Here is a 234,923-nt window from a genome sequence, read left to right as displayed (position 1 = left end):
AGGCAGATAGTGCAAAAACAGTATGCAAACGGTGGCGAGGAACCCAAAACTCTAATCGAGAAAAAAAACCTCAGGAGAACCCAGGCCCAACCAGGGGATTCCAGTTCCCCTCTGGCAAAAGCTGCTGCCTCTGCACAAGCTCCAGAGAACTTGCACAACAAGGCTAAATAAAATAAATAAACTTAATAATAAAATAAATTTAGTTTAAGATTATCATTAATAATCTAATAGCATTTGAAGTTTTGTGGTGAAGACATGTCAAGAGACCGCGTCCTTCTTTATCCAGCTCTATCATCTCAGCTCTTGTCAGGTCCCCACTTCCCATTCTCCCTCTACCATCAGGTCAGGCCATGAACTGCATCCTGCTCGCTGTGGTAACCTTGGAACAATGAGACAAGACTGGCTGAGAGTAGAGTACTGTTCTGTACTCTTTGATGCAACAAGTACATCAGTTGTGTTTTTGGTTCCGGTTGATCTAACTAATGCAGCCTAAACCCTCGAAGATTTATATTATGGAAGAGTAGTGTATGCAAGATTAAAAAGATGCGTCTTTAGTCTAGATTTAAACTGACAGAGTGTGTCTGCCTCCCGGACAGTGCAGGGAAGACTATTCCAAAGTTTAGGCGCTAGATAGGAAAAGGATCTACCACCTGCACTTGATTTTGAAATTCTAGGTATTACCAACTGACAGGACGCCTGAGAGCGTAATGCACGTGAAGGACTGTAATACAAAAGGAGTTCATTCAAGTACTGAGGAGCTAAACCATGTAAGGCTTTATAGGTAATAAGCAAGATTTTAAAGTTAACGCGATGCTTTATAGGTAACCAGTGCAAGGTTGACAGAACCGGGCTAATATGTTCATACTTTTTTGTACGTGTAAGAACTCGAGCTGCCGCGTTTTGGACCAATTGGAGTTTTTGTAATAAGCCTGCAGGGCAACCACCTAACAGTGCATTACAGTAATCTAGTCTTGATGTCATGAATGCATGAATTAACTTCTCTGCATCTGGATTGACAGCATATGACGTAGTTTAGATATATTCTTAAGATGGAAAAACGCAATTTTACAGGTGTTGGCGACGTGGCTCTCAAATGACAGATTACTATCGAATAGAACGCCAAGATTCTTTGCTGACGACGAGGGTTTTATGAACATCCGTCAATAGTTAAACAGTATTCTTGGTTGTTACTTATAGCAGTTTTCGGTCCAATAAGTAACACTTCCGTTTTGTCCGAGTTCAGTAATAAAAAGTTGTTACTCATCCAGTTTTTTATATCGACTATGCATTCCATTATTCATGGAACTGCTGTGTTTCATGAGGCTTTGAGGAAATTAAAGTTGAGTATCATCAGCATAACAGTGAAAGCTAACTCCGTGTCGCTTTATTATATCTCCTAGAGGTAGCATGTATAATGCGAAGAGCAGAGGCCCTAAGACTGAGCCCTGTGGTACACCGTACTGGACTTGCGATTTGCGTGACACCTCATTGTTTATTGCTACAAATTGAAAACGGTCGGATAAATAAGATTTAAACCATTTCAAAGCTATTCCCTTAATGCCGACATAATTTTCGAGTCTATGTAGGAGTGTGCTGTGGTCAATGGTATCGAATGCAGCACTAAGGTCTAGCAGCACCAATAACGAGATACAACCTCGGTCAGACGCCAATAGCAGATCATTTGTAACTCTGATCAAAGCAGTCTCTGTACTGTGACATGCTCTAAATCCAGACTGGAATTCTTCATTGATGTCATTCCTTTGGAGGAAGGAGCATAATTGAGTTGAAACTACTTTTTCCAGAACTTTAGATATGAAAGGTAGATTCGATATAGGCCTGTAGTTCCTTAGTTCTCTAGGGTCGAGTTGGGGTTTTTTGACAAGGGGCCTTATAACAGCCACCTTATATGCTTTAGGCACATGTCCTAATGTCAGAGATGAGTTAATAATACCAAGAAGAGGATCTATAATTTTTTGGGAGCATCTCTTTCAGTAGATTTGTAGGTATAGGGTCTAGTATGCATGTTGTTGATTTAGATGATCTAATAATTTTAGACAGCTCATCTTGATCTACGGTATAAAATAATTGCATTTTCTCCTTAAGGGCGCTGTAGTTAGTTTGTTCAGCGGGTTTCACTTCTGATTGCATTGTTATAATTTTTTCTCTAATATCTTGGATTTTATATGTGAAGTAGTTCATAAATTCATCACTGCTATGCTGATATACAGGATCAGAAGTCACTGACGATTTATTTTTTGTTAATTTAGCCACCGTGTTAAATAAAAACCTTGGGTTGTGCTGGTTTTCTTCTATTAGTGATGAAAAGTAGGCGGATCTAGAAGTTTTTAGGGCTTTCCTGTATTTTCGAATACTATCCTTCCATGCTGTACGAAATACCTCTAATTTAGTTTTCTTAAAGTTGCGCTCCATTTTTCGGGCCGCTTTCTTTAGAGCCTGAGTGTGTTCATTATACCACGGTGTGGGGCTGCCATTTTTAATCTTCTTTAAACGTAGTGGAGCAACTTTGTCTAGCGTTACCGAGAAGGTGGAATTAAAATTTTCAGTGGTAATGTCAAGATCTTCAACGTTATTTCTCATGATTTGAGACAATTCGGGCAGATTATCGAGAAACGCATCTTTGGTAGTTGAAGTTATTGTTCTACCATATTTGTAACAATGAGTTTTATTTGCAGCCGTAGGCCAGTGAAGCAAACATAATACCAGATAATGATCCGAAATGTCTTCACTCTGCTGAAGGATTTTAACGTCGTCCACATTTATACCGTAAGACAGTATTAAATCTAAAGTATGATTACGAAGGTGAGTGGGTCCTGACACATGTTGACTAATGCCCATGGAGTTAAGAGTGTCTTTGAAAGCCATTCCTAAGGCATCTGTAACGTTATCTACGTGGATGTTAAAGTCACCAACGACAAGGAGTCTATCTGCGGCCAGTACTAGTTCTGATAAGAACCCACCAAATTCTTTAATAAAATCTGTGTGGTGCCCTGGAGGCCTATATACAATAGCTAGAATCAATTTAAAAAGTGTTTTATCTTTAGTATTAGGTGTTGAAACATGAAGAACCATGACTTCAAAAGAATTATATTTAGAGTTCGACTTCTGGGAAATGCTAAGAGAGTTATTGTAAAGTGCTGCGACACCTCCCCCTCTGCCTTTTAGACGAGGCTCGTGTTTATAATAATAATCTTGGGGGACAGATTCATTTAAAGCAATATAATCATCTGGTTTTAGCCATGTTTCTGTCAAACAGAGCATGTCTATTTTATGATCTGTTATCATATCGTTAACAAAAAGTGCTTTATTAGAGAGAGATCTAATATTTAGCAATCCGAGTCGTAACAGTTGATTATCTGTATTTTGTTCATGTTTAGTTTGTTTAACGTTTATTAAATTACTTTCAAGAGGTTTACGCATTATTTTATGTTTGCTAATCCGGGGGACAGACACAGTCTCTATTTTGTGATGTTTGGGAGAACGGATTACTACAGTGTACATTTTGTGTATTTGCGACTAGAGATAGACATGTACAGTTGTTAGCCATACGACTCTAAAACTGCATAGTTAGCGTTCTTACTCGGGTATAAATGAAACGGCACAAGATGATTTTCCAATATGCATCGAACAATCTCTCCAACATCTGCTATTACCATTATAATTTAGCCTCCAACTATCTGAGTCTGAACACAAACAGTACTTTTCAATATAACTCCATTACCATTTGGGAAGACACAGAGCAAGATCATTGCTTAGAATGGACAAATCTACCACTTCACTTGATGTGATATATTACATGCGCATAAAAATTAGCATATTTGTACCTCCTGCTGCGACCAACTTTATGGAGATGCAGATTTCATTTTCCAACAGGACTTGGCACCTGCACACAGTGCCAAAGCTACCAGTACCTGGTTTAAGGACCATGGTATCCCTGTTCTTAATTGGCCAGCAAACTCGCCTGACCTTAACCCCATAGAAAATCTATGGGGTATTGTGAAGAGGAAGATGCGAATGCCAGACCCAACAATGCAGAAGAGCTGAAGGCCACTATCAGAGCAACCTGGCCTCTCATAACACCTGAGCAGTGCCACAGACTGATCGACTCCATGCCACGCCGCATTGCTGCAGTAATTCAGGCAAAAGGAGCCCCAACTAAGTATTGAGTGCTGTACATGCTCATACTTTTCATGTTCATACTTTTCAGTTGGCCAAGATTTCTAAAAATCCTTTCTTTGTATTGGTCTTAAGTAATATTCTAATTTTCTGAGATACTGAATTTGGGATTTTCATTAGTTGTCAGTTATAATCATCAAATTAAAAGAAATAAACATTTGTTTATATACAAATATATCAGTCTGTGTGTAATGAATGAATATAATATACAAATTTCACTTTTTGAATGGAATTAGTGAAATAAATCAACTTTTTGATGATATTCTAATTATATGACCAGCACCTGTATATGGTACAACAGAGGTAATTAATAAACAGATGTTTAGTAGGTACTGTGGTGTTTAATTACTGTCAAATAAAAAAAATGTTTCCATAGTCAAATCATGGTTATTGTAGTTTCCGCCAAATTGCCGTAGTTAATAATAAATAATTAAAATAGCTAAATAAATGTTTAAATAAATGTTTTGAGGAGGCTCTGAATATCATACAATTTCATCAGAAACTGTAGTTAGGAAGGTGAACCTTTAATCTTTGACATTTTTTTACACAACATTGGAGAAAAATGTGTGATATAACAGTATGCTCATGCAGAGTTCTATGATATAGTACATGTGCATTTAAATATGGAGACAGTACCAAAGCAAGGTGACCATATAAGCAGCAGGAATTCCTTGTCTTACTATGAGATAAGTAGACATTTAAAATGGTAAACATTTAAAATTATAAATGCACACACACACGGTTTCCATGTTTTATGTGGGCTATAGACATTATGACTCTTATACTGTACAAACTGTATATTCTTGCCTCTAAGTCTCACCCTACCCCTAAACCCAACACTTACCTAAATCTTCCTGCATTTTATACATTTACAAATAAACATCACTTAGTTTGATTTATAACCACCTTTGGAGGTTTTGAGATCACTTTAGTAAATGTCCTCCTAAGACATCAAACAAAATTAGTTTACCATCATTATTATTTTCATTAAGTCCAAATTGCTTTGTATTTTTTGTACACTACACTGACAGGTGAACTCGTGAATGTTCTATTCAACAGGCAATCGATTTTATTCATTTTAGCAGAAAAACAGTAAAGAAATGACACTGAAAAATGATGAAGAAATATCTGTTTTTATTTTCTATATTAAAAAATACACAAGTTATAGTACATGTAGTGATCAGTGCAGAATCCTGTTACCTTTTGCTTGACACGGGCATCTGAGAATCTGGGATGAGCATCCAGTCAAACTAGAGTTGGGTCTGTCATACTCAGGTGTCCAAGGATGAGAGATGAAAACAAGACAAGCTTATTAGTGTACAGAGCATATTTACACATATGTAAAAATGACACAATATGGCAAATGTTTGTGTTTGATTCCTGACCAACTAAAATGACACAAACATGTCCAACACTGTCAAAAAAAAAGTACAATAATTTTCTGTACATAATCAAATGTACTTTTTGGGGTACACTATTGCACCATAAGGACCTATTGTGTACCTTTGAATGTACTGTTAAATGTTTAGTACCACTAGAATTTAACTGGTACACAATAGATCCTTAAGGCACACAAATAGGTCCACAGGGTGCAATAATATACTAACATTTTATGGGCTGCATACCCATAGAGGAACAAAAAGGAAACCCAACGACAGAAAAGGTACAGCTTTGTACTTTGTTTTTTTTGACAGTGTACTTAGGTACCACCTAAATCATTCCCTGTCCCCTATCTAGTGCACTATATGTCATTCAAAAAAGTAAATATGTGAACAAGAGGCTGATTTCAGACTCTTCAGCGTTTTTTTATAATGTAGGAGGTAGGACGCTTCAGATTCTAGTGAGCTTTTGAGGGCAGAAATAGTTTTATTGATGTTTTTTTGCTGCTCATTTATTTGATGGACATCAATGGACTCTGTGCACAAGCGTAGTGACGAACGTCCGATGTTGTCAAAAGTTGGGATATCAGTTTCCGGTTTACCTTCGCACCGCTATTTCTTAACATAGCTTAACAATGACTGGGGAAAACCACATTTCTGTCAAATTTTACTTTTAATAAGCAATAAGTGCTGTCAAAAGAGCCCTTATTCCACTGATTAGATACACGCTTTCTCCTCCATAGAGGTCCATTATAAGGAAACAGCTCAGCTTAAGGTGGCGACAAACTGAGAACTCAAAACGTTTCTGATATCATGCTGATGTAAAGAAAAGAAAACATTTAATTTTTGTTTTCCCTAGTCACATTTTTGGGAGAACTATCCCTTTTTTAGAAATACCCACATGGGAGATGCGAAAGTAAACCGGAAACTGATATCCTGACAACATGGGAAGTTCGGCACCACCCTTGTGCACAGAATTCATGGGCACATGCACACACACAGACACGCACACACGCACAATGAAAGCACACATTTAAGATAAAGGAGAGAGAAACACAGGTCAAGTATTAAACAGATTATAAATACCTATATGCAATATTAATTAAGTAAAACTTTAAAATTCTAAAGCAGCCCCCCCCGGCCAGGCAAATAGTGCAAAACAGTATGCAAACGGTGGCTAGGAACCCAAAACTCCAATCGAGAAAAAAAAACTCAGGAGAACCCAGGCCCAACCAGGGGATTCCATTTCCCCTCTGGCAAAAGCTGCTACCTCTGCACAAGCTCAACAGTGCTTGCACAACAAGGCTAAATAAAAATAAATTATAAGGTAAATTATAGATTTAAGATTATCTTTAATAATCTAATAGCATTTGAAATTTTGTAGTGAAGACGTGTCAAGTCGCTGCGTCCTTTATCCAGCTCTATCATCTCAGCTCTTGTCGGGTCGCCGATTCCCATTCTCTGCTCTACCATCAGGTCTGGCCATGAACTGCATCCTGCTCGCTGTGGTAACCTTGGAACAATGAGACAAGACTGGCTGAGAGTAGAGTACTGTTCTGTACTCTTTGATGCAACAAGTACATCAGTTGTGTTTTTGGTTCCGGTTGATCTAACTAATGCAGCCTAAACCCTCAGAAGATTTATATTATGGAAGAGTAGTGTATGCAAGATTAAAAAGATGCGTCTTTAGTCTAGATTTAAACTGACAGAGTGTGTCTGCCTCCCGGACAGTGCAGGGAAGACTATTCCAAAGTTTAGGCGCTAGATAGGAAAAGGATCTACCACCTGCACTTGATTTTGAAATTCTAGGTATTACCAACTGACAGGACGCCTGAGAGCGTAATGTGTTAGGAACGACTCGAGAGTCAAGTGCAGAGTAGTTCGAGATTTTATTAGATCCCCTACGGAAGACACACACCGCTACAAGGAGGAACAAAACAGGCAATTAGAGTCCAGGGGTGTCACCAGAAATGTCAAAAAGGCTCGAGCGCTCGGCCGTAGGAACCAGGGATTAACACGGAAAAGGTGCATGATCCAACAAGGGAAGCGGGGGACCATGTCCGGGCAAAAACTGCCAAAAAGTCAAACGTAAATCCACCCAACGAGGGACACAAAAAACCACTTGTTGCAGAAAGGACGAAATGATAATAATAAATCCGCCCAGCGAGGGAGAGCAGAGAATCCGCCTGGAGAAACAATAGTAATCCGCCCAGCGAGGGAGAGCAGAGAATTCGTCCGGAGTAAACAATAGCGGGAGTCAGTGGTAACGACCCCGGCGATCCTACTGGACCAACAGGAGAAGTCCGCAGCTTAAGCTCTCGACCCACAACCGGAAGAGAACCGCGGAGTAGAACAGCTGAGCTGCGGGAACTTGCGCAGATAGCCGGAGGAATCCACGGGAAGGGAGCGATCCGCCGTAATCCTCGGCAGAAGCGTCTCTTGAGTGTAGGAGCTGGCAGTCGATGATGCTGGGGTAAAAGAGAGAGCAAGGCAGAGGCAGACACCAGGTGCAGTCAAAAAGCTCTGAAGCCTAGACAAGACAAGGAAGTTTAAATACAGTGCATTCTCACGACAAGACTAGACAAGGCTTGAATATGGACAACCTTCCGGTAATACACCAAAACGGACTGACACAGGGAAAAATGGGGTATATAAAGAAATTCTAACCGAGAGATAACGAGGAACAGCCGGAGAAGGAGCGGGAAAATCAGAAACCCCAGGTGAGATGCGGAACACACAACAGAGGACAGAGAGGAAAACCCACAGGTGCTTGACTCGAGACCTGACAGTAATGCACGTGAAGGACTTTAATACAAGAGGAGTTCACTCAAGTACTGAGGAGCTAAACCATGTAGGGCTTTATAGGTAATAAGCAAGATTTTAAAGTTAATGCGATGCTTTATAGGTAACCAGTGCAAGGTTGACAGAACCGGGCTAATATGTTCATACTTTTTGTATGTGTAAGAACTTGAGCTGCCGCGTTTTGGACCAGTTGGAGTTTTTGTAATAAGCCTGCAGGGCAACCACCTAACAGTGCATTACAGTAATCTAGTCTTGATGTCTGGTTTACGCATTATTTTATGTTTGCTAATCCGGGGGACAGACACAGTTTCTATTTTATGATGTTTGGGAGAAGGGATTATTACATGTTGTACATTTTGTGTATTCTGCGACGTGAGACGGCAAGCAGACAGTTGGTTAAGCCATTCTGTCTGCTTCCTGACCTGGGCCCCAGTGAGTCAAGCTTTAGCATTATTAAGATTTTTTGCCATATTTCTAGACAGGAGGGAAGCCCCAGCCCAGGTGGGATGGAGACCATCTCGTTTCAACAGGTCAGGTCTGCCCTCAAAACTCTTCCAGTTATTTATAAAAACTATATTATTCTGCAGGCACCACTCAGACAACCAGCCACTTAGTGATGATAATCTGCTATAAATATTATCACCACGATAAGCAGTGAGGGGGCCAGAGAATATTACAGTGTCTGACATCGTGCTTGCAAGCTCACACACCTCTTTAATATTATCTTTTGTGATCTCCGATTGACTGAGTCGAACATCATTTGTGCCGACGTGAATAACAATCTAAGTGAATTTGCGATTAGCCCTAGCCAGCACATTTAAATTTGACTTTATGTCAGGCACTCTGGCTCCCGGTAAACATTTGACTATGGTGGCTGGTGCCTCTATGTTAACGTTCCGAACAATAGAATCACCGATAACTAGGGCACTTTCAGCAGGTTTCTCAGTCCGTAAGTCACTGAGCTGGGCAAACCTGTTCGAGACTGTAATCGAAACGGTTGAGTGATGTTTTGTCCTGCGACTACGCCGTCTCACAGTCACAAAGTTTCCCAGCTGCGGGGATTTTCAACCGGAACCGAGCTGTGTGCGCTAACGTTGCTCACATCCAAAGTGTTTTCTATGGTCCTTACACTCTTACTATCCTCAGATAAAGATTGGATGCGAGACTCTAATTCTAAGATCTTCTCTGTCAGCCTAACTTTCCCTTTCTGTCAGTCTCTCGATGTTGTGTCGAGCCGACAGATGGGGTTCGCTCTTGAGAACCTATCAACTTCTGACTAGTTTAGAAAAGGCCAATGAAATTGCCGAATAAAATTTGCACGCCAGACTCCGCCCCCGGATATGCTGCATTCATTCACCTTTTGTTCTTCGGAGCCTTCACACTGATCGATTTCGAGACTTCAAACTCTACACCGAATTACTGCTGGAATCTTACGACATGGTGCAGCGGACGGTCCCTTCCTGCAACGACTTCCCCTGGGCGTCTCGGCAGTGCCAGAAGTGTTTGAGTGTTTTTCTCTAAAAGAGAAAATGTCCCGCTGTTCTCATAGGTGCAACACACTCATCGAGGAGGGGGACGGACACGATGTCTGCTTCCAGTACGCTGGGGCAGACGTTGTGGATACGTCCTTGCCCGCACTGCGGGTGGTTGACGATTCAGACGTTGTGTCACGGGTGGCTGTGTTCCCACGGGACTCAGCCACCACCTCGTCTACTCCCCGTTCCGTGACGGCAGGACTACGGCCCTGCCATCCCCTACGGCAAGCAGCGAGGGTGATATGAGGGTTACTGTGAGCGTTAATCCGCCAGCCACTGGCTCATGGACCGTTCGCACCTCGTCTCGCTCGTCTGACCGTTCCCCAGGAGACGGTCCCATCATCTTGTTCCTCAACCACGTATTCGTACACAATGCGTGATGATGAGATGTCTCGGGGGTGACGTACTGACATCCGACTCCAACGATTCCTCGGGCTCCCTCCCTCGGGGGGTTGAGCCCAAGAAGAAGCAGACGTCGAAATGTCAGCCATGCTTTCCCGGGCCGCCGTGAGCGTTGGGTTGCAGTGCCCGCACTGCCTCTCCCAGCGCTCGCGGCTGGCTACATGGTGTCTCGGGCGGCTCCTAACCCAGTGCCGTGTTTTCCGGAAGTGCATGAGGAACTTAGTAAGACCTGGAACGCCCCCTTTCCGGCACGTTTCACGTCAAACAAAGTTCTGTCACCCTCTCTTCCCTCGAGGGTGAGACAGCTAGAGGATACGTCGATGTCCCCCAGGTGGAGTATGCCGCCGCGATACCAAGCATATCCTCCCCTGCCGCTACTCGGCCGCCTCACGGCCGTCGAATCCTGTACACCGTCTGCTTCCCAGCAGCCCTGGTCCTCTTCGACGCCCTCCGGTTCTGGCACCCCCGGAAGAGACATCGAAGAGGAGACCATCGCCCCGTCAGCAGCCACGGCGAAAGCAGAAGCGGCCCTCATGGGAAGACCCCAGGGAGATCGAGGCTGCCATCGGGCCCGACCCCAGCCACGTCTTCACGAAGATCGTGGAAGCCGCCCTCCTTCCCCTCAGGGAAAGAGGTGTGCGGGTACTGAACTATCTCGACGACTGGCTAATCTTGGCACACTCGCAAGATCTGTTTTGTACACACAGGGACCTGGTGCTCCGGCACCTAGATCGGTTGGGGCTACAGGTCAACTGGGAAAAGAGCAAGCTCTCTCCTGTGCAGAGCATCCTCTTTTTCGGTATGGAACTCGACTCTGTCTCCATGACAGCGCGACTGACTACAGAGCGCGCCCAGTCAGTGTTGAACTGCCTGAAGCTTTTCAGGCAGTCAGCGGTCCCCCTGAAACAATTTCAGAGGCTTCTGGGCACCCTAACCCCCTGGTCTCCCATGACCTTCTTGCGGACAGGGGTCCCCCTAGGGCAGGGGTCAAGGCACATCGTGGTGACGGCGGATGCCTCCCTGCAGGGTTGGGGTGCAGTGTGCAACGGGCACGCAGTGTCGGGCGGTGGATGGGCCCCCGCCTGCGTTGGCATATCAACTGCCTAGAGTTGTTGGCTGTGCTACTTGCACTGAGGAGGCTACAACCTCTCGTGCAGGACAAGCACGTGCTGGTCCGGTCGGACAGCACAGCTGCCGTGGCGTATATCAATCGTCAGGGTGGCATTCGCTCACGGCAGCTAACACGACTCGCCCGGCGCATCCTCCTCTGGAGTCAGCAGGTGATCAGCTCCCTGCGAGCCACAGACATCCCAGGCCTCCTGAACCAGACAGCCGATGCGCTCTCTCGTCAGTCGACACCTCATGGAGAGTAGCGACTCCATCCCCGCGCAGTCCGGCTCATTTGGGAGCAGTTCGGCCAGGCACAGGTGGACCTGTTTGCCTCCCCGGACTCCACCCATTGTCCGCTTTGGTACTCCCTGACTGAGGCACCCCTCGGCACGGATGCCCTTGCGCACAGCTGGCCGCGGGACAAGCGGAAGTACGCCTTCCCCCCAGTGAGCTTCATTGCACAGACCCTGTGCAAGGTCAGGGAAGAGGAGCATCAAGTGGTACTAGTTGAGCCTTACTGGCCCAACCGGACTTGGTTCTCAGAGCTGGTGCTTCTGACAACAACTCCCCCTTGGCCGATCCCCCTGGTGAAGGACCTGCTTTCCCAGGAGAAGGGGCACGTTACGGCATCCCAGGCAGACCCCTGGAACTTCCATGTCTGGACGGGACGAGGAGATCCTGAGTGGCCCACCCCCAGTGGTTGGCACATCACTCAGGCTAGGGTGGCCACTAGGTGGCTATACGCCCATAAGTGGTGCCTCTTCTCGTCCTGGTGATCTTCTTGAAGAGAAGACCCGCGGAGTTGCTCGATCAGGAACGTGCTGTCCCTTCCTCAAGAGAGACTGGAGAGTAACCTCTCCCCCCTCCACACTGGGAGTGTATGTCCACAGATTGCCTAGAACTCGGGCCCGGTGATTCTCATGAGACCCCGGCCCGGCTACAAGCCCAAAGTTCCCACCACTCCTCCTAGAGACTAGGTGGTGAACCTGCAGGCGCTCCCCCACCGGGGAGGAAGACCCAACCCCATCCATGTTGTGTCCAGTACGCGCACTGCGCTTCTACTTGGACCGCACGCAAAGCTTCAGAAGCTCTGAGCAGCTCTTTGTCTGTTTTGGAGGTCAGCAGAAGGGGAGGGCTGTCTCCAAACAGAGGCTGGCGCACTGGATCGTGGATGCCGTCGCTACAGCATACCGATCTCAAGATCGCCCCTGCCCGTTAGGAGGGAGGGCACTGGCTCAGGGTGCCTCTCTGGCAGACATCTGCAGAGCTGCAGGTTGGGCTACGCCCATCACCTTCGCGTCCTGCAGGGCAACATGTAGGACCGGCAGCTGGTAGGGCATACACCTACGAAAGCCCTTCCCCCTTCCTCTAGGGGGATCAGCGGCTATTTATGCTTTATCCCACATCCTGGGGGCAGGCTGGGCAGAGCAGCCCTGCCCCCTTAGGCCGGATAACAGTTGAGTTATCTACCACATAGCTCTAACCGGACCTAGTGCTCCAGACGTGGTAGCCCCCCACCCACCCCCCCACCCCCCGTGGGCGGTTCCGTCTGATGTATCCTCATGAATGGTTCCCACCTCGGCAACCCATGACCTCCCTAGGTGGACCTCCACCTTGCGGTTAACTGCTTCAGTCCGCACATTTTCCCATGAGTTCTCCCCTGATGGTGAGACCATGTGGTGTCTCCACTAATTCCTCCCTATGGTAGGTAGTGGTCTCTGTAGCGTTTTTCCCCCAGGGGGGAATAATGCTACCCAGTGGCCCTTACGGTGCCGGACGGCTTCTCGCTGTTAGAGAATCAAGGCCTCCGCCCGTGACGGCCGGTGGCAGGGGCTTCCCACCTTTTCTTCAAAAGCTCTGGGACCCCCTACTTCTCCACAGGAAGGTTACAATTTCGCGCTAGCACTCACGTCTGACTCGCCCAGGCCAGTCAGCATCGCTCCGCTAGAGATTGTGACGTGGCACAGCACTGTGGTGTTTTCCATAGGAACCCCATCTGTCGGCTCGACACAACGTCGAGACCGACAGAAAGGGAACGTCTTGGTTACGGATGTAACCTCAGTTCCCTGATGTAGGGAACGAGACGTGTCCTTCTTGCCACAACGCTGGCCGCCCGCCGCAGCGGTCGAGGGATGCTCAGGCTCCTCAGACCAAAAAGGTGAATGAATGCAGCACGCCGTCTCCCTTTTATACCCGGATATCCGGGGGCGGAGTCCGGCATGCAAATTTCATTCGGCAATTTCATTGGCCTTTTCTAAACTAGTCAGAAGTTGATAGGTTCTCAAGAGCGAACCCCATCTGTCGGCTCGACACAACGTCTCGTTCCCTCCATCAGGGAACTGAGGTTACATCCGTAACCAAGACGATTTCCCTGCAGTTATCGCATATAAAGCCCTCGCAGCTGACAGAGAAGGCTAAGCTAAACATATGACATGAGGTGCAAGTAACAATAATAGGAATAGAAGCCATAACTCACCGGGTTTGAAGAGAAATTCCGACTTACCAAGGTTACTCGATGAATCATAGTATATACGCTTAAAAAGAGAAACAGTTAGCACACAAGACAAGCTAGAGGCAAGATGATATTCCACAGTGTAAACAGAAAGCAAGCTAACACACTAATGCTATGTTAACGGCGTTAAGTTAACTATCACATTTGGTTTAGACTCTTCCAAGTAAATAACAGGAACAGGGTTATTGAGATATCAGGATAAGTTAGCAACTACAGTGATAAGTAACAATAATAAAATACACTAATATTAAAACGAAGTGCAAGTGCAGGGATACAAACAAACCGCCAATCACTGTACTAGTGAGCTGAAGATGTCAGATGTAGTCTTGTTGTCTTTACAGCAGAGTGCATAAATTGTAAAATCTCAGTCTGCCGCCTGTCTTCTGACTCTGCTGAAATGCTGCTAGAAATAAACCAAGAGTAAATAAATGACAAACCTGAATAGCAAAAACAACTTTTTTCATAAATTTATTCTAAATTTGACTAACAAGGTGGTGTTGCTCTGGGGTCTGCTGCCACAGGAGGCTCCTCTGACTTTTCTTGCCCACTCTTCTGCTTTTGTCCAAAACCTGTTGAGAACAAATCAGAGTAGATAAATGACACACCCGTTCATCCAATGATTGATATAAAAAAATAGGATTTTAAAACAGGTTCCCAAACAATAAAAGAGCACTGATATTTTCGTCAGACAGAACAAAATATAACAACTTACCAAATGTGGGTGATAATTCAAAGATAAATGTCGCTGGATGAAGAGGCTTCAAGCTGTTAAATAGGCCAGAGGAGTTCGCCACTACATGATGAAGCCTAAAAAATATGAGGATGAGTTCTGCAAGTATAATTTCTGCATACATTCAATCACTTATAAATTGAGAAATGTTTTGTTCAACTCACTCAGGAACAGAAGATAGTGTAGCTGGGGCAGGATGCTTGGGAGACAGATGCAAGTCATCCAAACGCTGACAAAGATGTTCCATTTCTGCTTGAAACAAATCAGAAATTAAAACAAGTAAAAGTAAGATTCTCAAAACAGTTTTAAACAATAAAAGATAGGGATGTAACGGTATTATAAATATCGTAGTATCAAGATAGCATTTTTTTCCGATATCATCGTGGTCGCATGACGATAGATCTTCCAGGCAAAGTGTATTTTTTTCAGTCGAATGGAGTGAGTTTAGGGAAGCGGGAACTACAATTCCCATCAACCCATGCGTGCCCATCATCCTCTGCGCTTTGCTGCCGCTACAGATCAAGTTGAGCGAAAATGGCAGATGTCGCTAGTGGCAAAGAAAAAGAAACGGATTTACAAATTGTGGAACCTAAAGCGAATTTTAAATCAGATGTGTGGAAGCATTTCGGTTTCCCCGTGACAAGAAAAGAGAAAAGGTGACAGACAGACAAAAAGCGATATGCAGACACTGCCAGACTGCGGTGAAGTACAATTCGGGGAATACGACTAATATGAAGAGCCATTTGTAATAATAAATGTGATCTTTGTCAAGGTCCAGCTGGTGCAATTGTTTTATAAAAGGGAGTTTTACCCGTCTTACACCTCTACAGTTATGATTAGAGGATAAATAAATCATTGTAATGTTCAGTCATTGTTTAATAAACACTTATGACACATTTTTCCAAGTCTTCATTTGTTTTGTTTTTTCCTGCAGAAAAATTCAATAAATATCGTATCATGGGCTTCATACCGAGATATTATTGTACCGTGAAATGTTGATACCGTTACATCCCTAATAAAAGAGCGTTGATACTGTTGGTCAGAAATAATACAAAATATAACAACTTACCAGATATGGGTGACTCATAAAAAAGTGGCTGGTTGTAGAGGCCTTTGTCTGTCAAATGGTCCAGAGGATTTCGCCACCAAATGATGAGGCCTAAAAAATATGAGGATGAGTTCTGTAAGTACCATTTCTGCATATATTCAAGCATTTATAAATTGAGAAATGTTTTGTTCAACTCACTCTGGAACCGAAGATGGTGTGGCCCGGGCAGGGGGCTTTGGGAAACAGATGCAAGTCACCCAAACGCTGACAAAGATGTTCCATTTCTCCTTAAAACAAATCAGAAATTAAGACAAGTAAAAGTAAGATTCTCAAAACCATTTTAAACAATAAAAGAGCATTGATACTGTTGGTCAGAAATAATACAAAATATAACAACTTACCAGATATGGATGACTCATAAATAAATGTGGCTGGTTGTAGAGGACTTTGTCTGTTAAATGGGCCAGAGGATTTTGCCACCAAATGATGAAGCCTAAAAAATGCAAGGATGAGTCCTTTAAGTACCATTTCTGCATATATTCAAGCATTTATAAATTGATAAAAGTTTTGTTCAACTCACTCAGGAACAGAAGATGGTGTGGCCTGGGCAGGGGGCTTGGGAGACAGATGCAAGTCATCCAGACACTGACATAGATTTTCCATTTCTGTTAAAAATAAATCAGAAATCAAAACCTGTTCATCCAATGAATGATATCTTTAAATACAAAACCATAAAACAAGTAAATGTAAGAGTCTCAAAACAGTTTAAACAATAAAAGAGCATTGATACTGTTGGTCAGATAGAACAAAATAAAACAACTTACCAGATGAGGATAATGATTTAAAAATAAATGTTGCTGGCTGTAGAGGCCTCATGCTGTTAAATGGGGTCACTCTATGAAGCCTAAAAAATATGAGGATGAGCACTGTAAGGTTCATTTCTGCATAAATTCAAGCACTTATAAATTGAGGATTCTTTTGTTCAACTCACTCAGGAACGGGAGATGGTGTGGCTGTGGCAAAGGGCTTTGAAGGAAGATGTAACCGTCCAGCAGCTCACATAAGTGTTCAACATTGTCTGTCTCCCGTGGGTCAGTCACTTCTTGCCTCTGTTGTAAATCTGCTAAAAACAAATTACAATTCAAAACCTGTTCATCCAGTGACTGATGTAAAATATTTGACCAAAAATTGGGATTTTTCAAATTAAAGAGCATTGATTAGAGTGTTGAACAGATTAGAAAAGAATATAATAACTTACTTTTTTTAGTTTTTGTCATCCTCCTTTTTGTTTTCTTAACCGCCTTAGAAGCTCTAGGAGATGCACTGGACACATCTCCGACATGATCCACTGGCTCTAAGGCAGCACCCTGACCCCTAAAAATATCAGTACTTTAAGTTATTTTAAGGTTCAAGCACTTGGGTTTTGTTTAACTCACTCAGATGGAGAAGGTGTTTCTCTGGGCTCTTCTGTCTCAGGGGTCTCCGTGGACACTTCTTGCCCACTCATCTGGGAGTCAGTCTCCTGTGTTGGTCCAAAATCTGTTGAGAACAAATCAGAGAAGATAAATGACACACCTGTTCATCCAATGATTGATATCAAAACTGTTTTAAACAATAAAAGAGCATTGATACTGTTGGTCAGATAGAACAAAATAAAACAACTCACCAAATGTGGGTGAGAATTTGAAGATAAATGTCGCTGGACAAAGAGGCTTCAATCTGTTAAATGTGCCAGAGGAGTTTGCCCCTATATGATGAAGCCTAAAAAAAACGAGGATGAGTAATGTAAGTATCATTTCTGCATACAATCAATAACTTATAAATTGAGAAAAAAATGTTCAACTCACTCAAGAACAGGAGATTGTGTGGCTGGGGCAGAAGGCTCAGAGGACAGATGCAGTCCATCCAGGAGCTCACACAGGTGTTCAATAGATGTGTCCGTCTCCAGCGTTTCACTCACTTCCTGCATCTGTGTCTCTTGTTCAGCAGTCTCCTGCCTTTTTAAAACTGTTGAGAATAAATCAGAGCAGATAAATGACACACCTGTTCATCCAATGATTGATATCTTTAAATACAGATCCATAAAAACAAGTTGTTCTAAATTTCACAAAAACACTAAGAAACATGCTACTAAAACAGTTTTAAAAATGAAAGAGCATTGATAGTGTTGAGCTGATTAAATAAGAAATATATTAACTTACTATTTCTCATTTTCCTCATCCTCCTTTTGGCCTTATTCGAAATCTTGGATGTGTCCACTACATCTCCTGGAGCTAAAAACAAGTGGCTCTAAGATTCAGTAACACACTTAGAAACATGCTACCAAAAGTAAGATTCTTAAAACAGTTTCAAAAATAAAATAGCATTGATATGTTTGGTCCGATGTCATTGCATACAAATTAATTTTTCCTTTACCTGTTTCTGGAACAGCAGCAGCTGCTGGAGGTTCCTGGGACTCAGATTTTGTCTGAACTTTCATATCCAGTGTCTCTGTAGAACTCTCCAGCCTAAAAATACAAGCACTGTAAGTTTTGTTTCTGCAAACATTCAAGCACTTGGATTGTATAAATCAAGAGAATTTGTTCAACTCACTGAGGCGGAGAAGCTGCCGTGACAGGAGCTTCTGTGGACGCTCTGGTTGTGGGGAAGCTGTTGAGAATAAATCAGAGTAGATAAACACTTGACACACCTGTTCATCCAATGATTGATATCTTTAAATACAGATCCATAAAAACTAAATTTTACTCACACACTAAGAAACATGCTACCAAAAGATTCTCAAATCAGTTTTAAAAATACAAGAGCATTGATGGTTTTGGTCCGATGTCATGATGACATACAAATGATTTTTCCCTTTACCTGTTTACCTTGGAGCAGCAGCAACTGCTGGAGGTGCCTGGGACTCAGATTCGTCCCTCTGTCTCTGCGTAGAGCTCTCCTGCCTAAAAATAGCATTGTAAGTATTGTTTCTGCAAAGTTTTGAGCACTTAGATTGATGTGTTTAAATCAAGAGAATTTATTTAACTCACTGAGGTGGAGCAGCTGGTGCGACTGCAGGTTTTGTGGCCGTCTCTTGTCCAACACTCTCCTGCCTTTCTGGTGAAGCTGTTGACAATAAATCAGAGTAGATAAACACCTGATACACCTGTTCATCCAACGATTGATATCTTTAAATATAGATCTATAAAAACAAGTTGCTCTAAATTTCACTCACACACTAAGAAACATGCTACCGACATCAGTTTAAAAATAAAAGAGCATTGATGGTTTTGGTCAGATGTCATGACATACAAATGATTTTTTCCCTTTACATGGTTTTGTAACAGCAGCCGTTGCTGGTGGTGCCCGGGACTCCATTTTGGCTGGATCTGGTTTATCCTGTTTTTTTGTAGAGCTCTCCTGCCTAAAAATACAAGCACTGTAAGTATTGTTTCTGCAAACATTCAAGCACTTAGATTGGTGTGTGTAAATCAAGAGAATTTGTTCAATTTACTGAGGTGGAGAAGCTTTTGTGGACTTCTCTTGTCCAACACTCTCCTGACTTTGTGGTGAAGCTGTTGAGAACAAATCAAAGTAGAACACCTGATACACCTTTTCATCCAATGATTGATATATTTAAATACAGATAAATAATAACAGGTTTACCATCTGTTCTAATTTCACTAACCTACTAAGAAACATGCTAGCAAAAGTAAGATCAAAACAGTTTTAAAAATAAAAGAGCATTGATGGTTTTGGTCAGATGTAATAACACACAAATGATTTTTTATTTTACCTGCTCTTGGAACAGCAGCAGCTGCTGGAGGTGCCTGGGACTCAGATTTGTCCCTTTGTCCCTGCAAACAACTCTTCTGCCTAAAAATACAAATATTGTAAGTATTGTGTAAACATTTGTGCACTTACATTGATGCGTATAAAACAAGAGAATATTTAACTCACTGAGGAGGAAAAGTTTCCCAGAAAGAGCATTGACCCCTACAAACACAAGTATTCATGTATTCATGTACATGTATTCAAGCATTATTTAAAGTTTCAAGCATATAGATCGATGTGTATAAATCAAGAGAATGTGTTCAACTCACGGAGGCAGAGAAACTCCCCAGGCAGGACGTTGAACCCTAGAAATACAAGAACTTGAACTTATTTTAAGTTTCAAGCATATAGATTGATGTGTATAAATAAATTTGTTTAACTTACTGAGGTGGAGAATCTGGTGCAATGGAGGGCTTTGTTGCCATCTGTTGTCCTCCAACCTCTTTTCCTTGTGAGGGAGCTGTTGAGAACAAATCAGACTAGATAAACACCTGACACACCGGTTCATCTAATGATTGATCTCTTTAAATACAGATCTAAAAACAAGTTCTTCTAAATTTGACTCACACACTAAGAAACATGCTACCAAAAACAGTTATAAAAATAAAAGAGATATGATATTTTTGGTCCAAGGTCATTTCGTGATATTTTCCATTACCTGTGATTGGAGCTGCAGCAGCTGCTGGAGGTGCCCGGGACTCAGATTTGTCCATCTGTCTCTGCGTAGAACTCTCCTGCCTAAAAATACAAGCACTGTAAGTATTGTTTCTGCAAACATTCGTGCACCACGAGTTTCCAATCCGTGCTCTCGGTTTTTAAAACCGTCCCCTCAGTTTTTTAAATCTGTACCCACAAATTCATAATCTGTGCCCACGCTTTCGCAATCCATTCGCACAGTTTTGCAAACTGTAGCCTACTCGCAGAATTGAAGCCTCTGTCTGTCAACAGAACAAGCTCCTACAGGAACATTAACAAATATTGTATACTGTTTTATTTTAGATTATATTATAAATTGTCTTAATGTGTTTATACCGAGCGCGTGGCGCATACAAAGCATGCGTTCATTGCCGCGTTTCACTGGCATAAAGTAAACTTTCGATATTCGTGAATTTAGGGACCATTTCAAAGTTACATACACATTAAAATACCTTTTTTCAACTTCAAAAGCATTTAAAGGGAATGATTTATAGCCACAAGACTAACTGTACAGTGTTCATGTGTGTGTGAGATATAATGCACACCTTTATTACTGATTGTAATAAACTGTTAAATCAAATGCAAATATTCCTGTGTTTCACTGCTGTATGGGCTCATACATAAATATACAAATTATAAAGCTCAATAGCATTTAAAGGGAATGACTTCCCTGACTAACTGTAAAGTGTTCATGTGTGTGTCAGACATTCCTATGTGTATAATGGTCTCATACACAAATATACCATTATTTAAAGCTCAATAGCAATATGTATAGGAATATGTGCATATGATTTGATGGTTTATTTTATATTATTTTTAATGGGAATCCTCTGGAAAGAGTTAGAGTTAACTAGTACTATAGGTCACCAACAACATTAGCGCAATTAACTTGTGTAACATGACGGTAACAGCGTCATTGTGTTTACGTAACTTGCAATAAAGCAAAAACAACAAGCCTAGCATATGATCATCGTTACATAGACAAACTAATATGCGTGCACTTGTTTTAGCGAAACACATAACGTTAGTATGATGTAATCATAGCAGTACAACACGGTTTGTTACGAGCTGAACCGTTTTGACTACGTGACTGTTGAAAACAGTTTTGAAGATTTAAGTTTGTAAAAAAACTTACCATGTAGACACATCTTGTCCAATCCGAACTTGTACAGCTTGTTCGGATGCCTCTTCTTCTGTGTCCGACTTTGGCTCAAACATATAAGGTTGAACCGCTTCGTCTCCGCCAGCAGCCATCTCTTGCTTAGGATTTACGCTTACGGTTTCTATGGTATGGTAGAATGTACGGACGTGGACACACCTCTGTGAAGTTGGGGGTGTGGTTATCAAGTGCCCATCATCATCATACGGAAGAAGCGCTCAGAAGCGGCCATTCTTGAGAATGCGGTTTTTGCAAGGTAAAAATAGTGGCGTTGTGCTTCATCCTTGAAGTATTTTGACCGAAAAATGTCACATCTCTTTTATAAAGACCTCAGAGAACTGTATCAACTATCAAACAACCTCCCCTTTAAAAACCGAGAGCACGGATTGGAAACTCGTTGGTACAGTTTATTAATCCGAGAGCACGGTTTTGTAAACTGTGGGAACAGTTTTAGAATCTGTGAGTACGGATTTTTAAACTGAGGGAACGAATTACAAAACTGTGGCCACGGATTTGCGGGTCTTGTTTTTTTTTCTCCGAGGGGTGATTAGAGGGGCTCCGTAGATTTCAAAAACTGAGGGGACGGTTATAAAAACCGAGAGCACGGATTGGAAACTCGTGGGTACAGTTTATTAATCCGAGAGCACGGTTTTGTAAACTGTGGGAACAGTTTTAGAAACTGTGAGTACGGATTTTTAAACTGAGGGAACGAATTACAAAAGTGTGGCCACCGATTTGAGGGTCTTGTTTTTTTTTCTCCGAGGGGTGATCAGACGGGCTCCGTAGTATTGCCTACGTCGTAGCTTCGAAGAGTATTCATCGTTTTTGTCTTTTGCAAACATTGCTGTGTGATAGTGAGATCTGCAAACGTAAGAGCCCAGCATAGTCACCGAACAAATATACACGTGTCTGTAATAATTGATACATCAAGCACCTAGCTAAACAGCCTATTCACAAACTTGGGTCATGTCTGATGGCCCACGTCTTCAGATATCTTAAATAAAACAGTGCGCGTGATGAGTCACACGGCATCAAGGACGTGCCTGGCCCACACCCAGTGTGCTGCAGTGATGGCGATTCCGCAATGGTCGGTCTTTATGTAAAGAACTGACGCACAAGAAGCCATATGTGCCCGTAAATTTCACCTTGATGTTGATTTCCCATATGAATGCGCTACTTTTTTTGTTCACAAGCACATAGTCAACCCACTATTGTAGACATTATAGAATACATTTAATTAAAAAATAGATTATTGTAATTGATTTGAAAAAAAAAAATTGCTGTGTCCATACTCTATTAATAGTATGGGTAGAGCATATATTAAACGTTGCATCCTTGACTGTCAGACTTTTTTATGCAATATTGCCTCCTAGTGGGAGATTAGCAACAACACAACAATATGGTATTATTATGGTACAGGATTATACAAGTACATTTGACATGAAATCCCTTCCCTGACAAAATGGGTCTATGAGAAAATAACTGAAATGATTAAGAATCTTAAAAAGCTAAGGAAGAATTAAGATTTGTGTTTAAGTTCCTGTTTCTTGATTTTCTTTAGCAATGTCACCAAACTCTCTCTTGCATTTAGGCCCACATATATGGACAGGAATGCTAATTGCATCTCACTCTCATCGATTTTAATGTACAAAATCCATTTTTAAAGTGCAACTTTTTGGTAGACAGTCCATGCAATTTCAACAATTTTACATTACTTTACTGCACGCGTATTTCTGTAGGTGGCGCAGTTTACTCAGTCACTAGTGCATTATGTGCGAAAACGCATGCGCAATGCAGACATGCACTAACAATCAACAGCTGGGTTGTTAAATCCTTTTTGCTACTGGACACACACTCGCACTTTCCAGGCTAACGCTTTTCATGCAAAACATGATTATATAATAAGTTATTATTTAATTATAGTTTAAAGTTATTATAAGTGTGACCTATGGGATACAGTGAAAAATATATGTCATTTTAAGTTTAAAGAGATAAATAAATATTAAAAAGACAAGATAATTTCTTACCTCTCGCGCAATAACGGTAATTCAATCATTCAGTATCGTCCACTTTGGGGATGTTTATATCAATCTCCAGAAAATGTATAAACGTATAATGCCGCAAGAATGCAATCGTAAAAGTATAGATATAAGTTGTATGTATTTTAAATCTATATGGGTCAATACTTCTGCCGTTTGGAACGTGAAGGGCTGTCACAACAAATCGTGCTATTAAGCTAACGTTAGCTGGGTCACTGTAGCAAGGGAAGCAATATTTGTTTGGGTTAACACAATATCCTATGACATAAATCCAATAAACACATTTTTTAAATATCAGAGAAACCATTACTGTGATTTAAATTATTCAAAATTAAGCATCCGATTGAACAACATCTAACGTTATACAGCAGTTTGGCTAGACAAACCTGTTAAAACACTGGCCGGCCAGGTGAGTGTTCCTATGAGAATGTGACACTCGAAAACTATGAAATAAATAACAACAGAGATAAGTATGTCTACAGTATTACATATAAGCCATGTGAAGACGTAATTGACTGTAATAAAACGTAATGTTGTATTTGCATTGTTTGCGTCAGCAGAGGGCAGCATATTTCAAACAAAACAGTCACCACATCATTCGGCTACTGTTGCGGTGCAGTCATCCATCAAACTTGAGCTGGACTGTTTTGTAAGTGCATAATCAGCTACTAAATGTATCATATATAATATATTGTTTAATAATGATGACTCGGGTTTCCTTTTGCTTGTTGCTTTTTCTTAATACTTCCCATATGATCTGAAGAAATGAAACAATTGATTTATGATGCCAGCTCTAACAATTGCCAAGGAGCCTGTGAAAAGAATGTGTCTTTTGCCTCATTTGACCCTTTGTGAGCAGGATATACAGGTCGAGGGATGTTCTGTGCGCACTGAGAAACACAGTCCCCTGGTGCTGTTAAGAATGAGTATTCCAGGAATACTTTACAAATCAGGCACGGTCTGTCCCATCGTGTCACTTTTGTTTATGGCAAATTTTCTGTGACATCCAGCCACTGCTTCTGAGTCATCTGTGTCCCCTCATGACTAGCATACCGTCAGTAATGTCCAGGCTATTTTCACGTATGAGCATAATGACTGCATGGCAGGAAAACTTGTAAGCCCTTTCCTTGGTGCATTCAAATTTATTTATAATAAATTGTATAATAATTAAGCTGATATTTAAGGCACTGTCCTTGGTTCTTTCCACTCCAAGCGTGGGAAAAGGCTCACTGCTGGTCCCCTGTGAAAAAGAAACACTGTTCTGTCCAGTGACCTTGTTCCACTGGGCTTAGGAGCTTCCATCTCCTGTGAATTAGAGCTTTCACAGTCAGCCCTGCACATCAGCTTCCATTTCTCATTCCTAATATGTCATCATTGGCAGTGTTCACTGTTTCCTTGGCAATTTTGGATATTTTCAAATAATATAAAAACAGATGTGAAATCTTTTATGTACCATATTATATATATTACAGATTGAAAGCACCAAAGCCAGACCGACCCAGCATGGATATTCATGCTGGCGCAAGATGAGTCTTTTCGCCAGGGTAGTGAGTTTCGTAGTCACAGCAGGGAGCAGTAAATTGATAAATAGTTATTTTCCCATCCACAACTCTATGTAAAGATTGATATCATACTGCCTTTGAAAATTGTGCCCAAAAGCAGTAAAAAAAAACTTGTGGAACACAATACAGATGCATTCAAGATGTTGGTAGCAGACTCTGTTGCAATTAAACTTGCAAGCAAACTAGTCTGTTACATTTAATGTGCATATAATATGTTCTGTGCCGCTTTTTGCCACTTTGGCACTGTATTTGTATAGCCTTAAAGGGATAGTTCACCCACAAATGTCAAATTTGTCATCATATAGTCATCCTTAAGACATTCAAAACCTGTGTGACTTTTTCTTCTGTGCAACACAAAAGAGGATATTTTGAGAAATGTCTTACTGGTTTTGTGTCCATACTGTACAGTTGAAGTCAACGGTGGCCAGTGTTGTTTGGTTACCATCATTCTTCAGAATATCTTCTTTTGTGTTTTTCAGAAGAAAGAAAGTCATACAGGTTTGAAATGACATGAGGGTGAGTAAATGATGCAAGAATTTTCATTTTAGGACGAACTGTGTTTTTAGCCCCAAAATGCCCACTTGGTCACACAGCCTTGATCAAACCATATTTGTGCTAAAAGAGCTTGCTGATGTGCTCATCACAACTTTTTGACGATGCGGAATGCTCAACACATTCCGTTTGAACAACAACAGCTTTAAAGACACGCTTCATCATTATAATAGTAGCATGAAGAGCTTGAGTGTTTTTAAGTCGAGCTGTACAAGCTCAGGGTGAAAACTCACGTAGGCAATTTCTGTTGTGCTCCAGGCATCGATGTGCATGATTATAATTGAAGACGCAAAGCAACAAAAAAGCAATTAAGAATTATGTGTTTTTTTGTATTTTAAAGGTACAGTTTGTAATTTTTGCTGTACCAGTGGAACCAGACAACATTGTTGAATCGAGTATCTAGGTTTCCTAAACACCCTTAACCCCCTGTTCATTCTGTTCAATGTCCTCCATTGTTTGGAGAAACAGGTAATGGCGCCCTAAAGTTACGCCCTTGTTTGAGTAAAAAATGAATACGTCAGACGGCTTAAACAAACACAGCAATGGTATGAAAACAACAGAGCCAGTGTTTACATTCTTCAGGAAGGAAAGATACTAATGGCTTTACTAATGCTAATGGCTTTCCCCTTATGCAAAGAAAATATATTTTCTATATATTAAAGGGATACTCCACCAAAAATGAAAATTCTCTCATGAATTACTCAACCTCAAGTTGTTCCAAACCTGTATAAATTTCTATGTTCTGTTAAACACAAAGTAAGATATTTTTAAAAAGAACTGTTTTCCCCCTAAATTCTTCTAAATATCAAATTTTGTGTTCAACAGAACAAAAAAAAGTATACAGTAATTTTACCTACTGTGGTACTCAATGATGCCCCAGAAATCTAAGTTGCTAACATTCTTCCAAATATCTTTCTTTATGTTCAACCAAACAAAACTAAATATGGTTTGGAACAACTTGAGGGTGAGTAATTCATAACAGAATTATCATTTTTGGGTGAACTATCCCTTTAACTGCCAAAATAGTGTGGTTCTCAAACTTTTCAGATCAAGTACCACCTTTAATAAAATTAGTTGTTCCAAGAAGAGAAGGATACAGAAAGTAGATGATAGGTCGGCCTGTAAAATTGGGGCCGGAATAATTCGCATCACCCTTTCAACTGGCGTAATTTTTAAGAAAAATTGATGTACCGTGTTCTGTCCCATTGTAGTGTCAAATGCAATTCATTAAATGTTGGTATGGCAAGTTCAATTGATGTTATTCAATTTAACAATACGTGATTCTAGTATGTATAGAACGACAAATAAGAATAAGACAAAAGTGTACCCACCAACCCATTTAAAAATCTAAATAAAGATGATCACATGGATTGAAAATAAGTACACTCGTACGCAGCTACAATAATGAATTTAAAATAATAAAAAAGGGGTTAAAGCTACAAAATAAAAAAAAGGAATTACTCATAAATCCCATACATGAGTAAAGTATAGTAATAGTTTTTTTTTTTACTTACACAAGGCCTACTGTGTAATTAAACCTCAAAGCGTAATTTCAATAATACACCCAAGTGAATGTAATGTATTTTTCTTTTCTTTTTGTATTTAAAAATATTTAATTTACTACAAATGTAAGAGCTAATTTAGATCTTGATGCATTTAATTTATATAGAATTTTTAACACTTTTAGGCCCGGTTTCACAGACAAGGCTTAGCTTAAACCAGGACTAGACCTTAGTTAAATTAGGATATTTAAGGCACTTTTATAAAAATGCTGCAGAAAAAAACATTACTGGTTTGCATCTTGAGACAAAACAATGTCACTGACATATTTTCAGGTATGTCAGGGCAGTTTTTTTCAGTTTAGACAGGTCAAACATTAATTTTAGTCTGGGACTAGTCTTAAGCCTTGTCTGTGAAACCGGCCATGCAGAGTCAGAGGTCAAACAGGTGGGAAATCACCGGACGAACGAAACCTGGGGACAGTTCAGGACTGAGGTCAAGGCCAGGCAAGAGTCATGCAAGGGGAAATCCGTAACGGTTACTTAACCTTAACCTAAAGCCAAAACAAAGAGAGCGAATAAATAGACTGAAATCTGGTGACAAGCGCAAGCGGAGTGCGATCAGCTATGTGACAGGTCTAGAGGTGGACGATATCGATTTACCAATTCGGAAGCCAGTGGAGTGAGAATATCAGTGGAGGCCGAAGCACGCAAGCACTCAACTCATTGGATGTTGCTGTGTATTTCACCTTCATTTCCAGGTGCCCCAGTGTGTGTTTCTTCAGCGTCATTGTCGCATGGATAGCCATGTTTAAATAATCATAGAAAGAGAATCAACAGACAGCGATATTAGCGCACAGCATATAGGGCCGTAACGTAACTGACATCATGTGAGCGCATTCTTAATAAAATGTGGATATTATTATTAATATTATTAATAAACAAACAATTCAAATGTATTTATTTGATTTATGCAAAATTTTGAATTAAGGGTAAAATATAATATTGAATAATATTAAAAATAATTTTCTTGGCTCTGACTGGGTACCTGACCCGTAGCTCCGCCCCTGGTTCCAAGTACCACCTAATGACCGCCATAGAAAATCACTTCAATTAATAGTAAAGCTGTGATCTTTATCTTTACACCTGGTCCTCCAATTCTAATGTATTATTATTAATAATAATAATAAAAACACTCTTTTATTTACCAGCTGTTTTCAAACTAAAGAATATGTTTTTCAAGTTAGTCAGCAGTAATAGTGGACACAAAACACCTTTCTGTAGTGTAGTGCACTGTAAACGGGGCTCTGTAAATGACTTTTATGGGGAATTTATTAACTTTGTGGGGACTTAGAGAAGATTACAAACTTATATTAAAGACAAACAATGTGGAAAGAAAATTTAACACAGAAGATAAATAAATATACGTAAACTTAAACATCAAGAGAACAGCTGCACATAACAAACAGAGACTTACATTTTACTGCAGCAGCTTTTGTCAAAGCAGCACGTCAAAACTAAATCGTAACGTGTGCTTCAGTGATTTAACCTAGAGTAGATGCAGACGCGTGTTGAATTAGCACTTACAGCAACAGCTTTAAAAGCAGTTCAAGTGCAGAAATACATAAGAAACTTCATTTGCATGCAGCTCGTCGGAAGAGAGAGAGTGAGGGATTCACAAGCACCTACAGCGGCTTGCAAAAGTATTCATCCCCCTTCATTTTATTCACATTTTGTTATGCTGCTGCCTTATCTTAAACTACTTTAAATGATTATTTTTTTACATTAATCTACACTCCATGCACAATAATGACAAAACAAAAAACGGATTTTTGACAGCTTTTGCAAATTTATTAAAAATAAAAAACAAAAATAAGTGCATTGCATAAGTATTCATACCCTTTTCTGGGACACTTGAAATTTAGCTCAGAATAATTAGTTTTGCTTGTTGATGTTTATACACTTCGAGTGGAGTTAACCTGTGGCAAATTCAATTGAATAAGTATGATTTGGAGCGGCACATACCTCTCTATAAAGGGTGCAACAGCTGAAAATGCATATCAAAGTAAAAACCAAGACATGAGGTCAAAAGAACTGCCAGTAGAGCTATGAGACAGGATTATATCAAGGCACAGATCTGGGGAAGACTTCTGAAAAAAATCTGCTGTATTGAAGGTTCACAAAAGCATGTAGCCTCCATTAATCCTCAATGAAAGAGGTTTGGAACCACCAGATCTCTTACTTGAGCTGACCTCCTGTCCAAACTGAGCCATCGATGAGGAAGGGTCTTGGTTAGATCGGTGACCAAGAAGCTGATGATTACTCTGGTTGAGCTCCATGATCATATATGGAGATGGGAGAAACTTACAGAAGGACAAATATCACTGCAACACTCCACCAATCTGGGCTTTATGGCTTAGTGGCCAGACTCAAGCCTTTGCTCAGTGAAGACACATGGAAACTTGAAATATGCAAAAACGTACTTCAACGAATCTTTCAAACTGTCAGAAACAAGATATTCTGGTCTGATGAATCTCAGATTCATGCATCATGTCTGGAGAAAAACAAGCACTGCTCAACACCTGTACAATACCGTCTTAACAGTAAAGTGTAGTGGAAACAGCATCATGATGTGGGTGTTTTTCAGCTTCAGGGACTGTACACAAAATACGGAGATAATGATCATGAAAACCTAGCCCAGAACATTCAGAACCTCGGACAGGGCAGAAGGTTCATTCTCCAACATGACAATGATCCTAAGCACACAACTTAAACAATGCAAGAGTGGCTTATGGACAACTCTGTCTATGTCCTTGAGTGGCCCAGCTAGTCCTTGAACCCAACTGAACATCTCTGTAGAAACCTGAAAATGTCTGTCTACTGATGATCTCCATCCAACCTGACAGAGTTTGAGAGGATCTGAGGAGAAGAATGACAGAAAATTGCCAAATGCAGATGTGTAAAGCTTTTCACATCATACCCAAAAAGATTTGAGTCTGTAAAGGCGCTATAATATGGGATGAATTTAATATCAAAATGAAATCATTTTGAGATCAAATTCATCCCATACTATAACCATTTTCTGAGTTGAGGGTATGAATACTTGCAATGTACTTATTTTTGTTTTTTATTTTTAATAAATTTGCAAAGCTGTCAAAAATCAGTTTTTTGTTTTGTCATTATTGTGCATGGAGTGTAGATTAATGTAAAAAAAATAATCATTTAAAGTAGTTTAAGATAAGGCAGCAGCATAACAAAATGTCAATAAAATGAAGGGGGATGAATACTTTTGCAAGCCACTGTACCTGTCTGCTCCCGCTCTGTATTTGAGCTGCCTGTCACGCACCTGAGTTACATCGACCAATGATAAATAAACAATAATTAATACAACTATTTTAAAATTTCACATAGGCTGAGATGTATTCCATATTTATCAATCATGTATTAAACATTTGAAATAGTATTTAAAACACGAAATGTAAATTGATGTAGAATCTTTAATTTTCCGTCATGTCACGTACAACCGGGGTCTCTTCAAGTACCACTAGTGGTACGCGTACCACAGTTTGAGAACCACTGTATTAAATCATTTAATGTATAATGGAAAGTACATAAAATAATATACATCGTTGCTATATAACATTATATTTAATAATATGTAAAGAATTTATGCTTTCCGTATATTGCCAAACAGTTGATTTCAATTGTAGTAGAATTATTTTACATATTGCTTAATATTTTCCATTATATTCCTATATAATTAATTTGTAAGGTATAGACGTCATATTGAACACATTTTAAAATTGGCATATTCATTAAATAAAGACAGATTTGCCATTAAAGGGATATTTCAGAGGCAAAACAAAATTTGTGAACCTGAGGCTTGTTTTTTCCAGCAAATGACGCAGGCGTGTCGCAATTTCCGATGACGAACGCGACATTTTTCGTTTTGATCCAATAGGATACCATCTCCTCTGTGCGGGAGCTTTCGTCACCGTCATTTGCTTGTAAAACAAGCCTCAGGTTCACACGCAGCCGAGGGATAACGGAAGCTAGACATTAACGTTAATAGCGCTCTCAATATGGGTATTTCTCTTAAACAAACGCATGGATTCGCTTCAGAAGACCTTTGTTAAGACCACGGAGCCGTGTCGAGCCGCTCTTTGATCAATGGATGCACTTTTTGGAGCTTCAAAAATTGCCCCCCATTCACTCCCATTCTACCGCTTGGAAGAAAAATGATACGTGGTATTATAACTCCGACTGCATTATTCATCAAGAAAAAAGTCATATTCAGTCAGGATGCCTTGAGGGTGAGTAATACATGGGGAATTTTTTTTGCCTCTGAAATATCCCTGTAATGTAAAGTTCCTGAATGTATTTACAGTACATATTTTTCTCTTAACAATAATCACATTAATAACATTAAAGGGGTCGTATGACACGGCTAAAATGAACATTATCATTTGTTTTAGATGTAATACAAAGTGTATACACGATTTAAGGTTCAAAAACGCTGTATTTTCCACTTACCGTGCATGTTTGTATCTCCTCTTTGCCCCGCCTCTCTGAAACGCACAGATTTTTAACAAAGCTCAACGCTCTGAAAAGCGAGGTGTGCTATGATTGGCCAGTCAACCAGTGCATAGTGATTGGTCGAATACTGCAAGCATGTGACGGAAATGTAACACCTCTTACCATATTTGGAGAATCAGGTTCCAAAGCAATTGTACTGACAGGTACGCCCACCTTACTTGCGTATACATTGGGTTGACATCTTAGTCAACTCACCACGAACTGACGTGGATTTGTGGGGGTGTGGTTACACGAGGCGTTTCAGGCAGGTCTGGGTGAGCATTTGCTTTTAGATAGAATGCATCTTTTGTTCCGACACTTTCATTTTTGCAATTGTACGTGTCTAATACATGCATGGGCAACTTATAACATTCCAAAGACACAGAAAAACATGTATTCACGCCATATGACCCCTTTAATTGTATTGTACATAATTACCAATTACCATGAATGCTGTTATACAAAGAGAAAGTTGTAGTGCCCAGTCTATTCCCCATTTCCTTCCAATTTCAGCCAAAGATTAGAGATTAAGAAGGTTTGTAGAGTGGGAGATATTTATGGTTCCCACAGTGAGGTTGTTGTACAAACAGAAGCCTTCCGTTTTGCTAGCTATCACTTGATGATCTAAGGATTGTTAAACCAGACAGCACAGATTTTCCATGATGGATTAACTTCAACGTCAAGTTTAGTTTGGCATTTCTTTATCCTGCGAATTTAAGGCTTTTGTATGCACATTTGTTATTTGTCCCCATGTTATCAGATGGCATGATTTACATTATGTCAAAAGTGCTGAAGAAGTGTTAGGTTTATTAAAATGCATATCAGCTATGATAGGAAAGCATAAAGTTAAATTACATTGTTTTCTCTTCTCCAATAAATTGCACGTTAGACTCAGATAAATAACTTCTTTTTAGTGAGTGGTATCATGGCAACCAGGAATCAAAATAAAATGGCTGTGTGCGGCACTTTGCCTCCATGAATTATCTTACGTTGACTTCTCTACACTAGTGCTTTTCACATACTAGTTTTGTTTTCTAAGGAGGAGGATGGAGTCGAGGGCCTTTGTCCTTTTTCCACTCAATCTGCAGTTATGTAATGGCCCGTGTTCATTCAAAGCAAATAACTGATGCACAGAATTCTTCTTTTATTAAGATAGGGTCCTCCAGAAAAGCCTTAGCAAATAAACGATTTCATATCATCAATTTACGGTGCTGTGAGAACATTGCTTAATTTCCTCTCCAGGGAATCGTGCTTGTGCGCTCACGCTGTGTGGAGAAAAACTCCCAGACGCGACCAGTGGCAGCCTGTGCCCCGCACCCTGTCAAATTTATGAAGATAAAACCTGTCATAAAGATCATAGCAAACTCTAAACATGTTCCGTTTTCCGTCCAGAATACGCCACTGTATAAACCAGTGATGTTTGGCAATGCCACCTATTCTGTAAACGATACCAGTTTCTATCACATTTTATTCGATTAAATGGAAATTAGATTTTTCATTAGCGTCTTTTATTGTTTATTAACCAGTACAGGACGGATTAATTTAATATATAACATTTAAACTTATAACAAACATCACAAAAATCCAGTGTAATAGTTGAGCATTTTCAGCGTTACAGACGTGACATTTCCAGTCAACACTTGAAATATAAATTCTCAAAGACTGTATCTATTACCAGTATACTGAATTATCTGTTTATATTTTACAAAACCCCTGATGATAGAGTCCAGACCTCAGAAAAATATCAGTCTAAGCACGAGTTTTCTATTAATAGAGAAAAATGAATGCATTATTTATGTGACAAAGAAGGACGCACGTTTTTCAGAGACTTTTGAAGGAAACTTTTGAAGGATTTCTGTAAATTCTAAAATTTACAAACCACAAGCAGTAATACCCAACAAATGGGGATTGCTCTTCAAAGACCACAAAATATTTTTTTTATTTTAATTTTCATGTGCCTTTATTTATAATATGAAAATGGATTATTATAGACGTGACTGTTCTGTTATGGATGTGACTGACAATTCACTTATCTGACTATGGAAAACTATGCTTTAGAATCAAAAAGTGTTTCTGTCATGGCTCTGCTTCATTTAGTCATGTTTTTCTTGGTCCTGTAGCAGAGTCATGACAAAGCCTTTGGTTATGTGTGGAGAGAAACATATTATTGTCATTTTGACAATGATATACGTTCTCTCCAGTGTCTCGTCTCTGTTCCCGCCATCTCGTTTCCTCGTTATCTTTCCCTGAGTGTTTAATTACCCACACCTGCCCCGTGTCGTTATCCTTTGTCTGTCTTCACTATATAATACCCTCATGTTTCATTGTCCTGTGTCGGTCATTGCGTGTGTATGTGCGTGTGTATGTGCTGCGTCTAGTGTCCTGATGGTCCCTGTGTTGCCAGAGTCTATTGTCCCTGTTTCCCCTGTTTTATTAAATAAAGTCTTGTCTGTTAACCCCTTACTGCCTGCCTGCATTTGGGTTCTTCACCACGTGTATTTCGTGACAGTTTCAAAAACCTTGAGACTTGGTGTAAACCACCAAATATTGATTTTATAAATTTAAATTTAATTTAATTCCCCATTTTTCAAATATGGCTTATACTGATATGCTGGCAAAGTTAAGGGTTTAATTCCCTTCATTCCCTAATTCATTCCCATTGAACCGTTCATCATATTTCTTCAATATATACCTTATTTGGATAAACGTGTATCACTGTGATGTGGCTTACCCAACATCTTTCTAGTACATAATAACCATTCATGTAACCTATTCAAATGTGACACCTGCCTCTGTATTGTTTTCAGCACTATAAAGCTTTCAAGGTACACTCAACACCTATGATCTTAGCTAGCAGCCAAGTGCACTCACAGCGTGACAAATGTGGCTTCATTACATGGCCTTGTTTCACAGCATCCTGTTCATTTGTAATAGCATCACAAAGCATGAGCTGACATCTACTAAACTAGTTTAGGCACTGTTTATTTAACATTGTCATAGTAATGCTGCCTTAGAGAATTCAGGGCTGTAGTTAGGGATAGAATGCAACAATTTTAATATCATGCATTTACTGTAAATGTAGTTTCCCTGGAGCTCACTTATATTGATGTGAAAAGTAATGTGAAATGTGTAGTAATGTGAAAAGGGATAGTTCACCCAAAATGATTTAATCATTTACTCAACCACATGTCATTTCAAACCTGTATGACTTTCTTCTGCAGAACACAAAGGAAGATGCTTTTAAAAAGTTGGTAACTAAACAACATTGGACGCAGAGCGTCTGCCGTTGCTAAGCAACCATGGGCCACGGTAGCCGTTGAGACGAGGAGGTATAAACAAAGGATATATGGATTATATGCACTGAAAATACCTTGCAATAACTCTACTACTAGATTTAGTTATGCTGTGATCATCTGTGTCTCCATTTTCATTGAGCTTGTCTATATTGGCTGGTTGGTTGTTGTCACATGACTTGCGGTGCGCTTGCGCCTTTCTGAAAAGTTGAGATTTTTTCATCTCGATGCGGCGCTGACGCGCCTGAAAAAAAAGAGCACGTCGCACCGCATGCGCGTCGCACCGCATGCACGTCGCACCGCATGCGCGTCTACATTTAAAATAACGAATATGCGCGCGGAAAAGACGTGAAATGTGAATCTGGCCTAAAGAAGTAGTTCACTTCAAAACTGGCCCCCATTGGCTTTCCATAGTAGGAATAAAAATTACTATGAAAAGTCAATGGGGGAAATTTTTGAAGTGAACTTCTCCTTTAATTTAGATTTTTGCTTAATGTTTCTTTTCTCTCTCTTACACTTACATGCAAGTAAATAGCCCGTTTTCTGTGCCTTTTATTTTAAAATCCTTTTTTGGTGTTTGGTGTGCTCACACCGTGACATCCAAATTGCTGTTGAGTTTAATTACATTTTTAACTGCCCAAACAATTATAGTCTGAATAATATTGTGACAGGTTTACAGCCCACATTGAAATTGTTAAAGCTGTTCACCCAAAAATGAATTTTCTCATTGTTTCCTCATGCCTTACAGATGTGTATATGAACACAAACAAAATCAAATATGGCATGTCAGTCACATCACATTTCATTGGTTCTTTATCATGTGTCATGTGACTTAACGTGATGATTCCATGAAGCGACACTTGATTTGATTTACCTTGTGTATACATTTAAAATGCTTGTATTTTTTTTACAGCTGTCATTCAGCTTCCGAGTAGTTTGTCCTCAGCTGTGGATATCTGGTGGCATAAAGATGAGTGAATGATGAGAGACTTTTGATTTCAAAGAAACTATTCCTTTAAATCTGAAATGATCAGAGACGTCTTTAAAAAAAACTTAATCTGTTACTTCCTAACACTGAGATTCTTTGGAAGGATATGCAGAGCGGTAGATATGACACAGCCAGAAACAGCACAAAGTCTGGCAAACTTTCCCACACTTAGCTCTTATCATTAGTTATCTGGTGTTTACAGCAATATATATATATCATACTCTCATACTCTTATACTGTCATTTTTGTATCCTTATTACCTCAGCACTGGACAGGCCCAGTTTCTGAACACAGAATAAGTAATTGATGTGTAAACATGGTCATTTATTGAAGTCCGTTGGGTCATCAGGAAGTTTTATAAGTACAAAATGTTTCTGAGGTTAATTTAAATAATTTCTTCTTTTTTCACTGGGGAGACATTTCTCAAAGTTGCAATGAGCTGTTTATCTCCAAAGATGAGGGAAGATGTGATTTATCCTGATATAAGTCATTCAGTCATATTTAGAGTATGAAGGTCTACATTTCTTTGTAGGTGCTTAGAGGTACTCCCTGAGCCATTGTATGGTGATTGTGTAACAGAAATGGATGTTGGGGCTTTAGTATCAACTCTATTCCTCACAAAACCATTAAACACTAGTTCCTAAAACAATGAGGTGAATTAATCAAATGTCCCTTCCGCTGATTGATTTTGGAAATAGCTTGTCAAAGCATTAGCTGTAAGTCTAAACAAAATAGCTACACTTGGCCAAAAACCTGTGATTGGGTAATATAGGGTTTGCATAAATTCAGGCTGGGTCAACAGACAAACTTTGCTTGCCTTCCTGTTTGGCAAGCATTTATTAGATTAAAACTGTTGTATTCTGCTGAAGGCAAAAGTAATTGCCCAATTTATGTATATAAACGGTATATGAACGTGATACACGGCACGATAAGGTTTTGATTTGGGCTTTGGACAGCCCGTATATGGCGATTTGATCAGTTAAATGATTACCCAAAAAGAGCCATTTTTTCAAAAACCCCAGATGTTTCAGCTTGGAACAGCAAAATAACAGTATCAATGGGTTTTTAATCACACTGTACTCAATGAACTTTACGTTGTACATATACTATACTGGAAGATACAGTATGCTGCTCACTTTTCTGAAATTTAAGATCTTCAAGCATTAGGTTGTAATTGAACAATGTTCAACATCTGTTTAGATGAATTTTCCTTCTGATGTTCTTCCGTCCTGAAAGTCACATTGCCCAACATGTTTATCACTACAAAGCTGAAGTTTGGTTTACCTTTCCTCTGTATCCGGCTTCAGTGCCTGACAAAATAGAGAATAGTGTATAGAGTCCAATGCAGTCAGCCAGTGGAAAATGTTGTCAACACCTGTAATGGTATAATAAGACCATGTTCTTTCCTTAACATGTGTGCCTTAAGCACACAGACCCTTTCTCTACTGTAGTTGCTTAATGTCACAGATCAGTGTTACCAGCTGTTACCATCTCATTACCAACACATTTGTGAAGTGAATTGCCTGTGCTTAATTTTGCATCAATTAGAGCACATCTGAACTAAATATATTTGTATATACATTACTAAGATATATATTTATATAGCCGCAGAAAAAATTAAGAGACCGTTCAAAATTTCCATTCTATTGAATTTCAACAAAATCAAACCTCAGCAGTGACATAAAGTCATCCAACAGCAATGTGAAAGACTGACAGCATGACAAGACACATAAAAATTGAGATAAAAATCGAGGTTATTACATAAAAAACAACTTTTGAACCTTGTTCTAAATAAATGAGCAAAATTGTATTGCTTAAAAGTGAATATGAACTTGTTTTTTTTGTTTGCTGTATTTGAGGTCTGGAAAATACAGAGCATGTTTTCTATTATTTTTATCTGTTTCTCTAGTTTTCATTTTCTGCAAATAAATGCCAATAGAAAGTAATATTTTTATTTGAAATTTTGGTGAAATATTGTTAATAGTTTACAGAAGGAAACCTTAATGATCATTTTAAAGATTAAAAAAACTGAAAGTAATTTTGAAATGGTCTTCTGGAATTTTTTCCGCGCCTGTATATACAGTATAAATGAACAGAATTGTGTTCAGGGCCATCTTTGATTGGAATTGATTTTTACACATTCTTTTCGCTGTATCTTGTATTTATTATTACACGTTTTTTTAACTGTGTGAAGAATGTTCTAGGAAATTCGTGCAATTAAAAGTTTGTTTTTTTGTCTCCAAAAAGGACAACATTTTCTATGCTTGTTATTATTATTTCTTTGGCACTCAGCAAGAAACATTTCACACACCAGGATGTAATTTTTATACTTTGATGGATTTGGTGGACTCATCAGTACACAAACATATTTCTAAGGTCTTTTATCTTGCTTATAAAGAACTTTAAAAATAAAGTACCAGTGGGAAATCATTTTGACACAGCAAAAATTATTTTCCAATATATAATTGTCTTTGTAAGTTTTGTATGCGTTGTATATGGTTGCATTTATTAATGCAATTCCTATATAATTTACACTCATTTGAATAGTTCACCCAAAAATGAACGTTCGGTCACCATTTACTCACCCTCAAGTTGTTTCAAACTGTAAAAAATTATTTGTTCTGTTGAACACAAACGAGGATATTTTGAAGAATAGGGAAAACTAAACAGTTTTGGGGCACCATTGACTACAATAGTAGATTTTTCCGTACTATGGAACTCAATAGTGCCCCAGAACTGTTTAGAGACAAATATTCTTCTAAATCTTTTTTTGTATTCAGCAGAACAATGACACTTTCACAGGTTTGGAACAACTAGGGAGTGAGTAAATGACGACAAAAAAAACATTTTTGGAAGAACTTTCTCTTTAAAATGGGAAAATATATTTATTAATATATTAGTTAGTCATTTTTTTCAATGTATGTTTTCGGTATTCTTGATAATTCTCCCCTTTTTATAAGATATTTATATATTGGAGGAGTTACCTCCATCTGTTTAAAAACAAAACAAAACAACGTTTTTAAATGTTCACTATTTGAAGTATACTAAAATATTGGTGCATCTCATACTTTAGATGTCAGTTTAGGAGTATCACTCTTAGGCGAAGTTAACCAGAAACTAACATCTGCAGAAGTTTGTTTTACAAAACTGCTTTTCCTGCGAGTTAATATGAATAGATATGGATCTAAAGCACTGCGCGCTGATGTTTTGGGAGGTTTCAAATGTCCTATCTGGTGTTGATCATCTCCAGAGCTTTCTCGGCTTCCATTGTTATTGCAAGGAAGAAGTTGATTGGCTCTCGAGTTGTTGGCTTTGGGCCAGCAGGCTTCCTCCATATAATAGAGGGGTGCGAGAAGACAAATTCTAAACAGAGAAGGAAACAACTCATACTGGTGGACTAACTCTGCAAACCCAAACTGAACAGCTCAGAACATGTGTAAGGGATTAGCTGCCCTGCCCCAGACATGTCTGGAAAGGTAAGCACTGTGAAAGTTAACATAATGGATTATACTTTTACTTCAGATTTACACTATATTCATTCTCGTTGGGTAGTTAGTATAGGATTTAATGCATGTATGTGATATCTGGAACAATGGAAAATGGTCTAAATACTATAGTTGATTTTTGGTATGCCATTTCACATCTTATTTGTTTGAGGTTTATTAATTATGACAGATAATATCCAATGACACATATCATTCAGCGCTTTGTGTGAAACAGGAACTTTATTAATTTTATGGAGGGTGGTTAGGGACCGCTTTGTTTATTCGGATAAAAAAGGTTTTCCCACCCCGAAGGAAATGTAAAGGGGGCTCTATATTTTATACGTTTAAAATACGTTTTCTGCTTTTTCATAGTCCTGTTAGATTACACATTGTCCCAGTAGACTGAACAGCAGTTGTTTTTTAACAAGTTTTGTCACTGAAAACATAAATCAAATATTAGGGCTCTAAGTTTTCCAAAAAACAAATCACTTACAGTTTTGTTTGCCTCAATGTTCAACAAGATTGGAGCAGAATTCCAGTAAACAAATTTTAAGTAATGAGGACATTGCTTGTTTTATGATTAAAGGTTTGGTGCTGCTGGCTACTTCACTATACAAACATGTTTATCGCTGTTTCTAGCTCAGAATTGTATGATTTTTATGTAGATTGACTTGCCTAAATTCTGCAGTAATCCTGAAATCTATTTGTCCATCATAAAAAGCCAACAGTTTTAGGATGGCAAATTGGGGTGGTTTGCATCAGATATCATTTCAGTTCAATTCTGTCTGCAAACTGACATCAGTTGTTTTGCAGCAGTTTGAGCAATATATCTGTTATGTGTCAGCAGGATGAACTGTACAGCAAACCCCAACAAATCAAACTGTTTGCTTGACGTCATTGAACCCAAAAGTCATGGTGGGATTTGTGTTTTTTCTCACACTACCCGAACTGTTCCTTGATCAGAGTTATATCTTGTTCAAATGTATCTGAATATCTTATATTAGTTACACTGGAAGATAAAATGTTGTTTTACTGTCTCATTTGCCAAACCGTAATACAGTCTAAAAAATGCTGGGTTATTTTAAATCCATGCGTTATAGGGCTGTTTCAGTCCACAGTTTGGTCAAATAACAAAAGTCAATAAAATAAAGTTTAACAGAATCCCCGACAAAACACTCATTAAGAGTGTACAAATGAAATGGTCATTCAATATATACCCTCTTTATTGATGAGACTAGGCTAAACTTTAAAGATATGAAATGTGTCATGGTTGTTCATTTATACATGATAATAATTGCTTATTAATATTCGGGATCATTTGATGCTTGTGTCGTCCTCAGGGCTAAAGAGATCAAGACTAAATTGGGAACTCTGCTTCAGAAGCCAGAGAATTCCATCGACCTTATCATCCCCTACCATGAAAAGCCTGAGAAGAAACCAGAGAAGCTTCAGAAGTGAGTTCCTCTTGGCTTCCTTCACATTTCCTCTGACTCTCCTTGTTTTTTTTTCATCTCCACCTCTCTCTCACACACACACACACACGCACACACACACACACACATACACACACACACACACGACGACGACTCCAGATCTGCACGTGTCTTTTATACCCACGACTCAAAGAATAGTTGTAAAAAAACATATTACACTTGAAGTTTCAAAATGGAAGATCAAAACCTTTAAAGCCATACTTTATGTTGTTTACAAATTCATCAGACAGTTTACAATTAGCTACTTCTCATTCAAAAATGGAAATTTATATTCTGAGCTGATTGGTCAATTAATTTTGATGTATTTTTAGGTGTTTTACTGGTATTTACTCATATCGATAATGTAAGAATCATGAACCTAGTATATCGAAATAATCCATCAATGATGCATGAATGTATTTGAATCATGACCATTGTTTTACAGATCATGACACACTTGCCAGCAAATGTGAGAAAAATTGGGTTTGGCATGTGGGTTTTTTGCCAGATTACCATTAACTTTATTAGGAACAATGGTTTATTCGAATTGTAAGAACAAAAGTCGGACCCTCACACATGCACTGACATGCGGGATTTAAAAGAAATTATCATCATAAAATGATCTAGCGTGCCTGATGCATGTGGAACATATCGGTGCTGTCCTTCTGAAACCTTGTATCTCCATATTTTGTGATTGTGATATTTATTTTTTACCATAAATCATTATTATTATTAGTCACCCTTTGTTTATTATCCCCATGTTTATCACTGAGTTTTGCAAATATCTAACTAATAAAAAGTATTATAAAATGCTTGTCAACTTTGCCAACACAGTATTTTAAAAGTACCGTTTTTTTCCATTTCCCGAAAAACTGCAAATTGGACATCCAATGTTTCAGAAGGACAGCGACAATATAGACAAAATATGCATTACATTAATCCCATTGTGCCTTTACCAGTTTGTCAAATTAAAGAAAAAATTATCATTATGTAGTTTATATCCTGGTAGGAATTATGGCCATTAAATTCTCTATTCACCCACCATTGGCAGATATGGAAAAACAGTTCATTTTGGACCTGTATATGAGTGATGGAGAACAAGTGAGATGATTGATGGATATTAACAAAGACAATGTTAGTCCATTCTGCACTAGAAAAGTGTAAAAGGATTGTTTGTAATGAACACTGTGTCCAAATTGACTGTGAAAAACATTTGCACAACGTTCAGCTCCCTTTAGCTTGCATAATATCTTATGCAAGAGTCTTTTAACAGCAGAATCTGAACACGTGCATTAAAGATAAGGGCCCATTCAAAGAGCGAGACATGAATTGAAAACACAACTTCTGACTTTACTTCAAGAATCAGGTTTACATTAATGCATTTGGCAAATGCTTTTATTCAAAGTTACTTAAAGTGCATTCAAGCTATAGATTGTATTAGTATGTGTGTTTGCTTGGAGTTAAACCCACAAGCTTGGCGTTGTGGACATTATGCTCTACCAATTAAATTACAGAACTAGAATTAGCTGAATATGATATTTTCAGTGGAAATAAACAGTTTTACATTTTGTCTGTTTATGAGAATGTATAGGCGTAAGGGTGACACAATTGCTTTGAATGCACAATGAAAAACATCCTGTTTCCTGTGTTTTTTGTGTAATCATGTGTCATTTTTTACACATGCTGGTGGTTAAGGTAATGACTTCCACCTTACATGATGCTCAAACACTAAACTGAGCATTTTGTATTTGAAAACTACACCAGAATTTACCTCCTCGACTATGAGATCACCAATCTCAAAATAGACCCAAATTAACAGCATGGATTGTTCTCGGAAAAACCTTGGCTCTGGTGCCTTATGAAGGAAGAAACTAAACAGAGAACTCTGCTTGTTTTGATCAGACCCACAACTGAAGAAGCAGCTCAATGGCGCGAGTCCCTCGATAAGGTCCTCTCCAACAGCTGTGAGTACCATGTTTATCTTAATGGCCATTTGGTTGCATTTTGTGTCTTAAATGTTCTTTCAGGCATGGCCGTTGATTGGAAGGTTTCGTTTATCGGCTGGGTCTGTAAAGACACATTTAATACTTTGTTTATATCCATTGGCTGGGAACCTCACGGAAATCTATGAAGTTACACTGATGCACTTGATTTGGTATGTGTAAACTGCTTGTGCTTCCGAGGGCAGATTAACCTTTAGATGTTGCATATTTGACAGAATGTTCCTAACAGTAGTTTAGATCCATAAAAAGAAATGGATCTGTTTTATTGGTTTAGCACTGAAACGCACGTTGCAGACCAAACTTTGAAGCCTAAAAACAATCGGCAAGTAAAAAGCTAACATGAGGATATAAACAGACTTAGACTACAGTCGCTCCATATCAATATCACCACCAAATCTCTGACAACTTTTTCAAGCTTTATTAAAACAGTGTTTCCTGGTAATTATACTCTGTGAATGGATATCCATCCACGTTTTTGGAGATTTGTGTCTATGTTGCATTACTTGTGAGATTTATATATGCGAAAACGTCTAACCTCCCCGCCAAATGATGCAGTCTCTTTTAGCAACTTGTTAGCAACCATTGTTTTTAAGACACGATAAAGCTTTAAAAATCCCGAGCAGGTTGTAACTAGTGTGTTTTATGTCATAGAATAAAACTTGAAAATATTTAGAGGTGTTGTTTATCAGAAACCTTATTTTAGACATTTAACCAAAAACCAATAAAAGAAAAACGTTGGGGTGATGGAACCGGAAGTGCAAAAAAGGTAACTCGCTTCTGGGTTTTGCATGCAAAAATACATCAACTTTGCAATCCTCTGTTTTACAAGTTAGCTAATTCATACGAATTTGTACTATGTGAAAAATCATTGTATGGTTTTTTCGAAAAAAGCCATACTGAAGCCACTCCCCTAACCTCACCCCTAAACGTAACAACAGGGGTGTAAAAGCAAGTTTAACTGTGAGATTATACAAATTTATACAAATTAGCCACTTTGTAAAATAGTTATGAGCTACTTTGATATTGTGTTGGGGTCACAAAATACCGATATTGACAAAAACCGAGACATTAAAAACCATGATTATTGATTATCATGTTACTACACGTAACAAATTACTGTATTCAGAATAATTACAAACTCTCTCTCCGCCACACTCTTATTTTGACACAAAACACACACAATTAAAAATGAATTTGACTAATAACATTATTTTTTTTTTTTTAAGTTCAATATATCACAATCATTTTGTTATTGTGAATTCTTCTGGCTAGACATTCGTATAGTGAAAATCTAATATCGTGACAACCCTAGTACACACACCCCACATCAGAGTCTGCACCAGGGCGCACAAAGTGAGGGGGCTGCTTCTTTTAGTGAGGGGGCCAGGGTTTAGGGGTTTAGAATGGGCTAGTGCCGTCCGAGGTTGAGACACGGCACATAGGCTGAGGTCTCGCTCTGTTCTGTGTCAGTGTACGGCTCTTCTGGTGTTAAGAAGCGGTACTCCGTCATGCCCCAGTATTCTTCTCAAGTTTAAGTTTTAACAATTTACTTTTTATCAGTGTATTCATTTACATTGATAATCCATTTTACATTGATACAAATCATACTTCAAAAGCGGCACATGCGCACATTAAAAGAATGAGCAAAGAAATCCATGTCGGCGCGCATCAGCTTGCACTGCCTATTCATTGATTAACGTTAAAGAGCCACACATTTTTAACTAAAACAGATTAAAAATAAAGTTAAATCCTGCCCATCGGTGCGCAATGCCTGCGAGTTGGGGATACAAAGCACCCTGTGCTTTTCATCTGGTGCGCGCTGCCGTTTTGAAGTCTAACAAAGTAAACAAAGTTTAACCATTCTAAATGTCAATTTCGTATGAAAGACACTGAAATTGAAAGGCTAATTTACGTAAATACTTTTTAATATGAACTTGGTGGAGAGCAAAAGTTGTATGACGTTTTGACAAAAAGAATTGGAAATACACCGATCATACATAAAATTCAGTGGAAGGTTATAAATTAAGATTATTAATTTAGACGGAAGTGTCAAAAGCAGGCTTTGGAGAAAAAGTGACAGAAAAAGTATACAGGGGACTGTTCCCCGGTAGAGCTTTATGTCTAGCAAAACGATCGCATCATTATAACAACACTAAAGAGCGAGAGGCCTCCTCTCAGACATCATGGTTATAGTTGTTGTCAAGGTCCAGAAAAGTACAAAAGACATCGTTAAATTGGTCCATCCGCTCATAGTGGCTCAATTGAATTTTTTGAAGTGACGACAATACTTTATGTATTTTTTACTCACCCACATGACGTTCAACATATTTGAAGACCTCCCGGCGTCTTCGGAACACAAATAAAGATATTTTAGGTGACATCCGAGAGATTTCCAGGCCTCCTCTCAGACATCATGGTTATAGTTGTTGTCAAGGTTCCAGAAAAGTACTAAAGACATCGTTAAATTGGTCCATCCGCTCATAGTGCACTGTAAAAAAAAATCCCGTAAAAAAACAGATAAAGTACTGGCAGAAAATTACCAGTACATTTTCCTTTATTTTACGGACATTTCCATTGATGCTAAAATGCAAATGAATGCAGTGCAAAATGTAAAATACAGGAAAAACAACTGTAAAAAGGAACACGGAAAATTCCTTCATATTAATACAGTATATTGTGCCCTATTTTTACGGCTTTTTTTTAGAGTGTGGCTCAATTGAATTTTTTGAAGTGATGACAATACTTTGTGTGAAAAACAAACCATAACTTTATGTAATAAAGTTTAATCGATATATTCGACTTTAATCGATATATTCGCATGCGGAACACGATCACGGCCGACCAAAAGTTACGCCCGAAGTTACTCTCTCTCTAAAATTGTCGTTACAACAAATTTCAGAGTAAATATAAACACTATACATTTAGGTTAGCTATACACCATTTGTGTGACAGTAGTAGCCTACTGCATCGCGCGAGTTTAGAATTAACGTAACGTTATCGTTATCGCTGGTGTGGACTCACATTTAGGTATAATTGTTGTTACAGTTATCTCAAATCCTAAATGTATCTCTCAAATGCATATTGCAGACCTTTTTGTCTGGAATCAGCGTGTCAATTCTCCAGAAATTCTTCACTATTTCCCCAGGGAATGCACAAATTTACACTGGGAGCGCATGGCTGGTACTGAAAGCTTGATGAACATAGCAACAGGAACGAAGGGGGGGGGCAGGGTTTTGCGAAGGGTCAATTGCAACCAATGGCTCACTCCAAAGCACTACGGTGGCTGACACAGCACTAACATGTCGTCACATTTTGGCTTCTTTGCCGAAGGAGATACGGTATTTACAAAATACGCTCTGTAACAGTTTGTTCGTTTAGGGCTACTTTAGAAACAACTTGGAAAATTCCATGCAAGGGACCCAAGGTGCATGTATACAGAAATAGCACATTCCAAGTTAATGAAAACATAACGCTTCATTATGTAAGGTCTTTATACACCTCTGAACACAGTTATGTATATTATATTGAATTTCTGTCAATAGATCCTTCAAAATATTACACACAGCACCTTTTGAAGTATTTTAGTGAATTCCAGCAGCTGTGGTGAAATAAATTAAATGACCCTGTCCACTGTCACTTATAAAACCTTTCAAAACATCCCTTTGACACTAACAAAATCGTTTTATTTATCATTGCAAGACCTTTCACACTCATTTCCAGACTCATTTCTTGTTGGTTCTTTCCAAACATCTAAAAGAAAGCAAATGTATAAACAAGCAAAATGGCTTTAAAGATGTTTTAAAGAAGTTAATATTCCATACTGCAGAGAAAGCAAAACATATTCATTCAATTCAAATGTTTTTAGAGTCAGACTGTTATGTTTAGTATTGATTTGCCTTATTATTCCTTTTATGTTACCTTATTCCTTTTAATTATACCTTTTATATTGCAGACTAAATTCATCCGGCCATGTTGCATTATATAGCCTATGTGTAGCAGGTGCTCTCTCTCTCTATTTGATGCTAAAACATCCGTCATATAGCTGCTAAAGCTCATTATGTGCTTTGTTAGGAATACATTGACACATTGTGCATTTCTATATGAGTATGGGTTGTAAAAAATCATTTTCAGTACACAATGTGAACCAGGAGAGATTTAATTAAGGGCTGGCTGTGTGCCCTATAGGCATGCACTGCATTAATGTTTGGATATGGATTTTAAGAGCCGGTGGGATGGGATCTACAGCAGAAGCGTGTTGCCAGCACATTAGAACACACAAAGATATACGCACATCCACTCTAATGGCGTTTCCACACTTTTTTTATTCCATAGATGGTCTGGCCACCTTTAAGAGCTTCCTGAGATCTGAGTTCAGTGATGAAAATATTGAGTTCTGGGAGGCTTGCGAGGATTTAAAAAAGACCCCCCTGAAAATGGCCAGTAAAGCTAAGAAGATTTATGAGGACTTCATTCAGACCGGTGGACCTAAAGAGGTTTGTTTGCTTTTTTGGGTACGCATATTCCCCAAAACACTGTATTGGAAGTCATGTGAAACAAACTGTTTGAGAAGTAGAAGGAGAGAGTTCTTACTCTCTTACTCATGTTCTGTGAAAATATGTTTAATAAGGTTTGTTTAGATTAGTGTATAAACGCTGAGGCCCATGTGCTCCCCTCTAAAGGTCTCTGAGGGGCTTAACAAAAAGGCTTAACAGTAATGGATGTCTACAAGTTTTTTAAGGGAAATGAGCTTTGATCAAAACACACTGACCTTCAGATCATATAGAAAGGTTATTAGAGGGCCCACATACATAATTAAAGGGGTCATATGGCGCGAATACGTGTTTTTCTGTGTCTTTAGTGTGTTATAAGTTGCCCATGCATGTATTAGACACGTAAAATTGCAAAAATTAAAGTGTCGGATACAAAAGATGCGTTCTATCTAAAAGCGAATGCTCACCCAGACCTGCCTGAAACACCTCGTGTAACCACACCCCGGCGAATGTACGTCACTTCGTAACATGACTTGACTAAGACCGCCCATATCTAAACGCAAATAAGGTGGGCGTACCTGTAAATCTCATTGTATCGTCACTGTCGCAGCCATGTCGCGGAGATGCTGTGTGTTTCGTTGCGAAAAGAAAGACTCTTTGTTTGCCCTGCCAAAAGATGAGACAACTAAAAATGAATGCTTGTTTCTATCTCAAACAAACTCTGTGATGTATATGGTTGTTTGTTTATAGTCTTTAAAACCTTGTATATAAAAGGTAAAACAGTTAGCTATAGTTTTCAACTATTTAACATAATTTTTTTTAAATAAAACCTTACATCTGGGTTGATCATCTTCATTTTCCGGATCAGATTCGGGCTTGAGATGATATAAGGAAGTACTGATGACATTTTATCACCTGTCAGGACAATTGCTTTGGAACCTGATGTTCCGAATATGGTAGGAGGCGTAACATTTCCGTTAACGCTTGCAGTATTCGACAAATCACTATGCACTGGTTAACTGGCCAATCATAGCACACCTTGCTTTTCAGAGCGATGAGCTTTGTAAAAAATCTGCGCGTTTCAGAGAGGCGGGGCAAAGAGGAGATACAAACATGCACGGTATGTGGAAAATACAACGTTTTTGAACCTTAAATCGTGTATACACATTGTAATACATCTAAAACAAATGATAATATTCGTTTTAGCCCTGTCATATGACCCCTTTAAAATCTATTTATGACATTATTTGTGAAAACATCCTCATAGCATTAGAAGCATTAGAAATCCTTCATGCTAATGAAGTTCCAGGATTTAGGCTGTCTTTGTTTTTTGGCTCCTCGCATGAGATCAGGGCCCAGTTGCATAAACTTAAGACTGCGTCTTAACAGCTATTCTCACAAACTATGAATTAGGACTAATCAGTATTACTTTTCATATTTCAATTATAGCGCAATCTACCTTTTTATGTAACTGATTTAAAGAAGTTATGACCAGTCTTGAAGAAAACATTTAGATGACTAACATCTAAGACTAGTATAAGCAGTTTATGCAACCGGCCCCAGATCTTTGTGTGGACACTTGTAGAATCTGTTGTAGGACTCTATAAATCTAATCTGATTATTACAGTGAATGGCAAATCTATTGAAATATTTCCTACTGATAAACAAAAGATGTATATAAACATCTTTAAAAAGTTTTAAAAAACATCTTAAAATTGTTTTTAAAGTCTAGTTGCAGTACCATATACACAGTATATGCATTACTGTACAGAACTAACTGTCTAGGACATAGATCTGTATAATTGGCTTCATCGCTCCACTTCATGCTCCGGGTAGTCTGAAGGGTTGATTGTTCCACAGACTCCCTACAGTTTTCAGACACTGTCATACGGTGCTTCTTTCTTATTAAGATGGATGTACAATCTGTAACATCTAGCACACATTTAATGTGCAAGTCAGTTCTGAGAGAGAGAGAGAGAGAGAGAGAGAGAGAGAGAGAGAGAGAGAGAGAGAGAAAGAGACAAGAGAAAACAACACAAGAGAAAACAATGAATCTGCCCTGAACTGATGTTTCCAATATATCTACATAACATTATATTATTATATCCCTTTATTCTGCTACTTACTGTACATGTATATTTTGCTTTTGTAAATCTTTGTTTAAACTCTATTTGTGTTTTTATATATTTACATAAACACTTTATTTTATTTTATTTTATTACTATAATTATCTTTCTTTTCGTTTGTTACATATTTGTAATTAAATTGAAATTGAGAGAGAGAGAGAGAGAGAGAGAGAGAGAGAGAGAGAGAGAGAGAGAGAGAGAGAGAGAGAGAGAGAGAGAGAGAGAGAGAGAGAGAGAGAAAAAGAGAGAAAAAAAAGAAAGAAAGAAAGAAAGAAAGAAAGAAAGAAAGAAAGAAAGAAAGAAAGAAAGAAAGAAAGAAAGAAAGAAAGAAAGAAAGAAAGAAAGAAAGAAAATTGTAAAACAATTTAATAGTAAGTGCTAAATGATGTTATTTTTTGTTATTTTTTCCTAAAATCATTTGTAGGTGAACATCGACCACTTCACCAAAGATGTGACTCTGAGGAACTTGGTTGATCTTTCTCCTGCTACCTTCGAGCTGGCTCAGAGCCGCATCTACACCCTGATGGAGAAAGACTCCTTTGGCCGCTTCCTGAGGTCTGAGCAATATCAGGAACTTATTAAGTAAACTGACTCACCAGCTGCAGGGAGATACAAGAGAAAAGATCAACCTCACACAAAAAAATATTTGACATTCAATCGTTCAAGTCAAGGCAATTTTCTGAACCTCAATTTGCATCAGAACAGTAACTATTTATTTGCTGAAATTGGAAAATATTTAAAAAGTGTTGCATAGCCTCCCTGCAGCTGATAAAGATATCTTTGCGACATGAAAAGACGTCAGCATAAATTGCCCAGTGCTCCAGATGACCGAATGTCAAAGTAAAAATCATAAAATAAATGAACGATCGGGGATTAAGAGTCAAAACATATCACTCCTCATATTTTTTGTGTGATTTGACTTAAGTTTAAAAAAATGTGAAGTGCATAATTGTAATTATTTAAAGACCTCCTCAAAATTGTGTATACATGTCCATCATTTGGAGTTCTACTCTTTGCTGACCCCTAAATAAAACTTTCAGACTAATCCCCACTTGTAATTCATGGCTTTTCAGGAAAGTGCTGAAGTGGCTTGAGTACTTTCAATGAGCATGTTCCAACCTGATTTTTTGTAGTTTTTGTCCTTTTGGTAAAACCTTTGAATGTGTCGTTCCTTTGAAATGCAGGGAGTGGGCTAGGGGATGGGAAAGGAACAGTGGGCTTTCTCTTGGAAATATCTATGTTAATATTAAAATGTCCAAATGGTAAACAGAAGCTCAAACGGCTTAAGAATGAACTAAGTATAGAAAGCTCCACTATATGTCAATGTTAGAGCAAACAAGTGACATGTTAGAAAGAATACTTACGTAAAGTAAGTTTGCTTACTGCTATTGAACGTTGCTAAGATTGGAAGATCAAGTAGGAGGATCTTTAAAGCACTGGGCACAATATGTAGTATCTATTCTAAATGTTTATTCCCATGAACATAAAAATATAAGGTCATGGAAACCCAAAACTCCTAAACAATTTTTTTGATATAATACACACATCATTAGTGCTATTAACTATTATAGTCTAGACATCAATGATTGTACGATACTTTAAGTAAAGTGTTATTGCGGTTAACATCTGTTATTTTGCCTTTAGCATGCAGCTATTAGATTGCGGTCATATGTTTTGAGAAGTATGCAAGTTATGATGCCTGAAAGGTATAACAATTGTAACTCACAAGTGTGATTCAGTATACTTTTGCATGTTTTTCATAGATTTAACACAGGTAGCCTTGCATATTTCTTTACATTTATATTATACTGTGTGTATGACTAAACATAAGCTGTTGTAGGTGCCTCCAGAAGTCCTTACTGATGGCCCACAAAGACAATTCTTGTAGTTCACTGCAGGACAGGAGTAGATGGATATGGCAAATGGACATCACAATAAAAAAATCGGACAAAAAAAGATAAAAAAATTAAAAAGTTTTTTCAAAATCACATATCGCTGTGACGGATCTTTTATTATTTTTAAATTTGGCCAAACTTATAACCATAAAACTGAAATGGATGGAATATACATCAATTAGGAAAATGTCAAAATTGTCAGTAAGGACTGACGGGGAACCTCACTTTTACATCGACCTATATGCATGTATGTTTGTTGATGATATAAAACCCATAATTACATTAAAGTTCTGAAGATGTATTTATTTTTCATATGTACTGTACCTATCAACTATTGACAACTGAAGGTAATTTATTCCGGAATGTCTGATTGTTTCATCCACACGTTAAAAAGTAATAACAGCGTTTCCTTTGTTATTTATAAAAAAGAAAATTGTGCGGTCTGAATTTGTCCATTTCTTTACCGAAGCAGGTCACTGAAAAGAACTTTAAATTTACTGTCTTTTCCTTCTTAATGTGAAAATTGTTCACAGTTGCTGGATGGTACCACATTCTGGTGTTTCATTTGAATTCCTCTGTGAACATTTGTCTGAATCTTTCAAATGCCAAATTTAAATGAATCATAACACGGCTGCTTCCTGCCTTCATGTGCCGCGGGCTCTTTTAATCCACGGCGCTTTCATTTAGCCACTCGACCAGAGTGTTTTATTCACACAACCGAGAGGAGCTCTGTGCTGAGAATAACAAATAAAAGACATAAATAAAAAGATACAGAGGGACAGAGAAATGGCAATACAAACAATAAGCGAGAGAGAGATGAAATGAGATGAAGCAGAGGGGCAATGGGATGCTGCCAAAATAAACAATGTCGAAGGCAAAGATGTTCACATTTATTACCACTCTCATTCCTAGAAATATAGACGTATGACTCGTCACTGGGTTAAAAACCCTTGCTGTGTTAGAAAAATGAAAAAAAAAAAACATTCTTACATCTATATTACTGAGTCGCGCTACATGCAGCACATTTTCCTAAATGCCAGGGCCCGGTTGCATAAAGCACCTTAAGTGTAATTTTCCCTTAAGTATACCTTAAGTTTTACTTAAGTTATTCTCCTATTGTCTTTGGTAAAGGAAAATCACCCATTTAAGTGTCATACTTAAGGGAAAAACTTAAGGCGCTTTATGCAACCGGGCCCTGACATCTAGTGAAAAGAACGGAAGCTGTAATAGCAGTAAATGGACGATCAGCTCCTCATCGATGGTTTTAAAATTAATGTTCACAATCATGGTGAAAATCAATCTTTATTGGCCGTGTACACACAATTGGTTTATAAGAGCTTTGAGGATTTGCATAGATTATACATTACAGGAATGAACTCAAAGCCACATCCAGGTGTTAAAGGGATAGGTCACCCGAAAATAAAAATGTTGTCATCATTTAATCACCCTCATGTCATTCAAACCTGCATGACTCTTTCTTCTGTGGAACACACAAGAAGATATTTTGAGAAGTGTGTGGGTGTGCGTGCGCGTGTGTGCGTGTGTGTGCGTGCGCGTGTGCATGTGTGTGTGTGTGTGTGTGTGTGTGTGTGTTCATGTTTGTATATCCCGGTGGGGACCTAAACCTGAATACACACCAACACATGGGGACTCGTGTCACCGTGGGGACCAAAATTGAGGTCCTCATGGGCACAAAAGCTTATAAATTGTACAGAACAATATTTTTTACAAATCTAAAAATGCAAAAAGTGTTCTATGATCTTTAGGTTTAGGGATAGGGTTAGGGATAGGGGATAGAATATACAGTTTGTACAGTATAAAAACATTACGCCTATGGACTGTCCCCACGGGGATAGTCAACCAAAGCCTGTGTGTGTGTGTGTGTGCGTGCGTGTGTGTGTGTGTGTGAACGATGCTAATGGCGCAATAATGCTATGCCTGTTCTTTGTGCACACAAATGGAAACTAATGTGGCTCAAACACACAAAAACAAAACCAGAAACCAGATAATGACTGGTCTCAGATGAAAGCAAGATAGGGCTCTGCTAATACTCACTTCATCGCTCATTTAGACCACTCTCTTAAAGGGGAAGGTGGGTTATGCAATGAATTTTCTGTGTTTGTAATAACAAAGATTTAGGAAAATTGGAGGAAACGCATATTACAGATCTAATAAATGCAGCAAGATCACTTTTGGTAGTTTTAATTGTAGCTGATTTGGCTCGGAGACCTAGCTCTTGCCCTCTCATATAAATTCTGTTTTTCAACAGATGTAGCCATTACTGGCCGAATTTGGGTGTATTTTGTATTATATTATGTTGTGTTTACTAGGAGTAGGGATTTATGCTGAACATCTAGTCACAGAGCTCATGCACCTGCGTACCCGCTGTCCTGATGGCGTTGTTTATCCTCTGTCTGCATTGTTTTATCAAAACACGCCCAAAATGAGTGCTGAATGCAATTTGCACTATAATGCCGCTATCCAACATTTGATCATCATTGAATCACCGCTGTCATGATTGCTGGTAATTCATAAAGAATGACAATGCAAATTTCAGCCTATCCTCTTTCAAAAAACAATTGGTTCATGCATGCGGCTACAACCAATAGTTAGATTTAAAGTTAAGTGACACAATTTACGTTGCCGAATGAGTTGGAGGATACGATGACATTGTACACACTGGAAAGTTTCAATTGCATTTATAATTAAATGATTATTCCATGGAACAGGAGTCACTCCTGCATTTGTGATGATTGACAGAGTGTAACCATAGCAACATTCTAGCATCGAGACAAAATGGAGGCCCGCAGATCAATACAAAATATTTGCAGCTGATGACAAAACAAACACTAGCATTACAGCATTACGTGCTAACACCCACAAAATGTTACTAAACCACCATCAGCAGGATTCTTTATTTATTTATTATTTGTTGATTATTTTTTAGTCAACCTGAACTCTCACTCAACCGTAACATTTGGGTTGGCCCTAGACCACTGGATTGATATGAGCAATTTTTACATTAGCTGCTTTCAAATGCACCTGTACAAATGTACCCCTGTGCATTCATTGTTATGACATGTAACATGCTCAAGTCGAAAAATAACAGAAGCGTGGTAAACCAAACAACATATGTGGACTTTCAACCCAGTCTCACGGCAGCTCGTGACATAGTCACGAAATCTAGAATCTATGGATTCTTGTTCATGGGTACAAATGTCCCCTTTCTAATGTCACTCAGCGAAAGTTTTTTTTGTTTGTGTGTGTGTGTCAATCAGCACGGCTTTCAATATAGATAACATCTATATACATATAAGCTGATATCACCTCTTACCCCACCCCAAACCTTAACTTAATAGGCGCAAAGGTGCTGAGTGACATGAACAGAAGGGAAAAATTATTTCCATGATAAAATTTTGTGACTATGTCACAAATTCCCGTGAGACTGTGTTGGGACTTTATGTATTATTTATTTATGCAACATCGATTTATGTAATCATAAAGTGCCCAGACAAGTAGCAGATTGTTTCCAATTGTGATACCATTCTTATTTCCAATCATATATTCATTGGCATAAATATTTGTTTTATAAGCGTCACATGATTAAAATAACATGCAAAATTATCAACATTACCAACTGACTGCTTTTCATCATGTTGGAAATCAACGCGTCCGTATACATAATTTGTGTATCATCCACAATTATGAGTTTCCCACTCATAAATGTGCTCAAGCTAGTAATTACCATATTTCTGACCCCGACACTCTAAGAAATAATCCAGCGGATCTCATAGAACTACGTAATTTTGTTGTTGCAAGTCAAAAATTTAATTTATTGATTTTATTAAAGCATTTAAGTGTCAAACTCTAGTTTGATAAGATGCACAGATGTAATATAATTACATCAACTTAACATTGTGTGTAATTTCAAATATCTGCAATAATCTGTTTACAGCATTTTTAAAGTTTTAGTAATTCAATGTAATTGGCTCGATAACTTATTTTTTCCACCAATTAAGTTTCCCTTCACCACTTACAGTAGCATGTGCAGACGAGTTCAAACTCTCAAAAGATGAAAATAAATGTATTCATCATGTTCCAACAACTAACTTGATCTATTAGAGTTAGGGCTATACATCAATGATGCTTGTTGCATTACAGCAGCATTGCTGAACGTATGGTTGAATTTGATTTTATTAGAGGTTGTCATAACTCAGAAAGGTTGATGACAAGTGTTGGGTACATTTTTTAGAGTGTTGGAGGCAGCAAAGTGTCTGGTTAAACTGAATTCAGAGATGCTAGTTTATTGTGCTAAAATACGAAGTGGACTGTTTTGGTAATTCACCTCGAAAGTGATTTTCCGATCAGGCTGACCACAAAATGGCCAATTGTCGTTTGGTTCAAGCAAGTTCATTGCTGTTCAGTGTGGGTTTTGTGTGTGTGTGCGTTGTAGTCCAGCCTTTTAAACGCTGCCCACTCCAATAAGGATGATCAAACAGACACTGCAGCACCTGAAGCACCAGAGCAGAGTGTAATTACATCAAGCCCTGTGCCGAACCATAATGAGCAGCCTGCTGTCCTGCAGCAACATCCAGCCACCAAACAGAACAGAACACAGATAAACCGCTCAAGAAAAACAGCCTGGCCTTTGTTGTGCCAGATCCTCATTTACTGAACTCAGGCAAAGGCAACCAATGTCATCTCAATGTAGATGACGGCCTCTGAAAAGTCACACATTTATTTATACCAAGCTGATCACAAATAATTTGTTAAACAATATTTTATTTATTTATCTGTACAGGTTTAGATACAGTATACAGTATACTGTATATTAGTTTTCCCCAACAATGACTACAATCTCAATTAAAGCATACAGCTCTATGTGAGACATCAATACAATACTTATTTTAATTCAATATTCGTTTGTTTTTCTAAGTATAACGAATCTTTTACGTTTCACATCACTTGCTCAGATTTTTAGATTTTCTCCGCTTCCCACTTCTGAACGGAAGCACAAGGTGTTCAGAACTAAATGTTCCCATCCTCGCTAAGCACCCACTCCGAGCGCAGCTTCTTTGTGCACTTTGATTGGTTATATATCTCTCATCAAGTTCCGTAAAAAAGGAAGAAAAGAAAGGGAGAGAATAAATGGATAAATAAGTGACTGTGCACGTCACGTCGGCAAAAAACCTGAAAAGAGAATATTTGCTTTCATGTTTAGTTGTTAAACTAGCTAAATGGTATATTATAAGGAAAACACTTTACAATAAGGTCTCGTTCTTTGATTAGCATTAGTTACTACATTGTGAGGAGAAAATTAGCAACATATTGCAGCATTGGTCTTTATTAATGCTAGTTAATACAAATGCACTTGTTCATTGTTTGTTTATGTTTAACCATTGTGAATTAGTAAATGTTAACAGATAAAACATTTATTTTAAATATGTATTAATAAATGTTGAAACATTAAGATTAATACTGTTGTTCATTGTTAGCATGCTAACTGATGTAGTTACCTAGTAACAAATAAAATCTAATTGGTGTTAAATTATTATAATGTGATAGTTCACCCCAAAATAAAAATTCTGTCAAACCTGTATGACATTCTTTCTTCCGCGGAACACAAAAGAAGATATTTTGAAAAATGTTTTTAACTTGCATTGGTTTTGTGTCCATACATTAGAAGTGAATGGGGGCCAGTGCTGTTCGGTTACCAACTTTCTTCAAAATACTATCTTCTTTTGTGTTCATCAGAAGAAAGAAAGTCATAAAAGGGTGAGTAAATGATGACAGAATTGTCATTTTTGGGTGAACTATCACTTTAAATGTTCATTTATTACAGAATAAGAGAAATCTAAGAGACCTAATAGTTTTAGAGTGTTGGTAAATTGGCTTTCAAAAAATGTCCCTATTTTTGGACAAATTCTGCTAAAATATACCAACGAGTCAATTTAACGATTTTGAGATATCTGAACTTCCTGTTCTCTTCACTCAATGTAATAAACATCTGCACACAACGTATAACAATCCTTTATTACGTCATGCTCATGTCACACTGGTGCTTCTTATCATGTGTTTTGAGAAATAATGGTCGTTGACCTGAGACCATTTTAACAATAATTGACTGGCCGCTTTCTAGATTCTGCTGTCAATCTTCAGTTCCCTTTCTGTCGGTCTCTCGACGTTGTATCGAGCCGACATATGGGGTTTGACTTGAGAACCTATCATCTTCTGATTATTTAGAAAAGGGCCAATGAAAATTGGCGAATGAAATTTGCATGCCGGACTCCGCCCCGGATATCCGGGTATAAAAGGAAGATGGCGTGCTGCATCTGCGGGCAGATGGCGATCCAGACGTTGCGGTCACGGGTAGCTGTGTTCTTCATGGACACAGCCACCACCTCGTCTGCTACCCGTTCCGAGACCGCACGGGCTACGGCCCTGCCGTCCGCTACGGTTAGCACCGGGGGTGATATGGGGATCACTGTGAGCGTTAACCCGTCAGCCGCAGGCTCACGGACCGTTCGCGCCCCGTCTCGCTCATCTGACCATCCCCCAGGAGAGGGTCCTACCCCGTCTTGTTCCTCGGCCACGTACTCGGGAGTGCGTGACGAAGATGAGATGTCGATTGCAGCATTGGAGGGTGACCTATTGGCATCCGACCCCGACGATTCCTCGGAGCTCCCTCCCTCGGGGGGTCGAGCCCAGGAAGAAGCGGACGTCGAGATGTCATCCATGCTTTTCCGGGCTGCCGCGAGCATTGGGCTGCAGTGCACCGCACTGCCTCCACTCCAGTGCTCGCGGCTGGATACGTGGTACCTCAGGTCTGAGCGCGACACCAAGCCCCGCCCGGCCCTGGTCCCGTTCTTCCGGGAAGTGCATGAGGAGCTCAGTAAGATGTAGAGCGCTCCTCTCATGGCCCGCTCCCGTCAGACCAGGTCTGTCGCCCTTACTTCCCTCGATGGTGGGGCAGCCAGGGGCTATGTCGAGCTTCCCCAGGTGGAGCGTGCTGTCACGGTGCACCTGTGCCCTCAGACGGCGGCCACCTGGAGAGCTCGGCCTAGACTCCCTTCCAAGGCGTGTAAGTTTTCGACATCCCTGGTGTTGAAGGCTTACACTGCGGCTGCCTCCTCCCTCCATGCCATGGCCATCCTGCAAGTCCACAAGGCCAAGGCGTTGAAGGAGCTCCACGAGGGTAAGACCGATCCAGTGGTAATGCAGGAACTCCGCACCGCCACCGATGTCGCTCTACGTGGCGATGTCCACCATGGTGGTCCAGGAGAGATACCTCTGGCTGAACCTTGCGCAGATGTGGGACGCCGAGAAGGTTCGCTTTTCTCGAAGCCCCCATCTCGCAGGGTGGGCTGTTTGGTGATACCGTCGAGGACTTCTCCCAGCAGTTCTCGACGGTAAAGAAGCAGACGGAGGTGATCAAGCATATCCTTCCCCGCCGCGACTCGGCCGCCTTCAGGCCTTCGAGATCCCGAGCAGCGTCTGCTTCCCAGCAGCCCCGGCCCTCTTCAACACCGGCTCCAGCGCCCCCTTCTCAGGCTGCCTCCCGGAAAAGGACGTCGAAGAGAAAACCGCCACCCCGTCAGCAGCCGTCGCGGAAGCAGAAGCGGCCCTGACGGGGGGGACTCCAGGGAGATCGAGGCTACCCCAGGGAGATCGAGGCTACCATCGGGCCCGACCCCAGCCACATCGCTGGGGGATCGGATAGGGACGGTTCCTGCCCTGTCTCACCATCTGCTGGCCCCCTCCGGCCCCCAATTACTCACAAAAAGAGTTTCCTCTCTCTCTGGGTCATTACAGCCGCTCCCACCCTCGGCACGACAGTGGACGGCAACTCGACGTTGCGCCATGGCGAAGCGCAACGTTGAGTATAAACACCAGCCCTCAGCACTCTCAGTCAGACAGTGCGTTGAGCTGCGTAAAAGCCAGGCAGGAAAAACAGCAGAGCCGATCTCCTCCCTGGGGGCCCTCCCCCGGCAAGGGATCCGTATTTCTGGCCATCGAACCACCGCCCGTGGGGACAATGAAGCAGATCAAACCCCTAGTCCCCCTGTCTCGGTTCCTGGGAGCCTGGCTTCGGCTTCCCAGGTCGTCAGGTTGGCTAGGGAGGACGATCCGTCTCGGCTACGCGATCCAGTTCGCCAGACGGCCGCCCAAGTTTCGGGGCATCCTCTCTACCTCAGTCAGAGGCGAGGATGCGCCCGTGCTTCGGGACGAGGTCACCACCCTTCTGGCGAAGGGAGCGATCAAGCCCGTCCCACCAGCCGAGATGTTCAACGGGTTCTACAGCCCGTACTTCATTGTCCCAAAGAAAGGCGGGGGGCTGCGCCCCATCCTAGATCTGCGTGTCCTGAACAAGCACCTACACAAGCTGCCGTTCAGGATGATCACGCAGAGGCGCATCCTGACATCTGTCAGATGTCAGGATTGGTTCATGGCAATCGACCTGAAGGATGCGTACTTTCATGTCTCGATCCTCCCTCGTCATCGGCCGTTCCTGCGGTTCGCTTTCGAGGGGCGGGCATATCAGTACAGGGTCCTCGCCTTCGGTCTGTCCCTGTCTCCACGTGTCTTCACGAAGATCGTGGAAGCCGCCCTCCTTCCCCTCAGGGAAAGAGGTGTGCGGGTACTGAAATCTCGACGACTGGCTCATCTTGGCACACTCGCGAGATCTGTTGTGTACACACAGCGACCTGGTGCTCCGGCACCTAGATCGATTGGGGCTACAGGTCAACTGGGAAAAGAGCAAGCTCTCCCCTGTGCAGAGCATCCTCTTTCTCTGTATGGAACTCGACTCTGTCTCCATGACAGCGCGACTGACTACAGAGCGCGCCCAGTCAGTGTTGAAGCTTTTCAGGCAGTCAGCGGTCCCCCAGAAACAATTTCAGAGGCTCCTGGGATACATGGCATCCTCGGCGGGGGTGGTCCCCTTCGGGTTGATGCACATGCGACCGCTCCAACACTGGCTACAGAGTCGGGTTCCTTGGAGAGCGTGGCACACCGGCAGCAGGCGTATGGTCATCACGCCTTTCTGCCGAAGCACCCTAACCCCCTGGTCTTCCATGGCCTTCTTGCGGACAGGGGTCCCCCTAGGGCAGGTGTCAAGGCACGTCGTGGTGACGACGGATGCCTCCCTGCAGGGTTGGGGTGCCGTGTGCAATGGGCACGCAGTGTCGGGGCGGTGGACGGGCCCCCGCCTGCGTTGGCATATCAACTGCCTAGAGTTGTTGGCTGTGCTACTTGCACTGAGGAGGCTAAAACCTCTCGTGCAGGACAAGCACGTGCTGGTCCAGTCGGACAGCACAGCTGCCGTGGCGTATATCAATTGTCAGGGTGGCATTCGCTCACGGCAGCTAACACGACTCGCCCGACGCCTCCTCCTCTGGAGTCAGCAGGTGATCAGCTCCCTGTTAGCCACACACATCCCAGGCGTCCTGAACCAGACAGCCGATGCGCTCTCTCGTCAGTCGACGCCTCGCGGAGAGTGGCGACTCCATCCGCGCAGTCCGGCTCATTTGGGAGCAGTTCGGCCAGGCACAGGTGGACCTGTTTGCCTCCCCGGAATCCACCCATTGTCCGCTTTGGTATTCCCTGACCAAGGCACCCCTCGGCACGGATGCCCTTGCGCACAGCTGGCCGCGGCACAAGCGGAAGTACGCCTTCCCTCCAGTGAGCCTCACGTTATGGCATCCCAGGCCAGACCTCTGGAACCTCCATGTCTGGCCCCTGGACGGGACGAGGAGACCCTGAGTGGGCTACCCCTGGCTGTGGTGGAGACGCTGTAAGTGGCGCCTCTTCTCGTCCTGGTGTTCTTCTCGCGGAGAAGACCCACAGAGATGCTCGATCAGGTACGTGCTGTCCTTCCTACAGGAGGGACTTGAGAGAAACCTCTCCCCCTCCACACTGAAAGTGTATGTTGCCGCGATAGCCGCACATCACTAACCAGTTGCTGGCAAGTCTCTAGGACAGCACGACCTGGTCATTAGGTTCCTTAGGGGCGCGAGAAAGTTGAATCCACCTCGCCCGCACTCCGTACCCTCTTGGGACCTGGAAGTGTTCCCTTCAAGCCCCTGGGAGAGGCCGCTCTTTCTCACCTTACGATAAAGATGGCCCTCCTAGTGGCGCTCGCCTCCATCAAGAGGGTGGGGGACCTACAAGCATTCTCTGTGTCCATGGACTGCCTGGAATTCGGGCCTGGAGACTCTCACGTGATCCTGAGAGCACGGCCCGGCTACGTGCCCAAGGTTCCCACCACTCCCTTCCGGAACAGGTGGTGAACTTGCAGGCGCTCCCCTCTGGGGTGGAAGACCCAACCCCATCCGTGTTGTGTCTAGTACGTGCACTGCGCCTCTACTTGGACCGCACGCAGAGCTTCAGAAGCTCTGAGCAGCTCTTTGTCTGTTTTGGAGGTCAGCAGAAGGGGAGGGCTGTCTCCAAACAGAGACTGGCGCACTGGATCGTGGATGCCATCGTTATGGCATACCGATCACAAGACCGCCCCTACCCGTTGGGAGTGAGGGCACACTCCACCCTGGGTGTGGCCTCCTCGTGGGCACTGGCTCAGGGCGCCTCTCTGGCAGACATCTGCAGAGCTGCGGTTTGGGCTACGCCCATCACCTTTGCGAGGTTCTACAACCTACACGCGGAGCCGGTGTCAGCCCGCGTCCTGCAAGGCAACATGTAGGACTGACAGCCGGTAGGGCATACACCTGCGAAAGCCCTTCCCCCTTCCTCTAGGGTGATCAGTGGCTGATTTTCAGTTTTGGCTTCTTTCCCCACTATTGACTGATGTTCCATAAAACCCTCGTCATCAGCAAAGAATCTTGGCATTCTATTCGATAGTAATCTGTCATTTGAGAGCCACGTCGCCAACACCTGTAAAATTGCGTTTTTCCATTTTAAGAATATATCTAAATTACGTCATATGCTGTCAATGTCAGATGCAGAGAAGTTAATTCATGCATTCATGACATCAAGACTAGACTACTGTAATGCACTGTTAGGTGGTTGCCCTGCAGGCTTATTACAAAAACTCCAATTGGTCCAAAACGCGGCAGCTCGAGTTCTTACACGTACAAAAAAGTATGAACATATTAGCCCGGTTCTGTCAACCTTGCACTGGTTACCTATAAAGCATCGCGTTAACTTTAAAATCTTGCTTATTACCTATAAAGCCTTACATGGTTTAGCTCCTCAGTACTTGAATGAACTCCTTTTGTATTACAGTCCTTCACGTGCATTACGCTCTCAGGCGTCCTGTCAGTTGGTAATACCTAGAATTTCAAAATCAAGTGCAGGTGGTAGATCCTTTTCCTATCTAGCGCCTAAACTTTGGAATAGTCTTCCCTGCACTGTCCGGGAGGCAGACACACTCTGTCAGTTTAAATCTAGACTAAAGACGCATCTTTTTAATCTTGCATACACTACTCTTCCATAATATAAATCTTCAGAGGGTTTAGGCTGCATTAGTTAGATCAACCGGAACCAAAAACACAACTGATGTACTTGTTGCATCAAAGAGTACAGAACAGTACTCTACTCTCAGCCAGTCTTGTCTCATTGTTCCAAGGTTACCACAGCGAGCAGGATGCAGTTCATGGCCTGACCTGATGGTAGAGCGGAGAATGGGAAGTGGGGACCTGACAAGAGCTGAGATGATAGAGCTGGATAAAGAAGGACGCGGTCTCTTGACATGTCTTCACCACAAAATTTCAAATGCTATTAGATTATTAATGATAATCTTAAACTATAATTTACCTCATTAGTAAGTTTATTTATTTTATTTAGCCTTGTGCAAGCTCTCTGGAGCTTGTGCAGAGGCAGCAGCTTTTGCCAGAGGGGAACTGGAATCCCCTGGTTGGGCCTGGGTTCTCCTGAGGTTTTTTTTCTCGATTAGAGTTTTGGGTTCCTCGCCACCGTTTGCATACTGTTTTGCATCTGCCTGGCCGGGGGGGGGCTGCTTTAGAATTTTAAAGTTTTACTTAATTAATATTGCATATAGGAATTTATAGTCTGTTATATTTGACCTGTGCTTCTCTCTCCTATATCTTAAATGTGTGCTCTCACTGTGTGCGTGCGTGTCTTTTTGTGTGCGTGCGTGTCTTTGTGTGTGCGCGTACTTGTCTGTGTACGTGTGTGTGTGCGTGTCCGTGTGTGTGTGTCTGTGTGTTAGTACGTGTGCATATTGTGTGTGTGGAGTGTTTTGTATGTGGGTATGTCTGTCTTCTTTGTTTTCACCTTTTTCTTGTTTTTGCAGGTACAACTTTAATTGGTTTGCTTATAGTCAATATGTCTTATGTACAGCTGCTTTGTAACAATGATAATTGTAAAAAGCGCTATATAAATAAAGTTGAGTTGAGTTGAGTTAAAGAACAGGCATTCCATCCATCACTAAGCACCTCCTGGGGGCAGGCTGGTCAGAGCAGCCCTGCCCCCTTAGGCCGGGGATCAGTTGAGTTATCTACCACATAGCTCTAACCGGACCTAGTGCTCCAGACGTGCCCCCCGACCATGGGCGGTTCCGTCTGATGTATCCTCATGTATGGTTCCCGACTCGGCAACCCATGACCTCCCTAGGTGGATCTCCACCCTGCGGTTATTAACTCCTTAGCCCGCACTTTTCCCATGAGTTCTCTCCTGATGGTGAGACCATGTGGTGTCTGCACTAATTCCTCCCTATGGTAGGATAGTGCTCTCTGTAGCGTTTTTCCCCCGGGGGGATTAATGCTTACCCAGTGGCCCTTACGGTGCCGGGCGGCTTCTCGCTGTTAGAGAATCAAGGCCTCCGCCCGTGACGGCCGGTGGCAGGGGCTTCCCACCTTTTTCCAAAAAGCTCTGGGACCCCTTACCTCTCCACTGGACGGTTACAATTCCGCGCTAGCGCTCACGTCTGACTCGCCAGGACAGTCAACGTTGCTCCACTGGAGATTGTGACGCAGCACAGCGCTGTGGCGTTGTCCAAAGGAACCCCATCTGTTGGCTCGACACACCGTCAAGAGACCGACAGAAAGGGAACGTCTTGTTTACGGATGTAACCTCAGTTCCCTGATGGAGGGAACGAGACGTTGTGTCCTTCTTGCCACAACGCTGGCCACCCACTGCAGTGGTCGGGGGATGCTCTCAGGCTCCTCAGACCAAGAGGTGAATGAATGCAGCACGCCGTCTTCCTTTTATACCCGGATATCCGGGGGCGGAGTCCCCGGCAAATTTATTTTTTTTGGCCTTTTCTAAATAATCAGAAGATGATAGGTTCTCAAGTCAAACCCCATCTGTCGGCTTGACACAACGTCTCGTTCCCTCCATCAGGACCATAACCAAGACGTTTTATACATTGCATAATTTATTGGAAACAAAATAATGTGACAATGATCAATGAAAGTCAAAATCGTCAACACATTCATTTTAACTTGGATGTTTTGTTCCTAGATATCTAATATGTGATTTTAAAAACAATATTATATTAATAATTATGTTATACAATGCTTAATGATTAAAATACATTTTAATCCGCAATTGTCTGTTTGATCAGTAAGCATTTCAGAGTCCATTTGAATTGTATCATCTTATTTTATTCATAAATATGACAAAATAAATATGGCACAGTAAACAAATATGTAAACAACTCACATCTGGCCATTTATTCTAATAGAAGGAAGCATGCTTTAATATTGAATTCTGCCATACAGCTACAGAACAGATAATAAATCATTGGCAGTGACAGGTAATACATTGCACATGTAAATTTATCACATTCACTTGTCTTCTGAATGCCATAGCTTGAAGTACAATGGGCGGCCAAGAGTAAAGAAAACCTCCTAAAATTCACAGTTAAAGAATCCTTAACAAAACATCACCAGTGGTTTATTTTTATACACCAAAAAACATGTGAATACATGTATTACACCATTTTAAAAGGCTATTATTAGCGATGTTATTAGTGAATCATCATATTCCCACTATAGCTCAGATTTTTATCTTTTCTTTAATCTGTAACAGTCATTTAGTTGCAAAGCACGTCATTGGTGTTCTGTTTTCCAGACGCCAATTTAATGCAATTTCAGGGTTGAACAATTGTGGGTTTTCCTTGATTTGAATGAAAACATTGCCGCTACTCAACTGCTTCGGAAATGACCATCATGCTTTCAATGATTAGTTACACACTTCAGTAACACTTTTGCGAAGCCAAAAGTGAAAAATAACTTTTGTGTAACATGTACTGCCCCTTTGGGTCTTCACTGTAAGGACAATGGTTTACAATCACATTTGCTGGACAACAGATTTGCGTCATTGCTATGAATCTCTGCCATCTTTTAACACTTGAACAAGCTTTACAAACCGAAGCCAAATGAGCGGAGGTCAGATTATGGCGAAGTTCGAGTTTGTTCATCTAGCTGAAGATGGGTTGGATTAGGCATAACTAGGCACACACTGACTGTGCTCGGAAATGTGTCGCTTTCCTCTCTAAGCTACAGGGTTTGTTGTCCGATGGCGGTGAACACATTTCCAGGAAAGGTTTGGATTTCAGGAAGCGTATGTAAGAGTCCTTTTCCATGAGGGTGAAGATCTTATTCTGTGCTTCATCAAAACAGGACGCATCACAGTTTTCTAGATTTTTTCTTGTACTCTCTCTGGTGGCAGAATCCAAATTCACCTAAAAAAAGATGGCAAGGACTCGTGAGTACATTTCATAAACGGGTCTGTTTCTTTCGTGAATGTGTGAATCAAGGTTTTCACCTCATTCGGAGAATCAGCTTCAACGTACTGCTCGAATATCTTTCCAGCTTTCGGGTTCATTTTGTCCACCGATGTTTGCTTAAACTCCTCGCAAGCCTCCCAGAACTCAATGTTCTCCTGGCTGTACTCAGACTGCAAGAAAGCCGAAAAAGCCTGTCGACCATCTGAAACAAAAAAGAGTGACTTTAGTGAGACAAAAGTAAAACACTGCTTTTTCTACAATACATTATTCAGATAGACACATTATGTGGTGGATGCAATGGGGGGATGTGAATGCTAAGGAGGTCTTGGAATGAAGATGTCAGGATTTTGAGTCTAAAGAGATTTCTCTGAGGACTGTCCTTGTGGTTGATGACCTCCTGTAGCCCAACAGACCACAAGACTTGGGCTCTTCAGGGGCCACCCAGTGCAGTTTGCGGACACGTAGCGCACGCTCGGGGGCGTGAGAAAACATGACCACGGTTTGTCAGAATGACATAAACACAGTCTCCTATTTTGGGGCCATGGGCTCTTTGACTATGACTTCAAGGCCACATCAACAGAGGTCAGCTTAGAAGTCTCCAACTTTCTTATTTATGAGTAGAATGCCCCACGTTTTCCAGTCTATTCCTAACTTATTTACACAACAGAATCAATTTTATTTAAGAAACAGATCATTTTTGGACTCACGTTCATTTTGGATCAGGTAGTTAAATGATGTTTTCCATTTCTGGGCTTCAACAGGAGAGACTCTAATATCAGGAGAATGAAAAATCAAATTATTTTTTATTTAATTATATACATATTTTGTACAGTGTCCAAAATAATCTTTAAAATAAGAGAAAAACAATCTTTAAAATAAAAAATATTTATTTATAATTCAATTTATTCATTTGAATATTTATTCATCAATAATATTTTCGTTATTTATAAATATTTCTTGCTTTATTTATTTATTTAAACTCTATTATTTCCCCTTTTAATATATGTCATATTTGTCCACATTACCTGTTCTCTGTTGCCTTTAGTATCTCCTTCAAAGGCTTCTGTTCTTGTTGTGGTTCTGTTTTCTGAAGCAGGAACCCAATCTTATGCTTGATGTCTTTGGCGCTGTTAGAAAAAAATACACCGTTCCTTCAGTCTTTTGCATTGGTGACTGAATTATTGCCCAGAAAATAAACCTCAGCACAACAGCCTTTTTAAATAAATAAAGTAATAATTTATTTTAAATGAATCTCATATGATCCCTATTATTCACAAGCATAAACACATTTTCTGTCTATATTACTCAAAGCAATTTTCGATTTCTCTTAAGAACAGGCAGACTTTGCTCTCAGTCCACTATATATAAAGTATAAAATATTTAGTTGAACATTGAACCAGTAACGATTACTTAAGAATTTCTCCGATAAAGCGCTGTTCATACCTTTTCAAGCATGTCGCAGGAAGGGCAGCGAGCCCTTTACACATTGTGCTGGTGTGTAATACAGATCCAACAGCAAGAGAAAAGGAGTTTGTGTGCCACGAAGCAGATCCTCACAATGTCAATGCAGTCTCCTCCTCCAGCTCTCCTTTTATACTGCAACACTCACAACACGAGCCAGCCAATCACAAAACAAATAACACAAGGAAACACAAAACAAGTTGTTCTGTACTTTCCTTACAAAGCTGATGTGTGTATTTGTTTAATTGATTTTTTTGTGCATTTACTTGTGGGTTTTCTTTTTACATGTACAGCATAAATATACAGGTTGGTTCTAATACAATACACATTTATCCATTACACAATACCTAAAATTGGTTTCTAATTATTTAAGTTTGTTTATGATTATTTTATTGTTTAATTTTTAGATTAAACAACTTTGACATTTGTTATTATTATTAAACATAATCTAATGAATATAAATACTGCATTTCAGTCTGCAAACATGACTCATGCTTTCCATTTCTTCAAATGTCAAAATATTTCCTTGATTATTCCCCAGAGTGCACAGAACAAACATCATACAACAAATTATATATCTCTGTTATTAACCTCCAAGACCACATGTTGCTTCTGAGGTCATAAAACAACAATCTCTTGTTACTTCTGTGCTCAGTTTAATTTGTTTGTCCCCCACATGACCTGAAGAAATGAACCTGTGTCGAGGCATACTTTTTATGCATTACAGATGCTACAAATGATATCTGTGCTTATGGCAAATAAATGTTTGTTCAGATCAAATCATAAATATCCAGCCTTAAAGTCCTTTTAAAAGTTCATTATTATTTTGAACTGAGCCACTCACTCATGACAATCTAATCAATGGAAAAAAGAATTTAACCATAGGATAAGGTCAAAAGTAAAATTCTTTATTGATAGGGATGCAGAAAGACCTTTACAATTCAAGGATGCATTGCATTAACATTTATTCATTTAACAGACCCCTTTATCCAAAGTGTCTTAAACATGAGAGAACATTTTGTCATTTAAAAGATATAACCAAAATAATCATAACAAAATCAGATCATATCAGTTATGTGTTAAAATTAGTACTGAAGTATAAAATTAAGATAAGATGTATTATTATAAAATGTCAAATGTACTCTGTTAATTTCATGATTGCATTGAATTGAAATTATTTATTGAAGTGTGGTACGCTGTAAAAAAAATCCCATAAAAAAACAGATAAAGTACTGGCGGAAAATTACAAGTACATTTTCCTTTATTTTACGGACATTTCCGTTAATGCTAAAATGCTATTTAATGCAGTGCAAAATGTAAAATACAGATAAAACAACTGTAAAAATTCCTTCATATAAATTGCCCTGTGTTTACGGATTTTTTTGGAGTGTAGTAGTCTGAAATAGTGTACTACCACAATATCACATCACATTTTTTTATTTTAATGCATGGCACAAGATGAAAATCACATTACGAATATATAACAGGACTTTGCTTCCAAAACACATGTCTTCTTGCTATCCAGGTTGCAAAGTGTTGAACCATCCGTATTGAAAGGTCTGGTAATTTAGCAGCCTGCAGAGATCTAAAATCAGACCACCATCAACTCTGTGACAACAGACCTAGAAAGCCAGAAGTCAGCCAATCAATTCCAGATCATTCTTATCCATGGCATAGTAAGGTGTGCATGAACAAACAAAAGTTGTAGATAAGGACAGATTGAGATTGTGATAACCAAGTTTACATGAGGTTATTTTAAGGGGAGAAGTCACCTCCCACATGTAACTCACGTTTTTCTTCTTATCATAAGGTTGTAGGTCATTATTGGTTCCGGATGAGGGGATGTGACTCAGAGCATGCAGGTCTTGTTGGTCTATTAAGCTTTAACTAGCTGCCTGAAATCTTTTTTTCCCAGATAATGAAGCTTCTTAATATTTTTGATTAGACAATCTCAATGCAGATTCCTCCTTCAGATTACTGTTCATAATGTTAATAGAAGTTTTGTTTTCTCATATCTGTAATGGCTAAACAACTAGACTGGATTCATCTGGTAAAGTCACCAACTTTTTTAAGTTTACGTGCCTTTTAGCAAAAGTAGAAACTCCCAACACAATCTCACTGCAGTTCGAATTATTTCACGAGGTGGCTAATCTTATTCATACATTTTAGTACAATTTGCTTTCGGCCCAGTGACGAATAATCATTTGTATTTGAATCACATAGTACAAATCCATACCACCTTGTAAAATGTTTACCAATTCCAGTGAGATCAGGGTGAAACTTCCCTCATGCTCCAAACGACATCTCTTTTCATGCAAGTTTGCTTTGGTATATTCATTGGGACTTGCCACAGACTTCTATTGTTTTTATACTGACATCAGTCGTATTTTCTATCCCGTACCCCTTAAAGTGGCAATATGTGATATTAAGGAGGAACTATTGACAGAAATGCAATATAATATTCATAACTATGTCTGCAGAGGTGTATAAAGACCTTACATAATGAAGTGTTATGTTTTTATTATCTTAGAATGAGCTATTTCTATCTACACACATCGCAGGTCCCCCTGCATGGAATTCGCCATATTGTTTCTACAGTAGGCCTAAACCGACAAACTGCTCAAGAGTGTGTTTCGTAGATACGTTATCTCCTTCAGCAAATAAGCGAAAACGTGACGACAACTTTGTCCTGTGTCAGCCACCGTAGTGCTTCGGAAGGGAGGGGTGAGCGGTGGACTGAGCTGTTGGTTGCAGTTCGTAACTTCACTGCTATAGACGCAAAAACTGGATCTTTTACCCAGTTATTATAGTTTTGTTAATATTTTGAATAGCTTTATCTTTTAGTTTTATCTTTTATGTTATTGTAAGCTCAGTCTTTGGCAATTTTTATTTGTGGTTTTTATTATAATTTATTTATTATATAGCTAATGTAAGTAAGCTATGTAGTTTAGTATTTATTTATTTTCAGTAAAAAAAATTAGTGCGTCAAACTTATTTCAGTTTATTGACAAAGCAACATTTCAAATTTTTGGTTTTGACATAGTACTTAACTCGATATTTTATTTTCTATTTCCATCTTGCCGCCTGCCAAAAAATCAGCTTGAAGTGCTCTGCCTTTGATTAACATGTTGGATAAAAAACAGCTGTTACATACCACTGAGTGTTTTGAGCATGCACATGTAGATATTTAAGAGCTGGATATATGCCTAGTACAGAACGTACAAGAGGGAAAACAGCACTTTTTGAAAATGGTTGCCTGATGGTAATGTTCACACCTTGCTAACAAAATCTTATTAAATGCAAATGCAAACACCTAACTGGTCAACATTGACCTCTATTGACTGTTTCTCTTGTGATCGGTTGTGCAAGCCTGCCTTAAGTGAAGAACTGTCTGACACGTATTGTGAGCGATGTTCAATTTAAAAGAAGGCTTTAGGTCATAGCAAGCGGTCTGGATAGGACCACCACTGTGGCTCATTTCACATGAAGGAACTAGACTCCTTCAAGCTCAATATGTTGACCTTACAAACCCTCCCGAGCTCATACCTCACTTGATTGCAGACTTGGCGAATTGATCAAAGAAGCAGACTCCTGATGAGAAGCAAGCCAGTGGGGTGAGATCACCTTTTGGCTCCACTGGGTGTAATGTCGCATATCTCTATCAAATCAAAGGGGATGAATACACCAGAACGGTTCACCTCAGATTAACGTCATATCAAATCAATCGACTTACAAAGGAAATAATGTCATGCTGACCTCAGCCAGTCCAGGTTATTTTAATGGTTCATAAATTGAGGACCATGGCTCATTAAATCAAGTGAGAAGTGCGACTGGTCAAAATATCTTTGACCAGTAATTCTTACATCAGGGCAATTCTAACATTGTCAATTTACAATATTAAATATAGGAAGAGTTCATTTGCAAAAACAGAAAACTCAGTTGTAGTTGGGTTGTTTTGATTAAGTAATAATAACTCAAAAAATACAGCTAACTAACACAATAAAACAAGCATGATAACACAATAAAAAAATTGAAACCGAGTTATCTGTTTTTTCAAATGAACCCTTTATATGTAAACATCTTATTTAAAGGTTTGTCTTTTCTATTTAAAGCTGCAATCTGTAACTTTTAAAATGACAGGTTTATATACCTTTACATGGGTTAAAGTAAAACCCAAACCATTTTATAAATCATTGATTAACACTGGGTTCACAGCAAACGCGAATTAAGCATTTGGCGCGAATGAATTACATACAAAGTCAATGCAAAGACGCGTATAGATGCGAACTCCTGGCAGGCGGTGCGAATGACGCGAATCGTGCGGCACGAACGCTCATCAATCTCGTCTTCGGCGAAGGTTGAAAATATTTGTCAGATCGCGTCACTCGCGTGAAAATAACGCACTTTTCCCGCGAGTAATAAAGAGCGTGGAATGGTGTGAACCCAGCATTGCAATCTATAGAGGAGTCAGAAAGCTTCCAAAACTACCTTAATTTGTGTCCTGGGGAAAAACGGAGGTCCTAGGGATTAATGGCAGAATTTTCATTTTTGGCCAGAGTTCCCCTTTAAGTATTAAAGGTAAAACAATCTACACATACACTAGAGTATTTATCAAATGCAGTGGAGTAAAAACTATGATATATGCTTCATGATGAAGGAGGTAACATTTTTTCAAAGTAAAAACATGATAAAGTAGGCTACGTATATTTAAAAATGTACTTGAGAGTAAAAATCCTCAATTTGTTTACACCTCTGTTTTTTTTTACTTTGCTCAATAAATTATTTGTATTAATTTTTAACCAAACAAAAAGTTACAGATTGCAGCTTTAAATGATCCATTGAGGTTGCCCTCTGTAACCCTGTGAATGCTGGACCCTCAGTTGAAAATGGCATATGGCTTTCATGTAATGATCATTCAGAATCAACCTGTAACATGGAATTGCATTTGCTGCATTGTCCTCTGCGTTACCGCTCCTCTATTGAATCGGGTGCTAAAACCACGATTTATGTTTGCATCCATGCCTTCAAGGCACTACATCCAGTAAACCACATCCTCTTTGTTGTGTCAGAGTTAACCCATCAGTACTTCTTTTATAAACCGCTTTGGGTATACATATCTGCTTGAATGAGAGACAGGTGCTATTCGGGGGTTTAGTCTTATCATTGCTCAGATAAACTCTGTTCCCAAGATAGAAAAACATAATGTTCAACAGTCAATCAGCATCTGACTGAAGATGTTCAATAAAACGCCAGACGAGTTAATAACAGACTTCAATTGTCAATCCGTAGACTGAATGGAAGGTCTATGAAGCGTTGCAGCGAGCCAACGTGTGGCCATGAGCGGATGAGAATGTTCTGGCCGTTCTGCTTGTTCTGTTTTTACGCTGTCTGAATGAGCTACGTGTTTGGCTAGAGAGGGATTAGAACTAACTGTTTCAAAAGTAACTGCTCAGTGATATTACAAGACATTTTACTCATGTTTGTCAGATGTTAATATCCTTAGGCTTCCACACACGCAAACACAAAGAAGAGACGTCATTCTATTCTTGTGCGGTGAGCTCAGTTGCATTTGATGGAAAACAGTCATTCCACTTTGTTTTGATGAAAATAAAACATAGTCGTTAATACTATACCAGCACGTATGAGGGATTTTATCAGGTCATTTCATCGTGACAGAGATATTTCTTTATTTAGATCTGATGATAAAAATCCCTCCTATATAAAGTGAGTCTAAAGTTCAACTGCCGTTTATCTGTTGTATTACAGAGATGATTTAAGAGACTTAAGAGAAAATATATATGTATTGTAAAACAGACATGAGACAGGCAAACTATGCTTTCTCTTTATCATATCTACAATATTGTGTATTGTTTATTGCCATTTACAACCCTCTTTTTCTAATGGAAAATGACTGTTATATCAAAGGTGACCTGCATTTAGTTTTGCTTTCTTTTAAATACTGTATGAATGAAATAAAACTTGAATACAACAAAAAAATTGGCTTTTAAAGCAAATTAAAGCAAACTATAAATCAAGCTGTTAATTGTTTAATACTGTTGGTATGAATGGATGATGTTTACTATTCCAGCAGTTGCTTCCATGAGGCATTTAAATAATGGCAAACAAACAAAGCTTTCTGTCCCCAACTGTCCAAGAGAGCGAGAAAGTCTTTGACCCATATGAGGGAGCATGTGTGTGGAATTAATGTGGCCATGTCTGTTAGCTGTAATGAATAAACGTTCTGCTACGTGCCAGGCAGCACACAGAGTGAGGAAGATATTTGGCCAGATGGTGCTTAAGAGCCAATTGCCGCCTTTCATCTTAAACCTGGACTGTGTATGTGTTTTTGTTTGTAAGACGTGCTTTCCCCTTTAACCGTGCGTCTAAGAAGCGAGGAGTTCCAGTAAGATGCAGATTGTTCCCTAACATCTTCAGAGCACTTCAAAACACAAAGTACTCGGTGTTGGAAATTTTGGTAGGACAGCATGAATAATGGAAAGGATAATAGCTCTTAAATACATTGTTTAAAGGGACAGTTCACCCAAAAATACAAATTCTGTCATCATTTACTCACTCTCAAGTTGTTCCAAATCTGTATCAATTTGTTTCTTCTGATGAACACAGAGAAAGTTATTTGGAAGAATGCTTATAACCAAGCAGTTCTTGGACACCATTGACTACCATAGTAGGAAAAATGACTTATCTTCTTTTGTGTTCAAATATATATATATATTTCAAGAATGTAGGACAGCAAACAACTCTGGGGCACTTTTGACTACCATTGTCATTTTTCCTACTATGGTAGTCAATGGGGTCCAAGATCTGTTTGGTTATAAGCATTCGTCCAAATATCTTTCATTGTGTTTAACCAAACAAAGAAATTTATACAGATTTGGAACAACTAGAGAGTGAGTAATTCATGACAGAATTTTCATTGTTGGTTGAACTGTCCCTATAAATTTCATTTCAGTAATATTGATGTTTACAGTCTGTATGTGACATATTAATACAAAAGGAGTACATGTCAAAAACAAATGCAAGCTAAAGGAACACATAGCTCAGAAATGAATTACGTACATATACAGTGTATAGGCTATAAAGTTATTAACAAAAGTTTAGTCGTTAATATATTCGTTAATATATTTGATATATTTTTAGGAATCTGTCAAAAATGTGTTTAAAACTCCAAATTTGATTTTTATTTATTAGGCAAATAACAAAGTGAAACAAATGGTCTTTATTTATGTCTTTAAACCTAAATTTGAGGCGGCATGTTTAGCTTCTCTCAGAAGTCAGAAATGAATTCAGCGTAAGATTCAACCATTAAAACTTATTTTTCTTTTAAAGACTACAAGTAAACTACTATAATTGGGCATCTGAATAAAAACTAAAAGTGCTTTACTATTTTTACAAATTCATGGACAACAACAATAAATATATTTTATCATTAGATGTGTACTAAAGTACAAAAAGGATTTTAGAAATCACCAATACTGTATCACCAATATTTTTTTAATGCTATGTTTTAGTGGTAATGGTTGACTAGACATGGAGGGGGTAATTCCCAACCCCAGGTCGCCATTACATCCGGCCATTAGATGTAAGAGTGATACAACAGATTAGAGCTGTTGGCAGACTGAACTTTAACATCAGTGTTATGCCATCACATGTCATGATGGTTAAAAAGTCTTTATGGTATTCCTCTGTATGCATGCAGCAAAGCACATTGTGTCATTAACAGATCTGACGAAAAAACAAAAATTGATATAAATGTCCATAATTAATTATATTTTTACTAAAGGAACAAATCTGTTGAGTAAAAATCTAAACTGGGAAGATATATAATGAGCGTACATTGAATTCAGTCCATTTTCAAACGTCACAATTGTGTCAATTCGTTTTTGGCTTTGAAAGGATCAGAGATGCTTTGTTTTTTTCTATTATGTAATTTAGTGCATCATCTTTCAGTCTCATGGCAGCAGCTGTTTCCATTTGATGGTAATGTGGTCCTTTCAGTTCTCATCTGCGCTATTAGGAAAGTGATTTGAAATTGCAATAAATGCATAAAAAATTAATTCAATTGTGACGGATGAGGACCCCTGTTTATACAAGTCAGATTTGATTTTGTGTCTCCTTATTTTGGATGTGCAGTTTGTCAGTGACAAATCCAATGTTCATGATTAAATAATCCATGTGTGTGTAAATCTATGTGTGTATTGTGTTGAAGAGATCAGAGGTCTTGGTTTTGTTTACTTTTGTTTGGTGTGAGTCTTGCTGGTAGAGCAGTAAACCCGGAAACCATGATCCTATGCTGTGGACCACCGTCGAAACAACAACATACGCTGATCTTTTTAGAAAGGTGAAAGGTCAGACATGCTGTGCCCTAGTCATTTCAGAGTACAAACAAACCAGCTCCCCAAAGAAAAATGAAAAGTGGCTGTGCGGTTGGGTTTCAACTCTTTATAGGCCACTTGAGACATTTAAATTTTCCTGTAGACATTATTATCCTCTAATATGGGAAGATGTCATATTTAGCAATAAACAAACAACCGAACAAGTATAATGCAAGTAAACTTTTGATGTATTTATTGGTGTATTTATATCTAATAATTCAATTTGTCTATTCATAAAATGTCTCTAGCCACCTTCTTTCATCTTTAAATGTAACATACATGTACACTGTGAAGAAAATTCTGTAAAAGAAAACATTTTTTTCATGTAAAATTACATGTTTTACATGTTATTCTTGTAAATGTGCAGTCTTTTTCCTGTAAATTGATGTTTTGTTACCATTTTTCAAAAAGGTGCATGTAAAGGAATTAACAATTCTGTAAAATTGCAGTTTTTACAGTGTGACATAAATATAACATATAACTGCTGTCCTTCTGAAACCTTGTATCTCCACATTTTGCGTATAAAATCATTATTATTAGTTTTGCATAAATCATTATTATTAGTCACCCTTTATGCTTGTCACTGGGTTTTGCAAATATCTAACCAATAAAAAGTATTAAATGTGCTTGTCAAGTTTGACAACACAGTATTTAATCATTTAAAAAGTACATTGTTTTTTCCATTCCCTGAAAAACAGCGAATTTGGACATACAAGGTTTCAGAAGGACAGTGATGATATAATCATTGCTGTTACATGTCACATTTTCCATATGGAACAGAAGTATTTGACATTGGGATCCCTGACCCATTGTAGCGGTCTTTGGGTTCTAGTCGACCAATCACGACTTTGCTGCGGAGACTGGGAAAGCTCTGTGGATGCAAAAAGAAACGTCAGGATGGAACGTGCTTACTCACATCATGAATGATGTAGATGACGGTAAGATCTGCCTTTAAATGTCAAACAGATATGTCATGGATTATGCAAAAATGTGATGCTGGCATGTTGATGTTGTGTGGATTTACCATCAGGCGATGGTGCTGTGATTAGATATAAGATAGATGCAAAATTGAATGTTGCAGATAGGGTTGAAATAAGCACATCTAGCTCACCTCGGCTGGGTCTGGTGGTGATTTACGTAGTTTGATCTATTTACAAGTCACATGAAAATGCCGGTAATGCCTGTAGATGAATAGCAGATAGGGGCCATCATGTGGGTAAAGTAAAAATAGAGTCAACACAAAGCTGTATGACTAACCTGGCCATGACTCAAGTAGTTTCTTTGTTTCTGCACCTTCTGTTATTATGTAAATAGACGTAATCCACCAACATTTCAAGAAAAACATTCCACTCTCTTGTACCAATAAGGTCATCATTCTAAGAAATGTTGATACAATATTGTGGAAATGATGCCGTTAATGCCCTTGTTACCCCAACAGACAGTTTCTGTCAAGACTTTCTCTTCCCCCTAGGAAACATTATCTATGACTGTGCAAACATTTAAGTTCAGATGATCCTCCAGGCGCTTTCCTAAATAAAATGTAGACCTTGGTGACACCCTGTGGCAAATCAGACAAATGCATTCTTGTTGGACCACTGCTCAGTTTCGCTATTTCAACACACAACCTAAAAAGACTGTAAATCTTGAAGACATTTGGCCTTGGCTTCGAAATAAAACATCGATTTTCAAAGCCATGTTGATAAGCCATCTACAGTAAGTATGTCATTCCGCATTCCCTTGGATGACTTTCAGCTTTAGAGAAAATAGCTATTAGGAGCCTTAGGTGCGAGGACAATTTAATATCAACGTGTCAAAAAGTGTAAAATAAGCAAAATTAACCTTGATATGTCTAACCAGAGATTTACTGTACGTCTTTACCTTTTTACTATACAAAATCTATGGTAAACTATGGGTTCTGTTCTGTAGCAAAACCATGGTTAATTTGTTTTTACCATGGTTTTACTAAAGTAACCCTTTTTTTGGTTAATTAGGGAAACTTTTACTTATAAATTAGTCAGTATTCACTCAAATTTAATTTCACACAGTATTAAAATATTTCAAGAGTGTCTTAGCGTTTGTTAACAAGGAGGCACATTTTGCACATATATGTTACATTTATACAAATGTGCCCAGTATAAATTGTTCACGTGCAGTGCCCCACTGTGGCTTATTTTACTGATAAATCTCTGCATTTTGTATTTCTGAGACAAAAGAAATTTAACAAATATTTAAAATATTTTATAGATCTTAATGCATTACTGCTATTAGTGTTGTTGTTGCATTACTGCCTTTCTAATATAATTTCTGTATCTGATTTCATATATGAACCAGTCACAACACAGTGAAAACTCGATCTGGCTAATTTTAAACTAGCAAAAACAAGTGAACTCAAAACAAGAAGTGAACAGGCATCATTGATCATAGTCCAAATGGACACAAGAGTGTCCAGCAGTAAGAATTAAATAAAGATAAAGTTGTAGGCTAGCATTACATTACTAAATACTGCTTCTGCCAACTTATAAGTATGTGTTAGATGGACACTTTTCTATCCCATGAGACCATGGTTGCTTTAAAAAATAAACACAACACTTGCAAAATACTGTTTTAACAGTTGATAAGTACCTCATTTAATTCAGTATGTACTGTCACAGTATGTGTTTTTAGACACAAGGCAGGTCTCCAACCCCAAGAATCCAACTAATCTTGAATCAGGCAGGCATGACAGTTGAATTAAAGTTTTAGTTGTTTTACTGTTATTTTGCTTATTCCTATTGAGTGTCAGTAAATATTAAACAATAACCAAGACAGAACGCAACTCGTGTGAATCTGTTTCTCAGAGAGTTATTGTAGTTTTTTTCAAAGTCAGAGATACAACAAATACAGTCTGCCCTTAGCTTCTTGTTGTTGTACATGATTGTGTTTACATGAAGTCCTGCTGTGTAGAAAATACAAATCCGCTTTTGGCAGCCCCATTGCTTCACGTTCATTATTAATTCAGGTTGAGTAGCTAATCTGTTAATGAAGGTTCACGCTAAGACTTTGAAGAACTTGAAATTTGTTTTTGTACTCTTTCTGCATAGTAGAGCTGATCTTCACATATAAATACATTATTTGCACTCTTAAAAATGTGCAAAAGGTTCTTCACAGTGATGGAATAGAAAAAGCCTTTTGGATTCCCAAAAAGAACCATTCAGTCAAAGCTTCTTTAACCCTCAAGTGGTGATAATTACAACTGCACTAATCTGCTGTTAGTGGGCACTTTGTGATTCCATTTATATTTTACATAAATGTCATAAAACTATCTTTTTTTCTTTTTAATAAATGTAATCTATGTATGTAATCTAAAAAATAGATAAAAAATCTTTCAAGTTATGCATTTATTTTGTACAAAATTTGCAATTTTTTATGTTTTTCACCCAATATTGACACGGAAACATGATTTTCATTAAAAACTTTATTCAACAAAAAGATGCTTACAGACAAATCTAACCGTGTTATACGGAAAATGCAAAGTATGAGAAAGTAATCACTTATTTGCAGCAACAAACATCAAATTTCAAGTAAGAGATCCAAGGTCTCTGCTACAGTAAACCTCTTTTCCATTGTGCTACTACAGAATGACTTGAAAACTTAACTTGAACAATATGTTTAAGCATCATCAAATCTTAAAGTGGGACTGTGATCTCTTTGAAGTGTGTGTGCGTGAGAATGTTGGTCACATTGAGGATGTTGTATACAGGCTCACCCTTTCATTTATGTGTATGTATGATCTGCATTGTGTTAGATTTATTGATAGTTATTGATCAAATAAAAATATTGCTCTGAATTTTAATCAATTCCATTCATTTCCTAGGGGTGCCCACAAATGGGCACTAACAGTTCATTTAGGAGTTTTTATTTTCACCAACTTAACATTGTTGAATGAAGTCCAACTTTTTTGGGTATGCTTAGGTGGCAAACCTAGAAAAAGTCACCGAGTTTTGTTCCAATCAGGGGTGCGTTGCCCGAACAACGATATAACCCGCTGGTTAACCACCATAGTACGATGCATCATTGGGGAAATTAACGATGTAGTTACGACTGTGTCCCAAAACTGTGTCCCCAAATCTCTGTCAGAGATCCATTGTTTGAACCAAGTTGGTTCAGCAAATTGATGATGCCACAGGTAGTGGAGTAATGACGTCTAGGCCTACTAATAAATACGTTCAGATCGAATTAATGTCAAATTCTTGCTGTAAATAACAAACATTGCATTTAAGGACTACTTTTGTTATCCTATTTTTTTATCTGTTGTTTTATTTCCTGATATTAAATTAATTTATAAGTGTCCTCCTACGTCATTCCGCCCCGGGATTCCCCAGGGTCCTAGAGCACACAGCGCATGGGCGCTTTAAAAAAAAACAGTGCTTCTATTTTCTTGACAAACTAAAAGATGTCAAATTGAATTTGTATATATTTAGAATGATGGGTATGGAATGCGCTGCATTCATGCGGATGTAAGTCTACATGTCATAATAAGGAATGATGCTTCTAACCACAGCTCTAGTTCTAACCACACGACTTTGCGATGCTGCTAGCGATTGAGCGTTACGATGGTTTTGGGAAACACACAAATCGTTGAACTATGGAACGACGGAACTTGCGACCATAGTTGGCTAATGATGCTTTTGGGAAACGCACCCCTGATTAAGAGAAAAAAGTTATTTAAAAAAAAAAATCATTTTGCCCATTTGTCCCCAACATCACCTGAGAAAGAACCATCTCTTTCTTACCTTTTTATAATCTGGGGAACCTTTTTTGCCACAAAGAATCTTTAGTGAAACAGGAAGACTTTTTTATGGAACTATTTAGACAAAAAAGGTTCTTCTGTGCAGCATCGTGAAGCACCTTTATTTTTAAGAGTGTGAGTCAAAATCAAAAAGGGGATATTAAATGTTATAAATCGGGGAAAATGTATCATGTTTTGTTGAAAAATTAAACAAACAATTATGAAACTTTGAATAAATAAAAGGATGTTCTGAGAAGATTCTCGTGAATACTTCTGTGTATTGTGCATGTTTGAAATGTTTGGCAGGAATGCTACATTCAGCTGCCGCAAATTCATTTACATGGAAAGGTGTGGTTTTGATGCACAGTTATAGTTCTACTGATTGTTGAAAATGCAGAACCTATAATTATTGACAGTGAAAAAACACTTTTTAAAATTAGCGTATTTTGACATACCCAGCTCCACTTTTGCAGCCATATTTAGCATCTAAAAAATTCAACCTGAAGCATATAGGCTATTTATGTTCTTTACTGTATACTACACATGTTCTATACTGTCAGTGTTGAAGAGGGATATATATCCAGAGACTGGATCCCCAATGCTTGTATTGGCTAAGGTTACATGAGTTCCTGGAAAAGGAGTCTTTAACCAAGATTAAGTAACCACATTACAGTGATTCCCAGAATTAACATCCAGATAGAACTACGGTATCATATGAAAAAAGATCCTCTAAAAACATAATAAAATCATATTAAGAAACAATAACAGAAACAACCATCTACATGGTTTAATGTAATTAAATAGAAATTGTAGAAAATTAGGCTGCCTATACATTGTGCCAGGCCTTCGAAACATTATCACAGCCTCCCATTTTGTTTTATCAACTGAATGATGACATTTGTAAAAAACTATTTATTCAAAGTTTGAAAGTGACTTGTGCGCTACACAGACATGGAAAGAGCAACATGCAGAGTCCTTCAGCAATAATAGATTGCATTAAATTGTAGAATTGATGGCATTTGGACCAGGGTGTGAGAGAATTAACATGATTTATACTTTGCTTTTCATTGTCTGCCCATATTTTTGTAGTTTTTCAATGTTCAGAGTCGATGCAGTGTTACCATCTAAAGAGTATATTAACTATCAACCTGCCAGTCCACCTCTGGATGGAATGACTTGCAACCAAAGTAAAAATGCACATTTTTTTCTTAAAAAAGACCATTGTGAAAGATAATTGATTAAAGCTGTGCTGTATGCTATTTTTTGGTTTTAGATGCGATATATTAGAACCTAGAGGGATGGCAATGAAAACAGGCTGATGTTGGGCTCCATGAGAGGAGATTGCAGGGAAATAGAAAATACATAAACTCAGAAATGTAATACATATTTGCATTATTTGATTGTAATCTGTGAACTTAAAATCCCTAAAATTTTACTTTGGCCATTATTGGCCCGTCAACCCAATACTTGTAACTTATCAACATGCAATATACATTTTAACTTGATAATGATAATTAATCCATCCCTACATTTTTCATTAAAAGGTGGTTATAGGGGGTTATTGAGTTTTTCCTATGATTGTTTTCTGGTATTGAATTTATATTTTCCAATCAAACCTCAAAAATGTGTGAGAAAAAATACAAATATACATTTGCCAACCATATTAACATTTTTGTTTAAAGATCTACAGTATATTGAAGCAGGTATATTTGTCTTGAAATCGATAGTGTTTCAAATTCAGAATCAGAATCAGAATCAGAATTAGAAGAGCTTTATTGCCAAGTGTGCTTGCACACACAAGGAATTTTCTTTGGTGTTGGAAGCTTCTAGTACAGACATTCAACACAATGACAATACAATATAATACGATTTACAGTCTAAAAGATTCTAAATTGTGCATATATAAAATAAAGACTATTTTACAGAAAATGGGGGATAATAACATATAAGAGACATTGTACAGGGTAGTATATAGTAGAATAAACATATTAACAGATTGTATGTACACTTGTGCAAATGGATAATTTAGTAAGTAGAGGTAGTGTTATATACATGTATACATAAGATGTAGATATAATAAGGCACTATAGTGCACACTATAGGAGTAGTGGAAGTGGAATATTGCTCTTAAGGAGCAGTTATCTGTTTAGGAGGGAGATTGCCTGGGGGAAGAAGCTGAAGAAATTGACAGAGTTTGAAAATATAGCAACAGTAGGTCCTTGTATTTGTCATTGTATAGTACCTTCCCACTTTAAACGCAGGAAGCCAGTTCTGTTGCATTATCGTTGATAAAAGTAGAGGTCAAATTAAATTATTCCCCGTCTATCCTTACCATGCCGAAGTCTGCCACTAGGTGGCAACCGCTGCTCTCTTTTGAAACACCTCCGTGTGGAGTCGAGTTTGAAGCGAGGTGTTTTTCTCCTCCTCCAAAACCTGCGATAAGCCGTTTTCCAATGAGAGCAGGTGGAATTCCCCCATTCAACCAATGGCGCTCTGTTCTCGCCACGATCCTTTCGGGAAGGATGTGTGGGCTCGGCGATGGCGCTGCTGTGAAGTTGGTGGAAACGGGCAAGCCCAGGAAGCAGGATTTGAACACTACTACACCAGCTAAAGGTTAGGACCATCAGCTCGAGTGGGAACAAGTCAGTAGATGAGTCATATTTGGGTAACACATGCACCTTTCCGACAAGGAAATACACCGAAGGAAGATACTTCAGCGACGGCGGATATAAGATTGTGATTTTTTCCCCAAAGTTGCTCTGCGTGTATGAGAAATAAAGTGACCTCCGGCTAAAAACAGGCATGAGTTAGATCGAGTCCTGACACCCCTCGATCTGTCGACTTGCCCGTTTTTTGTTTTCAACTGAGGTGAAAGACGCGTCGAAAAGAGTCATCATGCCTGCCAAAACAAAGTATAATTTAGTCGATGATGGACACGATTTGCGGATTCCTTTACACAACGAGGACGCATTTCAGCATGGGATTAATTTCGAGGCAAAGGTAAAAACCCTTCAATATCACGATATCTTTATCAGACACGTATGTTGGTGGCTTTTCGCTATTAGACGCGATTAAATCCGGTGTTCTGTCGATTTATGCTACACGGCTGTTGTATCTGTTACTGTACACATTACGTTTTCAATCACATGGCGCCTTTAAAGTTGTTTTGCCACTTGTTTACATTCCGCGTTGTTGCCATGGAGCGAGTGCGCTTTTGATAGCACATTTAGTTTGATTAAGCTTGTAGACGAGGGATGTAATGAATGTAATCTCGTTGCCTTTTATTTCCAGTATATCGGTAGTCTGGATGTGGCTCGTCCTAACAGCCGTGTGGAGATTGTTGCGGCCATGAGGCGGATAAGGGTGAGTTTTATAGTACCTGTTTACTTTACTGCTTCCTGAAGTTGAGTGAGCTCAAAGTTTTTAGAATTTCAGCAATTAAATGTTCAAAAATGTTTAGCAGATCTTGATATCTAAGATGTTACGACGCGACTAAGCCCCCAGTATTCCGCACGGGTGGTCGTTGAGCCTCGAGCGACAATCAAAACACAAAAGCGGGAGGATCACGCAGCAAATTGCTTACAAAACGAAAGGTTGAATATCGATAGTCCTGTCAAAATGTATTTGATACATATACTGTATGTCAGCCCTGTAATTTACGTCGCATTTGCACATTTCATGTTTGTAAACAGAGAAGGGCTCTTTGAAGTGGGGGTCCCGTGTGTAAAGCACTTAAATGGCCCATTTTGGCTCTCACCAGTCATGCGGTATGTTAATGCATTGTCTTCTTATGGGGCTACATCCCCCTTGACAACAGATATGCGTTTTCTGGCATTGTTTCCTTTTTAATTCTTGAATAGTTGCAGATGTGGCTTGCAGAAAATGTTATAGCATTCTGTATAAACCAATTGATCAAAATCTTTCACAAATGTGTGAGTTTTGCTGTCCCCCTTTGTAGTTTTCTTGTTTTATTATATTGTTATTGTAGCTGGTAGAGCCCTCCACTGGCAGCCAAAACACATAGGTTCGAACCCCAGGGAACACATGCTGATAAAATGTAAACCTTCTAATGAATTATATTGAACAGAAGCACATGCCAAACGCAAAAATGTAAACAAAACCAAAAATGGTTATATGCTCCCTTTCCACTTGGAAACAGGAAATGGTTTTCCTTAAAAATGGTGTAATTGAATTTCCTCTCCATGACTGGTTCTTCAAGTCTGAGAGTCTGATATTATCGGTTAGCTTAGTGACAGTTCATTTAAACATTCACCTCTTGATTGTTTTCAGGGGTTTATTTTACCGGTGCATTTAATCTAGGTATCTACTTCCTCTGGCTGTTGATATGGAAGTTTTTCATTGTTTGAATCTGCTATAGAAGTCAAAGGATTTTCGGAAAGTGTGAGGCAAGGGTGGTTTTTCAATGTAACAGATAAAAGGTTTGTTTTGCAACATCCTGGTTTCCAGCATGGCATCACTCACCAGGTGCAAATGAACCTATTAACCTTTTCAGTTTGCCGGACCCCCTGCAATAGCTTGCCAATGGCTGCTGGCAAAGGGACAATCACACACACATTCAAAACAGGAAAATATTGGTTTATAGATCAAAAACATGAAAGCTACACAGAGGATTTATTTTGCTGTAGCTTTCTTTTTTCTTTTCGTTTTCTTTCTCCTTCAAGTGAGATGACAGACTTGAACATGCCGTCTACTATGTTGTAATGGTTTATTGAAACTATGTATTTTTCTTCTTTGGAATACAAACACTGTTGGTTTGCACTTTAAGTTGTTAGAATAAGAGATCATTGTTTGGTCTTATTGACCATAATTTATTTGCTGAGTAATTTAGCAGACAGCCTTTTTGTGTTCTCTGAAATTATAAAAATAGACTTTATTAAATAAAACATATTATACACCACCTTCACACTAATTTGATTATTTTAAGTTAACAATTTTAAGCTTTTGGAAATTATATGTCATTAAATAATAATGTGCGAATTATTCTGTGGAGCTGACTTTTGTCTAGTTTCATTGCAGTGCTGAGTAAAATTGTTGTTCCGTTTTTCAATACGTCATGTTCTGTAGGTACAGTATTTTACATTGTAGAATCATAAGAGCCTTTTGATAGCTGTAGAAAATAATTTCGGTTCTACTTTTCGATCCTAATAGCCATCACCATGATAAAAGGACATGGATTGCAGAGATTGTACAAAGTCTTAAAGTTGAAAAGAACTCCAGTGATCTGTGAAAAAATAGTTGGTTTAACTTCACTCCGATTACATTCATGCATTTGCCAGATACTTTCATCCAACGTGACTTTTAGTGCATTTGAGGTATGTGTTTTATTAGTGCATTCCTTCGATTCTAACCCAACTCTGACATGCCATGCTCTACCTGTTGAGCTATTGGTCCTAGAGATAATGTTTTGTGGCGAGATGTGGTGCCTTAGACATTCTGGCCGCTAGTTCTGAAAACTAACAGATTCTATGTGGCTGTGTTGGAAGAGTGATTCAGAGTCCATTGGGGCATTAAAAAGTTTGAAGCCAACAATTATGGGCAATTTCCACCACACCCAGATTCTATTTACCAGTATAATCATCAGGAGCTGGAAATGTTTATAGCAATGTTCTTAAGTTTAATGTAGTTCAAAGAATGTTTGTTATCATGTAACCAGTTAATAATAAAAATTTGCATACATTTACATTTCCCATAACAGCTTGCCATGTGTCTGGAGCTGCCTAAACTCTTTAGTCACAAGTTTTATAGTGGTTAATAATGTAGTCGGCCAAATGTATGACCTTTCTTAGCCGCATTTAATTTTCTCAGAGCCTAAGAATGATGCTGATGGCATCAAATATGTCCTGCTTGAGCCCCAAGCTCACCGTAACTTTTAAGTCCTCCCTTGTAATCTTTTAGTGTAGCAGTAACTATGGAGATTCAGTTAAGAAGTCGTTTTAACACACAAGTGCATCTGGTAAGGGAAAATTATAGCACAAACTAATCGTTTACTCGGCTTGAATTACGTTTATGGGATACCTAGCAGACGCCTCGTAACCGAAAACCTGATAACAACATTATCTACGTGGAGATGATTAGCATTAAGTAGATGTTGCTGTCACATTTGGAAAGGAGAATTCATGGTCTTGCGGGTCCTTCCGTAAAAGCTTTTAGACTCATAGTTTGCATAGCCGGTGCACTTTGCTCTTATTGCCGTGCCTCAAATTTATTGCAACATGTATTGTTGGCCTTAAGATGGTCAAAGCGCACTCCTTGCAGAACCGATGACTTATTGCACTTAGAAATTGACCTTAATTAATTGACTGGTTATGTGACGTTATAAATGAATTGTTTATAGTTGGGATCTTTCATCAGTGTACTTTGTAGAAATGGAAATGCCGCTTCTGCCTGGGTGGTTGTGTAGTCATGTTTTGGTCTTTTCTTTGTTGATTCCTTATAAGGTTGGGTAGCACCTATTGATTTTTAAAATGCATTTGGTTCTGATCGTTATTAATGCTAAGATTGGGATACGTTGGAATTTGTCTGTATTACATGTATGTAGCCTACTGTAAAGGGCTTTTTGCACCACAGGAACAATTTTGTAATAGGCTGTTTGCACATGACGTCACGGCACTGTGCAAAGTGCCGATGGAGGGCAACAAGTGATTTTCACCATAGGAATGCACTATAACAAACCCAAAATACCTATGTTTTGCATGGTTTTTGACTGTTCAAATCGATCAAACCATGAATGGTGTTTTTATTGTGTAGCAAAAGTTGATGTTCATGAAGGGGGAAAATGCGAGTATTGACTGAGAAACGGAGATAAAAGTGGCTTGTTAACCTGAATCTGCGGTTAGGATGAGCCCAGCTGGCCGGCTAATCTGTCGGACAAGGGCCGGGATAGAGCCTGAGCGTCTCAGGCCAGGGCCTAAATTTGAGGCCCGTGCAGGGCTCTAATGCCACAGAAGAACCTTTTTTGTCGAAATGGTTCCATAAAGAACCTTCAACATCTGAAGAACCTTTCTGTTTCACAAAAGGTTCTTTGTGGCGAAAAAAGGTTCTTCAAAATATAAAAAGGTGAGAAAGAGATGGTTCTTTAAAGAACCTTTGACTAAATGGTTCTTTGTGGAACCATAAATGGTTCTTTTATGGCATCGCTGTGAAGAACCTTTTAAGCACCTTTATTTTTAAGAGTGTAGTGACAACAACTCATTTTAAATAGCATATTGTTATTCATTAGAATGCATGAGAAATAAAGAAATGAAAGGTTTTAGTGTCCGCTAATATTTTTATGCACATGGGATGCGGTAGAAAATTGTGAAATTGAACAATAAAATCAACCATATGTTTATGTGGCAACATGCTTTCTTCTGTCAGTATCGTTATAACATTTTCGTTGTTCTCCTTTAGAGGTTCTCCTTTAGCATATGAAAGCAGAAAGGTTGAGAACAGCATGTTAATAACCCTTATTGATTCTCTTTCTGTCCCTCCTTTAGCTTATTTAACTGTGCCGGCAGGTTGATGTGTAACTTTGTGTGTTTGCCTCAGGCTGAGCTTTCAAACAACAAAGTTGTCTGTGGTCTAACAATAGTTCTAGAGTTGTGTTTTTGTTATAATAGTTGTATATATTATATATTATATATTTACCCCTTTCTGCCTTGATAACAGAACGGGGGAATAATATCCCCTGTTGTTTGTCTGGCTTTTTTGTTGGATGACTTCACTTTAGCAAGGCCTCTTGAGATCAAGCCCTTGAATGACTGTTGACCAGAATCCATTCCATTGGTGCACTTCATTTAGCCTCCAAAGGGTCTCTTTGACATTTTAAAAAGGTCTCTTCATCCTGCCTTCCCCAACTGACCATCTCCTGTGACCGGCGGGTAAACAACAAAGCCGGAGGATACTCGAGCCGTCCCCTGCTTTACCATAGTAACCACGAACAGTAAATTGACTCATAACTCTCTTTCTTTCCCCTCGTGCCTTGCAACCACACAGCCAGATTTCACCTTGAAGTGCGGTTTTGTTTCTTTTACAACACATCATCTGTTTTGAGACCTTTCACTTTTAACAAATGAAGATCCTGGCCTAATTTGATCCACGTTTTAATTAACGGCTGTACAGTAGTGGCACAGAGGTATAACTCACTTCTCTGTATTCCTCCTTTTATCTGAAGGGAAAAGGACTTATTAAACACCCCATAGATAAATCCAGATATCAGGCTCAGATGCGTGTTGAATGTACCAAGGACGGTCGTGTTTATTAATAATGTGTTTGAAGCCAAGAAACCACTTGATGAATAAAAATGTAATAAATTATAAATATATAAGACAACAGCTCCACTTGATGCAGTGTATTCAAGTTTAATAGATGTTGCTCAGCGCTCTCTAACATCTGTTGATTCATTTTTTTTTTTGTCTTTTTTAATTTTGAGTTTAGTGTTTTTGTATTAACGGCCCTTAAAGTTTTTGGCTGCAGGTAGTTCTTTATCACTCAGTGGGTCGAGGAGCTTTCTTCTGAAATAGTTCAGTCGATGTAAATGTCTTAGGACTGTGATTTAGTGCTGTGATGGTCTTCTTTTCTCACCCTCTCTCTTTATAGCTCTATTTCCAGTGTTAGCTTTAAGCCCACTTCATGCCCTGGGGTGATTCACTGGCTCGTTGTGTTCGGTTAAATCTTTATTAGCTCCGGTCTTGTCTTTGTTTTCAGAGTAAAGAAATGGGTTTGGTCATCAGGGCATTTGAACTGACATTTTAAGATGTATGGACAAAAATTTAAGCAATGATGTTATCAAAAATGTTAGCTTTTTGTGTAGAATTGTTCTCTTTTTTTATTTGTTATGTGTTATTAAAGCCAGAAAAACAATATAATTCTCATTTCAATGTGGCTTTACCTATATTTTATGTGATTTATGTGCGTATCTAGTTTTTATTTAGCTTTGCTCTGTATTATTAGTTTAGTATATTTTTTGTCTTTTTTTATTCTTATTTGTTCTTTGTTTGTTTCTATCTTGTTGTTATTTTCTATTACTTTTGTTTTATTTTCTCTTTCTTATGTAAAGCGCTTTGAGATGCTACTTTTAAAGGCGCTATATAAAATAAAGTTATTATTATTATATGGTCTATTACTATTTACTAACATATCTGTGTTGTTTTTTTAAAGCTGCAATATGCAATTTATTTGGTTCAAATTAAACCAAAATCTGTTAGTTTTTGGAGGATCTATGTAATGCAATATAATATAAATAACTACGTTTTTAGAGGTGTATAAAAACTTTACCTAATGAAGCGTTATGTTTTTATTACCTTGGGATGAGCTGTTTCTATCTACATACACAGCGGGTCCCCAATCGCCATGTTGCTTCAACAGTAGCATTAAACGGACAAACTGATCTACAGAGCGTGTCGTAAATATGTTATCTCCTTCGACAAAGAAGCGAAAATCTGACGACATCTTAGTCCTATGTCAGCCACCATAGTGCTCTGAAAGGGAGTGGGGTGGAGTGAGCCATTGGTTGCAGTTCGCAACCTCACTGTTTGATCCTGCGTAATTTCGTACACTGGACCTTTTAGCAAGCGTCTAAAAAAATCATTGTGCGTTAACTTATACTTGCAGCGATATGCTTCAAAAAATGATTATAAATTATGAATTGAGCTGTCAGGTACGATTTCACAAGTAATGTCAGATGTTTTTTAACCCACCTAAAGTAACCTGCATTTTTTGTTTCAAGCGGAGATGGCAAACGCAAAAGTTTTAACACTAATCATTTTTAATAGTTTCAACTCTTACTGCATTGTTTCAACCTTCTGGCTGTTAGTTATCTTTTACACAAGCATGTATCAAAGTTATTTATTTAGCAATAGAGACTGTTGAAAAACTCTTCAGTCATTTAGTCTTTTGCTATATAAATATATTTTTTCCAGTCATAATTGCCTGCAAATACAAAATGTCTATTTTCTGCTGTTGAATTAGGTGGAAATGCAACAGAATGTAGAAAGGATATTTCGTATCGGTGTCCAAAATCGATTCTGCCAAGCTGTTTTGCTGTGTGAATTATTGAGCGAATGGGCAGTGTCATAAAGAGCTCATGCCAGTAAATGAGCAGTTGGCCAGCACATACCTCTGTTTACAATGACATTAATTCATTAGTTCATCAAAACTGCTTTTCATAATACAAACACAGTGTTTCCCACAGAATTTTGTGAGACTATGGGGGCTAAACATATTTTCATCTTGGGGGGTCCGGGGGCATGCTCCCCCATAAGAAAATTTAGCATATTTTAAAGGTAAATGCTGCAATCTGGTGCATTTTAAGAGCAAAATTAAGTGACTCAATCTCTAAGAATACAATAGCTATAGTAGTAATTTAATCATTGGCACCATAGATATAAATGGGGATAACACATGGTAAAATGAGTTCACAAACAAAAAAAGTCAAAAACATGTAGAGCATGAGCCATCAAAAAATGAAGCAAAAAAGTGTTTAACAGTTGAACTAATTTATATATTACTGTAGCGGGTTCGTTAGGATAAGGAAGGAAGAGGACGAGCTTGGCGAGACTGACACGACTTTATTCCATAAAAACAACTTAAATAGAGCACCCAAAGTAAACAGCATAAATATCCACGGCTTTTCCTTCAGCCTGGCTTGCGTCGCTCGGAAGTCAGCGAAGGTCCTCCTTGCTGACTGAGAGGTTTCCGTCTGTGGCAGCTCGTGTCGAGTCCGTCTCTCTCACGGCATTGTGCCTACGTCGGGTGTTTATATTCTCTCCCCGCGCCCTTACTGGAACGAGACACAGGTGTTGGTCATTTGTAATTACTCCACTCACTTACCGCTCGTCTCCCGGCTCTCTCTCCTGCCGCATACCTCGCTACACCACGCTCCCCTCGCCACATACCCCCACCGCCTGACTCAGGCCGGGGAACCGTCCGGCCTGCAGCCCCCCCCCCATTCCTGGAGAGGAAGTCGGCTACAACCATTCGCGCACCCGGCCTGTGGACCACCTGGAACTTAAAAGGCTGTAGCGCCAGATACCAACGGGTGATCCTGGCGTTGGAATCTTTCATGCGGTGGAGCCACTGCAGGGGAGCGTGGTCTGACCAGAGGGTGAATTCCCGGCCCAGGAGGTAGTACCTAAGGGTGAGAACGGCCCATCTGATGGCCAAACATTCCTTTTCAATAGTGCTGTACTTAGCCTCTCTCTTTGAGAGCTTGCGGCTAATGTACAGCACTGGCCGCTCCTCACCCCCCACCTCCTGTGCCAGGACAGCACCCAGCCCTCTGTCCGACGCGTCAGTCTGTAACAAGAAAGGGAGAGAGAAGTCAGGAGAGTGTAAGAGCGGCCTGCCACACAGGGCAGCCTTCACCTGGGAAAACGCCTGCTGGCACTGCTCTGACCATTGGACCGGATCTGGCGCCTCCTTTTTAGTAAGATCAGTCAGCGGGCTGGTGAGGTCCGAATAGTTGGGCACAAACCGTCTGTAATATCCCGCCAGCCCCAGGAACTGTCTTACCTCCTTTTTGGTCTTGGGACTCGGGCAGGTCGCAACGGCTGCGGTCTTATTAATTTGGGGCCGCACTTGCCCGTGCCCCAAGTGGAAGCCCAGATACCTAACCTCCACCCGCCCAACCGCACACTTCTTCGGGTTGGCCGTGAGACCGGCCGCCCTCAGCGCTCCCAAAACCGCCCTCAAGTGTTGGATATGCCGCTGCCAGTCATTGCTATAAATGATGATGTCATCCAGATAAGCAGCGGCATATGCCGTATGGGGCCGGAGGATACGGTCCATGAGGCGCTGAAAGGTGGCCGGTGCCCCGAACAAACCGAACGGAAGCGTCACGAATTGGTGTAAACCGAACGGCGTGGTGAAGGCAGTTTTTTCTTTAGATAATGGCGATAGGGGGATCTGCCAGTACCCTTTCGTTAAGTCCAACGTCGAATAAAACCGAGCCGTGCCTAGCCGGTCCAGTAACTCATCGACCCGTGGCATTGGATAGGCATCGAATTTCGATACCGCGTTCACCTTGCGATAATCCACACAGAACCTGACCGAGCCGTCCGTCTTGGGAACCAAAACTATCGGGCTCGCCCAGTCACTGTTGGATTCTTCTATTACCCCCATCTCGAGCATTGCCGCTAATTCCGTCTGAACCACATTTTTCTTGTGCTCAGGTAAACGATAGGGCCGGCTACGAACTACAACGCCCGGCACCGTCTCGATATGGTGCTGAATGAGTTTCGTGCGTCCCGGTAGGGGCGAGAACACGTCTGCGAATTCCGCTTGCAACCTGGCAATGTCCGTGAGCTGGGAGGGTGAGAGGTGATCTCCCCCCGGAGCCAGAGCGAGTGATTGTGGTTTTATATTCGCTTCTGGTCCCAGATCATCCTCTCCACTAATTACCGTCGCCAGCAACACGGGCTCCACCTCCTGCCATTTTTTTAGGAGATTGAGGTGGTAAATTTGACGCGCCCCGCTCCTATCTGACCGTATTACTTCATAATCAAGATCTCCCACTTGCCGTGTGACCTCAAACGGCCCTTGCCACTTGGCTAGTAATTTGGAACTCGAGGTGGGGAGTAATACAAGCACTTTTTCTCCCGGTGAAAATTTCCGGAGGTTGGTTCCCCTGTTATACAGCCGGCTCTGTTTATCCTGGGCCTGTAACAAATTCTCCATAGATAGCCGCCCCAGTGTATGGAGTTTTGTTCTCAGGTCCAGGACATGTTGAATTTCATTCTTGCTGTTGGAGGGTCCGTCCTCCCAAGTCTCTCTCAGGACGTCCAAAACCCCTCGGGGCTGGCGTCCAAAGAGAAGCTCGAAGGGGGAAAACCCCGTGGAGGCTTGCGGGACCTCTCGCACAGCGAATAAGAGGGGTTCTAACCATTTATCCCAATTTTTGGCGTCCTCGTGTACGAACTTACGAATCATGGTTTTCAACGTGCGATTAAACCGTTCGACCAAGCCGTCTGTTTGAGGGTGAAAGACGCTGGTACGGACCGATTTAATGCCCAGTAATTCATACAGCTCGCGTATTGTGCGTGACATGAACGCCGTGCCTTGATCCGTGAGGATCTCCCGGGGGATCCCCACGCGGGAGATGACGCGAAACAGTGCCTCCGCCACGCTTTTAGCCGAGATGCTGTGGAGCGGCACTGCCTCGGGATATCGGGTTGCATAATCTACTAAGACTAATGCAAATCGATGTCCTCTCGCTGACCGCTCTAATGGCCCGATGAGGTCCATACCAATTCTATCGAAGGGGACCTGCATTAGCGGTAGAGGGCGCAATGGCGCTTTTGGGGAGGCCGGAGGGTTTACCAGCTGACATTCACGACACGAGGCGCACCACCTGCGTACGTTCTCGTGAATGCCCGGCCAAAAAAATCGGGCCATGAGACGGTTTAGTGTCGAGTTTTGTCCTAAATGCCCCGCCATAGGATTACAATGTGCCGCCTGGAAAAGCATTTCCCGGCGGCCCCGTGGTACCAACAACTGGGTTGTATCTTCTTTTGTTTGAGCGTCTTGGGCCACTCGATACAACCGGTCTTTTATAATTGCAAAATAAGGGTAGGAGCGCGGTTGGTCAGGCTGGAGGGGTTGGCCGTCTACACAGCGAACCTGTTCCCAGGCGAACTTGAGGGATTCGTCCCGGGACTGTTCCAGAGGGAAGTCATCGCGTTCCGAGAGGATTCGCCCCTCGGAACCGCGCGCTTCCCCTGTAACAGCCTCTCCCGCCTGTACAACCGCGCCGACTCCCTGTGTCTTTGGACCCCAAGCGACACCCGCACACAAGTACCCCAATAATTCCGTAAATGCAGGCCAATTGGTTCCCAAGATCAGCGGGTGTCGTAGGTGTGGGTTAACCGCCACCTCCACTCTATGCTTTTCTCCCCGGAATTGAATAAAGACGGGGATTAAAGGGTATCTCACCACATCCCCGTGTATGCACCGTACCCGAACCATGCGGCTGTTATCCAATGCCCCGGGCCGAACCAGGCTTTGATGGATGGAGGTTTGGTTGCAACCGGAATCCACCAGAGCCGGGTATGTACCTCCCCCTATACTCACAGGAATTTGGTACTCTCCGCTCTGACCGGGGGCAGCCTGTGGCGTGTCGGGAACCCGGATCATCGTCCCGACCTCCATCACTGGACACCGATCGACCCAATGGTCCGGGTCCCCGCAGCGCCAACAGGCCGGCCCAGGCGTCTCCGCCATCCGAGTGGCGGGAAGTGGAGCACGGGAAGGGCGCGGAGAGAGGTTGGACCCATTGCCGTCCTGGAATCCCCCGACAGCAACGGCAGGAGTCGCCTCGCCCAGTCCTCCGGGGGCCAGCCGCTAGTTTCCGCCGTCTTCTCAAACAGGTCGAGAAATGCCTCGGGGTCATCCTCTGGCCCCATTTTCAACAGCGGCAGGAACGCGGCGGTTGTCGCGGGCGCGGACGCTTCTGCCCGAACCCCCTGGTCCATCCAGCTCCGGAAGCTCTCGCGGTCCTCTCGCTGGGCCTGGAAGACGGACTGGAAGCGGAGCTCGTGGTCATTCCGAAGGTCCAGCAGCGCCTGGTGTTGTTCGCGGTGGAGGACCGCGAGATGTCCGCAAACGGCGTGCCCGATGTTGCCTGCATGATGGCAGTGTCCCTCCTTCTTCCTTCCCGGGTTTCGGCACCAGTGTAGCGGGTTCGTTAGGATAAGGAAGGAAGAGGACGAGTTTGGCGAGACTGACACGACTTTATTCCATAAAAACAACTTAAATAGAGCACCCAAAGTAAACAGCATAAATATCCACGGCTTTTCCTTCAGCCTGGCTTGCGTCGCTCGGAAGTCAGCGAAGGTCCTCCTTGCTGACTGAGAGGTTTCCGTCTGTGGCAGCTCGTGTCGAGTCCGTCTCTCTCTCGGCATTGTGCCTCCGTCGGGTGTTTATATTCTCTCCCCACGCCCTTACTGGAACGAGACACAGGTGTTGGTCGTTTGTAATTACTCCACTCACTTACCGCTCGTCTCCCGGCTCTCTCTCCTGCCGCATACCTCGCTACACCACGCTCCCCTCGCCACAATTACCATATATTAAAAATGCAGGCCGGGCATCAGGCCTTTTTCACAGTGCCATTGTCCCACTCCCCCGCATGGCAGTGGGCCTATCACTTTACTATCCGGACCAGAGCATGCATACATTCTTGTGATGCGGCGACTGTTTAGAGTTAACCCGTAAGAAAAGCGCACACTCTCTCAGCACAACAGAGTAATGTTAAGTTTGTGATTTATTATTTTTTCAACTTTATGCGCGCGTTGCCCAGACCTATCAGTTTATATCAAAGTAACACGAGAGCAATTAATGACAGACGCTTTCTCTTGCAATACACGCCTATCGGTCTGAGCAGCGCTGCTTGATGGCCGACAAACCAAATATATTGACAAGTTTTGGACACGGTGACACACAGGGCAGCATGTAATCGTGTGTGGTGCGCCCCCGTATAATTTATTTTTCTTACGGCGACAGCCGAAGCTAAAGGAGGAATTTAAGCAGACTCAAGCCCATCATGCATTCAAATCATTAAAATTGGCGGTTGGCAATCAAACTACGTTCTGTGCCTGAGCAACAAACAAATATACTCAAAACATTTTTCTAACCTAATAAAGAAACGAAATGAAATATAACTTTTTAACTGTTTATTTATTCTAAACTATTTTAACAGTTTAAACAGTGTCATTCACATCATTAATTCAAATTCGTGCTCCAGCACATTTTTAGCCGTGAACAATGATACAACAACAAAACAGCAGTGCAGAATTCAACGTTACAAATAGTTATGTTGTTGTAAGAAAAACAATTTGGCTCGTTTTAAGACTGTGGCGGAACAAAATAGTCTATGGCGGGCCGCCATAGTCTCGTCAATGAATGGGAAACACTGCAAACATTTAGAGTTCGAAAATTTAGAATTTAGAGTTTTTCACGAAAAACAGCGAATTTGGACATCCAAGGTTTCGGAAGGACAATGACGATATAACTAATATTTTACTATGGGATTGAATATAGTACCTGATATATGTAAATGAAACACTCAGATAGGTTAAGTATTCATTAGTAGCATTTAATCTGCCTCAGGACAGTCTGTTTTATGCTATCACAGTAATGAGATACGGCAGAATATATAACCATAATCACAGCGCACATTGTCTACTCAAGTCTTTCCACACCTGTGAGATCAAACTGTTTCTCCTGGTTCTCTCAAGGCTTGTAAATGTACAGCTCTTCGTTTTAAAGTTGTCAAAGCAGGGCTCAACGCTAAGGTTATTTCTACTGGCCCGGTCGGGCAAGTGATTCGAATTTTTACTGGCCCTGCCAAAATTTTCACTGGCCCCACCTTAAAAAGTAATAAATAAATAATATTGTCTGTGTAATCTCAATAAATAAGGTAATGATATAAAAACTATTAGCCTAACTGAAATTTCAAGTATTAAAATATAGAAGTAGTATGTGCAAAAGCAATAGCACAAGTAAATGTAATAAAACAAACATACAAATAAAAATAATGAGTGCTTTTCAGGTGTTTCAGGTTGATCTAATAGTAGTTATCAGATAAAGAAATTAAATAACCAGATGTAAAATAAGCCTTTATAGAATTCACCATATAAATTAAACCTTGAAACCTTGGCAGTGAATGTTTTTTTCTCTACGTCATTTGTTGTTTGATGAACGTTAAAAACAGAGATGTTTATTATGGTGCTGCCCCTTTAAGAGATGCACGGATGTAATAAACTGTTACACGCGCTTTGTTTCCTAACTGTTTCTGTTTACTTAAGACATAATGGATTACTTTTACAAGGATGCTTGATAATATGGCCATTTTGGCATACTTTTGTGTGGATATGTCTGTCAAGAAGACATGAAAGAGAACTCAATTCAGTATTTTGCGCATTGTCGGAGATGCGGCTTTCCGACAGCGTGCAAATCATACACACAGCCGAACCGAATCGACTTCTCTTTTGCATCGTCTTGAGAATATGGCAAGGCTTAAAAAGTTGTAAATTATAATCTTTCATTTGCGAAACAAGACTGGCCCTGTAGGGCAACTGACAGTCCCGGAGCCATCGGGCAGTCCTTATTGTCGAGCCCTGCAAAGGCTATGGAAGCATCTGTAATTGATTCATATTTTTCTCGTCCTGGACTTTTTAGAGCTTCAGCTGACCAGTTCTTCACAGCTTCAACCGTTACTGTATCACACCTAGTGATTTACAGACACTATCAAAGAACATCAGCATCAAAAATATTTGTGGGACTAGAAGGCTTTCGAGGATTTTGAAAGCCTTCTAGGCCCACAATGTATCTACTATTCAATCCAAATGAGAGGAGAGGAAATACTGTCTTCATCCCCTCTTTATAGCATTGATTCATGTCCTTATTGTGCTAGCTTTATGTGAGGAGAATTAAGCTTTTAATTTGCAGTGGTTAAATTGAAGCAGTAGATTTGATGGTTGATCAGCAGCTGAGTTATAATAGCTATTATGGTTTAATGGGTGTTTGTGACATTATGCAGTGCTGTGATTGGCACACAGCTTATACTGGCCTGGAGTTATGGTCTTTAATGCTAGCTGCTGGTTTGCATTATTTATGTCAGTTTTGCTTCGAAAAAGAAAATTTTCCAGCTTAATTTTAACTTGAAAGGAGCTGGCATCTGTAATAGAAGGGCCACACAATTATCTATAAAATAATTAAGATTATGGCTGCTGTGATTAACTATTCATAAACGTGATAATTGCAGCATTTTGTTTAGATCTACTCGCATTCTTGCTACTCGGGCGTTTTAACCAATCAATGTCCACTTTGAGCATTACCACAGTGGAGAATCATGTGTGTTTGAATTCTCTCTTGATCTGTGTGTTTAACGTTCCCCACATTTCTTTAATCTACATGCAGCTTCTGACAGCTCACCTTCTTGCAACCAAACTACAACATACCCTATAGTTGGTGTAAGACACAGTGTAAATAATATTTACATATGTTTCATGTATGCATTTTGCAGGCTTTGCCCCAAGGCGACTTACAGTATACACATTTATCAGTTCATGTGTTTCCTGAGAATCAATACCATGGCCTTGAAATTGATAGCTTATTGCGTAACAAGTCCATCAGTGAGCTTTGAGCTGAACGTTTGGGCTCAATATTTCGCAGTCAGCACTTCAATGAAGTATAATGAGCATTTTCATATTGTTGCATTGTTCACATTCTGTGTATAATCTATTTAAAACTTGAATAACTATTTTTTTGTTATTGCTGCTATGACAGCTAATGTGCAGTTGGCCATGTATGCACTGCCACGATTATACTGATGTGTAAAACAGAATTAAATAAATTCAGATGAATAGTTCTCAGCTTATGATGGATGTGTTTGTGTAGCATACGCAGTGTTTCCCCCTAGGTTTACGGCTTGGGGGGGGGCTGCGGTCTCTATATTTTTTTGCGGCGGAGGTCCTGACCATACTTTTTTAAATAAATAATGTTAAATCAATCAATCTAATGTTTTATCAGGCCATTTACTTTATATTCTATATAGCCACAGTCTGTATGAAACATAGAAGGTCTGGTAACTGAGAAAATGTGTTGTAGGCTCTGGTGCTGAAGCGAAGTCCCAGTGGTCTATTTTCATATTTAAAAAAAACTACTGACAACAAAATGTAGCAACTGAAATAAATATATCATGAGCAGGAGTACTTACAAAGTTACTAACAGCCTTTCCATGCCATTCATACTAGAACTGATTCTAAATATTCTTTCCAATTAAAACATGATTCACAATGAAATGCTCTTAACATGTTGATTATTTATGCTATTAATATCATAAATGCTATATGTAGATACAAGACGTTATGTTTTATAATCTGTCACAGACCTATATAGCAAACAGTAAACTGACTGACAGCTAAAAATACTTTATTACTGCTGCATTTTCGTTTACTTAAAGAGCAGGTTTCAAGGTTTTTGTAAGTGTCCTAATGTTGTATTAGAGTCCCCAACAACATTTTCAAATGCATCAAAGGTAAAAAAAAATGGTGCTATTTTCTTAAAATAAGCATTTAGTGTCTATCCATTTCTCAAAGATCCCTAAACGATTCCTCCGAAGCTGTTCAAATGTATCGCTTCTCTAAGCTCCTCCCTACCGCGAGTCTAGTGTGCTCCGATTGGCCAACTGGCCCAATCAGTTGTGATTGGTCTTTCTTCATACACTGCGTGTCAGAAACGAAACGCCCATTACCACAGTTCTTATCTCAGGAAGGTTTTTGTAAACAAAGACGCTGTGTGTAAAAATGGCATCAGTATTACCATATCACAAGTTTTTATCTTCATAAACTTATCTTCATAAACCATTCAGACTATTGTTTTCTGTTGATCTTTTTTCGTCACAGAGAGGAGTAACTGAGCAAGTTAGCGAGAGCTTCCAAACATAATGCACACACCTTTACATAATAAAATGATATAGTGCTGCAGTCAGTTTTTAAAGTAATGACAAGCAAACCGTTTTGTTTGAAGGGGATCGTGACCACAGCTAAACTTTGCACACTTGACAAAACCATAATGTGAGACACGTTAGCAAAGTGCTACCGTGACTAAACGATAAAGGGATACAGTTTGTACAATACTACGACATGTAGAACGACAACAGTCTACAATAACCACCACATTATTAGGTAAGAGTTGGATTATTAAAACTGTAACACTGTTAACTTATACGTTGTTTACCTGGAAACCTACAGCTGTACTAAATATACAACACGGATTAGCACAATTACTTTAACATATATTGTAAGCACTCAATTTAACATGTACACATAACGTATTTATCATACTTACAGCTTGTGGTTCTGAGACGCTTGTTAGTCCAAATAAAGTTGCTATTGACTTATCTTTAAGGGTCTAGAGGCTGGCAAATCCCGCGTTGAACTCACCAAAATTTGAGAAGCAGTTGTCGGTAAAATTACGAGCACATTACACAAGGTTGGAATTGTACTGCAGTGGTATCGTGAGAAAAAAAATGTAACCACTGATCCTTCACATCGTCATCCTTTGGCAGCGAAAACAAAGTACATTTGCGTTCACAGCACAAAACACAGCGTCCCCTCGACATGTATATGCAACACTACCTGAAGTGCTAGTGGGCAGGTCAGAGTGTTCCTGTTTCGCGGGAAGGCGGGGATTGTGCTGATGCATTACACTGTGACGTATCGATGTTACACTCAAAAGATTCGAAAGCCTCACGATTTGTTTGGGCGGTTCGGAGTCGACTCCTTACTTTGGAAGCCAATATCTTAATTTATCATGGACTTTTGGAAATAACAACTTTGCAGATCGTCAAAATTGAAGGAAAGCTACGTTACACACTGAAATGCCGGTAATTTTATGAGATTCATGAAACCTGCTCTTTAAGCGTTACAGAAAAAGTGTCCATTTATTTACCTGCTCTTGGTGTCTGCAGGTCTTTATATGCGACGTGTCTTTGGCGGGAGAAGCAGCGCTCACGGAGCGGAAAGGGTTCAATTGAAGTGCGTTTGGCGAGATATTGTGTATGTATGGTAAGATATTAGAGGGTATAGCGGCAAAATATAATCAACATAAATGTCCCTGAGTGCGCGTGATGTGTACAACTCAGTTATGTAGACACGCGCCGCTGCTCAATTTAAACCACAGAAATAGTCTGATTTTGTTAATTGTTCATTGTGTCTTGCGGTGCGGATGGAACGAAGGATAAGCTGGGTGAAAACCTGTCATCCGGTGGTAACTGGACTGTTACTTGTCAGGGGCAGGGCATGCGTAAAATTAGTTGAGTGTACACTCAACTAATTTTGAGTGTACACTCACTCATATTTACCATGATACAACGCGAATCAACCGTCTGATTAGAATCAGCTGGAGGAGAGTGATCGTTAATGCCCTGTATGTCATGAATGTACGTTTATACACTTGTGTTTGTTCTTGTTAACAGCTGTTTTCCACTTTTTGAGAATAAACAGATTAAATGAATGTTATATATAGCAGTGTTTTATTTTAAATATATTAAGTAATTTTATTAAACGTTATAAATGTAATCAGGGATGCACGATAAATTATCGGCCATATCGGTATCGGCCGATAAATGGTCATTTTTCATGTTATCGGTATCGGCCAATAAATGGTCATTTTTAATGTTATCTGTATCGGCCGATAATAAAATTTAGGCCGATATATTATAGCCGATAAATCATAAATCATTTCCTCTGGTTAAACTTCTTGAGGTGCACGCTGCTCACAGTTAAAATTCAGTACAGCACTGTCTTTCTGTCGTGATCATTCACTTACTGCTATTAGCAAAACATTGTTGATGTAGGTACAGTATGTAGATATTTATGAATATGTAAATTATAGCAACAAAAGCATGTTGTTTGAATCAGACTGCTGTCTGAATGCTTTATGTCTTTAACTAATGGTTTCCTTGTTTTCTGCAGTGAATGTTTTCATATAAAAGCAGTTGTCCACGTTTTGCCTTTTGTTTCAGTCTTAGGGAATTTTATATTAATATTTAGATACTGTATATCGGCCAATATATCGGTTATCGGATTCCAATGTTAAAGAATTATCGGTTATAGTTATCGGCCAAAATTTACATATCAGTGCATCCCTAAATGTAATAGTAAATAAACATGGCAAACATTTGTTTTGTTCTCTTTATTAAAAACGAATACAATAAATGTGACAGATAATGTAAAAATGAACTTTACCATTTTACAAAACAATCCATAAAACAACACAGGTGTAATATAAGCGTTATGACGAATGTCCGCGACAGTACTGTCAGACGCAGGATATATTACGTCAGTGTCCGAAATTGTTCACTCATTTTCATTCACTTCTTCCCCATATAGTGGACCATTTAGCATTCGCTATGGAGGGAATAGTGAATGAGTAAACACGAGAGCGAAATCAGACACAAGCTGTGTCCCAAATGACATACTATACACTATGCACTTAAACTATGCACTCAACCATCTAGTATATGAATTTCAGAATAGTATCGTCCCAAATGGAATACTAAACGGTTTTATACTAACCGGAAATATACCGGTTTCCCAGACGTCACAATGCGTGTGAATAAAAATATACTTGTGCATTGTTCATTTAATGTAGTTTTCATCTGTTTTGCCCAGCATTACTTTAGTCATCATTAGGGATGTAACGATTCAATCAGCTCACGATGCGATGCGATTCACGATTCTGATCTCACGATGCGATTTATTCACGATTTACTCACGATTTATTTTTACAAAATGAGTTGAAACAAATTAGAAATGAACAACTTCCCTTGCATTATTTCTTGTTTTATTTCAAATAACAAAACTAAACTGCAATTTTATAACAAATTAATAATAGAAAAAGTCTCTTTAATATAAACAAACTAATACTGTCTGTGCTTTTCTTGGATTTTTTTGCATTTAAGAAATATCAGCATGTCCACGTTTAGGTTTGCAGTGAACATGGCGGCCCCTGCTGTTCAAAAAATGTATTGCGATTCAGTTCAGACCTCAACCGATTTGAATCGTCACACATTATAATAGTTTTTCAACCGGCTCAAGGTGAATCGTTACATCCCTATTACATCCCTATTTCTTTAAGAATGTAATCGAGACATTGTGTCCATCACCTAATTGGTTATTAATAATAACAATGTTTAAGCCAGTATCATGAACATCCCTCTGTGTTTGAGGAGGTAATGACATTGGCAGATGCTCTGTGATTTAGCACATACTGGGGTGCATGATACGGTAACCACTCCCCAAACATACCGCCCGGCCCCCAGACCATATGCTCATGCGGCACTGTTTGATACCCGGGGTACATGAGCCATAGCAGGAAAGCTTGACAGGGGAAGGGAAGCTAAAGAACAATGAAACAAACCGCACTCAGCCTGAGGGATGGGTGTACATGTACGTGAAGCGGTGGGCCGGGATGGTTATCAGCGCTTTGACTGAAACATCAGGCCTGTCAGGAAGGAAGGAAGTGGATAGAGGCTTCACAAAAGTTAGCCTGGTCCACGTTTTTCTTGGATACAGCAAAAATGGTTGCGTTTGTACTGCGTACCGTAGTGATGACCACACCTGTGGTTCATGTGGTAATTTTGATTATTATAATGTGGATTGTAACCATGTAATTATTGCATTTAATTGTATAATTTGTATTACGTCTGGTTATATAACCCGCTTATTCCTTTTTATGTTTCCACAGTTTACATTCCAGAAATGTCTGAGTGTATTTTTCTTCTGTTATGAACTGAGATCGTGGCACATAGTACAGCGTTCACTGATCTCGAAACAATTTGCCCCCTCTGAGTAATTGCTTGAAATGAGGGATTACTGCCCTGCCAAAATTTATTGCATGTCATCTAGGAAGGTAGGCAGCCTTGCTGACCCCTCAGGGCATGTGTCAACATTTAAACATCTCAGCAGTCAAGCAAATTACAGGCTCCTTTGCTAGCTCTAGAAATATCACAACCGGTACGTTTAATGATTGGAAATTTTCGTAAACTGCTGTACTGGTTCACCAAACTTTAAGAAGCTATTTTTGATAATCATCCCCTCTGCCATCTTTGAGTAAACTCTTAGGGGTGGTTTCCCGTACAGGGTTTAAGACTACCTTAAAACTACCACCTCTAAAGGTAATAAAGACATTGTAAGTCAGTTCTTGGTCACCATAGAATACCATAGTAGGAAAAATTACAGTGGTAGTCAAAAGTGCCCAGAACTGTTTGCTTTCCTACATTCTTCAAAATATCTTCTTTTGTGACGGAACAAAGACATTTATAAAGAATTTTTTTCCAGTCAATGGTGGCCAAAAACTGTTTGGTTACAAGCATTCTTCCAAATATCTTTCTCTGTGTTCATCAGAACAAATACATTTATACAGGTTTGCAACAACTTGAGTAAATGAAGACAGAATACAATTTTTGGCTGAACTGTTCCTTTAACATTAAGTTACAGTAGTTAATAGTTGAGAATAGGAATGTATATTGCTCTTATTAATGCTTCATATTCTCCTACTGCTTATGCTTTCTGCCCCAATAGCCTCATTTACTTGTAATTGTGTTGCCTTTCCTTGTGCTGGACTGGAAACAGTAGTAAAGTCAGTGAACCTCGAGACAAATGAATAAAATACTCTAATGTTACGTTTATGGGACAATTACTTTAAAGGACTCTCAGAGGTCTCTAAGCAGATCTCAAAACTATGTAACCAGAGATGATAAAATGGAAACAACTTATGCATGAAATTTACAATGTTTCTACTTTGGGAACACAAAGATATTCTTTGTGTCTTGTAGAAAGACATTTCTTTTGTACAAGGTTCATGTTTTGAAAACATTTTTATTTTAGCATATTTTGGGAGAAGCTTTGGAAAATTTGTGAAGAAGCTAACAGCTTGCAGAGCTCTTAACACAAACCTTTGTAGATCATAAAAATCGAGACTGCCTCTGTTATCTTTAAACAGTTGTGGAGTGCAATAAACGAGGAGACAAAAACGAAGATGTGTCGGGTCCGCTTACTCTCCACTTTAATATCTCTCACACCGAACAGCGAGTCAAGTAAACCACAGCACACACATCTCAAATCGGAACAACACAACACAACTAACTCCTCCCTCCCTTAAAGGTACAGTACCTTGGTGAATGTCTCCTCTCTTATTACTTGTGGTTCGCCACACAGTCATCTTTAAACTTTGCTTCTTTTTGAATTAAGTCATTTTGTAGAAAAACTTCTGCACATAGAACCACATTCTAAAACTGTAATCGTATCTTCATTGAATCGTAGCACATGATGTATCCACACTAAATGAATCTTATGACACTTATGAGTTTTGCATTTCTAATAAGGCTAAAATGTATCATATAGCATAACCCTGCATTGTTTCTGTTATCAGTCAGCCTCTTTGTTCTTTCAAAGACAGTGTTGCTTTGAAATTTGTTTTTGAACTTGGGCTATTTTAACAGTTGATTTCCAACCCCTGCTGAGCTTTTGTAGAATTTGTGACCAAATGTTTTGTATCCAAAGGATTTCAGTTAGTCACTTATGCCTTTGATGCAGTGTTGGGGAGTAACTAGTTACTTGTAATGGCGTTATGTAATTTAATTACAAAATAAAAGTAACTGTAATTCATTACAGTTACTGTGAAAATTATGTAATTAAATACAGTTACTTATGAAAATGTTCATGATTACAAAGGGCGTTACATATCACAATATTTTCTGTATGACTCCTCCCAATGCTGTTAAGTAAAGCGATTCTATTCTGATGCTTTTGATTAGTTCTCCTTTGAATTTGCAGTCTGCCAATTACTTACTGATCAGTTACTGTACTTTTATAAAGTAATTTAAGCTAGGGCTGTGCCGATAAACGATATCATATCGAATCGCGATAGAATGTATTTCAAAAATGATGATAAGCTATTGGCATTTTGACTCGGTATGGATTAATCTTACAGTCTAACAGAACGCAGAAATAAACGCAACAACAGTCAGTCAGCGTGCAGCTTTTATCATGCGCGTCAAAGTACAAAGTCCATTTCATACTGCACTTGGCAAAGAAAACTCAACATGAGGAGGAAAACATTACTGGAAGCGGAAACAAAGGTGAAACTAACCTCGAGTTGTCATCATGCGGTTTATCAAGTGTCTTATTTTGATTTCACAATCGCCGGTTAAACAAAACAAACTTGAGGCGCAATTGCAAGCGAGTTAACGTTACTTCGAAACTCAAGCACAAACGTTTTTATATCCATCGTTAACATATCTGCTAACATGAACTGGTGCATGCATATGAAACAAACCAGCGCTGCCCTGTACAGATTAGAGATGTAATGAAGTGAGTTTGTGTGCACATTAAAATATTGAACCTTGTATGTAAGATGCTTGCATGATTAAAGAAATGTACTATAGTTTATGTGAGATGTCTTTAAGGTTCACTGAATACATTGAATGAATCCTACTCGAGCAAGACATTATTGCAGCGTTATGTATGTGCGCAGGTGCTGAGCCAATAGCGTTCGAATGTACACAGTAACGGAGCCCTTTCATTGGTTGAATGTACTGAATGAACACTCCCTTTACTTAACGAGTCAATTGAGTCAAAATGAGACTGAATGAACTGGTACATGTTGTTTATGGCCTAATATCCTCTGTGTTGCAACAGTGCATTCATTTAATTGAATTTTAACTGGTTAAAGGTTAACTTTTGTTAATAAACTGTATTTAAAATAGATTCTTTTAAATACAGTTTTTTTAATTAAATATTTATCGAAATAAATATCGTTATCGATCAATATAGAAAAAAACTATCAAGTTTACTTTTTTGCCATATCGCCCAGCCCTAATTTAAGCTGCCATAACACACACAGTTTCTGCCAATCTCATATTAATCTTGAGTACCTATAGAGTAGTATTGCATACGTTGTATCTTCGAAGAGTATTTAGTGTGATTACATTTATTAAAGATAGATACATCATCGCAATACATTATCCCTGCATAACTATTGATTCACTATAAGTTTGTGTTGTTTATATTATGTACGTACGCGCCGATTGCCAACAAAACACAGACATATGACTTAGTTTCACTTACCGCATGCAGTTCATATCCGGCATCTTTTAGTGCTGGGACCGCTCCATCTATCAGTTTCAAACGATCTCCAAATCCAGTGTTATATACACTGTTTATATAACATCCATCACTGAAATGCCGTTAACAAACAAACACACCTCGACTTCTCTCTCTATCGCAAGAGTAACTAGCTGCAGCTGCAGGCTCACAGCGCAGCAAATCTGGTCGTAGCGCAGCCGATCTTGATGGTAAGCGGGTCCTCCTCACTCGTCGGTTGACGCGTGGGTGGGCTTTTTTTCTTTTTTTCGCCTTCCCGTGGACGTGCTTTTCCGGGATAATAGCCCGGGAATAACAAGTGACTAAGAAAAGTTGTTACAAAACGGATTTTCATGTTAAAAAAAAACATTCCGAAAACTATATGATCGCTGGGAGAGTGTATCGATCACAGAAATACTACGTCATACGTCCAACTCGTTTTTTGACAAGTTGACCATGTCAAGTATGAGAAGACAGCACATTTAACATTGTAAATAAGTCAGAATGCATGAAACACAGTTGCATGGCCCCTTTAAATAGTTACAGTACTTAACATTTTAAATAAGAGTAACTTCTGTAACTGTAACTTCTGTAATCTGTAACCTATTACATTTCCAAAGTAACCTTCCCAACACTGGCTGTGAACCAGTCAACGGTAACTTTATATTGTAATGTTTTTAACTCGTTTTATATTGGTAATAACCTGTTCAAGGAGGTCACGTTCATTCAATGTTTGTTATACAACTGTTAATATGATGCACAGGCAAGGAAATGCTACCCGAATACTAATACTTCCTGTTTAAGCTACAGACATGTAAGCATGTGTTGACAAAGCAGATACTTTTGTATGCTTTTGTGGTTTCTGGTACACCGTTTGAATTATAGTCACTGTTCTCTTTTTCCTCTTGTAAATGTGCTGTAAATGACAAGGGCTGGAGGAAGTTTGGTAGCATTATAGACGGTTTCATCTTAACAACATAAACAAACGTTACTGCGCATGCGCACTTTTGTGACCCCAACTGAACATCCGGTACACATTCACAAACAATAGAGTGCCTGTAGATTATTTCTGATAACAATCAAAAGAAACTGAGAAGAACCGTTACTTGGCTAAACTCGTCTCTCAAATATTTTGAATTTAGACTGCGATACCGCTAGATGTCAATGTACCAAAAGGTTTCTTTAAATGCGACCAAACTAGAGGACCCATTCAACAAATTGATTATTTAATACAATTACTGTACAGTAAAATAAGAATGCAAATTAATATGAACTTAAATTAAATAAAATGTAAATAGTTAAATTATTAGACACTAGCCAAACACAAACCGGAAGTTATCTGGAGGTCAGGCACACACGCATCCGATGAAACGTTGTATATGGCCAATAAACTGTATCGGTCGATAAAAGCATTTTTTCATACTATCGGACTTTAGAATTTAGTTAATGCGAGTTAATATAACCACCAAACTATCAGTATCTGCAAATATAACTCTGAATAATCTGCTATCTATGGAGAAATTTTGTATTGATGCGTCTCTAATTAAAACATGCTATTGCGAAATCTTAAAGGTGTCCTGAACTGGGCTTGTTTATTGTTTTATACTGTTGTATGAGGTCTACTTATGACATTCGCGTGGTTTTTACATTCGAAAACATCAAAATCAATAAGTAATAGGCTATTTTCTACCCAGGTTTTGAGGCCGTCTCGTCAAACGCTCTGTTTTAATGGGCATGCCGCATTGAAGACTTGAAAGTAAACGCCCATTGCTATGATTGGATAGCAGTTTGCGTAGTAAACTTAGTTGGAGCCTTCTGTGAATTTGGTTAGACACGTAACGTTAGGTTACACATTATCAGGACATATCAAGCGATCTCTAACAAAGCAATAGTGACGCATAGTACAAATATACTTTTTATGTTTTACTCGCATAAGATTGCTGCGCCATTCCTGTCGGATCCAATATTGACTGCACAGCACTGCTTTTTAATTTTAGGTTCTCCGCAAATCCAGCGCCTTGTTCACAAAGGAATCCATGGTGAAATGACGCGAACAAATGCTCAATGTTTCACCCACGTTAGCAGTAACGTACTTAAAAATAAACTTCAACCACGCATTCCTAATATCATAATCCGAAGGAAGCAACTGTGTTCTTCCACAACCAGGCGCTGCACAATGTTGCATGTTTGTTGCTTGGTCGCTCTAAATAAAAATAACAGTGAAAGAAGTCCTCACTTTTGCACATATGACACGGGGGTAGCCGCTCTCGAGAGCCCTTTGCTAAAGTGACAGGGTTGCCAGATCGTCACAGAAAAAATAAGCAAATAAAAACAAGACAAAAAAACAAACCTTAAAGTGCAAATTGTTTATATATTTTATAAGACCAAAAATTCTTAAAATCTGCAACAAACCATTTATTAAGACCTAAGTGCCGAGGCTTTTTGATCTAAGAACAAACAACAAGCATAAAAGCGCTTATTAATAACAAACATGGCAACACAGCAAAAGAGCGCTGTGTGATGGAGCCTTCCGGTCACAAACACAACTAGGGCTGCAGCTATCGATTCTTTTACTAATCGAGTATTCTACTGATTTTTCCATTGATTAATCAGGTATTCGAATAATAAGTAATTTTTCTTTATTAAAAAGCAATACTAAATATACAAGAGAAAATAAGACAGACATTTGTTTCCTTTTTAGAACAATTAAAGTTTTTATTGCTGAAATTGCATACATTAATATCTGTGAAAACTAAACCCATTTAGTACATTCCATTGCCATATTAAATTCAAAATGCAATATAATACAAATATATAAAGAAACATGAATAAAAATAGAAAGAATAATTTCAAAGGTAAACAACTAACTTCAGCTTATGCATGATGCATTTAGTTTATATAAATTAGTTTTAGTTTCTTTTTTTGCTATTAAATAGTAATGTATAGCCTATGACTTTTATTTTGGCAGGTTGTCGGAAGACGCTTATTTTTTAGTATGTCTGTTTCTTCACTCAAACAATAACATGTTCGTGAAATAAACTCTCAGAGCAACTCTGGAGGTGAAGTTCATGTCCTCATTCAGCGGAGACAAATTTATGAGCATCATGCGTGTAGCACGTTAAACTGTGCAGTTCATTCACGCAGACACGCAGAACAGACAGATGACATGTGTAAATAACAGGATTCGGCATCCACAAGTCCGCATCTAGTTTGATGGACTCAAAAACTCGCAAAATAGACTAAAACTAAGTAAAATAGCAGTTCACCATTTCAATAAGCTATCACTTATTTATCAGCATGAGAAATACGTGTGAGCGTGTGAACAGACTAAAATGCGTGTGTCTCACGGTGAATGCATGAGACTTGAGAGCCCTGTAACATGAATAGAGTTTAGCGGGCTGTGCGTTAGTAATAACGTTCCGTGGGGAAACGCAGTGCGCCGTGTGTACTGTAGTTAAATGGATTAAACAAAGCTTATTTGCCTCAATGATTTTTTGTATTCAAATTACTCAGGTTACTCGAGGAATCGTTTCAGCCCTAAACACAACACAGCGCATATCAGCAGTTTAGTTTAAACTGATGGACAAAACGAATCTTTAGCCGAAAAATATGTCGCTATGGTTACCAGTTTGTCAATCATCACAAATGCGGGAGTGTGTACTATGTGTGGCTAAAGTCATTCGCGAACCAGTGGGCGGGGCTAGAGAAGTAGTCGTTGATATTTTTCTGTGGAGGCGGTGTTCAACCTATCTATGATAGGTGCATTCCTGGACTTGGCGTTCGCTGAGCCTGGTGTCAATAACGGTTGTTATTTCAGTAACAAGGGCGTTTTCAGTTCTGACACTTACAGGATGTTCGCTTGAATACGATTCCTTCTTAAACAACAAAAACTCGGGTTAAAATTGTGGTTTTAATTCATTGCTCCTTTAACACTATGCCAAACCCTAATCAAATGAATCGTGGTTCCAGCTGTAGTGTACATCAAGTGGCCATTTTCCTCATGCACATTATGGACAAATGCATTTTTATGAACCAAATAAAGTACCTGCTCTGTGAGTTTTTGTTAATCATATTTTGTGAATACAGGGTTAAGAAAGTAATTGAAATCTCAATGATTATAATGGGGAGTAACCATGGAAACCCAAAAGTCTGTAAAATAACAGTAGGAGTTATGGAGAACTGTGTGAAAGAACTCAAACCTTTTATCATGCCTCCAGAGCAAAGCATTTATTCAGTAAACCTGTGGGGTTTCCTCAAATAGGCCTTTTATTCAACCACACTTACATTTCGAAATCAATGAAAACGTCTTTTGAACTTGGGTGAGTGGAGATGTTCACTTCATATACAAACATCCAACAAAATGGCAGTGACTTTGTTTATTCACACTCTTTAATTAATGTTTCTTTACTGATCTTTACATGAAAACCTACTAAGGCTTGGAAAGGTACTTAGATTTTATATAACATGTAATTATCTGTGCATTGCAACTCCGGCTCAGTGTTTGTAACTTCATACTGGAATGTTTATAACTCATTTTATATTAGTAATAACCTGTTCAAAAAGGTAACATTCATTCATTATTTGTTGTACACTTACACATATAATGAATAGGTTGTGAAGTGGTATTTCTGCAAGTCATGCCCAATTTTCAGCTAAATGACCTAAATGAAATAAAACCATAAAATGAAAGAATAGCAAGTCAGATATTTTAAATATCTGCATTTCAACAGCAGCTCAGTGTCAGGAGATGCTTCATGTGTTCACAGCAGTGTAAATCCTGCCTGCTGACTTCTTTGATGCGTTGCTCACTCGCAGAGACGAGACGGGGCTTTGTAAAGCACTCCAATTACACGGGTTCCATTCAAAGGCTTGTGTAGCTATCATCATGCTTCGTCTGTTGTGCAGCGTCAGGGCTGGTTTAAGGAGAGAGATGGGAAGCAGGACATGAGGAGAACTGCATGAAAGTGTCAAATTGTAGCAACACAGCTTCTGTTTAAAATCAATTATTGGAGTTGGAGATTGACATGTATGCATTTGGCAGATGTTTTATCCAAGCCAACTTTACTTTTTATCAGTATGGGCATTCCATGGGAATCAATCCCATGACTTTGGCATTCCTAGCCCTATGCTCTACCAACTGAGCTACATGGTTGTCATAATGAGGCGGTCAAGTTAAATAATGCAAGCCGTTTAGATGGAACAAGTTAGACAAACACAATTTTTTTCAGCTCATAACAGACATTCACAAAATTGAGGGCAGTAAAATTGTAAACTGCTATAAAAATGGTCAGAAGAATAATGTCTATAGATTCTCATTGGCAGAAGCCACTTAACATGATCTAATTTGGTATCTGATAATAAGCAGTTTAGATGCAGTTGCATTTACTGCCCGTCTAAACTGAGTTTACAGTTTAAGAAATCTGGTTCAGTTTAATGCAAATTGAGATGAATTTTTGTTGGTCTTGCTTACAGTACTTACATTTAACATTCATGAAGTTATATGTTGTACAGTAAAGACTAATTTAAATTTATGAACTGTATAAGATTTAAGGAGAATTTTTGCAAAGATTACATTTTGCTTTGATTTGTGCAGGTTTATATGTGACATTATGCGAAAATATTAAAGGGATAGTTCACCCAAAAATCTAAATTTTGTCATCATTCACTCACCCTCTTGTCGTTTCAAATCTGTATGACTTACTTTCTTTGGCAGAACACAAAAGAAGATATTTTGAAAAATGTTGGTAATCGAAAACTGTTGACTGAAAAACTGTCCCCGTAGACTTGTATTGTATGGACACAAAACCAATGCAAGTCAATGGGGACCAACAGTTTTCTGCTACCGACATTCATCAAAATATCTTCTTTTATGTTCTGCAGGAAAAAGAAAGGTTTGAAATGTCAAGAGGGTAAGTAAATGATGACAGAATTTTTAAGCACTAGTAAAAAAATGTTTACCACAACTATCCTTTATTCTGCATAGTGTTTATTTGTCACATACACAGTAATACGCATGATAAAATTTGGAGTGAATTGGAGGTCTGGTCAACTACTTAGACTTAAGTTACAAAATAACAATTAACAATTATAATAATATTTTCAATACAAATAACAATAGGAGTCTAAATAAATACGGATTCTAAATAGAATACTGTATATAATAAATATAATATAGTTATAACAAATACAGTAAGTGTTTTAGCGTTTTAAAATTATTCTCAGCTGTACACTATAAAGGTTTCTCCACTTTGCTCCAACTGTGAAATCTATTTGGTGTGTGCACTTGTGTAGTTTTATATGCAAAGCAACATCTTTATTCATTTAGTAATTTTACAGTCAACCAGATACATTGTCATAGCACCCTGTGATGGAACCCTGGTTATGAGACTCTCTTTCATACCAGTGTCTGTGTACTTTCATATAGAAGCAAAACCTCTCATTTCCCTCCTTGACAGCAGCCGTCTCTGCACTGAAATATTTAACAAGGCACTTTATCAAAATCACTCGCCGTCTATTCTAAATGACACCTTTTGATGTAAATTCAAAGAGCCAGGAGAGCGTCGTGCTATATTCTCATCATGAAAAAAATCTCTCGTCAAAGGAAAGTTTAATAACATTTGACCAAAAATGTAATATGTTGGGGGTGTCAGGAGAGGAAAGTAATGCGATTTGACTTTTGCTTTCTTTTTATTCCATTATTGATTTATAATGAATTATTATGTGTTTTTAAGGGTAGCCTTTAAACTTCTACGCGGCACAGCGGTGGGTTTTTCCTATTATTTTTACATTTTAGTTTTTTTATTTGATTAAAAGATAAATTAATAACCTTAACAACCCTCCATCATCAGATAAAAATCTATGTTGCCCAGTTCACACACATTATAGAAAAGAGAGAGCAGTGGCTAAGCGCTTCAGTCATACATTGTATGCATGACACTGACACATAGTGGATAAAACCATCTTTCTCTGGTTTGCACACATCCCAGAACATTCTGTGTGCATGCAGTAGTGTTTATATTTATTACAGCTTTTTGCTTGTTTTGGATGTCTGTTTGACCCATGGCATTATTTAGATATTTAACTGCAAATGCTTTAACAAAAAAGAGAATTCAGCTGGGAGTTTGGCTCGCTTTCATTCTGTTCTCTCTGAGGCACTTGATCCATATCAATGACAGATAAGCTTGTTGGCGAGTCCATTCAACCTAAATAATAAAAACTGCAGTTTCTCGGATCCCAGAGGGACGGGGAACGCTGTGGTCATCATTTCAGTTCCCACAGCAGTTCCCTGTGGTTTTTGTGGATTTGAGCGTTGGATTTCATTTCACAGCAGAAAATTGGAGCTTGCTTACGATATGGTTTGAAGTAAGCAGATTGCCAGTAGCCATCCAAACTCCAAACTAATAATGCTTGCACATTATAGCCCTTGTACTGAAGGACGGGTTTGTTTATATAGTTGCTTTTTATCTTTCAGTGGTCATGTAGGCAGGGCAAAATGCTACGCAGATCTTATATATTTGACTCAAATTTTAAATCTGCAAACTTTTTTGGATAAAAATAAACTTAACTGTCCCCTTAACAAAATTGAATTTGTGACGGTAAGCTTATGATAATGATTTACAAAGTGAGCTGCCAAAAATGTGAGTTTGATTTCAACCCACATAAAGATGTGAAGTAACCTGCAATTTTATGTTTCAAAGAGAGATGACAATTAGCATTAATGAGAACAAATGCAGAACAGTTTGTCGTTGCGTTTATCCTTGGAATGGTGGTGTAGTCGGCATCTATTTGCATACGTTTTTTACAACATGATTGAGAAACTTTGGTATTTGATCAATAAAACATTTTGATCATGAACCACCATGAAAATAGAAAGGAAATAACATTTAGCAGGAAATGTGTAAGAGGTGATGGATGTCCAATATAAAGCTAGATGTGGGGACCTTAATAGAATGATGTTATCTTCCGCATTAAATATCAATACAGAGACCTTCTCTGTTTGGTCCCCCAAATAATTATTTATTTGCCGTACAGAAGAAATGTAGGCCGCTTTATATTCATAGTGGCTCAAAATGAGAATTTGTATGAGAAGGCCATCGGTTGAATAGACATAGGAGCCAGGTCATAGGAAAATTGAAAGATTTCAATTGTTAAGGGGTAAACGCATTCAAATATATTAGGCTTAAAGCAGGTTTGTGCTTCCAGAACTCCAGTAAAAAACTAGTGTGCGGTAAAACACCCACACAACGAGAAATCCCTCTAGCTCACAAGCAGCTTTTAATTAGATATGCAGCGGAGGCCTGATATGCTGATCCAGGGCCTATATCAGAATCAGAATCAGAAGAGCTTTATTGCCAAGTGTGCTTGCACACACAAGGAATTTTCTTTGGTGTTGGAAGCTTCTAGTACAGACATTCAACACAATGACAATACAATATAATACGATTTATATAAGCTTTATTGGATGGGAGTCATTTAAAAGAGGGATATTATCCTGGATGGGTATTATGTGAAATGGAAAATGATCAGTACTTGCATGCCGCTTCTGAAATTGTATGGAATTGCATTAAGCTCACAATTAAGATCCACCCACAACACTATAAAGTAAAGGCGAGATTTGCACCGGTGAGCACCACTGATTTAACAAAATAGCTAAAGCATGCATCACTTGGTGCTTTTTTAAAGCTCAGAAGCTCAGAAAAGGTGTGCTTTTCCATTTTTAAAGGATGTGAGGCTCCCATAAATTCACATTGAATGAGGGACCTACATTCAAAAAACAGTAGCTCCGCTATTAGCTTTGCTGAGCCGTAGACACGCCGGGAAGACAGGGAACGTCACAGCTCATTGTGAACGCGATTGTCCCGTGTCTACATTTAAAACAAAGAACTTGAGCAAGGCTGCCAGTGGCACTCCGTTTGGAGGAGTAAAGCCCTGACAAAGGTGGCCTCAACAATCAGATGAATTACACGTGTCCTGTTTCGTCAAGTGACTTGCGTGATCGGATTTTAATCCGTCTCGAAAACGTTTCGAAGGGCATTTACACATAGTCGCACGCATCTGCACGCTCCGTGAGTTAATGCTTAGCATGTTTTTCTTTCACCATACAGAAAACTAAAAACATGTACGATTTAATAGTCATTTAAAAACGTATTATTAAATTATTTTTATTATTATATTATTAATATTATTAAACTTAAAATAAACATACCTTTTAAATCGTTTAACTGATAGTATTAACCGGTCAAAATTTTAACGATCAGCTAACGGTTAAACGGTCAATATGAGCATCCCTACCCGAGAACCTTGTGTCTTGTGTCTGATTTGTAATATTAGAAGGCTTGAATACATGAGGAATTCACTCAGTTAATATTTCATTATACAGTTTATTTCAGTTTCCTGTTGGTTTGGAAGACTCATGTTGTTTTTCTCGCTGAAGAAGTGATTCACAGCACTGCAGCTAAATATCGTGCCTGCGTAGCTGTCAGGGGCCGTCTTAACTAGTTCCATTGAATTTCCTTAGAAAGGAAGACGTGCGAAGGCTGGAGTTTTTCCAATTGATGTGTAAAACTATGTACAGTATTTTGGACGTGATGTTTTATTTTCACAGGTGTACATTTACTTGCTTTATGTAAGCTTCTTAAAACAACGATTTGAGAGATTTACCAGCTTTTGTGTATTACTGCATGTGATAACAGCAATCACCATTAGCATACGGAGAGGTCTCGCTGCGTACTTCAGTCAGCATGTGCAAACTACACTTTATCCCTGAAGAATCTCTTTACATGCTTTTGGTTTGGAACAACATGAGGGTGAGCAAATAATGACAGAATCTTGTTTGTTGGCGAACTATCCTTTAAACTGTACCTTACACTTTTAGTTTATTTGCACATGCTTTTGGAAAATGTGAAATCGAGGCTCCTGTGCATTTTCTGCTTGTTGAAGTTATTGCAGAACCCTCACCAAGCCAAAATATTTGTTTATGTGAAGCAGGCTGACAGATACTGTTTGCTTTCAACCCGAGTTGATTAAAAGACTTGTTTACTCTCAATAATAACAGTCCCACCATGCAAACATGTGCACGCTGTTTGTGTTGTCTGTTTTTCTGCTAATAAAGTTGATTCACAAATGCTCACAAATGCAAGAATCAGGGATAAAAGGGATAGTGCACTCAAAAATGAAAACTCGTTTACTAACCCTCACGACATTCCAAACCTGTCTGACTTTTCTGCAGAACACAAAAGAAGATATTTTGAAGAACTTTGGAAACCAAAGAGCATTGGCATTGAATGGCCAGAAAGTCACTGAGGCATTTCTTAGAATATCTTACTTTGTGTTCCACAAAAGAATCATCTACAGGTTTTGAACCACATTAATAAATTCTGACAGAATTTTCTGAAAATTCTGACTGAAAGAAAGTTGGTAACCGAAGAGCACTGAACCCCATTCACTTCTATTTTATGGACACAAAACCAATGCAAGTGAATGGGTGCCAGTTAACCACATTTTTCAAAATATCTTAAATAAGATAGCCACAATAACAATGTGGTGTGTTTCAGGAGCCTTATTTCTTACTGTCTTACAGAACATTTTTGTCAGTTTTGTAATTTCTTTTTTTCAAAATTTTCATGAAGATTAATAATTTTGCATGTAAAGCGGTGTTAAAGCGCCACAAAACACTAAACAACATTTATTTAGATGTTAACAGAGTTGGTTGTGTTGCACATCATAGAAACAATGTTAGCAACTGTAAGTTATTACAGTAGAGAAAACCAGTTAATTTTGAGATTTTTTGCGCTATTTTTGCCTTCCGGGTTAAAAATCCTCATCTGGCCAACGTCAGCGGATGTGACGTGGCGATGTACGATAGTACGTTGATGACGCGTCGGTGTCTCATAATTATTCAAGAGACTGTGTTCTCTTTTCCAATCAGAAGACATTTCTGCTATTTATTCATGATAGCGCCCGGTGTGTTTCTATCTGACGCTTCAGAGAGAGGCGTTCATGGCACATGATAATAAGATGATGGATAAATGAAGAAACACTTACCAGGAGTTGTAAAAATACATATTCCAATAATTATATATAAAAGTAGATATTTATGTGAAATACACTATCCACTGAAAGTGATAAATACATGAGAGTTGTTGAAATTGTGGTGCACAGAAACAGGCGCGCACATTTGGAGCTCTCGGTGGGCCGGAGCTCATGTGGACCAGTACAGCTCAATGTGTCGCGTTCGGAACTCGACCAGCGGAATGCGATGGCAAACAAACGGTTGGTAGTACTGCGACAAATGCTAGTCGCTTCGTTAGAGCGCCTGTCTCCCATGCCGGACTGATCGCCGGTTTGAAGCCCGCTCGTCATGGATGCGAGTAAGGCCGGAACAGTAGCAAACTGTTTTACTCTAGAAAACCTTTTAGAAAAGGAGATAAGTGGACTTTTGGACTCGCTCATGAAGGCAGTCTGTGTCAGGAATGCGGACCGTGACCTGAGGTCTTTTCCATCTCTTCAAATGTGGTAACGATATAGTTGAACTAGAACAGTTATACTTGCATTTTGTTAAAAATAAATACTTATATTACATTTAGTGGTTACTGTAATACCGCTGTGGCTTGAAAGTATGATTCGAGACTGTATAAAACAGGTAATGATTAAAATATTTTAAGATATGGAATCGGATCACTTTCTCTCGTGCCCCGCCCACTCCCCCACTCTTCTTCTCACAGCGTTCACACCCATTTTGTTGCATTTTTCAAAACAACAGTGAGGTAGACTGTATCTGAAAAGGGGGGGTTTCATGACCCTTTAAAGCGGCCCTAACACACGCGGTTTCTGCCAATCTCATATTAATCTTGAGTACCTATAGAGTAGTACTGCATACTTCGTATCTTCGAAGAGTATTTAGTTTGATCACATTTATAAAAGATAGATACAGATGTACGATTATTTCCGAAAGCATAAGGCGTGTGCGGGGGGAAGGGGTAGGCTGAACTAAAGCACGTGCGCACCCATTGCCAACAAAACACAGACATTAGTTTCACTCGCCGCATGCCGTTCATGTCCGGCATCTTTTAGCTCTGGGACGGCTCCATATATCAGTTTAAAACGATCTCCATATCCACCATTTATATAACATTCATCACCCAAATGCAGTGAACAAACAAACACCTGAACTACGCGAACATATGCTCTCTCTCTCCTGCACACAAGTGACAGTGACGTCTGCGCATGCTCCTTCTCCTGCTCTCCTTGCTGCCGCGTGGGTGTGCCGCGTGCTTTTCCGGGAGAATTGTCCAATAAGGGACTAAGAAAAATTGTTACGAAACAGTTTTATATGTTCGAAAAAAACTTTGCGAAACCTGTATGATCGCTGGGGGAGTGTATTGAGCACAGAAATACTACGTAATATGCCCAACTCGTTTTTTGACAAGTTGACCATGTTAAGCATGAGAAGGCAGCACGTTTAACATTGTAAAGAAGTCAGAATGCATGACACACCGTTGCATCACCGCTTTAATGTCAAGGCAAATGTTTCTCTTTGATTTCTTTTTCCTCTTAACTCGCATCTTAATCCTGAAATTGTTCTGGATTAAGCTGTATTTTAAATAGCTTTAGGAAAAAACGATGATGTAGGCAACAAAGAAGAAAGTTAGGTGTAATTATATTTTTAGATCAGCCTGGAGGTGTAATGAACAAGCTCTTACCTATAACTTACAACTATAGAGCAGGAACTCACCCCAAGGAACTGCTATATTTCCATCAGACCGTCATCAATTTTTCTCTCTCAGTCCTGGAGACGGGGAGGAATAGTGAAAAGCATGAATGAGGAGAAGCTGTGGTCCCCACTGTGCTTTTGTGCTTAGAGGCTCTTCACCATTCTGCCAAATTATGATGTCATTGTGCCTTTCGAGAGACTTTTAAGCAGATACCGTATTTTACCATTTATTGTTGAAGATTCATCATTATTGCCTGGATTATCATATGTAATAAAATCTAATAGTGAATCATATCCATAGGTTAAACTATACATATTTATGATAAATCTTTTTTTGCATATTTTCTGTCAACTTTCTGTTTCTGCTTGTTTTCTTCATTGTGTGGAAAGCAGGTAGACGTGTAGCATTTATTTATTCATTTTATTAACAGTTTTTGAAACAACCGAGCAGTTGGGTTCGTCCATTTTTGACCCAAAACTAGGTTGAAGTTACCCAACATTTTTTATGTGTAATAATAAATATTTTAGTCATTAAAATGACTAAATTCACTGCCTAGAAAGTAACCCAGACATTAAATCAATATACAATATTCTTGTATTCTTTAGACTACTGCAATGTTATTTCCTCTATTGCTTTATTGGTAATGCTTGTTCACTATAATATTGAGTTCTTTTTTATGACGGCGAGTTTATCTCATTTAAACCCACTCGGTGACTCTTCTTCAGTATTGTTTGTCAAAGCCATGAAACCGATTAAATAAACTCTGTTCCCATTCTGAACTGCTGGACTGAAGGTTGGTTACGCTGCAATAACATTACTGCGTTATTTGCCAGTCATTTTAGCTGCTGTATTGAACTCATCAACTTGTCAATTTGTTGTCCACAATTTGCCATCTTCCTGGACACCTTGAAGAGATCTTTATTGGTTGTCATAGAAACAATGTCCTTTAGTATCTTCTGTATCCATGGACACTGAACAAATCTAAGTGCCACGTCTCTTTTTTTGCGTATTTTTGGAATTTTTAAGAGCGTGAGAAAGAGGCTTGTTCTCAAAAAGTCAAGTTTTTGTAAGCCCTTGAAAGGTAGACATCATATATCATGTGGATATTGATCAGATGTCTGTGTTCTGTTGTCTACATAAGCTTATAAAACAAATGTGCCGTTCGGCAGTCAAATGTTCTGTCTGGTCAGAAACCTTCCTTTCTTTCTTTTCGGGAGATGCAACTTTTTTGATAAGCAGCAGTAGCTGTCACCAAGATCCACCGTGCTTGATGATTAATCCTGACACATTGTCTGTCCCATTGTGCAGCTCCAGAGTTGTAGATATGACCAGCCCTGTGACTCACACGCTGCCTTGAATGCAAAACTCTATCAAAAGAGATGTGTTGAAAGATTATGAGAGAGAACATTGTGACTTCTGGTACCCTGGAACATACAGAATGCTTTGATTTCTGTTCCTTGCTACCAAAAACTGTCAGAAAGGCCTTTCGTTTGATGTCTAGCTCACAAAATAGACTTCAAATTTTAAAATCTTCTGTTCTGTGTTGTCCGACAGACATGTGCGATGTGATTCACTTGTTTCCTGAATGATTCAGAATGGCATAAAGACAATGCAGCACTGACTCAATAAGGCAAGGGACAGTTCAGTCAAGTGTCAACTAGCCCCAAAACACACTGCCGGTGGCCCCTGGCCCTCATGCGTTAAATGTCAAACATCTAAACAGAAAAGATTGTCTTTGGCTTTCAATCTTACCCACCCATGCTCAGACTATCAAGTCTTCTGCGCAAGTTAAAAAATGCTACCAATAATGGCGGATGTCATTATGATGGATCACCTAGCGTTTTGGGCTGGTTCAATAATACATCCCTTATCGTACATGTTAAGACTATCAAGTGTAGTTTAATAGAAGGCAGTCACTTCCCTTGACTGTGTTTGTGCGTGTAGCTGTCGTGAGGGACCCAGGATTTGATTTGTGGATCCCTGGTATAAATCAGTGTACCCGACTGGAGCTCTTAAACCCCGAAGGGTTACTTTAATTTCTAATCTCAGCATGTGAATGTCACTCTGTTGAAAGATACCATTTTTCATAGGTGACCCATGTTGGATATTGTGACTGCTATTGTAATGAGCCAAATGAGCTTGACATTTTGAAGGTGTAGATAAAACGAAAGGCTTCTGTGCTGTTTCTTGGGTATAATCACCACACGGTTCAGAAATAGGCTAATATCAGAAGATGAATTATTGTTATTTCCATTTTTAAGGGAGTGTATCGCCACTGGCTGGGAGTTAAATCATTAGACTGTATTGTTAGGTTTATAATCGTATAAATAAGTAATCGTCTCTATAGCAGACTCAACATGACTTTTGGACTATAACATAAGATGCTGGAGGAGCTGCATTGGCTACTTCAGTTTTATAGGGATAATATTATCAGAATCAGAAATCAGAATCAGAAAGAGCTTTATTGCCAAGTATGTTTGCACATACAAGGAATTTGTTTTGGTGACAGGAGCATCCAGAACACAGAAACAGCAACAACAGTACACAGAGACCATAACACAATAGAATATAGTACACAATGATTTAAATAAGGCTTATGGGTATAAACAATTAAGAAATACAATACAATAAACATAAGATAAAGATTCACTAGCAGTAGCATTATGACCAAATGATGGTGCTAAATTGTTGTGTTTCCTACTGGAGCGGGAGCCATGTGTCAGAATACTGTGTGCAGGTAATTCACAGTCTAATTCAGTTTCATGTTTTTGGCTCAGCCTGATTCGCAATTTGGTTTGATGTGTTTAATCACATCGTTTACATTAATGCATTTGATATACAGTGGAGTGTACATTTTCTAAAATTAAGAGACCATTCCAAAAAATTTTTAATCAGCATTTTAGATGAACTATGGCCATTCCAGTCTAGTGTCTGTTGAATTTCAACAAAATCAAACCTCATGAGTGACAAAGTGATCCAACAGTAATGTGAAAGACTGACAGCATGACAAGACGAATGAAAACCGCGATCGTGGTTATCACATAAAAAGTCATTTTTTAACTTTTCTTAAAAACATGGACAAATATTACTGTTGTATTACTTAAAGTAAATTAAAAACTTGTTTTCTTTGCTAAATTTGAGGTCTGAAAAATACAGGGCATCTTTCTGCTATTTTGACCTGTTTCTCCAGTTTTCATTTTCTGCAAATAAATGCAAATAGAAACAATATTTTTATTTGAAATTTGGGAGAAATATTGTTAGTAGTTCACAGAATGAGGCAAAAATAATCATTTAACCGAAACACATAATCTCTAGAGAACTAAAGCAGAGTTATTATAGTTTTCATTTTAGTTCTATTATTATTTTTTAAATTAGCTTTTATTTTTAGATCTTTAGTTTTTATGTTAATTTTAGTTAAAGTTTATGCAATTTTGGTATATGCTTTTGTCATTTTATAATTTATTTGTTTATTTTTTATGTTGCTATATAATATTAATTAATTTCTATTTTAGTTTTATTTCTGTTTTTGTTTATTATTATAATTTTTATAATTTAATTATAATTTAAACTTATTTCAATTTATTTTTGAGGCAACATTTCAATTTTTCCTTTAGTTAAGTTTTTCCCTTTTAGTTTAGTTAAGTTTTTTTTAGGTGAATATTTTATTTGATTTCAATGAACAGAGACGTTTTCAAAGTTTTTATTTTAGTAAACTAAGCACATAAAATAATAAAACTTGGTTTAGAGGTCTGAAATTTAGACTTGGTGGTCTGCCTTTTTTCAACACCGGAAAACACTGATTTTTATCAGGTGATGTCTGCACTTCTTCACTTTGACATGTGTATCTAACTTTTTTCAAAGCCTTTTCTCAATTCAAATAAAATAATATCAAAATGTAAATTCTAATTCATTTATAATATCTGTAAAATCGCCTAGCTCCATTTCAAGGTGCCCAATTATTCTCTCATCAAATGTTAATATATATTTATTTTACTTACCTGATTAGCTAATCGGGAAACATATTGCATCAACCTATGTCTGGTATCGCTACCATTTTCTGTATGCCATTTCAAACTCATACATTTCAACTAGATTCATTCTAAAACCTTAGTTGCTCATAGTTTTCTGGTGGGTTTTGTTTTCGGAAACGGGGAGATGTTTGAACTCTGCTGTGACCTTGAAGGTTCAGCTGAGAAAGGAATTCGAGATAAGCTCAATGCTGCTCATTGTTTGACTCGAGAGTGTGCAGGTCTCTACTCTCTTCATTTGTCAGCACTGGTGTAAAGTTTGCTCAGGCCTCTAATACATGAGTCACAAATGGAATCTTGAGCTCAGACCTGCCAAGCTGAAAACATATCCCATGATGCTCTATGTCTGTGTGTATTTTTTAATTACTGTGTAGTGCATTTAAATCCATTTTTAAGCAAATGGGGTTTAAAAATGTTTTAAACAGATTTCTTATGTTGTATTAGTCTCATATTTTTACTAAAAACAGCTGCACAAGAAAAACACGACTTGTTTTCTTTCCAAGGACCTTGAGAAGTGGTCCATATTTTGCTTTAATCCTTAATTCATATGTCTCGCACAAACAGCAGTGTCTGTATCTATCTTCTATGACCCATGTGAGTCCGTGCCAGATGAAATTTCACTCATCACCTGCTGAGAGACAAGAAATGGGGTGCAGGTGGCTTAAAGAAACTCAATTAGAATGGGGAGAAACAGGAAGGCATTACTGCAGAGAGGGGGTGGAAATTGAAAGAAGAGTAAACATGAGCCATCACCTGGTTAGTATTAGGTGCTCATGTCTTGACTTTGCCTTGCAGGACGTTAGGCTATAATGAATATTGACTTGTCAAACATTGAATATTGAGGGTCTTAAATAGAAAAAGAAAAAGAATCTTTACTGCTCCGTGTCTGCTTGTTTAATGCTCATGTTTTTTCTCAGTTGGTTTTGTTTCATTGTCATCATAAACTATTTCATTTCTGTAATATCTGCATAAACAAATACAAACATGTAGATAAATGGATATCTATGTGAATAGGTTTTATTTGGTGTTCGCCAGTCATTTCTAAAATGTCAAACTGTCTCAAAACTGGTCATGTGTATGTGAATCTATTAGGGCTGTCAAACGATTATTCGTGATTAATCACATCCAGAATAAAAGTTTGTGTTTACATAATATATGTCTGGGCACTGTGCATATTCATTGTGCATTTATAAACACATACTTGCATATATTCAAGAAAATATAAAATAAAACAATTAATAAAAATTTATATATATTTTTAAATTATTGGTAAATTTAATCAACCTTTTTTCCCCTAAATATGTACAGTATGCATGTATGTGTATGTTTTTGTGTTTATAAGTACAAAATGAATAAACACAGTACACAGACATATATTATGTAAATAAACATTTATTCTGGATGCGATTAAACACAATTAATCGCTTGTCAGCCATAAAACCTATATATTTCTTATACAGTGTATATGGCTCAAAACTTGAGGTCATTTAAAAAATCAACATGGAGCATACTGATATGGTCACATGGACATCTCAGTCTACTGACATCGATCTATATGAACCTATAGGAATGAGAAATGAGGACACGCTGCTCCACATGCTTTCCCTGCGGAGATGCTTGTTTACTAGTGTAAGAATGTTTGCTCGCAGACAGAGCCGCTTGTACCGACACCCACATCCATACATCTCTGACCAGGCTAATGTCACTCTCATTGGTGGAAAAGGGCTATATGCTCTCATTATAAAGTGACCTTAGCCCTGAGGATCCTCCCGTATGGACAAACCCTTTCCTGGAGATTCTACCCAGATGTACTTAAAAGGCTTAACTGTTCCCTGTTCCCTTCCACACTCTCTGCTCTGTTAAAAGTTGCAGTCGTGCATTTCAATTGTGAAAGTGTTGATTGCACATTTGAGCTTGTTCTCAAGGACACGCGTATGGCAATAAAAATAAGGGTAAGGTTATTGATGATCGTGGAGGGCAAACAACTCGGTTTCTGTTTTAATGGCTACTCAGATTGAATGTAATTAATAGAGGTATTCTAAGGTTGGCAGAATGGTGAAATGACTGCTGTGTATTGATGGATCACTGAATTAATTTTCCTTTTCATCTCTTCTCTGCTTTCTTACAGTATGAATTTAAGGTGAAGAATATCAAAAAGAAAAAAGTCAACATCTTCGTGTCCGTGGACGGAGTAAAAGTAGGACTTCGGAAAAAGAAAAAGGTGAGCTTCTCTATTAGTCTTGATTTTTACCACATTTGTTTAAGACCACCACAGTTCTGTTTCGTTGTTTTCTAAAGGTTATTGTTATATTGAGTATGCTGAGAGTCATTGTACTGCATTGATATGCAGAAAATTAACAATAGTTTGAACAACACTGAATGAATCTTATAAGAATATTTATTATTTAGGAATACTTAAAGGGACAGTTCGCCCAAAAATAAAAATGCATTTATTCACCCTCATGTGGTTGAAAACCTGTATATGACTCTTTCTTCTGTGGTCGCAAAAGATATTTTGAAGAATGTTGGTAAACAAACAACAGCGGTACCCATTGGCATTAGTTGTGTGTCTATACAATAGAAGTGAGTGGGTACATTGTTTGGTTACCAATATTGTTCAAAACATGTTATTTTGTGTTCTGCAGAAGAAAAAACATTTGAAAAAGGTTTGAATTGACAAGAGGGTGAGAAAATGATGACATACGTTTCATTGTTGGCTGAACTATCCCTTTAATCACCAATACACTTAAAAAATGCTCAGTAAAGTTATGGCAATATATATTTATAATAAATAAATAGTTTATCTAACCAACCTTAATAAAACTATTTTAATGTCTAATTCGAAGTTATTGTACATAATTAGGAAGTAGATGGTTCAACATTTAGGAGTTCAGTTTTAATATTGAATGTCAGTAAACTAAATGTAAATTATGTCTGAATTTTCACTTGGGGGTGAACTGTCCCTTTAAGGCCAGAGGGAGAAGGCAACTGGATGGTTACATCGATCACCGTACTCTCCTACTGGGTTCATCCTTTTGATGAGATGGCTTTAAAGTGCCTTAAAGTGCTTTTTGGGATAGTTTCAGAGCCAAGAGGCTAGATTCAAAGCAATTTCTGCATTATATATATTATTTCTGCATAATATATATTGCCTTGTGATCATAATTTCAACATAAATTGATTTACACAGGTGCTTTATCTCTTGGCTTAATTTAGAGCGAGGACTAAAATTAGAACTCTGATAGAGCAAGCTCCTGCCTTGGTTATATTATCATACATTAAAAAAAACGGTGTGTGGTATACTGACATAATTCTTTTCATTTTTGCAGAAAAAAGAATGGACCTGGGATGAAAGCAAGATGATGGTGATGCAGGACCCAATTTACAGGTGCGGAGCTTCATACAATCTCGCTTTCATTTTCGCTTCATCTAGCACTTGACTAATGTAGCTGTCATTCCAAAGACTTAAGTGAGGAAAATCATGGCAGGAGAGAAGAATAAAACCATGATGGCGTCAGCCCCAGAAATGTGCATCTAAATGTTTCAGTTTCTGAATCACAATGGCTATGTTTGCGATTGGCAGCTTTTTTGCTAACAAGTGTGATTCAGATTGTCATGTTCATGCAGCAGACTGAATCGAGAAATGTCTGTAGGATCAGGTAGCTTTAAATTAAGTATGTAACCATAATAACAAAGATAGTAAATATCACAATTTTGGCAGCACTTTATTCAACCATATTAAAAGAATAGTTCACCCCCAAAAATGCTGTTCTGTTACCATTAGATTCAGAATCTAAAATGTTGGCACTGTTGGTTAATTAATCTCTTCTCAAGCGAAACAATAGATTTGTGTTGCGAAACTGATACCAAAACAAGCATATCTTAGCACAACATTTAAATATGGTGACGCACCGATAACTTCAAATCGCATTGACTATGTTAACATGCACCTTCATAATGCGATTATAATGAGATTTTGACAATATTGTGACTAAACAACATGTTTTTGTGTCACGTACCCTGGGACGCAAATTCGTAGTTAACATGACATACTGACATTTTACTGTTAACACAACTTGCTGCAAGCAGTCTCTGCTATTTACTCTCATCTAGAGGAGTGCAAACGTAGACAACCGGCATTTTTATCATGTTTATTTATGACGGCACTGAATAACTATGGATAACTATTGTTTCTTGTCTGTGTCTATTTTCGCACAAGACGACGTGCAAGATCCAGAGTTCAAGAGTTCGACAAGTTATCAGCCTGTCACCATATTTAAATTTAGCAATCGGATAAGCTTGTTTTGACACTTTTTTGCATTAACTGAAAAATGATGCCATAAACATGAGAAATCACATGAGGTTGAGTACATTTTGAGAATTTTTTTGGTAACACTTTAGTATAGGGACCAAATCTCACCTTATTAGAATGCCTATTATTAGCATATGGGCTGTTCATTAGTACTTATAAAGCACATATACTGCAAGACCACATTCTACATCCCTGATCCTACCCAATACCTAAACCTAAAAACTAACTTACTAATGATTAATAGAGAATAAATTAGTAGTTTATTGAGGAAAAAGTTGTAGGTAATGGTATGTTAATAGGGAGGATTGGAACTTAAAATAAAGTGTGAACGAATTTTCGTATTGGGGTGAACTGTCCCTTTAAGTACATGTAGTTACCTGTATTTTGTTTATTTAGTAAGTACACTGTAAGTGCTTATACTGTAAACAAAATACAACCAAAATTTGTACATGCAGCACAGAGCCTTCTTGGAATTGATGGTAGTCCCTTTTGTCATTTGTCACAGCTGTCACTCTCTTTCTAAGCTGTGTGGACAGAAACTATTTAGCACTCCAAACAAGACTGACAACTGTATTGTGTGTTGCTCATCAGCTCGCTTTGCTGGAGTCTCTTTCTCCATTTAACTCTTGACTACAAGTTGGATAGCAGCAGCTAATGGCACATTACTAGGGCTGCCCCCGACTAAAGAGTTTCCTAGTCGACTGGTAGTCCTTCATTTCAGCAATTATGATATTTGATAATAATAAATGATATTAACATAATTACTTGCGTATATATACAAGGAAAAGAATAGTCTAAGTTTACCGACTGAGAAAATATGTTTTTTTAACACTTCCATATTACAGAGAAATGCTAAATCATAATAATAAAGCGTTTAAAATATAAATTAAGCGCTTAAACGGACTCATAAATGAGCCGCAGTTATAATTTACAGTTATAATTATCATGTGTTGGACAAACAGCAAGGAGACTGCCTGTACATTTAAATGATTTATTAACAAAAATACAAACTTTAACATCAGTTACATGCCAAATGAACTTGCCAACAAAATAACCATAAACATAAAACACCCTTTTGAATAAAATAAACTGAAAATTTCGTTCTTTTTAAAGGACATTTTGACCCTTTCGGCCTTGCATACTCCCTCTCTCCGGTCTCGTCTTTGTTCCCGCCCTCTTGTATTCCTCGTTATTGAGTGTTAATTAGTTCATGCCCCGCTCCTGTCCTCTCTTGATTTGCTCCCCTTTAAATAGCCCTCGTGTTCATTGTCCTGTGCTCGTTTATTGTACTATTGTGCCTTGTACCCACATGCTTACCGTTTCCTCATGCTCGTGTTCCTGTTCCTGTTATTGGATTATTCCGTCGTGTCTCAGTAAGTGTTGAGTTTAGTTCATGTCTAGTGTTTGGTTAGTCTAGTGTTTAGTTAGTCTTCGTTTCTGTTACCTGTATTATTATCCCCTGTGCTTATTGCTTTACCCCCTCGTGGGTTTTTGTTTTTGTGTTTGTTATAAATAAATCCCTTTTTGTCAACCCCTGACACTGCTGCCTGCAATTGGGTTCTTCCACGTGTGTCCTGACAGATAGCACACAGAAACACTACAAAAAGGGGAAATTAAGCTAACTTACCGTCACTGTTTTTCCATGCGATCTTTTTTTTATATTATGCGTCAGAAGTGAGCTTCTTGACTTATTCACAATGAAGCCGGCCTTCGAAAAGTTGTGCTCTGATGGTGTGGATGTGGAGGGGATACAGTGCATGCGCTTAGCTGCTTTAGCGAGCTTTGGATACCGTTCTTCATTTTTTTGCCACCATGTCAATGGTCCCGAATCAACCTTTGTTTTGTCCGCCAAACACATCTTTATTTCATTCTTCTCTTCTGCATGCTCCTCCTCATAAATGGCCATCAGCATGGATATCTTGGCCTGATTTTTCTTTTTTGGTGCGGGCTCACCCTCCTCTGCAGACTGTAGTACTAATGCTGTCACGATCCCTATATTGCGCTGCTTCTGTAGATAAACTTTCTGCCAGATCCGACACTGTGGAGTATGTGTCAGTGTCAAGGAATGACAAGCTCTTAAAACGTGGGTCTAAGACTGCAGCTTGTGTATAAATGCTGGTCGCGAGATTTCCCGTCAATTCCCATCTCTTGTCAATTTCTTCTGCGAGTCGTATCTTCAGTGCTTTTGTGGTCAGGCTGTAATCATCGCGCAGCACCAAATGGCGTCTCTTCATATTTATTAACATAGGCACTGTTTGCGTTGATCTCGCATTGTTTCTTTTGATGTCATACACTGACCAACTTTAACGCGCATACTGGCTGCGTGACATCGCGTGAGTTTTTTTATTTCATTTTTGCGACTAACCGACCAATGAAAACGTATTCGACCAAGCCTCCTTCACATCGACTAACGTTTAGTCGACTATTTGGGGGCAGCCATACACATTACAAACCCTAGATGCGACCTCAGGGCATCCTCATCCTCATCCTCAGGTTTCCATGCATATAGCACCACGTAATGCCACTTTCTGTGACTGGTGGTCGGTATTCACCTGTGCTTAACCTCAGTTAATGTTCTTTGTAGAGGTGCACCGATTGATCGGCCAGAGACCGGAATCGTCCGGTTTTTCATATGATCGGTCGGACCGGTGACTGGCCGGTCAGTCTCATGTCTCGCCGATTCCAAGCCGATCTTCTGTTGCCCGTGATGCAGGCAAGAACGTCACAGCCGTCAGTACACTCAAAGCCGCAAGTAAACATGTAAACGTGCGCGCGCACAGCCTGTCTTTCACGGCTTGTTTATACTCGCATGTGTATGTCGCTGCTGACTGACACGCATCTCTCATATCCGCGGACTGCACGCGCGTGCACACGCATCATGTACTGTACAGACTGTAGGTCATCTCTCGCTGCTCCGTCTACATGGGGTATGTATGCTAACAGTGATGCTATTAGCATCATGCTAAACTCTGACACATGCTAAACTCATGTTGAAGTCGTTCACTCTGTGTAAAACAAATGTAAATTCCATTCAACCTGATTCCTTGTCTTACGTTAAAACTGTGGTAATTTCACCTAGGTAAAATGACATTCAACACGACTTCTAATTGTTTTTAAAAATCCAAAATATAAAAAAATGAATAAATCAACTAATATATGTGATATACACTCACCTAAAGGATTATTAGGAACACCTGTTCAATTTCTCATTAATGCAATTATCTAATCAACCAATCACATGGCAGTTGCTTCAATGCATTTAGGGGTGTGGTCCTGGTCAAGACAATCTCCTGAACTCCAAACTGAATGTCAGAATGGGAAAGAAAGGTGATTTAAGCAATTTTGAGCGTGGCATGGTTGTTGGTGCCAGACGGGCCGGTCTGAGTATTTCACAATCTGCTCAGTTACTGGGATTTTCACGCACAACCATTTCTAGGGTTTACAAAGAATGGTGTGAAAAGGGAAAAACATCCAGTATGCGGCAGTCCTGTGGGCGAAAATGCCTTGTTGATGCTAGAGGTCAGAGGAGAATGGGCCGACTGATTCAAGCTGATAGAAGAGCAACTTTGACTGAAATAACCACTCGTTACAACCGAGGTATGCAGCAAAGCATTTGTGAAGCCACAACACGCACAACCTTGAGGCAGATGGGCTACAACAGCAGAAGACCCCACCGGGTACCACTCATCTCCACTACAAATAGGAAAAAGAGGCTACAATTTGCACGAGCTCACCAAAATTGGACAGTTGAAGACTGGAAAAATGTTGCCTGGTCTGATGAGTCTCGATTTCTGTTGAGACATTCAAATGGTAGAGTCAGAATTTGGCGTAAACAGAATGAGAACATGGATCCATCATGCCTTGTTACCACTGTGCAGGCTGGTGGTGGTGGTGTAATGGTGTGGGGGATGTTTTCTTGGCACACTTTAGGCCCCTTAGTGCCAATTGGGCATCGTTTAAATGCCACGGCCTACCTGAGCATTGTTTCTGACCATGTCCATCCCTTTATGACCACCATGTACCCATCCTCTAATGGCTACTTCCAGCAGGATAATGCACCATGTCACAAAGCTCGAATCATTTCAAATTGGTTTCTTGAACATGACAATGAGTTCACTGTACTAGAATGGCCCCCACAGTCACCAGATCTCAACCCGATAGAACATCTTTGGGATGTGGTGGAACGGGAGCTTCGTGCCCTGGATGTGCATCCCACAAATCTCCATCAACTGCAAGATGCTATCCTATCAATATGGGCCAACATTTCTAAAGAATGCTTTCAGCACCTTGTTGAATCAATGCCACGTAGAATTAAGGCAGTTCTGAAGGCGAAAGGGGGTCAAACACCGTATTAGTATGGTGTTCCTAATAATCCTTTAGGTGAGTGTATATCTGATTGAGTTCTTTACTAACAAAAAACTGCAAATACATATACATCTTTAGAGTAGAATTCACTCATAAGATTTTAAACTTTTTTATTGAAGTTGCAGCAAAAATCAACCCACTTCTTTTAATACTACAGACCCAAGATAAAGACAATTTATTTTACATTTCAGAAAAAAAAAGAAATAAAGCAATGTTAGTTTCATAAACAGACAAGAATAAAGTTGAAGTATTTTATTGTTATCTTAGACTTTTGTGAGATGAGTACAAAAATGAAAAAGATAAATTAAGTGACATGTTTAGTTATATTTTATTATTTGTACTTCTTTTCAGTCACAGAGTTCTTCAATTTAAGAGTTGTTTGGGAAAGAGAAGATTCTGTAATTTAATGCAGCTTGGAGAACTGCATTTAGGGAAATTTGGGGAAATTGTAATGTTCAATCATTTATTCAATGAAAATAAAAAATGTGTATTGAAGAAAAGTTATGGTTTTATATACAGTATACTGTCAATTATAGTTTGTGGATAGAAAATCGGAATCGGCAAAAATCGGAATCGGCAGGTTTCACTTGTAATAAAATCGGAAATCGGAATCGGCAGAGAAAATTGCAATCGGTGCATCTCTAGTTCTTTGTTTTATATGATTACAGATGACACACTCAATTAAAACAACATGCAGCATTCATAGAGTCGTGACGATGCTTTTTTCAGTTACTAACCAGAACAATTAATAAATGACATTGAGATTTAATTAGGCTTTGTTTTCATTAAGCAGTGGGAGGCACAATTTATGCTGGCATTAGTTCTCTTTTGATTATGCAAATGATGCAATCTGTTCTGCAGATTGGAAAGATCAATGCGCACATCGATAAACACGTACAGTATATCTACTCATTGTATTGCAATGCAGCCTCACAATGATTCTCTGAACCCCAGAGTTTCTCAAGGAGAATGTTTCAGCATTTACCGTCTGCCCACTATGTACTTTAACCCTGGATAATAACAAGTTGTGGTTGGAGTTCAAATGGATTAGTCAGAAGGAAGTAGCAGGGTTTGGTGGTTACAGACATCAATGTCAAGTTCCTGAGACTGCAGGGAAGGTAATTGTCGCCTCATTTTTCCCTGCCCTCAACCTATCATTGATACACAGGTACACGCGCACGCCCAGCGTTCGCCCTCTGTGCTTTGTGGAGGGTGATGCGGCACCCAATCTACCGGTTGCTGAGAGATTTAATAAAAAATGAGATGACTAGCGCATGACAAGTCATCAGTATTAATCTCTGCTTGCGCTGAAGACCTCATGGCTGCCGGGTGATCCAGAACTGGCAAGCAACAACTGTGTTGTCTAAATCTCCTTCAAGAGTGATCGCAAGACTGCACAAAGTTGAAATAGGCATCAAACCAGATTTGTTGGAACCTGTTAAAAGATGGCTGAGATAAAGTCTTTTGTTTGTATCCACAATATAACTGCTCACCTACAGTAAGATCTCAAGGGCATTCGGAAAGTGCAGTCTGCCTGTAGAGGGACATCTAAAAAGTCATACGATTTTCTCCTTGTTCATGTTTTTTTTTGTATGAAAGTTGAAAATGTTGGTATTTTACAATTGAAATATAATAATATCATATTTATTGTAAATAAAAAATCATAAAAATTCCAGATTCCAATTCCAAATGTTTAAATAGTAAAATTGTGGTGAAAGTATCACATTATACTTATTTTGTCTGGAAGTCTATAATTTTACAGCATTTTCCGGTAACATTATTACAATAAATATATGTAATATACAGTAGTTTTGTGATCAAATCAGATCAAAAGTTCAGAAATAGAGCTGCTTAATATTGAAAAAAATGCAATATGTGATATGGGAATGCTAAGATAAGTAAGAAAAAAATAAGTTATAAAAGGAATAAGTTAATATAAGTTATAACAAGGAATAAAAAGGTTGTAAAATCAATTTCAATTATATAAAAATATATTTTAAAACAGATTTTCTTAACCAACACCCATTTTACATCTTTCTGTAAAAGATGGCATCACTACAACTTTTGGAGGTGAACAGCCATGTTTACTGTTGCAGTACATACAAAATATAATTTTAACAATGTAATAAACATCTAAACATCTGACTTTAATATCTAAAACTTTAAATTTACATAATAACTTTTTTAAATATTAAAATCATCCATATATTACAAACCACTATAATATGCTTATTGCAATAAGCACATTTGTGATATTTTGATATCCCCTGCAGCGCTGCTGAACATATATCCAAAATCTGCCCGAAATTAAAAAGCATGCGATTTTGTTTATCAACACTTCATCTTCCAGGATCACAGTGTTGGAACTGATCCAAAGCATTATCCAACATCCGCATCATCACTGCCGCAAAAGATCTCCCAGGCAACATGTGAGCCCAGCATGCCCATTAGAATATGAAAAGCTCGTCCTTGCTCAAGGATGTGTGCGTATGCTCACGTCTGCACTTATTTGCGTTGGTTTGCGTGCGGAGGACGCACAGAACTTAAGTGGTGTTTTATGAATACAGTTCCATTAGAGCAAGAGTACCTACCATGCATAGCCATTAATACATAACTTATGATTAAACTAGCTTGCTCGCGATCATGTACCGATATCTTGGGAAGTTAACCAGATCGTTATTATAGTGTATAGATGTTTATGCTAGTCCTCGTTGCCTCTCACTAGTTACGTTAGTAAAAAATTGAAATAACACCTAGTCACCGATAGCAAGATGCCGAATGCATTACAGTACACTACAAACCAAACCAAAGTGCGTAGTCTCCAGATAATAAATAATGACCGCCTGTTTTTTTTTGCACCAACAAGCTCTGATCAATGTGTTTGTGTCCACTGCCTTGAAATTCACACCTAATCCATAAAGTACGTGTGGCTGATCTGAGAGAGCGGAATTTAAATCAGCTCATTCACCCTGATTGTTAGTATGTCTTGAATCTAGCTGATCGGGAAAACACATTCAGGGACTACATACGCTGTTTGTGCTGCAAACACGCAGGGCTGCATGGACAGCTGACAGCTCAATGGCGGGTTTTAACATTCACTGGTGCTCTGGGGAGCTGCACTGAATCAAAGTAACTTTCAGCTTACTTTAGTGTTACCTTCCTACCGAAAGATGGGAACTTATAGGCTGTGACCTCAAGGTTTTGGTGCTGGTGCTGCAAGTGTTCCTTTGGGGGGTTTGTCATTCAATGGAAAAGTGGCATGTTGTTAAACTTTAACCGGCTGTCAATCCTAGCGTACAACACATTTAAAACATAAGACTAGATTTGTTGCTATTATATAGCCCATCTAGTTGAAGTGTGTGGGGCCGTTCACACTAGATGCGGAAAGAGAAGAACAGAATTGAAAAGGAAGTGAGTTTAGGTGCAGTTGTATCTTTCATTAGGGGCAATATTTTCCCCTCTGGAATTGATTTTGGAATTGGTTACATACAGTAGTGGCCAAAATTGATTTCTGGCCAGAGCCGATCCTTCCTGTACGCAGACTACGCAGGTTGCGTATGGCCTCTGTACCACCAGGGGGCCCCCGTGAGTACCGAATCAAAAACACTATCAGAGATGGGTAGTAACGCGCTACATTTACTTCGTTACATTTACTTGAGTAACATTTTGGAAAATATGTACTTTTTAAGTAAAATTAAAAGTGTGTACGTTTACTCTTACTTGAGTAAATTTCTAATAGAAAATCTGTGCTTTTACTTCGTTACATAACTTACATTGCGTGACGTTCCTTCGTTCCGTCATTTTAAAATATGCTTTTTAAAACGCGTTGTTTATTTCAAGGTTGTCGTCTCTTTTTACGGGCATTCCCGAGTGATCGATTCGTTTGAGTCGATTCTTTTGAAAGCATTAATTGAAACCATTGAATAGGCTAATGAATCAGTTCAAATGATTTGTTCAGTTCGCAGCACGATCTGAATCATCTGAAGCAGGATTACTCACTCCTCGTAGCGCAAAACTTAAAAACACGCAGAACACAAAGAGCGTTGGATGAAGTGGATATTAATCTATATCTATACAATCAAAACTGCAAATGTGTCATATTGTTTGCCAGCAATGATAAATGCCCGCCATTTGCGCGCACCCGTGCGACCTGTTCGTCAGACACAGCAACATGCGCGTTACCTGTCAGACACAGAGACGTGGGCTTGCAGAAATATACATTTGAAGAACAGAAGGAAGAAAACTTGTTGATGGGCGTGTGGTTCACTGTTTACTGTTTGTTTACAAGTAAGAGCGTTTCACAACACACGCGTGACACAACACGAGAAAACATGAGCTTTGTTCAAAAATGTGTATTTCATTTAGAGAGCACTGCAGATGTTCTAGATCATCTTAGGAAATGCTCTGAGTTTAGTTCATGCTTTAGTTTGACATGGTCTATTATTCTAAATAAGTTGTGTAAACTACATTGACATCCGGACTAGATGAAATTTACAGAAATGCTTGTCTCTTCTGTGTATGTTTATTCTTTAGTCTCTCTAGTATATTGCAAAGATATCTGCTTATGATAATTAAAAATATTGATTAAAATGTAATATTAAAATATTGGCGTTAATATTAATTTAATGTAGTAGGCCTATATAATCAGATACAAAGTAACTTAAGTAACTAGCTACTTGAGTAGTTTTTTCATTGCATACTTTTTTACTTTTACTCAAGTAAATTTGAAAATAGTGACTTTTACTTTTACTTGAGTAACAATTTCTCAAGTTACTTGTACTTTTACTTGAGTAAAGATTTTGGCTACTCTACCCACCTCTGAACACTATAATGTAAACAAGACACTAATTTTATAACTTGCGGATTATACTTTACAGGAATCATTTGGAAATGTCCTTTTTAATATTTAATTTATTTAATTACTTTACTCGGTCTCGGACATCATGCAGGTGATGACATGCGCGCCATCGCTTTAAAACGGAGCTATCCGTCTGTAGTGGAAAAAATGGCAATAACGCGAAGCAAAATAACAAGGCGTTTTTGTACTATTTTCAAAGTCTTATTTAGTTTTGCCAAATTATGCAAGTACAGATTTACAAATTCAGTATTTATCCACTGGCATAAAGTTGGTTTGACATTGGACGTTCGATTGTCTGAATTTAGGGACCATCTCTAAAGTTACATAGGCCACACATTAATATAAACGTTTCTAACTTCAATAGCATTTAAACGGAATGATTTACAGCCATCAGCTGTACAGTGTTCATGTGGGTGACAGCTATTATGCACACCTTTTAGATTTTTGATTTTTGATATTTATTACAATAAACTGTCAAATAATATATAAATATTGCTGTGTATTTCACTACTGTATGGGTTCATACACAAAATAGACCATTATTTAAAGCTCAATAGCATGTACAGGGAATGACTTACAAAACCAACTATACAGTGTTCATGTGAGTCTCAGCTATAATGCACACCACTACAATCCACTGTACTTCGTTTGCCCATGATAATGTCATTTTTGTGTCATCACATTTAGAGAATTATTTATGTTTTTTCGTATGCTTAGCTTTCTTGAGTAAACTATATTTATCATGTTTTATTTTTGTTAATCTCTCATTTGGTTAGTAAAAACACACAGCATTTGCGTGTTACAGGGTTTTTTTGACAGCTAGATGGTTCCAGAGCCACGCTTTACTTTAGGTACAGAATTATTTCAAAATTTTATTGTGTATTATATTATTGTGTACAATATATTATGTGAATCAAAATGTGAATTTAATTTTATACTTAATTGTTCTAAATTTCAGTTTAATGTTTTTTTGTCTTTCAGTTTTTATTAATTTAAGTGTGTTAATTGATTTATAATTTTTTATTTCTTATAGTTTACATTTATTTTTATCTAAATTTAACTATGACAAGGTCCCCCACAAAGGTTTGTTTAGGGCAAACCTTACCTGCCAACACTCTCGTTTTGGCCGGGAGTCTCCCGTTTTGTTATTTCTCGTGGAAACTCTCGAAACATGTGAGGCCCGCGATCGCGGTGATCTGTCCGGTTCGTGATTGCAGGTCCCAAATGCTGACAGGTACGGTCATATATCATTATACACCATACAACTATAGGCTATACAAACTATACGCAAAGCCTTGCCATCATATCTGGGAAATAAGTCTGTAAATTTGAGTAATATCACAGGCTTCACTTATCCTGTGCGAATGTGCCACATGAAATACAGATGTGGGGAGGTAATTTCTAAATCACACGAGGTCCCCAGTAGGGGTGTAACGATACTTCGTATTATGATATTTCGCGATGCAAAAATGTTACGATGCGCATTGTAGAGAGATGGGGATATTTTACGATATGTTTAATTCAATTCGTTCAGCGGTCAAGACGCTACTTACTCTGCGCCAGCGCGTCACGTGTGCTTATCTCACATATGCGGTAGAGAGAGAATCACAAGACACAATCTGTGTCTCCAAGTGGTTTACAAAGCGTCATATTTTCCTTCACAATCGCCGTTAAAACACAGCAAACTTGAAGCGTGACTGCAGGCGAGTCACCCCGAAACTCATTACAAACTCAGCACAAAGGTTTTTAAATGCTAATGTTAATTTATCTGCTAACGTGAGCTGCTGCATAATGTGATATGGAACATAAAGTAATCCAAAAGAAACCAGCACTGTTCCGATCAGAGAAGCGATGAAGTGAGTCGTACTCTATATTAAAAGATCGAATGACATGCTAAAAAACAAGTATGTGATTTGTATGATTGAAGAAATGTAATACAGTTTATGTAATATGTCTTTTTGAAAGATTTTTCTCATTCATTACTGTCTCAAGCAAAGACAGCGCAGCTTCAAAGAGACATGAGCCAATAGCGCTTGAGTGTGAGCTCTGTCAGAGCGTTTCATTGGTTGAATGTACTGAATGAACACGCCCTTCACTGAACGAACGAGTCAAAATGAGACTGAATGAACTGCTACATGTCGTTCATGGTCCAATATTATCTGTGTTACAACAATGCATATCCAGTAGTTACTCAACTCTTCTGAAAAATAAAGGTAATGAGCTGGTTTAATTTAATTCAAGGTAAATTAAATTATGTCGAAACAGTTAAATCTTTGTATGGAACATTTAATTACACCAATTAAATGAATTAATCCAGATAGATTTTAGTAGACTAATATAATGTAGATTTCCTCGACTAAAAATAGACTAAAACTATGATAAATTGGGATGACTAAAACTAAATTGCATTTTAGTCAAAAGACTATAACTAAAACTAAATCAAAATTTTGTGTCAAAATTGACACTGATCTTAATTCTAATTTCAGTTAAGCCTTAAAATGTTAAAATTCTTTATTAAGTTGTATGTGCAACAAAATAAGTTACTGAAATTGTTACTATTTTGAAAATAAATGTTATTTGAATTTTGTTCAAAATATCGAGATGTGTATCGTATCGTGAACCCAGCATCGAGATATGTACCGAATCGTGAGCTGAGTGTCTCGTTACATCCCTAGTCCCCAGGTAATACTAATCCCGTGCGAATAGGGCTTTTGACTACAATTTTATTTGTTTTTATTATTTGTTGATCCTCTAATTGTCTTTATAAACTATTTTTTGTCAAGACTCCTTAAATTCTTTTCAAAGCTGACCTTCAGTTTATATTCCAAACAACTTGTCACCTTAGAATTATAAGGTTCTATCTGCATTCTGAGCAGTTTTGAGATAACAAGCTTCAAAGTTTTTGCATTCCATTTGACTTTGTAGATAAAGCTTTTTTGTTTTCTAAAAGAAGTCCCAAAATGTACAGAAAATGTAAAGAAAAAACATCACATCAATTTCACAGAATAAGAATAAGTGAATAACTCAATTTTTACAAGAAAGTCAGATAGAACCTCATAATTCCAAGGTGGCAACATGGTGGCAAGGTATGCAACATGACTACATTTTTAATACATATTTAACAACATATTTAAAGAAAAAGTTGAGAGAGATGTCAATTGTTGGCCAAAAGTCGGTCAATAGTTTGCCATTATTGTAGACATTCATTAGCATGATTTTCATTTGAAAATAAGTCAAAATAATACAATTTTTAATACTTATTGAGTAACTAAAATAATTCTTTACATAACAAATATAACTTGATGATAAAATCAACTTAAAATAAAAAGGTAGTTGTACAAAATGCACAAAACAATTTGGCATAAGCCGAAGCTTTCCATCTGACATGCACACTGTACAAGAATAAAAGAAACACAGCTGACAGAATGTAAGCAAATGACTAAATGTGACCGACCCCTACCACCCATGTTGTGACTAGGAATTTTTATTTTTGTCTATGTTGTAGAATTTGGGAGCAGTCCAATACTCCTAACACTTACTTTTACAATCAGCCATACAGAAGAACCCCCATGGCCCCAAGATTTAAACCCAGCCAGAAATCTTGCTTCTAAATTTACACTCCATTGAGCCGTTTGCTGGCATTACATACTTTAGGGGAGCCATTTCAGAGTGTGGAAGACCAAAGAAGCTTATTCCTCAGATTCTCTTTCTGCAGTCTCAGCTAAAACCGACTATTGTAAGAGCTAAAAGCTCATTAAAAATGCTTGTTTACTTATTCAAGCTTTGATAATACCCATTTTATTCACTTCTCATTCGCATTCTGTAGTCGTGGACCGTAATTGCATGGGTGTGAGAGAAAATCTTATCGTGTAAACCAAACCTTTACTGCTTGACTGCTTTTTTGTTACAAAGCAAAGATTAATATGTTCACCAGTGGATGTTATTGTGGTACTGCAGTTTTACTTAGTTTTGATTAATGTCCCCAACTTGTTGCTTAAATAGGTTAATTTTCTTGTTTGACTTTTAATGGGTGTGCTTTACATGATAGAAGTCTTTTTATCAGTGTTTTAACGCCACATGTAATTCAATTCAATTCAATTTTATTTATATAGCTCTTTTCATAGTGTGCGTTGTTCCAAAGCAGCATTGCAGGAGAAAATAAGAAAAACTGAAAAACACAAAAAAGGTCAAACACAGCACAGTGCATGGTGTTTATAGAACAAGCTAGATTATTCTAGTAAATAATATCTAATAAATGCAGTCTCCCGGTGGTTTATTTAGCATATTTTGCATTAAGTGAATGCTTGGCTGAAAATGTCAAGTGTCTTTAATCTAGTAAGGCTTAAACTTCTTTCAGCCCTTTCAGTGTTGATGCATAAAGTGGGTTGCACACCCAAAAAGAAGCCCAGCGCCGTTCCACGTCTTTAAAACCTGCAGTCGACAATGAAATGACACATTTAAACATTTTTAACTGAGAAAATATTGTTCATGCTCTAAAATAGCTTGGATATAACACTTCAGTGTAACTGTTAAATATGGCTTGCAAATAAAATATATATTGCCAGTTATGTATAAAATATGGTTTTAGATCGAGACGAACATATCAAATAACCTGTTTGGTTGTTCTTTCCAGTTGTTAGGGCTAGGTAGAAAAAGCTATAAAAATGATAAATACCAAAGATAATGCATATGAACCACCATTAACCAGATATTAACCAGATGCACCACTGTCATTACTATAAATGGGGAGGGAACGCAATGCTCAAATGGCCGCTCTGGCATAGGAAGTCAATAAAAACAGCCAATCGTCAATCGATAAAGACTGACGGTTCTCTGGGGCGGGGGCTCTACACAGTCTTGTGAGGCACTTGCCAACCTGTAGCTGAAGCAACCTCGAAAAATGTGTTTTTAATGCAATTTAATTTGGAAACGAATGTTACAGTACAAGTTGATGTCAGGTTCATAGTTGAAAATATGTAATTTAATTGTGATTTTTGTCAACGATTTTAGAAATATCTCGTCCCCTATTCAAGTAGATAGGACTGTGGCTATGACTAAAATAGCTATGACTAAAAAAACCACCGTGCAATTAATAACTCTATGCAATAATAATTAAGTGCAATATTAATTACAGTATATCCTTCAGATAATACACTGTCTATTTTTTATATAACTTTTTCTGTAAATTATATTTCATTCTGCTGTATATAGCACATACCTTGTACATACTATAGTCTATTCTTATTTTTTACTTGTACATATTTACATACACACATAGCTTTACTCTCTATATCTTTATCTTATGTTTATTGTATTGTATTTCTTAATTGTTTATACCCATAGGCCCTTATTTAAATCATCTGTGTACTGTATTCTATTGTGTTATGGTCTCTGTGTACTGTTGTTGCTGTTTCTGTGTTCTGGATGCTCCTGTCACCAAAACAAATTCCTTGTATGTGCAAACATACTTGGCAATAAAGCTCTTTTTGATTCTGATTCTGAAATAGCGGAGGTGTTGCAAACATGGCTGTCGAGTGACACGACTTCTGTAAACAAACTTTGTTTATACTTTTTTGCCATATGTAACTTCAGCTACTAACTTAAATGTTTTTGCTTAGACAATAGATACAAAACAAAAATAAAAGATTAATCAACGTGATATAAAGGGTATTATAAAACTGGTTAAAACTGGCCCATCTTGCTGTAGGAGTGGATGTTAAACTGGAGCATACGCAATACAGAATGTGCATGCCTGGTGCCATACCTGTGAGTTGCCCTAGCCACGGTGAGAATTCTCATATGGTGTTCAACTTAGTGAATTCTGCTCACTAAATTAAATGATTTGTTGTATTGTTTGTTGTGAGTCTTATGTATTCATTAAACATTGTCTTATTATAAAAACAGAAAGCTTCAAACAACAAGCTTCAAAATGTCTGATTTGTTGAGTTTATCCACCGGTTTAATCTGTTGATGAGTTGCAGTGAACCAGTGGCATTTTAATAGCTCTGCCTAGACTGGCATCTAATAATCTTGTTTTGATGGCGAAATAGATTAGATAGATGTAGCTGTGTACACAGTGAGTGTACATATTTACAACAGAGGGTCTACCGTCTTGCATACACTGTGGCAGCTTTGGTTATGGCAAGCTTTGTACTTCAAAGCTCAAGTCTGCACACAGTCAGGAATACAGTCAACAGTGTAGAATTTCCTGTAAGCTTTTATTTATTGTTATTAAAAGCTTTCTTTCCTCAGACTTTCTATTATGATTTGTTTCAGCAGTTAAGTGTACATGAAAGATTGTTACTTCTTATGGGAAATCTGTTCTACGCTCTAGTGGTTCAAGGGGGTCTAGTTTGCGTCTTATTAAAGTCATTAAGGTGTCATTTTCATCTGAAAGTTGAGCATTTAATCATTCCCTTCAGTGGTTCCTGTTAGGCTTGTTGCAATAGTCTGTGTCACCGGTGATACACGGTGTCCACCCGCCAACCGATTACACAACTTGTCCTCCGTGGCACTGAACCGTAAGTGGAACAAGTGTCGCAGCAAAGATCAGCAGCAGGAGTTAGATTTTAGATGTGAGGAGAGTGAAGTTCTGACTGGCAAGACGATGGCGGAGGCTTTTCTGGCAAAGAACATGTAGTAGAATATGTAAGCACTGTTACCAAGTTTACCTAGTTCCTGTCATTTTTTACTATTAATATTATTAAGTATAGATGTTTGCTCGAATTTCGAATTACTTTTCATTACTTTATATTTTTTACAATTTTTTATTTTGTATGTAGGAATTAATAATATTTGTTGGTGCAATGATGTGCTTTCAACTTTGTTTCAAGTTTATCGAAGCATTAGATTTCAAGTTTTATTTATAGTTTCAGTTGTTTTTTCAAAAGCACAGTTAGCTCTGTGCATTTTTATATTAAAGTCACAATAAAAAATACTAAGGAGTACTATACTATACTATAACATACTATAGACCCCTTTCTTGCCGACGTCACGGCTCTAGCTGGAGGCAAAACAAAGGGAAAACTGGAGGTGGCTAATACAAACCAACACAGATTCAGCTACATAAGGAGTTTAAAATATCATCTTGTTGTGTTGTTTAGTGCCACAATCGACAGAATACAGTCTCCAGTTTGATATTTTAACACATACCTGCTGCCACTGCCAAACAAAAACAATGACGACAGCTGTAGTTAAACACAATAAAACTAGAGGACTGAACCGAAACGATCATCAAAAATGCTTGCGTTTCACTTAGGATTTAAAAGCTACTGTCTTTTGTTGGTGTGGATTATAATTTGGGTATGTGTCTAAAAATATCTCACGTATGCCCAAATCAGAAACTGGGGAACAATGTTATTTTTCACGTAAGTTAACGTTAGCTTTTGAACTCATAGGGTATGCTCGCTAACTTTGTTAGTTATACAACTAGCAACTATCGGGCAGAAACTAAACATAGAGGAAACTGTTTGTCATCTCTTTTTCTTTAGTTGTCACAAGTGCATTAATATAAAGGGAGAGGGAACAGTGAGAATGGTCATGTTATGTATCAGGTTTGTGTTCAAGATTCACGCATTGATGTCTTTCTACACCACTGGAAGGTTACGATTCACGGTTGTGCTCACTTGTGACTCGCCCAGGCCGGTCAGTGTCGCTCCGCTGGAACTTGTGACGCAGAGCAGCGCTGTGGCGTTTCGTATAGGAACCCCATTCTGACGGTTCGACACAACGTCGAGAGACTGACAGAAAGTTACGTATGTAACCTCAGTTCCCTGATGGAGGGAACGAGAGGTTGTGTCCTTCATGCCACAACGCTTCGCCGTCCGCTGCAGCGACCGGGAATGCCTCTCATGTTCCTCAGCCCAAAGGTGAATGAATGGGCACGCCATCTTCCTTTTTATACCCGTATGTACGGGGCGGAGACTGGCATGCTTACGCCATTTGCTAACTTCATTGGCCTTTTAAAAAGTACAGTCAGAGATGATAGGTTCTCAAGATTCTCCATTCTGTCGGTTCGACACAACGTCTCGTTCCCTCCATCAGGGAACTGAGGTTACATACGTAACCAAGACGTTATCTTTTAAAATTTAGTTTCAAGTGAATGTATCCTGTTTTCAAATGTTTGATGTAGTGCCTGGATCATTAAAAGAAAAGCCATAACACCCCCCCCCCCCCACTCCCTTTTGTCCTGGTTTCTTGATACCATCATCAAAAGACCAGAGCCAAACCTGGCTCCAGGGGGCCTGGATTTGGGTTGGTGCTCTCGCTGAAAGTGTTGATAACCTTTTGTTTCTCCATGGGATATTTACGACTCCTAAGCTTCAAAGCAAGCAAAGGAGATGTGAGAAGTCTCTCTGTTTTGTCTCACCTGGAACTTAAGACCTATGATTTATCCAGAGAAACTTCTCTGACAAAGCTACACTAAACTGTCCTTTTCTATAAATATATGTAAATATCTATGTTATCTGTTGGCGCTCTTGCCATTTTAAATAATCTGTAACTGTTAATAGGCAAGTTAATTCAGGCTTTGTTTGTATTCGTACGTCCGAATGAATCATGACTTGATGCAATTTAAACCCGGCATATTTGATACCTAAATGTTTGTCTCTACAATTCTTCCTTGTTTATATATATTGTGTGACCATAGAACACTTTATATTCATTATGTTATAATTTGGACTGGTATTTTGTAAAGTTGCTAGGAGGTCATAAAGATTAGCTGTTGAGTGGACAAAGAACCTCTTCCCTGCTCAACTCTGATTGGTCGATTCAAACTCGGGTGTATGAAGTAAAATATGGAGACTGCCCTTTTCCATCACTGGGGGGAAAGAAGGAACAATGGACTTCTGCTGCCTTGCACACCTGGCTGAGCCACGCAGCTGGTCACGAGGCCCGGAATTTTTCAGCAGGACTCAGCAGGACATGTTTTACCTACCTCGCGGCCATTCTCTCTCTCTCTCTCTCTCTCTCTCTCTCGCTCTCTCTCTCTCTCTCTCTCTCTCTCTCTCTCTCTCTCTCTCTCTCTCTCTCTCTCTCTCCTCTCTCTCTCTCTCTCTCTCTCTCTCTCTCTCTCTCTCTCTCTCTCTCTCTCTCTCTCTCTCTCTCTCTCTCTCATGTGGAGTGAGTAGAGCTTAATAAACAACCATATATTCATTAGTGATGGGTTTTCTGTGCTCAACTTATATACTTGGTCCCTTAAACTGTGTTTGATTTACGCTACCTTTGCTCTAAATCCTGTTTGGTAAAGTCACGTTACTTATGGCCATGAGATAACATAAAGTGTATAATGTCATTGATGCATTCGCTGGACTGAATGACTGAAATTGATGTTTTAAATAACTCATTTCGTGAATGTGATCTTGATAGATCTGGTGGAGAATCATATTTGCTGAGCTAAGCTCATCGTTATTTTAACAGGCAGCTAAAACCGCTACATTGAATATTTTTATTGAAAAACTCGACACAAATACTGATTCCATTAGCAGCAAGCAATGCATGCTGGTCGTCGTGACAACAGCAAAGCTCAATACTGCATGTCATTCCCGCAGAGCTTGAATACAGAAGTGAATCAGACTTTCATCTTCCATTGCTGTTTAAAGAGACCCCTTGAGATCATTTTGTGGCAAGTGTGTTACTGGAAAGCTTTTGTCGTTTAGTAGTAAATTACATTTTACAAATTTAGCTTTAACCCTTGTGCACTGTGTGACAAGCAGAGCAGGATGAGGGCCGTGAGGGAATGGCGCGAGGCGTCACTCGCGTCAGCTGCCCATTGCACCGGTCTCGCATCTCTCACGGAGGAGCTCCGGAAGCATAAAAGGAGGAGCGACAGCAGTGAAGGATGAGAGAGAACCAGGCCTGGACTTTATGTTATGTTTTATTATGTTTGTGTGGCCGGCAGTCGACCGTGAGGGAGCGGTCGGCACTTTACTTTCGTTTTGTTGTTTGTTTATTTTATTAAAAGTTGTTTAATGTTTGCCGGTTCCCACCTCCTTCTTCCTTCCTTACTTTGAAATGGACAAAAAAGTCAATTTTGTTTTCTTTGTCGTTGTTGTTGTGTTTATGCAAACATCATGAATTTTGGTCATAAAAACTCATAAAAAAGGTGTGTATTTTTATTGGAATTGTAATATTTTGCTCTATTTTGCCTTCATAAATGTTTTTTAAACTAGGTACATACAATTGTAAGACTCGGGCCCATTCGGACAAAAATGTCCTCATTGAAAGCCATTCAAACTACAAATTTTAACTGTTTGCCATGCAAGCATAAATCATACATTCCATATAAAAATCCTTTGATTATGTTGGCAAAGGGTTCAAAATTACAAAAAAATGAATAAATTTCAAGAAAATTCTCAAATGTGTACCATTTACTTGTTGCTTATGCTATTTTCTCCATTTAAGTCTATGGAGCATTTCAGTTTTTCTGTTTCTGCTGTATTATACAGCACGGCAGGCAAACCGAACAAAAGATACAGCTATAACTGTGTTTATGTGTTGATATAGATGTCAAAGTGTGGTTTGCATGTGTTTACTGAACTTTTTTTGTTTGTGTGTATGTATACAGTTTGAAAGAAAGACATCATATTTTACAGCAAATCACAAATCCAACACCTTATATTCAAGTCAATGTAGCTTACTGAGATTTGAAAATATTTTTCATTCAAACATGTTTTTTTATCCCTATTCATTTTTAATAGTTTTTTTTAACTGAGATAAAAGGTGAGCTTGATTTTTATGTAGAAGTTCAGAACCCCCTCAGTACAGTTCTCACCATAAAGGCATAATAGATGTGGCATTATGTAAACAAACTAGGTTAAAACTCTGAAAATGAATGAAGTTTTGGTAGATATGATCTAGAAAGAATCTGGTTAAAAAATTATAGTAAAAGTAGAAAAAAAATATATATATAATCATTTTTTGAGGGTTTTTGAATGTGGACATTTTTCTCCATTTTGAACCGAAGTGTGATTTTTTTTAGAAAATCCGACACTGCTTAAAAATAATGATGCAATAAAAATCATGTTGTTGTTAATTATTAACATATCCAAGACTGTAATAATAAAATTTAAAAAATCACATGTAGTATATAGAAAATATTTAGAATTATTTGTTAACAAACTAGTATTTAAAGGGTTAAAATTCTAAAAATGAATGAATGTTTGGTAGTTATGATATGAACTGATTCTAGTGACAAAAATAAAGTCATTGAAAGTGTGAAAAAATATGGATATATAATATTTTTATGACCGTTGTTGGACATGGACATTTCTGTCCATTTCAGCCTATGTGTGAGTTTTTTTCTTATCTTACATGGCTCAAAAAATAACAATGCATTAAAATTATTGTTGTTTAATAACATATCCAAGACTGTAATTATAAAAATGAAATGTATAATTTAATATATAGAAAATAATTCGAATTATTCATTTGTTTCATGAAAAACAACAGGGTCACCATGTAAACAAACTGGTACTTAAAGGCATAAAATTCTAATGAATGAATGTGTTAACATTTGTAGTTATGATAAGAACTGAAAATTGTTATTGAAAGTGTGAAAAAATACGGATATGTAATATTTTTATGACCATGTTTGGACATGGACATTTTTGTCCATTTTCAGCCTAAGTGTGAGTTTTTGAAATTGATGCACAAGGGTTAAATTGAAATTGCCGACGTCAGTCAGACAGTGTTGCAGATGACCTTGGCGTTCTTTGAAAACACTGATAGTATTCAGAAGACATATTCATCAGCAGCGTGGGCGATAAAAGGCCAACAAGAAAACACAAACTTGCCGACTGGAATAATATAACCATTTAACACTTGTCAAATCTGTTATGTTACAGAATATTTAAGGGAATAGTTCACTAAAAAGTCACACTCATATTTCAATCCTGTTTTATTACTTTCCTGAAACACAAAATGAAATTTCAAAATGCCAAAAAAGTACCATAGTAGTATCATAAAAGTCCATACACTGTATTCCAGATCTTTATGATGTGCTCATGCACAGAAAGTAGAAAATATAAATTTATTTTTACTAAAACTCTTTAAATCTCTCCATTGAGTGTAGGGCTGTGTATTGGCAAGTGCCTCCCGATACGATACATATCACGATAGATGGGTCACGATACAATATATTGCTATGTATTTCGATACGATACACATTTGCGATATATTGCAATACTTTAAATAGAAAATGTAAAAAGTAGAGCTAGAGATACAACATGCTGTGCACTACCGGAGGTTTTCTGTAAGGATAAGTGTAAAAACATCCCTTACCTCTGCAGAGTGGCCATGATGTGCGATGCATGGACCTTTAGATCAGAGGTTTGGGTTCTCAAACTGTGGATTGCGCCCCTCAAGTGGGTAGCACAGGGGAATAAGGTGGCTCACGCAAGTCACTTGGCTGTTGTGGTGCATTACAGTTAAAACAATGATCATGGGCAGTATAAAACCCCTGGTTCATCCGTGCTGTAAATGCGCTGGTGTCACATCCGTGAAAGCACAATAAATGTCATTGTTACTTTTCTTAATAAACTTTATGTCTAATGCACTGCAGTAGCCAAGTGACTTGTGTCATGACTTGCGAAGCCTACAAACAGCATTATTTTATATAACTCATTACTCCATTACTTAAAACCAAATCACAGCCACACATCAGCTCTGAGAGCTCCAAGCGTTCTTATATTTTTCGCCATGCTCGCTTCCACTTACTTTTGGCCGTATGTATATGACATGATATAAAAAAAAAGTTCGAAATCGATAGTGTATCGATAGTGATACCTCTACTATCGATACACTATCGATACATCAAAAAAACATATTGCGGTATCGATATTTTTGCACAGCCCTAATTGACCTAAAAAAAAACACTTTTATACTCCATATCATTTTTGTAACCTGTTTTAGAGCTTTTGCAGCACTAAACTTTGACTTTAAAAGACCTTGAATAAATCTTGTCGTATTGACTATTTTTATGTTTTATGATTTATTTTAGTCGTTGGCGTTATACATCTCTCCACTTTGTATGTAAAAGAGTTTATTTCCTGTTCCACGTGTGTTTTGAGCATCATATGGGTTTATGATTGATGACACTTCTTTTAATATAAAAAACCTTTTGGAAACTTGGTTAGACGACTGAACCGGTGTTGTTTTTGTAAGCATTCCTTGAGGAAAGTCACAGATGAACGGCATCAATTTATCTGCCAGATGGAGACCTGAGTTCTGTAGCGCTGAACCTGTGCTCCCATTTGCCAAAACTTCATTACAGAGCACATTTAGCTTGTAGCGTTGCATCCAATATTCCATGAATACATAAAAGGGCCACCACATTGGTCTTCTAAATGAACCACTGGAGGCCATGCGGATGGCGTGAGGTGTGGCTAATGAATTCTACAGAGCATGTTTCCTGCCTGGGAACGATTGCAGTCAGAACTCTCTAAACGGCTGTTGATAAAGAAAAAGCAGAGGCGGATTTCCCCTCAGCTGTGTTTATTGCGAAGCCCGAGGATTTTTTCGTTTAGTGTTACGCTTCATTACAGGAGGCTTGATAAGTCATAAGTCACATTAGCAGAAATGGTGTTCGGTGTTCTCATCCCAACATCTCACCTCCAGAACATATGTTAGAAGCCTATCTTGAAGGTATTCACTTGAAACATCCAAGTATCCCACACATTCTGATCCCTTTAAACATCTCACACAGACTGGGGCCTTTTTTACGCTACACGTGTAAGCGGTTCTTATTTGTGTTAATGGGTTACAGCATTCACACTATGCACATAAATAACACTGGGCCTGCTTCAGCTGATAAAACCTGAGTAATACAGCGTGGACACAGCCAGTCTTTTTTAAATAAGCTTTTATGAATGTAGCAATTTCTTAAACATTTAGCAACTGTTGCAGCAGGACAAAGTTACTTCATTTAAAGGTCTAATGTAGTGTTGTCAAAAGTACCGGTACTTTGGGTCCAAGTCGGTACCTAAAAATAAAAAAAGTTGTCGGTACCTAATTTTCATAAGACCCGGTACCACCGACGTACCGGGTCAACCGGGTACTGATGCTCTGTCTGACAGGTTGTCAGTCGGAAACTTTTTATAGACGCAACAAGACGTGATGAGCGGATAAGCGCGGCTCCGATCCACAAGAGATGCGCGCAGAAATACTTCAGATTAAAGTCATATCACGAAGAAAACGAACAGAGTTTTGTGGTGAAACGAGGAAGCATCCGGATTTAAGTGAACAAGTTCAAGTAAGTTTCAAATTCTGTTCGCGTTTGCATTATGAATGTTGTAGCATATGTTAAATTAAAGATTACGTTAAAACAAACGTCCCTGTTTGCGTGTTAATTTGTTAGCGCCAATGCTAATCCAGTCAAGTGTCCTTATTAACCATTTAATGCTTTTATAACTGTAATGGGGTACCGAACCAGTGGTGGTCTTGTAGGCCAAGAGCAGACCCTTGAATTTGATGCGAGCGACTATAGGGAGCCAATGTAACTTCATGAAGAGAGGGGTGACATGTGCTCTCTTCGGTTCATTGAAGACCACTCTTGCCGCTGCATTCTGGATCATCTGTAGAGGTTTTGTTGTGCAAGCAGGAAGTCCAGCTAGTAGCGCATTGCAATAGTCCAGTCTGGACAGAACAAGAGCCTGGACTAGAACCTGCGTAGCATGCTTGGATAGGAAAGGTCTAATTTTCCTAATATTGTAGAGGATGAATCTACAGGACCGGGTGGTGCTGGCAACATGATCCGTGAAATTTAGCTGATCATCGATCACCACTTCCATGTTTCAGGCTGTTCTGGAAGATGTGATGGTTGATGAGCCCAGTTGAATGGAGAGGTTGTGATGAATCTTTGGGTCGGCCGGGATTATTGCCTTAGAGTGAGCTGTTTCTATCTACGTACACAGCGGGTCCCCTTGCATGGAATTCGCCATGTTGTTTCTACAGTTTCCCTAAAGGGACAAACTGCTCTATACACTGCGTTCCAAATTATTATGCAAATTGGATTTAAGTGTCGTAAACATTTAATTTTATATTGTTCAATTAAACTTATGGATGGTATTGTGTCTCAGTGCTCTTTGGATCACTGAAATCAATCTCAGACACCTGTGATAAGTAGTTTGCCAGGTGAGCCCAATTAAAGGAAAACTACTTAAGAAGGACGTTCCACATTATTAAGCAAGGCCACAGGTTTCAAGCAATATGGGAAAGAAAAAGGATCTGTCTGCTGCCGAAAAGCGTCAAATAGTGCAATGTCTTGGACAAGGTATGAAAACATTAGATATTTCACGAAAACTTAAGCGAGATCATCGTACTGTGAAGAAATTTGTGGCTGATTCAGAGCACAGAAGGGTTCGTGCAGATAAAGGCAGAATGAGGAAGGTTTCTTCCAGACAAAGTCATCGGATTAAGAGAGCAGCTGCAAAAATGCCATTGCAAAGCAGCAAACAGGTATTTGAAGCTGCTGGTGCCTCGGGAGTCCCGAAAACCTCAAGGTGTAGGATCCTCCAGATGCTTGCAGTTGTGCATAAACCTACTATTCGGCCACCCCTAACCAATGCTCACAAGCAGAAACGGTTGCAGTGGGCCCACACATACATGAAGACTAATTTTCAAACAGTCTTGTTTACTGATGAGTGCCGTGCAACCCTGGATGGTCCAGATGGATGGAGTAGTGGATGGTTGGTGGATGGCCACCATGTCCCAACAAGGCTGCGACGTCAGCAAGGAGGTGGCGGAGTCATGTTTTGGGCTGGAATCATGGGGAGACAGCTGGTGGGCCCCTTTAGGGTCCCTGAAGGTGTGAAAATGAACTCTGCAAGGTATGTAGAGTTTCTGACTGAGCACTTTCTTCCATGGTACAAAAAGAAGAACCATGCCTTCCGTAGCAAAATCATCTTCATGCATGACAATGCACCATCTCATGCTGCAAAGAATACCTCTGTGTCATTGGCTGCTATGGGCATAAAAGGAGAGAAACTCATGGTGTGGCCACCATCCTCCCCTGACCTCAACCCTATTGAGAACCTTTGGAGCATCCTCAAGCGAAAGATCTATGATGGTGGGAGGCAGTTAGCATCAAAACAGCAGCTCTGGGAGGCTATTCTGACATCCTGCAAAGAAATTCAATCAGAAACTATCCAAAAACTCACAAGTTCAATGGATGCAAGAATTGTGAAGGTGATATCAAAGAAGGGGTCCTATGTTAACATGTAACTTGCCCTGTTAGGATGTTTTTGATTGAAATAGCTTTTGATTTCAGTAAATATGACCTCCTAATGCTGCAAATTCAACAAATGACCATTTTCAGTTTTTTACAACCTATGAAATGTTTTCAAACTCTGTTGTGCATAATAATTTGGAACAGTGCATTTTGAGTTTTTCATTTTTTTAATAAATACTGTTGTCAGTGGGAGGTTTGTTCAATAAAATTCCAAATGTACCCTAACTGTTGATTACTTGAAAATTATACTGACTGTCATTTGCATCGACAAATTAGGAAAACCAGAGAAAGATATCATTTGCATAATAATTTGGAACGCAGTGTAGAGCTTGTTTCGTAAATACGGAATCTTCTTTTGGCAAAGAAGCGAAAAACCTTATAGGGCTTCAAAAGTAGGGGTGGAGTGAGCCGCCGGTTACAATTCGCAACCTCATTTACAACATTAATTAACATTAAGGTTGTGTAATAGTGCTAGCATCATGTTAGTATACATTCAAGTGGTATAATTCAGATCCAGTGACATGTGCTTTGTATCCTCTCAGACTTGAGTTAAGAGTGAAATTGTAAAGGTGATAAGGAACCGTTTGAATTCCTCTTGATCCTTGGAGGCTTATAGTTCATTACTATAGCACCAGTGACTCATCTACCTCATTATTTTGCTAGCTTATCTTCTGAGCAGTCCCTCTGCAATAAAACTGGTTATCTTTATATACCATCTTTTTAATAGTTGTGCAAGCCTATATTAGGTGTGAAGTGCACGCTGAATGTTGTAAGGGTCAACTCTTTTGTTTGCATATTTATTAGTTGGAAGTATGAACAATTCAAATAATTAAATTCAATAAAAGATTTAATTGCATTGTTGTTATGCGTTGTTGTTGGTATCAATAAACTTACACTACACGTTTAAGGTTTAGAGACACTGTTATTACTGTTTTCTACAAATTTGCAGTTATCAAAATTATGCAGTGACACAAACTTAAAAATGTACATACCATCCAAATACATTTATAAAAATCAGAGCTCATATTTTAGCTTATTGAAAATACAACCTTTTGTCAAGATCTCAGCACTTTACAGTACACACACCGGGTATCACCAGTTTAATGAGATATTCATCTGCAATGACATTCCTGTAGCTCAACTGGCAGAGCATGAGTCTAGCAATGCCACAAGGTCACGGGTTCAGTTCCCAGGACACTAGATGATAATTGTTTAAATGAATGTACAATAAATCACTAATGTGAAAATGTGTAAATAAAATCTTGTTAAACACTACTTAGTATCGTGCATGCTAGACAGTGGTTGACTCGTTAGAAAACATTATTTTACATGCACATGTCTTGAGTGACATTTGATCTGACAGGTTTGAGATAGGTGACACCATCTATCTTAGGTTGGAGACAGTTGTGTGCGCTTGCAGATTTCCAGAGGAGGAGACACCAGAAAGAGGTCTCATTAGATGTGTTACTGGGGGCTCAGAGGAGTGGACGGATGACTCTTAATTATCGACCCGCCTGGCAGCTTCCGACACCGAGATTAAGATTCCTCTTGTCTTCCTCGCTCTTTACTGCCCTGTCGCTGTGTATCAGACACATTCATTCAGAGCAGCTGAAAGAAAGACAAAAGACATTACTGTACACATTTATCTCTTCTTTATCTTCTTAAAAAACGGGAATGAATTTCTCCCGTGTACGTGTGTGTGTTGGATGCAGAAGTACTGTGGCAGTGGGCAATATCATAACAGTGGCCTATAGGCCCCTTTTTTGTTAGCAAACATTGTGACTCGTTTTTGTGGGTGGAGCATAGGTGGAGGCAGAAAGATTCCACTGGCCGCTTTTCTAACGCTAGCGACCATGTTTTGATAGCTTGTTTTTTTGACAATGACTGGAGAAAATCCAATTTAATTTGAATGTGTAAGGTCCGTGACTGCCTGGGACTGTGACTGTTGTTGAAAATGTGAACTTTAACGGAAGGAACCAGATTGGTAGACCTGTACACATTCATTCAATAGATGGAAGAACAGTCAGGATTACCTTCCACACATACCAGATAAAGAAACCAAGTATGTATAGTAAAGAGAAACTGAGAGCATATACATGTTTAGATGCTTATAATGTACTCACAGTGGCAAACTACTTAACACACCTGACACATAACACTGTTTCTCTCCCCAATTCTACTAATGCACTTATGAAAACTGTAGAAACAGCAACAGCAAACAGTTTCCTTTGTTTAGTTTCCGGTCGTTGGCTAACTGCTAACAAAGTTATCTTAGACATGCGCTAATACGTGAAAAATAACGTAACTTGTTCCCCCAGGCGGGCAAACATAAGAAGTTTTTAGACACATACCCAAACTATAATCCATTCCAACAAAAGACAGGAGTTTATTTAACTTTAAGTGATATAAAGTTTACGGTGAAAAAGCCAGCATTTTTTTCTACTGGTCCGCTAGTTTTATTGTGTTTAACTACAACTGTCGTCCTTTTTGCTGGCAATTGCAGCATGTGTTAAAATATCAGATTAGAGTCTCTAATCTGTCGATTCTGGCACTTAATACAGCACGATGATATTTTAAATTCATTATGTAGCCAACTCTGTGCTGGTTTGTATTGGCCGCCTCCAGTTTTCCCCTGGTTTGCTTCCAGCTAATGCTGTGACGTAATCGTCACGTCAGCGCAAAAGGGTCTATAGGCATTTCTTATGTGCTTTTCTATCCAAAATACCTCCAGATTTATTTTTAAAGCGGCAATGCATCATTTATTCACCATCATGCTGTGAAAAACCTGCATGACTCTTTCTTCTGTAGTCCAAACAATGGCAGTCTTGTTGTTTGGTTACCAGCGTTCTTCAAAATATAAAAATTCTTTTGTGTAGAAGAAAGAAAGTCATACAGTTTTGGAATGACATGACAAACACAAAAAAGCTCAGCTAGTGTTAAGGCTGTGTGCTGGAATGGTGCTGGGGTTAAAGGGAAAGCCAGCTGTTTTTATGGCTTGTGGCATTGTTATGATTTGCTAATGAAAAGTTTAAATGGCTTTGTCAGCGGAAGTCCTCTTTCCACCTACGCTGTCTCTTTCTCTGTTTACCTTCTACTGTGTTTCTGTAGGAAGGACAGATCAGTCGTGTTTGTTTTAAGCTGTTTTGACAGCATTTGGTTTTCAGGTCGATCATGTGAGTTTTTCCTTTTTGTGTGTGTAACATTGCATGGGTTTGTGTCAGGATTGTGTTCGATTCATGCTCTCTCACACCCACTGTAAAACTGTAAAAGCATGCAAGTCTGTTTTAACTCACTTGGAGTGGAAATAAAAAAGACAGATTTTGGAGTTCGGTCAAGTTTGGTCTTAAAATTTAACAGTGCCTGTTGTCATCACGCGCTTTTGTTTATGTGCCAGGTATTGGATTCACCTCATTTATCTCGATGCAATTCATTGGTGCTTCGACCTAAATTGTTATTAATAGCATAAAACTTTAGTGAGACTTTTAGAACACTTTTCTACCATCGCGGCGAACCGTTCAAAGCAGTCTAAAACGGTTGCAGTTATGTTTCCACGTGAGCCTGGTTCGACACGGCATGATTACAAACTGCTCTCGGCTCGGAATTTGCTAATGAATGCATGCAGAGGCGTTATAGCTCAGTCTCTTGTGTTACCAAGGGAGCGCGTGACACGTTTGTGTTTACATTCTTAAAATTTCCGTTATCAGCCCTGCGGTGGAAAATGAAACCATTTACAGTACGTACCGGCTGGCATGGATCGGCATGGAGTGGAACAATTAAGCAACGTGAACGATTCGGCGCGATGGTGGAAAAGCGCTCTTAGACTTCTGCTCAGAAAGATTTATGATAATCACATGATTTATATATCGTCACACCATGCAACTGATGAAATAATCGTAGTAGAAATAAAAAATGCCCCCTCTTGATTTATAAAAATTCCAATCCACTCCAATCATGCTAAAGTGAGCAATTTTGTATTCATGAGCTCTTTTTGAGAAATTAGGCAGAAGACCCAACATGCACTTCGTATTTGCATGAACACTGTGACATTTTCATTAAGAGATAATAAGTGTTTGGCTTCACATGGAAAAAAAACAAATATAAAAATTTGGAAGCCACGTAATTTAGACTGTTTAAAGGGCCAGCGGGTAGGTCAGGGTACAACTCAAGGGCACGTTTATGATAATAGACTATAATAGACTATCACACAGTTGATTTGGGAAAATGAAGCTGATGGAATGTTATTCTGGAGGAAATGCAAATTTGGATGGAAATCAGTCCAATAAGCTGAAGAGGAAGGTACAATGTGTGTGTTTGGGTATTTAAAGGTCCAGTGTGTAATTTCTTGGAGGATCTATTGACACGAATGCAATATACTATACATAACTGTCATCAGAGGTGTACAAAGACCTTACATAATGAATTCACCATGTTGTTTCTACAGTAGCCCTAAACAGACAAACTGCTCTACAGAGCGCATTTCATAAATACGCTATCTCCTTTGGCAAAGAAGCAAAAACGTGACGACATCTTAATCCTGTGTCAACCAGCATAGTGCTTTGAAAGGGAAGGATGAGAGGTGGAGTGAGCCGTTGGTTGCAATTCGCAGCCTTACAGCTAGATGCCGCTAATACACTGGACCTTTAAGCAGAATATTTGTTACATGCTAAAGATGTAAATCCCTTTTGTGTACCTCTGTGTCTTCCATGTCCTTTGTTACTTCCGTCCCTCTGCAAGCCTAATCAAAACACATTCATCATCGTCACTGAAATATGCCGCTGGAACCTGACAACATGCCCATACAATCTCCTGACTCACTGGATGAGCAAGACGACATGTCAAGGCAATATTTATTTTTGTGTGGCAGGAATGAGGCCAGCAAATGATTGGACCCATTGGCACACTTTCTTCTCCAATGGAGGCGTTTAATGTGCGAACACATTCATTTGACTTGTTGGACGTGAGAGGGACAGATCCAAACGGGACGAGTTTTGTATCAGACCAGTCGTCACATCCTGAATATTTTCATCCTGAAGATGCATTTCTAGTGTATAATTACTTGAACATAGTTAAGTGATCATCATTTTGCTCTCCAGCAGTCAGCTAAATGAGGAACATCTACCCCAGGAGGCATTTGATAGCTTCTGCAAGTTAGTTTGATTGCAAGCTGAAGAGACTGATTCATGTGTGTATGGGGACACTTAAGATGATAGGACTGGGCTCGTGTCAGCTCTGAATGCCTGTCTGAAGAGCAGTAGTGACATTTGTGGGCATTTATTGTCACCCGGAGCAGAAACTTGGAACCATGGGCAGTGGAAATTGGCCTGCTGTTATTAACAGGTGCATCAATAATTCATATTTTTCTTTAGCTGCCATGTTAAAATCTCAGGTGTTTACACTGTGTCTATGAGGCCATCCACACGGAGACGTGATTAGCTATATACGTAAAGATTTTGTATCGTATTTTTGTTTCATCCTCACGGATCCGGAATTTTGGGAGCCTGAAACCGCTATTTTTTGAAACCGGGTGCCAGAAACGCCACCCTTGCGTTTTCGTGTGTACAGCCGATCCGTATATTTCCTTACGCCCCCATTCAGACCGCCAGCAACAAAGCGAGGCGATGTCATCCATTTCAATGGAGAGCCGGCGACACGAGCGACAGTGACAGTCGGCGACAGGAAGTGGGCGTGTCCAGCATCGCAACAAAGTTGATATGATGAGCGACTTTTGGGAGCGACTACTAATAGGAGTAAAGCAGAGGAGCGTTATTGAGTATTGGAACTGGACTTTGATGGTTATTGATGAGGTAGAGCGAGAACACGAGGACACAAGACCGCTGAAGAACTCATATTGAGAAATGGCTAAAGTTTATGCGCATGCTTCAATTCGTCTTCTCCGTTTTTAGTGTATCTCTGTGTGGCAGAATTACAGCGCCACATACTGATTTGGCGCTGTATACTACATCGTTTTAACTCGGTTTAGCGGTTGCGTGTGTACACAGATATTTCTTGAGACAACGCTGTGAAAAGGGAAAAAAGATCGGATTGGGAAAGCTCTGGCTTCGTGTGGATGTGGTAATAAATATTTATTATTTATGATAAATATTTGCCACAGCGGTGAGGGAGTTTGGTTTCACCAGAACAAAAACAATAATCAGACCACTCTTTCATTTATAAAGTTTTGATTTGTCTTTACTCTTTTTTTTTTCAAGTTAAAATAGATTTTAAATTTCGTAAGTGACGTGTTTCTTTTACTGAATGTAATTTAGAATGATCATTAATGTTATAAGAGGATTTAATTTATTTTCAGACTTAAACAATCAATGTTGTGGGAGAAAAACTGACTCGCCAATAGATTTTTCCCTCTTTAATTAAACTCTTGAGCTTGTTTGTCAAGTTTGACATTTCCACTGGCAATCATAGACTTTCTGAGAAGACCTTATGGCAAATTTCTTTTTAGAGAAAATCCAGATGGGACACATAACAAACTTTCATTTTCACACTGTATGGTGAAATACTAGAGCAAGTATGAAATCACTTGCAATGACCCAAAAATACACTCATTTGTTCACATTTTAATGAGATGTTACGACTTGCAGGTGATAAAAACTTTAGGCTTAATGACGCAAAACTTTCCAAGTGCTCCCCTGACTACACATTGGGAGTCACATATTTTTGTGATTCACAGTATAGTCACATTTACTGTCCTATCTGTGATGGTAAGACCTGGAAAACACATTTGTGACCCAGTCTGTGAAAATCCAAATGATTTTTGTTTGTTTGTGATATACTGTTTTCTACATAAAATCATCTATCATAAAATCATCTATCTATCCATTCATCCATCCATCCATCCATATGCAAGTGTATCAGCAGCCAAACCCATCATGCCAGTGTCAAATGGATGCACCTGCCTAGAATATATAAGTTCCATTACTTTGTCATTGGCGTGTCATATAGCCTGGTCACAGGCTCATTGCCTTCTGATAAGCATGATATGCTCATTATATGCTTAATCAGACATTCATCAAGCAAAATACCCTATAAAATAAGTTACAGCAACGCAATGGTTCGGCTGTAATATCACTCTTGTATTATGATGAGCAAAGTGGCGTGTGCGTTACATACACTCAGCAGATATTTCAGCTCCTCGTTTTGCTTTCAGACTTGATGAATTAAAGTGGCAGGGAAAAAGCTCTTAAACAGCATGTGTCATCCGTGAAATCGCTGATGCGGCAAACCTCCCCAAAGTGTCAACAGGAAAGAGAATTCAATTAATGAGCTGGGCTTCGCCGAGCTTTTTCTACCATCTGTCCAAGGCTGTGCGTTTTGACGTGTCCCCGAGCGTTCTGGCTGGTTAATAGAGTTGAGGTGATAGTTGTCTAGGTACATCTTTCCATCAATGTGATTAGGAGTGTATCGAAATCATGTACAAGCGTGCTGTTACATGTCAGTGTCATAGTGTATGCCTGGGTCTGATAGAGTTCCACATCAAGGTTAAAGTGGCCCAGAAGACTGTAGTTATAGTAAATTGCTCATAAATCAAATCAAAGTCGGACCTCATTTGCTGTTTTTGATGATGTGATCAATGAAGTATTTGCTTGCTAATGGCTCAGATAATGAGAACATTGAGTTGAGAACAATTTGAGTTTGTGCAAAAAAAGTGGTTGCATTTTATTTAGTTGTCATCTAGCAGCTGTTTGTCCTTCATTTATGCTTCTGTTATTCTTCATATTGTTTGTTTTAAAGGACTCATAAAATGAGCACTTTCAACAAGTTGGTATGATTTATTAGGGTCTTCATGAAATGTCTGGAACATATTTAGCTTAAAAACACTCAATGGCTGTGTAAACAAAACCCTTTTTGCCTCGTCAAAAACAGCTATGCTCACAGCAACCCATTTTGGTGCATGTCTCTTTAAATGAAAATGAGTTACAGCGCACCCCATCCCCCTTCCGTCCGGCGTGTCAACACAACACACGTGTAGTACTGCCATGGCAATGGTTTAGCTAAATTATGTTTCCTGAACTCCTCTGCGTTTAGTTTCATTTTAAACGTCTCAAATCATTTGTCCGGAGACTAAAAAATCCGTCACAGCAAACAGCGCTCACGTTGTGCGTGTATGCTTGCCTAAAATCCACGGAATGCGCACCTGCAGATCTCATCAGAATTACGTGGATTTTAGCGCTTGTCGTTGACAAGTTATACCGTTACACACACAACGTGAGAGCATAACTAGTATGCTGTGACAGATTTTTCAGCCTAAGGACGAATGATTTGAGATGTTTAAAACGAAACTCACCGCAGTGTTCGCCCCTGTTCGTTAGCAAAACAAACAGCTTGCCGCAGCTGAACATATTAACGCACATAATGTATTAACATTCATACAGCTAAACTCCAAGTGCCCATTTGCCAAATAACATATAAATATAGAGCAAGTTTAAAACTGGCTTTGAATGTTCTATTTAGCCCGTGACTGACTTAGCTCCCTTCGCTATCGTATGCTAACATTATCCTCCTATATATATGGTACATGTACGTCAATTCAGACTGTTGATAAATATTACTTACATCGGCAGCTTTGTCTCGTTCAGTTGGTCTCGATCCCTCTTGAGGAACAACTTTGAAGCTAATCCTGCTTGTACTGTCCCAGGTTGATAAAGCACTCCGACTTGAAGTGATTCGCGCAAACAAGCAGGTTTTTACTTATAGTTGCTGAGGGATTTCCACTAAAAAATAAATAAATCCACTTCTGTCTCTTCCGAGGTTAGGACTCTGTGCAGCGACTACATTGCATGTTGTCCACGAACTTTAGCCATGGTGTCACGTGCACCGCTGTCGCTTGTGAACACAACAATGGTGGCAGTGCCGTGGGTGGAATTGTGTAGATTAAGGGGTGGTAATATTATAATAAGAGCCTGCGTCAACGTCACATCAGGAGCGAAATCTGAACGGCTCGATTTCTCACATGCTTGCAGAGAAAGGCTTACCAAAACAAAGTTACTGGGATCTTGTTTTTCACGTTTTCTGGGTTGCTAGATGCACCGGGGACCCAATTATAGCACTTAAACACAGAACAAATTTGACTTTCATACAATGGGTCCTTTAATGACAAACAGTAGATTTATTTTATTCAAGGCATCTCTAAAGTTTTCCATTTGGGTTTTTCTGATGCCTTCGAGTTTAATTTTTATTTGACGGAGCTCATATCAGCAAAGTGCCTGATTGATTTCTGTTTGCTTGATGTCAATTATTTATTAGTTGGTTTATTTAATATTTTACACTCTGATCTGCAGTGCTGCTTGTTCACAAATGCAATAACACAGTTTCATAATTGAAGAAGTTTTAAATTATGTTTAAAGAAAGTTGTTTGCCTTTTGTAGCACCATTCTATGCACTACCAAAACACAAATAAAGGCCATTTTACAAACATTAATGGATTCCAGCCTAATGTGTTTGCTTTGAGGGTTAGGACTAAGATATAATAAGAGAAAATATTCCTGAACCATTCATATTAAAGAAACAGTTCTGTATAAATCTGTATACATTTCTTTGTTCTGATGAACACAGAGAAAGATATTTGGAAGAAACAGTTCTTGGCCACCATTGATAGTACCATAGTAGGAAAAATTACAATGGTAAGTCAAAAGTGCCCCAGAACTGTTTGCTTTCCTACATTCTTTAAACTCTTTTGTATTCAGCAGAACAAATTATTTTTGTAAAGGAATTTTTCCTACTATGGTAGTCTACTGATATTGTTTTTCTCACCCTTGCTTTCATTTGAATTCACAGGATATTCTACGTATCACACGACTCTCAAGATCTGAAGATCTTCAGTTACATAGCAAGAGACGGACAGAGCAATGTATTCCGCTGCAACGTCTTCAAATCAAAGAAAAAGGTAGTTCCCCACTCCGAGCGTTTCTTCTAGGACATTGAGTGCCGATCGTTTCCGTGGATAACACAATCCTGTCATTGAAGTTCTATTTTTAAGTGAATGAAGGCTACTGACACATCTCTCTGCCTTTTAAGCACATGTCCGCACACATCTTCTATTGTACCTTCGGGCATGTAGTTGAAAATCCCATCACAAAATGGAAACAGCAGACCTCTGCCATTAAACTAAAATGCACTTCTCTGAACAGCTATGATTTTCTTCTCAATCAGTCTAGCATGCAGAGAAGTACAGTGATTCGGCTGCCGAGCATGTATGTGAAATACAGACAGAGCTTGATGTTTAAAGCAGTAGAAATGTAAAAGGTCACTCGTAAGCTTCGGGTGGCAATCTTAACACTGAAATCAAGTGTGAATTTAGATCAAAACCTATCAGTATTTCTCAGGGGGATTCCGCATTGGAATCTAATCGTTTTCTGCTCGACTGGTTTAATTTTCTATTTGCAATTTATTAGCGACATCAGGAGAAGCAAAATTAGAAAAATATTTTGGGGAAGAGTCTGCAAATACAGTGGAAATAAAGTCTTTAAATATAGAGAGAAAGGTGCTAGACAGTATTTGTCACTCTGACGCATAACATTGAGAGTTTGTAAGGAATATATAGGGAAGTGCTTGGGGTATTAGGAACAGACAGTACTAGTGATGTATATGTAATGTACACAGTATTCTGGAAGGAAGAGGACGAGGTTGGCTGGACTGTTACTGGCTTTTATTCAGATTCAAACACACTCAAGTAATCCAACATAGGCGGGTGCTCACTCAGCGCCTCTTTAAATTCCAATCGAAAACATATAACACAGTCCTTCGATAGATTCCCAACAGTAGTCGCCTCGCCCCCAGTCCAAAGGCCAATAAACAGTCCATATCTCTCTCTCCGTCACTCTGGCTTCGTGGTCCTTATATGCGGTCGCCACACCACTAAGTGGAATGAGACGCAGGTGTTTATCATTTGCACTTGACCTACTTACTCACCACTCGTCTCCCAGCTCTCTCTCCCACTGTAGACCTCGCTAAACCATGCCCCCCTCGCCCAGGGACCAAAACCATAGGGCTCGCCCAGTCACTGTTGGATTCTTCTATTACCACCATTTCGAGCATCGCCTCTGATTCCGTCTCAACCAAAAATTGTTTGTGGTCAGGTAAACGATATAGCTGGCTGCGTGCTCTGCTCCTATCTGTTCGTACTACCTCATAATCAAGATCTCCGACTTGCCATGTGACCTCAAACGGTCCTTGCCACTTTGCAAGCAATTTGGAACTCGACGTTGGGAGTAATACAAGCACTTTATCTCCCGGTGCAAATTTTCGTAAATTGGTTCCCCTGTTGCACAGCCGGCTTTGCTTGTCCTGGGCTTGTAACAAACTCTCCATGGACAGCCGCCCCAGTGTGTGGAGTTTTGCTCTCAGGTCCAGGACATATTGAATTTCGCTCTTGCTTTGACAAGGTCCGTCCTCCCAAGTCTCTCTCAGGACGTCCAAAACCCCTCGGGGCTGGCGCCCATAGAGAAGCTCAAAGGGGGAAAACCCCGTGGAGGCTTGCGGGACTCCTGCACGGTAGGACTGCTCGATTATGACAAAAAACATAATCACGATTATTTTGGCCAATATTGAGATCCCGATTATTTAACACGATTACTTATTAACTTTTAAAACAACATAGAAAACAAATAACTTTGCTTTTAAACTGTGAATTCAACTGAAAAATAAATGTAAAGAAATAGCACAGCTGAACCACTGTAAGGAAAGGGGTGCGCTGTGGATTTATACCACAAGAAAAGAGAGGATCTTTGCAAAATGGAATGTGGCACAATAATCATTTTACCTCGATTATTTTGTTTTTGTAATTGTTGAAGCCAAAATTGACGATTACAATTAATTTTCGATTAATTGCACAGCCCGACTGCACGGTGAACAAAAGGGGTTCCAACCATTTATCCCAATTTTTGGCATCCTCGTGAACAAACTTACGAATCATGGTTTTTAATGCGCAATTAAATCGTTCCACCAGACTGTCTGTTTGTGGGTGGAAGACGCTGGTATGGATCGACTTAATGCCCAATAATTCATAAAGTTTGCATATTGTACATGACATGAACGCCGTGCCTTGGTCTGTGAGGATCTCGCAGGGGATCCCCACACGGGAGATTATGCAAAACAGCACGTCCGCAACACTCTTGGTGGAAATGGTACGGAGCGGCACTGCCTCGGGATATCAGGTTGCATAGTCCACCAGTACTAATGCAAACCGATGTCCTCTCGCTGATTGTTCTAATGGCCCGATGAGGTCCATTCCAATTCTGTCAAAGGGGACCTGCACTAACGGAAGAGGGCGCAATGGCGCTTTTGGGAAGGCCGGGGGGGTTTACCAGCTGACATTCGCGACAAGAGGCGCACCACCTGCGCACGTTCTCGTGAATGCCCAACCAAAAAAAATGGGTCATTATACAATTTAGTGTTGTCGTTTGACCTAAATGTCCCGCCATGGGATTACAATGCGTCGCCTGGAAAAGCATTTCCCGACGACTTTGTGAAACTAATAGCAGGGTCGTATCTTCCTTTTGTCTGAGCATCTTGGGCTACTCGATACAACCGGTCTTTTATAATTGCAAAATAAGGATAGGACGGGCAGAGGAGGGAGAGAAAAGAGAATCTCCAGAGAAGAGAGAGAGACAGCTGGGAGGGGTTAGCCAACCCCGGGGCACACCACCATCTAGTCCAGTTGGATGGCGGAGTCCAGCGACGTCAGTCGGTGGCACTGGACCCACTCTGCCGTCTTCCTGGGTAGACGAGTGATAAACTGCTCCAGTACCACGCGGTCGATGATGACGTCGACGTCGCTTTCGTCCGCCAGCAGCCATTTGCGGCAGGAGTCCCGGAGCTGTTGTGCCATCACGAAGGGTCGGTTTCCGCTCCGGAATGTCTTGCGTTCCTCCTGTTGTGCCGGAGAATGGCCTGGAAGCGGTGCTCCTGGTCGGTCCTTAAATCCAACAACACTTGATGTTGCTCGCGATGGAGGACCACAAGGGACGAGTTGACTTCCGCAAATGGCGTACCTGATGGAGACTGCATGGTGGCGGTGGCCCTCCTGCTTCCTTCCCGGGTTTTGGCACCAGTGTAACGTACACAGTATTCTGGAAGGAAGATGACGAGGTTGGCTGGACTGTTGCTGGCTTTTATTCAGATTCAAACACATTCAAATAATCCAACATAGGCGGGTGCCCACTCAGCGCCCATTTAAATTCCAATCGAAAACATATAACACAGTCCTTCAATAGATTCCCAACAGTAGTCGTCTCGCCGACAGTCCAAAGGCCAGTAAACAGTCCGTTTCTCTCTCTCCGTCACTCTGGCTTTGTGGTCCTTATATGCGGTCTCTCCACGCCACTTACTGGAACGAGATGCAGGTGTTTATCATTCGTCTCCCAGCTCTCTCTCCCGCTGTAGACCTCGCTAAACCACGCCCCCCTCGCCACAGTATACAAATAAGATATCAAGTTAAAAATACAGATACATAATGGCACTGTAAGAGCAAGAATGTACAAACACAACATCCCGCATTTTGCTGACATGCAAAAAAGAGTTTTGTAAAAAGATGTTAAAGGGACAGTTTACCCCCCAAAACATTTCTGATATAATTTATTCAACCTCATGTCATTTAAATCCTGTTTTGACTCTTTCTTCTGTTGAACGCAAAATAGGATATTTTGTAAAATGGCTCCGTTTTTTTTCTCAGCTACCAGCATTCTTCAAAATATCTTCTTTTGTGTTCTGTAGAAGGAAGTAAGTCATACAGGTTTGGAATCTACTCGTGTTAAGAGTCTGCAAATCCATTTCCGGGAAACTGTTATAATGAATATAATAAAGCATTAAAGTTAAGACTTAAAGACTTAAGAAAGCGTTCAACTCAAATTACTCAAATAAGTATCCCTTTTTTTTCATTTGATCTTAGCCTTGTTTTGCTTTGTTTTGTAACATGTTCAGCAAAGACTTTTAAGTAAGGCTGAGATGCACAGAACAACCACTAACTAGGCTGATTGGGACTTTGCAGTAATCTTCAAAAACAGACTTTGTTTAGTTGTACTCTTTGTTCTTAGGCTTTGGCTCAATCTTCTTAGCTGGGTTTTCTTTTAGCCATTTAGCACCCTTAAAAAGTATAATGAGTGGCAAATGCAAGGATAAGTAGCTGAGAAGAAAGTCATTATGACAGGCTAACACATGAACTGGATATTCTCCACATTCCTCTCAAGAACAATTACAGATTGCCACAGAGGCTATTGGTTATACAGGCGTGTGACAGTGGAGAAAGGCAATCAAAGCAAAAGTATTCTTTTCTCTAACCAAGACTCTTTAAAAAGAAGTCGCTCATTTGAGTAAAAAGAACCGTCTTGCCCATTTCTCGCTGGCATCGCTGTTCATTACAGATAGAGTCATTCAGAGCTTCTCAGAGTAATTGTACAGTTCAGGCACAATTGCTCAAGTGTGCCCTCAATAAACTGGAACACGTCTGTACTGATCGTTTTTCCTTTCATTGTCTTCAGTCTTCAAAACATTTTATTCAAAAATAATGGTGTCATTGATTTGTTTTCATGCACATCCGTCACAATTTTTAATTGGGTTAACCCAGGGGGTCCGTGAGGGTGCAGCAGGGGATCCGTCAATTATTTTTTTGATCACAAAGTAATTTTTGTGGAACAAAAAGGAAAACCAGTTTAACACCAATTAAAGAAGTTTAGAAGAAGTTTAGAATTTAAAATTTAGTGTTTTATTGTCTCTCTCTCATTATAATGAATGATTTAAAATTAAAATGTCATCTACAAGTGTATGACTCGATTAATAGCGATTATTCTAATGGTTTTCAAATGTAAGCACTGTAGTAAAATAGGGTACCACTTAGGGATGTGCGGGACTAATCGACTAGTCGTTTAAACGGTAAGCTCCTACTAGTCGACATTGAAAACAACAGTCAATCACACGAAAAAATTACACAAAATGTTATAATTTAAATGACTTTCATTTTAATGTTTCGTTTAAAAACCCTTTAAATTACATACTAAAACAATATGTTTGAAAAAATAATTATTAATAGTATTTAAAAGTGTATCAGGAACGAAATGTTTTAATTTTAGGTCAGATCTAGCATGCGTTTCCTTTGTGCCAATGGCAGCACGCTCAGAAATGACCACTTGAAAGACGAGTTGTGGAGGTGTTTTGAAGGAGGAAAACGGGTAGGTTTTACGCAAATTATGTCATATCAAAGTAGCATAATAATAATTTCACTGGAGCCATGCATAACCATACTGCGTTGGGTTCTTATTGCCGTGATGCGGAAAATGCGGACGGGAGCGCGGAATGCAGGCATAAAACAAAAAAGTAAATAATGATCTAAAGCTACATACAGTTATGTTAACAATTACTTAATAACAAATTTCAATATTTAAAATGCTTGAAAGACGGATTGATGTTATTTGACTGCAGAATGAGCTGTAAATGCGGTGAATGCATCTTGAGCACACTCAGTAAAACTGAGATGAGAATGTCTTGAGAGAACTTTAAAATCTCTTTGATTATAATTTTTATCACAAAGAAAAGCGCTTGAATAAACATGATCGCTTAGCACTGTTATCTGTGTGTCCTCCTTGCAGAGTTTGCGCAGATTCCTCAGACGGAGTTATTGTTCACAAACATTGAGCCAACTTTCATACGAGCATGCTTGCATAAGAACATGTAAAATAATATTAACATCATAATCACATGCGGACTCGAGTGTTTAGCCTACAGTATATGTACTGTATGGTCTATAAATTAGCTGGGATTCATGCTTTATTAGCGGCTTTTTCATCCACTCTGCACGAGATCAAATGCATTCTTTAGCTTGTTCTGTTCTTTTTGTCACATTGCTTTGCTTTATAAATAATAAAAACATGATATAATTGTTGATAGGCTATAGGCCTACCCTAATTATAACTTGTAGGCTACTTAAATTGCGACAAAAGTAATTTTTTCTTTAATTCAACATTATTAAAATAAACAAATAATTAAACATTAGTTTTTAAGCTTTTAATTAATTGTTGTAAGTTTCATAATTTCAGTGTAATAGACACTTTTACTAAAATATTATTTTATTTGATTGCTAAAATTTAATTGAACTTTTAGAGTCCGAAAAAACTGACTTCAAGGAGAAAATAAAATGGATTTTGTATAGGCTACATATTTTAAGCCCAGACACAGACCAGCCAAAGCAAACAAATGCCCATCGCGTCACTTCTTGCAGCCACTAAAATGATCCAGTCAGGGTTGGTGCATCAGCAAATACAGAAATATGAATGATCATAACGTAAGGAAAGTGGAACACATATGCCTGTTTTAGCTACATTAAATATTGGATATGAACAGTTTGATTAATAGCCTACATTCTTTAGTCTTTAAAATCTACATATTGTAGGCCCTACGCAAAGTTTTTGGACCGCCATCTGGGCCATTCTTAGTTTTAGACTAGTCGACTACACGGTTACAAAACTTTCATTTAAACGACTGTCATATTAGTCGTAGCGCACATCCCTAGTACCACTGTGTGTTATTATCGGTCAGGTTTGAAATGTAATTTATTTATACAGTATAGAACAGAGCATCCCTGTTCTGTCTCTCTTTCTACTTTGGACTGAAAAGGTTGAAGACCTTTGTATTAATGGATGTGTTTTTCTTCACATTATTTTGTGGAATACTGTAGGCTGGTCTTATGGAATTGTATTGTTTAGTAATGGTCCCCAGAGAAAGTGCATTGATTGACATCGGAACACTTAATAGATGGTCTCAACTGCAAACCCTGCAGTGACTGGTAGTGGGTCTCACAATGGAGACTTTGTGTTCCATTTGTTCCATCAGTGTTGGCAGAAAAAAATATTTATTTTTATCAGATTTTTATTTATTTATTTATTTTGTTGTTTATTATCTATCTGTTTGTATGTTATTATCTATTTATATTTTTATATATAGTTTAATAGTTTTTGTTTGTAAGTATTTATTTATTTTCAATTGTTTTATCTGTAATGCCACTGTCACGGTTATATTCTGTTTTGTTTTGTTTTTGTCTTCTGTTTCTAATGTCCTTATTATTTAATTAGTCCCTCACCTGATTATGTTCCCCTGAGTGTTTAAGCCTGTCTGTCCCTTTTGTTCATTGTCCGCTATTGTTTTGCTAACGTGTGTTTCTGGTGCCGTGTGGTTCTGGTCATTTGGATTTATTATTAAAAGCCTGTTCTGGAGATACTGCTCTTTGATCGTGCATTTCCTACGTTCTACATGTGACAGAATAGCGGACCATAGAAATGGATACCTATACCTTCTCTCCATAGGCCATTCTCATGGACTTGCGGCAAGATGGACGGCCTCTGGAGAGCTACGTGGAGGAGTTTATTGAGGTGTGTTACCAGGTGAGTTGGAACGATCCCATACTCAACCGCGTGTTTTTGACTGGTCTGGACGACGATCTGCTCGTCCTCATCATGCTCCCTGATGCAGATGAGTATCCACTGGAGGACTTCATAAATCGAGTCCTCCAAGCGGATGGCTCTGAATTCTGCGTCGGGAGGGCTGATGGGGATTTGAGCGATGGTCATCCAGCATCAGTCATTAGCGGTGGGTTCGTTCCGCCTCAATCCTCCACCACCCAGCAGTCACCCAAGCCAGCGCCTCGTCGCTCACCCAAGCCAGCGTCTCGTCGCTCACCAAAGTCTGCTCCTCGACACGGGGGGAATATAGAAGGCCAAAAGGGCCAAAACTTCCCCGACCTTCTGGACTTCTTTGCTCCCGAGCTACCCGGCTCCTCAGTTCTCCTCAGACTCCACCTCCGAGCTCAGCCTGGTGGACCGACTAATGCTTATGGACTTCTCAGAGCCGCCAGAGTCCACTGCCCAGCCGCCAGAGCCCCGCCTGGATTCCGCTCTGGAGGTCCCGGAGGACCACGCCCGTGAGGATTCCCCTGGCTCCTCCTCCGTGGTTTCCCCTGGCTCCTCCTCTGTGGTTTCTCCTGGCTCCTCCTCCGTGGTTTCCCCTGGCTCCTCCTCCGTGGCTTACCCAGACTCTACTGTGGTGGCCGTCGTGGCTTTGACGCTGGCTTGCGCCTGGGCGGCCACCACATCCTTGGACTTTCCCCAAGTACATTTTTTGGGGGGCAGTGTCGGGACGAAGTGGCCGTCCAGGATTTCCCCAACACGGTCAAGAGGACTGGCTACCGCAAGCGCCCTCGGTACGTTGCGGTCGTGTACTGCCTCTCCGGTCTCCTCGCCACGACCGCGGCGGTCGTTCCAACCTCCTCGTCTCCCTGCTCCTAAGTCACGGCAGCCGTTCCAAGATCCTCATCTCCTCACCCCAGTGTCATGGCATCGGCGGCCATTCCAAGCTCCTCGTCTCCTCACTCCCACGTCGTGGCCACGGCGGCCGTTCCAAGCTCCACGCAACACGGCCATGACGACCGTCTGGCTTCCAGTGCGGCCGGCACACTCCAGGCCCCCCCGAGCGGCCGGCACCCTCCAGGACCGTACCGCAGGACACCCACCCTCCCCCAGTTGGTACTGTATAGGCGCGAGGACGCGCCTCCTGGAGGGGGGGCTAATGTCACGGTTATATTCTGTTTTATTTTGTTTTTGTCTTCTGTTTCTGATGTCCTTATTAGTTAATTAGTCCCTCACCTGATTCTGTTTACCTGATTATGTTCCCCTGTGTATTTAAGCCTGTCTGTCCCTTTCATTCATTGTCCGCTATTGTTTTGCTTACATGTGTTTCTGGTGCTGTGTGGTTCTGGTCATTTGGATTTATTATTAAAAACCTGTTCTGGAGATACTGCTCTTTGATCCTGCATTTCCTACATTCTACACGTGACAACCACACTGTCTAGTTTACATTACTATATTGTCATTTAATGGTGACATTTTAATGAGGAACTATCAAAGGAGTAGTTAACTTCAAAATCCCTCCCCCATTCACTTTTAGTATTTTCTATTCCTACTATGGAAAGCCAATGGGGGGGAATTTTGATGTGAACTACTCCTTTAATCATTTTGAATTAAATTCGAGCTGTACTTCTTTCGTTTCCCCATTTGTACATTCCTCTTTGGTACAAACTAGTATTTAAAATTCTCAAGGCCAGTTTTTAATCTTAGAGCATGAAGACCATGAAGAAATGTGCATCATCAGTGGACTTTCAGAAGTACTCAGTTCTTATATCAGAAAGCTTTTTAATTATATATTAACAACATATCATCTGAAATTAGGAAAATAATATAATAGTCATAGTTAATTAAAAACAGGCATGAGTCACATCAAAGAAATTCTTCTTTATTTGAGTCCCTTTGCTTTAGTGCTCCAATTATATTAAAGGCTTGATTTAAGTAACAACATTTCTTTACCTAACTAGTGCTCCCATTTTTTTCTGTTTTTAAACCGTAATCAGTCATGTTTAATATAAAACTTGGTACTAAAACCTGGCAAACTATCTAAAAAATAATTGAGCAAAAGAAAGTGGCAAGGTGATGTTCAACAAGCTGAACTCCTCTAGACACCCTGAGCCATTAAACTCTCCTCTGTCCTTCTGACATATTTCCTGTGGTTCTTACCTGACATTCTCACAGCTAAATGTCACAAAGCGATGAATATCTCTGCAGTGTGCTGATAATAAAAGGATTTGCATTTCAAGCTACCATACTAAACAACCTTAAAAATTCAGACACAGGATGTAAGAATAATGACTATTCCAGTGCAGCAAATACAAAGTCATTCTCTGTCTTTTTTATGAATATCTATATTAGTTGTTTAGTGCTGTCTGCATTGTATTTGGGTAGTTGACAACTATACCGTACATGTGTCCTATGGTGTGACAGCAAAAATTTAGAAAACAAATTGTTAATAATATATTATTAATATTTATACTGTAATATAAAATAGCATGAGAGAAATGTATCTTAAAGGGGTCAAATGACAGGGCTAAAACGAATATTATCGCTTGTTTTAGATGTAATGCAATGTGTATACACGATTTAAAGGTGTCCTGAACTGGGCTTGATTATTGTTTTATACTGTTGTATGAGGTCTACTTATGCATGGTTTGCATGGTTTTTACATTCGAAAACATAAAAATCAGTAAGTAATAGGCTATTTTCTACCCAAGTTTTGAGGCCGTCTCGACAAATGCTCTGTTTTAATGGACTTGAAGACTTGGAAGTAAATGCCCACTGCTATGATTGGATAGCAGTTTGCATAGTAAACTTAGTTGGAGCCTTCTGTGAATTTGGTTAGACAGGAATGTTAGTTTATACATAATCAGGACATATCAAGCGATCTCTAACAAAGCAATAGTCACACATAGTACAAATATGTTTTACTCACATAAGATTGCTGCGCCATTCCTGTCGGATCCAATATTGACTGCACAGCACTGCTTTTTCATTTTAGTCTCTCCGCAAATCCAGCGCCTTGTTCACAAAGGAATCCATGATGAAATGACGCGAACAAATGCTCAATGTTTCACCCACGTGAGCAGGAACATACTTAATAATAAATAATAAATATTATTAAAAAATAATAATAAACTTCAACCACGCATTCCTAATATCAGAATCCGAAGGGAGCGACTGTGTTCTTCCAGGCGCTGCACAATGTTTCATGTTTGTTGCTTGGTCGCTCTAAATAAAAATAACAGTGAAAGAAGTCCTCACTTTTGCACATATGACACGGGGGTAGCCGCTCTCGAGAGCCCTTTGCTAAAGTGACAGGGTTGCCAGATCGTCACAGAAAAAATAAGCAAATAAAAACAAGACAAAAAAACAAACCTTAAAGTGCAAATTGTTTATATATTTTATAAGACCAAAAATTCTTAAAATCTGCAACAAACCATTTATTAAGACCTAAGTGCCGAGGCTTTTTGATCTAAGAACAAACAACAAGCATAAATGACAAACATGGCAACACAGCAAAAGAGCGCTGTGTGATGTAGCCTTCCGAGCATAAACGCAACACAGCGCGTATCAGCAGTTTAGTTTAAACTGACGGACAAAATGAATCTTTAGCCGAAAAATATGTCGCTATGGTTACCAGTTTGTCAATCATCACAAATGCAGGACTGGCTAAAGTCATTCGTGAACCAGTGGGCGGGGCTTTTCTGTGGAGGCGGTGTTCATCCTATCTATGACATAGATAGGTGCATTCCAGGACCTGCCGTTCGCTGAGCCTGGTGTCAATAACAGTTGTAATTTCAGTAACAAGGGCGTTTTCAGTTCTGACACTTACAGGATGTTCGCTTGAATACGATTCCCTCTTATACAACAAAAGCTCAGGTTAAAATTGAGGTCTTAATTCATGGCCCCTTTGAGGTTCAAATGCGCTGTATTTTCCACATACCGTGTATGTTTGTATCTCCTCTTTGCTCCACCTCTCTGAAACGCACAGATTTTTTACAAAGCTCATCGCTCTGAAAAGAGAGGTGTGCTATGAGTGGTCAGTTAACCAGTGCGTAGTGATTGGTCGAATACTGCAAGCGTGTGACTGAAATGTAACGCCTCTTACCATATTTGGAACATCAGGTTCCAAAGCAATTGTGCTGACAGGTACGCCCACCTTACTTGCGTATACAATTGGGCGGTCTTTGTTAAATCAAACCACGAACTGACGTAGATTTGTGGGGGTGTGGTTACACAAGGTCTTTCAGGCAGGTCTGGGTGAGCATTCGCTTTCAGATACAATGCATCTTTTGTTCCGACCAATTTTACATGTCTAATACATGCATGGGCAACTTATAACACACCAAAGACAGAAAAACACGTATTCGCGACATATGACCCCTCTAATTGTTAGTTTGTTTTCAGAACTTTACTATGTCACACCATAGGACACATGTGCGGTTTATTTGTCAACTACTCATTTATCATTTATTTTATTCTAAAAATGTATATTCTAAAATCTTAATGTTGTTTATCCAGTATATATTATGCTCCATCTAAAGAATATAGGCATATTAATAAACATCTGATGTTGCTACTGTATGCATGTATTCCTTCTACCTTCCCTTCTGATTAATTATGAATTATGAATACTAATCTGTGCCCTGCAGAGCCAAGCCATGCGGATAGTCCGAACGGTGGGTCAGGCCTTTGAGGTTTGTCACAAACTCAGTCTGCAGCACACCCAGCAGAATGCAGATGGCCAGGAGGACGGCGGCGGTGACGGTGACAAGACCTGCACCGACTCCGGAGTACCAGGTATGGAAACTAATTCTCTCTCTTCTTCATCAATGTAGTCTTCTAGCCTTCTGTAATTGGTTGTCTCATTGTCACCCTTAAATTTATGTGATAGGATTACAGATGAGTCATGTCACTGCGGATCTCTAACACGCTTTGATTTAGAAAAGAGAAAATCCATGGAGTTGTTAGAGACATTTGCCCGCAATCCAGCACAATGAGTTAGTCGAAGTCTTTGTGTGCCAGGGCTTTGATAGGCGGCGTGGAACAGCGCCCTTGATCGTTAGCGTCTGCGGGGCAGATCTCATGGTGCACGGGCCACAGGGTTCAGCCTGATCGTCCTCCCACACTCTGTTAGTTCCCTCTGGAAATGCTTTCCTTTCAAATGCAGATGAGCCCCTATAGCCCACGCGCTGCTTCTAATCCTCGCAGGGAGCACACAGCTGTGTCGCATGGATGGGACTGACTGGGCTTAACTAGCAGCTTCATTACTGACCCAGTGTTAGTGCAGAGAGACTGTTAGCCAATTATTACCCACAATTTATAAGGATGATTTATAGAAATGTGCGACTTACATTGCATTATGCTATACATTTGTTTCTAATTATGTGCAATCCCTGAGATCGAACCCATGACCTTGCCATTGTTAGCGCCATACTCTAACCACTGAGCCACAGGAAAGCTACGCCAAGCTATTTAACGCCATTAACGCAACATCCGTTTTTTCTGTCATCATTGTCTAGCGTTACATTATATAATCACGCTGTTATTCATATAAAGGCCTTTAAACTATTTAGGCGCGATTTGAAATGGTTGTATTGACATGTCCAGTATAGATTGACAGCTTCTGGCTGTGGAACACGGCTCAACATGACAGTGGTCCCGTCTGGTGTAAAGGCTGCGTCAGAATCTGTCAGGCAGCGCACCAGTATTAACTTCTCTTTCGTGGTTAAATGAACAAAAACGCACAAGATTATGCCAGAAAGCACATTTTGTCTAGTATTTTTGCAAGCACAGTCTTCAACGAGTTAAATAAAGTCTTAAATGAATGTAAAGAGTAGTGAAAATAGGAAGCGCATTAGACCTGCTTAGACAAAGAACAAACAAAAGAAAAGAAGAAATCAATGTGATTTTGTAGCTTTAATGAGGATTCTTCTGTATTTCATGTATTTAGCAGTAAAGACTGTAAAGTGTTTGAGAACTTTATTTATTTCCTGTATATTTGGGCACACTTATTATAATGGGTTTGTGATGAGGGAGGCATGACGAGAGCCGTGGGAGGAGGAAGCGAGGCCCGTGGGGGAGTAGGCACAGTCCTGTGGGTACCCCCCGGCCTGTGAGGGGCGATGGGGGTATGTGACGAGGGAGGCGTGACGAGAGCCGTGGGAGGAGGAAGCGAGGCTGGTGATGTGATTGATAATGAGCGTCAGTTGGGCGCCACACCGGCCTCATATCTCCCACGGAGGAGATCGGAAGCATAAAAGGCCGAGCGACAGGAGTAGACAGGGAGAGAGGTAGGGATGCACCGAATGTTCAGCCACCGAAAATGTTCGGCCGAATATAGCAAAAAACCGAATATGTGAAGTGGCCGAATAAATTTTACCGAACATGACTCGTGATATGGTCAAGCAGCAACCAGCGCAGAGAGAGAGAGAGAGAGAGAGAGACGTGTGCGCTTTATTACTGCCGCAAACATTTTGGCAGTGCGTGTGTGTGGAGCATTTTAAAGTGTCCGAGAAAGACACAGCACGGGACTTGCCGCACGGAAGTAAATTTCCGAATGAAAGCGTCTTTACCGGTCGGTAACTTTACTTCAGACGGAAGCAGGCTGTCTGACAGTAGCCCCGCCGCTCGCGACATCCTTTGACATCATACAGTGGTCACGTGCACACAGTACCCTGTACTAAACAACTTGTCAAAGTATGTTCTGTGCATCCTGGCTACGAGTGCACCTTCTACGAGAACGGTCAGCTTTTGTGGGCGGAGTTTGGAGGAGAGACGTGAACTGAAATGGTTGTCAGTCAGCATCAGTCAGAATTGCTTGCATTGGATGTTTTTTTTTCTCAAATCTTTTTGCAATGTAGCCTATAATAATCCAACAGTTTTAATTTATTCGTATTTTTAAATTATAAGCCTAATGTGGAATGACAATTTTTAATGAAATGTTTTGTTGTAGGGGTACAGATTAAGTTACATTGCATTCTTTTAGCAGTCAGTTATAGGCCTAATTAATATAGGCTATTCATGAAGGGAGAGGGCTCAATCTTTTGTTTGAATTTACTTTGTTTTACTCCATTTTATATTAAGTTGTATTGTATTTTATTGAAAAGCAAGACAAATTATAAAAAGCACATTTTGACTATTCAGTTTGTGCAATAGTGAAAAAAATGGCTTAATAAATAGAAGAAATGCAAAAAACCATGTTCGGTGTTCGGTATTATTCGGCCTTCGGTCAAGTGTTTCACATCATGTTTGGCTTCGGCCAAGAATTTTCGTTTCGGTGCATCCCTAGAGAGAGGACCGGGTCCGGACATTAGTTAAGTTTTGTTTATGTTCGTGTTGGCTGCCGGCTTGTTCCTTTTTGTATTTTTTGTGTATTTATTTTGGATTAAATGTTTTGAATGTTCGCCGGTTCCCGCCTCCTTCCTTCCCGTTTTATTGAGCTTTGCTACAGGGTTTGATTAGTAGAAAAAAATAATACATTTAATAAAGACATCAGTTGCAAAGCCAACAATATTAGAATTTTGGCTTTCATTTATAAAATGATGCTGTTAGAGAAATGTGTTGTTTCTACATTAATTTGGAGATAAAATGTAAAATTATTAGAATGTAAAAGTATATTTAAAAACATAAAAGCTGTGTGTGATTAGTTAGTTCATTTTTTTATTGATTGACAGCACTAAAATAAACATGTTAAACAAAATAAATATTGTAAGTGTATTGTTTATTGTTATTTTCACTATACGTGTGCGATTAATCGCACAAAAGGGGTGTGATTAATCGCGATTAAATGATTTAATCTATTGACAGCCCTAATCATAATATAAACATGTTGTGAAACCGTTAGTACCGTTATCTCAACCCTAGTCCCATTGCTTGTGACTTCGCTTCCTTTTTTAACTATTCTGTTTTGTTCTGCAATGAAAAGTTGTACAGTACATAATTTCTGATCTGGGTAAAATTTTATTTTATTTAAAAATTTCACTTCAATTTTACTTATTTATTGGTCCAATTGGACCAGTACATATTGGCGCCTTTTTTCATGTTTACTCAAGCATTCTTAAAGGAATATCGCCACCTTATTCTATCTGCATTCTGAGCAGTTTTAACCAATGAGTTTCAAAGCGTTTGCATTCCATTTGACTTTGTAAATACTTTTTAGTTTAGTTAAAAGAAGTCCCAAAATGTACATAACGTGAAAAAAACCATTTCATACAAGTTGTAAGTTGAATGTGTGAATAACAAAATTTTGACAAAAATGTCAGATAAAACCTTATAATTTCAAGGGGATGACGTCTTAATTGTTGTAGCCTACTATACATGAAATATTTACACTTTTAAAATAGAACGGTCACATTGTGGTATTTTTTTATTGTTATACACAAGAGGTGTAAAAGAGATTAAAAGACTACAAAGTTGTAAAGATTACAAAGCTTTCATTGGCTAGTTCATCAAAAAATTATAATTCTATCATTTTTTACTCACCCACGTGTCATTCAAACCCTGTATGGCTAACTTCGATCTTCAAAACCAAAACACTGTTTTTCAAAAAGTGCCGTTTTAGGTTTTCTAATAAGTGTCGTGGTTGTTATGACAACAAACTGACTTGACCCTCACCAAATGGTGACCAAAGTGGTGCCAAAACAGATTTAGTGTCTTTAGGACACTAAAGTTTTTTTATAATGTTTATGTCTGTTGGGAGCTTGAAATTAGGGTCCCTATACACTCCCATTGTAACCAGAAAACCCAGAACAACACTTTAAAAAACTATATTTTAATTCTGAAGATCAAAGACAGCCGTAGGGGGTTTTAACAAAGATGATATACTGTATATTAACAAGATGCACCACTGACATTTCAATTAATGGAACATCATTGAAAATCAGATGTTCAGGTTTGCGAGACGTAATTTCACATATACAGTAGTGGCCAAAAGTGAGAAATGAAGTGCCGTTTAGTGCTTTCTAGTTCTCACAATAAAGCTAAGCTCATCCACTGTCTTATATTTAGCACGTTGATTTGTTTCTCTCTAAAGGGCGGGAACTGACAGGGGCCGAAAAGCCAGCTGCAGAAGAGACGGACATTGATGCAGAGGAGCTGCCCCTCCCCGACAGCACAATGGATGAGTTCAATCGCGGGGTCACGGACCTGGATGCTGCCAAAAAAGACGATCTCACCAAGGACAAGAAGGTATCAGCTGGAGCTCTCCTTTCCACTTAATTATGCACTCCATATTAATATTTAACCATGATTTGACAGTGGTTCACCTCTGAATGCAGTTTACTGAATTGCTGGATATCAGTTTTACACACAAGTCCCCGGCGCTGCCTTTTCCAATTAACTTCAGTAATCGAGGGAAGGTTATTCAGCGTGTTTTCATTGTATTGCAAATTATGGTTGTGTTACGTTGAGCCTGGGGTCTAGATTCAGCTATAAATCCATTAGCGTAATCTTAAAGTGTAAAAGCTGCTGTGGTGCAGAGGATTATGTAATGATACCTCAAACCCGGAGACGTTCTTAGAGAGAGTGATTAATGTTAATGTCAGCTCAGAGTTTAAGAGAAAAGGCAAATAAATGTAAAAAAGTTGAACATGTAACCCACCAGTATTCATCTCATTACATACCCACTGGGTATTACAAATGACAAGAATAAAACAATAGTGGTTTCTAAAAGAGTTTGATGCGACTCTACTAGGGCTGAAACGATTCCTCGAGTAATTCGAATACAAAAAATCATCGAGGCAAATTGTATTGCCTCGAAGCTTTGTTTAATCCATTTAACTACAGTACACACGGAGCGCTGCGTTCCCCCACGGACCATTATTACTAACACACAGCCCGCTAAACTGTGTTCATGTTACAGGGCTCTCAAGTCTCACGCATTCACTGTGAGACACACGCATTTTAGTCTGTTCACACGTATTTCTCATGCTGATAAATAAGTGATAGCTTATTGAAATGGTGAACTGCTATTTTACTTACACTGTAAAAAATGAAAAGTTGACTTAACTTAAAATTTCAGTGCAACTCACGGCACAGCTTTTTTGAGTTTACTCAACTTTTGGCCAAGTATTTCACCTAACTCAATTAACTGAGTAATGTCACATGACTATCAATTGAAAAAACAATGTTGAACCAACTTAAAATAAATATGCAACAATCAAATTTCTGAGTTCACTCAACTATGGACTTAGTTGACCCAACTCAAAAGATTATGTTTTATATACAGTAACGTTAATATATAAATGTTCTATTATTATATACACACTCTACTTAATAGATATATTATATACACACTCTACTTAAGTAACTGCTTAAGCTGTTTGTGATTTAAACATTTTAGCAGTGGCCTCACTGCGTCATTTACTTCTTCAGACCTCAACACTGAGCACATGAGTCTCAATCATGATAACAATCATCAAACATCATATAGTTAAAAAAGGAACTTTAAATTTCTAAGGAAACAAATTAGTTGTTTTACTCATTTTAAGAGACCCGTCTTATTTTCTCTTGTATATTTAGTATTGCTTTTTAATAAAGGAAAAGTATTTATTAACATCGATTAACCGATGGAAAAATCAGTAGAATACTCGATTAGTAAAAGAATCGATAGCTGCAGCCCTAGACTCTACCAAAAATAGCATCATGAGAATGTGGCATGTTGAATGTAAGCCTTCAGTATCTGCCTGCAGTTGGGTAAACACAGCTTATGTGCTGTTCCTCGCTGAAGGCTTGTTTATCTTTCCTCTCAGGCATAATATTGTGGGTATGGTGCATCAGTGTCTGAGGTGATGAGACTGGAATTATGTTGGAGACTGATAAGACACTCGTCTCCTCAGGAAATTACAACATCAGAAATGTTTGGCTTGTGTCAGATGATTGTTCTATGATTTATAAGCCAGTCAGAAACTCTTTCGCTCTGTGCCAGGTGCCACGAAGAAAGCTTTCATGCCAGCCTCAGCGGTACCGTGTCCTTGTTTCATTTGCTTTCAAATAGTTTTTGACCCAAATTGAAATCTGTGCAATTCAGTGTAACTTCGAAAGAAGTGTGAACTACATGCTGAGTTACAAAAGTTTCAGCCAGCTGCTCGACTGCTTCTTTCCCCATTCAGTCAAGGCCTTAAGTGTTTTTATGTTATGTATCTCTTAAGGAAACTGTGTTCAGATCAGCTCCCAGATCTATACTGAACATGACAGACTAGAATAGATCTTAGAATGTAGAAAAGACATTGGATTTTGTATGTGCCGTGATGCCACTTAAAGGTATTGTTCACTCAAAAAAGAAAAAATTCTGTCATCATTTACTCACCCTCTTGTCATTTAAAACTTGTATTTTTTTCTACTGCGGAATGCAGAAAAAGATATTTTGAAAAATGTTAGTAACCAAAAACTGGTACCCATGGTGGTACCCATTCACTTCTATTGTATGTACACAAAACCAATCCAAGTCAATTAAGGGTATTATTGGTTTTCTGTTACCAACATTCTTTAAAATATCTTGCGTTCTGCAATAGAAAGTCATAGATGTTTGACATGACAAAAGGTTATGTAAATGATGACAAAATGTTTGTTTTGGGGTAAACTATCATTTTAGTGCTATAATATCGCTGCTGTCCTTCTGAAACCTTTTGTCCATATTTTGTGATTATTATTTTTGTCCTAAATCATTATTATTATGAAATAAAAAAGTGCTTTTCAACTTTGACAACTCAACTTTATTTTTTATTTATATAGCGCTATTTTTTTTTTTTTACAATTTTTCATTGTTACAAAGCAGCTGTACATGAGACATATTGACTATAAGCAAAACAATGCAGAACAGTGTTTAATCATTTAAAAAGTACAGTGTTTTTTCCATTTCCTGAAAAACAGTGAATTTAGACATCCGAGGTTTTGGAAGGACAGCGACAATATGTGAGGTTTCAGGAACAGACACATTTCCAAGATTTATCCAAAAACGTATTGCATCCTTGGGCAACTCGCTTTAAAAAGACTGTTGGTGCTGTTGGTCCATGACACTGAAATATTAAAACTTACAAGTACCAAGGTTACATCAGTTTTACAAGGACTGAACATTTTGTTATAATTTACTCGCCCTGAATAAATGTTTCTTCTAAACAAAGTTAATTCTGTCGTTAAAGGTTGGAAATTGGTCAATGAAGAGCTTTTCTGGATGTATTAATGACATCATTTATTTTTCAAATTTATTTATGTGGAAATGTTGGCATTTAATGAAACACAAATATAGCATTTGGACACGTCTTCATGAGTATAAGAAGTTCCTTTTAACTTGGTGTACACTGCTGAACAAGGACACTTGCCATCCGCAAAGACCTGCGAAGCAGAAATAGACAGTCTGTGTGGGAGCCGTTTTTATGACTGGTACAAATGTTTTTCAGGTAGCCTGCAGTCAGATATGCTAGTGGAGCAGAACGTTTCTTTTTGGTCTGATGCGTAAAGTGACCCACTGCTATGTGTCTTACAGCCTTACATTTTTCCACTGAGACTAGGTAAATCTTAGGCCACACCTCTGTCCTGTTACATTCGCTAACATTGCATGCTTTACAGATGAATCGTGTTTGCCAATTGATTCGTAGAATTGATTAGAAATGAGGAAATGTTTTTAATAGGATGCTAAAATGCTGTCGAGGTCGTGTGCTCTAGGTCTGCATCAATACAGTATTATACAGATATTTGGTCGGAGTGGAATGCTGATTTATTTGACCCTGCTGGTACAAAATCCATACAGATACTGATGTTGTCCGTTTTTATTAGTTATTTTTGATTTTTGGGTGAAATTCAAACATTTGCGGATGTTCCTTCACACGTGTAAATCAATGTAGACAGGTGGAACTAAGCAACACTGTTTTAATGTTGAGGTATAGAGTGTTGGCAAGTTCATTGGCTGACAGATTATCTGGCTAGCCTATCAGCTCACACCCTGCAAGATAATTATACAGGATGATTATAGGACCTGTCAACAGGACGCATATTAAGAATCACACTTTCGTTTGTTAACTTCATATAAAAATGCATTTTAAAAAATGCAACGTTTTAAAAACGTCAAATCTGTTGTTTGCTTTTTAATCCAAAAGTAAAACAAATTAGCATGTTTATTGTGTTGCCTTTTCAGCATGCTGTAAATTGGAACGCAAATGTGTTTACCACGCCATATTGTTTATACCAAACCGACAGATGTTTTCTAATAAAGAGACATTAGAGTTTTTATAGCTTTTGAATGAGGCTCCTCTTGTAGACTGAATTTGGTATAGGATCTCTCTTTATGCAAGTGGCTGTGTCAGATTTTATGAGAGGCTGCAGTGCGCTTTGGAGGGTTTCTGCACACAACGGCCACTGAATAAATAATAGGAGAGTATCAAGTGCTTCTCATCAACTGTGCTGAACTTGACCTAATGTCAGGCTGCTTCAGATCCTCGATCGGCAAGCCCAAGCTCACCCACTGCTGAGGGAGTTTCAGATTTTCAGTATAGAGATGTGCAGCTCTGATCATTGTCGGCCTGTAGCCTCCAGGCAAGCGGCCAAGTTTCTGCCCAAATTTGGCTCCCTTTAGTTATAGGGTACGTCCACCTCCTGGATCCAGGAAAAAACGATCTACTTCTAAAATCAGCCTGACCCCCAAGGAGCTGGACATCACAGAGCTTATATTTAAGCTAAAGACGCATCGTTTCCCAGTTTCAGTCTATTTCTCAGGAGTGTCTGTCTGAATCAGACTGTACACGTGTGAAGGGTTTGAAGATGGGATTTGGGGGAATGGTGGAGCAGAGATGCTCTCTCAAAAGCCTTCAGGACAAAAATGTTAGATGGAGCCCGAAAGCAAAAATGTCACTCAAAGTAATGGCAGTTTCACTGGGTAATTCACGATGACCTGAGTTCATCCCATCTGTTCGTGTGGAGTGTGCTTTGATTTTGCCCCAGCACTCAATTTCAGCAAATCCTGCCCAGTGGATTTGCTATTTGGATCGGACTGGTGGTTATATGCTTTAGAATGTTTACCTCTTCTGTGCTCAAATACCAGAACCAGAATAACAATTCTGATTCTTAATTCTAGTGTTTGTGTTGCATAAGGTTTTGTGTGTTTAATTTATATTCTGTTTAATAGTAATTAGTCTTTACACTGACAAGTATTAAACAACAACTTTTATAAAATAACCTTACTTTGAGTAGAACAAATGTGCTGTTTGATTATATATAACTTTACAATGTATTCAAGGGTGTTTTAAATAGTATATTATTTTTTAAATTGTATGTTACACATTATATGTATTTATATTCTATTCATATTATGTATTACATTTCATTTTGATCTTATAAATAAATAATTATTTATTTACTTATTTATAAGCTCAAAATGAGGTTTAAAATGAACAAAATATGTAATAAAAATATAAAACATAAATAATATGTATTTTTTAATATATTAACTTAAATACTTTAAAGCAAACCACTCTGAGGTCACCTTGATGCTCTTTCCTAATAACATGCGATTTTAATGTAAAACTGGTCCACTTTCAGATTCCAGGTCACATTCATTAAAATGCCCATAATTTTTGTCAGGTTACTGTACAAAGGAATTTGTTTTCAGTGTTTAGGGTTTAAACATGTGCATGTCAAATGTTATAATAAAAATTATAATGATCAATATTATTTTACTGTAATATTGAAGAGGACAGGGTTCCACAAAAAGGGGTAAAGGGAAAAGATAATGGAAAGGTAATTGACATCTTTTTGAACTACCCACGGTGTCAAGAATGAAACAAGAAACCAATATCAGGTGGTTTGTCAATACCGTCACCAGTCAACCACACCAGAGAATTGAAATAGAGAAATGAACAGAGAGAAAAGTAAATGCCTTTTTACCATTGTTTTGCTATTCAGACACACAGCAGCCTTTTTGCAACAAAGTGGCAAACCGTTGAGACCGATCTTGAATCAACTTTGTCAAGTAACAATTGATGCCTAAATATAGCAAACTACAAATGAATTTCAAACGATTAACTTTGGCCTCGCTCTGATGCACAATCTGAGTCAAAATCTGATAAAGCTTTGGCATTTCGCTCTCGGTGATCTTTCAAAAATGATGACAAAGCCCTTTTGTCTTTGTTATTCATTCGTTCATTGAAATAGCATTTTAAAGGGATGCCCGATTATGCAACGCACGATTGGTTAATTCGGTTTCATCCTCATGCTAATGGCTTACAATGACATTTAACATTAGTGTGAATATGTGGAGGCCAATAGCCAGATGTTTTACAGTCACTCTTTATCATCTTTAGTGTTCCTGAAGCCATTTCGCAGCGCATGCCTTTTTTGACTTTTCATTAGACAGTGTGTGTGACTATCCCAGCTTGAGATACTTAATGCTAACCTACATTTGAACCAGAACGACAAAAAAAGATCCTGTAATGCCTTGCTTTAAAATGCAGTTACTTGAGAATTGTTTGATCTTTCTGGCTATTGTGCTGTATGCTTTGGATGTGTCAATGGAAGAAATCCATGCGGACCGTGTAGATGCACTACTTTTGTCAGAGCTTTTTTGAAGCGTCCAGGGTGTGCCGGCACCCTCAGGCGACTTTCAGTGTCATAACTAACAGAGCGTTATCTTCATGTCATTTTTCTCTTGTGGCTTTTCATACAGTATTGTCTCGAATCCATCACGCTAGTGACATAAGCGGTGCACGCTTACATGCTAAATGCCATTGCTGTTGAGATCTTTTAATATTGTGTTCCGATCCCCTATGTCATGTTCTTAAAGGGGTGCTGCAACAGTGTGTCATGCATTCTGACTTCTTTACAATGTTAAACGTGCTGTCTTCTCATGCTTAACATGGTCAACTTGTCAAAAAACGAGTTGGGCGTATTACGTAGTATTTCTGTGCTCTATACACTCCCCCAGCGATCGTACAGGTTTCGGAAAGTTTTTTTCGAACATATAAAACTGTTTCGTAACAATTTTTCTTAGTCCCTTATTGGACAATTCTCCCGGAAAAGCACGCGGCACGCCCACACGGCAGCAAGGAGAGCAGGAGAAGGAGCATGCGCAGACGTCACTTTCACTTGTGTGCAGGAGACAGAGAGAGACAGAGCATACGTTCGTGAAGTTCAGGTGTTTGTTTGTTCACTGCATTTTGGTGATGAATGTTATATAAACGGTGGATATAACGCTGGATTTGGAGATCGTTTTAAACTGATATATGGAGCCGTCCCAGCACTAAAAGATGCCGGACATGAACCGCATGCATTGAGTGAAACTGATGTCTGTTTTGTTGGCAATGGATGCGCACGTGCTTTAGTTCAGCCTAACACCACAACCCCCAATCCCAGCCTACATCCAACCCCCCCCCCCAGCACCGTATGCTTTCAGAAATAATCGTTGAGTTGTATCTATCTTTTATATATGTGATCAAACTAAATACTCTTCGAAGATACGAAGTATGCAATACTACTCTATAGGTACTCAAGATTGATTTGAGATTGGCAGAAACCGCGTGTGTTAGGGCCGCTTTAAGCTATTATACAGGAATAGTTTACAGTGGGTAGTTGAGTGAAGTGCTTTCATTTCATCACTAAGCTTAATATGGAATCCCACAAGAGCCACCCTGCCCTCTCTACATATGATACTTTTGTTATTTTTTCACTCTTTATTGTCTACGCTGCTGCTTATAGCAGAGTGTTAATAGGGAAACTGTGCTCTTGTGGTTGGGTACTTGATTCCAAACCTGTATGACTTTTTTCTTCTGCAGAACACAAAAGAAGATATTTTGAAGAAAGTTGGTAACCGAACAGCGGTGGCACCCATGCACTTCTTTTGCATGGACACAAAACCAATGCAAGTGAATGGGTGCCATCGCTGTTCGGTTACCGACATTCTTCAAAATAGCTTCTTTTGTGAAAGTCATGCAGTTTTGAAATGACAAGAGGGTGAGTAAAAAATGACTTTGATGACAGATTTTTTTGTGAATTAAACCTTTAAGTAAGGAATAATTGTTAATGTCTTTAAATTAACGTCTTGAAAATGCTGTAGGAATACTTTCTTGTGCATCTCATTTCAAGCGTCCATTAGAGCGAACAGACTCGGAAGCTTGAGCTACTGCTACGTGGTGTGTGTGTGTGTGCGTGCGTGCGTGCGTGCGTGCGTGTGTGTGAGAGAGAGAGCGCAAGCGAGAGACCATTTCTCGCATTTGTCATTTATCTCTCCGTCAATCTGTAATAAAACATCAATAAATGCACCTAATCTAAATGACACACAGTCATTTGATGCATGGTTATCGACTTCATTGGCTAAATGCTGTAACTCTCTAGCTAATTGTGCGCCCGCCATAGTTACTTAACGTTATACACGAAGCAAACGATCAGTGAGTGACGTGACGTTAGTCCAAAACAAGTCAAGAGTAATCGATCAAACGCTTCAATCTACGCTGAACCAATAGTAGGCAAGACCAACCCATCTAATTATCATACAAGACACAGAAAAGTAAGAATAAATTCAAGAATAAATAAATAAAAGTGGAAATAAATACATGCGATAATAAATAAATATAAAAATAAATAAACGTATAAATAAATAAATGTAAAAATAAAAGGAAATGATAAATAAAATAATCTAAAAATAAATAATAATAATAAATAATTAAAAATGGACACAAAAAATAATAAATCAATTTCAAAAATGAAAAGAAACGTTAAAGCTAAGATCAATAATAGCTAAAAACGAATTATTTTGTTTTATCAAACCATTCATTCCTTTATTTATTTTCATATTATTACATTTATTCGTTTATATATTTATTTATTTATACATTTATTTATTTATAATTTTTGCAGGTTTAGTCCTCCATAAGCATGAAGAGGAAAACGAACCAGTAGGCTATCAGTGTTTATTAATTCATTTTGTTTTTCTATTTAGTTATTTTATTTATTAGATTTCAGTATGTGTATTTCTATATTGTTTTTGAAATGCTTTGTTTATTGAAACAAAACTGTGCACGCGTTTCCATTAACAGTAAAGTTTGACATTATAAAACTTTATATATAAAATATAAAAACTTCGTCAGATCAAGAGCAGGGTGCTGTGTGAGGTGATGGCCTGTAGGCTACACTATAACTTTCGGTTATTTAAAGTTGGCGAAGTGATGTGGAACTGTAATGCGGTCGGCAGACCTGGAACGCCTTCATAGGTGTGCATTTACTGAAAGTTAATGCATACCTGTCACAAAGAACCTGTGACTAGAGACTATTATTTTGGAACATTTGGGTTTGAAAAACTTTAAATGGCATGGTATAAGAGAAACAACAGACACAAGTTTGGATTCTGTTAAATAAAGCTAAACCTGTTCCCAAATGTAGAGATAATGTACAGCCTTCCCTGCCGACACCTAATTTTGCAGAAACCTCATGATCTAAATGTATTCATCACTGAATATGAGACACAGTATAAGTCAAATATAGATGGCAGCATATTAATTGATGCTGCATGATCTAACATTAATAAATTAAAATAATTATTTTTGTGCATCATGCACAGCACTATGAGTATGGTTATCAAACCTTTCTCCTTTACTGTATAAACCACTTACCGCATTTTGGGATTGAGCTCAGGAACTTACTGATTTACTTATAGTTTAAACACACTCATGGAACACCTCTGACTGTCTCATCTTCCTCGCCTCTCATGAGTCTCATTCCTGCTTCAGAATTTTAATTTTAATTCAGTTTTTTACTTTGACATATTGCTAGTGAGAGCACTGGGGAGTGGACTATTGTCATTGCCTGACAGTGAGTCTTGTTTACTCTTTTTATTATTGGTGTTGTCAGAACTGAGATGCAAGCAAAATGAAAATTCAGGGATAAAATCTAGAACTTGTCACATTGCTGTATGACAGTATTTATTTGGTGCAGGAAGGCATTGGATGTGTGAAGAAATAGTTCATGTCATTGCATAGCCTATGCAAATACTGGCTGTAGGATGGTCAAGTCAGTGTGCAGTGTTACAGACCTTTGCATACACTGTCATAGCCCCATGCCTGATCCAAACCACAGATCATCATAATATTGAACTCCAAAATAGCACTACAACTATTTAGGTGTTAATTAATAATTACAATACCTTACAGCAGCCCTTCTCAAAGTCCGGAAGACGAGCCGGACCCACATCCATCCACTTCATATTTCAAGTGCACTCTCATCAGACCTCCGTGGCACACAAACACATGCAGAGGCGCTCGAACCAGTGATTACAGACTTATTCCGTCAGGCAAAGCGCATGGCAACTAGCGACATTTTGGATACCCATTATTTTTCATTCAGTAGAAAAATGTTGCCATGGTTTGCCCCGACTTACACTGCTGCTGACTGTCTGGGCATATGAACATGATGTAGTTCGTCTTTAAATATGCACATTTGTTGCACATACAGACGTTTGTGCTGCATGATATATAAAATAATACAATTCAATCACTGCTGTATAACAGTGTATTGCTGTTATATTTCAACATTTTAGCAATTGAGTTGAAGTAACTGCAGGTAACATTAGAGTACTATTTCAGAAACACAAATATGTAAATGAGATCTTTTTGGGGGGCATTTAGTTTTTTGTATGTTACAGTTCAGAGAGATAATGCAAGTAGGCTATGACTTGATGAGTCATGAATATGATAATTAGCATTATGTAAAGTTGAATTATTATATAAAATTATAAGCATGTTTATTAAAACAAGTTTTGTAATAAAAATGATTCTGGACCTTTTGACGTTGATGAGAATTTAGATTTGGACCTTTGAATGTAAACTTTGAAATCCCCTGCCTTACACTAATAATGAATGTAAACAACTGATTTATGGTTATCGTTTGAACTTATAGCGGATTTGTTTGTTGTTTGTGTGCAAGCAGAGTTATGCAAATGCAGAGGTTGACAGGCAGGTAGGACATGCAGCTCCTACAGTATTATTGCATTTGAACACAATGCAATAAATAGACAAAATTTTAATGGTCCCTTCCACAAAAGAAATATATGTATATTTTATAAATATGCTTTGAAAGCATTGCCTTCCCTAACATCCCTAATGGATGCGTTTCCTCAGTTGTTAAAGGGATAGTTCACCCCAAAATGAAAATTTTGTCATTTACTCATTCTCTTGTCATTTCAAACCTGCATGACTTTCGATCTTCTGCAGAACACAAATGAAGATATTTTGAAGAATACCCATTCACTTCTCATGCACGGACAAAAAACCAATGCAAGTCAATGGGTACCGCCTTTGTTACCGACATTCTTCATATCATTTTATGTGTTCTGCAGAAGAAAGTCATACAGGTTTAAAATGACCAGAGAATGACTAAATCATTAGAGAATTTTCTTTTTTTTTGCTTTTCTTTACTCAGAAGTATAACGGTCACACACATTCTGTACAATGGATTTCTGTTCAGTTGTTGTTTGAGTTTAAATAATTGCAGATGAATGTAGAGAAGTAAACAATGCGCTGCTTTGCACACACTGTAATAAAACTGTAACGCGTAATGCCCTCAGACAGTCTCTGTTTGGAGCAGTTTTGTTCCATTTAAGGCGATTTGTATTCCATTTCACATTATAGGTGTTGTTTACTCACTAGGGATGTCCCGAGCCGATCGCAATGAACGGGGGCCGATCAAGGCATGTTTCACTTGCTCGGGATCGGCTATATTTTGCCCGATCATTTCCGATCACCTCTGCCATTACGCAAGTTTCGTAAACGAGAGTGCAAGCTGTGACAATGTGGAAATGTGCAGTGGAACAGCCGCTTGTAATGTCAGCAGCGCGAGCATTCCGCAAGGCGTTAGCAACGGAGCTTCGTTCAATAATAACAATTTAATACCAAATCTTCAAAAAAGTGGACGGATTACAGCGAGTTCACTCAGCTCTGTGACGCTGTGATAGAGAACACAGGTTAGCGTCTGATTTCTTCCTTCATACAGTGCTCTACCGGAGCTTTACAACAAACTTAATGACACAGATGAGAAGCATATTAGCGGCTGTCCGCTAACACGACAGAGACGCTGTTTGTTTTCCCTTTATTTCAAAGTAAAAGTTCAAAGATATGTATGTGAGTACCACAGAGTGAACTTGCAATATTGTGTTGAGTGTTTTAGGTTTGAAGCAGTGTCAAATGAAGCTGTTATTCTGTCTCATGAGGACAAACTCCTGTCCAGCTACAATAAAAATATCTAAACTATACTTCGTTGAAGTGTATTAGCGGCTGTCCGCTAACACGACAGAGATGCTGTTTTCCCTTTATTTCAAAGTAAAAGTTCAAAGACTATACTTCATTGAAGCATATTAGCGGCTGTCCGGAGTGTGCACCTAGCACTAGAAAAATACCAGTATCGGATCGGGACTCGGATCGGAAGATACACCAAATAAAATGACTCGGATCAGATCGGGGGCACAAAAAGTGTGATCGGGACATCCCTACCGCACAGAGAAGTTCTTCTTCAGTGAACTCTCACGGGAGAAAGAACTGCTGCTGTCTGTGTTTCAGAGTAGCTTAAATGTGACAAACTGAGTAAAAAAATTAAATAATGTAATATATGAAAGAAGTAATGTCAGAGGGGGTGGAGCCCCATGTTACACCCACCAATTATATCTTCGTCTTCCACCAATGGCAGTTAAAGGGTGTTTGATGTTTTCTTAAAAGTTCACTCTGACTATCCATTACTACCAAAACAAACTTAAAACCATCTTAGTTCCCAAAACAAACTTCTTAGTTTTGCCCAGATTTTTTTTATTGACTTCACATGCTCTTTGTTCGTTCTTTTGTACTGTTTCAGGGCCATAGGTGCACGACTTATAAACAGACCTGTAACACACTGTCTGTAATGCTTTGGATCACAGTGCTTCTCAATAGTTTTCTCCATCTTTTTTAGTCACACCTTCTCAACAGTATATAAGCCAAACCACCCATTTTAAAGTCAGGCCATGTTGCAGTCAATCTCTGTTTTCCTTTTAAACAACTTCTTCATTGCTCTATTCTTCAGCGGCCCATCCATCACCCACTTCTGCTTGATGAATGCAGGCTGTGGTCCAGCTGAGCACCACCTTGAGATGACAAATACATTGGGCATTTTCTCAGAGGCACAAGAGCTGGCTTTGCAACAGCACCAATATCAATAATAAACATATAGTATGCTCATAATAAAAACAGTACTAGCAAATAACTGCTAGAGAAAGTATGCATTATACTCTGTTATAATGATTATTTTTTGCATTAAATATTTTTTATGTAAAAATGTTATGAATGAGATTTGAGGTTACTTGGTTTTCAGCTAACAGTTTCTTGTGTAAACAAACAAAGTAGTACGTATTAATTTATATTTATATTTTGTTCATCAAGCCTTGACTGGAAGCCAACTGGAAGCCTTGTTTATATCAAATAGAACTGGACCAAAAAAATCCCAAACGCAGAATCAATTTCGCTTAATTTCAGATGTTCGCCTTTCTGTTGGCACACAAACTTCAGTTATCTGAGCTTTTGTGTGTCTCTCATTATCACACACCAGAGATCTGGACAGTTTTTGTAGCTTTATGGTTTGAAGTCTAAAATGTATTCATTAATGAATCATTCATTAAGAATATGTTAATTCTTTAAGAAAACTGCATCCAAATTGCCTCCTGTGGTCACGGTTGTTTTTGGGATATTGCCTTTATTCATTACATAAATTATATGATTAAAGATTTATCGCCTTGATGTCGTGGCCTTGAATTAACGGAGCGCAAAAGGTAGCAGCAAGTATTTAATCAGAGGAGTCATGCTGAACCTAACTTTTTCAATTTACATCCGAGGATGAGGCGAAATATAATTCACAAAACATGTCCCCAGACGTTCCATGCAGATTTGTTAAGGCTATGAATTCAGCTGATGTCAGAGGCTGAGGTGGATTTTCTGTAAGGAGTCTGTGAGAGCAGGTGTTGTTTACAATATGGCATTCTGCAGCACTCCCCAAATAAACAGCTGTCAGTTGATGCGCAGATTGCAGCGCTCATCAGACCCAAACCACCACTCACCCGTGTTTGCCCAGCCCAACCGGGTACGAAATGAAAAATATGACACGTAGAGGTGAGCCGATGGAACATTTTCTTTAAATACACTGCTCAGACTATTGTGAGTAAAAGGCTTGTTGCATGCAAATGTTGTTTTTTGGGAATACAAAAAGAAATTTAGTACAAAATTGATTAGGATTTTTTTTAAAGAATTAAACTCCCAGTGAAATTCAACATTACAATTATTATTTTTGTATGAAATATTGCAGCGTTTATAGTAAATAGCTTATCAATGTGGGTCATTTTCTTTTTAAAATTCATGTACCCTCATAATCTTCCATTAAAATCTGAAAATGCACTTCTGCCCTGAAATGACGATCCATCTCAAATGACGTAAATTAGACGGCTTGGGCGGAGCATCCGTTAACTCCTCCCCTTCAACTGTCAGTCTGCTGCTAGTTGTTTTTATACATCCAATCAATTCGTATTAAAAAACGCAAGTCACGGCCACTAATTTTCTCCTTTTGAAATTCCTTTTCACTCGGAAATGCGTCAGAATACGGAAGTAAAAACGATCGCAACTTCCGTTTCACGGGGACTTTAAAGGTGAGCTGTGTTATGAAAATCACTGGCAGAACTAAATATTAGGATTGTTTTTAAATTGATTTCCCTTTCTTCAGTTTTAAACGGCGACAGAAAATTCTGTAGTTGTCTCTGTGTATAAGAGTACCAGAACTTTGTAAATTGACTGACTTGCCTTTAAGTATATAACAAACAACATAACGGTTAACTTTCAGATCTCAGAGGATGCCCACAGCTGAATGGCCCCTTGCCCTTCATTCAGTGATTTAGCATCAAGCAATGCCCAAATATTTCAAAGGCGATTCACAGCACATCAATCTCAGACAAAATCCGTCTTACGCCGCCGCTGAAGCTTTCATACTCTCTTAATTCTCTATGTGGGAGGTCAATATCTGACAGCTGGCATTACCATATTTTCGACCCGGCCGGGATATAAATAAGTTGGCCAAGGGTAGAACTATCAATTTGTCACAGTCGACTGCCTCCCACCCCTCTGCGCTGTTTGTTCGCACCACAGCTACACCGAGTGCAAGCGCTACTGTAATTAATATCTGAGTCTCGCTACGAGCAGACGAAGATACATCTGAGGCCATAGAGTTCGTTCCGGCATGCGGTTACCTAATAGCAAGCTTAACAGGGAGAATGCGGATGTTTTGAGGTAAAACATGACACGAGAGAGCGTTTTGGATTTCTGAGCACGGGCGTAATGGTCAAACATGTCCGTTTAACACGTTTACATAGTCCCTTATAATTTCTATACATTCTGCCTGCAGACAATTATTCAAGGCAATACAAATCTCCCATACCTGGAATCAAAGCTTTATTTTGCCAACACTGAAACCTAACTAGACTAACTAGGTCATAGACCCCAACTATGTCATGGGTTCTATTCTGTGGTAACTCACTTAGTGATCAAATCTGTACTTTAAATACATTTTAAGTCGCTTTGGATAACAGCATCTGCCAAATGCATAAATGTGAAACAGAGATTATTTATAAATCTCGACTAAACTGCTCTCCCTCTTTCTCCAGCCCTCTGAGGAGCCCAACATCCTGCTGGCTTCCCCCAAGCTGCTGCTTCCCTCGGGCAGTCAGCTCACAGCCGGCACCCCGCTGTCTGTACACCACCAGCTTCAGCTTCTCCAGCAGCAGCTCACACAACAGCAGCAACAGACGCAGGTGGCCGTGGCTCAGGTGAGAGATTCACGTCGCACTTCGAATAGATATTTAATGTACCTGCATTAATGCAATTAATGTGCCGTGGTTGTAGTGTCGACACTTGTGTGGGGGCGTCCAGATTACCTTTTTCAACAGTATCGGAATGGTTTTATTGAACTGATTTGAGAAAGGAACCATACGTAATGAAGCCAGAGCAAAGCATTTTTGGTCATAAAATTCTGCATTTATTGTCTCAAAATAATGGCGAATGTGTGTTTGTGGATAGGCAATGTTTGGTCCTATAATAAATTCTTCTGTCGGTTTTGAGGATGGTTTTGTTTGATACTAATTTATTTTTGGGTCAGTTGAATTCGAGTGAATTCCGGCAAGTAAACAGAACACAACTTCTTTGCATAAACATAATAAGCATAACAACATTTATCTTTGTAAAGAAATGAATGAGCAAATGTTTTGCTTATGTTGATAATTTTGGTCATTGTGTTATGCAGTATGTACCTGGGGTTTTCAAACGTTATGATGCCAAGGACCCCCAAATAAGACGGACCTTTTGTGAGGGACCCCCTTTCTAACAACATTTTTATGTACAAACATGCATTTAAACTTTGTTAGAGGGGTGTCCTTGACTAAGGATTTACATAGTCGAATTAGAATTGTCACATCTTGCCTATAGTTGACTGATAGTCGAATCAAGTGTGCGTGTGTGTACGTGAGCATGCGGGGACAACACCAGGTGGTTAACAAGGGTACATCGCAAAGTGCAGCGCAACATTGATGCACCAACAAAAACAATCTAACATTAATTTACAGAAATTGTTCAGAACAGAACATACCTTTATAATAAATACAAATAAAAAACGATATAAGCCAGATTCAAGTCACAGTGTGCAAAATAAATGAGTTTAGGCAAAATGTCTGAAATGCGGGGGAATATATTCAAAACACAAGCCACAAATAGTAAAATTAATGGACATTTTCCTTAAACATCACGTAATGCTGTGCCACTTACTAGACCAGATCTCGCCTCAAAACTATTTTCAAAACTACTCGATAATAATGGATTATTTTTTACAAACAGGAATACAGCACGTTCATTACCAATGAACTAACAATAATGTTACTTTATTTGCCGCATGTAAAGGAGGAATGCAATAAAGCATCTTACCATTTAAATAGTCAAAAAGTCCCTTTCACCTTTTTTCCTGCCCACTCTTTCTCCGTCCTACTGACGCACACGCTTGCTTTCAGTGCTGAGAATGACAAGTTCCGAACGTCTGTGCCGTGCTTGCTATATGCATTTTGGTTATTTTACTTTATTTATTTTTTTTGTATCATGCAGCGCAAAGTTCAGTCAAAGTAACAAACTATGTGCATTTACAGACAAAGTCTTAATACAGATTTATATGCCCAAACATTCAGTAAGTGACAAATGTTTGGAAACAGTGTACACATTCATTTACATTCAACCTGCTGCTTCACTATACCGGTCTCACAGCACAGCAGATCCTGCGCTGGGTCAGCCAGACCTCGCACTCATGTGCGCCAGGGGTTTCGGTACCCAACCCTAAAAATGTCCCATTCTTTACATCATAAATAATATTTTTGGCGGCGTGGTGCAAGAACGTCTGCTACGCCACTGCCCATATAACCAAAATGGCATGATTCTCCTATCGAATCTTCGACTATTCGGGATCACCCCTACAGACAACATATTGTTTCTAAACTTAAATAGTTTGCGACACTTGTTGGATGAACCCTGAACATTTTCAATGTCTAGAAAAATACAAATATAAACAACTGTGGAAACTATGCATGTAACAAAAAAGAAATAAACACCTGAAATGAAACTTTTACAATTGTTGCCTGTCTTTTATTCTCTAAAATTTTCTGGAGACCCCTTGCAATCTTCTGGAGGGTCTCTGGACCCCAGTTTGAAAACCCCTGGTATATACTAAGTTTGGTTTATTTTTAATAAGACTGCACCTAACTGTAACCTGCATGTAACTGAATGTCTTGTCTATAGAAACAAAAGATTCAGTTTCTCCTAGAGCACTTTAAAAACCTCTTATTTCGTTCCTCATTTAGGATAAGCCTCGCAACTTTCAACATAATCACACATTAAAACTGTTCGCGGGTGCCTTAATGCGTAAACAGCCAATGGTTTTGTGCGTCTTGAGTGTTTTCCGTCATTCAGGCAGCAGACTTGTTTATTTGTTCAGCCTTTAAGAGCCTGCGGTTAGCTTGTTTAGCAAGAGGAGAAAGCTGTTAATTTTCTTATAAGCAAAATGCTCAGCAGAGGACGTGCGCTCTCTCTCTTAACATGGAGAAGTCTTTTATTTTGATTGGAGGACACTTTGCGCTCTTCTCATGTGTCACGATATTTTTGATGGTATATCTTTGTTGGACAAGCATGTCCCCGTGTCGCCTTGAGCCGGATCGACGAGAGTCAGGAGGGTCAAATCTGTCAGTGCCCTGATAAGCGCAAAACAGATCCTGATTTGCAAAACAACACAGTCAAAGAGAGACGGGCCGTGGCTTTGCTCTTGTTTCTGTGTGATGTCTCCAGTCAGTGAGGAAGAGGAGCTTTGAAGAACGCTATCAAAGCAACACAAGCATGTCAATCTTTGTTTATTCATTTATTCCTTCATTTGTTGTGGAGTCGCCGTTCTCCTCGGGGAAAGTGATGGGAAGATGAAACAACATGCAAGTTTTCTGATGTTAGGATTAGCGGGTTCGGCACGGCAGAGTGGGTTGTTTTTGGGAAAAGTCTTTAATCACTGTAGAGAATGTTGTTATTAATATTGACAGTGTTAGGATGTTGCCTAAAGCCTTAAATGTTTTTCCTTTGCACTGTTAAGAATAAAGGTGCTTCACAATGCCATAGAAGAACCATTTTTTTTCATAATGATTCTATAAAGGACCTTTTGAAAACCTCTGTTTCACAAAAGGGTCTTTGTAGTGGAAAAATGTTCTTTAGGTTATAAAAGGGTAAGAAATAAATTTATGTTTTAAAAACTATTGTCCATTAATGGTTCTTTGGGAAATCAAATATGGTTATTCTGTGGCATCACTGAAGAATCTTGTAGAAACTATTTTTCCAGACAGATCAATGTGGCTCCTCCTATTTCCAAGCAACTCTGACCAGGTCAGATCTTCTGACCAGAGTGTCAGTTCAAAATACATTTTGTCCCTGCCATGTCCATATAAAATGATGCCCAGGTCAGATCTTGAGAACATCAGTTTTATTGCATGCGTGAGATGTTTTATAAGAGCGAGCCGGGCAAAATGCATTTTGAATATAAGTGATTAAGGCCAGGCAGGCATCTACTAATGCATTCAGAGAGTGCATACACTCCTCTCAGATGTGACTTCTCTCATATTGAAGTCTTGTTATGTTTGCTTCAATTCAATTATTGTTTCTGTGTAGAAGAATAAAGCATGCAGGCGGTTTATAGAGAATGTACGTATATTTGCTTCAAACAAGCAGCAAGAGAGTTTTTGTTTTAAACAATGCTTGATTTTTTAATTATTATTTCAGTGGAAGTGTAAATCGTTTTAACTCCAGCTTCTTTGTGATGTCTCTTTAAAGGAACAGTTCACCAGTAACACTTTATAATACTGTTTCATACTTAATAGGTAGTTATGTAGTAACTAACAGAGAACAAATGGTTAGTGCTGCACTAACACTGTAGTCATTACAGATAACTAATAAGGACGAAAGATTAACTAACCAGTAGGTAACAGCATACTGATGTTTAAGGTAAGTAACAATTAGTTACTTATTACTTATTTAATTGTCATTAATAACAACTAAATGCTGTATGTCTCCCGCAGAGCTATACAATAACTAAGACTCATTTAAAATAATTATCTACTAACTACTTATTAACAGCTGCTAAAAATAATTATGTCAATTAAACTAGTTATATATAATCTTGATTACTATTAAAAATACAGTTTTAACCTATTTTGTTTACTTTCAGTTAACTTCATTATTTTATATCACTGAACTATTGTCCAATATTGTCCTCATCAAGATTTTATTTTGCATATCATATAAATGAAATAAATCTATTTAATTTATTTTAAAAGAAAGAAACTTCACTGCATCATTAGCCAACTTACCTCACAAACATATCTGACATATCTCTCCTTGTTGCTTATTATGAGTCTTGTGGACAGTAGCATTGTTAGAGTTGTGTTTTCATTATTAACTATTAAGAAATTCTTGGTAACCCATTAGTAATTATTAAAAAATAGTATTTCTCTGTTCTTACTGAATTATTCTATGAAAATCATAGTGACTTTTTAGTAATTACTCAGGTGTTACCACAACAGTATTAAGTAATTACTTATGATCCGGAACCGTATTATAAAGTGAAAAACATGATAACTTTTTAATAATTACTCAGGTCTTACCATATTAGTATTAGGTAATTACTTATGATGGATTATAACAATTATAAAGTGAAAATCATGATAACCCGGTAATAAAAAAGTAGTTCTGGGGTATATTCCAAGTATTACCAATAAATAAAACAGTACTTTTGAAACAAAAGCTTGTAGTGACTAATTTACCACCCACACATACACACACACCTGAATAGAGCTGACTTTTATGGACACAATAGATACATTTTAATAAATACTAACAAAAACTTTACAGTTACACAATAGTCACAATAGTCAATGCAATATATGAAATTGAATATGGTTTTATCGCAGAACTTAACATATCTGACACAAAATATTAACTGTAAATGCAGGTATCGGTTATTAGTTTCCAGTTGTTTCTGTGAATCACAGCGCTTTGTTTGCTTCTCTTTTCTGTAGCTTTAATCTGTTTGCATAAAGACATTGGCGATTGCATGTTGAATATATCAATAAAGTAAAGTAAACTGCACAACAGGTCTTTTTCATTTTAGATGCGCTTTAGCGTTTTAGCAGCATTCAATCTGAACACGCTGCTGCTGTGACTTCCGCATACGGTGATGTCATTTTCATGCCCCTCCCCCTTAAAGTAACAGTGCATTATTTGTAGTATTTTAGTACTGTAACGATTGATTGACAAGAAAAACTTTCAGTTTTACCACAGAAACATTAGTGACAATACAGTGATTAAGAGGGGGATTATTTTTTTACTATTTTTGGTTGAAAAGCACAATAGATTGATTTGTTTTAAATCAATTTAAATAAAAATATCACAGTATTGAGATTTCTACGAAATTCCCAAAAGAATTTGTTAAAATTAATTTCAACTATTCATATAATTAATTCTAATACCAAATATGTAAGGAATAATTGACGACGGGCCATTCACCATTCACCCGTTACACCTCGGGTGTGCATTAACTTTCGATAATTGAAAGGACCGGAGTCAATTATTCCGCTTATACCACGGTCACAACACCACAAGACGTTGTTCCGATACCACAAGACGTTGTTACGATGTTTTATGTCAAGACATTTGTATGGTATTTGTCCCGGAATGCTCTTGCTGGTAGGACTAATTTCTTACGCATCTCATCTGAAGGCGTTGCTTGAGCTGCATATGCAGTTTTCCAAGAGCGAGAGGAAGACAGACAGTGCACATGCACACGCGTTTGCTTCACTGAGAGTGAAAAGACAAGTATCTATATTTGATTTGTTTTCGTCGTATTTAACACCCCTGTCGTATAAGAAAAGTATTAAGAGAAAAAATGTGACACGGAGGTTTCTGCGCCAGCTGCGGTTCTCTCAGTTGCAGAGAAAGCTTCCTGCTGTGTGTTTTAAGTCCCGTTTACCCATTCCACAGACGAATTTAACATGTTGTTTTTGTTATGTTTGTGCTTCGTGTTTTATCTTTAACCCGCTGATTGTGTCATGTAGTTTGCCGTTACCTTTGATATATGCTTTAGTTTTTCGTCTGAACAGTCCTGTACAGTGCTCTCGCCATTGTTGTTCAAATGCTGTCCATAAATAATAGTTATTTCTTCTCAGACAATGGAATTTGCCTGTCACTTTGTCTGTTGTTAGCTACGTATTCACTGGTGGACAGTAGGCTACATTTAAGTTAAACTGGGTGCAGTGATATGGAACTGTAATTCGGTCGACAAATCTGGAACTACTTCATAGGTGTGCGTTTAACTGAAAAATAATGCACACCCGTCGAACGTTCGTCAGCCAATCAGAATGAAGCATTCAACAGCCCCGTGGTATAACTATCTTTAATAGGCTGCTTACTGGCAAAATTATGTTTAGCAACTCTTAATGAGTAGTTAATGGATAGTTATTTTAAATGGGTCTTAGTTACTGTATAGTTCTGCAGGAGACATACAGCATTTAGTTGTCATTAATGACAATTAAATAAGTAATAAGTAACTAATTGTTACTTACTTTAAACTTCGGTATGCTGTTACCTACTGGTTAGTTAATCTTTCTTCCTTATTAGTTATCAGTAATGACTACAGTGTTAATGCAGCACTAACCATTTGTTCTGCATTAGTTCCTGCATAACTACCTATTAAGTATGAAACCGTATTGTAAAGTGTTACCAGTTCACCTAAAAATGAAAATTCTGTCATTGTTTACTCACCCTCAAGTTGTTTAAAATCTGTATAGATTTCTTTGGGCTGATGAACACAGAGAAAGATATTTGGAAGAATGCTTGTAACCAAACAGTTTGTGGCCACCATTGTCTACCATAGTAGGAACATTTGCTTTATAAATGTCTTTGTTCTGTTGAACACAAAAGAAGATATTCCGAAGAATGTAGGACAGCAAACAGTTCTGGAGCACTTTTGACTACCATTGTCATTTTTCCGACCATGGTAGTCAATGGTGACCAGTACTTTTTGGTTACAAGCATTCTTCCAAATATCTCTGTGTTCAACAGAACAAAGAAATGTATACAGGTTTGGAACAACTTTAGGGTGAGTAAATGATGACAGGAATTTCATTTTTGGGTGAGCTGTTCCTTTAAGGAGTAGCTGATGGTCTCCTCTCACTGCGTCTGGATTCACAAAACATTCTTGAGATGAAAATTCTTCTTAACGGTCATATTTTTCTTAAATTCTAATTTTAACTGTTGATTTGAGAAATAGGTCCACAAGCGTTCGCTCTCATGCTTTTCCTTGCAAGAAAATACAATCACTATGCAATGGCATCAAAAAGTACAGTTGTTGATGTTATCGGTTGAACAAACTTTGCAAAAAAAGATTGAATCTTTAAAGTACTTAAAAAAAAAAGAAATTGAAAATGTGCGAACGTAATTGCAGAGTGAACTCATAATTGCTCATTTGTAGACTTGAAATGATTATATTGACTATAAACAGTTCCTTTTTTTATATTGCTTTTTTTGTTTACTACCAACTTTGTTTTTGCTGACAGGCATAAATAATATACCGATAAGAAACGTCATTAAAAGAAAATGATCATCAAATCATTCAGGCTCGATTCTACTGCGCGCGACAGAGAAATGTGTCTCACTCAGAGTGAGATATAAAACAATGGCAGTATAAAATATGAGGCCTACATATAATTCCATCCCATATCCTTCTGATAACAACATCTTTTGTCATGAGCCGGCAGCTCCTTTTCCCAAGACATTCACTCTTTGCCAGGAAACACACACACCCAGGCAAACATGTACAGTCAAAAATTGATGGAAAGCAGCTGAATCAGAACTAAGCTTTCAGTCTACATTTACAGTATGGTAATTTTTTTCATTTATTTGTTGCTGCACTCCCCGCCGGCCTATTTCTGATGGCTCGTTGGCTCTGTCGGGGAATGCATTGTTCTTAAGGACAAGCCGCGTGACTGTTTAAGTTGGGTCATAAATCACATAGAACCCCTCAGAGGGAGGCCACTATGTCTTTAGGAGCAGACGGACAGTGCTCGGGATAAGCCACTGGTAGAAATGGGTTCAACCACTTATCACTGTGTAGAATCTTCAGAGTTCTTGTGAAGGATGCAGAAGGACATTCTAATAATTTTAGAAATCTCTGAAAGGGACGTAGCCGACAGTATCAGTGTGTGGCATACTGCCTTCGGTGTTTTCTTTCTTGTTTTTTAGGGTTGAGTCTTACATTGGTGATTTTTGATAAAGTGATGGTCAGTATTGCTATAGCGCAAATGTATTAAAATATATAATAAATATAGCTGCAAGCAGCAATGGCGGGCCCTCGCACTACTGTGCCACTACATGGTGGCTCTCAGAAAACAATGCACTGTGGGCACATGCATTTCAGTGCTCAGGTCCGATCTAAATCGCTCAATATTTTCTCTACCTCGGTGCACGTGCCCTAATGATATAACATTTTATAATAATATACTGTACTTCATTTGTCATTGCTGTGTATTGTTCTGGCATGCGTGATACCTAAATTTGAACCTGGTGACCTGGTGGGTCTTCTATTTTTTAATGCCCAGAAAATTACCCAACCTTACATTGTGGTCGCAAGATTTATAGGGCAAAGCACCACTCATTGGAAAATAAGTATTTTGTTCCTTCATCTAGTTTGACTTGACAAGGTTAATTGCTTGGTCATAAATCCTTCATAGGTAGTTGGGTAGGTATTTAATGAAACAAACAAGCACGCACACGTGTAACAGTCATTTTCACTGTCTGCTCTGACATTCCGTTAATACCTCTCGATGATTAGAAACTAGTAATTTCTTTTCTGTCAAATGCAGTTGTCCTTCTGCTGTTGTTCACTTCAGATCTGTTGACTGCTGACATTGCAGCTTAAAAGAAAAAGATGAAAATATTATTTTAGTATGCGTTTGTAAAGTATCTTTCCAGATGAAATCTCTTTTTTTTTTTCAAATTTAGTAGAAGTACTTTTTAGAGTCACTTGAATGAATGTTTTTTGATTGATGTTTTGCATGATCGCATATGTCTGAATGTTTGAAATAACTTGTGTGCAAAAAATGTATTTAATAAAAATCTTTTTGAAATGGATGACTTTGACAAATAATTAAGTAAAACAGCTAATATGAGTCCAGAATATTTTGGATTTTTGTACCGTTTCACTGTAAAGGCATCCTTGATATCTTAATAATCTTTAGCTGTATTACGGAAACATCCTAACTCAGAATCCTATCTTATCTATTTCGTAACCATGGTGATTTTCTTACAAAAGACTTAAAGGGATAGTTCACCCAAGAATAAAACTTTTGTTATCATTTACTCACCCTCAATTTGTTCCAAACCTGCATTGTTTTGTTTTGTTGTTCTGTTGAACACAAGTGAAGATATTTTTAAGAATATGGAATACCAAAATGTTTTGAGGCACTATTGACTACTATGGTTGTTTTCCTACTATGGTAGTCAGTAGTGTCCCAGAACTGTTGGATACAAACATTTTCCTAAATATCTTATGGGCTTTGTATTATTCTAAATTAATCTATTAAGAAGGAATGAGTGACCCTAAACTTTGAAGAGGTGGTGTACATTAACTACTACTGCAGTTTCTAAGAACCGCAATGGAAAATACATTCTTTCAAAAAAAAATCTTGAAAAAGTTGAATTGAGGGCTAATGTAGTCTCTGGAGTTTCTTTAAAGCTTCAGTTTTGTTCAGAATGATGACTATTTCAGCCTTATGTAAAACTTTACATTTTGTGTATGTTTCCCACAGGTTCATCTGCTGAAGGATCAGCTTTCCGCAGAGGCCGCGGCGAGGATCGAGGCCCAGGCTCGGGTTCACCAGCTCCTGTTGCAGAATAAAGACCTGCTGCAGCATATTTCTCTTCTGGTCAAACAGGTTCAGGAGATGGAGCTCAAACTGGCTGGAAACGGCTCGAGTGAGTGTGCTTTTTCTCTCTCTTTTGCCTTACATCACCCTTTTTCCCCTGTCCTTTCTCTCTCTGGATATCATCGTTTGCTACTACTCCCTTGAAGCCCCTTGGGACCCAGCGGCTCATTTTAAGTCTGTGTAGAGGACATTGGTTTTTGTGATTTTCTCAGAGACCATCAATTCCACAGTTCCTATCTTTATACAAGATGGTACCTTGAAAAGAACATTCTGAGCTGTTCAGAGATATCAGGGGGGTTGGTATATATCATCTGTATGGTATATAAGCTGTATGGTATAAATTGTATGATTCATTTGCATTTTTATTTTATGCCAACTCAAATATCTCCAACTCTGCAGCTATTTGATAAAACTAATACATTTTCGAAAACAGTTTTGCTGGTTCTCATCTTCCTTTTCTTTCACTGTGCTACATTAATAACATTGCTCTTACTGCAACTCCACCTCACTCACCCTTTCTGAATAAGCCTCATGTGTTTCACCATTCCTCTTTCATTTGTCCTTCACTGTCAAACCCCGCTGTCTGTTCTGCCTTCCTCTGGCATGTATCATTTCACTTTGCCTTCTCTACCACTATCAAACCTCAGTTTATTTTGTGCTCATTTTAAAACGGCACCTGTACACGTCTCTCAGGTTATGACGTCTGTTATAAAGAACGTTCATCCGTGACAGTCCCAATTGTCACACTTCAGTCATCTTCTAAAGTAGGGGTCTTAAACTTAAATTACCTGGGGGGCGCTAGCCAGGAGGTATTCTCATCAAGAGCTAGTTGAACAATGGCAACAAATACGAATGTTTTTACATTTGCTCATTTACATTTTATAAAGGAAAACAATTTATGTTTGTTTCTGAATAGCTAAGCTTTCACCGTTAAAGCTTTCAAGTGGTAAACTTGTTTAATCGTGTTTTAGCCATGACAGTAAGGCAAGCTGAACCATCCTTTTAGAAGGAAATAGTAGGAAAAAACTACTGTGGTAGTCAATGGTGCGCCAGGTTCTTCCAAATATCTTTCTCTGTGTTCATCAGAACAAAGAAATGTATACAGCTTAGGAATAATTTGAGGGTGAGTAAATGAAGACAGATTTTTCATTATTGGGTGAACTGTTCTTTTAATATTATGTCTCATCCTCTTTGACAATGTCGATATATTCTGCTCTATAATCAGGCTTTACATCCTCCTCATTCTTAAACCTTTCCACTCTCTCACCAGTGGGATCTCAAGACAGTTTACTGGAAATCACCTTCCGTGCCAACGTGCCCCCTGTGCTGTGTGACCCCACCACCCCTAGACCAGAGGACGGCATCCTTTCTCCGTTCAACGATGGGACGCAGCTATCCCTCCCACTAGGCAGTCCTATAGGTAGGGACCAGTGTTTGGTCAAGTTTGAGTGTTTTCGCTTTCTCCCGGGACCGCCCCAACAGGAGCTGAGCCCTGACCCTTCGTCCCAAGAGGCTTCGCCCTCATCGAGGGACAACCTCCTGGGCAGCCTGGAGCTGCTCAGGTTCCGCGAGTCAGGAATCGCATCTGAGTACGAGTCGAACACGGATGAGAGCGATGAAAGCTGGGAACAACAAGAGGAGAGCACCCTGCGTCTGCTCAACGTGCTAAACAAGCACGCATCCTCTGACTGCTTGGATGATGAAATTGCAGTTTAGCGTGCTTTTTGGGTGGGCTTTATATGCTACTTTGAAGGTTTAAGTCTACCAGCATTGATATCTGTAAAATGCTATTTCATATTGCTGGTAATTCTGGGAGACCAAGATGACTTACCCGGGCGTTTCATAGTAAATGTCGTCTCAACTTCAAATTATAAGGACACGCATCAGATATCAGTTTCTGCTTGCTGCTGTCTGATTTTTCATGGGACGTTCACAAACACTGCGATTTTTGGTTAACAGTTCCTGCTGCTCATTATTGGTGGTCTATATAACTGGCCATAACTTTTCAATATGATCACAAATGAGATGTGTTGCTGGTAAAAATTGTGCCATTTTAAAAACAGAAATCCTGTAAGGCAAAGAGTCAATAAAGCGCGACGGTATGTACAATTTATCCACAAAAATAACATTTCAAAGCATATTTTTGTATTATATATCTTAAAGTGGGTAGAAAGAATTTATAAAAAGAACAATTTCATATAATTATGTTCTTCTCCATCTGGCCCACAAGAGAAGTTCTTGTACAGGACTACAGGAAACAAATCCCATCCTCCAGGGTGCTTTACTCCTATTTGTTGTTGTTGCATCACGTCGCTTCCCATTTATATAAAAAAACTTTCAATGCATCACCATCAGTTGCTTTGTTGTAAATCGCTGTATGTGTGAACGTCCCTTCATAATCTATACTACCGCTCAAAAGTTTAGTATCACTTGACCAAGATTTTTCTCATGATCTTAAAAATCTTTTAATTTGAAACTGTATGTTAAAGAGTTTAAAATTACCTAAAATAATTGAGCCATCGTATTAATTTCATTCATTAGAAAACAATTTTTTTTGCTTGAATGAATGAATGACACTAAGAGTCCAGCATTGATGGAAATTCCTCAATACGGTTTATAAAGGAGAAATGAATTGATATATTGGCCAATAATCGCTATCAGTCGATAAAAGCAATTGTTTACACTATCAGCTTTATTATGCAAGATATTTATACACCTCTGAAGACATAAGTGGGGTTTCCATCCAAACGTGATGTGAATCTTTTCAAAGTTTGCGGTAACAGGAGGAAAGACTAATGCGAAATTGGTGCGTTTCCATCAACCACCTCAAGCGATCGTAAAAACGTTTTCTATTTTGAAATTTAGCATTTCCATCACTCGTTTCTGATGCGAAACTTCAAAATGCGCATAAAACCAGGATGATAGAAACCCGGCTATTGTTATGTATATTATATTGCATTTCTGTCAATAGATCCGCCAAATAATGACACACAGGACCTTTAAAAACAGCCGATGATCAGGGCCGATATATCCTGTCAATCAAAAGAGGACAGAAAAATGCAATGAATTTCTGCTCTGTATATAGAAAATGTTAAGAAACATCACCAGTTTGATGTTTCATATTAATAGTCATTATATTAATTAATAACATTCAGAAAGTTAAGAATTATTAATTTAATTTTTAGAATAGAATCTATCAGTATCGGTGGAGAAATGAAGTATCGGTGCATCTCTAGTCCCAGGTTGAGACCTCAAGAAGCTGGATGACAAAATGCTAAATGTAAGATTTTGAAAATTCCACTTTGAAGATGCTAAAATATAACTTAGATGCTTTTAGTCATAGTTTAGTCCCTTTATTCAAAAAATTTCTAAAAATGAATAAAAAAAGAATGAATAAGTGATCCTAAACTTTGACTGGTAGTGTACATGCAGTTGCAACAAAAGATGAAATGCATCTGTATGAACTGAAAATCAGAGCAACACATTTTGTACAGTACATTGTCTTGTAATTCTATATTTATCACATCAGTGGCACAGTCACAGTTTTATACAGGTTACGATGTGCACTTTCATCAGAAGCGCTACGAAGGAAGAAAATGATCCAGCTTACATCTGTTTCAGCATGCGCGGCAGAACAGACTCTTAATCGAATGACTGGACCGAGGACGCTAAGCTAATTATACCCTAAGGGTAACAAGGCGACTAAGCAGTCAGATCTTTACCAACAGAGACTCCAATTAGTTTGCCATGTCAAGGTTTTCACAGCCCACATCCTTTATGTATTCTTTACACACATGAGAGCTTGTAGTGTCTACGCTAACTTAGACTTTTGTGTACTTTTTTGTTCCACGCACTTTGCTTTCTCACTGTTCTGTGCTTTTGAAACGTGATATATGTTTCCTGTATCTCTCTGATAAACTACTCGCCTCTTTAAACTCTCCCTTCTTATTTTCCCATTTTCCACTCGCTCTCCGAGCACTCCGAGTCATTCAGTACCAGACAAGTCCCCACAATTAGACCGGTAATAATAGGGCGGTGAGTAAATCTTCCCACACAGAAGGTTGAAAGCACTCTCTGGGTTGGTGTCATTATCAAACATTTGTATTTTTCTCCATTTACACAGTCTTTAAACAAATGTAAAGTGAAGTAAATCTCCATACCGCAAGAAATCTTCCCACCTTTTTTTACATCTTGTTTCTAATGATGGATTCATGACTGGTGGTGTTGTCTTGCTAAAGGTCTTGAGGCCAGAACCCAGCTGTGAGCTTTGATTCGAAATCCTCCACTGATGTCTGAACACAGTAAGACCGGTCAATCAAAGCTTTTTTTGGTATTTTGCTCCATTCAAGGACATAAAATTGGTTGTGGGTTTTTGTTGAGATGAGCATTACTATGGCTACAGTGGTGTGTACAGTAGCCTTGTTTGTGTGCCATGAATGATACCTCAAATTGTGTGGCTGGTCGAAGCGTACTATTCCAAAGTTATTAGACTTAGAATTTGCTTTTAATAGATAAAACTGCCATAAAAATTGAGAGGCAAACGCCATGTCTAGGGTTCTCAAACTTTTTCGTTGCAAGGTCCCCTTTGTGTAGAGTCCATTGCTTTGTGGCCCACCCAAATAAAAACTTATATCTTAAATTTAGAATTAAAACAAAAACATATTCGGTCATACAATGCTGGAACATCTATGTTTGGTGGTCTTATTTTTCTGATGTTTGATTGCATAAAATCTATGATCAATTTGTATATTTCATAAAATGCCACAAAATCTGTGGCCCCCCTGGATCCATCTTGGGTCCCTCCAGGGGACTACGGCCCCCAGTTTGAGAACCACTGGTCTAGGGAGCAGAATATCATAGAGATATGGGGGTGCACTCTATACCTTCTATACCCGAAACAGTATATAACACCCAAAAATAAAAATTCTGTCATCATTTAATCACGCGCTTGTCACTTCAAACCTGTATAACTTTCTTTCTTCTGCAGAACACAAAAGAAGATATTTTAAAAAATGTTGGTAACCGAACATTGACTTGCATTGGTTTTGTGTCTATAAAATAGAAATTAATGGGTACCGGGATTGTTTGGGTACGAATATTTTTCGAAATATTTTGGTTTTGTTTTGCAGACGAAAGAAAGTCATACAGGTTTCAAATGACAAGAGGATGAGTGAATGATGACAGAATCACTTTAAAGGGTTTCAAACCTGTATAAATTTCTTTGTTCCAATGAACACAGAGAAAGATATTTGGAAGAATGTTAGCAATTTTCAGTTCTGGGACACCATCCACTACCATAGTAGGAAAAAAAGTGTATTTTTTGTTCTGTTGAACACATAATGAGATATTTTGAAGAATTTAGGAAAACAAAGAGTTCTAGGGCACCTTTGACTACCATTTAATTCTTCCTACTATGGTAGTCAATGACGTCCCGGAACTGAAAATGACTTACATTCTTCCAAATATCTTTCTTTGTGTTCATCGGAACAAATTAATTTATACAGGTATGAAATGACATGAGCATGAGTAAATGATGACAGATTTTTTATTTTTGGATGAACTCACTTTAACAACCGCAGAGCAATGCCATGCCAAGAAAAACCTTAACGGTTTATGTTAACTTATCAGGAACACTGTTTGTATATGTAAATAAACTTAAGTGACTGACTTTATCTGAATGAGAGAAAAATGGTTGTCGAGTAATTGTATAAAAGATGACAAATGGAACGTCGTGAGCCCATCTGTTCCTCTGTAATAGAAAATGGAACCACTTCAAATACCACATGCCCCAATCGTCTCGCACGACTGCTTCAAGGAATAGAAATTAGCGGTTAAACACACACAGAGAGCGCCGCGTGAACCGCTGTGAAATTTAAGGATGTTCTGGAGTGTCGCTGTCTCACCCCTGCTCGCTCAGGGAAACAGGCGGTTGTCGAATGGCTTTCGCCTGCAGCATAATTGAAATTGCATAAGAATATCACATCTCATTTTAGTACAGCCGCCACTTCTGAGAAAAGCTGTGGGAAACTTGCTTGCCTCCGAATTAAAAGCTTTTTCTCAAGCCCACCCGCTTGGTGTGGAAATAGATCCTTTTCAGTACAAAGCTTTTAGCAACATTCTTTCTCCTGAAGTTGCAGAGGCACTTGGTGATTTCAAGTGTCTATTGTAGAAGTTGTTAAGATGGTAAACTTTTAATCTTACAAAATCAGACATTGCGGACTGAAATATGTGACAATATGTGAATTAATTGCCATTTTGATGGTTTCAGCGTTATGGATCATTTTCATAAATTATTATGTATATTTCTCTGTTGTGGGTTTATAGGGATAGTTCACCCAATAATGAAAATTCTGTCATCATTTATTCACTCTGTATGACTTTCTTTCTTATGCAGAACACAGAAGATTTAAAAAAAAAATGGTGATGAAACAACACTAGACTCCATTGACTTCCATTGAGACAATTCTGAAAATATCTTCTTTAGTGTTCCACAGAAGAAAGAATCGTATACATATCTTGAATGACATGACAGTGAATAAATGATGAAATCATTTTTATTTCTGGTTGACCTATTCCTTTGATAGTGCTGAAAAGTGCCTCTAAATTTGAGATCTTTCTCTCCAATTACCATAATCCATTTCTTTCTCTGTTTTTCTAAATCTTATTTTTGAAGATAATAGAAACACAGTCATAGATTTCTCTTTTACTCTGTTGGAGCAAATGGAAATGCAAAAATATTTCTTGCTATGATCTCCCACAAACCATATTAGAAGTTTGCTCTACTATAATTTACTTCTGTGATCCCAATTAGAAAATGTGAAAAGTGTCCATTCAGTTCTGTTGATTTAATGTCCCAGAGGGGCTCAACACCATGAAATTAAAAAACATGAATTTATTTGATACATTTTGCAGAAATTCTGGTATGCACGATTAAATCTATCGGGTTCAAATGTATTCTTCGAAGACGCATAAATGGTCGTTAATCTGTCATAATCTTAGAATATTGTGTGCTTCAAACAAATTACTTTATTTCACCTCAGGTCAGTTTAAGGATAGCTAGATAGCTGAAGTTCATGCCTGTTTCTGCTTGATATTGATGTGGAGTCTTTGATTAAATATTTATTCAAAGTTGCCTGAAAATTGGGGCACACCAGCCCATTGTCTTCTGTTTTTTCAATTTTACTCTGCTTGAAGTAAGATTTTTCTCTCCAGTGGCTGTGTAATGCCAAACTCACACCACCCCATCTATATTTCATGTTTTCATTGTCAATACAATCTTACAATTAATGGTAGACCAAACAGGAACAAAGATTGCAATTTATCATCTCCTTCAGAAAGAATCTATTCTTTGGAAATACATTTTTGGACGGCGTTCTGCATACAAATAGCGTCCACATTTTTGGGTGCTGCTGTTCTTCTTGTGTGCTCTTGGGGTTTTATTAAATTATTTTCTCTCTGCCCTTATATGCACTAAATCTCTAGTACTCGAGGGGGTTAGTCAACCAGCAGAGCTCTTCGGCTCGCTTATGGAGTTCACCGCCCTTTCTATTGAGAACCATTGTATTAGGAGTCAAGATGGTTATGTCAAGTCTGGACAGCAGTGCCACACCGCATTTGTGATTCAACTGATAAAAGGAAGTCACATGGATTAAATACGATTTACAGACGCTTCACCTTAACCCTGGCATTATATGTTATCTAGGCCTAACTAAACCTCATTTATTTCCCATCCCGCATGTATTTAAAAGATTAATGTCAGAAAGAGGGTTCAAATGAAATATTGATGTTTGACCCATCTTCTGCTGACCTAACATCTGCTAGGTCAACCGTATTGCAAATAATGGGTTAAGACTGTTTTATTTATTCATTGTTATACTCTATGGAAACGTTATGGTAGTTTCTTGGCTACAGGTGCAAATGTGGGACATGATTACGTTCAGTTTAAAAGGGATACTTCATCCAAACACAACAATTCTGTCATGACGTATTCACCCTCATGTGGTTCAAACCCTGTTCATGACTCTTTCTTCTGCGGAACACAAAAGAAGATACTTTGAAAATGTCTCAGTGGTTTTGTGTACATGCACTGGAAGTCAATGTGGGCCAATGTCGTTTGGTTACCAACTCTCTTCAAAATATCATCTTTTGTGTTCTTCAGAGGAAAGTCAGGTTTTGAATGACAAGAGGGTAAGTAAATGATTCGAGAATTGTCTCTTTTGGATGAACTATCCCTTTAATTCAGTGCTTCGTGAAATTAATTCATAGTTGAGTCATCAAACTAAATTACTTCCAAAACAGTAACTGTAATGACAACCGATCTCATCCCCGCTGAAAATAGATTGGGAGGCTGGATTTTTATATCTGAAAAAATGTCTAGAATCTTATTTTGAACAATAAAACATTTAAAACTCACATTATCCCAGAGATTATTAGTCATTAATTCAGTCCATGATTTTCGGTAAAAAATTGTTATTTTTTACTGTTATTTTTTACAGATGTTTCACATATTTTTGAAAAACCTGTCAAATTACGGAAACAAAAATGTGATTTTACATGAGAAAAAACTGTTATTTACAGTATTTTTCTGGCACCCCAGCGGCCAAAGATATTCTGTTGTTTTACAAGATTTTTTACAGTGAAATACAGTAAAAAAACGTCAAATTACAGAAAAATAATGCACATTTACAAGAAAAACATGTAATTTAACAGTATTTTCTGGCACCCCAGCTGCAGTAAATTGCTGTTTTTTTTACAGATCATAGATATTGAACTCTGGTCTGGTATTGAACTGCATTTGAATCTAGATTCTGATTAAAACACTATTGCCTGAACGCTTCATTCAATGTTTTTAACATGATAAATGGTTCAATCTGAACAACCCGGTGTTGTCCAAGAAATAGTGTGCTCTATAAAGATGTAAGCCAAGATAAGCGTTAAAGGTGTTAAATTGAAAGAGCAGAGCACACTCACCACAGCTACGATAATTGACCTGTAAATAGAAGAGGCTGTTTGTTTTTATATTGTCAGGAGAGCTGGATAACAGGATATCATGTGATATTCAGCACCAGTGCACTTATTTCCCTTGTGTCATTTATTGCTATCCATTGTGTTTTTATGGTTCGGCTGTTGTTTATCCACATCAAACATCTTGACTTACTTACTCTAGTGTCTGTCGACTAAGTAAAATGTATAGTGGAAGCGCACTTTTCACTACATTTTCTTTCGTGCTCATCTTGAGATCGCGAAACTAATCTCAGCCTTCACATAACCGGCCCGGAATAGCGCTGTGTCAGATACTCTGCTTGCGTTTGCTATTGTGATGGAGGCTCAGTGAGGTATTTTAAACTGCTGCCCGGAGCTACATGTCTGTGATAAAGCCCAGCCCTGCGGAGAAAGTACAGAATTGATGAACGGTGCTAAAATTGGAACTTTGATGATTTGCTAAATGTCTCCTGTCTCTGGTCCTCATTCGCAAAACTAGTCTGGCATAGGCAGTCTTTTGAGTTGTGGATTAAAGTCTGGTTTGGTTAGATTTTGTTTTTACAGAGTGGCACAAAAAATCTATGATTATTATTCAAGATAAGAAGCGTTAAAAGGACAAATCCAAATCCCAAAATAATTCGGTCATTTATTCACCCTCATTTCATTTAAATCCTGTATATGACTCTTTTGTAGAACACAATAGAAGATGTTTTGATAAATGTCTCAGTGGATTTGTGTCCAAACAATAGATATAAATGGAGTCCCAGTGTTGTTTGGGTACCAACGTTCTTTAAAAATATATTATTTTGTGTTCTGCAAAAGAAAGTCATACAGTTTGAAATGACATGAGGTGAGTAAATGGTGTCATTTTTTTAATCTGCTGCTATCAGTTGTATAGAAAACAAGAAACTGAATTAAGTTTCTAAAATTTGTCACTAAATTGTTTGTCCATCCTAAAGTAAAGTAATTATTTCAAAATCTAATTTCACATTCTTAAACAAATACAGTTCTATAGTAAGGTTCTGCTCATAAAAATCTGGTTTGTTTACTGGTTTGTGACACTTATGGTCAGTGTTGGGTAAATTACTCTGAAAAAGTAATTAATTACTAGTTACTAATTACATATTAAATCGTGTAATTAATTACTGTACAAATTACTCTCTCCAAAAGTATTTAATTACTTATTCCTAATTAGGCCTACTTTCTTTCTTTTTTTATTTTGATTTTTGTTTTTGCCAAACATTCACATCTCCATTTTCAAACCCTTAACATATAAAAAAAAAATGTGTATATATAAGGGAAAAGAAAAAGAACCTAATATAATACAATCCAATACAGTGCCTCACAGTTAAATTGAATGAAAAATAAATAAATTAAATACAAGCATATCTCTCTGTCATTAATATATTTTCCTTACAGAGGGAACGTTAATTCAATAGATAATAACCCTGAAGAGATTTGTAAGACAAATAACCTGTGACATAGATTAATGTTACATTAGTTTGTCATAGTCTCTCTAACCTCTCTATGTATCCAAGTATATTATAATGTTTTTCCATCTTTGCAAAAAAATCCGTCTTCATTTGCAAGCAAGCCGTCATTCTTTCCATTATATAAACCTGTTTCAGTCTCTGAGTCCAATGAACCAAACTTGGAGATTCTTCTTTTTTCCAATGCACTGTTATAATTTTTTTAGCTATCAATAACAGAATCTTTAACCCCCAAAAATGTGTGTATGATCTCCTATATTACCGCATTCTCCAACACAATGCTGCAGAGGGTTCGTTGACAAATGTAGAGATCACATAAGGTGTATTGAAATACCTCATTTTAACTTTCCATTCAAATTCTCTCCATAATTTACTATTTATTCCTTTATGACAACCCTTGCATAGTTCTTCCCATGTTTCCTCTTCAATCATAGTATTTAATTCCAATTCCCATTTTCTTTTAATATATATTCTGTGTTTTGTGTAATAGTTACCAACCTTCTATATAAATGAGAAACATGTTTTTTAGTTGGGAAATTCTTTTCTATAATATTCACAAAGTATTCTTCCATTTTGTTTGGTTCTTTCTGGACCTGATCTTTTTCTTTATGGCTTGTAATATAGTGTCTTATCTGGAAATACCTAAACATATCTTTAGAGGGGATATTAAATTGTGATTGCCTTGAAGCTGTGAAAATGATTTTAATTTAGGCCTACTTTCTATATCCTATATCAACTTTGATTAGTTAAGTGATTCAAGGATAGACATGAAACAGCTCTTTTAATTCATTCAAACAAATCATATAAAACTACATAAAGTACTCTTATTAACTGACCAAAGTATTACAAATGTGAGGACACATTAAAGCATTTTAAAGTTATACTTTGAATTTGATGTCAATTCCACTATTGTATATATTACACAGTATTTTGTTCAATTACATTAGAAGTACCTGTAATTCAATTACAATAAGAGTAATCCCTTACTTTACTTTTTCAAGGGAAAGTAATTAAATTACAGTAACTAATTACTTAGTTTCAATGAAGTTTCAATGGTCAGTGAATGGACTTTAGTTGGTTTGTTGGAAGAACATCTAAAGATGAAACTACTCAAATGAAGTATGACTGGTCTGGGTGTTGTAACAGTAAACATTAAAAAAACTGCATTTATGCATTTGCCAGATGCTTTCATCTAGAACATTCCCTAGGAATCAAACCCGTGACCTTGATGTTGCTGGCTCTCATTTTATCTACTTGATACTTGACAGCTGGTTGGTCATCAGTGATCTTTAAATGGTCATATTTACATGCTGATCACAGATCAGTATGTGCAATGATGCAATTAAATGAATCCAATACAATCAATAGGCTTCACTCCAGTTTCTCTCCCGAGCATTCGCTATAGCAGTCCATGGTGCTTGTTTAAGGCTTCTAATATTGATTCAGTCCGATGATGCATCAATCGTGTGAATGCTTAACACTTTTTTTGTTTCCCAGCGGTGTGCCTGGAAAAGAAAGGCATGCCGGTCGCAATCGGTAAGTTGTGGGTTTTTTGTCGTCCCGTTTTTCTTAATTACCATGACGACAAGATGCTGTTTCTGGCATACAGATTTGCCTCATTCATCTGTTTGCCTAGCATGCCGAGCCAAGACGTTGTCAACATTAAAATAGCTTCCCTTTGTCAAATGGTTATGCTGAAAAGCCTCATTTATGGCCCAAACAATATGTTTGTCATCAGGGGAGAGACTCATAAACTAATGAAAATACTTTTCTCTGTGTGAGCAAGACGTGTTAAAACTGTCTCAGGATGAAATCACCGCCACATCAAACGCCCTCTTAAATTCAGATTTGATTAGAGACGGGCTTATATACAGCTCATGTTGAAAACAACTTTGAGCGGCATGTGTGGAATTTGTAATAGAAGACATAGTCAAGGTTGTTTTGTCAGGTTGTGTCATGTGCAGTTGACTACTTTTTCACCTTTTGTCTCACTCTTCAGTCTCCTTATAAAAGGTAAAAGTTTGTTTTTTACTATGTTCGACTAAGGATTATTTCTGATGTATATTTCAACATGTTGACAATTTAACATTTAAGGACTCTTGTTATAATTTACTGTACTTGCATTTGATGTATTTACTTCTTTTTAATTCTGAAACTTTTTTATACTATTACTGTGAATGGGGACTGAAGTTTTCAAGCTTCAAAAAGTGGTCCATGACTTTTGTTTTAAATTCCAGATCATCTTATCTTCAATCAATGGTTTGAATGGCTATCAGCTTTTGTATAAACAAAACTTGAAATATAGCTCAAGTCGTAATAAACACTTTTGCGATCGTTTCATGGTCATTTTGTATACTTTTTGAACCTGGAAAACTTCAGTCTCCGTTCACTGTAATTGCATGAATTTTCTCATTTTGTGTTAAATGGATAAAGAAAGTCATGGTTTGAAATGGCGTGAAAGTGTTTTTATTTTGAGTGAAATGTTCCTTTAAGAATGTGTGTTGGCGTATACAATAAAACATGTTCTCTTTGTCACTTGTACGCTACCCATGAATTAATGCTGAGGTAAGAACTATATCCTGATCTAGAAAAATGCTGAGGATTTTTTGGTGTCATTGTGATGCTTCTGTTTTGTTTGCATGTGTTCATGTTCATTGTTTATCACTCTGTCTATAAAATACCTGAGTTCCATTGTATAAAAATGTAATGTGTTGAAAGTTTCAAACCAGATTGTATTAGGATTATGTTCAATGAATCAGTGAATTTTCACCTGTACCACCATCATTTTTTTACGCATGTACAAATGCCGCTAAAGTCACAATGAGCTCAGTTTATGCTCAGCATGTAACTGAGACCACCGAATATAAGATAATGTATTTGTAGTATTAACAGAAGCTCTGGTTGCTTTTGATTTTTAAATCATACATTTTCACTTTGTCGTTTTTTTTGCTTTAGTGGACCAAGGCATGTTTGAGAACTCAAACGCTTCAGAACAGTCGAAGCAGAATTCTCGCTCCGTCACTCCAGCGGGCTTCACAGACACATCTGCCCTAGCAGCGTCAAAAACAGGGGGCAGCCAGCACCTAAAAAATGCCCTCAACTTGGGCAAAGCCATGGGGGCGAAGGTGAACGACCTGCTGCGCAGAAAAGATCCCAACAGCCTCGGAGACATCGGGGTGACGGAGGTCAATAAGAACGTGGAGGCAGTTTGGTCCAGTCTGACTGAAATTGGTCTCAGTTCGACAGGGAACAGGTAGATTTCACACTCACTCAAACACAACCATAAACCCACGCGTCCTAATCTGGTTACTCCACTTTCCTTTCTAATAAATATCTAAACAAATAGTAAACAAATGTTTCTTTAGAGAATTTTTATTTATTTCTCCAAAAAAATAGTGTATACACTTTTAATATTTGTATTACAAATGAACCATCCGTGAAGGTGATCGGGTACATGTTCATAGATCTATCCATCACTCCCCATATGTCGTCAGTCATTGTGTAAGTTGCCCACACTAGCCAATCATATGTCACAGTGGCAGTTCATATCATCTCCTCCAGCAGTGAATTTGAAAACGAGAAAAGTGTTTGAACTCTCATTGCATGTGAAAGCCATGAGTAACTGTTCAGATTTGATTGACATCTCTTTGAGAGGAAAAAAAACCTTTCTGACAGCCATGCACAGCAACTGCTATCATTACCAGAAAGCTTTAAGCGAATGTACACGTGTGTGTGTGTGTGTGTGTGTGTGTGTGTGTGTGTGTGTGTGCGTGCGTGCGTGCGTGCGTGCGTGCGTGCGTGCGTGTGTCGGGCAAACTGTCAAAGGTTTGGTTTAACTGGCTGGAATCTTTCCAATTTTGTACATTTATACCAAAATACTGTACCGTTTTTTGTTATGGATAATTATGTTATTCATAATTAGTGGTGCTTGCAACAGAATTAGCGTTAATGTTGCTCATACTTAGCTACATATTGAACTTCAGCATTGCACCCCTTTAGCCTTTGTGATAAATGATTTCATCGGACACACGTCCCTGTTAACTTCCGCTCTTTGTTTGGTTATGTAACGATTCACGATACGAAATTATCACGATTTATTTTTCTAAATGAGTTGAGACTAATTAGAAATGAACAGGTGCCCTTTTATTATTTTTCAAATGCTGCACATTTCTTTGTTAAATAAAAATATCTTTGATGTCAAATAACAAAACTAAATTGCAATTTTAATGCAAATTCCAAATAAAATCTCAAATAAATAATAGAAGTCTCTTTAATATAAACAAACTAAAGCCGCGTTCAGACCGCCAGCGACAAAGCGAGTCGAGGTCATTGATTTCAATGGTAGCCTAAAGACATCCAGCGACACGAGTGACTGACCGTTGGCGACAGGAAGTGGGCGTGTCCAGCGACTCGACAAAGTTGAGATTTGCTCAATGCAAATGATGAGTAACTTTCAGGAGCAACTACCAATAGGAGTACAGCAGCGGAGCTCACATCAGCCATGTCTCGTCTGTAACAGCAGGGTTTGTTTATAAATGTTTCTAGGACAACCAAAGCTAGGAACGCCTTCTAACAACCTCGTAGCAAGAGACTGGTTGACACACAGCGATAAAGTCTGAACGCTGTGTTCTCACCAAACGCGAATTAAGCGTTTGGCTCGAGTAAATGACATACAAAGTCAATGCAAAGACGCGCATAGACGCGAACTCGCGGCAGGCTGTGCAAATGACGCGAATCGGGCGGCGCGTTTGAGGAGTTCTTTCGCGCAAGTTTAAAATTTTCAACTCGAGCCATGAATTCGTGTGAAGAGTTTTCGCGTCACTCGCGCGAAAATAACGAACTTTTCCCGCAAGTAATAAAGAGCATGGAACGCGATTGCTTGCGTTTGGTGTGAACACAGTATAAGACTTGTCTGTGATTTTCCTAACTTTTAATTATTTTTTTTAAGAAATACCAGCATGTCCACGGTTTCCAAGTTTGCAGTAAACACAGCGGCCCCTGCTGTTCAAAACATGTATCGCGATTTCCGACTTGAATCGTTACATATTATGATTGATTCTCAACCGGCTCGTGGTGAATCCCTATTTGTTTATGTTTGTTTATGTTGTTGCCGCTGAAACTGTCTATACTAGGTAAAGCATGCACAGTTATCAACCAATCAGCATCAATATATATATTTTTTTCATTTCGAGGAGAGGTGTTATTAATATTTTGCCCATGTACACAGCCACGTACTATATACAGCCACTCAAAGCATTGGCTGCTTTTGCACAGCAGCTGTGTTCTCCATATGGCTAATAACGTGGAAGAGATAAACTGACCTACCCAAGGTTTTCTTTATGGCTCTCATCAAAATTCATATCTTCAGCAGACCAAGTGCAAATTCCACTACCATAAAATAATAAATGATGTGCATTTACAATAGCACAGCTCTCTATCATCTCTAGTAAGGCTGTTATCATTAGACAGATATGTGGCATTTTTGAGGGAGTTTTGCAGTTATCATGCCGATAAGGTTTTTCATTACATTTTCAACATCAGCGCTCAATGAATGTGACATCTTGTTTTACTTGAGGAGCCAATAGCATCATTGTATTCATATGTCTAAAGGCCAACAAAATGTTGACAAGTTTTTTTTCATGTTTCAACAGCGAATATATGAGTTGTCCAATTGATGTCTCATCTGCATTTGAATCCTTTAATGATTTATCATTTTAACAGCTAGTTGTGCTGCTTACTTTCATCCTAAACCTCTGTATTTAATAGTCCCTTAAAGGGATAGTTCACCCAAAAATGAAAATTCTGTCAACATTTACTCACCCTCTTGTTATTTCAAACCTGTATGACTTTCTTTTCTTCTGCAGAACACAAAAGAAGATATTTTGAAGAATGTTGACAACCGAACAGCGGTGGCAGCCATTGATTTCTATTGTATGGACACAAAACCAATGCAAGTGAATGGCTGCCATCGCTGTTCGGTCAACAACATTATTGTTATTTTTTTCTAAATATCTTCTTTTGTGTTCTGCGGAAGAAAGAAACTCATACAGGTTTGAGATGACAAGAGGGTGAGTAAATATAGCTCTTTCTGTAGCTCAATGATTAGAGCCATGAGTACGATCCCAGGGATTGCACATACTTAGAAACAAGTGTATAGTATAATGCAATGTAAATCTCTTTGGATAAAACGTCTGCCAAATGCGTAAATGTAAATGATGACATAATTATTATTTTGGGGTGAACTGTCGCTTTAAATGGATATTTCACCCAAAAAGGAAAATGATTTTATCACTTACTCAACCTTATGTCATTTCAAGCCTGTATGAAAACAAAAGAAGATATTTTGAAGAATGTTGGCAACCAAACTACATTGGAACCCCATTGACTTCTATTATATGGACACAAAACCTCTGAGACATTCCTCAAAATATCTTCTTTTGTGTTCCATAGAAGAAAGAGCCATATACAGGTTTTGAATGACATGAGGGTGAATAAATTACAGTTTTAATTTTGGGAGAACTATACCTGTAAGAATTAAATGACTAGAACATCACAACAGATGATGCTAGTCGTAGAAAACATTTATGTTAAATTAAATTAAATTTATTAATTTATAAAATGAATCAATAAAATGAAGTAAAATTTATATTTGTAATTTATCCAATTTAATTACATTGTTTTAATTTTTTAATAGTCTTGTTTTGTCTTTTGCTTTAATATATCACATTCATCTGAAACTATTTCTCACACATACAGTCACATCTCTCTGGATTCCTTCCCTCGGCTCGATCCCCCTCCTCCCAGCAAAAAGCGTCTGCCGCGTGCCCTAAAGACCACCCAGGACATGATGATATCTTCTGACCCTGTGGTAGCCTCCCCAGACTCCTCCTTCAACTCTTCACCTGACAAGACTTCTCTCATCTCCAAAGATAAAGCGCATCTTAAATCTGAACCGGGCCCTGATGAATCCGACCTAGAGAAGCCTTCAGAACCCGACGACCGCATCGACAACCAGATGGAAAAGAATCCTAGTTTTGAGCTAAATAATGAGCTCGTGGCTGTGGTGATGAATGACTTAAGAGAGAAAACCGCTGAAGACGGAGATCAGTCGCAGCTGTTGCTATCAGTTCCGGATCTCATTCATAAGGACAATCTGGACTCAAAGCAGAAGCTTGCCGGCTCAGAAATAAGATTGGCTTCCACCCCGTGTCCAGGAAAAGGGGGTTGTCGCATCAGCGTCGGGGAGGAACTGATGGGGAATGGTGCAGTGGATTACCGGACCCTCAGTTTGGAGAATGAGGAATCCCACCCTGATCTGCTCTCATTTGAATAACATGGATGGCATTTACTCTTCTTTACGTTCGTTCAGAAGACAACATCTGGAACACAAGGAAATGGCCTGGCTGGGTTACGTTTAGGTTGTTTGGTCCGATGGTCTCCAAACTATTGAACACTCTAAAACTTTCTAAACCGGAGGAGACCACCTTAGGCTGGTTCAAGTTTCTTTATAGCAAGTTGATTTTCAAGGCTTTTAAAATCATTTAATTGAACAGACAGGTTAAAGTGCCATGAATCTGTCCAGAAAAAAACACACTTTTGTACATTTCATAGTTTAACTTTATAGTGAACTACCACTGATTTTGTAGCTGTAATTATAACAAATAATGAATCGCTATTTTTTTAATCGTAGTATCATAATCAATTTTAAAGACTTTTAAAGTGTTCGTGGACCTGTAAAAAACAAGATAAATCAAAAAATAACAGAAACCAAAGTCAATATATTACTGTAATACCTCCAAAGCTGCTGTATCTCTGCAGTTTTCTATGCAGTTTCATACAGTCAGCGAGCAGCATTTCATTTCTTATATTTTAACTGTTTTAATATTTTTTAAATCATGACACTATAGCTTACCTTATAGTTTACTACATGTTTTTGACTTTAGTTCAGAATTGGGCTTAGACTTCATAATCACCGCCAATACGAGCACATGCACAACTGACTCGAAGCTTTATGGACCTAAGGCTAGCAGTCCGTACTGCTTCCTTATTGTTTTGACTGAGAAATTCCTCCTTTAAAGGGACACGGTGACCTCTAGATAACAGTCGCAACAGAAAATATAAGCATATTTCTTTGCAAGAAGTGCCATGGTGGTAATCATCAAGGTGATGATGGCTCTGGGAATGGCAGTAATGAGTTTGGGTCAACGTGAAGGTATGCAGAAGGGTTCTGATATTCCCCGGAATGCCATAACACAACAGTAATCTCAATTCTCGCTCTCTTGTTTGTGTAGACAGCCTGACTCCCGTGACATTCTCTCGGGGCTGCTCTTTATCCCAGACGAGAGAATTCAGGTCCACAGCAAACAATGAAGCTATTTACACTTTCGTTATTTATGGATATATATCGCCATATTACATATATGTACATGTTGATCATAATGCTGCAAATCTTGCACGACTGCGATTAAATAGCCGTTATGCATTGTATGTCATATTACCAGGTAGGTATGAAAGGTTATTGAAGGTATTGAGCAAGTTTAGGTGAAAAAAAAACGTGTGTGTATGATGTGTTGCATTGGCATCATAACGTTAACTAATATGCAGGCGCTTTATGAATGTGTTTTAGTTTGGTTACACTACTACTGTGATGCAATATGTATTTTTGTGTAATATGCATAATGCATAATGATTTGACTTGTATACAAACACTAAAATGAGATTAATGTAGAGCGAAGTAGATATTTCTTGGACCACTGGATCACAGATATGAAGAGTATTTAATGTAATCTTCTATGATGCCTACTGTATGTGTACATGTGGTGGGAAGACGGATGTTTAAAAAATATTTATCCTGCATTGTTTTAGCCATTTTTACTATATTCTTTTGAAAGGTTGAGAAGATTCACAATGAGAATGAAGATGATTATTCTGTACGATGATTTATGCATTTCTCAATGTTCAGTGGTCCCGTCGTTTTTAGTTCATTTTACAAAGTATGAAGGAAAACGCATGTATATGAAGGTCTTATGAGAGCACTGAATGTTTTTAGGGATGTCAAGTGATCGAGCTGGCTTTATTCAAGTGGTTGTTCATTATGCACATTATGTCTGACACCGTTTGGGTCTTTGGTGCCTGCATTTTCAATAAATGGTTTTATGCAAACTTTTATTTCTTTTTCTTTTTGAAAGCAATTTGCTGAACGTAATTTGCAGAGTCAGTGCCCTGCTTAAACACATAACAGCAAAAAATCTTCGATGTAATTTCAGAAATTCTCATGGAATTGAGCCTGCAAGCTTTTGCGCTGACAGCACTTGCTTTTAATTATTAGGCTTCAGTCAACTCAGGGTTTCTGTCTGTATCAAACATATCAAAAACAAATCACTGTTCTTTGCTTAACCACACAACCAAAATATATCGTTTTTAATTTGAATGTATTGGATTATTTAATTACATTACAATGCATAGATCATAATCCTCATCATAATAATGTGAAAGTACACGTTTTAAAGTAGTTGCCTTTTAATGTTAGTCTTTATGTTTTAAGCCGTCCATAACAGTTACACCTGGCCTTCAAAATAATAACCATACCAATGTATCCAAAATGCAATGCCCCTGTGCCTCTAAATGTAAACATGACATTTACAAGAAGCAGGCAACTAAAAATATGCTTAAATATTGAATTTTGAGCAGTGGGTGGGATGTTCTTATTTTCCATTCCGTTGTCTATTGTGGGCACATCCTGTGTTTTACCAAATCTATTCCTAAAACAACCTTGTGCCCCATAGATCACTGCCAGCTAGACATCCTGTTTAGACTGACCGGCCGAGGAGTCTTTCAAACGGAGGTGAAGATTGATCATAATGACAGGTTTAGGATTTGGGTCAAGAAAAAGATTGAATCATTGCTAACAATAGACTAATGAAATCATTTTGTTGGAGGGACTGGATTACCTGTCACCTTAGCACATAGTCGTAGAGAATCTTAATACAATAAAGGAGTTTTGATGATGCCTTTGTGGAAGCTCACTATGTCTATTCATTTCTCACACGTTTCACAACAAACGTTAATGTTGTTTTAAATGTATGACACCGAAATGCACATAAAATTATTGTGATTCAAGCGAAATCTTCTATTAGATTTATTTGGGTGGATAATTCAGCAGTATGTTTTTTGGAGGAACCCTTAAACCGAGTCTTTTCATTACTTTGGAATTCTGACATTTTTGTCATAATTGATTTTTCAAATTTCATATTCTGTGACAACTTTTGTGATGTTTTTCTGTACTTTGTGTACATTTTGGGACTTTTTTAGAAAACAAAAAGGGTTTATCTACAAAGTCAAATGGAATGCAAAAAAACTTTGAAGCTCAGTATCTCAAAACTGCTCGGAACAGAAACCTATAGTCCAATGTGGCGAATTGATGTATCTGCTGCTATAGGATTTTTTTTAGAAAAGGAAAAATACTTAATTGAGTGTTTGTTTACTTGCATTATGGGAAGAAAACATTGTCACAATTCATTTCTTGTCCTAGTGAACATCTCTGTTTTTGCAGATTCTTTTCCTTTCACTCTCGAGTATTTAACCTTCTATATCCCAAAACAGCCTACCCTGAAGTAGACCTAAGGGTCTCTTAAAATATATATGTTGGACTAAATAATTTACTCACTACAACATGTCTGTAAAGACAGATGCTCAAATATTTGGTCACTTATTTTATTCAACATGTCTCTAAAGTTGCTGAGGTGGATAAAATGAGAATTTGTTTTTTGAACAACTTCCAGAAAACAAATGCTGTATTTTTGTCTTTGGTTGTAAATCAGACTTAACTTTATTCAGTCTTGAAACACTGCCTATATAAGCCATACTTCATAATAAAAAGGTGACAATGAGGTATTGCACAACAAGGTTGCTTTAAAACTTTACTTTGAGTTCGCTGTGTTCTATATCAAAGGTGTAACTTTGGTTTGAGAAGCGGGGAGGACACAAAATAGGGGAAAATGTTTTTGATTTGAATCCTATCACAAATTCAAAATTTTGCATTGTTTTTGATTGTTTAAATTGATTAAATTTCCATTTTTTATTGTGTAGCAAAAGTTGATGTATACCGGTATTCAGGGACAGGCACTACAATGGTTCAGATCTTACTTATCAGACAGACATCAATTTGTCCATTTAAATGGGGAATCATCAAATCTAACGCATGTAAATTATGGATTACCTCAGGGATCGGTTTTAGGACCCTTGCTATTCTCCATATACATGCTGCCCCTTGGAAACATTATTAGAAAACATGGAATTAGCTTCCACTGTTATGCAGATGATACTTAGCTATATATCTCATCAAGACCAGATGATTCCTTCCAACTATCCAAATTGGCAGAGTGCATCGACGATATAAAACATTGGATGACTTGTAATTTCCTTCTTTTAAATTCTAATAAAACAGAAATATTACTTATCGGACCAAAGACACGTGAGCAGAATATTTCGGATTATGACCTGCAAATTGAAGGCTGCACTGTTACTCCAACAAATACAGTTAAAGACCTTGGCGTTATATTAGACAGCAACCTGTCATTTAAAAATCACATCTCAAATGTCACAAAAACAGCCTTCTTCCACCTTAGAAATGTTGCCAAATTGCGAAATATTTTATGTGTGGCTGACGCAGAGAAGCTTATTCATGCATTTGTGACCTCAAGACTTGACTACTGTAATGCACTGCTTAGTGGTTGTCCTGCAGCATCAATAAACAAACTACAGTTAGTTCAGAATGCAGCTGCCAGAGTTCTAACCAGGTCCAGAAAATACGATCACATAACCCCAATGTTATCAACCCTTCACTGGTTACCCATTAAGTATCGTATTGACTTTAAAGTTCTTTTAATTACTTATAAAGCCTTAAACGGTTTAGCCCCTACCTACATAACAGAGCTTCTACCACACTACAACCCATCACGCTCTCTAAGATCTCAAAACTCCAGACTTTTGATAACACCTAGAATAACTAAATCCACCAAAGGGGGTAGAGCTTTCTCATACGTAGCACCTAAACTCTGGAATAGCCTCCCCGATACTATTCGAGGGTCAGACACACTCTCCCAATTTAAATCTAGATTAAAGACACATCTTTTCAGCCAAGCATTCACTAACACATAGCTAATGAACAGCAGCTACGCTAATTATTCTCTTTCTGCCCTCGCCTCGGGATGCCCATCCCGAGGTAGGGAGAGATTCCGCCAGGCCCAGATGAACGTCATATGCCCATCCACAACTAGAGATTACGCCAGCTACATCGGAAAATCCCGTGCCATCCTCCTGCGAGAGCCTGCGGACTGACTGACCATCCAGCTCCATCCAAGGCAATTCCATCACCACCCAAGAAAAAGGCGACCATCTGGCCAGCCCAGCTCAGACAATTCCATCCCCAACCGAGAGCAAAGACGGACTACCTGTCACATTAATGCTAAATTTACAATACTTGGTATTTAATGCTAAATTTACATCACATGACAGCAGTTTGAAGTTATAGCTGCACTCAGTGACTTTGATTGGAGGTAGCTGGGTGGGTGTTTGTAGGGAGTGGGGGGGGCTTGTTGGTTGTGGTTCGGGGCGTTTCATTTGTCGGGACTGTGTGGGTCTGGTCTGGTTGGTCTTGTTATGTGGTCGATGTCGGACAGCAGAGGAATAAAGTTAATTATGCCATTACTACTTTTCCCTGGTTGTTCCTCTGTTGTCTGTTGTTGATCGTGGAATGGGACCGGGTTGGACCTGCACGGTTTCGGCGGGTGGAGCTTCCTGGGTCGCGGCTCGTGGGCTCTCCCTGTTCTTCGTGGACGTTGCTCGGTGGCTTTGGTCGGGTCACTGAGTGCAGCTATGACACGTCAGAGGAGATCTGGCCCTCCCGGCTGAGCCTGGTTTCTCCCGAGGTTTTTTTTTCTCCATTATTCATCATTGGATTTTGGGTTCTTCACCACAGCAGTGCAGTGTTGGCTTGCTCATCGGGAGACTGCATTTATTTATTTATTCATTTATTTATTAGATATTATTTATTATAATGATCTTGCTTGCTCTATAAACACCATGCACTGTGCTGTGTTTTACCTTTCTGTGTTTTTCTTATTTGCTCCTGTAAAGCTGCTTTGGAACAATGCACATTGTGAAAAGCGCTATATAAATAAAACTGAATTGAATTGAATTGATGTTCATGAAGGGGGGAAATGCGAGTATTGATTTAGAAACGGAGGAAAACATGGCTTGTAAACCTGAATCTTCGGTCAGAAGGTGACGAGCCGGATGACTTTCTAAAATGCTTAATGAGGTTTAACGTACATAAACAACGACCAGGGAGACGTGCACGTTTATGTCAAGTCTTGTCATAAACACTAACTGCTGTTAAAAGAAGTAATAAATTACGCGTTTCTTCCCCATATAAATCCATTATTTGGCCTGCCGAAACAATGACCACATAAAAACAAAATTCTATTAAATTCAAATCAAAACCACGTGGTTGAAAACAATCTTTCAGTGATTATTTTTAGAGTGTGCATGCGACGCGCGTGTGTCAGACTCTCGGTGTCCTGCTCGGTCCTAGTACTTCTCCGTGGCGATGAAGGCGTGTGGTTAAAAAATCATTACAAACAAATTTGAAAGTGAGGGGGGACACGAACGTGATTTTGAAAAGTGAGGGGGACATGTCCCCCCAAATTACGCCCCTGTTCTATATACTGATCCCATTTGGAAAATGTAGTTGAACGAATGCTGTGGACACAATTGTAATACAGTGGATTAGTTATGCCGAACTACTGTAAAATATAGCTGTTAAAATTGATTTGGATGCCATTTGTGCTCATTTGTCCAACTTAGCACTTCACTTTTTGTCTTTTGTTATCAGATTGTTGCTGGGTTATGAGGATTTCCTTGTCATAGCATTACAAAGGCATCATTTGTGAAATTCTGGTATGTGTCCTCAAAACGTCTATGCTGCACTGTGTTCATTCCTAATAAACGCAAAAGAAGAGGAACAACTCAGATGTGCCATATTATATTTATGAGTTTTGGCAATGCAGCCATTACGAATCTTTAATTCTATTCTTTGTTTTTAAAGCAACACTTTGTAGTTTTTCGACCAAAAAATTATGTCTCTAAAATTATTTCAGTAGAACAACTGAACCGGACAAATTGCGGGAGTAGCTGATACCTGAGCAGCCTTACAGCGGCCACAACCACATTCTGTGTTCGGATCGGTACACACAGCCCCGCCCATCCCTTGCCTGTGGTAGAGTGCCACATGGTTTCCAAATGACGTTTCTGCATTCGCAGGCTTCATCAGCTTAGTAAACAAATCCACGTGTATTGCGCTGCCCATGGGTAAGCTTATACAGCAACATTATTAACAACACTGGTATCAGACAATTGCGCATATCAACCACATGGGGGGACCTGTGAGCAAAAGTTCTATAGTGTTGCTTTAAATACACTGTTTAAATACTGTGAATTATTTATTTTCACACAAATAGCATTTGTCAAATTTAGTATATCATATGTAAGCCAAAATATGACTTTTAGTAAATAAGTAGCTCATCAAAACTGCAGCATAACACAAAGGGAACTATGAGAGTTATGTTGTGACTTAAAAATCTAAGCATAAAAATTAAACTTGTTATATTTTAACATCTTAACTGGCCTAGAATTTGCAGAAATGTCATTTTAGCAAGAAACTTTTGGGGGTTTCACCTTGAGATGCTTTTCAAACAATATTCCATCTATTCTTTTCTCTTTTATCATTATTCAGTCAGAGTCATCTATTTTAAAGACAATTTTATTAAATACAATTTTTGTTTATTATGAAAAAAGATTATATTTGCACAAAAATAGCAGTATTTTTGTCTACCAAAACTAATTTTAGACATTTACACCTTCAGGTCAAAACTTTGAGATGCTAACAAACATTTCACTCAAGTGTTTAAAACGTTAGCCTCTTGTGTACATCCAGTCAAATTGGCATTTAGCAGCAAAATAAAAAAAATTGCCATTGTCACATTGATTTTTTTCAGACAATTTTAAGTTGAGGCGTACCCCCTTTTGGGCCCATAGTATGATCAGACACTTGTAATACTTACTTACTCCGATTGTAATTCACCATGGCCTGTTTCCCAAATGTCCAACAGCGTTTACAGGCTGCATGACTCTTCATGCAATAACAATGCACAGCTAGATGTCCAGTGTTTAACCAAGAGACATCTATTGTGAAAATAAGCAAAATAATCAAGTCAGCGGTAGGGTGCTACACCAGATGACAAGCTGTGCATTCACAAATCTGTCCTCTATTTACATTCCAGCTCCTGTTCATTCGCCTGCCAAGAGAAGACTCGCACTGCTGTTTGTGTAAAGCGGCAACTCTGCAGGTTCGATACTACAGAGTTTCATTTGTTATTGGGTTACTATGGAGACAGTAGGTCAACGCAGTATTTCTACAGCCATGCTAAATAAATCGTTGTTTATGAAGCGTTTTTGGAAAATGAAAATGGCAACTTGCTTTAAAAGAGACGTGTGTTGTGCCATAAATCGTCTTAACTCTTAGTTGAGATGAGAATAACATCACAGTCTCAATCATGGATCTTGTTTCCAAAATTGACAGGTAAGATAAACGCTCCTGCAATCTAGAGACAGCAAAGATGATAACAGCCATCCTCCCATCTGGGTGTGATCCCAACAATTATTGATGTTTGGGTCACACAGATTTCTATCAGAGATATTCCGTGACCTCCTTAGCTCAGAGAGAGAACAATGTGATTGCATGAGTCCGCTTGAAGTGACTGAATTATCATTTATCTGGCTTATTGATAGTGACAGAATTGTGTGTGTGTGTGTGTGTGTGTTCATTTTAGATAAGGGTAAATGTTCAGTAAAGAGCTTTTTCCCCAGTAGGTTCCTGTTTTTATCTCATGGGGATTGTAGCATTCCTCTGGTTTTGTGTGTGAGTGAGAGTCAAAGGAATAAAGGGTATGTGTTCTATTTTTAGCCTATTTTTAATCACCAGCACAATGAAATGGCTGTCATCAGCAGGGCACCAGTCACCAAGGCAAGACGACAGCAAAGTAAACAGACTCGCTTGGCTGTCTCGGGTAATAAGACAGACATGTCCTCTGTCAGCTTATGATTCTATCACCAAATGTGTGGCTTTTATATTTTTGAGTTTGTGCAATAACACACGGACCCTGTGGGCTTGTGTATTTACCTTAAGGGATAAAAAGTGCTACCTCCAAGAATAAAAATAAACCTGCTTTTTTCTCAGAAAACGTAAGCTCTCATGCTAAATTTGTTGCTGGGGTGTTATGGCCAATTGCTAGTAGGTGTCACACGTGATATTAATAATCTTAGCCATGATATTAATGTTAATACTACACATATGATAATATAAAAAATGCATGCCAGTATCTGGTTGACACTCCAACATACTGTAGTAGGTGGTGGTTTTGCACCAATTTAAAGGGGAACTCCGCTGAATATTTAAACTTGAGGGTAAGTAATTCATGAAGAATTTAAATTTTTCGGCAGAGTTCCCCTTCAACATTTTGTCTTAAAGGGATAGTTCATCCAGAAATAAAAACTGCCTGTGTCCGAAATCGCATACTGTGACAGTACATACTGAATTTGAGTAAGTGCCTATCTATCGACTGTTAAATTAGTACGTTCTATATAGTATGAGTGGGTATGAATACATTTCGGACATACTGCATCCGCCATGTTTTATTGTCATGTGACCCGTATGCTCTATGACATAATAACATATGACATAATAACAACCTGTATGTTGGTGTTAACAAAAACATAATTTAGTCACGAGAAATTCATTTATCGGTACTTACATTTAAAAACGGACATCCGTCTTAGTTTTCCACTATTTTTTATTCAAACTACTTTTTAAATTTGACCGTTGCTCAGCTCCCGTAGCCTCATGGGATAGAGTAGTGTCCATCCAATGCACACTCACAAATCTTGGCGGAAGCAGTAGACCATCCGGGTGTTTTTCGCCTGCTGTTTTTTGCATACTGAGGTTTCGGACATACTATTCATGACTGATACTTAATTTACTACTATGTAGTATGGAAGTAGGCGAATTCGGACGCAGAGTCTGTCATAATTTTCTTCCACCCTCACGCTGTTCAAAACCTGTATATGACTGTTTCTTCCGTGGAACACAGTTTGTTTAGTTTCTTCTACGTTCTGCCGTGGGAAGAAACTAATTCAGGTTTAAAACAACGAGGGGATTTTCCATTTTGGGTGAACTATCCCTTTAAGAGCCACAATAGTTACAAACTTTCTTTGCTACTACCTTCGTTGTGATTCATTGGTCAGTAAACAATCAATACATATAATAGTCACAGATTAATTTGACTGAGAGCATTATTTGGTTACTTAAAAAAAAATATGTCAGTAGATATCACATCATTATCGTTAATTCGTTTGACCATAATAATCGCATAGTCGCATAAAAAAAAAAAATAACAGTGAAGTCTATATTGTCACAGCCCTAATTCTGTGTTTTAAATAGAACATTTTTCAATTGTTTTACTCTCATCCAGGGAAAAAAGAAACCGTAATATTGACAGTTGCCTTATCAACCACCACAGTGCCCTGCACATTTTGAAACGGCAGGATTGAAAAAACATGGCACCACAGATTTTTACATTTGGTAGTCCAATTCCTTCTAATACCACAAAACTAAAACTTTCTCACGCATGTTTAGATAGCCTATTCCTTGTAGCATAGCGAGTTGGCGCAAGCGTGTTTGTTTGTGTGTGTTCCTGCGCTGAACTCAAGGGAACATGCTAATTGCGCAATAAGCCCCGGGTGTCATAGGCAAGTGTAGTGTCGTCTTCACAGGCTGAATGCATGCGTGTGACTTAAGTATTCAGATAAGCAGTTGGGTATCCAGAAGGCAATAATCCTGAACCATCCCCTGGATTCTGGTTTTGCTGTGCATTCTCAACAAAAAGCCATGCTTGGATATTTTCCAAACTTCAAGAGGGTAAGTCAGCAGTCTAGCATTCACAGGCGTCAAAACACTGCATCACTCACTTGAATGTGAGCAAGTCCTTTTATTCCAGAGAATTATTCAGCCCTCATTAAAACAGCTTGTCTTTTGTAGTTCGTTCAGTTGACGGTGTTGGGAAACAGTTTACCTCAATAAGTGCAGTAAAAGGCCTCTTTTATTAGCCTGTGGTAAATTGCTGCACCTTAAAACTGGCATGCTTGTGGGACTACAGTAAACGACAGGAATCTGACGTCACAAAAATGTATCATAGTATTGTGGTAAATTGCAACATGTCACAAAAACAAAGGCATCACGGTGTAAAAGGTTTCCACTGAGTCATGGCATTTTCTTTAGGGTCTTACAAAACACATTTAATCAATTAAGGGTATTTTATTGTTTTTCTATTAAAAAGAATACACTCTTAAAATGAAGGTGCTAAACGATGCCATACAAGAATCAATGGGCTGCATTGTTTCATAAGAAAACTTTTAACATCTGCACAATTTTTACGTACACAAGGTTTTCTTTATAGTGGAAAGGGGTTATACTATAAACAGGAAAGTAAAATGGTTCTTTATGTTATTGCTGTGAAGAACCCTTTTAAAGAACATTTTAAACATTTGCTAAAAGTGTTAAACCTTACAAACCCTAGCAGA

The 234,923-nt window shown here is 38.7% G+C and overlaps 4 protein-coding genes across 13 annotated transcripts; 2 read left to right on the top strand and 2 right to left on the bottom strand.

Moving 5' to 3' along the window:
- Nucleotides 1-12,963: 12,963 nt before the first annotated feature.
- On the bottom strand, nt 12,964-23,944 carry LOC130556653 (fibrous sheath CABYR-binding protein-like). Of its 10 annotated transcripts, none has more exons than XM_057337854.1 (28): nt 23,408-23,944; nt 21,357-22,241; nt 20,184-20,263; nt 19,910-19,985; nt 19,795-19,830; nt 19,652-19,687; nt 19,488-19,567; nt 19,206-19,266; nt 19,024-19,115; nt 18,742-18,817; nt 18,580-18,654; nt 18,305-18,361; nt 18,128-18,219; nt 17,914-17,985; nt 17,560-17,719; nt 17,379-17,473; nt 17,149-17,251; nt 16,971-17,086; nt 16,704-16,835; nt 16,537-16,616; nt 16,293-16,377; nt 16,114-16,205; nt 15,911-15,999; nt 15,734-15,823; nt 14,829-14,913; nt 14,647-14,741; nt 14,423-14,503; nt 12,964-14,334 (listed from the first exon to the last, which is right to left on the bottom strand). In XM_057337854.1, the coding sequence occupies exons 2-20, from the start codon at nt 21,473-21,475 to the stop codon at nt 16,603-16,605; spliced, it is 1,572 nt and encodes a 523-aa protein (XP_057193837.1). In that variant the 5' UTR covers nt 21,476-22,241; nt 23,408-23,944; the 3' UTR covers nt 12,964-14,334; nt 14,423-14,503; nt 14,647-14,741; nt 14,829-14,913; nt 15,734-15,823; nt 15,911-15,999; nt 16,114-16,205; nt 16,293-16,377; nt 16,537-16,602. The 10 variants fall into 10 exon arrangements, with proteins under 10 accessions (XP_057193837.1, XP_057193836.1, XP_057193838.1 ...); XM_057337853.1 differs by having other exon boundaries at nt 21,357-23,634; nt 23,806-23,944; XM_057337855.1 differs by having other exon boundaries at nt 21,357-21,541; nt 23,806-23,944.
- Nucleotides 23,945-39,234: 15,290 nt separating this feature from the next.
- On the top strand, nt 39,235-51,430 carry rgs5a (regulator of G protein signaling 5a). Its single transcript, XM_057339019.1, has 5 exons — nt 39,235-39,364; nt 40,714-40,827; nt 42,748-42,809; nt 47,181-47,341; nt 49,889-51,430. The coding sequence occupies exons 1-5, from the start codon at nt 39,321-39,323 to the stop codon at nt 50,048-50,050; spliced, it is 543 nt and encodes a 180-aa protein (XP_057195002.1). The 5' UTR covers nt 39,235-39,320; the 3' UTR covers nt 50,051-51,430.
- Nucleotides 51,431-64,897: 13,467 nt separating this feature from the next.
- Nucleotides 64,898-67,626, bottom strand: rgs4 (regulator of G protein signaling 4). The gene is made up of 5 exons (XM_057338054.1): nt 67,510-67,626; nt 67,092-67,193; nt 66,774-66,835; nt 66,105-66,268; nt 64,898-66,021 (listed from the first exon to the last, which is right to left on the bottom strand). The coding sequence occupies exons 1-5, from the start codon at nt 67,551-67,553 to the stop codon at nt 65,788-65,790; spliced, it is 606 nt and encodes a 201-aa protein (XP_057194037.1). The 5' UTR covers nt 67,554-67,626; the 3' UTR covers nt 64,898-65,787.
- Nucleotides 67,627-83,013: 15,387 nt separating this feature from the next.
- On the top strand, nt 83,014-225,411 carry nos1apa (nitric oxide synthase 1 (neuronal) adaptor protein a). Its single transcript, XM_057337145.1, has 12 exons — nt 83,014-83,688; nt 83,980-84,051; nt 126,203-126,295; nt 127,404-127,462; nt 163,624-163,732; nt 175,886-176,033; nt 180,268-180,422; nt 195,877-196,038; nt 205,639-205,804; nt 207,026-207,175; nt 219,183-219,480; nt 222,984-225,411. Exons 1-12 carry the CDS (start codon nt 83,584-83,586, stop codon nt 223,558-223,560), a joined length of 2,094 nt encoding a protein of 697 aa, XP_057193128.1. The 5' UTR covers nt 83,014-83,583; the 3' UTR covers nt 223,561-225,411.
- The last annotated feature ends 9,512 nt before the right edge of the window (nt 225,412-234,923 follow it).

The sequence above is a fragment of the Triplophysa rosa genome, linkage group LG7 (assembly GCF_024868665.1).
Source record: "Triplophysa rosa linkage group LG7, Trosa_1v2, whole genome shotgun sequence".
NCBI classification, from domain to species: domain Eukaryota; kingdom Metazoa; phylum Chordata; class Actinopteri; order Cypriniformes; family Nemacheilidae; genus Triplophysa; species Triplophysa rosa.
The sequence above is the reverse complement of the archived record's forward strand: the minus strand, read 5'-3'. Positions and strand labels throughout refer to the sequence as shown.

Coding starts and splice junctions, on each gene's coding strand:
- LOC130556653 (XM_057337852.1), bottom strand. CDS start 21,475: ATGGCTGCTGGCGGAGACGAAGCGGTTCAACCTTATATGTTTGAGCCA. Junction 20,264..21,356: donor GGACAAGATGTGTCTACATG/GTAAGTTTTTTT, acceptor TTGTATTTTTAG/GCAGGAGAGTTCTACGCAGA. Junction 19,568..19,651: donor TGGGAAACTTTTCCTCCTCA/GTGAGTTAAATA, acceptor TTGTATTTTTAG/GCAGAAGAGTTGTTTGCAGG.
- nos1apa (XM_057337145.1), top strand. CDS start 83,584: ATGCCTGCCAAAACAAAGTATAATTTAGTCGATGATGGACACGATTTG. Junction 83,689..83,979: donor GGATTAATTTCGAGGCAAAG/GTAAAAACCCTT, acceptor TTTTATTTCCAG/TATATCGGTAGTCTGGATGT. Junction 127,463..163,623: donor ATGCAGGACCCAATTTACAG/GTGCGGAGCTTC, acceptor TTGAATTCACAG/GATATTCTACGTATCACACG.
- rgs5a (XM_057339019.1), top strand. CDS start 39,321: ATGTGTAAGGGATTAGCTGCCCTGCCCCAGACATGTCTGGAAAG. Junction 40,828..42,747: donor AAACCAGAGAAGCTTCAGAA/GTGAGTTCCTCT, acceptor TGTTTTGATCAG/ACCCACAACTGAAGAAGCAG. Junction 42,810..47,180: donor TAAGGTCCTCTCCAACAGCT/GTGAGTACCATG, acceptor TTTATTCCATAG/ATGGTCTGGCCACCTTTAAG.
- rgs4 (XM_057338054.1), bottom strand. CDS start 67,553: ATGTGTAAAGGGCTCGCTGCCCTTCCTGCGACATGCTTGAAAAG. Junction 66,836..67,091: donor CTAAAGGCAACAGAGAACAG/GTAATGTGGACA, acceptor TCCTGATATTAG/AGTCTCTCCTGTTGAAGCCC. Junction 66,022..66,104: donor AAGCTGATTCTCCGAATGAG/GTGAAAACCTTG, acceptor ATCTTTTTTTAG/GTGAATTTGGATTCTGCCAC.